At 41.1% G+C, this 268,667-nt stretch overlaps 2 protein-coding genes across 4 annotated transcripts; one reads left to right on the top strand and one right to left on the bottom strand.

The window, feature by feature from the left end:
• Positions 1 to 25,310: 25,310 nt before the first annotated feature.
• Positions 25,311 to 127,406, bottom strand: LOC126253212 (enkurin). 3 transcript variants are annotated; one of them, XM_049954392.1, is made up of 6 exons: positions 127,235 to 127,347; positions 123,599 to 123,612; positions 64,427 to 64,578; positions 59,363 to 59,586; positions 38,934 to 39,074; positions 25,311 to 25,534 (listed from the first exon to the last, which is right to left on the bottom strand). In XM_049954392.1, the coding sequence occupies exons 2-6, from the start codon at positions 123,601 to 123,603 to the stop codon at positions 25,349 to 25,351; spliced, it is 708 nt and encodes a 235-aa protein (XP_049810349.1). In that variant the 5' UTR covers positions 123,604 to 123,612; positions 127,235 to 127,347; the 3' UTR covers positions 25,311 to 25,348. The 3 variants fall into 3 exon arrangements, with proteins under 3 accessions (XP_049810349.1, XP_049810348.1, XP_049810350.1); XM_049954391.1 differs by lacking the exon at positions 123,599 to 123,612 and having other exon boundaries at positions 127,235 to 127,406; XM_049954393.1 differs by lacking the exons at positions 38,934 to 39,074; positions 123,599 to 123,612 and having other exon boundaries at positions 127,235 to 127,406.
• Positions 127,407 to 127,628: 222 nt separating this feature from the next.
• Positions 127,629 to 152,864, top strand: LOC126253213 (FAU ubiquitin-like and ribosomal protein S30). Its single transcript, XM_049954394.1, has 4 exons — positions 127,629 to 127,765; positions 128,069 to 128,149; positions 146,914 to 147,108; positions 152,604 to 152,864. The coding sequence occupies exons 2-4, from the start codon at positions 128,072 to 128,074 to the stop codon at positions 152,727 to 152,729; spliced, it is 399 nt and encodes a 132-aa protein (XP_049810351.1). The 5' UTR covers positions 127,629 to 127,765; positions 128,069 to 128,071; the 3' UTR covers positions 152,730 to 152,864.
• Positions 152,865 to 268,667: the final 115,803 nt, after the last annotated feature.

Here is a 268,667-nt window from a genome sequence, read left to right as displayed (position 1 = left end):
GGTTATTTGTAATTATAATTCCTATGTATTTAGTTGAATTTACTGCCTTCAGATCTGTGTGACTAATCGTGTAATCGAAATTTAGCTGATTTCTTTTAGTACTCATGTGAATAACTTCACACTTTTCCTTATTCAGGGTCAATTGCCACATTTCGCACCATACAGATATCTTATCTAAATCATTTTGCAAGTCGTTTTCATCATCTGGTGGCTTTACAAGACAGTAAATGACAGCATCATCTGCAAACAATCTAAGACGGCTACTCAGATTGTCTCCTATGTCGTTAATATAGATCAGGAACAATAGAGGGCCTATAAGACTTCCTTGGGGAACGCCGGATATTACGTCTGTTTTACTCGATCACTTTCCGCCTATTACTACTAACTGTGACCTTTCTGACAGGAAATCACGAATCCAGTCGCACAACTGAGGCGATACTCCGAACGCACGCAGGTTGGTTAGAAGACTCTTGAGAGGAACGATGTCGAAAGCCTTCTGGAAATCTAAAAATATGGAATCACTCTGACATCCCCTGTCGATAGCACTTGTTACTTCATGAGTATAAAGAGCTGGTTGTGTTTCACAAGAACGATATTTTCTGAAACTTCATAATGTTCATAATGTTCGAATACAGTATATGTTCCAAAACCCTACCGCAAATCGACGATAGTGATATAGGCCTGTAATTCAGCGGATTACTCCCACTTCCCTTTTTGGGTATTGGTGTGACATGAGCAATTTTCCAGTCTTTGGGTAAGGATCTTTCTGTGAGCGTGTGGTTGTATATAATTGTTAAATATGGAGTTATTGTATCAGCATACTCTGAGAGGAACCTGACTGGTATACAATCTGTACCGGAGGCCTTGCCTTTGATAGGTTATTTAAGCTGCTTCGTTACACCGAGGATATCTGCTTCTATGTTTATCATCTTGGCAGTTGTTCTTGAATGGAATTCAGGAATATTTACTTCGTCTTCTTTGGTGAAGAAGTTTCGGAAAACCGTGTTTAATAACTCTGCTTTAGTGGCACTGTCATCAGTGACTTAACCGTTGTTAAGCGTCTTTCCACTGGTGTGCTTTATGTATGACCAGAATCTCTTTGGGTTTTCTGCCAGATTTCGAGACAGAATTTCGTTGTGGAAATTATTAAAAGCATCTCGCATTGAAGTACGAGCCATATTTCGAACTTCTGTAAAACTTTGCCAATCTTGGAGATTTTGCGTTCTTTTAAATTTGGCATGTTTTTTTCGTTGCTTCTGCAACAACGATCAGACCCATTTTGTGTATCATGGGGGGATCAGTACCAACACTTATTAATTTATGTGGTGTATATCTCTCAATTGCTGTCGATACTATCTCCTTGAAAACATTCCACAACTTTTCTCTTGCGAGAGAACTTTTCTCTTGAGAGAGAACCATTCACAGGCTGTATAATCAATTTTTACGGGACGTCAGAAGCCTGTTTGTTCGGCGGAAATATTGAAGCAGTACGAGTAGCTCTACAGAGAAGACCCGGAAAATCGTGCAGAAAGGCAGCAGTTCATCGGATTCTTAAAAGTGACCTTCAGATGTACCCGTAAAAGATGACCTCTGATCAGAAGCTCATTGCAGCAAAGATTATAGAGGCTCCCGCTTGGCAGATGAAAGGGAACACACACTCAACAACGTTTGGTTTTCAGACGAAGCGCATTTTCATATGATCGGTGTGGTTAAGAAACAAAATGTGAGTTTTTGGGTTTCTGAAAATCGGTAAGTTTTTCATGAACATCAACATCATGCTCCGAGGATTGACGTATAAGTCGCAATTTCCAGTAACGGGCTTATCTGACCTTTTTTCTTTGAATAAACTATGAACAGTGGGCGTTATTTGAGCTTGCTCCATAACAACTTCGTTCCACAGTTTCCTGCTTCTACATTCCCCTTCAACACATAGTGGTTCATCCGAGACGAAGCAAGGCTACGTACTGCAAACACTGTGTTGGATTTCTCACACGAGCGTTTCGACATGTGGGTCATTTCACATAGATTTCTAGATCGTTTGAATGACGGACTGTTTTGCCCCCCAATAATGCAGACCTCAATCAACATGACATCTTCCTTTGGGCGTACCAAGAGGAAACAATATTCGCGAAACGTCAAGATGATTTAATGTAGCTCGAAGGCCATGTTCTTCAGGATTGCAGTGACATCACGAAAGACATGTGCAGTTTCGCGTTAGGAATCAAAATGGTGGACATATTGAGCATGTGCTGAGTTAGAATAATTCTCCGCAGAGTATTTTCCATGTTTCTTGGAGTTTGACTATAAAGTGTTTATTCAAAAACAGAATGGTACAGATATCGTGCACCATTCTGTACTTTTCCCAACAAGTAATCCCCTCTAGGGCAATGCGACATTTGATTGATATGCATTTTGGTTATGAACAAGGTGATTGGGAAACCTTTGGCGAGTGTATGAATGAAGTGTAAAATGCAGCAAGACCTTCGTGTCTTTCATTGATGGTACAGGAAATTATTTCATACATTACAAATGGAACTAAGCCTTTGATCAGGTGCGAATGTGTTTGTTCCACTACCGAAGAACTTCACTGACATGGACGCCTTACTGCTAGATTCCACTCAATGATAGTTGCAAACATGTAACATCTTTCGCTATTGACTGCGATGTTTTCGAATTAAACGAGTACCTTTTGGCCTCATGATGAGAGCCACCATTCTGCTCCAGTTACTGGATCAGATATTTTCGGATATCAAATTTAAGTACCACTACCTGGAAGGTTTGCTTATTTTTATCCCCAGTTTGGAGGAGTATGGACATCATCTGAAGGAAGTTTTTGCTCGATTAAGGAAGTGTTTGCTCGATTAAAACGAAACACGGCCTGGTTAACCTTGCAGTTATAGAGATGGCACGTTTTGGGGGCATGTGGTGTTCCCACCTGGAGTTAGGGTCCACTAAAGTTGAACTCAGGCCATAAGGAAACGCCTACCAACAAGAAATCCAAAGGAATGGGATGGTAATTTTTTTCAGAAAGTTCATTCTCATTTTTATTCAGCAAGCCCTGACCCTGAACAGGTTTCGAAAAAAGGATGCAAGTTTTAGTAATGAGAGTCAGAGGAAGTTGCTTTCGAATGACTGAGGAAAGCTTTGGTCTGTGCAAGCCGTATTATTGGAAATCCCGAATTATTTTATTGACTAATGCTTCGCTGGCTGGCCTGGCAGTTGTCCTACTGCAAAATATCAGTATGGTAGGCAACCTGCGTCCACTGTCTCTCGTGGGTTGTCACCGCTCTAGAAAACTCCATTTTCACTTGGAGCGTAGTCAAATCCAGCTCGAAACGGATTGTTAGATCTTGAGTGGAGTCTCAGCCTATCCCAGATGTACTGGTAGGATAACAACGTGGGGCCGAATGGTTTGAGGCGTCATGCACGGACTACGCGGCCCCTCCCGCTGGAGGTTCGAGTCCTCCATCGGGCATCGGTGTGTGTGTGTGTTGTTCTTAGCATAAGCTTGTTTAGGTAGTGTGTAAGTCTAGGGACCGATGACCTATGCAGTTTCATCTCTTAGGAATTCACACACATTTGAACATAGCAAGGTGAGATACTCGAATCTCAGCAATCAAACATGTAACTGGTACGGACAACTTAACTGCTGATGCTCTAAGTAGGTTATTTCAGAATGATTCTGAGGTGATGGCATCAAGAGAATGGGGAGCTGTTCCTTAGTTCTGATGCAGTTAACTTGATTTTAGGGGATTTTATAGTATAGTTTAAGTGTATCAAGATACATCACAAGAAGGATGAAACAGTGAGACAGATTCAACACAGGTTGGCCAGGGGTCGAGACGCTAAGCTGCATTTGTTGAGGGATGAAATTTTGTTTTGTAAAACCATTCATAATCAGCGTCATAAATCACAGTTACGTCTGAGCTTATTCTGATGCTTTTTGTCTACTATCATCAGATACTTGAGGATGTACAAAACTAGTGTCAAGACAGGAGTAGAATTAATTTGGAATTGTACGAATTCTGGCATGAAGAAGATGGTACATGCTTGTATGTCCTATTGGTAAACGCTCGCCGGATATCAAGATAGCTTCGTAGCCAGTGAAGAAACAATTAGCGACACATACATGGATTTTGTAAAGGCGTTTCCTCACTCACGTTTGGGAAACAAGTAAGAATCTGTTTATGCGTATGCCTTTTCAATGTTTTCTTGGCTGTTTCTCACCTGTGTAGGCAAGACACAGGTGGCTATTAGTTCTCTGAAAGACTTGTTTGATACTTTGGTCCAGGCCAGATTCTAATCTCAGATAGCGCTACCCCATTAACTTCCAGTTTTTAAGCAATTTTGTTTTGGATTAGGGGTGGGACACTTTATTACCTCTCCATATTATCTGAACACCTCAACTGCTGAGAGGGTCGGTCATAACCTTCATACTGCACTAATCGCATGCCGTTACCAAGACCACATCCATTAGGATGAGACACTGGAGTGGTTAATGTATACCTTGTATATTGCAAAGCATATTACCTCTCCAAATTATCTGAACACCTCAACTGCTGAGAGGGTCGGTCATAACCTTCATACTGCACTAATCGCATGCCGTTACCAAGACCACATCCATTAGGATGAGACACTGGAGTGGTTAATGTATACCTTGTATATTGCAAAGCATATTACCTCTCCAAATTATCTGAACACCTCAACTGCTGAGAGGGTCGGTCATAACCTTCATACTGCACTAATCGCATGCCGTTACCAAGACCACATCCATTAGGATGAGACACTGGAGTGGTTAATGTATACCTTGTATATTGCCAAGCATAAGGCACATAGGGATGCTCCAGCGGACCTTACGTTCCCTTTTCGGCCGAATTCACCACTATTTAATTTACTGTGTGTTAATGAATTATTACCTAATAACATACACTCCTGGAAATTGAAATAAGAACACCGTGAATTCATTGTCCCAGGAAGGGGAAACTTTATTGACACATTCCTGGGGTCAGATACATCACATGATCACACTGACAGAACCACAGGCACATAGACACAGGCAACAGAGCATGCACAATGTCGGCACTAGTACAGTGTATATCCACCTTTCGCAGCAATGCAGGCTGCTATTCTCCCATGGAGACGATCGTAGAGATGCTGGATGTAGTCCTGTGGAACGGCTTGCCATGCCATTTCCACCTGGCGCCTCAGTTGGACCAGCGTTCGTGCTGGACGTGCAGACCGCGTGAGACGACGCTTCATCCAGTCCCAAACATGCTCAATGGGGGACAGATCCGGAGATCTTGCTGGCCAGGGTAGTTGACTTACACCTTCTAGAGCACGTTGGGTAGCACGGGATACATGCGGACGTGCATTGTCCTGTTGGAACAGAAAGTTCCCTTGCCGGTCTAGGAATGGTAGAACGATGGGTTCGATGACGGTTTGGATGTACCGTGCACTATTCAGTGTCCCCTCGACGATCACCAGTGGTGTACGGCCAGTGTAGGAGATCGCTCCCCACACCATGATGCCGGGTGTTGGCCCTGTGTGCCTCGGTCGTATGCAGTCCTGATTGTGGCGCTCACCTGCACGGCGCCAAACACGCATACGACCATCATTGGCACCAAGGCAGAAGCGACTCTCATCGCTGAAGACGACACGTCTCCATTCGTCCCTCCATTCACGCCTGTCGCGACACCACTGGAGGCGGGCTGCACGATGTTGGGGCGTGAGCGGAAGACGGCCTAACGGAGTGCGGGACCGTAGCCCAGCTTCATGGAGACGGTTGCGAATGGTCCTCGCCGATACCCCAGGAGCAACAGTGTCCCTAATTTGCTGGGAAGTGGCGGTGCGGTCCCCTACGGCACTGCGTAGGATCCTACGGTCTTGGCGTGCATCCGTGCGTCGCTGCGGTCCGGTCCCAGGTCGACGGGCACGTGCACCTTCCGCCGACCACTGGCGACAACATCGATGTACTGTGGAGACCTCACGCCCCACGTGTTGAGCAATTCGGCGGTACGTCCACCCGGCCTCCCGCATGCCCACTATACGCCCTCGCTCAAAGTCCGTCAACTGCACATACGGTTCACGTCCACGCTGTCGCGGCATGCTACCAGTGTTAAAGACTGCGATGGAGCTCCGTATGCCACGGCAAACTGGCTGACACTGACGGCGGCGGTGCACAAATGCTGCGCAGCTAGCGCCATTCGACGGCCAACACCGCGGTTCCTGGTGTGTCCGCTGTGCCGTGCGTGTGATCATTGCTTGTACAGCCCTCTCGCAGTGTCCGGAGCAAGTATGGTGGGTCTGACACACCGGTGTCAATGTGTTCTTTTTTCCATTTCCAGGAGTGTATCTCGTGAAGAGATTTAGAGAAAGCGACATAGAACCAGCAGAATATTCAAGCAGCCCATATGCAAGAAACTGAACGCTTTAACAAGAAGATAAGCCCTAACAGACTCATGCTAGGGGATTAAGTTCATCTGAGGAATTTTTCGAGAGTTAGTAACGCTAGAGAGGAGTTAGTGTGGAACCTCTTACCTCTGCTTTGGCGCCCTTACATAAAATTTAAATTTGTAACCCCAGTGACTGTTCTTTTAAAGAAAATTGCTATACCAAGGGTGCTTTTGCTTGCATTTCCCAGCTGAAACCCACATATGGTTTGGTTGATGTATAAAATATGCTTTAAAATCAATTCTTCTTTTCTCAGAGGCCATTATGTAAACTTCTTAGGTTGTACAAACCCGAAGTCTGATTTGTGCTTGGTTACAGTGAGATCACTCTCTCTCTTAAAACAAAGTAAAGAGAGAGTGGGTGGCAACTACAATGACGGGGAAAGAATCGCGACACCAAAAAATAATTAATGTACAGTAAGGAACTTTCGAAAATACATTTGTCTAGGTAACATTGTAAGCGATTAACATTACAAGATCACAAGGTAATGAAGCGCAAAATAAGCCATTGCAAATGTGAAATGCTGGTACATTAACAACCGATGTAACCGGCATAAAGTTGAGTATTAGCATGTAAACGTACATGCATCGTATTGTACAGGTGCCGGATGTCATTTGTGGGATGGAGTTCCATGTTAATGCTGCTTGTCGATGACGGCGAAGTTGTCGCCCGATGATGTCTCAACAGGTGCTCTATTGGTGACAGATCTGGCGATCGAAAAGGCCAAGGCAACATGTCGACACTCTGTACAGCATACTGGGTTACAACAGCGGTATAAGGTCGAGCATTATCCTGTTGCAAAACCCCCCAGCAATGTCGTTCACGAATGACAGCACATAAGGTCGAATCACCAGATTGACGTACAAATTTGTATTCAGGTTGCGAGGAATAGTCGCAACAGTGCTCCTATTGTTATACGAAATTGCACCGCAGACCATAATGCCAGGTGGCGGTCCGGTGCGCCTAGGCCGCAGGCAGGTTGATTGCAGGCTCTCGACTGGCCTCCGCTAACCAACAAACAGCTATCACTGGCACCGAGACAAAACCAGCTTTCATCATAAAACACAACATACGTCGACCCTGCCCTCCAATGAGCTCTTACATGACAAACGACGGAGGTTTGGAATCAGTGGAATGTACGTTACAGGACGTCTGGCTCGGAGCTGTCCTTGAAGTAAATGATTTGTTATAGTTCGTTGTGTCACTGTGATCCAAATCATCCTCACATTTCTGCTGCAGGTGGAGTACAATGGGCTAGAGTCATATGCCGAAAACAATGGTCTTCCCTCTCGGTAATGCTACTGGTCGTCCGGAGCCCTCTCATCTTGCTATCGTACAGTCCCGTGACCACCGTTACAAGCAATAATGAACAGTGGTTAATTCCGTGCCAAGTCTTTCAGCAGTATCGCAGAAGGAACATTCAGCTTCTCGTAACCCTATTACACGACCTCGTTGAAACTCAGTGAGGTGTTGATAATAGCCTCTTTTCGCCTTAAAGGCATTCTTGACTAACATCAGCTCACTATGTCCAATCGCACAAGTAACTAACGCACACGATTTAAAGCGAATCTGATTTGCATCTTCATAGTGGCGTTACTAGTGCCATTCTGATGTGTCTGATGCGAAATTTGTAAACAGATCATCTTCCAGATGTAGAAACACGCCCTTTAATATTAGTTTGTGTCGCTCAACTCCTTCTTGGTGTTGCGATTTTTTTTTCGTCAGTGTAGTTTCGGCGAGGGAGATAGTTCCGTGATTCCACGGTCCAGTTAGTCACGCCCCACTCGGCAGGTGGCGGCGAGGCTGAACCAGTTTTGTCCCTTTACCAATGATCCGAGGTGATCAACGAAGGAGGCTGTGCCAGCGCCAACGTGTAGACACAAAGCTACAGCGGCGACCGTGGGCAGTCAGTCACGGAGAAGCGAGTCTGGCAGGACTTTGAGCATGCGCCTTGGAAGACGTCTGACGGCTTGCGCCTAACAAGACACAGACAGCATCCCGCAATGCAGAGAACACAGGCCGGCTGCTGTCCGAGAAGTTTGCTCGTTGAATACACGGACAGTGACGGCATCTTGTGCTGTGTGCCTGGTACACAGGATCTACATCTAACTCTACATAGATACTCCGCAAGCCACCATACGGTACGTGGTGGAGGGTACCCTGTACCACTACTAGTCATTTCCTTTCCTGTTCCGCTAGCAAATACAGTGAGGGAAAAATGTCTATCTACATGCCCCCGTATGAGCCCTAATTTCTCGTACCTTATCTTCGTGATCCTTATGCGCAATGTATGTTGTTGCCAATAGAATCGTTTGGGAGTCAACTTCAAATGCCAGTTCTCTAAATTTTCTCGACAGTTTTCTCAGCTGGATTTTCGTTTTCAAGTCTGCCCCTTAGACTGCCAACGACTGACTTACAGGAAATCAGGGAATAGAACTGGCGCGGGTGCTAACACGGAGTTATGTAGTTCAAACTACATACTGGACTGTCTTGTTTCAACTTGTGTGTTTGGAGAATTATGTGGTACATTAATGTTTATTATTGCTTTATTATTATTGTTATTATTATTATTATTATGTGCGAGTCTCCTGCCTGACAGTATTCAGTGCAGTTCTTCTAAGAGTTACTGTGACTAGCAAATGCTGCATGTGCCCTTTGGTTATGCACTTGCATCTGGGACTTAAATGGCCCTTTGTAATCTAATTTAAATCTTAATTGTAAAGGTTATGTTGTGAATTTTACGTTATGATTTCATTGCTTTTGCTACGGTCTTTCTTTTGAGAATTTTAAGCGATTCGAACTTAAATTCAATTATCCCATGGATTGTGTAATGTTTTGAAGTGCAATTTAATTCTGTTATTTGAATTGTTAGCACTGGCTTCTCAGTTTCAGAAGTTTTTACTCTATCCATTTAAATTTATTAATAAGTGTTTCATTTGAGATTTTTGTGATTGCTGTGCTCATTTTAATATAATATTTTTTGTTTCCACCGCTCATGAACTATGGATGTTGCCAAGGTGGAATGGTTTGTGTGCCTCAACAATACAGATAGACGTACCATTTAGTAGCCATAGGGAGAACAGTCTTGATGGCTAACTGATATGCCCTTGTAATGTTAGCCAGCATGCTCTTGTTGTGATAGAAGTGCGAATGTGCTGAAAGCAAGGGGAAGCTGCAGACGTGATTTTTTTTTTTTTTTTTTTTTTTTTTAGTTCATGCCGCTTTACTGTATGGTTTGAAGATGATGGCATCCTTCTCTTGAGCAAAGTACATCTCGTCTCTGGGTGGAGACTACTAAGAAGGATGTCATCATCACCAAAAATAAAACTGGCATTCTGTAGGTCGTAGCGTGGAATGTTAGGTCCCTTATTTGGTTAGGTAGCTTGATGCATTTAAAAAGGGAAATCGGTAAGTTGAAATCATATATAGTGGGAATTAGTGAAGTGTGATGGCAGACAGAATAGTACTTCTCCTCAGATCAATACACGATTGTCAACACAAAACCAAATAGAGTTAATGCTAGAGTAGACCTAAAAATGAATGAGAAAATAGGAATTCAGGTAAGCTATAATGAACAGCATGGTGAACGCTTTATCGTACCGAAGACAGACACAAAGCCAACATGTACCATAGTAGTACAACTTTATATGCCAACTAACTCCATATATAATAACGGAATTGAAAGAATGTATGCTTAGATAAAGGAAATTATTCAGATAGTTAAAGGAGAAGCAAACTTGTGATATTTACTGTAATTCGATAGTAGGAAAAGGAATATAAGGAAAAATTGCAGGAGAACTAGGACTGCGGGAAAGGAATAGAATTTTGCACACCGCATGTATCAATCATCGCTACCATTTGGTTTAAGAATCATGAAAAAAGGTTGTATATGTGGAAGAGACATAGCGACACGAGAAGGTTCAAGATTGATTGTATAATGGTAAGGTAGAGCTTTCGAAGCAAGATCTTAAGCTGTATGACATTTTCAGGTATGGGTGCAGTCTATGGCCATAAATTATTGATTATGAACTACAGACTAAAACTGAAGAAATCACAAAACGGAAGGAAGTTCAGGAGATGAGATCTGGATAAAGTGAAGGATCCAGAGGTTATCCGGAGTTTGAGAAGGAGCATTTGGCAACGGTGGACTGGAACGAGGGATACATAGTGAACGAGTAGCTTTCAGAAATGAAATTAGAAAGCAGCAGAGGATCACATAAATAGAAAGACAAGGTGTAATAGAAGTTCTTGGACAATTCACGAGATATTGAATTTAACTGACAAAAGGAGAAATATAAAAAAGGAAGAAGGCGAAGTGGAATACAGAGTCTAAAAAACGAGACTATCAAAAAGTGTAAAATGGCTGAATAGGAACGGCTAAGGGATACATGAAAGACTGTAGAAGCATGCATGTTTAGGAGAAAGATAGATACTGAATATAGGAAAATTAGAAGGAAGTTTGGAGAAAAGAGAAGCAGTTCTTCTAAGCGTTACTGTGACTAGCAAATTCTGTATGTGTCCTTTGGTTAAGCACTTACATCTGGGATTTAAGTAAGCCAGTACTAAGCAAAGAAGAGAAAGCTGAAAAGTGGAAAGGATATAAAGAGAGTTTACATTATGAAAACAAACTTGAGGACAATAATAGGGAAAGAGAAGAAGTCGGAGGTGAAGATGAAATAAGGGATAAGATACTGCGAAAAGAATTCGACAGAGCACTGTAAGACCCAAGTGGAAACAAGGTCGCTGGAGTAGAAGACATTTTCTACGAATTATAGAAATCCCTGAAAGACGCCAGCATGATAAAATTATTCCACTTGGTGTGCAAGATATATGAGACAGGCGAAATGCCCTCAAGCACGCTGTAGTAATCCCAATTCTAAAGAAGGCAGGTATTCACAAGTGTGAATACTATCAAACAGTTACTTTATAAGTCAAGATTGCCAAATATTAACACGAATTATTTGCAGAGGAATGGTAAAACTGGTAGAGTCCGACCTTCAGGAAAATCAGCTAGGGTTCCAGAGAAATTTAGGAACGTGCGAGGTAATACTGACCCTACGACATATCTTAGGAGACAGAGTGAAGAAAGGACAACCGACGTTTACAGTATTTTTAGAGTTAGAGAAAATGTTAACAGTCTAGAGTAGACTACACACTTCGAAATTTTTAAGGTGGCTGGGACAAAATATAGGGACCCAAACGTAATTTACAAGCTGTAAAAAAACCGGACTGCAGTCAGAAAAGTCGAAGAACACGAAAATGAAACCACGGTCGAGAAGGTAGTGAGATAGGGTTGTAACCCATCAGCAATGTTATTCAATCTGTACATTGAGCAATCTGTGAAAGAAATCAGGACAAATTTTGAAATGAAATAAAAGTTCAGGGAGGAGAAATAAAAACTTTGCGCTTTGCCGTTGACATTGTAATTCCAACAGAGACAGCTAATGACTTGGAAGTGCAGCTGAATGGAATAGATAGCGTGGGAAAAGAGATGAACACCAATAAAAGTAAAACAAGGGTCATGAAATGTAGTCGAAGTAAATCAGGCAGTGCTTAGCGAATTAGATTAGGTAAAAAGATGCTAAAAGTAGTAGATGAGTTCTGTTATTTGGGCAGCAAAATAACTGGTGATAGCCCAAGTAAGGAAGATATAAAATGCAGCTTGGCAATAGCAAGAAAAGCATTTCTGCAAAAGAGGAATTTTTTAACATCTAGTACAAATTTAAGGGTTGGAAAGTATTTTCTGAAAGTAATTCTCTGGACTGTAGCCTTGTATGGAACTGAAACGTAGAGGACGCTATTCCGGGAATTGAAATGTTGTGCTATAGGAGAATTCTGAAGAATAAGTGGGCTTATCGAATAACCAATGAGGAGGTGTTGAATCATATTGGTGGGAAATGAAATTTATGGCACAACATGACCAATGATACAACTCACCCTGAGGCCTCAAAAAATTGTTAATTTGACAATAGAAGGAAGTATATGTGTGGGGGGAGAGGAGAGGAGAATTGTAGAGGAAGACCAACGCTTTGATGCAGTAAACAGGTAAAATTGATGAAGGCTGCGGTTGCTATGCAGAGATGAAGAGGATTGCACGGGATAGATTACCGTGAGGAGATGCGTCTACTGTTCTTCGGACAAGATCACAACAACAACAACGTTTTTGATTTGCAACTGTTTTTGATATTTAGATTCATTATATGGGCTGTTAATAAATTGGGTATTCTACTAATATATCTATGCTCACCCACAACCCCTAGTCACTTCTAATTCCCATCTTATGAAGCTACTAAACAGATCGTATCATAAGACAAAATAATTGGGCCTTATTTTTATGTGCAATTAAATGATATGCGGTAGTCTGAATTTCTCCAGTAAGGTGGCTAAAATACCTTCCTTCAATAAAAGGATTGTTAATGTACTTGCAGCAAGAAGGGTTTCCAGCACATTTTTCACTGTGTCCAGGAGTGCATGAATAAAAATTTTTTCTAGTCTATATATTTGTGGAGGAGTACCTGAGACTTAGCCACGACAGTCGACAGATTTAACTCCCCTTCATTATTTCTTTCGTGTGCACGTCAAATACATTGTGCGTCAAGTGTCATATAACTCAAGATTATGTAAAAGATAGAGTTCGTGAAGCATGTTGATCGCTCCCAGATGAAGAGATGTTCGCATGACTGTGCTTAGAAGAAGATGAAAAGTGCTTTGAGTACAAATTACTGTAAACCAAAACAGAAGAATAATTTATTATAATTGTTAAAATCGATTTATTCTAACTGTCAAAATTGCGGATAAAGTTTATTCAAAGTTAAATACACAAAAACAGTTTTTTCCTAGCTGCTACTTTCAAAATCAAATGTTTTATTCCTCATCCCCTAGTGTATTGTTAAAATGAATTATAAACGATCCACTACAAGGGTACATGGTAACGGTAATCGAGGACACGAATGTTGATGTTTTATTTATGAGTAAATATCTATACGCCACACAAACACAAGAACTTAACGTGTTTACTAGCGCCAGTGAACAGATATCCTGACTGTCGACCTCGGTCGAAATGTGTACAGGAGAGGTAAAAACTGAAAAAATGGGAACATATGTAACTGTGTACCGTCCTGATCAACGGCACCACAGATCACTGTAACTATAACTAAGTTATTTAAGTCACTCTTTCGTCATAACGAAAAGACTTAGGCAGGTAAGACATGAAGAAAGTATAAAAAAACTAGATGATATACTGCTGGATATTCAAGTGATGTTCCGTCACAACAAACAGGGGATACTAATGGGAATGGAAAAGTGGAATAAACAAATAAACATACATGAAATACATTATTACTACGAACGTGAACGTTTCAGAAGAATCACCCTTTGGCATTTTTGTGACACAGTTCAGATGACAAACTCCAGAGTGACTGTAAAATTAAACAAACCAATAACGAGGCGTGATGGAATGTAGGCTGTGTTAGTGTGATTATTACTGCTAGTGTAATAAAATATCAGTTAATTTCATAAACAGCTCTTATTTTGAATTTATCTTTCATTTATACTAAGAAATTGAAATACATAAAAAACAAAAGGCATCTCTATATAAGCAACGTGGTCCGAAATTTCACAACATGTGCACTTTTTGTAAACAGCCCCACTCTCTCCGATAGCTATTAAAGTATTTTATTATAGTCAAATTACTTAGGGAGATATTACAAGTTGCAAACAAAGTGAGGCTTCGGGGTCAAGGTTGTTCACTACTACAGTCTGATAGAGAGCTCTGGGTTGATAATGATTTCAGTAACAACCTATCTCCAGTGAGGTATCTTTTCCAAGCTCCTGGAATAAAATTGTAAAACTGTGTACTCTAAGGTGTGCTACATAACAGGCCGATACCAGGTCACTTCATCTCTAATGATTACTACATGATTAATAAATCATCTCTGATGACTATTACATTTGAAACCAGTTGAGCAAAGTAGTGATCACGACCAATATTAATCATTATTTTAATAGATGAAATGGTGCGTAATACCAGTGGGGGAAAAGAAATAAAGTGTGTGATGTAATGTTGTGCTGTTAGCACCTTATCTATCAAGGAGCGGGGTGGGGTCAACTGAACACACAGATACACAAGGTCCGACGCACTTCAGGTGACTGTCAGTCTTAGTTTTAACCACCATGTCTTGAATTTTTTCAGGTGAGTGGACCATTGATGTTAAGATACGAAGACAGTGAGAATGTACATTGTCAGACATGTAGAAGATAACCTACCCGACCCACTTTGATTTCTATGTGAAACTTACAGCAAGAAATAAGCCCGTAATTACGCCGGTGTTTTGAATGGTTCGCAAGACATGGAAGATTAAGAACCTATAAAGAACAACCTGGGTCTCGAGAATCTAGTTCACCATTGACCTTGCGTACACTACATAATGCGAAATTCGCACAAGAGACTTACTATAAGATGGTTCACGCAGCTTATACAAGCCAAAAATATAGCAGATTGACAGTATGGCTGGTGTAGTTATGTATCCCGCTTCATATGCGCTGATGGTGTGAGTTGATTAGCTAGGAGGCAGGTTTGCAGCCAAAAGGATGTCCGCTGATAAATCATACAAGTATAAGTAACACTCTGTAACGATCGTAGCTGCTTCTAATATCCTTTAACCAGTTCCTATTGCTGTTACTGTTAGGTTGAGGCCGTTATATGAAAAGTTAATATTGCTGTAGCCTAGCTAAGCGCCCTATTCAGTAGTAGCCTACAAGCAGGCAAGCACTTTGTCAATTCGTTTGACTGAGGTAGGGAACACAAAGCACAAACACCACATACAAAATGAATACCCGTAAGTTATTCACACAAGTAGACAAATTGTATAAACTGTATTTGAGAGTAGGCCTAACTGTTGATGTGATAACACATGTTCTTGGGAATGTGGATAGGCAGTATTCAAAAGCATCAGTATGGCAAGGAAGAAGTGCACCTCTAATAATTTTGAAAAAACAGTTCTTTCCAATTCAGTTTTGTTATGTCTGCCGAGTACTAAAATAGCAAAACTAGTGCCCTCCAAGTAAATCACTATATCAGCGCACTTAGTTACGTGAAAAATTATGTAAGTTCACTCACTGAACTGGTCATTTATAGCACATATGTAATTTTAATCCGTTGAGTTACTGCGAGAGAATTATAAAAGAGATCAAACGAAAGATGACATGAACCCAGGTGACACACTTTAAATGTTTATATTTGTCAATTTTGTGTCGACAAACGCCAGTTAACATCTTATGGTGTGATTGCATAAATGTGTTTTCAGCTGCTCCCAACCTGGGAGGGTAAAGCTCGTTTCACACCACTTCCCGCAAACGTGACTTCGTTTTGACGTCACACGCAATATCGATAACAGCACGGTCGGTTATCGACTTTCCTTAGCGTTCGATAAAGGCCTCTCACTAGATTTCATGCACGCTTACTGGAGATACCAAAAACACACCATTGTTGGAATGATTTATTATAATTATTGGTAAAATAAAATGACAGATAACGATTTATCGACGTTAATGCCTTGATATAAGAGTGGTCTCTCACGAGTGAGTTATTATCGACAATAATTTACAAATTAAGCATGAAACACGCTTATTTTATAATTTGCAGTATGCCATTCAAAGGGAACGAAGCACTGCAAATTTATAATACAAAAGCGTCAACATTATCATTAAATGTCACTAAATAACACACCAACGCCGTAAACCTTCCAGAGGAAACATTATAAGCAAGCCATGAGATAAGCTTTAAATGGTTAAGTGGTAGCGTCGCGGATAACGTCGAGAGTCGAGAGTCGAAAGTTGTGGGTTCACATCCTGTCACATACAATTTTTTTCATGTTTGCGTCGTTAACACTTCTGGGACTGCCTTATGAATGATAAACAAGGATATTCTGTAACAAACGATGTTATTTACATTACGTCTGATTTGAGACTCAGGGATGAAAAATGTATTTGGCGATTTCCGAGTGTGTGGTTAGACAGGAACTTAAGAGGACAGTTTAAATTGCTACGACTGAAACAAGCAACGATGAAATTCATATTCTTCTTTATCACAAATATTTGGTTCTTTATTTCCGCACATGTTTCGCCTTTCGAGTGTGTGGCTAGGTAGGAACCTTGGAGGACAGCTTAAATTGCTGCGAGTGAATCGAGGGGCAATAACATTCATATTTTCCTTGGCACAACGTCGATCATGAGGTCGTCGATATTGCGGTTGACGTCAAAATGACGTCACCTTTCCAAGAATGACTGCTGCGATATGTTTGGTGCCGACGCTTCGTTATCTCGTTCATCACTGGTCGGGAGCAAATTCAGTGATGCTAAATTGCATTAATCAAATGGAGCGACTCAAGAACCTAATAACACTGTTACGCCTGTTCCGAAGAGTCACACTGTGAAAGCATACTAAAAAAGAATACGATTTTCATTGCTTTACCGTAAAACGTGGCAAGACGCAACCGACTGCCTATCGTAGAAAACATCACTCAGTGTTGACCTCCGACAGCTGACTGACATGCTGTTTATTATGCAGCTCGTCCATTTATTCGTACATCTCAAAGTCAAACGGTATTTGACGCTCTTTACGTCGATAGAATATCAATTATGACTGCACCTAACCATGCAATATAGTTTACTACAGCAATGACGATAGTTCACTGCACTTCTTTCGGCAGCATTACACAACTCAAAGTCTCCTTTAGAATGTAAATTACACTCATATATCTGGTTCTGTAAACTCCGAATGATTTGTGGCGCAGCTCAATTACTCCAGTATACCACCCTATGTCTCTGATGCTTCCGAGGCTCTACTACGTTCAAAGTATACTGTATCATCTTCTACAATGACTCTTCCCCACAGTCTTCTCTCTTCCAAGTCTTCTCTCTTCTGCTTATTCCTCCTCTTATGATCTTCCTCTCTTACGGATTCGCCTTCCTCTTTAAATTATTGGTTACTGAAAGCCACAGAATACATATATGGGGATTACAAACGTCGCCTAATCTCTCAGTACCACAGCCCCTCGTCTTATATCTTCCATAGACCACACTGATCAAAGGTCTTCCTTCTTCTCTTACCGACAAACAGTTCCATTTTAGATACCATTGGCGAGTTGTCTCCATAATGTAAACTCGTCTTAGTCCTTCAGTGAACTGCCCTCCCCGCCCTTCAACTCTCTCTCTCTCTCTCTCTGCTTTATTAACATTAGGCACTGATATTAATTCTCCTATCTCGCCGAGGTTTAGAATTACAATGAAATGACATATGCATGTAAAACATGCAGATATATATTACACACAATTATCACAACACAAAAAATACGTAATTCAAAGAAAAACAATACAGAAATGCTGACATTTAAAAGAATATAAGGTCACATACAAAGCCTAGTTCAAAATGGCCCGTCACAACTCGTTTATTATTCCATCCGGTAGAGCAGTTGTGTTGTTGCTGTCAGCGATCAGGGTCGGTCGCCGTACCTGAAGCATGGCCAGGGTGTCGACACGGGCAGCTCACAGTTAGCACTTCTTTGGCGAGGAAGCGCATCGTCAGAGCCCCCAGGCTCGCCGGCAACACTCCACCATGTCGGATTTCACAGTCAGTCTCGTTGGCTGGCACAGCTATGCGACGCAGTGCAGAAATCACTCGAGCGTTCACAATTTAACCAAGGATCCTCACATGGGCAGCAGCGACAGATGTGTGCAGGAGCAAGCCTGCAGTAGTAGAGGGTGTCCGCATAAGGAAAGTAGCAGCTCGGCAGCTAGTCGGGCCCGAACGTGAACCGTGGACCTCCAGGTAAGCACCCTAGTAGCTGGAAGTCGGCCAGAAGATGATCCAGGTCCACAGGCTGGAAGGCAACAGTTTGATTTCCAGTGGTATCAGCTCTAGGCGCAGCCAGCCGTTCTGCAACTAGCAAAGATAGCGTGTAGTGATAGCTGCTAGATGACTCATTCCAGGTTAACAATGGTGGTGGAGCACCTCTCGTAGTCGGCAGCAGATGATCGTATACACTGAATAGCCATAACGGGCAGTAGTTATAAGGGCTTAGTCCACCGTTGTTTTGTCAAGCCATAAGTCGTCAACACACAGAACAAGAAAGTAGGATGGTGCCGGGTCTGAGCCATGTTGAAATCCAGGTCATGGAGGCTGCAGCCTGTTTCCATTCTTCTGCAATGTCATCATTGTTAACACCCCAACAGCGATTCTTGCTGGGATACTTCTAGCATCTTGTGAACGTATGTCCTGCTAGTTTTCGCTTTCTTCGCTTCTCCGAGGCTTCTTGCATCAGCCCGTAGCGACATTTTCCTGCTGATCTGGCTACAGGTTTTCGTTACCAAGCGGCAGAAGCCACGGTCCAACACGCTTTCCCTCTTGGGCAGAATGGGTTCCCCGTAACGCAGCCTGCCAACACCTCTGAAAAATAACCTGCAAATACATCTTACCTTTTACATACACCATGTCCAGTTACATTAATGTGACCACCTGTCAAAAGCCTGAATAACCACGTTTCACAGCGCCCACCAGTGCGAGATGTGTTGGAAGAGGATAAGTGAGATTCTGGAAGGTGTCGAGAGGGACGTGCAGCCGTGTCGATTCCAGTGCCGTGGCCATTTGCGCTGCGTTTCTCTGTGGCACGCACAACCGATCAAGGTGGTCCCACAGCTTCTCAATTCGGTTTTAATCCGGGGAATCTGGGCAGCAGGAGAGTACAGTAAGCCCATACTGGTCCTCTTTGAACCACTCATGCACACTGTGAACTGTGCATCACTTTGCATTGTCCACTAGAAGACTCCATTGCGCCTTCCAGAATGCAAGGTCACCCAAATATTGCCACTGAACATTCCCAGACCACAACGCTCCCTCCTCCGGCCTGCACCCTTCCGACAATTTCTGCAGGGTTTTTGCTTTCCGACGTTTCAGTCTGTACACGCCAACGGCCATCTATCCGATGCAGCGTAAAACGTGATTCATCTAAGAGAAAAGGCCACCTCTCGCCACTAAGTGGACGTCCAGTTGTGGTACTGGTGTGTAAATTCCAGCCTTCGTCGCCGATGAACAGCCAACTTCTGGTAGCCCCTCACTTCATCTGGGCGGTCAGTTGGCCAACGGTTGCACAAGTACTCACCGGTATACACTTCCGCAGCCGTCACTCAACCCTGTCATCCGTGGCTCAAGTGCACCACAGTTGCTCCAAGCTGGTTTTGGATTGTTCCTTCTTGCCATGCACGGTATACTTTAACTACTGCAGTATACGAACAGTTTACAAACTTAGCCGTTACAGAAATTCTTCCACCCTTGGCCCAAAAGCCAATGATACTCCCCTTATTGGATGTCAGATAAATCACTCTGGTTCTGTATTACTACGATGACTGCACTGTTTTCCGCGTCCGACCGATACGCTTTATATACCCTCCACTGCTAGTGCTGCCACTTGGCATCTGTGAGTAGTTATTTCACGTTGCCCTCGAACATACATGGTGGTTACATTAACGTGACTGGACCATATATGTACATTCCATTGGTGTCTTCCTTATGCTAGTTCAGCTTGAACCGTAGTGTTCAATGGATTTATAGTTATTTAAGAATTATTTACTAATTGTGACTCAATTAATTAACAATTTTTTAGTAATGGTGATCCAACTGGTCGGAATTTCGTGTGAAGGAAACTCAGGTGCGCATGCAGTTCTATGCTAAGGCATAGATTGCACAGACAAGAGTCAAAACCAAGATGGTACCTAACACTGAATTATTGCTACGACTCCACGATGGTGATTATTTCAATATTACAGCATGTGTTGAAACATTTCCTCTCTACAGATACATCACTTCGGTCTTCATACCGGCTCGCTGAACATCCCTCTCCCAATTCCCACTTGAGCATGAATACAATGAATCATCATGTAACAAATATAAACTAATAAAATAAAATTACAAAAAACTTTCTTAACAAATTCCCTTAGCAAATCGCCTTTTAACGGCAAATGTACCTACTCAGTTTACCTCTCATGATTGGTCTTTGTTCTCATTTATCCGGTGACTTTTGTATTCATTGTTTTGGTATATCTCTCGATAGTTTATCTTTGCCACAAAGGTTTGCCTTATGTTTTCCCAAGAAATCAATTCGTAAATCAATTTCATATGATATTACCAGTACCCACTAAGGTAGCGGTTCACTCCCGTCTCCAGCCATCCTGATTTAGGTTTTCCGTGATTTCCCTAAATCGTTTCAGGCGAATGCCGGGATGGTTCCTTTGAAAGGGCACGGCCGATTTCCTTCCCCATCCTTCCCTAACCCGAGCTTGCGCTCCGTCTCTAATGACCTCGTTGTCGACGGGACGTTAAACAACACTAACCTAACCTAACCACTAAGGTAGTCTCACTTATTTCCACCACTTCAATAATAAATACAGCTTAAAGTCTTTCCGCAATGTTATGTTCCCCTGCACCTTACAGCACTTTAATATGTGAATTGAGCCTTGGTGATTTTGCACTCAAAGAGACAAATCTTTCAGCTGAACGTTACTGACAGCAGTTTCTCTCAGATGCAACAATCACTGTTGCTAATGTTTAAACTTGTTGGTCAGGCATTAGAATTACTTTAAAATGATGTATCTTCTGTTATTAAGTTGAATAAAAAGTTTACTTAAGCTCTTTATGCATTCGGATGTCTTAGTTGTATACATTTTATGTTGCGCAAATACCGTCCATATTTTATATAAACTAACTCTATCAATGCCAGCATATATTATAAGAGGTATAAGTCTTTTCTTTTTAATCGTAATAAACTGCTTGAACTACACTGAACAGTTTCCGTTTATTTCGCAATTGTCTGCAGGATCTGTTACTATTTAATTCCCATTTTAGTGATGAGATTACATAATTTAACAATAACATCTATTATACTGTTACACCTGCGATTGAGTATGGAAAAGCCGAAATAAGTCTGATGAACAAAAGACATTCTACACTGCGTAACATACCACGTATAATTCTTGACAAACAGGAGCATCTACTAACGCAACTTGAGAGTTGTTCTATAATCGACCTGTGACAGACTGAAAAGCTACCATACTGGAAGAAACTACAATTTATAAATGACTTTGTATTTCTTTCTAATTATCTAGACGATTCACTAGAGAACTTGGTATTCACCGTAGAATAGCCTTATGCCTGCTACCTCAGAAACATGTAATACTCCATCACTCACATATCAGTTCTATCAAGTACGGCAAATTAAGTTACGGCTGTAGCAGAACTCCAACTCCAATCCGGATTCCTGCCTTTTGCAGTCAGATCTCTATCAATAGTGACTTCCAAGCTGTAGTGATACCAGGTTGTGCATTAACATAGAGTACTTTATCACCTGCACGATGTGTGGTGCCATATATAGTTTTGATTTTATTACAACAATTTTTCTGTATAATGAAAACCACAAAGTGTTTTGTTTGCTTTTTCGTTACATGTCCTTCTTGGAGACCTGCCGAGCGTCGAATTCTATATTTTTCGTGGAGTGAGTTTATCACGTGGCTGGATTCAGTACTCACCTGGTTGAAGGCCGTCCACTGCAACAGAATGTCTGAGACTGTTCCACATCTCCTATGGAGATTACGATCTTATAATGAAATAATTGAATGAAAAATGGACGTAATTTGAAATTGTATTCAGTGTCCCTTGTCCACGCTAGAATAACGTTCAAATTTTAAGAAGTAAGTTAAAAAATTTTTATTACGTGGCATACCATTGGCATATCTCTATTGAACACAGTTGAAGTGTTCGCAAAATTAATTAATAATCATTGAACTATGCATACTATCTCATGTGTCCACGAGGAAGATTATTTCATTTGTAACTGTTCTGACAATTATAATCACCTGGTAACATATATTTGAAAAAAATCTTTAAACTGCGATAAGTGTGAAAAGTCAGACACAGTATTTAGGTGATTCAAAGATCGGAATGAGCTGGTACTGAGCGAATTCGTCCCTGGTTTCTTAGACTTCTCAGCACCCTATAAGGCACTGCGGCGTCCTAGCTGTTGCCTTCAGATCTACAGGTTGCCACTTTCTGTAACGTCTTGGTGTTGTGTAGCCGCTCTTGCGTGTGTCTTAATGATCTTACTCCACCCTGCGGTGCCGTCAGAATGACGATACAGTTTGGTCATTCTGCTGCAGCCGCCTTCTGCGCTCTCTGCTCGAATGTTGTTTGTTAATGCCCCAGTGTTGTGCCTTGCTATTTGTAGCACTGGCTTTCGTGCTTGCCAGGGAAAAACTTAAACAAATTTTATGGACACCCAGAGTTCCCTTCTGTAGTGCAACAATATATTCCGATAACCTGAAAATAACCACAGGATGTAGAAATGTTGAAATCTTTTAATTTCAAGTATAGCTACTAGTTCAATAACGAGCAGTTGATCGATTTTAGTTGATCACTTGCGATCTCTTGATATAACAGACAGAACTTTACGAAGTTTCAGTTAAAATTTTGCATTTTTCTTTAACAGTCAGATCAGTGAAGAATTAGTGACTATTACCACCTTATTAATCTCTGAATTAGTGAATGTAAAATATCATTCATTTGTAGACTTGTAACTAACACATGCATTTTCGTTTAAGAGGAGTTGGTTTGTATCAGTCCATCGTCGTCCAGTTTGTAAATCATTGTTGAACATTACTATGGATTTTATTTGTGTGTGTTCTGTATTTTGTAGGGTTTTATTGTCTTGTGTATGTGGGTTTACAGAATGTGGTCAAGATTTTATAGTCTTTTTTCAGGTTTTAGGAATATTCAAAGTTATCTTTAATAGATTACGTCAAAGTAAACGCGTGCATGAGTGAGAAATCTGACAAGGATGAGTGAAATCGGAAGAGAACCATCTGGTGATTTAGAAAGAGTAGATAACTGGTTGATGTTGGAGGCTCAGCAGGAAAGCATTCGGCAGGTTGATTGTAATGGACCACAGAGAGACCTCTCAGTCTGGAGTAAATGTAGAATAGGATCACATTAATAATCAGAATCGCAGGAATACTTTGGAAACAGAATCCATGGGCGAGGATAACGTGATAACTTCACAGGCGACAGAAGCATCTGACGCCACCGATCACGAAACAGTGAGATAGTGTGTTGGAAATTATGAACCAGCGACCCCAGCAGCAATGGATTTGCAAACTTTTTTAGTACATCAGTTCACGAAGAGTGACGAACAATTCAAAAAATTTTTAAAAAAAGGAAGTTATCCGTTGTGCACTACCTGTAATTCAAGTGATCCTATGGGGAGCTGTCTGTTTATTGGTAAGGTCACTCAGTACAGATCTTTCTGATATCAACGTGGATATGTTGATGTCTCAGCCGTAAACTCTCAGTATCATGATATGACGATAGTGTGTACGACCGGAATAAAGATGAGCGAATACTGTAAATCCTCTATAATGCGAGAACACAATGACAATGTGTTTCACTTGTGTCAGCTACCAAATGTAACTGCAAATAAAACCAGTTCATACAGACCGAGATGAAAATATCTTCACCATATACCATACTGAAAATTTAAGAGAGGTTTAAAACCTTGACCTTATAACCATCGAAAGAGGGACCTCCTTGATCTCCATTTAATCTCCGAATATAAGCAGTGTTAAATTTTGAAGTCCCGTCGATATTCAGACGTTTCGAGATTTATATTCCAATAGATTTTTGTTTTTTAAAATAGTATTCCTCATAAAACGTACAGTCATGAATATTAAAGGATATTCAGCTAAAAGAGAGAAAGGAAGTGCGACTTTTCGTGGATATGCAGGATTACAACTACACTGAACGGACGTTTTCGTTAGCTGTTACACTACACATAATATTTTTTAAGTTTTCCTAGGCTGATAAATAGTTCGAAATACAGAAATATTGGACAGCCATGATAATCATCAAAGATTTTATTTAATGTAGAAAATATATCCCAATAAATATAACATTTTAGTCAGGGTTATTTGGAAGAAATATTCTTCAGATGCTGTACCGAAAATACTATAGTGCGTACAGTATGTCTGACAAGAATTTATTGTGTTCCGAGGTTAGAGAATAAATCTGTCCTGGAATGTCACAGGTCACCATGAAGAAATTCGGTTCTCGATGCAAACCTCATACTGTTCCTGAAACAGACATAGTACTAGAATTGACTTAGTTCATTCTTTCGTGCAATGGTTTAGCGTTACCTAAGTAGACTGACGACTCTCTGACAATAGCTCTAATCGTTTCCTTTCCTAGCTAAGAATACAAATTTCTGAGTGCCATCAAAACCACCTTTACTCTCTGATCATTTATATAGTCTTTGAATTTTATGTTTTTGGAGACAACAAACTGTCTTTTTTTTCTCTCAGAAACTTCACTGTGATAATGAAAAGCCTTTGAATAAAAACGTTATAGGTCCAAGCTACGCTTTGTTATGAAGCATTTCGCGGTGTCGCTAATCATTTCCAGAGGCTGTAACCAGAAATCAGTTGCTGCATCTCACGTGTAGCATGTTCGTTCAGTTACTCATCGAGTGACGTGTTCAGCATAACATTCGCTAAAAGCAAAAGCTGTTTCAGAGAGCTCAGCTCTATTCCCAGAGTGTCATATTCATAAACCTCTTCCCGTCTGCGAAACTTATACTGATGCATGCAAAGCAGGAGCTCTGTAAAAGCGGAATTAGGTAGAGAAAATCTTGGCAGGCTTATATTATGTTCCAGAGTTTTAGACTTTAAATTCTCGAGTCTTACGGATGAGCGACGGAAACAGGACATATATTCTCCCTGTTCAACACAGAATTTCATTAGTCTGACGCAAACCATTGAATGCAAGTAAGGCTGATGTATGTACTTCAGTCACACTTTTTATTGGTCACGATGAATTTTCGTCATCATATATGTAAATATATTCGTGTTTTTCTAAGAAGGTAATATCGTTTTCCAACTGTGTTAATTTCTTTTCCAGCATAATTTTTCTTCTGAGCATGGATGGAGTCTCAATGATAAGAGGCAGCCTTTGATAAGCGGTTTCGGCCTCTTCCCAGTTTTTCTTGAGACCCTGAAACAATAATAATACGTGGTCAGGAAAAAAATACTTGTTTACACAAATACATCTCATGTTCTCTGCATAAAGGGCCAATTATTCTCTATCTTGGTTGTTAACAACGGAAATAACAAGGTACTTCAAAAGTTATTAATTAACTCTAATGAGCAATTGCTATGTGACTAAGCAGCTTGGAGAAAAGTTATCACTTTACCACAGAATCACAAGAAAAAGTTGGGAAAGAAATTCACACAGAAATCTGTAATGGACGAATGCATTAGGGCTCTCTTCCTTATAAGAGAGCTGTGACTACAATATATCAGCGATCCTCATGTCAATGTACAATACATTTTACTGAGTAAATATTAACATAACTGAAAAACTGCAGGGACGGATTCCTGACTGGAAAAGGTCCTATGAACATGTGTCCGAAAACGCGTCTTTGCCACGGTAGATGATGCTGACGAATGACAGTTCCTCTGACCATGTCCCGTGTGTTCCTTGTGTCTTGCAGGTTGTGTGAATGGTGCAGCGTGCTGTACACAGCACAGTGGTTCAGTATTCATGTCGGGAACAAGCCGAGGTGGTGTTTTTTTTACGGCCAAACAGATGGAAACGGTCGGAAGCAGCACGGCTGTACTAAAACAAGTACCCTCACAGAGACGAACCACGTCACACAACATTTCAAGATATTTTTGGGCGTTTGTGTGATCACACAAAGGCCCAAAATGGGTTTGAAATGTTGTGTGATGTGGTCGGTGTCTGTGAGGGTACTTGTTTTAGTACATCCGTGCTGCTTCCGACCGTTTCCATCTGTTTGGCCGAAAGCAAACACCATCTCGGCTTGTTCCCCACATGAATACACGGCCTGCAACACAAAAAGAGCACACGGCACGTTCTCAGAAGAACGTCATTCGTCAGCGCCATCTACCATGGCAAAGATGAGTTTTCGGAGACATGTTCATAGAACCCTCTTCCCTCCACTTACAGTCAGGAATCCATCCCTGCAGTTTATCGATTTTATTACTGTTCATCCTGTAGACAGTACTTAGCATTAATATTACTTGAATAAAATCTTCTCTGTGTCCAAGCCCCGTTTTTTCAAATAAATTCCTCGAATTTTCAACAGCTGTCTCCACCCTCACAGTTAAGGTGAAGTCCTGCATTTTATTGTAATCGTCCCAGCTTTAAAACCAAGAAGATTCTGTTAAGTCGTGGCACTACGAAATATTCCGAGAACACTTTAACTTTCTTTTCCCCCTTTCTGTTTTCTTTCGGAATAATGGGAGGCACAAGCGATTGTCTGTATGTGTCTGTATCTCATATGAAGTCGTTTTGTCTGAATTTACGTTTTTTTTACAACAAATACATGACGGATGCGATTTAAATGCTTTAAACTACTGTTCTTCTTAATTTAACCAGCTACTTTAGTCAAGATAAACATTATCTGTCCTGTTCACGCTGCTCTTTTAGTCCCCTTAGCATCTACATTGTACTCATCTATTGGCAAAACAAGCCTATTATAAATTCAGTGCCCCGCATCTAAATCCGTTCGATCCACCACGTTCATCGTATCCAAGAGGGGTCGCAAGCTCTCAAACTGTTTAGAAATTGCCGCGCGGGATTAGCCGAGCGGTCAGGGCGCTGCAGTCATGGACTGTGCGATTGGTCAGGGCGGAGGTTCGAGTCCTCCCTCGGGCATGGGTGCGTGTGTGTTTGTCCTTAGGATAATTTAGGTTAAGTAGTGTGTACGCTTAGGGACTGATGACCTTAGCAGTTAAGTCCCATAAGATTTCACACACGTTAGAACATTTTTTTTTTTTTGTTTAGAAATTGTACCGTTAAAAAGTTTAGTATTCAGTCTCCTTCGAAAATAACTGGTTGGTTTTATGTCCACTTTTAACTTTATGCGACTACGCGTCGAGCATTATTTGACCCAAGAAGCTTGTAAAATTGACATTTCTTGCAAGTTGACTTGTGGTACGTACTACTCGAGGCAAAGTGCTGCTTAACGTTTTGTTTGATGTTGAGGAAGATATAGTTAAACGATATAGAAATCAACTGTTAGTATTTCCTGACGTTGACCCGATGCGAAAACGAACATTTCTAACACTACTTTATACTGAAGTGTTAGTCAGACTCTTAGGAAACCAACGAACAGCAATAACTGAAGGACACAACAAAGGGTCTTACTTGTAAATTTTTGGTAAATCGTAGAGTCTGGTACGAAATATTTCTAGTCGTCGGAAAAGTCAAGAACAATTTGCGTTTCTCAGTTGTTCGACCTTTGCTGCCCACGTCCAGTTCCTATTACATTACGTATGGATACATTTCCGTACTTTTTTTTACATTCACAGTGCCATATTTGCACCTGGTGGCTGAAATTGAAACTAATTCTTGTCTCATCGTAAATTGGTTCCGCAGTGGCGCATTAGAATATCTCCCAAGTTTTGCTGCCATAATTACAGTCCACAATGGACCTTTGCGAGTAGATGCACTTTAATTATAACCATCTTGTACAAAATACAATTATAACAATTAGAAGAATTCAGCAAGCTAAATAAAGATGTAGTTGCATCATATCTTAGTTTAGAACTGTGGCTAAAATATAGAATAATACTTGATCATGCACTTGATACATAGGTATCTAGTAGAACAGTTAATGATGGAAGTGACCCTCGATTGTATACAATCACTGTAAAGAAACACAGACTACTGTATAATAGCTGTAAAAAGAAGCATAGGGCTAGAGATAGGGAGATGCTGAAAAAAATGCATTTGGTTTTCAAGAGGGCAACGCGTTAAGCCTTCAACGATTATCGTGGCAGAACAATATCGAGGAATATCTCACAAAAACCACAGAAATTCTGGTCATAAGTAAAGGCTTTTAGTGGTACTACAGATACTCATGGACGAGACAGGTATTGCAATTGAGGGTGTCGAAACTAAAGCAGAAACGCTGAACTCGGTTTTCAAATGTACCACCACAAATGAAAATCTTGGGGCAATGCCCCAGTTTAATTCTCGCACTGCTGCAGAGATGAGTAATATAGATATTATTATCAGTGGTGTTAAGAAACACCTGTAATCGCTAAAATTGAGAAAGCTCCAGGCCCTGGTGGAATATCTGTGTGATTCTATGCCGAATTTGTGGCTGAGTTAGTCCTTCTTTTAACTATAATTCGCCTAGATTCCTCGAAATGTAAATAGTGCCAGTAGCTTCAAGAAATCATATGTGACGCCTATCTACAAGAAGGGTAGCAGAAGTGACCCACAAAACTTCCGTCCAATGTCCCTGAGTTCAAACGATACGAGATACCTCGAACAGAATGACCCCCATGTCAACCAGCTTGGGTTCCGGAAACATCGATCACGCGAAACCCAGTTCGCAATTTTCTCACTTGACTTCCTGGAAGCAATTATAAAGCCAGTCAGATGTAGTATTTGTTTATTTCCGATAATTATTTGATTCAGTTCCACATATAACCTAAGATAAGAGTACGATTGTTGGTTCAAATGGCTCTGAGCACTACGGGACTTAACATCTGAGGTCATCAGTCACCTAGAACTTAGAAAAAAATGGTTCAAATGGCTCTGAGCACTATGGGACTTAGCATCTGTGGTCATCAGTCCCCCAGAACTTAGAACTACTTAAACCTAACTAACCTAAGGACATCACACACATCCATGCCCGAGGCAGGATTCGAACCTGCGACCGTAGCAGTCGCGCGGTTCCCGACTGAGCGCCTAGAACCGCTAGACCACCGCGGCCGGCTAGAACATAGAAGTACTTGAACCTAACTAACCTAAGGATAACACACACATCCACGCCCGAGGCAGGATTCGAACCTGCGACCGTAGCGGGTTCCAGACTGAAGCGCCTAGAACCGCTCGGCCACTCCGACCGGCTACGATTGTTGGAAAAGCAAGTCAAATTTGTAACTGGATTGAGGACTTGTTGGTAGGGAGGACGCAGCAAGTTATCTTGGATGGGAAGTCATGGAGAAATGTAAAAGTAATTTTGGTTATTCTCCAGGAAAGTGTGTTGAGATCCTAACTATTCACGTTGTATATTAATGACCTTGCCGACAATACTAATAGTAAGGTCAGACTTTCCGCAGGTGATGCAGTTATGTACAATAAAGTACTGTCTGGGAAAAAATAAATAAACATTAAAACTAAAATAAAGAACTGTACGAATATTCAGTAAGATCTTGACAAAAGTTCAGAGCACTGCAAAATTGCTTTAAATGTTCAGAAATGTAGAGCCGTGCAATTCACAAAGTGAAAACACGTAGTATGTCATGACTAAAGCATGATCGAGTCACAGTTGAAATAGGTCACCTCACAGAAATAGCTGGGTGTAATACTCTGTAGGAATATGAAATGGAACGACGACATCAGCTCAGTCATAGGGAAAGCAGGCAACACACTTCGGTTAATTGATAGTATACTAAGAAAATGCAGTCTACAAAAGAGATTGCTTACGAATCTCTTGTTCGACCCATCCTAGGATATTGTTCAAAGGTGTGGGATCCGTACCAAATAGGATTAACAGGCGATTTGAACGCGTACGGAGGATTATTACAGGTTTATTTGACTCATGGAAAAATGTCACAGAGATGTCGAAACAACTGAAGTGTCAAACGCCGGAAGATACACTACTCAGCCAGAATATTATGACCACTGCCCATCGCGACGTTGGATGCCGGCTGGTGGCATTGTGGACACGTTCCGCTGTAACAAAAGTATGTAAACGAAGCAGACACAGACGGGGGATCACCCTAGCAAAGATATGAGTTGCAAATTGGAAATACACTGAGAAAAGCAACTTTGACAAAGGCCAGATTATTACTAAGCAAGGCCTGTGAACGAGTATGTCGAAAATGTCAAAGATGGTAGAATGTTCACATGCTACTATCATGAGTATCTATGGAAAAATATATGACAGTGAAATTGCCACTAGGGGCTAAATGATTAGACGTCCACGAATCTTCACAGAACGTGGGGTCCAATGGCTTTGCTCTGAAAAATAGGACAGATGGTGATCTGTGGCATCTCTGCCGAAAGAGCAAAAGCTGGTGCACGCAAAAGTGTTTCAGAGCACACCGTTCATCGTACATTGTTGAACATGGGCTTCCACAGCAGACCACCCCTACGTGTTCACATGTTGACCCTAGGACATCGTCAATTACTATTTCACTGGGCACGGGACCGTCGTAATTCGACCGTAGATCAATGGAAACATGTCGGCTCTTCGGATAAATGACATTTTTGCTGCACTGGGTCGATAGTCGTCTCCACAAACGCTGTCATAGAGGTGATCGGTGGTTCGAAACGTACAGCGCGCCTAGGATGCAGTCTAATGGTAGCAGTATTATGCTATGGGAGACATTCCTCTGTGCTTGCTTGAGACATGTGGTAGTAACCGAAGACACGCTGACAGCCGCGAACCCCCTGCATCCTATCATGCTTGATATCTTCCCCGACGGCAAAGTCATCTTTCAGCAGTATAATTGTCCGTGTCTCGAAGACAGTGGTTTGAGGAGCATTATAGTAAACTCGCATTGATGTCTCGGTGACAAAATTCACCTGATGTAACTCCTATGGAACCCACCTGGGTCGCGATCGGACTATCAACAAACTGTCGGGTCCCTGATACGTGAAATCAGTGATGTATTTTGTTCCAGAGCCGGGTAATTAAGCTATTAAGCAAGTGGTCAAAATGTTTTGGCTCATCAGTGTAGATGCTAACTATCCATAGATAGCCTGTTTACGACGTTTCAAGAATCACCTTTAAATGATGAATCTATGAATATACTACAATCCTCTATATATCGCCGGCCGGAGTGGCCGTGCGGTTCTAGGCGCTACAGTCTGGTAACGCGAGACCGGTACGGTCGCAGGTTCGAATCCTGCCTCGGGCATGGATGTGTGTGATGTCCTTAGGTTGGTTAGGTTTAAGTAGCTCTAAGTTCTAAGGGACTGATGACCTCAGTAGTTAAGTCCCATAGTGCTCAGAGCCATTTGAACCATTTTGAACACTATACATCGCTCCCGTAAGGATCGTGAAGACAAGATGTGGTCAATTACAGACTGCACAGAAGCGTTTAAAGAACCATTCTTCCCGCGCTCCGTACGTGAGTGGCACGGAAAAAAGCCCCAACAATAGAACGAAGGGATGTTACCTCTGTCATTCACCTCACAGTGATATATAGAATATGGATGTAGATGTATAGCAACAATGAGGTCGTCCTAGGAGCAAAAGACATAAAACGTCTGGCTAACTGAGTTGCAGCCTAATTCCCGACTTGCCGACGTCTCTAGAAACCCATGTGAATGACATACCAGTACCAACTACAGCGAGCGAGGGAACACATTCCCGGATCCGTTGTACTAAAGGATGGTACGTTTACATCGCAGGGAGTCTATGGAAACCCGGAGGGAAAGAGAGCATACGATAGATTTAGAGATTTCGTGTTGGGGGGTGTACGAAGGTAGCCTGATAAAAAGTGAACATCTCTGCAGTAAAAATCGAACACTGGTCTAAGGATTTATATCTGAAGATCTCTTCGCCGACGACTAAGACACATCGCGTACTGGGTGGCCATTCTTAGAGCCATCCGATTAATTAAAGGTACTCTTCTCAAACTGCGTAAGAAGCTCCAGAAGTGTCAAGCACATCATGGAAGTTCTGCACCGAGCCAGGAAGAGAAGAATTCTTAGGCTTCAGTACCACTGCACGAATGCAAGACGAAGCTTTCGAAGTAGGATACGAAAGCGAACTCCGAGTGACAACAAGGAAGCAGTGCGTAACTCATATTGGTTTCCATGAAAATGATCAAAAAAGAAAGCATAAGATGGGTGACTGGACCAGAGTATTTGCAGAGGAGGACATCGCCTCATAATACTAGAGGTGATTCAACAAGTGAATGCTATCCGTAATGGATGTAACTATATTCCGTGACTGCTCCTTTATAGGGGTAGACTAACAAGAAGGAGATTTTATTTAATGCACGGCTGGTTTCGGGCTTGTGCCTATCTTAAGATGATTTTCGTTAACTTACACGTTTCAGAGCTCATTGTTGTAGATCAAGTACAGCTCGAGTATCCATGTCGTTTCCACATAACATTTCTTACAAAAATATCTCGAGTTTTTACACATTAACTGTACACTAAGGCGACAAAAGTCATGGAGTAGCGATAGGTGCATATACAGATGCGGTAGTATCGCGTACTCGAGGTATGAAAGGGCGGTGAATTGACGGAGCAGTCGTTTGCCTCAGGTCATTCATGTGGAAATCTTTCCGACGTGATATAGCCGTCGTATACTTTGAACGCGAAATGGTAGGCGGAGCTACAAGCATGAGTCATTCCATTTCGAATATCGTTAGGGAATTCAGTATTCCGAGACCCACGGAGTCAAGAGTGTGCCGAGAACACCAAATGTCAGGCATTCCCTCACCACTGAAACACGGCGGCCAACGGCCTTCATTAACGACAGAAAGTTTCGCCGTTTGAGTAGAGTTGTCAATGCTAACAGACGCGCAACACTGCGTGAAATAACCGCAGACATCAATTTGGGACGTACGATGAAGGTATCCGTCATGACAGTGCGACGAAATATGGCGTTAATGGGCTATGACAGCTGGCGACCGACGGAGTGCCTTTGCTAACAGCTCGACGTCGCCTGCAGCGAATCTCCTGGGTTCGTGACCAAATAGGCTCGACGCTAGACGACTGGAAAACAGTGGCCTATTGCGAAGAGTCGCCATTTCAGTTGGAAAGAGCTGATTGTAGTGTTCGAGTGTGAAGCAGACCCCACGAAGCCATGGATCCAGGTTGTCAACAAGGAACTCTGCAAGCTGGTGGTGGCCCCATAATGATGTAGGCTCTATTTTCACGGAATGGCCTGAATCCTCGATTATGTTCGGCAACTTGAACACCATTTGCAGCCATTTGTGGACTTCACGTTCCCAAACAACAATGGAATTTTTATGGATGGCATTGCGCTATGTCACAGGGCCACAGTTGTTCGAGATTGGTTTGAAGAGCATTCTGGACATTTCGAACGAATCATTTGGCCACCCAGATCGCCCGACATTCATCCCATCGAACATTTATGGAACATAATCTAGATGTCAGTTCGTGCAACACTTTCACAGTTATGGGTGACTATAGAGGCCATCGCTCGATATTTCTGCATGGGACTTCAAACGACTTGCGTTAGAGACGATTTCTTTGGCAGCCTCGGAGCGCCTGGTTTCGTAGGCGTCGTAAAGAAAGATTCCTCCATGGGTAGATCAATGACAACTACAAAATCGCCATCGCAAAGAGAGAATGCTCGCCGACTAATGGTTTAACTGCCTTTCTTTGATTTTGTTCGGCTTTTTGTTGGGCGTTTTTCTTTAGTTATTGCAGGTGACGGCTTATTGGGCCTCTGAAGTTAGGAGTATTTTTGAGATCGCTCCATCGGAATCTCACGAGCAGTTTGGGAAATGAATGTCGACTCAGGCAGATGTCGTACCAAGGAAGGGGGGGGGGGGGGGGAGGGAGGGAACAGGTGTCCCAGTGGTTGTTCGCTAGCGATTGTTATACCTTAACAGCCATCCACCCCATAGGCACGTTACCCACACAGAGACTGAGATTCTTTTAATGGATCCACGCTGTTAAGCCAAGGAACCTCCCCATCCTTCGAAACGCACAACATTCCATTTTCGCATGTAACACTAGTCGCTAAGTATGCTCACGTATAAAAGGACTGGCAGTGGTGACCATGCCTCAGCCTGGAAACCCCAGGTTCACAATGCAGTGCTGCACTGCTGGTGCAGTTCCTTCAGGAAAAAAATCAGTCCTCCCATCCCTAATAGATACCGAGACCTGTCCTGCTACGCTACCGCCGCCACAGCTCTCAGCTTCACTGATCGCCCAAAACCTTCTGCTTCCTCCGGCAGGGCTTTCAGCTATGATCCGTTGCGGTGTGGCCAGTAGATGCAGCACATAAAACATTGAAAGATGAGTAAATTATAATCTGTGTGTTGCGTTATCATTAGCCATTAACAAACATATGGCCGCAGTTTTCAATTCGTAATGCGTCTGGTATGGGAATAGGCTACACGATTAAATATTCTAACATAAACTCATCCCTATCACCACTGAGGTGTTCACAGTATCTCAGCAGTATTTAGTATTTATCAAATAGAAAAGAACGTTCTCCCTTTGCTACCATTCCTGAAACTCTTGTCTTGTTACTGGGAACAGTATATGAGGTATTACGGGTTATCTATGTTATGTATCGCGAACAGCAGCAGGTCCAGCCTTATGATACAAGTTTATGCTATATTAATTCGCTATAATGATTCTCCCTGTACGCATATCAAATACCATAATAAGTTGAGTGAAGATTCTGTTAAAACGAATTAAGTTGCAAAACTTGCACACCGAGCGAACGGTCAAAATGCTAAGATTCTGCACTCTGATTCGCAAGGACAACGCTTCAAATGCAAGTCCAGCCATCCTCATTTGTGACGGGTCGATTCCGGCGCCAGTGGCCGCCACTTTGAATTCGCGCCGAGTGGCGCCTGCGGCGGCCGCAGCGACTCAGAGGGCGCTCAGTGATCGGTCGCTCCCGTGCTGCTGGCAGGTAGCGGGCAGAACCTCCAGGAGTGGAACGACAGAAACTTCTCGCTGCAACAGATACGGCTGATGAAGAGTGGCTGCAGTCCTTGCCTTGGTGATCCGTTGGACTGATCGAGGCACATGGTCTGTCAACTGGAGGTTCCAAGCCGTTGTTGAATCGAGTGGGCATCAAGATTTTTATGAAGGGGCAAGCTGGAGCTGCTCCATAACGCCAATCACCGAATTTTTCACTCTGAGCGACGTTAAAAAGCCACATAACAGGAAGGTGACGTTGGTCGAGATGATCATTTCTAACTCTTAGCCTATGTGGACTCGTGTGGCCTTTGTAGCTTGTAAAAGCGCATTTACTGCTCACACGACTGATGACTTGGTTGAAGTGAAGTACGTTACTGGTGCGCATCTTGGTTATTGTATTGAGTCCACCTGGTTTTCCATGTGTGTGCTTGTCTTGACAAGAACCACGTTTATTACATTATACTGAGTGTATCCTGTTATTCATATTATTGTTGTTGAACAATTCAGTATGCATCCACAAAAAACTGAAGGGCCATACAGAATAACCTGCACATCTACTCCACTCTTGTAGTAATCGATATATTATCTACAGCTTTACACACTGTAAAGCGCGAACGCCTTCTCCTAAAATAACGCGGCATAGCTAGTCTACGCACTACACGTGAACTTCATTTTCACAGCGATAAGGTGGGCTAGACTCAATTAGAAAGGCACACTGTATTCTTTCTTTATTTTAGTGAAAACTGATCAGCAGCACTTTGTTGTTTTTCTACACTCGCAGACAACATAGTAGTCTCTCTGTCAAACTCTATGAGTGGCGAATCCCTTGGTTGGCCCATACTACCACGACGATAATTCCACTTAGTGCCAACAATCGGTCCGCGTGAATGCATCACTAAAAATCTAATTGTTGCCAAAACGGCACACGGCAATTTAAAATTCGTTTTCCCTGTATTGGGGGATTCTGATATCATATCAATCCCGCGTCCGACCATCCGGATTTAGGTTTTCCGTGATTTCCCTAAATCGCTCCAGGCAAATGCCGGGATGGTTCCTTTGAAAGGGCACGGCCGAGTTCCTTCCCCATCCTTACCTAATCAAATGGTTCAAATGGCTCGGAGCACTATGCGACTTAACTTCTGTGGTCATCAGTCGCCTAGAACTTAGAACTAATTAAACCTAACTAACCTAAGGACATCACACACATCCATGCCCGAGGCAGGATTCGAACCTGCGACCGTAGCGGTCACGCGGTTCCAGACTGTAGCGCCTAGTACCGCACGGCCACATCGGCCGGCCCTTACCTAATCCAATGAGACCGATGACCTCGCTGTTTGGTCTCTTCCCCCAAATAACCCAACCCAACTCTGATATCATAAATATGGCCCACCATTCTCGGAAGCTACACAATAATTTTATTCGACGAGGGAGTCAGGTATGGCCAGCAGTTGTGAATGATAAATACACTACTGGCCATTAAAATTGCTATACCACGAAAATGACGTGCTACAGACGCGAAACTTAACCGACAGGAAGAAGATGCTGTGATATGCAAATGATTAGCTTTTCATAGCTTTCACACAAGGCTGGCGCCGGTGGCGACTCCTACAACGTGCTGACATGAGGAAAGTTTCCAACCGATTTTTCATACACAAACAGCAGTTGACCGGCGTTGCCTGGTGAAATGTTGTGATGCCTAGTGTAAGGAGGAGAAATGCATACCACGACGTTTCCGGCTTTGATAAAGGTCGGATAGTAGCCTATCGCGACTGCGGTTTATGGTATCGCGATATTGCTGCTCGCGTTGGTCGAGATCCAATGACTGTTAGCAGAATATGGAATCGGTGGGTTCAGGAGGGTAATACGGAAAGCCGCGCAGGATCCCAACGGCCTCGTATCACTAGCAGTCAAGATGACAGGCATCTTATCCGCATGGCTGTAACGGATGGTGCAGCCACTTCTCGATCCCTGAGTCAACAGATGGGGACGTTTGGAAGACAACAACCATCTGCACGAACAGTTCGACGACGTTTGCAGCAGCATGGACTGTCAGCTCGGAGACCATGGCTGCGGTTACCCTTGACGCTGCATCACAGACAGTTTCGCCTGCGATGGTGTACTCAACGACGAACCTGGGTGCAAGAATGGGAAAACGTCATTTTTTCGGATGAATCCAGGTTCTGTTTACAGCATCATGATGGTCGCATCCGCGTTTGGCGACATCGCGGTGAACGCACATTGGAAGCGTGAATTCGTCATCGCCATACTGGCATATCACCCGGCGTATTGGTATGGGATGCCATTGGTTACACGTCCCGGTCACCTCTTGTTCGCATTGACGGCACTTTGAACAGTGGACGTTACATTTCAGATGTGTTACGACGCGTGGCTCTACCCTTCATTCGATCCTTGCGAAACCCTACATTTCAGCAGGATAATGCACGACCGCATGTTACAGGTCCTGCACGGGCCTTTCTGGATACAAAAATGTTCGACTGCTGCTCTGGCCAGCACATTCTCACCAATTGAAAACGTCTGGTCAATGGTGACCTAGCAACTGACTCGTCACAATACGCCAGTCACTACTCTTGATGAACTGTGGTATCGTATTGAAGCTACATGGGCAGCTGTACCTGTACACGCCATCCAAGCTCTGTTTGACTCAATGCCCAGGCGTATCAAGGCCGTTATTACGGCCAGAGTTGGTTGTTCTGGGTACTGATTTCTCAGGATCTGTGCACCCCAATTGCGTGAAAATGTAATCACATGTCAGTTCCAGCATAACATATTTGTCCAATGAATACCCGTTTATCATCTGCATTTCTTCTGGGTGTAGCAATTTTAATGGCCAGTAGTGTATTTGATTATTACCGGATGGAGGAGGATAACGTATGTACGTCCGAAATCGGTAAACAATAAGTATGTACGTTTTGCAACTGTTGTCTGTAGCTGACACGTTGCGCGTAAAAAGCTTGCCGTTCACCCCAGGGTCTAAGTTGGTTGCAGTGGCAGATAGCTTTGTTGTTGTGGAGCGCTGTCTCGTTTATCTTCCGCTGGCAACTGACGGGCTTGTGTACCTTGTACCAATGAGTTGCTGTGGTGTAAGATTTGACACTGAAATAACACGAATTCATGAATACGCATCTTCAGCTGCAGTACTTATTTGTAGTAAGGAACATTAAATTAAATTAAGGCTCTTGTAATACAAAGCTACGAGTAGAAGAAAAACCCCATTCAAAACATTAGTAAGCGTTTGTGTGTCTCGTGTTGCATAACGAATTTAAATGTAAGTACAGTTACTGTTGTTAATCAATGAATCATCCGCCCATACAGGCAACACAACACTTCGTCAGATAATTACAGTGTCATCACTTTGGATTCGTTGATGTGGCAGGAATCTGAAACAGAACAGTCAACACGATGTGTCCCGAATGGTGCCGAATTTTAACAGTCAGTGCGTGGGGTCCGTTGACAAACTTACCGCACACTTAGTATAGCTAGACTGCCAGGGACTCATAAAATACTAATTCATGTAGGTTGCCAAATTATAATAAGATCGGAACATATTCGGCCCGAAGTGTCGCCCCGTAATGTCAGTGTAGGCTCTTGAGCAAAAACGTTTGACGACCATTGTTATACAGGGCTCTATGAAAAACATGTCCAACAAGAGACAACTGATACGAATGTACAGGCATTTTCACCCATCGATTTAGGGCGTAGTCGCGTAACAGAGGAACTGCGTTTACGCCATTCCACTCACCTCTATCAGTTCCGTCCGCTCCGCTTCTGACAAGGCTCTAGTAGCCGTCTCCGCTGGATCCTTTCCTTCCTCTTCCGCCTTTTGTTGCTTCTGACAATCTTTCACTCGTTTCTGCAGGTATTTCGGAACTTTTCCATAGCCCTAAAACCAATCATTATTAGTAGAACAAAGTATTCTTAGTTGCTGAACGTACAAATTGCACATTCGACGCAAGAGTGACACAATTCAGTACACTCAGAGGAACTTTTACCAGTCAGGATACCTTTGCACCACATAGCACTTTTGTTTCAATGGCTGCTGCTCCACCTACTTGCGTTATTTTGTACTAAAAGTAAGTTTTATTCTCTGTGATTTCTAGTTAGTATTTCAGTTTTCTGTCCAACTTCTTACAAGCTCTTAGGCTTGTGATTATCCTATAATTGTGGTGTCTATCGAGATAGTTTCTGGCGACAGTGATTTAAACTAACAATGCCATGTCTATACAAATATCTTGATATTTCAAAGTAAATCTGCAATACTGAATTAACACCGCTTGTTTTTTATTCTTAACTTCTGATTTTCTTCTCACATGACCTAAATGACCTAGATCATTAAACATACGAAAAATTCTTTGTTTTTAAGAGCAGTCCAAAGTTGTCCTGAATAACAGTGTGACTTTGCACCAGCATTAAAACTTAAATTTTACTCTAATAGGTCATAGCTAGTATTCATTTTCACTTTTTCAAGTTCTCAGTAACTAAATTATAAAAAGTGGTACAAAGTTATCCCGACTGACTGAACCTACGAATTGTTAGGAGTCATTTTTACAGATCTTGGAGTGCTGAAACTTGTTTAATTGTGATTGAACGTACAACTTAGCTGACACTAAGCTAGGCATATTGCTGCAATGAAACTAAGACTGACGCTCAATCGATAAATAAAAACACAAGACTGCAAGAACGTGAGTCTGAATTAAATGCTCGTTGACTACTACGGCACACTAACAGAAAATCATAAAATGGAGGCTGTCTACCAAAACTGCTTAACCGGAAAAGATAACACACATCCTACGCTCGATTGTCACACGGAGCGAACATTTTAAATACCGAAATAAATGAGCGCCGAATCGAAAAACAGCGTTAGATTCCATATTGCATACGCGGAGGCACTGGCGCATCAGTTCAGTATAGTCGCTAAAATCACAGTGCGTATCAAGTGACTGGCAAAAGTATCAGGTTGTTCTAATCTACAATAATATTCGTAGGCCTCACGCGCAAAACTGTATGTCTCACTCAGTCACATCAATTTGTTGTCGATTAGAGAACATATATTGTGCTGAGTTTTCTAGAGAATAACACCTAGACAGGGATCAACATGGTCCGCAGGTACCGACCGTGTGAAACTTAGGTTCCAACATGAGACCCAGGAAACAGCAGACAGCAGAGCTCAGATTAATTCCGTGCTGTATGTCTTCCAGAAATCAGGCAATCACAGCCTGACGCAAAGGTTGGCATCCAATTACGAACATAAATAAATGTGATGTAAGGCGCGCAAAATAGTTGGAAACATCCGATGATACTTGACAACACAATCGGCCAACAATCAATAGAATCGGTCACAACTTTTATGTATCTAGGAGCTTGTGTCCGGGATAATTTAATCTGAAATGACCACATGAATCTAATAGTTAGGAAGACAAATGACAGGCTTATTTATTAGGAGAACTCAAAGAAATTCAATTCAGGTGCGAAAGACGCCGCTTACTATCTTGTTTGGACAACTTTTAGTATTACTCGTAAGATAATATTACTCGTAAGTCTCGTATCCTTTGACAGACTGAATTAACAGATGAGATAGAAAAGGTTACAGGAGCACTGAACAAATCGTCAAGGTTTCTGAGCAACTGTGTTTGACGGAAATGCTCGAAGGTTTGCAGGAAGCTACACTACAAGAAAGGTGCTTTGCTCCACAAAATTCCTAGAGTCCAAGTTCCAGAACGATTCAAAGGACATATTACTTGTTACAACATAAATGAGTTGCCAGAAATCCTGGGAAGGTGTCCAGCGTGCGTCACCCAAATGTTGAGGCTAGATTCTGCGAATGTCGGAGCTAGTCTAGGCTAGGTATCTGAGCGGTCTATTACAGACAGTCGTTTGTAGATACGGTTCCACACTCACTGTGAATTTCTTCAGGGGAAGTCATTTTCCTGCGTAAACCGACCAAGCTGGTCAGAAAAAATTATCTTAAACTCTTCTTAAGAAAATGCAGATGTCGTTCATTAAAGTCAGTCTTACACAGCAGTTTTTATTTCAGTTAAATTTTATTACGTAAATATCTCATCAGGTTTAAACTATAAGATAAATGAACAAGTAATTCCATTCTTAGTGAACCTTGGTTTTTGAGGGAAAGTACTTGTTCCTGCATCTCTTAGAGTTTTTGCATAATTTAATTTTCATAATTTTATATCTCCAGAATCTATTATTTCTCCACCATGGAATTCAAACAACTATTCACATAGAAATGAAAAACAGTTTTTTAGAACAGAGCAATAGGGGTGTTTTTGAGAATTTACAAAACATATTATTTCAGATTTTAATAAAATCAAACAAATATTACAGAATAACTGTGTTACATGTTAAATTGAAGCTTAAATCATTATCTAGACATTGACATCATTTTCAACTTGCTAGCATCAAGAGTTCCGAAGTTACACTTTTGTTTAAGGGCACTCTTAGAAAAATGAGACATTTTCATGTACTGAAATTTGAACGATAAATTATCTGTGAATCAAAAGAGAATGAAATTTTGTACTTTATTTACTCTATGGTAGAGAAAATAAAGTATCATAAATATCTCACACTAACAGTTTCGAATATTTGATTGATTTGGTATCGACTGATCCTTTTATGAACATCCTTTGCCTTTGGTCTCATTTGGGCTATTATTTACGGTTGCTGCTGCCAACGCAGTAGGCCAATGAACTGTTAATCATGACGTTTTAAAAACGCATTCCCAGTCACGTTAGAATCTTTACTGCAAGTGAATTAACTTCGATTAGATCCCAACCATCGCGCTCGATTACTTGGAAATACTCTACTAACAAGATGCTACCTTCGTTTTTCAACACTGGTACTATTCGTGATACACTTCCAGTAAGCTATGCTCCAGATCTATATTGAGACATAATCTCAAACGTCTTCACCGTAACATGCAAATGCTTATTAGTCTTCAGAAAAAAGATATGAAAATTTCATTGTTTGGTATCAACAGAAAACGAAATATATTACAGAAACTACTTTCATTTCCATTTATATTCATTTCCTTATCCTTGCTATTCGTAAGACAATGTTGCACACTTTTCCTTTGAGACAGCCCTGTACCAGTTGCTCCTTCAAGCGTGCATAAATCAGTGAGAAATTATTGCTTCCTGTTTCGCGATCCAGCCGTTCTTGACATTCCACAATTCTAATAACGTCTTGAAACATAAAGCGCCACCTACTATCGCATCTTCTCATCTCGTTATCTGAAGTTTAGCCGAACGATGTAGCCGAGTATAACAATCACTAGCTAATTTCCCATTTCAGAATTTCACTTCCATCTTTCATTCACAGCATCTTGTTTGTTTCTCAGTCAACTTTTTACGTTAAATCTCGTTTCCTGTTCTCTAAGATTGTGGCAGATGAAATAGTAGCATCGTCGATGTGAGTTTGGAAGACGAACTACATCCCATTTCGCCAAAATGCTGTGTTTCATCAAGCTGTTTCTCGTTACTACTTAAAAACGGCCTCTGAGATGGAAATTGGTCAATAGTGACGAAACAAATTTTAAGTTTCGAGAAAATGTCTACAGTCCAATTGGAACCACTGTTTTTATGATTAACCCTTTCAACAGTCTTCCGTAGACTCTTCGACTGTCTGACACACACTACGAAACGGAAATTAAATATCCCTGGAACGCTCAAACAGTGTAGAGAAAACGACATCTCCGAATAAATTACACGTTCTCTTATGAGAGAAATATATTTTAATGACAGTTGGTGGTTTTCAGAAGCAAATGAAATTGCCGAAAATCTACATGGCTAAGGTGGCATTGTCTGGATCCGTACGAAATTCCTAAGACCCTTTCCCATCATCCAGATTTAGATTTTTGTTTGTATTGTTTCCTAAAATCGTTTAAGATGAACGCTGGAAGAGGGTACAGGCAGTACTCACCAAAATAATGCTAATAGAATTAAATATAGAACTTTATACCTAAGTCACTCACAAATATTTGGCAACAGAGAAAGAAATGTGGTAACCCACAAGTGCGTATTTTGAGCTATTGCACATTATATGCTTGGTGAAATTCTAAAACAAGAACATAAATACAGTAAAAACTTTTATTTAGCAGACAGCGTTTCCTAGCGGTAGAGATGAAATTACGTTTCACCAGCTTAAGGTGAGCTTGAATATACACTCATAAAAAAAAAGCACTGTATCAACCCGGTTCCCAGAACTCCTTAAGATAGACGTTGACTGTGGATATTGTATCACAGACACTCCTTTTGACTGTTAAGAGGTGTCACTTAACCCGCCCAGAGATGTAAACAACCATGCATGAGCAGCACCTGTGAGATGGAGGGGGTCCGACAGCCAATCAGTTCCAGTCATTCCAGCAGGAAGAAGGTACACGGCTCGTGTTGTCTGTACTTCAACCGGGCCTAGACGGTCAATCCCGCGGTTCGATCGCGTCCGCATTGTTAATTTGTGCCAGGAAGGGCTCTCAACAAGGGAAGTGTCCAGGCGTCTCGGAGTGAACCAAAGCGATGTTGTTCGAACATGGAGGAGATACAGAGAGACAGGAACTGTCGATGACATGCCTCGCTCACTCCGCCCAAGGGCTACTACTGCAGTGGATGACCGCTACCTATGAATTATGGCTCGGAATAACCCTGACAGCAACGCCACCGTGTTGAATAATGCTTTTCGTGCAGCCACAAGACGTCATGTTACGACTCTAGCTGTGCGCAATAGGCTGCATGATGCGTAACTTCACCCCCGACGTCCATGGCGAGGTCCATCTTTGCAACCACGACACCATGCAGGGCGGTACAGATGGGCCCAACAACATACCGAATGGCCCGCTTAGGATTGCCATCACGTTCTCTTCACTGATGAGTGTCGCATATGCCTTCAACCAGACAATCGTCGTAGACGTGTTTGGAGGCAACCCGGTCAGGCTGAACGACTTAGACACACTGTCCAGCGAATGCAGCAAGGTGGAGGGTTTGGGGTGGCATTACGTACGGCCGACGTACTTCGCTGGTGTTCATGGAAGGCACCGTAACGGCTGTACGATACGTGAATGCCATCCTCCGACCGATAGTGCAACCACATCGGCAGCATATTGGCGAGGCACTCGTCTTTATGGACGACAATTCGCGCCCCCATCGTGCACATCTTGTGAATGACTTCCTTCAGGATAACGACATCGTTCGTCTAGAGTGGCCAGCATGTTTTCCAGACATGAACCCTATGGAACATGCCTAGGATAGACCGAAAAGAGCTGTTTATGGACGAAGTGACCCACCAACCACTCTCGGGGATCTACGCCGAATCGCCGTAGAAGAGTGGTACAATCTGGACCAACAACGCCTTGATGAACTTGTTAATAGTATGCAAAAGGCCGTGCTACTGGGTATTAGAGGTACCGGTGTGTACAGCAATCTGGACCACCGCCTCTGAAGGTCTGTCTTTATATTGGTATAACATGCGATTTGTGGTTTTCATGAGCAATAAAAAAAAAGGGCGGAAATGATGTTTAAGCTGATCTCTACTTCAATTTTCTGTACAGGCTCAGGAACTCTCTGAACCAATGCAAAACTTTTTTGATGCGTGTACAACAGATAACATGATCAGACTAATCCGTATTAAATTGATAGTTAGCACCTTCTTCGACAGAGCTCTTCAGTTTAAAAAGATGTCGTGAGGCCGAATATAATAGCCAACCCTGAACAAAATAACCTCATATTTAGTAAGCGAGATCGATTACAAAAACGTAGTAAGTAAAGCTGTCATCAACTCGAAGGTCGGTTTGAACACCACAGTACTTTATTAGGCTTGCCCTATTTGAGATGATATGCCATTGCCTTCCTGCAATCTTTGATCTAACTTATCCAGCCATTTACCTATATGGCAACCAGCTGTTTGACGTGGGCTTCGAACCAGAGTCCATCTTGGCATTTTTCCAGTAGTAGTAGTAGCTGTTGTTGTTGTTATCGTGTCTTCAGTACAAACACTGGTTTGATGCAATTCCCCAAACTGGTCTATTCTGTAAAAGATTTTTTCATCTTCTTACCAGGTGCGTTCAAGAAGTGAAGCAACAATTTTTTTCTGAAAGGAGGTTAATCTTATTCAGGATTCCAATGCACGATATTTTTCTCTACGCTTTTGGCTACAAAACATGCTTCTCAACGTAGACTCCGTTCAAAGCGACGGCCTTATGCCGCCTTCCTCAGACGGCCTGGCTACCCACGTGGTACCAATCTACTGCTCGACGTCGGATCCAACAACTTTCTGCATCAATAACCTCCCCATCATGCACGTATTGCTTCCCGCGAAGTGGATCTTTAATTGCACTTTACGGTCTTCTGTTAGTCGGCAAGGAACCCAGCAGGCACACATGAATATCTGCAAGGATCTGGTTTTCAGACAAAAGAAACTTAATGACAGCTCTCTGCTTGGACGCACCTCCGTTATAGACGCCATTTTGAAGGATACGTATAGTGCCACCATCTATCGGATATAAGGGCTGAAACGTATTCCTCGATGTCACGCAACAAATTCCGCCTTTTTTCAATGAAACTGACCGAGAAAAAAAAACACCCCTGTTATAACTACTGCGATTTACATCTATCTGAACCTGCTAAATGTAACCAAGCATTGATCTCGAACTAGAATTTTTTACCTCCTGCTCTTCCATTTATTACAAAATTGATTATTCCTTGATGCCTCAGGATGTGTCTTGTCAACCGATCCCTTCCTTTAGTCCCGTTGCATCATTAATTTATTTTCTCCCCGATTAGATTAAACAGTTCTTCATTAGTTATCCGATTTACCTCTATAATCTTTAGCATTTTTCAATAGCACCACACTTCAAAAGCTTTATCTTCCTGTCTGTACTGCTTGTCGCCCACGTTTCACTTCCGTACAAGGCTACATTCCACACCAATACCTTCGAAAATATTTTCTATCCCTTAAATTTATTCTAGACGTAAAAGTACTTCTCTTTTTCAGAAGTACTTTCTTGGTTACCGAAAGTCTGATTTTATATCTTTACTTCTTCTGCTATCGTCAGTTATGTAATTGCCCAAATAGCAAACCTTGTCTACAACTTACAGTGTATCGTTTCTTAGTCTAATTCTTAGCATATCTCCTGATTTAATTATATTAGTTTCCATTACTCTTGTTTTACTTTCGTTTATATTCATCTTATAACCTCTTTCAAGACACTATCCATTTCGTTCAACTGAACTCTCCGTCTCTGGTAGAATCGGCTAAGCTCGAAGTTTAAATTTCTCCTCCCTGAACTTAATCGCCATTCTGAAGTTCACTTTGGTTTCTTTCATAGCTCGCTCAGTATACCGATTGAAAAGTGTGGGTGCAAATACAATCCGTCTCACTCCTTTCTCCGTTTTTGCCTTCGTATCATATTCCTTGTCTCTTATAACTGCAGTCTTATTTTCTATGCAAGTTGCAAATAGCCTTTCATTCGTTGTATTTTTCCCTGTTTCCTTCAGAACTTCAAAGAGTTGTAACACTGTCAAAAGCTTCCTCTAAATCTACAAACGCTATACCGCAGGGTCTGTATTGGTCCGCCTTTTCCTATATTTCTACGGAACCCTAACTGATGTTCATCAAGATCAGTTTCTAGCAGTTTTTCCATTTTCCTGTAAATAATCCGTGTTAGAAGTTTTCGACCATGACTTATTAAACCACTGATTCAGTAAAATTCACACCTGCCCTCACCTGTCTTTCTGGTATTGGGATTATTACATTCATTTTGAAGTCTGAGAGTATTTCACCTGACTCATATATATTTCATACCAGATGGAATAGTTGTCATACCTGGCTCTGCCAAAGGTCTCAGTAGGATAAGGTCGGCTTAATTCAGTAAAAATTTGTTAAAGTCTAATTAGAAACCATATTTTAACATGAACAGATTTTTGTCGTATGTACTTGAGAAGCATGTTCGTTTACCTAAAAAAGTGTTTCTGTGTTTCATAGTTTGCCGTAATAAACAACTGAAATCTGTCCTTTCTTTTTTAATCACCCGGTATAAAGCTACATAAATATTGTTCATAGTTTCGCAAAGTTAACTGAAAAACGAGCTACTTGGACCCTATTTGCCTTACTTGAAGACAAGGTATTAGCCTTCAAGTAAGGCGACTCGAGCCGCTAAGTCCGGCGAATAGGGTCAATACAAAAAGTACTTATCACATTAAAATAACAATACATTTCCCACAATTAAACATTTTCTTCACCACTGCAGTAACACATCCCTCACGGTACCATTCCCTGCTGTCGCCACGACACTGAATGCAGTCAGAAAGTTTCCCCGATACTGGATCGCGGTATTTAAACTTCCAAAGCACACAAGACAGTTCATTGCAAGATGTTTCACTATCTTCATCGCTTTCTTCAGAGGATTCCCATGAACCCGATTCTGTTGATTCATCCTGTGGGTGTAGTCTCTTCTTAACCTGGCGTCTCTTAGAGCTCTATGGCTGAGAAGACTTTTTCCTCTTGTTTTCCAATATTGTTTAGTTTCATTTATATTTTCTGGTCATGTAATGCGTAATGTTTTGTGTTTCCTGGCAGAAGATGTTGGTGTAGACTTTTTTGTAGACGGCAACAAGATTTGGAATGAATGATAATAATTTGTTGTGTCATTGTTATCATGAACTGGACTAGTGGGAGGTGACGTAGACTGAAGGTCCTACCCCTTTCGTGTATTTTCTTGGTTCGACAGTGCAGTACTCGGCTAAAATTCATGTTCAGCTATTGCGTTTTCATCTAATGAAAAACGTCTGTTGAGCTAAATCCCTTTTATGCAGTTGTTGGATTGTCGCTTTCATCTATGTACCCTTGAAAATGTTTACAGATGTGAGTTTCTTGGTCTTCCTTGTCCCTTTATCTTTCTTGTTCCTTATTTACTTGACCACGTTTTAACTTTGCTGGATAATCTTTCCCAAACTGCAGTCATCTTCGACAGGAATGCAGCACCTCAAATATTTTCGCAGCATCGATCAGCCTCAGCCTCGCGGTAACGTTTAACATCATTTTTCCTTTTATATTTTCTCATCTGCAATACAAAACGAAAACAAAATAATGTAAAACTAATAAAAATCAAGAGACTTACATAAAAATATCGACGTTTCTCGCTAGCGTTGTATTCACATGATTCACCGGAAATGCAAACTTTTTTCCTCGTTAAGTGAATAGTCCTGCAGGCTTATTAACGCCCCGATAGCACGATAATCTCTTCTCCAATATATAAACTTACTGTATAACTAATGCTTAATAAATTACTAAGTGAATTATCAAAGATATGCTAATACGAATCCAAAACTATTTTACAAAGCTGAATATTTTCAGAACTTGACAAACGTCATAGACCTCTACAGACCAGGCATTTTCCTCCATTTTCCAATTATACACCGAATTCCAGCAGTCATTGCTATGTGGCAACATTTATTTCACCACTTCGTATGTGACGATCAGGAGGAAATTTTTACAATTGGCTAGTTCCCTATGGAAATGTCATTTACTACTGTCGTTTTCCTATGACGAAGACTTTATGTAAAACAATTACATGGCCAGTACTGTTGCGGTGCATGAGTTACGTATACATTGGGGCCGATAGGGAGCATCGAGCATATACAAATAACAGCAGCGCGCTGTGTCACAGGCATGTTTCATGGTGAGAAATTGTAACAGAAATGTCGAAAACACTGAACCTAGCAGACATTTGAAAATAAAAAAGTTACTACAATCCCTCTTCAAGAGACAACCTATGTATCTTCTCCAACAGCATTCATACTGCTGTACTTGGGGTCATGAATATAAACTTCCACTGACAGCATAACCCACAGAGACACATAAAGAATCATTTTTCCGCATAAATCCGCAACGGAACAGGAAAAATTCCAACATTTACGCAATAACAAGTATCCCTGCCACAGATTTTACAGTGGATTTCATCTTTTCATCTTCTTTTAAATCATCTGCAATCATTTTCTCTATGAATTCGCAAGTGTTCTCTACAAAACATCGCTTGGTTCAATGATAAGTCCAACTTACATGGGAATCAAATTATTTTGTTGATCCATTCCGTTGAGTGACGTTCTACCATCATCTTTTTCATAACAAAGCCAATCTACCGTATAAATTTTCTGTAAAGTTTCACTGGTACACACTATCGACATTCTCAAAGACTTACACTGGCCAGCTAGAGCCTGAAGACGAGACTGGCGTTCAAGGGAAAAGCCGATTTTCCCCGTTAATGAAGTCTGGCGGTGTTTTGAAAGTGCTAGCCTCTTTCGCATGGAAACTTCGCAAAACTTATCAGAGATGTCGATTTTAAGCCTCGCAAGACAAATCCACGAGTAATGCCTCGTAAAGCTTTGCTGGAAAGATAAAAGATTATATCTAAAAAAAGTATTATGACCATTATGTTATTTTTTTCCTGTGAAGCGCTCCGCCCTAAAACTCTTGTGCACATTATAGTGTTGGTAAAGAAAGGGGGGAGGGGGGGAAGATTTATTTTTTACATACTCTCTCAACGTTTATATATACTGAGATACTGTTGTTTTGTAAATAGATGGTATCATTTGCATAGAATTCGAGAATGCTTCAAAATTTAAGAAGTTATACAGTAATGTAAAACTCATTAATTTGTTACACGTGCAGAGGAAGGAGGAAGAGGAAACAAAAATCTTAACTTCACTTCACCCGTGTTAGTGATGAACGAGTTCCGTGGCTGTGGATTGAATTACTTGGAAAAATGCAGCAACGAGCCACTTTTTGCTGTGTCTCTTCAAGTATTAACAAAAATCCTAACTTATTGCTATTTGTGTAATAATGTATGTAAAATGTATGACATTCAGATTTTATATCTGAGAATGTAGGTAACCTAATTGCGAAATAACATCATTAATATGAAAGGTAATTAAATCCAATGAATTCTGTGGAAATCGCAGTTTTCTGAAAAGGGATTCGTTTTTAGTAAACGCATACTACTACTATACATGTGAGTCAGTCATTTCAGGTAATTCGACGAAGTTCCGTCACAAAAAAATTGAGTGGATGAAATGTGAGACTTGAATGCCACAGTTACAGAATGAAACCAATAAACTCCTGAAAATTTCAATACTTCGGTACTGCCTTTCTCTTAACATATCACTACTCTCACCTCACGGGTACATTATACTACGAGGAAGGTTCACAATGTTCATAGTACTGACATTGTAATAACTATGTTTGCCGTTATAACCTATACTTATTTTCACTGAACGGAGATACGCAGCGGTAGAATATTAGAATCACATTCGAGATAATCGTGGTTAAAATCTCCGTCCGACATTTTAGATTTAGGTTTATCGTTGTTTCCCACAATCCATGTATATTACAAAAATGGATGTACGTATGTAAGTTCCACGCCTTCTTCTAAACCACTGGACCGAATTCAACCAGACTTAGTACACATGTCTCTTGCTGTCATACAACAAACGCTGTGCGGTAAGGACCACCAACCTATCATCGCTCAGGAGATATCACGTCATAAACACCGTATCTAAATAAGCCACTGATTGAGACTACACAACTAACTGTAAGACACGTAGTCCAATGAGATGCATGGAAAATAACGCAGTATGCGTAAAGTTTAAAACATTTATTCTTTACTACTAAGACACTAAGTTGAATCAGCTTAAGGAAATCCCTGACAATTGACAGCGCTTTTGACAGCTTTAAACTGAGAAGCGCAAACGGCTTTAGACGAAAATAGCCGTCTACAGAGCTTTGAAGAGGCGTTGCCATAGAGACGTTTACAAAATCGCGTTCTAGACACATGAAGCAGCTCCGCCTAGCGTACGTAAACTGTACATTAAAAACACAGTTCATTTATTGTTTTCCTTTCCAATAGGAAATTAGCAAAATCCGCGCCCGGGCATTGCCGGATCTGTCAGCTAGTACTTAAAATAAAATTTCGTGATTGTTCCTTTGAAAAGCATATCGACGACATCTTTCGCCGTCCTTGCCCTACACAAGCGTATCCTCCGTGTTTAAGGACCTCTTCACCGACAGTATACTGGACTCTGAATATTTCTTTTTTTATTATTACATTAGGTAACTCATTTACTCGATCTCATTTCTGTGTAAAGTATAAAAGGAATCTCTGAGTGTGTAAGAGAAGGCCTTAGTATCCTGATCTTACCAGTTAAAATAATTTCATGAATAAACCATGACACACCCTTGAGGTGTGTTTCCTACTCACTACAGCAAAGTCAGTGCTTAAAATCACGCGCCCCTCCTAAATATCCAACGCCTCTTTTTGTAACTCGTTTGGTAGGTTGATTGGCTTGATTCACAGCAACTAGTTTTGGAGGAGGAGATAAGTGTTTAACGTCCCGTCGACAACGAGGTAATTAGGCACGGGGCACAAGCTCGCATAAGAAAAGTATGAGGAAGAAAATCGGCCGTGCCCTTTCAAAGGAAACATGTCGGCAGTTGTGCGAAGCGATTTAGAGAAATCACGCGAAACCTAACATCAGGATGGCCGGACGCGGGTTTAAACCGCCGTCCTTCCGAATGCGGGCCTAGAGTACTAAAACACTGCGCCACCTCGATCGGTTCCACTAGTATTCCCACTAGTTCAGCCCCCTCTACAGCTAAAATACACGTGCTGTTCGATGCTATCCTGAGAGACCCTCCCGTAACCAAACTTTGCAAACTATTGTCTATGTAACTGCGACGTCAAGGGAAACGTTTGAGTACTAGTCAGGCAAGATGCTAGCCCTAAAATTCCATCAAAATAATCACTATTCTGTGTAAATGTCCGTGAGTGGAACAGTATTTTGAATCAGAGGAGAAGCTGCTGCATTAGTTCAACGCTGCGGAGAAATGGCGCATCTCAGTTCCTGCATGAAGAGGAGTATTATCTAAATAAGCCAGCGGACGCTTGCAGTTGCCTCAATGAGCATGGCGGTCTCTCGCAATGCGCTTCATGCATATAAAATCACTCTCTAGAATGGTATTCGGATCGATAAATTACTCCTCTGACAAACTGTTGCTACCGATTTTCAAAAGGCTTTTGACAATTAAAGTGGTGCTCCATACTCTTTCATAGATATCTCGTTCTGTCATTCTTGATATAACCTTATTGATGTGGCCCGCCGTTCTTTAGCGTCATGAGTGGCGTGCAACTACATGTTGTAAATGTCTGTAATGAGTGTACTTGGAATGTGTGTCTGCTGATTCTGTGATTAAGAATATTAAGAAACGAATGCATTGGCAATATGTACTGATAAAAGTCGTCTTATCGACTGTAATAAGATGTCTGTTTTCTAGGGCATGCTCTGCTATACTCCGTTCATATTAAGAATAAATCTCATGTAAACATTACACTATGTATTGTTCCGTGTTTGCTGGAACCTCATTGGATTTCGTTTCGCGTGGAGCGGAAGCCAAGCTGTATCGAGTACAGTCAAGTACGATGACGATGATGATTGATTTGTGGGGCGCTAAACTACGCGGTCATCAGCGCCCGTACAAAACCCCAATTTTTACGCAGTTCGATTCTTTACACACTCCAATGGAGTTACTGTCACGAATTATTATGAAGATGAAATGATGAGGACAACACAAACACCCAGTCCCCGGGCAGAGAAAATCCCCAACTCGGCCGGGAATCGAACCCGGGACCCCGAGATCCAGAGGTAGCAACGCTAGCCACTAGACAACGGGCTGCAGACGATCCAAGAATTCTCCCAACATTTGACGTCCATGAGACCAGACAACGAATGTGTCGTCGGCTTAACGGTATAAGCAACTAGGCTTTGCAGGGTGATGTTCTAAAAGTACTCCATAAATAGGTTGCCTATAATTGGAGCTAATGGGCACCCCATCGCTACGCCATCCGTGTGGCTAGAACATTCTCCATGACACAAAAAATACCATGACGTCAGAGTGTGCTTAAATAAACCCACCACAGTGTCGTCCAGTCCTGGGAGAGAAGATCTATAGAATCTTTAACGGTAACGCGCGTGAATAATGACACCAAACTGACCATAGTATCTCCTTCTCCAAGACGCAGGAATTTAATTCGACGGATGAAGTCGATCGTATTCTTGATGTGTTGCACACAGTGCTCAACATGGGCAGTAAGGATGCTGGCCAGATGTTTCGCGAGTCTGTAAGTCGGTGATCCAATGAAGCTCACAATGAAAATTTGTGACGACACCCTCCAACAGAGACAGCGGCCAAACACGTTTTCGGACCAGGCCATCGGAAGGTTGAAGCGGGAGTGGAGGGTGCGCAACGAAAATGTTATATGGCATTGAAGCGGGCACTAGTGACGTCACAGAACGTAGCGCGGCTATACAAGGATGGTAGTAGCAATCAAGACAGTCGACATTTGACAGTGGCCAAGGATTACTCGGCCGAAACGCTCTGGATTTAAAACAACATGACGCGGCTGGAAGCTCGAGAGAATTTAATGCGGAAGATGATTAGACATTGACAAGAAATGGAAGGAAGGGAATAAATAAATTATACACATACCCCAACCCCCCCCCCCCCCCGACCCCCTTCATTCCCTGCTCCATTAACTTTTTTCCTACCCCATGCTGCTTGCTCTCCTCGTTACTCATTCTCAACTCCTCCCCTTCTTTCCTCCCCTCTCCTGTGTTTCCCCACAGTCAGTTGAGGCACTGAGGACCATAAGGGCTCAAAGTACAGAAACAAAGTTCAGTGAAAAATAAATGTTTGTGAAAATCAAATTTATAACAAACCACCGGTCACATAGGTCTGAATTGTTTTTTAATCAAGTCCCAACATCCTAAGCTTCCTATAAAAAATTATGTACCCACTTTATGTTATGAAATATTAATTAATGTTGAAGACTAAAATTATTTCCATACATAGGCTAGTGACAATAGTGTCATTTGACAGAATCACAACATAAAAAACATACACTAAATTTCTCACACACGTTGTTATGACAGATTCCGACATGTCATGGTCTTCATTCTCATTTCCATTAAGCACATCTGTGGACCTTAGATTCAGATAAAACTTCCGATACACCTCCGACTACAAAGTATTACTACTACATAAATTATGTAGACACTAAATTATGATGTCAACCTTAAATACCAACAGAGCAATGCAGAACAGCTAAATTTTCTGCTTTGGGCCCTTGTTGTTGTTGTGTTGTTCTGGTCTTCAATCCTGAGACTGGTTTGATGCAGCTCTCCATGCTACTCTATCCTGTACAAGCTTCTTCATCTCCCAGCCTACATCCTTCTGAATCTGCTTAGTGTATTCATCTCTTGGTCTCCCTCTACGATTTTTACTCTCCACGGTGCCCTCCAGTACTAAACTGGTGATACCTTGATGCCTCAGAACATGTCCTACCAACCGATCCCTTCTTCTAGTCAACTTGTGCCACAAACTCCTGTTCTCCCCAATTCTATTCAATACCTCCTCATTAGATATGTGGTCTACCTATCTAATCTTCAGCATTCTTCTGTAGCACCACATTTCGAAAGCTTCTATTCTCTTCTTGTCCAAACTATTTATCGTCCATATTTCACTTCCATACATGGCTACACTCCATACAAATACTTTCAGAAATGACTTCCTGACATTTAAATCTACACTCGATGTTAACAAATTTTTTCTTCTTCAGAAACGCTTTCCTTGCCATTGTCAGTCTACATTTTATATCCCCTCTACTTCGACCATCATCAGTTATTTTGCTCCCCAAATAACAAAACTCCTTTACTACTTTAAGTGTCTCATTTCCTAGCCTAATTCCATCAGCATCACCCGACTTAATTTGACTACATTCCATTATCCTCGTTTTGCTTTTGTTGATGTTCATCTTATACCCAACTTTCAAGACACTGTCCATTCCGTTCAACTGCTCTTCCAAGTCCTTTGCTGTCTCTGACAGAATTACAATGTCATCGGCGAATCTCAAAGTTTTGATTTCTTCTCCATGGATTTTAATACCTACTCCGAATTTTTCTTTTGTTTCCTTCACTGCTTGCTCAATATACAGAATGAACAACATCAGGGATAGGCTACAAACCTGTCTCACTCCCTACCCAACCACTGCTTCCCTTTCATGCCCCTCGACTCTTACAACTGCCATCTGGTTTCGGTACAAATTGTAAATAGCCTTTCTCTCCCTGTATTTTACCCCTGCCACCTTTAGAATTTGAAACAGAGCATTCCATTCAACATTCTCAAAAGCTTTCTCTAAGTCTACAAATGCTATAAACGTAGGTTTGCCTTTCCTTAATCTTTCTTCTAAGATAAGTCGTAGGGTCAATATTGCCTCACGTGTTCCAACATTTCTGCGGAATCGAAACTGATCTTCCCGAGGTCGGCTTCTACCAGTTTTTCCATTCGTCTGTAAAGAATTCGCGTTAGTATTTTGTAGCTGTGACTTATTAAACTGTTAGTTCGGTAATTTTCACATCTGTCAACACCTGCTTTCTTTGGGATTGGAATTATTATATTATTCTTGAAGTCTGAGGGAATTTCGCCTGTCTCATACATCTTGCTCACCAGATGGTAGAGCTTTGTCAGGACTGGCTCTCCCAAGGCTGTCAGTAGTTCTAATGGAATGTTGTCTAGTCCGGGGGCCTTGTTTCGACTCAGATCTTTCAGTCCTTTTGGGCCCTTATGAAACTGAATATCCGAGAAATTTATGTGACAGCTTTTTGTGAATGTTCAAATGGTTCAAATGGCTCTAAGCACTACGGGACTTAACATCTGAGGTCATCAGACCCCTAGAACTTAGAACTACTTAAACCTAATTAACCTAAGGACATCACCCACATCCATGCCCGAGGCAGGATTCGAACCTGCGACCGTAGCAGCAGCGCGGTTCCGAACTGGAGCGCCTAGATGTGAATGTTCATATACACAGTGTGGTTCTACAGATATAGATGAAACTGATTCACTACAAGATCAATAAAGGTCAGGAGCATGTATTCGTGGTATAATCTCAAAATCAAAGACAGTGTTCTTTAGACCCTTATGGTTCTCAAGGCCTCAACTGTTGTATAAGTAAACATTTTTTGAAGTATTGTCCGGCTAGAGCAATTTGTTTTTAAATTATGATAGAATGGATGGTCTCTCATAAAACCGGAAAAATATTATCGTATTTTCTTCGCTACTTTACGATCCGCCGGCCGGAGGGGCCGAGCGGTTCTAGGCGCTACAATTTGGAACCGCGCGACCGCTACGGTCACAGGTTCGAATCCTGCCTTGGGCATGGATGTGTGTGCTGTCCTTAGGTTAGTTAGGTTTAAGTAGTTCTAAGTTCTAGGGGACTGATGACCTCAGATGTTAAGTCCCATAGTGCTCAGAGCCATTTGAACCATTTGAACTTTACGATCCCTGTAAATGAGTAATATTTGCTTGTGTTCGATCTCTTACAAGCCCTCATAATTTTTTTTCATTACTACTTCATGGTCTTTGTAATTATACGATACTGTATTTGTTGTAACTTTGTTAGTTCGGTAGGATTAAAAGTTAATAAATAGGTATTCTGCTCGCTCCTCATTTTTGTTCCATTTGTCTGTGTCTCTTCCTGTCTTTACATACTCATGGATTGAACATAAGATAATGGATATATCACGTCCTCACACATACAGCGCAGGTGTAATTTAAGGTTGTATTTATGCGCTCTAAATAAATTGAGACGTGTTTTTAGTCATGCAGTTTTGCAATACCCAGTTGATTTCTAATTGATTTCTCCTCAGTATTTTAAGTACTGAGTCGTCCAGTGCCCCTGTCTTGTCACCCTGTCTTCCCTTCTACCCCTTCCCATAATCCCTTTCATCTAACCCGTGTATTACTGGTGTGTTTTTGTTTAAATGTATCCTGCCCACTTTTCAAATTTTTAATTGTAGTTCTCCTCAAGAGGAAACCCCTTCTTATATAATCTATTGTTATATCACGTCATTACAGGTTTTCAGCATTTGATCATGTTAATATTTTATTTTTCAACATTTAACGTTCGGTCCTAGCCCCGTTACAACCATTCCACCTCGTGGTATGTTATGGAAACTTGTCTTGTAACTGCTGGTCCGTGTCAACTGAGTACCAAAATCAGTAGAATTACCACGTGACACGATACTTCATGTCAAGCTTGTTTATTGAACCTGAGCTTAGTTGTCAACGAATCTGAATATGTTTCCACTTAATGTGCCTCTGCAAGTTATGCCTGTATGACAATCGTTGTGTACTTTGACAGATGTTCTGATGATTGGTGATGCCCGAATCGTGTCAAAATTTTTGTAAAACGTATATTCTTGCTATTCAGAAACCTGAAGCAATGTTAAGAGCGTGCTCAGTTAATCGTGGAATTAGTCTTAAATGATTTAGTGTAACCTAAAATAAGATAATTCGAAAAATTCAGACGGTTCTGAATGCAGCTTCTCCCCGTTCCAGTACAATGTAAGCGATAACACGTCTATCTGTCTTCGGGATTAGCAATTTGCAATGTTGTGCACGTTGAAGATTTTTAAAATAGTACACTACTGGCCATTAAAATTGCGACACCACGAAGATGACGAGCTACAGACGCGAAGTTTAACCGACAGGAAGAAAATGCTGTGATATGCAAATGATTAGTTTTTCAGAGCATTCACACAAGGTTGGCGTCGGTGGCGACACCTACAGCGTGCTGACATGAGGAAGGTTTCCAACCGATTTCTCATACACAAACAGCAGTTGACCGGCGTTGCCTGGTGAAACATTGTTGTGATGCCCCGTGTAAGGAGGAGAAATGCGTACCATCACGTTTCCGACTTTGATAAAGGTCGGATTGTAGCCTATCGCGACTTTGCTGCTCGCGTTGGTCGAGATCCAGTGACTGTTAGCAGGGCCGACCGAAAAGGCCGTGCGGTTCTAGGCGCTGCAGTCTGGAACCGCGAGACCGCTACGGTCGCAAGTTCGAATCCTGCCTCGGGCATGGATGTGTGTTATGTCCTTAGGTTAGTTAGGTTTTACTAGTTCTAACTTCTAGGGGACTAATGACCTCAGAAGTTGAGTCCCATAGTGCTCAGAGCCATTTGAACCATTTTGTTAGCAGAATATGGAATCGGTGGGTTCAGGAGGGTAATACGGAACGCCGTGCTGGATCCCAACGGCCTCGTATCACTAGCACTCGAAATGACATCCATCTTATCCGCATGGCTGTAACGGATGGTGCAGCCACGTCTCGGTCCCTGAGTCAACAGATGGGGACGTTTGCAAGACAACAACCATCTGCACGAACAGTTCGGCGACGTTTACAGCAGCATGGACTATCAGCTCGGAGACCATGGCTGCGGTTACCCTTGACGCTGCATCACAGACAGTTTCGCAAGAATGGCAAAACGTCATTTTTTCCGATGAATCCAGGTTCTGTTTACAGCATCATAATGGTCGCATCCGCGTTTGGCGACATCGCGGTGAACGCACATTGGAAGCGTGAATTCGTCATCGCCATACTGGCGCATCACCCGGCGTATTGGTATAGGGTGCCATTGGTTACACGTCTCGGTCACCTCTTGTTCGCATTGACGGCATTTTGAACAGTGGACGTTACATTTGAGATGTGTTTCGACCCGTGGCTCTACCCTTCATTCGATCCCTGCGAAACCCTACATTCAGCAGGATAATGCACGACCGTATGTTGTAGGTCCTGTACGGGCCTTTCTGGATACAGAAAATGTTCGACTGCTGCCCTGGCGAGCTCATTCTCCAGGTCTCTCACCAATTGAAAACGTCTGGTCAATGGTGGCCGAGCAACTGGCTCGTCACAATACGCCAGTCACTACTCTTGATGAACTGTGGTATCGTGTTGAAGCTTCATGGGCAGCTGTACCTGTACACGCCATCCAAGCTCTGTTTGACTCAATGCCCAGGCGTATCAAGGCCGTTATTACGGCCAGAGGTGGTTGTACTGGGTACTGATTTCTCAGGATCTATGCACCCAAACTACGTGAAAATGTAATCACATTTCAGTTATAGTATAATATATTTGTCCAATGAATACCCGTTTATCATCTGCATTTCTTCTTGGTGTAGCAATTTTAAGGGCCAGTAGTGTAAATAATGAAAATAATCATAACAGAGTGTGTGCAGTGTTGAGCCTTGTTGTTTTAGTTGACAAGCAGGTTGCCTTACCTTCTTAAGGGCGTAACGTGGAACAGTACCGGAGGGCTCTAGAGGGCGCGTGTCGCCGCGGCGGGTTAGCACGTACCGCGGCACGGGTTGCCGGGCTCGAGAGCGCATGGCGTTCACCACGTTGTCCGCTCGGAAGTTCTTCTCCTGCACCACCGGCGCTTTTGGGACGACATGCTTCGGCACTGGTGGCACGGGTTTCCCAATGCCTTTCCCGTGGCACTGGTCTGCAATGCATGACGTTCAAAGATCATCAAGTTTTTTAAAGGAAGTAGGCACCAAATACCACATCATAACCTCACACAGTGTAAAGCAAGTAGGCTACACAAAGGAAGAGAAATGGGGACACAGTTATATTTGTGTCCCCCTCCTCACATAACGATGTAGCTACGTTATGCTGTCACAAATAGCACGCGTGTAGAAGTTATAACTACCAACTACTTAAATACCATAGAGTTCGTTCACACAAGACGTAAATTTTGCCAGTACTGTTACACCAATTGCATTTACATACATTATAATATTCTGTACTTTTCAACAAATATCTTCCATTTCATACTTTACCATCCTCCAACGATACACAGCCTCAATACTGTATCTGTGAAAGTGAATTTAAAAATGCTGGTAAGTCGCTTAAATAATACAGATCCAGACGGTATTAAATCCTTTATTGTGGTCGTTAAGCGTTTCGGACTCAGCGCATCATCAGATGACCTGGTGACAACTAATAACTAAAAGTGCAAATAACGATATCATGCAATACAACCAAACCAAGGAAATATGATTATGTAAACCACAAAAGAAATTAATTGTACACAGTTTTGAAGAATATACGTACATACGATCTGTGATCATTACACGCATTGACAAAGACGTTGAATAAGGTCAAGCAAAACATGTGCTGTCGTAGACAAGAAATAGACCTAACCAGTAGCTGACTAGAGTTACAGTGTAAAGGCACCGTTAATGGAGCAACAACGTAAGGTGGTATCGCTAGAGGGCAGCACTATTAATACTGTGTAAAACAGAAATACTAATATAAAATAATAAAAGCTGAATCAGCACTAACGTGCAAGAAAGTCAATTGTAAAGTATAGTGTAATAGCACAAGACATACCATTTCCAGCAACTTCATATAGAACCACACTCGGAATGATCTCATAATTTCAGTAGAGAGCATCACTTCCAATGCAAAGTGAATTAAAATAAATTTCAATAAAACAAAGAAAATTAAAAAATTAATTCATTTTTACCAGCACATCTGTGCAGGAAAGTCAACAGTAAAACCGAATGCAATAGTACTGATTTAGTAAAACAAACATATTGTTATGTGTCGTCTCTATGTATGCAATATGACTTAAAATTATACGTGGTCATTAATAAGTCCATAAAACATAGATAAAGTTACACGAAAGAGTGACCGGATGGGGACTCATTGTGTTTTCCTAACCACAAGCAAATGTTGAAAAAAATCAAAGCACCACCTACGACTGTTTGAGATCTATTCACTTATCGGGTCTACCAGATTACTCACATATATTTCACTTTCTTCGAAAGTGTCCAGTACTATTTATACCTTTGTTACCAAATGCAAAACAGACATATTTCATTGTACAATGGAGCTGCAAGATGCCCGAAATGCATACTATATCAACAACCGCTTTCAGATTTCTATCGATTCATATGCTGCCATCGATCACCTCTCCGAGTGTTTTCTTGGAGGGGATATAACTTAAGTTCGTGCCGAAGACGAACTGAAGTATTGCATACTCGTTGTACAGCAAAATGCGAAGCGGACTGGCGATTTTCTAAAAGAAAAATTGACCTGCTGATGTCTTAAGATTCATAAAAAAACATAGAGTTCTCAGGATATCTGTGACTACTAATATGTTAATAAGTCGTTAGTAGTAGCAATAAAGAAGTTGTGGTAGTAGCACCAGTTTTATTCACACGTAGATCACTTTTACAGGGGCATTAGATTTGGAGGAGGGGTAGATAAACGTACGGAAACACCAAAAACACAGCACATTATCATGCACAATGCGGTGTCAGAAAACCGTTGACGCTCAAGACAGCTTCCAATCGTTTTGGAATGGATAATTACAGATACTGCACGGTTTTCACGGGAATATTGTACCATTCTCCAAGAAAAATAGTGGAAAGTTCAGGTAATGATGATGGAGGTGGATAGCTATCAGGCACCCTTCTCCCCAAAGTAGGCCAGAATTGTTCAATAATATTGAGAGATAGCGACTGTGGTGGTCACGGGAAATGCGACTACTCTTCCTGGAGCTCAAGAATTAGTACTAGACGATGCGAACTGTGTGAACAGAGCTCTGTCGTTTTGGAATAGAGCTTCACCACTGAGGAACACACGTGATACCATGGGATGGACCTGAACAGTGAAAATTTTCACATAATCTTTGGTAGTAATGCGACTTTGCAGAGTAGCCATGTTACGGGCATTTACATCACTGATGAGTGGTATTCGAATTCAAGCTCACTTTTTCAATTTCCTTCATACAAAGCACCCTTCGTGTTGTTCCGGTGCCGACAGAATTCGCGAGTGCGACGTTCAGTTCTGCATAACTTTTACAGCTGTCGTCGCTTTATTTTTCGTCACAGTCTTCTTCAACGACCGTCCGTCACGGTTACTCAGCACATACAGGGTGTACATAACGTCCGCGAACACTTTCAATTATTTGTTGCCAAAGAACAACACATTGTACAGATATCATACATATGTCACTTTGAAGAGAAACCCTGAAAGTTCTTTTCATGTATACCGCCACAGAGTAGTTTGATAATTTGCCGATAGGCAGAGCTAGTCGCAAACATGGCGAGTTCGGGTGCGGAGCGAGCTTTCTGTATGTTGGAGTTCGACAATAACAAGTGCGCTACAGCTGTTCAACGGATGTTTAGAACAAAGCACGGTAAAAAGGAAGGCCATTTACCACTGGCGCAACAAATTCGTTACGGCGGGTTGCTTGTGCCTGGCAAAGGGAAGCAGACGTTCCAGTGTGATGTTCCTGTGGTATAAGTGAATGTGGAGTGCGTATGAGAGGCATTCATAAGGAGTACAAAGAAATTGGTGTGTCGTGCATCCCGTGAACTCAAAATGGCTCCAATGACAATGTGGATAGTCCAGAGGCAGAAGCTGTCTATGAAACCATTCAAATTGGTGCTAGTGCAGAAGCTCAATGACGACCACAAAGACAAGCGTTTTGAGTTTTGTTTGCAGTTGCAACAATTGAATGACGATGGGGATGGCATTGTTGATCGCTTAATTTTTCCGACGAAGCCACTTTTCACACTAATGGGAAAGTGAACAGCAATAATTGTCGAATCTGGGGTACAAAGCATCCACACGAATGCATTGAATTTGAGCGTGATACCCCAAATGTAAACGTTTTTTGTGCCTTGTCACGTCGAAAACTGTATGAGCCATTCTTCTTCGCTGAGAGCACTGTCACTAGATATTCCTGCTTGGATATGTGGCAGTAATGGCTGATGCTGGAAGGAGTGGCCAGGCAGTTCTAGGCCCTACAGTCTGGAACTGCACGACCGCTACGGTCGCAGGTTCGAATCCTGCCTCGGGCACGGATGTGTGTGCTGTCCTTAGGTTAGTTAGGTTTAAGTAGTTCTAAGTTCTAGGGGACTGATAACCTCAGAAGTTAAGTCCCATAGTGCTCAGAGCCATTTGAGCCAATGCCTCAAATGCAATCGGACTCTCCATTCATCTTTCAGCAGGATGGGGCTTCACCCCATATTCATTGTAAAGTTCATGGGTACCTGAACACGGAGCTGCCACATAGATGGAGCGGCCATGCTACAGAAGGTGACAACTGTTTCATGGCCTCCCCAATTACCAGATCTCACACTCCGTGTGACTTTTTTCTGTGGGGACACATTGAAGATCTGGCGTATATACCGCCTCTACCACGTGATGTAGCAGAGCTCCGGGAGAGAATACGAGAGGCGACTGCCACAGTCGACGATGCCATGCTGGGACGGGTATGGCAAGAATTCGATTACCGTATTGACGTCTGCCGGGTCACTCATGGTTCTCATACCGAATGCTTGGAAAAAAAAAAACTTTCACAGTTTCTCTTTAAAATGTAATATGTATCACATCTGTACAATGTTTAGTTCTTGTGCAATAAATAATTGAAACTGTTCCCAGACTTTATGTACTCCTTGTACTTTCGTAGGCATTGTGACTTAGCGGCGGATGTCTTTCGCTTTCCCTCTTTGCGGTATAAATCATTGATACGGTGAGTCTGGAAACACTGTACACTCCGGCTACCTTGGTAGCAGAAGCATCTACCGTACGAGCACCAACAATTTGCCCACGTTCGAACTCCCTTAGCTCCGGCATAATGCAGTCAGAACTACACAGAATACTGTTCTTATCACTACTGACGCTTGCAACGTATTGAGTACATGGCACAGATGACGTACATGGTGAAATACAACAGCGCAACGTGCAGGGTTGGCTAGAATCTGCGTTTATGTTCAAGCACGCATTTCTCGAAGTGATTCCACATTTTTATCCATCCCGTGGAAGTGTAGCTTAAGTACCGATACTCAGGCCACCAAGATACTGTAAATACTCAACTGACTGACCCTTCATACAAGCCAACTATCCAGCGAAAGCCGACTTACGATGTTTCAAGAAACAGGTTAGCCGAAGATTCTAGGAATACACAACAATCAGCTACATATCATTACTTCAGGACTACAAAGACAAAATTAGACTAATTACAGCTCGCGCAAAAGCATTTAAGCAATCATTCTTCCAGCGCTTCATACACGAATGGAACAGGAACAAACCTTGATACATGGTACAGTGAGAAGTGCTCTTTGCCATCCACTTTGCAGTGGTTTGCAGAGTACAGATCTTCTAGTTATACCTCCAGTACATACTGTTTATATAGAAGATGAAGATAAAACAGTAAAGAGAAATGTGGCATATTTCAATTAAGAAACAACTGCAGGACTGAGTTTTATATCTAACACAAATCTACAAATCTGTTTAAACAGAGTGAGTATGGTACATTCGCTTACCTACTTCTGGTTTTGGTGGAGTAATGCGTGTATTTTTCCTAAGAAATTCTTTCGGTTTTCTCACACGAACTTCTGCTTCGCCAAATGTTTTATGGCCATACTTGTTCTTCTTGGCTTCAGCTTTAATCAGGGGTCTCAACTTTGATACGTACCTGAAAATTTCATAAATTCTTTAACACCTTACCCACTCAGAGTAATTGTTACTCATATAATTTCTTCCCCATTTTAAAACAGAGAAACAAAATAATATGTTGTATTTTCTTCCCAACTTCTTACATAGAAGTGAAATCAGACTGATATTCAAAGTTTCATAAGTGTTAAATTATATTCAACTTGAGTTCTATAACAGAAAATAGCTTTGGAAAGTATACAACGGTCGACAGATACGTTCAGAATAAAACATTATGTTTCAGTCTTCTAAAACCAGGCGTTATTTCATTATGAAGTAACGGAAAAGCAAGTAAAACTAAAAGGAGCGAGAACATTGTGGAATTAATCAGAGAAATTAAATCACTTATATTGCCAGAAAAGCCTTCAAATGGATGACAGAAAGAGAAATAAGGTTAATACGAGGGTTGGAACTTTAATAGTGGCAACTATTTATTTAAAGCTCGTACAAAATAGATACGTGTTTCAAAGTTTTACTGACCTTCAAAGTAGTCACCAGCATTGTATATAAGCAGTTGCCAGGATGTGGAAGTCGTAGCATACTCTTAGCAGGAAGGATACACTTCATGTCATTCGCTTCAGAACTGCTACAAATTCATCGGGCAATAGACCGCGCCGCTCGAATTGTCAACACAATTGGCACTGCTAAGAGTATCCTGCAACTTCCACATCGCTGGCAACGGATTACACACAATGCTGGTGACTACTCTAAAGGTCAGTAAAACTTTGAAACACGTATCTATTTTGTACGAGCTGTAAATAAATAGTTGCCGCTGTTGAAGTTCCAACTCTCGTATGTAACACCCAACATCAAAACTTTCCGGTCTTGGAACTAATATTATCCACTTTGCGGTCCAACAACCAACCCATTGGTACTTAGCGATTTCCCAGTTTCAGTTCTACGGCCCACCCATTTTCCTCTAGAAATTCACCAGGTATAATCTACCAGGCCATTCTTTTCTTTTAATTCCATTATGTTATGCAGAAGTTCTAACACAAATGTGTTGATAGTATAACTATTTAACAATGGCTATGGCGTTTCGACTGAGAGACACACATCTTAGAGACAGTGGAAATGAAAAACAACTCAATCCAAGTGAAAGTCTGCTACAGCAGATTTGGCTTCGCTGCTGATAGAAGTGTCTTCACAATCAAAAACGCAGTAAGAGCGAATTGTATTCGAGCACTATTCGGCAATTTATATTACTGATGATTTGCAAAATACTCAGATAACCACCACTGTAGCGACAAAGACACTTGAAGAGCTTAAAATTAATCTTGAACTAAAGATCCCATATCAGATTCACTAGAAGGTTTCTATATGTAACAACTGGAAATAGCTTACAAATTACTCAAATCATATTCTCTACAAAATTATAAATATGATACTTGTTAGTGCCATATACGACAAGGTTGATATGATGACTGCAAAATTCGGAGAAAGCGCCATAAGTATACAAATATTTGCCGTCGCCTCATGCCACTTGGTCGATCATTAGTAGCGGATCTCTGTAGCTCTGTATACAGGGTGGTCCATTGATAGTGACTGGGCCACATATCTCACTAAATAATCATCAAACGAAAAAACTACAAAGAACGAAACTCGTCTAGCTTGAAGGGGGAAACCAGATGGCGCTATGGTTGGCCCGCTAGATGGCGCTGCCATAGGTCAAACGGATAGCAACTGCTTTGTTTTATAATAGGAATTCCCATTTTTTATTACATATTCGTGTAGTACGTAAAGAAATATGATTGTTTTAGTTTTACCACTTTTTTCGCTTTGTGATAGATGGCGCTGTAATAGTCACAAACGAATAAGTACGTGGTATCATGTAACATTCCGCCAGTGCGGACGGTATTTGCTTCGTGATACATCACCCGTGTTAAAATGGACCGTTTACCAATTGCGGAAAAAGTCGATATCGTGTTGATGTATGGCTATTGTGATCAGAATGCCCAACAGGGGTGTGTTATGTATGCTTCTCGGTATCCTGGTCGACATCATCCAAGTGTCCGGACCGTTCGCCGGATAGTTACGTTATTTAAGGCAACAGGAAGTGTTCAGCCACATGTGAATCGTCAACCACGACCTGCAACAAATGATGATGCTCAAGTAGGAGTTGTAGCTGCTGTCGCGGCTAATCCGCACACCAGTAGCAGACAAATTGCGCGAGAATCGGGAATCTCAAAAATGACGGTGTTGAGAATGCTACATCAACATCGACTGCACCCGTACCGTATTTCTATGCACCAGGAACATGGCGACGACTCTGAACATTTTTGGTTCAAATGGCTCTGACCACTATGGGACTTAACTTCTGATGTCATCAGTCCCCTAGAACTCAGAACTACTTAAACCTACCTAACCTAAGGACATCACATACATCCATGCCCGAGGCAGGATTCGAACCTGCGACCGTAGCGGTCGCGCGGTTCCAGACTGTAGCGCCTAGAACCGCTCGGCCACCCCGACCGGCGAACCATTTTTATGGTGCGGCATTATGGGAGGAAGAATAATTGGCCCCCATTTTATCGATGGCAATCTAAGTGGTGCAATGTATGCTGATTTCCTACGTAATGTTCTACCGATGTTACTACAAGATGTTTCACTGCATGACAGAATGGCGATGTACTTCCAACATGATGGATGTCCGGCACATAGCTCACGTGTGGTTGAAGCGGTATTGAATAGCATATTTCATGGCAGGTGGATTGGTCGTCGAAGCACCATACCATGGCCCGCACGTTTACCGGATCTGACGTCCCTGGATTTCTTTCTGTGGGGAAAGTTGAGGGATATTTGCTATCGTGATCCACCGACAACGCCTGACATGCGTCAGCGCATTGTCAATGCATGTGCGAACATTACGGAAGGCGAACTACTCGCTGTTGAGAGGAATGTCGTTACACGTATTGCCAAATGCATTGAGGTTGACGGACATCATTTTGAGCATTTATTGCATTAATGTGGTATTTACAGGTAATCACACTGTAACAGCATGCGTTCTCAGAAATAATAAGTTCACAGAGGTACATGTGTCACATTGGAACAACCGAAATAAAATGTTCAAACGTTCTGTATTTTAATTTAAAAAACCTACCTGTTACCAACTGTTCGTCTAAAATTGTGAGCCATATGTTTATGACTATTACAGCGCCATCTATCACAAAGCGAAAAAAATGGTCAAACTGAAACATTCATATTTCTTTACGTACTACACGAATATGCAATAAAAATGGGTGTTCCTATTTTAAAAAGCGCAGTTGATATCCGTTTAACCTATGGCAGCGCCATCTAGCGGGCCAACCATAGTGACATCTGGTTTCCCCCTTCAAGCTAGACAAGTTTCGTTCTTTGTAGTTTTTTTGTTTGACGCCTATTTCGTGAGATATTTGGCCCGGTCACGATCAGTGGACCACCCTGTATATACTACTGGTCTTGAACGCTGTTTATTACTTCATTTACTAGAAACAATTAGTTTTATTGGTATTAGTGTGTTTGTGTTCAGTTATCATTTGTCACCTACGGATTTACTGTTATCTTCTGACATTAACAACGGTAACTTCAATTCACAGTAACATTTTCTACATTATGAAGTATAAAATCAGCAAGGGAGTCGTTTGTAAGCATATTTTGCTAGTTCTCTTCCACACCGTAAAGGGAAAAAAATAAATTGTCGTGAATTCAGTTCCTATTTGCGTAGAACTTCACTGATTACATGTTGTGAAATTCTTGTAATGAAGAATGAACATTGTAGTTAATATTGTAACACTTATTATTTCGAAAATGTTAGCTACTGAGGTAATATAAATTATTTCGAATGGATCGTACTGATATTCGTAAATATTTCTTTTAGATCTACAAGAATGAGTTCATGGAGATGTCATAGTTCCATGGCAGATGAAGTTCTGGCTGATCAGGTATTAAACTGCTGGGCAGAGGTTTTAGAACAGTACCCCTTCGATTCAGAATTTGGAGGAGATTCTGACGTAGATAAGGCAGCTACGGTTTCTACAGCTTTAAACGTTGCTGTAGTGCCTGATGGTAGTCTGGGTAACACAGTGTCAAGTGGACTAGAGCACCTTCTAGTACACCAGCAGCAGGAAGGACAGACTGTTTGCCTGTGCTTGAAGAAGCATTACATGGAAGTCGTGAAACTTATTCCACTACCGAAGTTGCTGCAAATATGCATTCATATTTATCGTCTTTGGTGTGAACAACAGTCTTTTGGGAAATGTCTTCCTTCTGAGGCTACATGCTTACTAACGGAAGCTCACATAGCTAACTTACTTACTGCAGAGTTTTCAAACATTTTCAGCACAGATTTTGTACTCCTGATTCATTGATGGGAATTTTTACCACCCCATAACTCACAGCAGACACACAAATACAAAATAAATTGAGTAGTTTTATTGGTTACTATTTCCAAAGAGTATATACTGGCTAATATTTCATTTTTATGCTGGATAAACCATTTTGTCACTTACAAGGTTAAGGTCCCCCTGCAAGAAGAACAACACGCTAACAGATCAGAGGATCTGGGAGGCCATGGAATGTAAGCTTTTCTTGAAATTATACAATTGCCAACAATTGGCGTACGCCAGTCATCGATATTCGTGCTGCTGTGTGATGCTGATTCCTCTTGCTGAAACCAGCGTTTGTAAACAAGTCGTGGAATAATCTGTAGTTTTTGAGCAGCAGAGGTTTCGAGCACGGAAACTTACCGATCGGATGTGACTTTAGTCGCAAGACCATCTTCGTTCTCAAAAAAAAATAAGGGCTATTAAGTCATATGGTGACACGGCACTCCACACGATGACTTTGTTGTTGTGCAGTGATCGTTTGTGTAGCTGAGTAGGATTTTCTTGTGCCCTATAATGAAAATTTTGTTTATAAACAAATCCATTAATATGTAAATTACTTTTGCCGGCCACTGTGGCCGAGCGGTTCTAGGCGTTTCAGTCCGGAACCGCACTGCTGCTACGGTCGCAAGTTCGAATCCTGCCTCGAGCATGGATGTGTGTGATGTCCTTAGGTTACTTAGGTTTAAATAGTTTTAAGTCTAGGGGACTGATGACCTCAGTTGTTAAGTCCCATAGTGCTTAGAGCCATTTGAACCATTTTCTAAATTACTTTCGTCCAACGTCCACGAGTTGTTGACAAATTAATTGTCGTCGTTTATCTTTTCAAGCATTGGTTCATACAATTATCGTTGCATTTGGTGACAGTTGGACGATGTGCAGCTTGTATGAATGGTAATATTAGTCCTATATTAATACTGTTCAGACATTTGAGAAGGTAGAGAGAGGGTGTTCTGATGCGGGATAGGTCAATGATTACATCATCGATAAGTCACCGGATTTCCCTGCCCCCTCCTCCCTCTCTGAATAAAATGGTGGGAAATTTTAATATTGGCGCGAAATTCATAAAATGGGATAAATTCAAAAATTGGTGGAAACTTTTAAAAAATAGCCCAGTTGTGCTCGTGGGTTCTCACCCTACTCCTTCGTCATCAGTGTGGAAGCAGGGCTGTTGTCTAAGAATAAAATGGCGGAAAATTCAAAAATCCAAGAAAGTGCTATTCATTCAGACGGGTTGGAAGCTTCAGTTGTGGCCGTCAAATCATTTGTTCTAAGTATAGAATTCAAGACGGGCACCAGATTCTCCTCTGACGTTACCCGACGCCTGCCGCGAGTTAAAGTTCAGCTGTCCAAAGTTTAAACAATTATCCCCCACCCATTTCACATCATAGTTTAAACAATTAAGTTATGAGCTGGCTTTGTTTATGGTTCATTCCACTCAGATTGCTGCTACTGCCTCACAATCCACTACACTATACCATCAGGCAGAAACCGCACCACCGTCAACCAATGACAGATGGCCACATTCACGGTGAGCCGTGCAGGGCTGGGAGATCTGAGTCTCACTCACCTGGAGTCACGCCGCTGTCCGCTGGTGACAACTCTGACGGGAGAGACACCACATTCGAAAATATAATACGAAATGCAGTATAGAAGTTCCGATTCCCAACGCTAGTATGCTTTTGTGACGCCCCAGCAGTCAGAACCTGTGTGACCCAATTTAAAATGAAGGGTAACATGAAAAAATGCAGTAGGTACACTCGTACCTTAACCCCCATGACAGGGATTCAAAATTCACATAAATTGAAAATTATGTATAACCCGCTCATACGTTCTGAATGCAAATTAAAAAATCGAGAGACACACATTCGTCCTTCTGGAGGTGGATACTTATGTGCTAGCTCTGAAGCCAAAAAAAAAAAAAAAAAAAAAAAAAAACATATTGCAGGTATTACGCTTGTAAAATTCATCACCAAAAAAAATTGATGTGTTAAATAGATGGTGGTTACCACTAATTAACATAGCCAATCACCCCTGTACTGCTATAAACAAATCGTTCTTATATACAGAAGCCATGTAGCAGCAACACTTGTGAATGAAAACTGTGATGTTTATTTACAAGTCAGATCTTAGCCATCAAGAACGTGTCAGATTTATAGGACGGGAAAGTATGATATTTTCTACGAGAGTAGTGGTCAATACTCTACTTGCATACACCTCAAGATGAAAAACTGAGCTCTCATCAAAAGCAAAATTCATCATCTACTGGGCGTGGAGCCCCCAGCAACAACCATTTAATGGGAATCACGCAAGAAAGTGCTAGCTGGCCAAATAGTCTGCGTAAGATTCACGTGCTGCCACCATTGCAGGGTCGCACTGCCGACTCACGCGGCGGAGAGCTGTCACCGCCCGGCTACATCCAACCACAAGCACCGACTCTGGCCACAAGCCACTGGTACGCTGTTGTTAGCTGGGTTCGATTTGTGGGATACATTCGTGATCGTAACCGATTGGTGGAGACTGATAATTCAAACTATCGAAGTTTCACATCACTATTGCGTTGGAACAGCGAATATTCTACAGAAATCAACTAAATTTGAACCGAAAGAAGTGTAAAGCTCTTCTCCTGGTGTTGTCATACGCATTTAAAACGAACGTCATACCGACAACACTGAATTTTGCGTTGAAAATATCCACCATATTATCAACCTAAGATGCACCCAGATTGTCATTCAGACAGAATGCATGATAGCCTAGACATGTTGGAGAATGGATTTCAGTGAAATGTATTTCTTGGAGAGCAACACTGCCAGCAGAACAGGTGGAAATTGGTAAATGTAGTTCTAACATGTGGCAGTACTATCCATTGAATTATCGCGTTAAGATGTTCACATTTCTCCTACAGTTCCGCACATACATTTCTGATGGATACTGGTGCTAGTGCTACAATGGCTTGTTATTGTTTCCAAGAAATCTTACTCTTCTGTTTGCTTCTCCTGTGTGACCCATCTCTAACTATGAAAGGTTTTCATGATCATAACAGTTTGATATGTTTCACACAATTTCACATGTTTTAGGGGTATTGCATCTCTCAAGTACATTGTACTCAATTACATCTCTCTCTCTCTCTCTCTCTCTCTCTCTCTCTCTCTATCTATCTATCTCACAAACACACACACACACACAAAGTAACTCTCAAGCAAATGGCCGGAGAAACATATGCATAGAGCCCCAATGGCCAGCAAAGACACGTCTGAAGATGTCCCAGACATGGTGGTGTACTAACCTGACTATCGCTCGCCATACGACCAGACATTATGGAGTGATGGTCTCGGGTGGCATTTCATTTCATAGCAGGACTCTTTGATTGTCACCTTCGCTAACCTTACAGCACGGAGGTCAGCCCTTCACGGCAAGTCATCCTAGGCTTACATTTCAGCAAGATAATGCCCACCTGCACACGGAAAGAGTTTCTACTGCTTGCCTTCGTGTTTGTCAAACCCTACCTTGGCCAGCAAGGTTTCCAGATCTCGGTCCCATTTGAGAACGTTTGGTGCATTATAAGTATGGTCTCCAACCAGCTCAGAATTTTGACAATCTAACGCACCTGCACAGAATCTGGAATGATGTCCCTCAGGACATCCAACTACTTCATCAATCAGTTCCAAGGCGAACAGCTGCTCACATAAGGGCCAGAGATGGAGAGATGAAGCTCTTTCTCTTGAATAAATCATGCAGTTCTTCTGAAATTGTATACAGTTGTTTGTCTGTATATGTGCATCACATCTTCCAGTCTCCATCCCATTCTGATAATTCCTTCACGGTGTGTCGTTTTTGTCTTAAGAGTGTATATCAAGCTAATACCTCTGGTGGCTTCAAATGCTTTGACGCAAAAATTGCAATCTTCTGGTCAGTATTTCTGATGACGGAAATTATCTTGCAGTAAAAGGAGATAGGTGATTCCTAGAGCATAATATTTTGTTGGGCCCAAGGCAGCCTGACAAAAATTATGATTTAAAGAGTGATACAGATGGCATAAAGAGAACATTTCGATTCGATTGGCTTTCGTTACATCCAAGGTTGATTTAGTCCAAAGAAGTTAAAGGTACATTTTGTAATTTCTGTGTGCTTTTCCAGTGTAACACACTGATCATATTCAGTTAGAAACCAGCTATGAAGTACGAAGTAGATTACAATAGAGCCATCCACAGGTGAGTGTGGATGTTATGACAAACAAAGCGCAACATAGACATCACACGTTGCAAGGCAAGCCGTCCAGGTGAGATGTGGAAATAGTTGACTCAGCATCACCTAACTGAAAGAAGGGAGAAGCCTTTCAACACCATCAACAGTGGAGGTATTTAGTAGAAGTGCCGTAGGACATAGCAAAGCCCAAACAAGCACCGCCCATGAGTGTATAAATACCTAGCAACTTTCGTACTGAAATGATCTTGTGTTAATATTGCAGCATTGCCATCATGGGGCAAAGACTCTTGGGACACCATCCGGAATGTTGTACAGAGTCCGCAGTTCGACCTCACATCTGGGCAGCCTGTCCAGAGACATGAGACACAGAGCTGTCACTGCCGCAGGGCCAGCCGAGCCCTGGGACGCAGCATGCCAGCCACAGTGGGTCATGGCTGCTGCAAGGCTGGAGACGTCAGTCACATCTCGGCCGTCACTCTTAACTGCCCAATCGGGAGGACTTCACTGACAAAAGTGCTGGCATTGCTCCACCACTCTACCACACTGCGCTCTATCAGCACTGCAGGGCGTCACACACACAAACACGGTAGCCATCTGGATGCCTCAACCACAGTGCCTCTGCTTCTATTGAATTGTGGTGGAGGGTGGTAATAAAGCAATTTGAGAAGCACAAAACTAATTGACTGACTCCAGTCCTATTTCACTGACGTTGCCACCTTGTTAGAGCAATGTCTGAACCTACAGCCTACAGTATGGCAAGTCAAGTAAATTTTATTGTTGGGTGTTTTAGCCATGGAAAAGGTATTTAACTGCCATTCCTTTTGTAATGTGACTTTGTTTTACAAGTAAAGAGTAAGAAAATTTGTCATACTTCAGAGGCAATGGGAGACATGATTGGTTAGCATCTGTTAGATGCACACAGTGTAACTTAGGTTGTGGCGGCAGCACCGTCCAACGCACGAAGGGCTGAACTACGGCACTGTCGACACAAGTAGGGGCAGCTGTACCGTTACGCGGAATTTCGGCAACGGTGCGTCGCACACCGGACCGCACGGGAACAAAGCTGCCACCAGTGCGAGCTAGTCGACGCGACGCGACACACGTCTCCCCAGTTCTTCCGCCGCGGACCACGTGCGTCGAGTCAACGTGACTCCGCCGTAAATGCGTACGCGCGGTCGTAAACGCAGTCGCCGTTAAATTGTCTTTCGTTTCTTCGCGGACGTTACGGCGCCTCCGGTCGCGCCAGGAGCAGAACATTCGGTGACGCGGCCTTTTGCCTCGCTTGGTCCACGCGGTCGCGCCACGGCTCGTCACTGGAGTGTACACCCTCCGGGATCGGTGAGCAAGCCGTGCCGCCAGTGCAACGCACCCGTATAGACGAACATTAGCGAAGATTGTTATGTGACATTTATTTTAGCGGTAGGAAAAATAAATGTGTCCTGTCCCGAAACCGCTCTAGTCGTTTATGGCCACAAAGCCTCTCCCTTGAGCATAGTGCGTGGGCGCGGCGATAAAGCCGGTTCACTGCACATGAGCGACTGTAAGCGGAGATACAACACATTCCCGCTTCAAGGTCATTCAGCACCGGGTACAAAATCAGTGCCAATGACATGTTTCACATGTAAGTGCTACGGGCATATTGCTGGGCAGTGCTGAGAATCGAAATGGTTCATGGTTTGACAAAAGAACTAGGTTAATATGTTTTATTTTGTGTGTCTTGTGATTACTAGTGTTTGAGATTAAGTATCTGGAAGCACAAGGCTTCTGCAGAGTCAGAGACACAAGGTGTGTCAGAACCAGTAGTAGTTGACATATTATCAGCGAGGTCACTACAGATGACAGCAGTTAGTAAGAAATTACGTGGTCTAGTGGAGTTGCAGTCGCTACAGTGAGGTATAGATTTGTCAGCCACAAGTTTAATTACTACTTTTTATGGTAAACAAACTGAGGATGTGCAAGCATTTCTAGAATATCTTAAAATTTTTGCAGAGATGTAAGGATGGTCTGATGTGGAGCTTTTAAAAGTAGCAAAGTTCAGGTTAACAGGACAAGAAAAAACTTATACAGTCTATACGGATGCTCTCAAGGGAGCTAGAACGTTTGAGCAATGTAAGAAAGGCTTAATGCAGATTTATATGAACCAGAATAGTGCCAGATATTTTAGGGAACAGTTGAACATGACAACATAGAAGTGTGTAGAAACAGTGGAAGAATTTGCAGGCAAAATAAGAAGCATCATTGGGTGTACTTAAGAAGTGAGACAGAATGCTACGACGAATAAGATGATTTTATGAGAGGCTGAGCAGAGGGCACTTAATGCATTTTTGAGAGGCTTACTTTTGAAGATGTTAAGAGTATGGACAGGGGATTCGACTGAAATGTGCGCAGCTGTTGGATTAGCCTTGCAACATAAAGAAATTTACATGTCAGTTGGAGTGTAGATTAGTCAGATAGTGTTTTCAACCCCTATAGGGTGTTATAGGTGTGGACAAATGGGGCTTGCGAGGAGGAAATGTCGCCAGCCTCAGAACAATGGTGGTAGACGCAGAGGCCACAATTTCAGAGGTAAGGGACCAGGAAAGAACCAGACATTAAATGTCAAAGGGAACCCAGTCATTCAGTTATATTTGATGCTAAAAAGTCGCTTGCAGAGGTGGACTGTGCAGTCAGAGGAATAGTAGGAAAGAGATAGTGCAGGATATTTTTGGACACAGGGACACATGTGTCAGTTGCCAGTGGGGATCTTGTCTAACATAAGCAATGGCACCCATCATCATACGGGTTAGGTGGAGTGGGAGATAAAAATGTCACACTGTTGTGAACAATGGGTGTAGATTTTTGCCTGGGTATGGTTCAGTTCAAACAATTGTAGAGATAGTGGCACATGTAAGTGAGGACTATGACATAGAAAGAAAGATCCTTTATCATTTAGTTAGAACATAGCAGGTCAGCAACTGGAAGCAGTTAATTCCATAAATTATCTGGGAGTAGGCATTAGGAGTGATTTAAAATGGAATGATCATATAAAGTTGATTGTCGGTAAAGCAGATGCCAGACTGAGATTCATTATAAGAATCCTAAGGAAATGCAATACGAAAACAAAGGAAGTAGGTTACAGTACACTTGTTCACCCACTGCTTGAATATTGCTCACCAGTGTGGGATCCGTACCAGATAGAGTTGATAGAAGAGACAGAGAAGATCCAACAGAGAGCAGCGCACTTCGTCATAGGATCATTTAGAAATTGCAAAAGCATTACGGAGATGATAGATAAACTCCAGTGGAAGACTCTGCAGGAGAAATGCTCAGCAGCTTGGTATGGGCTTTTGTTGAAGTTTCGAGAACATACCTTCACGAAGGAGTCAAGCAGTATGTTGCTCCCTCCTATGTATATCTCACGAAGAGACCATGAGGATAAAATCAGAGAGATTAGAACCCACACAGAAGCATACCAACAATCTTTCTTTCCACAAGCAGTACGAGATTGGAATAGAAGGGAGAACCAACAGAGGTACTCAAAGTACCCTCTCCCACACACTGTCAGGTGGCTTGCAGAGTATGGATGTAGATGTAGATGTAGACATGACTTTGGAGTTGGATTCTTTAGTAGAAGTAGAAGTTTGTCTCATAACATACAATTTCAAGCCATTGGCTTACAGTACGGGAGACTCGTCAAAACACAAAAACTGGTTTACAATTTTCCTTACTTACTTAATTCAGCAATTAATAATTTTTCTTCAAGAGTAACAAACTTTTTTAAGATTAACTGTCCTAAGTATTTGCTCTCTCCTGCTCAAATTTTCAGATTGTCATTTATGAATTCTTTCACTGAATAGTAACATTTTTGCACTAGTTTCTCATATCTAAATCTATGCTGAACAAATCTCTTCCTTTCACTTTGTTCTAAATATTCATACCAATATAATGTGGAGTCTGAGCATAAAGTTTTAAATAGTGGGTGGGCAGCATAAAATTATTTTGTTTTCTGGTGATGTAATCATGTTGAAAATGATTTGGAACAAATAACTCAGGGTTACTGTGTACAGAGATAATCAGCTCATATATGTATAGTGAGGGAACACTTAATATACGGTACTTAGAATTTTTAGGAGTGGGCAACATGATTTTCTTTGTCCTACATTGTGCATATTTCTAATGAGGTTTTCTGAAGTTTCAGTATTTGACACATATGGTTTGAGTTACCCCAAAATAAAAATCCATACCTTATTACTGACTCAAAGCGGCTGTGATATACTACTTTTCTTATGCCCATACTGGTAGCATTGTACAATATCCTCATTGCAAATGCTAGGCTATTTAATTTATTTTCAAGGTACTATATATGAGATCCCCATAATATATCTTTATCTAGTTGCATTCCTAGGAATTTCACAAATTTCCTGCAAATCCTGGTTTCTGTGACTCACCTGAAAATCATTTAATTTTGCTTTTTTGTTTTAAAATGCATTAACTGAGTCTTTTCCATGTTTAATTTTAACTTGTTTAAGTCAAACCAGGAATCTAATTTTTCTAAAGTATTTAATACAGTTTGTGAAATTTGATCAGTACTGTTACTTTCAATGATTACAGATGTCATCTACAAATAAAACTGAGTAACACTCAATATTAAGTGCCAGATCATTTATGTAAAACAGAAACATTGAGATACTCCATGTGAAATGGTTTTCCATTTTGAAGTATAAGTTCCTCTCTCTGAGGTTATAATGACTCTTTGTCTTCGGTTGGTTAGATAGGACTTCCATTCTACTACAGTGCCCCTAATTCCATACTTCTCCAGGTTACAGAGTAGCAAAGAGTGATTCACACTATCAAAGGTCTTTGATAGTTCACAAAAAATTCCTATGGCATGCAGTGAGTTGTCTAGAGACGAGCTAATTTTATCAACAAAATTATTTATAGCAGATACTGTGGTTCTGCTTTTTTGAAACCCATACTGATTTTTTGATATTATTTCAAATTTTTTTATGAAATTTTGAATTTTTATGGTCACTACCTTTCAAATATTTTTGATAGTGATGGAAGAAGAGATACTTTGTTGTAGTTTCCCATATATTCTTTTGTGCCTTTTTTAATAGTGGCTTAACTACTGCGTACTTCAGTGTGCCTTGAAGGTACTGGTTAACTATTGTAGGTAGTGAATGTGCAATTATTTTAGACACTGTTTTTAATCTTCTAATCTTCTAGTTGAAAGTCAACAAAAAAGGCAATTTTTGGACATATTAAAGAGTTTCAACATGTCACCACACATAAACAATTCAACTAGAATAACAAACACCTCCAATAGCCTCATAGATAACATTTTCTCAAATATGTCAGAAACTGACATAGAGGTAACAAACATAGATTTAGGATTGTCTGACCACAATGCTCTCACCATTGAAATCCCTTTAAGGTCAAAGGAAGATAAATGTGTAAATAATATTTACAAAAGAAACTTCTCTGTGGACAGCTGTCATCAGTTCATAAGTATCTTAGAAAATGAAAATTGGTTAGATGTTATGAAACAGTCAAGTACAGATGAGGCATATAGTGTATTTGCATCGATTTATATGATGAACTTTGAGATGTGTTTTCCAAAGAAACTGACCAGAGTCAAGTCTACTGGATACATAAAGTCAAGTTCTTGGATGACTCTTGGAATTAAGAAATCATGTGAAAACATGAAAAAACTGAATTCAGAGTTGAGGAAGTGTACAAATATTGATTTTATAGAATATGTAAAGAGGTATAAGAAAATATACCGCAGAGTAATTGCAAATGCAAAGTTATTAAGTAATAATATGGAAATAAAACAGTCCAGAAATAAAACTAAAATAGCATGGGAAATTGTGAGAAAAGAAACTGGGGTACCTACCAAAGACAAGGAAATTATTCTAAAAGATGAGGAGAATAAAATGGTAGATAAATATGCCATGCCTAATTATATAAATAATTACTTTTTAAATGTACCCCAGACATTAAGCAGGAATCTTGGGGAGCAGATTAAGATGGAAGCACCCAAGGCAGCCAGCAGTATGATGGCAGTTCCAACAAACGAAAAGGAAGTTTTAAAAGTGATTAAAAGTCTGAAGTCCAAGATGTCAGCTGGAGTAGATGAGGTGCCAATAATATTAGTAAAGAAAACAGCTAATCAGATAGCGAAACCATTGGCGCACATAGCAAACTTGTCAATGGCCGAGGGCGTGTTTCCACAAAAACTGAAAATTTCTAAAGTCATTCCCCTGTTGAAAAAGGGTGATAAACTTAAAATAGAAAACTACAGACCTGTCTCACTCCTCCCAACTTTCTCTAAAGTTTTAGAGATACTAATGAAATATAGAGTCACACATTATCTTAATATGCACAATCTGATAAACAGTAATCAGCATGGATTTCAAGCTGGGAGAAGTACCGAAACAGCTGTACTAGTATACACAAAAGAAATAATCACTAAATTGGAAGAGGGAAATAGTGTAGTTGGGATAAATCTAGATTTGTCAAAAGCCTTTGACACTGTTGACCACAGCATACTTTTGAAAAAGCTTGAAGCTATAGGTATCAGAGGACCAGCAAAAAAGTGGTTTGAGTCTTATCTGGAAAAGAGGATGCAGGTGGTTGAAATTACAGCACCAAATATTAATCAAAAAATTAAACTAAGATCAGATCAAAGGGAGGTCACAGTAGGAGTACCCCAAGGAAGTGTATTAGGCCCCTTGCTGTTCCTCATTTACATTAATGATATTCAGGTGTCAGAGAGAAAGGCTAGAATCATGTTATTTGCTGATGATACTAGTTTAATAGTTAGTGATATGAAGCAGTCATTGCACATTACTGTGGACCATGTCCTACAAGATGTACAAAAATGGTTTAGTGCTAACAAGCTAACACTGAATGCAAAAAAAACTAATTATGTGCAATATGGAAGAATAAGTGAACAGGACGACCTAAATCCCACCATGGAGGGCAAACAACTTGAAAGAGTACAGTGTGCAAAATTCCTGGGTATGCACATTGATGAGAAGATTAATTGGAAGGACCATGTGGTGAACTTAGCACTAAAACTAAATTCAGCATGTTTTGTGCTTAGAATAATTTCAAGAGTTTGTAGTAATGACTGTACCAGGTTAGTATATTTTGGCTATTTTCAGTCCATTGCATCCTATGGGATAGTATTCTGGGGAAAAACAAATTGTCGTCTAAATGAGATTTTCAAATTGCAAAAACGTGCTATTCGGATAATGACCCACAGCCCACCTCAAACACATTGTAGACCCCTTTTTAAAGCATTGAAAATTTTACCAATGCCATCATTATACATACTGAAATGTCTGTTGGTGATCAAAAGAAATCAGGACAAAATGAAAACCAATACAGACTTCCATAATTACGGCACACGGCAATGTAAAGATCTCCACATACAAGCTGTAACAAGGACCCGAAGCCAGAAACATGTATGAAATCAAGGCATCAAACTTTTTAATGCACTACCAAAACATATCAAAGAGCTGGAAAATGAGGATAAATTTAAAACTGTTCTAAAGAACCACATGCTTGACAAACGCTATTACAGCATAAGTGAATATCTCTGCATAACTGTATAAAATATATGTTTAAGTTAATGTGACAAATGAAATTACATCAGTGCATAATAAATTATGTTATAAAAACATTTATTAGTTGTATATTGTGTTAAACATAAGATAGATCAATATGAATTCAGCACAGATACAAATTTTGTAAAGATATTATATAGTTGTTAAAATGTACCCTGACAAATCCTATATCACAAATGTGATCATTGGGATGATAATAAATAAATAAATAAATAAACACCTTTGTTGGTATCCCATCCCATCCTGATCTCCCTTCAGTATCACTTTGCTGTAATGTTTCCTTGCACAAAGACACGCAGTGGTGTTCGGCCATTGTGTGTAATGCCTGCCAATACCATAATGCCTAGGCAGTACTGGTGACATTCATGAATATTCTGTGGTTGTAACATATTCCCCTCTCTCTCCATACTAAATGGTGACCAAAGTAACTTCCCACAGTAGAGCAGGATTCATTGAAGGACATCACTTTGAACCACTGTTGCTGTTTCCAACTAACATGCTCCCTACACCAATTAATTCTTTCTTGACAATGGTTTGGTTGAAGTGGAATGCATGTAACAGGCTTCTGAGCATATAAACCAGCCTGATTTAAGCACCGTGAAATGGTTCTGGCAGACACGAGTACCCATATTGGATGCAAGGTCTGCAGTGATATGTCTAGGAGTGAGACGTCTGTTCTTTTTTGCCACTAGGGCTACATATTAACCCTCCTGTGGTGTAATGGTGCATCTACAACCACTGGGATGCTTTTGCTTAACATTTCCACACTTCAGCAGCCTTTTTTAATCATGATATGAGATTTTTGGACACACCCATTGCTGTGGCCACAATAGTGACACTTTGACTCGCTTAAAGTCAACCAGCTGCTCATCCACAATCGTAAGCATTCAAATGACATCTTGCAACCATGTTGCCGCACCGCATGTAGAATCACATAATCAGTCCCCAACAAATATTGTACTGCATGAACTGTTAAATACATGCATAGTGTTTGTGCACAGGATTTGCTGGAGGTAACACATCCCATCCTCTCTATTTCCTTTTACTATCATTGATCAGGTATTCCAAACAAATTGTCAGTTGTCGTGTAGCAGTTGGCAGTTATTCCTTTGCAACTGTCAGTTATTACTTAGCAATTGCCAAGTGCTGTAAACTGTATCCCCTAATTTGATACAGTCTGTCCCATGTCTACTTTCTCAACCAATAGACTGTGGCATAACTGCTTAATCACTCAGTAGGTCAAGTAAACAGAGCCCCATTATTATTTGTGAGAGAAGTAACAGACCTTTCTCATGGTAATAAAAAGTTTTGACCAAACACAATCCTTGACCAACTTACTAGAGAATTTCCCCACAACTGACGCAAGCAACATATTATAGCACAAATTTATGGTACTGTGTGGATGGCATTTTTTTCTGCTCAGTGTTTACAGTTTGTTGAAACCTGTAAAATGCTTTGTACTTAATTGGTCAACATGTGTTGCAAAGATCCTGTTTTAATGTAAATTGATTCCCATGTGTCAATACTGCTCATTTGCAAATGAAAATATCGTTTATTTTAATTATGGGATTTCTATGCAGCAGTCCTTTAAATACCAGATATACTATTAGAAGTAAGAGTTTTCAGAACACAGAGGCATATCTCCCAAAATAATGAAATGTAGTACTTATTTAATAGTTTCCCTTCCTTAGCATCTTTAAAATCATCAAATGATTCAAAGAGTACTTATTGATGCACTGTAATATCCAATATTTTGGACCATCTACTGAGGAGGAGATACTCAAATAAGCTCACATGACTCCCTACAACAATCTACCCCCCTCCCCATAGCACTATGGCAGAGGCCATACAAGAAACCAGCACTTAATATTAAAATATTCCCTTACAGGAATAAAATCAAATTTAAAATGTGAAAAACCAAGAAGTCCATGTTTTTGCTCTTAAAATGCAAAAATAACCTTAAAAAGGCATAAAGTCATTTGCCAGACAATAATAACAGGAGCATACAAACATTTTTGTTCAGTTTGATCCTTGTCGTATTACAGAGATCATAGATCTGAAAAGACTCATTATTGGTTCACAACATACTGCAGATTTATGAATTTCACAAAAAAATTCATTATGTATGTGTCGTTCTAGAAATATGACTGAAAGGTCACAGAAACTGGCATTCAGTAGCTTCATAGTAATTATATTCTGTGTAAATAAACTTAATTCCTACTTGACTCAAATTGAAATGAAACTAGTTGACAAAAAATGATTTTTCCAGATAGATCACATTCATTTTCAGACATTTGGGTTTTTCATATAGTCCTCTACCAACAAACAACCAGACCATAACTCAGGATCCAACTTGAAGTTTAATCTTTTTATTGGGATGCAATGGGAGGTTTAACTTCAACCTAACCACAACAATATTACTAATATTGTAACTTAATGCTGTTTAGGAGAATGCATGAGGCTCTTGACATCTATATGGAAAACATGAAGAGGATCTTAAGGTTTAAATCATCACTCAATGATGCCAGGGGAAAAAACAAAATTCAGAATGAGCAAATGTTAAATATGCAATGTTAGGTACTTGGCCTAATCTTGTTCTTGGGCTACAGAAAAGATTCACCAAAGACACCAGAGAATTCTTCAAAAACTATGGTTCTGCTAATAATACAAGAAAGCTAGTGAATGGTTGATACACATCATAACAGATAAAGCCAGGATAATAGTAAAACAGGCTCAAAAATGGTTCACAGCAAACATCTGAACTCGTAACATTACAAAAACTCATATTATGAAGTTTCAAACAAATTAAAATGGCTTACACATACCATATGTATAGGTCAATGTACTTACATTGAATGAAACAGTGTGAAAGTCGTAGGCATTCAGATGGATAGCAAACTAAAGTGCTGTCAGCAAATCTCTCTAGCTGTGTTTACTGGCAGCTGGTATTGGATATTGATACTACAATTACTGTCCATTGCATAATTTTGGGGGGAAATACAGCTTAGGGGAAACAAGTATTTATTCTATGGAAGAGTGCAGTAATAATAGAATTTAAATCTGGTAAGTGATAACCAAACATCTTGCAGAAACCCTGCAGGGAACCTGGGATTCCTGCACATCTGAGCTAATACATTTACTTGTTAATAACAATTGTTGTTAATAAGGAGGTAGCTAAGGATGCTGTGAAATTTACAACCACAGAATTAGGAGGAAAAATAATCTCTATACAGACTATTATCCCCGTCTGTGGTTCAGAAAAGGGTACAAAATTCTTTAGCTGTTTTCCAGCAAACATTAAGCAGGCAACTGCAAATCCCAATCTATTTTAAACTGAAGTAAAGGAGTGTCTTATTAAACATTCCTACCATAATTTATGAAATATTTTATGTAAATTATATTCAACACTAAGGTTCATATTAAACAGCTTTTAACTTATCCAGTCAACACAAAGAAGATGGTGTTTTAAAGATACATGACTGCTTAGTTAAAGTATAACTTGACTCATACCACATCTCTGATGGAGCTTCTTCATTACCTGTAACCAATTTATGGAACATGGTGTATTATTGAATGAATGAGTGAAATTTTTCATGTTAGTGTAGCTGAAAACAATAAAATAATTGAAAATCCAGAATGGAATATAAACCAACCAAACTGAGCAGTGGCTGGGCATGTAAGGAACAGAGATAAAATCTTACATTTAGTTGATGATGACATCATCAAATACAGAAAACAAGGCTGGCTTGGGCAGGCATGTGGATAATACATTTGACTCACCAGGTTTGACAAAATATATGAAATCTGAGTTTATTAGACTCGTAATTGAATTCAGACATCCTAATTCTGATGAAATATTCTAAGTGCCAGATATTCAAGTACATTTCTGGGGGACACAATAATAATAAATATCTACTTATGATTAAGGAAAAACACACACTCACAGAACCTATTATTTCTTGATTGTCATGAACATTAATTTCACAGGGATAGGTGGTGGTGAGCTAAAATAGCTGTTGTTATTTATTTATTTTGATCCAACATAAATTGATTACACCCCCCACCCCCCGATGGAAGATCTGCAAAACTTATTAGCTACAACTATGTTTAGAGGTTTAAAAAGTTATAATTTGGCTTCATATAACCAGTACTCACTAATAGCAACCATGTCATCCATAGTTTCATTTATAAACGCATATAATTGTTTGTATTTAGTGCTCAGGTCCTGTACATTCTGGTGGATTATTTTACAGTTGTAAATACCTTGTTGTGGATTCCTCTGCTTTTCCAACTTAAATAAGGTTATATCTCTGTTTATCTTGTGGCCTTCCTCCTCTTTCTGGTTTCTTGTCACATATACAGGCAAACAAAGGGGGGGAGGGGGGGGAGGGAGAAATGTGACCATTTGGAAAAATGATTAAAAAAGATGCAGGTTGTTCATTTAAGGTCCAACTAAGAGAAAGAGATAAGCAACAGAAGATATGGGTGAGGTAGGATGGAGCAGAAAAGCAACAGACTGAGTGTGAGGCTTGTATGGTGGCTGGAGGATGGCAGCAGTTGAAAGGATAATGGCAGGTGGAGGACAGTGACTAGTAAAGACTGAGGCAAGGACAGAAAGTGAGAAGGGAACCTTGCATGGGAAATGAATATTCAGTCAGAAGATTTCCAATCAATCAGTAGAAAAACATCAATTTTAACAGTTGCAAACAATTCCAGACCCATAAGTTCCTCCTACGCACACATGGATGCTGCATCTGCAGTGCCAAGCAGTACTTTACCACTGTGCTGAAGATGATTATGCTGAAGGCCACAAATCAAATCTAACCCACCCACTCCACCTTGTATAGCTCTCCCATAGATTATTTCAACAAGCATCCATCACTCTTTGCAATTACATCCAGCTGCCACATTCTGTGAGATTTAGTTGAGAAACTGTGTAACGACAGGTAGAAACACCATCACAGCAAGTTAAGTCTACTGAACAAACAAAATATTGAGCAAGTATGCAACGCAATGAAACTGTACCACACCCTTAATTATTGTAAAGGAATAGTGATGTATAGTTCACCTTGACACTACAGAGCTTTAGCTGAAGTAGGTAGAGAAGAGTCATTAGTACACATAATATTAAATCATCAGATGTGCCAGAATATCTGATTTATGGTTTAGTCTTATAGATAAGTTCACACATCCTAATGTTCGTGAGATGTTGTAATGGCCAGAAATTCAAGCACATTACTATGTGACACAGTGACAACAGGGTATCTACTCATGATTAAGGACAGAAATGACCCCTGACTTCTTTGTGAACAGCTCATATAAATATACATCCAGAGGAAAATGCCATGTTTTCCAGGAACAGAGAAGAACCAAGGAGATTAAAGTGGCTAATCATATTTCATGCACTGAAACACAGAAGACCTACTAGTTTCTTCAGTCCCCAAAATTTACAACATATTACGTAGTCATTTTCAAGAAAATGACTCAGTATGGCATCAAAAAAGTTCAAAATGAGCAGTTTTGTATATTAGGAAATAGAGGGTAGAGTGTAACAGATATGATACACAACTTTGGATGGCAGTTATTAAAACAAAGGCATTTCTTGTAGTGGTAGGACCTTTCCACTAAATCTTTTAACAAAATTTCAATCTCCAGTTTCTCCTCCAAATTATAAAATATTTTGTTAACACCCACTTACAAAGGCAAAAATGACATGGTAATAAAATAAGAGAAATCAGTGTGGCATTGTAAGATTTCAGTGTATGCTTTTCCTGTGCACTGTTCAAGAACAGAACAGTAAAGAACCAGTGTGAAAGTGGTTCAATGTACCCTCTGCCAGGCACTTAAGTGTGAACTGCAGAGTCTGTCAACACAGACTTAGGCTATGGATGCTAATTCAAGCAACTGTTCAAACAAGTGCACCTACCACATTTAATGCACCAGTGAGCCTGTTGTGGATTCCAAACCAGTACACAGCAACACCAAGTGAGGGTGTGCCATAGTTAGCCCAATGGACTTGCATTCAACAAGATGGTGGTTTAAATTCACATCCATTCTTCCAGTTTTAGGTATTCTGTGATTTCTCTAAATCTCTTCTGGTAGGTGCCAGTATGGTTCTTTTGAAAGGGCATGGCTGATTTCCTTCCACGTCCTTGAAACAATCAGAGCTTATGCTCCATCTCCAATGACCTCACTGTCAATGGAACATTAAACCAATTTGCTTCCTTCCTTCCCACTTACCTTCCAGCAAACAACAAAAGAAAAATATGCCTCAGTCTAAATCGGTGTCCTCAAACTAAAAATGGAGAAAGCAAAGGGGGGGAGGGGGGGGAGGTAATCATTGATGTCATCTCAAATGAGCCCTTTGGTCCTCTCAGTTGCATTTTCATTTTCCAACTCATAAATAAAGAGGGAGACAATAACCCAGCTGATAAATGGATCCTGTACTGCAGTGAAAAGTGAATTTATTCAGAATACATGTTGTGAAACAAACAGTTAGCACAGGAGAAACTCTCATTTATTTATTTATTCATCTTTTGATTACTGCTTGGAAGAAGACTGGCTATGCCAGTTAATAAAATCATAGACAAAACAAAAACTTTAATTTTAATTTAATTTACTAGATATAGGCCACCATTTTAGTTTTCTGCTGCAGTGCTAGAGTACTGAGGAAACATAAGAAAATTTTCATGTTTACCTTTCACTGACGCAGTATATATAGCACAATTTTCAAAGCATTGCTTTAGTGCTGTAAATTCTTTCTAATTCTAGGTTCTTTGTCAGCGAGTTGTAGTTGTCAGGTGCTGTTGACATAATAGTCATCTTTCATTGTTGTGCTGTAATTGTGTAGTTCTCTGTTTGGCATTGGTATGCAGTTTAATTTCAGATACATGACAGTATCAAACATATACATAGAGGGTACATTAAAATTTTATATTATTTAAATTTCATTTTACAGGAATTCTTGGTGATAGCCTTCCAATACATCTGATTGCGTAGTTTTTTTTTTTTTTACCCCATATTATTGTACAGTATAACAAATGTGGATATGTGGTCCCCCTAAAAAATACACTGCTGCTTGTTTTTGAGCAGTTATTTTCTGTATGATTTTACCAAGTCATACATCTGTCAACTGTCAATTCCAGGAACGTGCTACTATCAATTTCTGTTAGCAATGTGCCTCTAAGTCTCTTCATTTGTTGTTCCCTTTGCAAGTATTTTCATGTGGACTGTTTTCATTTCATTTACAAATATTGTTTTCACTTAAATATTCATTTGCTCTTTCTACATCATTGATAGTGCTTGTTTCTAAATCATTTATTGAGTTGCTTCATTTTAGAGTTGAAGGTATTGTGTATAACACTTGCTATTCAACCTCTGTCACTTTTGGAGTACCTATTTAGGCAGTTAGTCTAAAAGTGCATTTTCCATGTTATGTTAAATTGTTTAACAATTACTTTCCACCCAAAAGGGGTCTATATAGAGAAGCTTACCCTCCTTTGGCTTCTTCCTCAACCATTTCTATTATAAGCAGCACACATAGTGTTAATGAGAAGAATGATACATTGTGTAACATAGTAAAAGCTACTTTAAAAGTGCTGTGCTAAGAAATTAGACTGATGTAGGTAGATTACATCCCATTAAAAATCTCAATTACACATGTATTATGAATATTATGAAAAAACTGACAGGAGACTTTACTTAGCAACAAGGGCCACACATGATAAGATTAAATCACATTAACAATTCTACTGATTACGCAGAAGGAATAGCAACGGTCTCTTTATCAACCCATAACAAGATAAGCAGACAATGTAATATATAGTCTTGATTTATGCAAAAAATTTGTAATATTGAAAACACACAGATTGCTATATGGATGCATGGATACTTACACTGGAAACATTAGACAAGAGAATGTTGTAAAGGTAACAAGGTGGAAAATAAATTTATGTATTTCTTCACTGTAAATACGAAACATTTACAGATCACCAAATAAATGCTGAGACAATTTCATTGAAAATATTGGAGAACACAAATATATCACATATTCACAAATCTATATGATTTCCAGTTCAAAAATGAAGTCAAAGTAAGTTCTGTCAGACCATGATGCAAGAAAAATATGATTAAATCATTTCAACACAAAATAAACTGTACAAAAAATGGGAAAAAACAAAACCTAAATGAATAAAATATGAAATCACTTATTATTAAACATAAGAAGAAAACGTGAAATGCTTCAAACAAGATTTTTCACCAGATCATAAAATATCATATTTTATAAATCTCTTTTCTTGTTATCTTCATGTAACATGTCCAGTAACGAAGACTGACACCAAATTCCCCAATAATCATACAAGACTGGTAACAAAAGTTACTTTAATCTCTAGAAGCAAGATGTAGCCACACACACTACAGGATGTGTGTGCCCGCCACCCATCTGCTTTGCCACATGATAGCAGCACATGACACACAGACTGCCCACAAGCCAAGATTGCCTAAGTAATGTAATCTCACTCCACCATGCCCTGCCTTACTGCAACTCTGGGGTTCCTTCAGGGAGAAGCATGCAATGGAAAGAGCTCTCTGATGACATTTCCTGTGCCAACACCATATGACTAACACGTTTGCCCAAGTGAGATAAGTATTTTATAGTGAGTGTCAATTGTTCTGTGTTAACTTGAAGAAGAAGGGACTTGCCACATGGTGCAGTAACAGTATTCTGGACGTGTACAGGTGCAAAGAAGATGATGCTCATGAGGCTGTACCATACTCTTTCAGCTGAACAATGGTTGTTGGCATTCCAAATCTTGCTAGCACTAGATGCAGAGCATTATATTTTTTGTTTGTACGGACAATTTAGATTTTTATGTTTTCACACTACTCCCAGAAGTTTCATGACATCAGTAGGTTACTTCCACATCACAGAATTCTTAGTGACAACTGTATGCTAGTGGATCATGTACCACATGTCTCCTGATTGCTGCAGATTACCACATGCATGCACCCCAGTCTTTCTTTGGCTCCTGCATCATCATCACGTTCATAGGTGTATGAACAGCATGTGCACATTAACTATGAGACCCTATGGTGTTGCCATCATGGCTTATACCTAGCATTTCATCTGTTGTGTTGTGATATGAGAATACGACACAATGCACACAGGCAAACCCTTTAATTTTTATTCTTTATATTTGCTCAGGTATAGAATTGCTGTATATAATTTTTGACATTTACAATTCATTACTCCCCACTCACTGCAACATCCAGTTCAGCGATGCTACTGTGTTCTGTAGGAATTATTTCCCCCATGTCCATTTTTATTGTTATGCAAGTTTACTGTGTTTTATGTAATTCTGTCTGCTCCTATAAAGAAACTGAAAAATAAAAAAAGCCCTTTCTGTGTCCTACTCACTTTGTTTTCTGCTAACACCCATACATACTAGAGTACCACAGGCAGATTATGTGCGCAATGTTAGTGAGGAATGTGTTTTCCACACTAGTAACCCTTAACTGATTTACTTTCTCCACCCATCACACGCCACAGTGGGTCACGTGCATCTCACAGCCATGTTGTGCAGCCATACCTGGTCCTCCGCCTGCCACCACTAGTGAAGACAGCAGTGTCCCATGGTACATACTAATCCCACTACTCTGCTCCCAGCAGGTCAGGTTTCCACCAACAGCGAAACCCCCGCGACCTCTCTCAACCCACAGGTGCAGATAGATGGATTCCAAGCATTCCTAAGCTGCTTCGTACAGCCCACAGATGTTTGTGCACAGGTTCACACATCCTTGTCCACCAATCCACCTGCCCACACCACTGTGCACTTGCCACTGTTCAACACGTATGACCCACACCTGTGGATTTCTCCTGCAGAGGTGACATATTGCTAAGATTTCAACATGGTGCAGAGATTGGCAACTCACTCTAAATGTTCAGAAATGTAAAATTTTGCAGTTCATAAAATGAAAAAATACAGTATCCTATGACTATAATATCAATGAGTTGCTGCTGGAATTAGCAAACTCATACAAATACCTGGGTGTAACACTTTGTAGAGATATGAAATGAAACAATCACATAGGTTCAGTTATGGGTAAAGCAGGTGGTAGACTTTGGTTTATCGGTAGAATACTGGGGAAGTGCAATCAGTCTACAAAGGAGATTGCTCACAAATCATTTGTGCGACCAGTTCTAGAATATAGCTCGAGTGTGTCACACCTGTACCAGATAGCGCTAATAGGGGATGTTGAACATATACAGAGAATGGCAGCATGAATGGTTTAGGTTTGTTTAATTCATGCGAGAGTACCACAGATATACGGAAGGAACTGAACTGAAAGACTCTTGAAGATAGACATAACCTATCCTGAGAAAGTCTATTAACAAAATTTCAAGAACCAGATCCAAACGATTATTCTAGGCATATACTAGAACACCTTACATATCGCTCAAATAGGGATCATGAGGATGAGATCCAAATAATTTCTGCATGCACAAAGGCATTAAGACAATCATTCTTCCTGCACTCCATATGTGAATCTAACAGGAAGAAACCCTAATAACTAGTACAGTGGAATGCACCCTGCCATTCACCTCGCAGTGGTTTGCAGTGTATAGATGTAGATGTAGATGTTTATGATATTCACAGGCTCCCCCATCATGAATAATGTAATGCAGTTTGCACTTGCTCTCGCCCAACTGGAAACGCCAGTTGCCACAGAGGCACACATCATTGCAAGCCCACAACAATTTGGCAAATTCAGTGTTCTACACAACTGGCTCACAGAGGGACAAGCCATGTCAGAATTTCAGCACATGTATATGCCATTTTCATGGGAGCATTGTGCTGAAATGCTGTCCTCGCGTCTCCTCCAGCACTTCCAGATGCAAACCGAGCTGTCAGTGCTTCCCAACAGGCTGCTAATAGCAAATTGGCATACACATTTGCTCACCTCAATACACAAGGTGTTTGCTGCAGAAGAGTTTCAAAGTGTTGATGCAGCGGCTACCACTGCATACAGGGTTTTAAAAGCCCTCAGCCCACACACCATTGCCACCACCATACAGCATCATAACATCTGTGTGCATGACCACATGTTCGCATAACCTGAACCATTCTATGCTCCCCAAAGCCCCAGACACTCCGCAGACATTGCACCACTAATAGCCAAGATGATCAGTGAGATGGAAGGGCTCACTGCTGCTTTGCAGTTCACACATCTGCCTCACACCACATATTGCCCACCTCCACCTAGCGATGCTTAGGACTGTCAGAATGCATGCCCATACAGGCACATTCCCCTCTGCCCACTCCCAACCATCTGATGATGTCTGTGGCATGCATGGGGATAGCAAATATTGCTGGTACCATGAGCATTGCAACAGAGACACTACAAATTGCATGCGGGCCCCAAACACTGACAGCAAATGGCAGTAAGCGCATCTGGCTGCTCCACGATTTCGCAGAGGTAATTTGTACGTGAACATGGTAACCTCTGCTCCTCGACACTCTGCCTCCTCGACACAGATTCGGATCTTTCTGCCTATCCCCACCAATCGCTACTCTCCGCTGGCTACTGTCCACCTTTCCCCTTACTCTTCACTACAGCTAACAGCTCAACCATCACAACTATTTCTCCCACACCTGCTCCATCGACCTAGGCCTTAGTGAAGATTTCCTATGGACCTTCATCATGGACTACATTATGGATCCCATCCTTAATGTCCATTTTATTTCTCATTAAGGCCTCCTCCTCGACCTGGTAAACCACCATATTCCCTGTGCCACCTTACATCGTTCTGCCCCTTGTCAATCCTGCCTGACCCCCTTTTGCTCCACCATACAACTTGCCTACTCTAGCTCTTTTGCCGACATCCTAGTTACCTGCCCCTCCTTACCCACTCATCCAGCACCCCCCATGAGGTGCACACGACACCTGGCACTACGTCGCCACAAAAGCTGGACCGCAGGTTTTCTGTCATCCCTGCTGCGTTTCCCCTGACAAACAAAGAGCCATGCACACTGAGATCAAGGCAGCAACCACCGAGGTGTGCTCCTCCCCTCCAAGAATCTATGGGCCTTCGTCTTACACTTTGAGCCAATGTGATATGGTATATGGCGTCCATGTGGTGACTTCTGGCCACTAAACATCAAAACGGTGCTCAATCTTTACCCAATTCCACTTTCGCACAGTGATGGTTCGTGAGGCATAACCATTTTCATTAAGGTGGATTGCGAAAAAGCATTTACACACGTACCAGTTGCCCCAAGGACAATGAGAAGATGGCTGCACCACTTCAAGAGTGTCTTCATGCCATTCAGCAAACGAAACACAGCCCAGACATGGCAATGTTTCTTTTGCAACGTCCTATGTGGCGTTGCAGGGTATTTCGCCTTCTTGGACATCCTGATTTATTCACGCGATCTTGAAGAAAACCGCCACCGTTTCTAGGAGATATCCTCGTCTCCAGGAGGCTGGGAAGTGCGTTTATGATGCTCCAATTATTGACTTCCTGGGGCACAGGATATCGTCTGCGGGCTCTCGCCCCCTTGATGAGGATGTCCGAGCTGCGTCCGAGTTCCCGAGTCCCATTACAAACAAAGAGCTCCGCAGGTTCCTTGGTCAGGCAAATTTTTTCAGACGTCACCTAAAGGACGCCGCAAGTATGTAGGTGTCATTTATGACCGCAAATCAGGCCGACCTCCCAACAAAAGACTACACGCCTGTTCCTTGAATGGCACAAATGTAAGCAGTTTTGAATGAACAAAGCATGACCTCTCGCAAGCAGCCCTCCTAGCATATCCAACCACCACTAAGCTCGCAATTGTCGCCAACGCCAGCCAGCCTGCCACAGGTGCAGTCCTGCAATAATACATTGAATGGAATTAGCACCCCTTAACGTTTTTCTCACCAAATCTCATGGAGCCACAGCAGCGCTGGGCTATGTATGATTGTGAACTCCTCACTGTGTATGAGGCAATTAGGTATTTCTGACCCTCGACGTAATGGTGCCATTCCCTGATTTACTTAGTTGTTTCTGACCCTCGACATAATGGCGACATTTCCCCAATTGACCGACCACCGCCTGTTGACAACAGGTTTCTGTCGCTAAGAGAGCATGCAGATCTAACGCCACCAACTAAGACACCAGAAGTATATCCTGCAATTCACCACTGAAGTTCAGCACATGGCTGGAATTGACATCATAGTTGCTGATTGCTTTAGCTAATTATGTACACTCGACTACACAGCCCTGGCCACAGCCCAGAATGCAGACCCCACGTTCCTATGGCTGCGAAAAGACGTAAACACAGGTCTCAAACCTCCTCAGGATGCGTCCAACCTTACTTTCCCACACACTTCCATAAGGCTGTCTTCGAGCACTTGCACATCTTCGGTCACCCTGTGGTCTGTGCATGTGCTGTGCTTATTCAGGGCATTTCATTTGGCCCATTATCCAGCGTGACTGCGTCAGTTGGGCCCATGCCTGTGTCCCTTGCCAACACTCTAAACTAGGCAGGCACGTGCATGTCCCCATCATCTCTTTCCCCCCACTGGATCGTTGCTTCTGACCACATACATATGAATACTATGGATATTGTAAGTCCCCTGCTGTCATCCAACCGCCACCAATATCTTCTTATTGTCATCGATAGGTTCACCTGGTGGCCTGAATCAGTAGCTGTGCCTGACATAACCACAGACACCATGATAAACGTCTTTATAGACATTTGAGTCATGCATTTCGGGTGCTCTTGTCACATCATCACCGACTGCAGATGGAAGTTCACATCTTGTTCAGCTAAGAGTCTTGCAGCAACTCGTAGCACACTCCTGCACTTCTCAACAAGCTACCACCCTGCATCTAACGGCATACAGGAGCGGTCACTAAAAGTTACCATTACATGCCACTCCACAATTTGGTCTACCACTCTGCCTCTAATCCTCTTAAGTTCCCAAGTAGCCCACAAGGCGTATTTGGGCACATCCACCTCCAAGCTCATGTATGGACAGCCACTCACCCTCCCACATGACCTCTTCAAGCCACAACCCCTGCCACCCACGACCTGCACACTGGCCTTCATGCAGTAGCTTCATGACTCAAAGGTACACCTATAACCAGTTCCTCTCCGGCCAACATGGCGAATGCCAACCCTTCATGCACCAGGATCTCAGCACAGGCATGCACATCATGCTTCAGATTGACACTTGCCATCTGCTGCTCCACCCACAGTACTCAGTATGCAGGCCCACACCTCGTCTTTTCATGCGGCACAGAGACAATCTCCTTGTGGCTCCAAGGCACCAACACCAAAATCTTGATAGATCATCTGAAGCGCACTTATGTGCTCGACTGCCATCACACTGCTGGCTATTGAGATCAAGGTGGCACAAAGCAACAATGACTGTACCTCACCAAAAGCACTGTTCTGGGTGGCGGCCTGTGGGACCCCATGTTAGAGCACACTGACCAACCTGGCAGAGACAGCTGACCAACCTGGCAAAGCCGCTGATGACATCAGCCATCCTGCCTCCACCGCTGGACATTTACCTGGCCGCCATGCCTGGGTCATCGGGCGAAAATGCTGCACCCCCAATACTTAGAACCAATCCACCACCACCACAGTGCCAGCACAGACCACCATGGTGATATGTGACAGGCCTATTTGCATGTGGCACCCACAGTGAACACTCGCAGCACCAACACAGGATGGCAGACAGTATACAGTGCCAGCACAGACCACCATGGTGATGTGTGACAGGCCTATTTGCATGAGGAACCCACAGTGAACACTCACAGCACCAACACAGGATGGCAGACAGTATACCACCCATGAAGGGTGCACCGTGTGCCACTTGCCATGTGTCATTTGCCTAAGCACTGCCACACAGCCCCCACAGCATCACATCACCCAAGCACCAAGCTCACCACAGGATAATGCCAATACAAGCTGTCATCATGCCTGTCACCATTCTGGCATGCTCTGCTGACACCACGCTGCAGCACAGCACTTGGGCACACAATGCGTGTCAATTACACCTCAGCTGCCATTGCGCCCTGTCCCTTGCCGGCAGCACATCACTGCTTGGTCTGGGGGCCACCACAATAACTGACACCTCCCCCATCATTTCCTTCTCACTGGGAGGGAACTATGTGGCGATACACACTACAATGCATACACACATGACACCCATCTGCTTCAGCAGACAACAACAGCAGACAAGATGTCGATTAGCTGTGAACAAAGTGTGCCTCAGTAGTAGAATCTCTCTTCGCTATACACAGCCTTACTGCAACTCGAGGGTTTTTTCAGAGAGAAGAATGCGACAGAAAGAGCTCCATGACTGTCACTTCTCATACTGACACTGAATAACTAACATAGTGTTTTATAGTGAGTATTGACTGTGCTGTGTGCGAACTTGAAGAAAGGTCTTGCCATGAGGTGCAATAACAGTATTCTGAAATTCTATAGGCGCAGAGATGAACAATGACTGCTGCCATCTGCAAACCTCGCTGAGTGCTAGTGGCAGAGCATTAAATTTTTTGCTCATACAGACCAAAGGGTATTGATGTTTTCACACCATTGACTTCCAGTTCCATGGGATTGGTGGGCTACTTCTGCATCATGGAATTCATGGTAACAATTGTATCTTAATGGGTAGTGTGCTTAATGTTGCCTCATTGCTGTAGACTACCATTTGCACGCCCAAAAGTTTTTTTGTTGCCTTCTACATTGTTGCAGTGATGGATTTACATATAGTCCCACCAGGCACGAGCCTAGGGGCGGCACCTTAAGGGGAAGGCGTTTTTTGCTGTGTACTCACTTTAACCTTTTACGTTTTAAGATAACTGCGCTTGCAAATGACAAAAATTTTTAATATTGTTTAAATAAGCCTGAAGACTGAAATTCGACAATACAAGCTTGGAAATATACATAGTTTACTTGGTGAGCTGAATGGGAATTTAACATTGGGTTTCTGTCTGGTATCATCTTCATGATTGTTCAAAATATTTTGAAGTAAGCTGTCAGGGTGGCTATCTACAACACAGTGTTTGAAACGTTATTATTACGAGAATGTTGTCGGCTTCTACTTAACCCTAGCATATTTTCCCCATGAAAATACCGGGACCCCTGAAAAGCTGTGATAAACTAATCAGTAATTTCTTAAATACTGTAACATGTGTGAGCCTCAGTATGTAAAACCTGACTCTACTTAAATTTCTTGTAGAAATTATGGGGAAGTGTCAAGTTAACCCTCCATTACTGCAATTAATGTAAAAGCTCTGTGGTCTTCAATATCTGAGCTTTGGTTTAACGACACCCATTTAAGAAAACATGTTGTTACTGGGAATGTTTTATATTTTTAAACATATGTTTATACGAAAATAACATAATCAGGATAGGTAATAATGTGTGAAATACACTTCACAACAGTTTAAAAATTTTATCTATTTATTTACTTTGTTACTTTTTTGGCGAAAAAAGAAGAAAAAAACAACTTTCGTTTGTCTCATTTATTGTGCTGCAGCCTGCACGATATCAAAGTTCCCATTCTGTGCAATTGAGTAGTATGTGGCATTGCAAATTTCATATTAAACTTCTGAACTAAGCTTTTTTTCTTTGAGGAAAGGTTATTTTTATTTTATGTTGGAACAAAAAGTGCATTTGCGTGTAGACATAACAGCAGTGTTCACACAAATGACAACACACTACATCAACTGCCAACAAGACTACTTAAACTTTGTACTCTGTCTCCTCTGCCAGCAGAAACCGCTAAAATGTTATAAGAATAAATGGGATAAGAGTCGATCCAGCACACTTCACTGCAAGAAGTTGCAAAAATTATTTGCTTTTTAAATTAGAAAGATAGTGTCAAATATATTTAGAGCATACAGAATGAGACATATTTAGAGCATATTTGCGTCCCAGCTAAAAATCCGGCGACGCGCGAAACAGAAGCCAAAAAAGGGACTGTCCCGTTTTCTTTACGAGAGGAATTCCAGTTGGCAGGTGTGCTTCTATTGTTCACTAACAACAGAAAAACAGGCGACAAAGAAATTAAATTATTCTGTATTGTCGTTCTTTCATAACACAGTTACGCCGAGTAATCCGAATTAGTTAGTTCATTGCTCAGTGTTTAAAGAAAAAATCTTTGTGCTCGTGTGCCGTGTTTACAGTAAAAAGCTTTGTGCTCATGTGCGGTGTACTATGATTGGAACTGCATACAGTCTTCCTTTCTTTCCTTTTACAATTTTTTTTCTTTTGTTTGACGGTTGGTTGACGATTCTGTGAGTGCCTTAACATGAATAACAGAGAAAAAACGAAACGTGCAAAATTAAGTGTAGCTGCATTTCGTAAATTATCGAAGAAAATGCAAGAACGAGAAGCTAATGTTCTAAAGACGCTTGGCAAAGTAGGTAAATTTTTCGTAAAAAATGTTGCTAGTTCGACTTCGAGTTCAAGTAGTATGGATCATATTTCTGGCACCGCAGCTGTCGTAAAAGAAGTAAACTGACGAAACAAAAGTTAAATGAAGAAAAGCAAATTATTCCTGATTTCGAGTTTCACGAAAAACTGAGTGTCGAGTCAGACATTACAAAAAGAAATAACCTCGTTGGTGATGGTCCTGAAGAGTGGTGTGTCAATGAATCAACAGTCGTCATTCTCTTACAACATGGTATTAATCAAAATTGTAAAGGTGATTTTTCTAATTCAAGAAGATCAGTAGGTGATAAAACCAGATATTTGAGCAAAAATGTATTTTACTGTAAACTTTAAAATGGTGAATCAATTTTGCGTGATTTTCTGCTATATTCCTGCAGCACCGGTGCTGTTTTTTGTGCACCATGTAAATTGTTCAGAGGTAAGGCCGCGATTGCTACTTATGGTATTGCAAATTGGACAAATATTTCTAATATTTTATCTCATTATGAGAATTCACTTGAATACAAAATTCTGATTTATCACTCTGAAAAAGAAATAAGTCACTTGGAACAATAGATAACCATTTTGAGTCATATGTTGAGACGGAAAAAATGTACTGGTGCAGTGTGTTGCAAAGGGTGTTTGCAGTAGTGAAGAAGCTAACAAGTCGTGGACTTCTCCTAAGAGGACACGTTGAAAGATTCCATTCATTACATAATGGTCAATTTATGATGTCTCTTGAATTTATAGATGAATTTGCTCCTTTTCTCACAGAGCACATTGAACGATATGGAAATCTGGGCCGGGACATACAAGTTATCTTTCTTCAACAATCTGTAACGAAATAATAGAGCTTCTTTTTGAGTGAATGACAAGAATTACCGAAGTGAAATAAAACAGGCTAAATATTTCTCTATAATAGTAGATTCTACTGCAGACATTAAGACATGTGAAGGAGAATGGTGAACCTCTTGAACATTTCCTTCTATTTTTACCAGACCAGGGACACAAGTCCAAAAACTTAGCTGAGCCGTACTAGAAGTCCTGTCTACAAATTCCATTGATATTACTGACTACAGGCCAATCATATGACAATGCAAGCAAAATGTCAGGCACCTACACTGGTTTGCAGGCACGCATTAAAGATCGAAATCCGAAAGCGCATTATGTGCCTTGTTGCAGCTCATTCTTTGAATTTAGTTGGCACTATTGCTGAAAGCTTTTGTCAGGAAGCATGTTCATTTTTCAATGTAGTGCAAAAGGTTTATAATTTTTTCTCTGTTTCTGCACAGTGCCGTGATAAACTTCTTTCTTTCATGAAACCAACAAGCAAAACGGTAAAATGTTTATCAAAACCATGTTGGTCAGCAAGAGAGAAAGCGTGTGTAAGTCTATATTAAAACTTGGAGGGTGTTATCAATGCCCTCACACATATTTCCAATAATACGTTTGAAAACCACTTGCGTGAAATCAGGCTTCAGCTTCATTGAATCATTTCAACAGACTAGAAACAGTATTCATGATGACAGTTTAGAAGGACACATTCCAGACAGTTAATAGTGTAAATCTCAAATTGCAAAGTGTAAATATTGATATTAAAATAGTACATTAATTATATCTATCACTTCTAGGATTTTTTGCATTTATTCATGGCATGTTCGACTATTATGAAAATAAATCCGTGGACGTTGTGACTGATATAGACTATGAATGCGCCTATAAAAGATTACGAAAACGTGAACTTCATATCACGAAGAAGCGGAATCTGAAGAAGTTTTTCTGACTGGAAGGGAAAAATTTATATTCGAAGTATTTCTCCCAGTACTCGACAACTTGTACGCCGAATTAGTGAGGAGGAAGGAAAGCTATAGAATACTGTTGGACTCTTACGCAGTTTTCAGTAACCTTAAGAACAGTTCACCTGACGATATTGTTGAACGTGCAGCAAAACTCCAAGCGTCATATGACACACCAAGGGACTCCAGCACACATTGCACACAGATCCCTAACAGCATCATGGCTCGTGGACAACTGGAAAAAAGGCGCTCCCGAGGCAGACGAGCAACAGTATGGCGAGGGGGTGAGATTGGAGCTGCAAGAAACTTACAAGCCTGGCGCACTAACAGGAGCTGCCGCCAGATGATAAGTGGCGGTTCCCAAGCCTCAGCACAGAGGCTGGGTATGGGACTAGTCTGATAAGCAGTTGGGTCCCCGCATCGTGGGCAGCGTCAAGGATCCACAAATAAGAGGGCCTCGCTGACCCACACACCAAGCACCTGTAGTCCAGCTGCGAACGCACAAAAGCTGGAGAAGACCGGCCCTGACCACTCGCCAAGACCTGTGGCTAAGGCACTTGAGGACGTTCAGCGCCTTCAGGGTTCTGGCTTTCAAGTCTTGCAGGTGTGGCAACCATGACAATCTGGAGTCAAAAAAGAGGCCCAGAAACCGCACTGTGCGTCTAAAATGTAGGATAGTGTCCCCCATATTCAAGGCAGACAAATTAAAAGGCTGACGAGAACGGTTAAAATGAACATACACACACTTTTCGGTAGAAAACCGAAAACCCATCCTTGCAGCCCACTCCTCTAACTGCTGCAATGTGAGTTGCAACTGACAGCTCACCGTTGCAACACTTGAGGAGGAACAGAAAACATCAAAGTCGTCCACAAATAAGGAGCACTCTACTGGACTCCTTACCGTAGATGTTATACTGTTGATGGCGGTGGCAAAGAAGGTAACACTTAAAACACTGCCCTGGGGGACACCATTCTCCTGCTCAAATCGATCAGACTGTGCGCGACCAACTCGGGTCCGAAAAAACAGCTGAGACAGAAAAGACCGAATGAAAATGGGGAGGTGACCACGAAAGCCCCATTCATGCAGTTGTGAGAGAATACTTTGTCTCCAAGTAGTATCGTACGCCTTACTGATATCAAAGAATATTCCTATACAGTGATTCTGACGGAGGAAAGCCTGCTGAATAGCCGCTTCCAGGAGGGTCAGGTTGTCGACCATGGACCGAAACTTTCGGATTCCACACAGAGAGCGGCTAAGGAGTTGCCTGGTCTCTAAAAGCCAGACCAGACGACGGTTAACCATCCATTCCAGGGTCTTTCCTGCACAGCTCGTCAAGGCGATACTCCGGTAACAACTGGGACATGTGCGGTCATTTCCTGGTTTGAGGAGAGGGATTAGAATTGCCTCCCTCCACGAGTTGGGGAAGACACTTGTCTGCCATATTAGATTAAAACATTCGAGGAGGATTTCCTTTGACGCTGCTGGCAGATGTCGAAGCATGCAGTACAGTACCGGATGTGGTTGTGACTGGGTGCAGAGTCAGAAGTCTCAGCCAGTGCCGATTCGAGCTCCCACATCGAGAAAGGGGAGTTGTAGGCCTCAGAACTGTTCAACCTTAAGTCCAACTATTCCCTCTAGACAGTTGCACGGAAGTGACAAATCGCTGGATCCTGGCTTGTATTGCCAGTAGTTTGTGCAAAATGCTCGGCCAGCGTCTGAGCAATGTTTCTAGGTGTTGTTTGGAGGCACCCCTGGTTCAACACTGCAGCTATCGGTAAACGGCTGTGTTTACCGTAAATCCTCCATATGGCTTCCCATACTTTTGAGGAACAAGTGGAACGATTGATGCCATGACCGCTTATTGCTCGGTTGAGAGACTGTCTGCTGTCGGGCGGCGTTTAAACCGTCGAAGAGCCACACAACTATCCTGGATGGCTAAATGGCACTCTTCTGTCCACCAAGGGACAGATCGCCTCTGAAGAGAGCCGAAAGGCGTTGGTATGGACAGATCAGCAGCGTGATGGATCACACGCGTGATGTGATCCACCCATTCCTGGACGCTGTCAAAGTGTTCAAACACAGCCAACTGGCCGAACAGCGTCCAGTTAGCCCTGCCAATCATCCACGTTGGTGGCTTCTGTTCCAGCAACACACCATCGAGTAGCTGAAGACTGGTTGGGAAGTGGTCGCTGGAATGAAGGTCGTCAATGACCTCCCAGTGAACAGAGTCAGCGAGGGCTGGAGAGCAGAGAAATAGGACGATGGCTGTGAACGACCCAGTACCACCACAGAAATGAGTTGGAGTACCAGTGCTTAGGAGGCACAGTTCTCGAGATGTCAGGAGGCTCTCCAAAACTCGACCCCAATGGCAAGTAGACGTTGAGCCCCACAAGTCATGGTTTGCACTGAAGTCTCCCAGGAGGAGAAATGGTTGAGGGAGTTGCGCAATAAGATCAGTGAGAGCCTCAGAGTCTATTGCATCTAGTGGAGGTAAATAAAGAGAAGAAACTGTAAGCCGCTGACGTGCAGAAATTTCAACTGCACCTGCTTGCAGGTCGGTATCCAGGGGATGAGCAGAAGATTGGTGCACATTATTGACAAACACAGCAACCCCTCCTTTGGCTTTTTCCCCAGTCAGATCATCCTTGTGATATAGAGTATAGCCCCATAGTGCAGGGGAATGAGATGCTTTGAAATGTGTTTCCTGCAAACATAAGCACAGAGGGCGTTGCTGCACTAGCAGTTTCGGTTCCTCCATGTGCGTACTGAATCCATTCATGACCCACTGTATAATGGGATCCTTCTATCAGGAGTTACTACTTTAATCCTGACTTTCTGATGAGGATAGGAGTCCACAATGGATGGAGGCTCAGGTTTGGAGCGAGACGGTTGCCCCAATCCGACATCAAGCTCCATAGCCTCTAAAAATAAAAAAATCGACTGAGATGTCATAGAGGTCGATGTCGACATCGTCAGGCTGTTTTATGCCCGATTACACCGGTGTTGGACGTTTTACCTTGGATTTTTTTCCCTAGGTAGACTTTGAAGCCACAACTGCGGTTGAGAGTGTGGCAGCATTTGACAGTGTACCAGATGGAACCTTTGGAGAGGCAGGGAACTCCACAATGTCAGCAACCTCAGCTTTTTCTGAAGTTCTCAGGGGAGGGACAAGCTTAGACACAACTGCAGCAGCACAAGTGCAGGGACACATGCAGGTGCTAGTGCTGACAGCAGTAACCTCCGTTTGTGTAGCGGCATAATTTTTCAGGGCTGGCTGTTTCAGAATGGAAGAAAAGGAGGCAGCTAAAGTGGGTGGTTGTATGGACTTATACAGCTTCTTCGCTTCACCATATGGGATGCACTTTGTTGTTTTAATCTCCTGGATCTTCTCTTCCTCAAAGAAAACTCTGCAGTCCCTGCTCCACACAGGGTGATCCCCATAGCAGTTGACACACATGGGAGGAGAGGAGCAACCAACTCCCTCATGGGCGGCTTTACCGCATTTCCCGCAATGGCTTCCCCTCGACAGCCAAGAGTAGTGTGCTCAAAGTGCTGGCATTTCAAACACCGCATAGGACTGGGGTAATAAGGCCGTAAATTGAGGTGTAGAGAACCTGCCTTCACATGCTCTGGTAGTTTGGTGCTGTTAAAAGTAAGGATAATCGAGTCTGACCTCACGAGAGCGCCATCCACCCGTTTCATAACGGGTTGCACGTCGACAATACATTCTTGGGGCCATTCAGCAATTAGTCCTTCTTGGGGAATGTCAAAGAGATCCTTACAAGTCACAACATGTTTGCTGTAGTTCAAGATGTTGTGAAATTCAGTTTCTATCGCAAACTCCCTAAAGCATTGTGCTTTCTGAAGGTTCTTGACTTGGAAGCTAGATGTTTGAACCAACGAAGTCCCATTTTGCAAGCGCTTATCAGAGTTCAAGGTGCCAGCAATGCCTTCTAAGCTTTTCTGTATACAAAAAGGTGAAACTTTGTCAAAACTTAAACACATTCTGCGAAGCAGCATGCATTCTGTTACTACTGACTGAATCAGGAGGACTGACTACGCAAGTCCTCTTGTTGGATTGGGTGTTGATACCTACTTGCGGCCCACCCTTTCCGCTTGGAGGAAACAAAGAAGATTTCGAAGGTTCCATCTCGGTCCCACGAGCAGCTAGGGAACTAGAAATCCACCTAGACAGAGCCCCACATGCCTAGGTAAGCATTATACAACTGAGGTGCGGCAGGTTCCCCAGAGGTTGCCCGCTAACGATTGTTCAACCTCCACAGCCATACATCTCATCAGTGCGTAGCACACCTTGAGATTGAGGTTTTTTTTATACAGATTATTCCATCCTCGTGGTCTGGGCAGTCAAGCCAAGATCCCCATTACCTGAGAAACACAATGTTCCACTGCTGCGCCACACGGTGGTCACTGAAGCATGCGCAGAGCTTATGGTGACAGGGGACTGGCGGCACTTACCAGTACCCAGGACAGGAGCCCCGGGGGTCGTCAAGCCTGCACTCAGCAAATGAATGCTGAGGCCCTGGAGGTGGAGACCTGGAGACACTGGAACGTTTCAGACTGATTATGTAATGGTAAGATAGAGATTTTGGAACCATGTTTTAAGTTGTAATACATTTCCTGGGGCAGATGTGGACTCTGACCACAATTTATGGGTTATGAACTGCAGATTAAAACTGAAAAAACTGCAAAAAGGTGGGAATTTAAGGAGATGGGACCTGGATAAACTGAAAGAACCAGAAGTCGTACAGAGTTTCAGAGGGAGCATTAGGGAATGAGTGACAAGAACAAGGGAAAGGAATAAGAGATATTGAATTTAATCAATGAAAGGAGAACATATAAAATACAATTAATGAAACAATGGAAAATCCAGGATGTAGCGTGGTTTCAGTTACCTGAGACTGCAGTAATGTGTGTGAATTGCATTTACATGAGAGTGTGTGTGCGTATTGTGTCTATCATTGACAAAGGCCATTGGCCGAAAGCTTTCAGTTGTGAAAATGTTTTTGTTGTGTCTATCTGCAACTCAGCATCTCCGCTGTGTGGCGAATGCATTAAATGAGGCAGACAGAAAGGAATACAAATGTCTAAAAAATAAGATCAACGTGAAATACAAAATGGCTAAGCAGGAATGGCTAGAGGACAAATGTAAGGATGTAGATGCATATATCACTGATGGTAAGAAACTTGCTGCATACAGGAAAATTAAAAAGACCTTTGGAGAAAAGAGAACCACCTATCTGAATATCACAAGCCAAGTTGGAAAACCAGTCCTAAGCAAAGAAGGGAAAGGAGAATGGTGGAAGGAGTGTATAGAGGGTCTATACCACAGAAATGTACTTGAGGGCACTGTTATGGTAATGGAAGAAGACATAGTTGAAAATGAGGAGGGACATATGATGCTGCACGAAAAATTTGATAAAGCACTGAAAGACTTAAATTGAAACAAGGCCCCAGGAGTAGACAACATTCCGTTAGAGCTACTGACAGCCTTAGGAGCTACTGACAGCCTATGACGAAACTCTTCCTTCTGATGAGCAAGATGTAAGGGACATGTCAAATAGATGCAGACTTCAAGAGGAATATAGTAATTCCAATTTCAAAGAAAGCAGGTGCTGAAAGATGTGAAAATTATTGAACTATCAGTTTATTAAGAACAGTTGCAAAATATTAACACAAATCCTTTACAGAAGAATGGAAAAACTGGTAGAAGCTGACCTCTGGGAAGATCAGAAATTTAGGAACATGTTGTAATACTGACACTACAACTTCTCACAGAAGATAGGTTAAGGGAAGATAAACCTATATTTGTAGCATTTGTAGACTTACAGAGAGCTTTTGACAATGTTAACTGGAATAATCTCTTTCAAATTCTAAAGATGGAATGGGTAAAACACAAGGAGCAAAAGGCTATTTACAATTTGTACAGAAACCAAATGCAGTTTTAAGAGTTAAGGGGCACAAAAGGGTAGAAGGGGTTGAGAAGGGACTGAGACAGAATTGTAGCCTATCCCCAATGTTATTCAATCTCTACATTGAACAAGTAGTGGAATTTAAGTCCTGGGAGAATAAGTAAAAACTTTGAGGTTTACTGATGGCATTGTAATTCTGTCAGAGACAGCAATGGACTTGGAAGAGCAGTTGAACAGAATGGACAGTGTCTTGACAGGAGGATATAAGATGAACATCAACAAAAGTAAAACGATGGTAATGGAATGTAGTCAAATTGAATCAGGTGATGTTGAGGGAATTTGATTAGGAAATGAGACACTTAAAGTGGTAGATGAGTTTTGATACTTGGGAAGCAAAATAACTGATGATGTTCGAAGTAAGGAGGACATAAAATGTAGACTAGCAATGGCATAAGAAGCGTTTCAGAAGAAGAGAAATTTGTTAACATTGATTATAGAATTGAGTGTCAGGAAGTCCTTTCTGAATGTATTTGTATGGTGTGTAGCTATGTATGGAAGTGAAACGTGTAAGATAAATAGTTCAGACAAGAAGAGAATAGAAGCTTTTGAGATGTCATGCTACAGAAGAATGCTGAAAATTAGATAGATAGAGGAGGTACTGAATAAAATTGGGGAGGAGAGAAATTTGTGATACAAACTAACTACGAGAAGGGATCCGTTGGTAGGACACATTCTCAAGCATCAAGGGATCACCAATTTAGTACTGGAGGGAAGCGTGGGTGTTAAAAATCGTAGAGGGAGACCAAGAGATGAATGCAGTAAGCAGATTCAGAAGGATGTATGGTGCAGTAGTGACTCAGAGATGAAGAGGCTTGCACAGGATAGAGTAGCATGGAGAGCTGCATCAAACCAGAATGAAGACCACAACAATGCATGTATAAAAATACATAAGCAGCCAAGCAACTAGAGAAAATAAGTGGTGTTGACAATAAAGGCAAGGTTTGATGGTTTATTTTAAATGTAAATGACAAAATACAATTTATGATCAAAAAATTCTGTCACAGAACAGAATAATGTATCATAAATCTCCTCATAACGATTTTTCCACAGTAGGCCAGAAACTGGTTTGCTGGTTTATTTTAAATGTAAATGACAAAATACAATTTATGATCAAAAAATTCTGTCACAGAACAGAATAATGTATCATAAATCTCCTCATAACGATTTTTCCACAGTAGGCCAGAAACTAACAGAAAATACAAATCTAGACACACTAATACAGGAAATCAATTATTAGCCCCTACAAAAAGCTATAATGCTATTTCTGGTGACAGAAAAAAATGGGGTACAGAAAAAGAACAAAAAACTTAAACAAAATCATATGCACTTATGGAATATCATCTACAGCAGTTGAATGTGATATGAAGAAGTCCAAGCAACATATTACACTACTGATCAACACATTGTTCGTGGAAGGAGGAAAGTTCCCAATTTCCTTGTGGACACTGCTGATAAAACCAATAAATAAAAAGGGAAATGAATACAAACCAGTAAATTATAGACCTGTACCTCTTTTACCAGTCATATCAAAAACTTTGAATGAGTTTACATCCAGAAATCTGTTGTATTTCCAATGAAACATGGTGTAATCTGTAAAGTCCCATTTTGTTTCTAGAAGGATGAATGTACCATAGATGTAAACATAGATCTCACTGAGAATCTCAAACAAGATCAAATCAAAAATAGTTGAATAAGAGTGTTTTTGGAATTAGTAAAGGATTTTGACTGTGTAGACCATAAAACATTAATAAAAATGCTAAGTCTGATGCTACCAGTAAACCTCTGATTCTTAATGACTTAAACTTCCATGTATAAAACAACATCAAACTTCAGATTTTTTATAAATGAGGTAAGCACATAACAAGAAAAATTTTAGAAAGGGTTCGAAATTATGTTTAAAGTTTGTTGGAAAGCCCTAAATGCTCTCATTATGAAACACTGGATGAGTATGATCTGGGTAATTTCCTCTCCATTTTAAGCAAAACCTAATTTTTCATGTACCTCAGGGTTTAAGATGTCACAACTCCTGAAATTTGTGTCATTTAATTTTGCAGGACACTCAGTGAAACTGTCTGCAAGACATGTTTCAAATTGTTAGTGGTAAAGAAGTAATAAATTAAAACATCATGTTTGATGCTGCGCTATTACTGCTTGAACAGCAAAAATGTAGTAACTGAAAAACTTTCTTCCTTTCATCGTTTTGTGGAGGTGGGGCAGTGAAGGAAAATTCCGTAAAGGTTTGAAATTATGCATACAGCTTCTTACACTGCACTAAGTGCTTTCTTTCTCAGATGCTGATATTTGACACAGTCAGTTATGTTTCATCAACATATATACACTTTCTAACTATATACTTGCCTTACTGCATTAAATCTTTAATATAAGATAATAGTCCTTAATTAGTAGATTATGGCAGCATTTTAAATTCCTTAATTATGCAAAGAATCATTACTGAATATCAAATCTATGTTATTGTGGAAGCTGTTAAATGGGCAGCCTGCAACTGAGACCATGAACTCTGAACTTGATTAGCAGTTTAGTAATGCTGATAAGGAAAGCAAGAGATCTGAAAAACGGGAGCCAGTATAAAGAAATTACAGAAACAGCAAGAGAGAATAAGATTTTATTTGAGAATTTTACACTTCTCTATCCCACAAGGAACCAGACTTGGCCCATTGCTTTTCATTTTATACACAAATCACAATCCAAACACTGTTAATCTCTACATATGAAACGCAATGTCCCAGGTGACTGACTAACTCACTGACTCATCATTGCCCAGTCCAAATCACTGAGGATAGAAACTTAAAACAAGCATAGGGTGTTGAATCTTACACTCGTAAGGGGGGCGAGGTGAAAGACCATTTGAAAATATGTCGCTATTAGGGAATTTTAAATCTAGAAAAATGGTACTTGGTTTCTCAGTCAAAATAAAAAATATGTTTCAGAATTTTTGGAAATTCAATCACTAAGGACTAAAATAGTGGTTGGAAGCTTTTTTGAAAATCAATAATTATTAAAGAACAACTAAAGCATCTATGAAAACTCGTATTTGACCTCTTACTTAAATATAAAAAAATGAGTTTTTTAGTGTTTTTGGAAATTCACCACCTTTGGGGGTGAAACAGGAGATGAAATCTTTTATGAAATTATTTCATTATGAAAGCATTTTCAGAGGTAACTCTACGAAAATATGTATTTAGTTTCACTGTTAGAAATAAAAACGTACATGCTTCACCGATTTTGTAAATTCAACACCTAATGGGGTGAAATAGGGGATGAAAATTTTTAAGAAAATATCGTGTTATATTAAAATTTTTATAAAAACTGGTATTTCACATCTTGGTTAGATGCAAAGAAATTTGTGTTAGTGGGTGAAAGTTTCTCTGGAAATATCACCATAAGAAAGCAAAAGGCATGATTAACAGAAACATTGGATTCCAGCTACCAGAATCGCTTCTTGGTCAAAAGTACATTCAGAAAAAGCCGTACTTCTATGGGCTTAACTAGCGTGAAGTGTTTAGAAGGTGTTGCGATTTCTGAACAACATAAAAATTCAATGAAAGGAAAACTAAAAGAAATGTTTGCAGACCATAGACAGTTCGGTTTTCAAGAAGGAGTGTCGACAGAGCGAGCCATATTATCACTCACAAATAATATCTTGGAGTCTATTACCAGTAATAAGTCACCAGTTGGCGTCCCCTGTGACCTTTCCAGGGCTTTTGATTGTGTAAACCACAAGATACTCTTAGAGAAGGTCTATCATTGTCGAAGCAAAGGGTCTATAGGTAATTGTTTAAAATTATATCTCGAAGACAGGAAACAATAGGTGGTTTTACATGGCTGCAATAATAGATCTCTGACTACAGTGGCTTCTGAATGAGGCAAAATACAGCATGGGGTTCCCCAGGGATCTGCCCTTGGGCCCTTGCTGTTTTTAATATATGTTTATGATCTACCCCTGTCATTAGTAAAAAATGTGGATTCACAACTGATCTAGTGTCTGATGTTAATGACATACTCAGAGAAGTTACAGCATGGTTTACAATTAATTCTCTTTCAGTTAATTTTAAAGAAACAGGTGAATGGAAGCATCCAATTCCACCTGTCTGCTTTAACACATGACATAAGGGTGTTATAGTGTGTGATGTCATTATGGTGTGGAGGATATGAGTAGATTGTGTTTGTAGATGCCAACTTGTTTTGTTTGATGGTGCCCTCTGGTGGTGTGTGTGTGTGTGTATGTGCTGAGTGGAATGTGTGGTATTGGAATCATTTGAGCTTTGCTGTTGGATGTGTGAAGTCATTGGCAGTGTTCCTAGTTAGGGATGTAAAGTTTGGAAGTTTTTTCAGTGAGCTGTCAATGTTTTTTTTTTTTTTTTGTTTATCTGTTAGACGTTTTCTTTAGGTGTTATTGGTTTGCTATTTGTGGTGTGGTAAGACGTTTAATTTATTGTGTGGCTTCTGTTCTTAGGTACAGATAAGATGATGAAATATAACAGTGCTATGTTGTAGTCGGAGATGGGGCAGGACTTATTGTTCGTTATTAAATTCCTCCAGTTACTTGGACTGATTGCAGAGATTATGAAGTGTAGTGTGTGTGGGAATCGGTGATGGAGAGGGGGGAGGGGGAGAAGGGGCGGCGGGCAGGCGGCCGACCAAGTCTGTGATGCCGGAGTTGGTTGGTGGTAAGTAATTGTTTTTTTTTTTTTTTTTTGTCTATTCTTCTCGAGTTGTGGTGATTTCTGTATTTGCGCTGTACTGATTGTGTTTTAATTCATGTAAGGATGTTTTATGTCCATAAGCTCGTGTTCTGCATGGAAGATGGCATTCCAGTCAATGGACAACCACGCCAACTAGAATGGAAGCAAGACAGCAGTATACCAATGTGGCCCAATGACTCAGTGTGAATCGTTCTGCTGTTTCTCGGATGTGGCGACAGTTTACAGAGACTGAAACTATATCTCGAAGACCAGGGCAGGGCCAAACTTATAAGAAATCAGAAAGAGAGGACCGTTATTTGGATGTAAGGGCATGACAGTAGCGCCTTATATTGCACACAACTGTAATCTGACCTCTGAATGTGTTGTATCAAGGTAAACAATGTACAGAAGTCTTTGGCAGAGTGCCCTTTATTTTTGACGACCTACTGTGTGTGTCTTCACAGATGGGAAAGTCTAGAGTTGAGTTGTCGACATGCCACCAGGATGAATGAAGAAAGAACAACTGTTCTTTTCACACATGAGACCCAATTTGGTCTCAATAATTCTTGATGGATTCGCATCTGGAGGGAACGTGGAACGATTTTGGGACCCAAATATTATGGAAAGAAACCAATATCAAGGAAGATCACTAAAGGTGTGGGCAAGGATAATGTTGACCACTCAAACACCTCTTTGTGAAATTGTATGGGTGAATCAGCAAGGTCTAACTTCTGTCAGGTATCGTGATGATATCTTAGGACCTCATGTAAAGTTAGTGCAAGGTCCTGTGGGTCCATATTCGTACTGACAGACGATAAAGCTCGATCTCATAGAGCATGGGTGGTTGATGTTTTCTTGGAAATGACAGGTATTGCATGCACAGCATGGCCTGCTCTCTCTCCCAACTTGAATCCCAAAGATCATGTCAGAGAGTCACTAGGAAGATGGGTTGCATGTCAGCAACCACCAACCACTCCAAAGACTTGCAAGCAGCTTGCAGGAAAAGTGGGCGTTATTGGCTCACGATGCGATTGGTGACATCTTTAACGGCACATCCCGTCGTTGACAGGCTTGTACTGCTGCCAGCAGTGGTCACACCCCACACTGCGCACATTAACTGGTTGTTGGAATGTGTGTGCAAATCCATTAAGTTGGAAAAAAGAAGAACATTTTTGTCCACTATTATGTGTGTTCCAGTTGTTAATATTCTGTATTCTTAACATTGTTTCTACTTTATTATCACCTGTTTCATTTGTTGCTCTAATTTTGATCACCAGTATATGTTCCTGATACTCGAGGTATCAAGATAAGACACAGCCACGACACATGAAAATGAAACTTCTTCCTTTGGTCCAGACACAATACAATGAAATTCTAATAAAAGTTGTCCTATGTTGGAATGCAATCCCTAGAAAAACTCCCTTCACACTTGAGAGATACGAAGGAAGTATTTTCGCTAAAAATCTCCTAACAATTTTGACACAAAACTGTTTCTATAGTACAAATGATTTTATGTACACTACAGTGTAACACAAAGTGCAATGAAATACCATGTACTAAATGAGATGCAGTTTACATAAACAGCAAAACATATTGTTAAAAGAGAAAGAAGGAAACCCTCTCTCTCTCTCTCTCTCTCTCTATATATATATATATATATATATATATATATATATATATATATATATATATATATATATATATATATAGGGTGAGTCACTTAACGTTACCGCAGGATATATTTCGTAAACCACATCAAATACTGACGAATCGATTCCACAGACCAAACGTGAGGAGAGGGGCTAGTGTAATTGGTTAATAAAAACCATAAAAAAATGCACGGAAGTATGTTTTTTAACACAAGCGTAGGTTTTCTTAAATGGAACCCCGTTAGTTTTGTTAGCACATCTGAACATATAAACAAATACGTAATCAGTGCCGTTTGTTGCATTGTAAAATGTTAATTACATCCGGAGATATTGTAACCTAAAGTTGACGCTTGAGTACCACTCCTCCGCTGTTCGATCGTGTGTATCGGAGAGCACCGAATTACATAGGGATCCAAAGGGAACGGTGATGGACCTTAGGTACGGAAGAGACTGGAACAGCACATTACGTCCACATGCTAACACCTTTTTATTGGTCTTTTTCACTGACGCACATGTACATTACCATGAGGGGTGAGGTACACGTACACACGTGGTTTCCGTTTTCAATTACGGAGTGGAATAGAGTGTGTCCCGACATGTCAGGCCAATAGATGTTCAATGTGGTGGCCATCATTTGCTGCACACAATTGCAATCTATGGAGTAATGAATGTCGTACACGCCACAGTACATCTGGTGTAATCTCGCCGCAGGCTGCCATAATACATTGTTTCATATCCCCTGGGGTTGTAGGCACATCACGGTACACATTCTCCTTTAACGTACCCCACAGAAAGAAGTCCAGAGGTGTAAGATCAGGAGAGCGGGCTGGCAACTTTATGCGTCCTCCACGTCCTATGAAACGCCCGTCGAACATCCTGTCAAGGGTCAGCCTAGTGTTAATTGCGGAATGTGCAAGTGCACCATCATGCTGATACCACAAACATCGACGCGTTTCCAGTGGGACATTTTCGAGCAACGTTGGCAGATCATTCTGTAGAAACGCGATGTATGTTGCAGCTGTTTGGGCCCCTGAAATGAAGTGAGGACCAATGATGTGGTCGCCAATGATTCCGCACCATACATTTACAGTCCACGGTCGCTGTCGCTCTACCTGTCTGAGCCAGCAAGGATTGTCCACGGATCAGTAATGCATGTTCCGTAGATTCACTGCCCCGTGATGCGTGAAACCCGCTTCATCGGTAACAGGTAGAACTGCAACGCATTCTCTGTTAATGCCCATTGACAGAATTGCACTCGATGATTAATCACCATGTAATTGCTGATGTAGCGACACATGAAACGGGTGAAAGCGGTGACGGTGCAGTATGCGCATGACACTACATTGACTCAGTCCACCGGCTCTCGCAATGTCCCGTGTACTCATGTGTGGGTTCTAGGCAACAGCAGATAACACACCAACTGCACCCGCTTCTCCTGTGACGTGCCTGTTACGGACCCGTTTGCGTGCTACGACCATACCTGTTGCATACAGTTGGCGGTAGATGTTTTGCAATGTGCGGCACGTTGGATGCTCTCTGTCCGGGTACCGTTCTGCATACACCCTGCAGGCTTCAGCTGCATTTCGTCGACACTCGCCATAGATGAGTATCATCTCCGCCTTTTCACAGTTCGACTACACCATGGTCACAGTTCCTACAACACTACACTATCACAGACGTCTGGTAACACGGTGTACTACAGTTGGTCTGCGTGCGGAAACGAATGCAGAATAACAAAAGCAGCAAGCGCTACATGCGGACACTGCGACAGCTAGACCAAACCACAACAGTGCACTACAGCCACACTCGTAAACACGGTCGTCATCGTAAACATGTCCCTGCAGATGCTGCTCGCCGACCGTGGCCCGTGTTTGTTACAACATGCAACTGAACGTCGGAGGTTTCAAGCGTCAACTTTAGGTTACAATATCTCCGGATGTAATTAACATTTTACAATGCAACAAACGGCACTGATTACGTATTTGTTTATATGTTCAGATGTGCTAACAAAACTAACGGGGTTCCATTTAAGAAAACCTACGCTTGTGTTAAAAAACATACTTCCGTGCATTTTTGTATGGTTTGTATTAAACAATTACACTAGCCCCTCTCCTCACGTTCGGTCTGTGGAATCGATTCGTCAGTATTTGATGTGGTTTACGAAATATATCCAGCGGTAACGTTAGGTGACTCACCCTGTATATATACAATTTTTCTTACATCATTTGTGCTCTCTCTCTCTCTCTCTCTCTCTCTCTCTCTCTCTCTCTCTAACTTGGATTTACCATTTATTATGAGCTGTCGCCTTATCATTAAGTTATCCAAACAAGACTCACAATGAGACCCAAATTTCCATATGGTGTCAACTATGTGAATACAATCTGTACTTGTACAACCGTTACGCATATATCCACACAAGGGAGACATTTTACATGAAAATCTCTTGCCCAGCGTCTGCAGATAAATACAACATTGCAGTGCATACGTTAGTCCAAATTACAATGCAATATTCCATCCGACATGCATGCATGTGCAGAAGGACATTGCATCATAATTAGAATAACAGGCATTATAATGTTGTGTTATGGACATAGTAAAAATATTAGACCGAAAAATGGAATTAGTAAAATGAAAAAACATTTCTTTGAAGTTTAATAATGATTTGATCAAAGATAGCCCCAAAACTACAGATGGTTTTAATAAATATTTTCTATCAGCAGCAGATATGATGGATGATGATGATGATGGAGAGGGTTGTATGGGCACAGGTAACAAGCTTGGAAAAATATGTGCCTACCCACACCAAAGCGTGGGACGAAGCATGATGCCAGCAGTAAAACATGGACAACATAGGAAGAAAGTGGTAGAGGGAGCTACAACAATGTAGCAGATGGAAGTGGCTGGCTGACTGCAAGGAAAAAATGGAGGAGCCAGCCACTCTGCAATACACTAAAACCTCCAGCCTAAAAGTTTAGGCCAGAGTCCAGACACACCACAAACCTTTATAACCCTAGACACACACATCTCATCATTAGCTAAAACACAGGGCAGATCCCCATCAACTTGTGATTCTGCCGTTGCATCATGGTATAAAATACAGTCTGTTAAAATGTGGTGGACAGAGATGTGCATACCATATCCATCACAAAACGGGGGATCCTCCCGCCGTAATAGAAAGCTATGTATGAGAGGACAGTGCCCGGTCTGAAGAAGCGTGAGGGTCACTTCTTCCCGCCTGAGCCACTGGCAGGAGAAACGCCATGACCGAGTTGTTGACTTCACCAACCGCAGTTTATTGGCCATCACCGCCAGTCATTCTTCCTCCCACAACTCCGTGCACTTCTTGTGGAGTGCAGAAATGACAGACTGCAAGGGAATGGGACACTGGACCACATGCTGCTCTCTGCAGGCATCCTTGGCAGCCAATCGACCTGTTCATTGCCCCATATTCCTACATCATCAGTCATCCAGCAGAAGCACACCTCCTTACCCCGCCGTTGGAGCAAGTACAGTTGGTCATATATCAGCTGGACCATCTCTTCAGTTGGGTACAGATTCTGCAAAATGATTGTAAGGCACTAAGAGAATCGGAGCAGAGGAGAAATCGATTGCCCCGAACACAATTCATCTGTTCCAGTCCCTTGAGGATCGCGTGGAGCTCTGCTACGAAAATGGTATATTCATCAGGAAGGCGAATCCGGGTAACATGATCAGGGAACACTACAGAACAGCCAAGGAAATTCTCCTGTTTCGAGCCATCAGTGCAAAACGACGGTAAAACCGTAATGCACATCTAAAATGTTGAAAAACGGAGATTGGAATGTAAAGTCTGGTGTATTATCTTTCTTAAAATTAGTCAAATCTAAAATAAGTCTGGGTCTCCGGGGGAGCCAAGGTGGTAATCTGCTCCAACCGTGACAGAAAACATGAAGACCAGCCATATCCATCGCAGAGAGGCAATCCTGTGCGTGAATCCCATAGGGCCACGTCGCTCTTTGCTGGTTATGAAATAGCCGTGCCAGAAGAGGCTGAGCAACGGTATGGTATGCAGGTGTGTATGGGGTGGACAAAGTTTTATACACCTGGCGCACCGTAAGTAGCTGCCGCCACATATGAAGTGGCGGTTCACCAGCTTCTGCACAGAGGCTTGGTATGGGGCTAGTTCTGAATGCCCTAGTGGCCAACCGAAGCCCTTCATGGTGCACAACATCCAACACCTTCAAGTAAGAAGGCCTCGCAGACCCATACATCGTGCACCTATAATCGAGCCGAGATCGCACAAACGCCCTGTAAAACTGGAGCAGACGAGTCCTGTCGGCTCCCTATGTACTGTGGCTAAGACATTTTAAAATACTTAAAGCCTTAAGGACCGTAATTTCAGGTCTTTAAGATGAGTTAACCACGTAAGCTTTGAGTCAAAAATGATCCCCAGAAATCTCACCGTGTCTTTAAAAGTAAGGACAGTGTCCCTCATCCTCCTGAGTTGAGCAGCAGATAGTTCATGTCTGAAAACTTCCTTAGTAGCTAGCAGTAGTTTCTATGAAAAGCATTCCACAAGAAGTTTGAGAAAATTAAGTGGCGTTCTACATCGCCATACGAAGCTTTAAAAATTATTAACTCTTATATGGTTACAATGAAAACAGTAATAAAGTAATGAAATGTTACTTAGTTAACATTTGTAATAATTTAAGTTACTCATGTTATATCTAGCACTTTTCATAGTTCTGTTGCCACGTTTTTCACAAAAATGGAAATTAAACTTTAAAAAATAACTGACCCGCCACATTACTGATAGATTTTTCAAAAATTTCAAGATGATTTGAAACAATTGACTTTGTAAACAATTTGTACAGAACCACATAATCAGTAACAAACTTCTTACTTCCAAATAGAAGTGGCAATTCAACTGATTACATTTGCCTTAATAGATTATATATTACAATCACTGAATCGTAAATTGTAATCATTATGAATATTTTATGGCTTGTTTATTATTTTTCATTGTTAAATTATGGTATCTTCTCACAAATATTATGAAATATTGGATCTGCAAATTCATGATTCTTCTTTTATGTGCAGGACAGACAGCAAATTCCATCAACTCCATGCCATCGAAATTTGAAGCCACTGGAGAGCCACCAGTCATGATGTACCATAGAGCTCTATTTTGGGTTCTGTACTGCCTTTGAGACACATAAACGATCTCTCACTTGCATATATTTTATAACTAACTACTTGCACAATAGCAATTAATCATTTTATATCCACAGTTGAAGATTAGCGTCAAATGTTCATTGTTTGTGGACAACTTCACTATAAGGCTTCAGAGTTCCTTACATTCATTGCAACAAGCTAATATTTACACCCAATTGATATGTTATGATGATGGTATTCATTATCATTGCAATGTTTATAAAATACTTCATTGTAAATAACCACACAATTAGCAATGAAATAATTAATAGCACATAATAAAGTTCCATCGTCTGTAGCCAACTTCCTGTTAGTGGCGTGGTTTATACAACTGATGTTTTATGGAAATATTCAATGGCAATCATTAACATAAAGTTCTCAATATGTGTGAAAAACCAAATTAAAGTTTAAATTGAAGATGATCATCACAGCCCTTCACATAAGATTTTATCACCTAATGATTTGGATGGTGGTAATATTTCTGAAAGCTTGCATACAACTTTAAGTTTGACATAGCTTATGTTATATAACTTTGTGTTATCAGACAAGGAGCTATTTTGCTACACCATGGCACAAATGGCAACTGAATGGCGACAGCATTCCAAGATTTCTTGAAAACAAAATTTTGGCTTTACAGGTTCAATCAACCTCTTATCCTCTCTCTCTCTCTCTCTCTCTCTCTCTCTCTCTCTCTCTCTCTCTCTCCTCTCTCTCTCTCTCTCTCTCTCTCTCTGTCTCTCTCTCTTTATCTCTCTCTCTCATTTAAAAATAACCTGTATGTTAATTTTTTTCAAACAATGAAGGTGACATACAGTTATACTAATGGAGCTCGATATTTGATGTTGTCATTTTTAAAACTTTTTCGTAATTTTTCATCATTGTATGATACACAGTTTATGCAAAAATTCTCACAATATTGTGATTTCATTATTCTATAGACAGTGAATATAATTTCATAGTACCTAAGATTAGTTGACTGTAGCTGACAAAACTGTCTTATTGTTTGATAATTTAAGCTGCCTATAGAAAAGCACATCAAATATGCTCTATTACAAATTTGAAAGATTTATTCATTTTTGTCATTTTCACTGTACATTCTCCATTACAAATTTTAGGTTACAGAGTTAGTGTTAATTTTCCCAGAAAGACAAGAGTATTCAATATGTGATTTCTGGTATGCATAATTTCAACATCTGAAGGTCTAAAGGAGTTTTCTTTTTAATTTCTCTGATGGAATGTATATTTTTGTTTAGCAGTACTGATATACAAATCTGTGAAGTGTTAGTGAACCCTAAAATTCTTCATGTTTGTGTAAATATTAAGCATGATATGTTATAGCATTGTGATAGTACACAACAGGAAGTAAATACACATACTATGTCCTGATTTCTTTTGGCTGTGCTACAGGAGGAGGAGAAAAACACAGAACAATGTATTGATTCCCATGAGAGATTGGAAACAGCCCTCTATTAAAATGCATTAATAACTATTTAAATCAATAAGCAGTATTTGAACAAAATAAGAAAGAAAATATATTCATAATAGGTATAACTGCTCATAAAATAACGGCATCATGATCTTATTTCACGATCAACGTAACAAATTTTATTGCTGGTGTTCAGTATTAGCATAATGACAAAACGAGACTTTTCCCTAATTCGAATTTGTGTGTAATTAATGTTCCAATGTGTTTCCATAGTAAAACTTGAATCTAAGTGTAGTACTAAACTCAAATACTCGAGAGCATATGTTAAATATGACATTTACTTGTAGTAAATGCAGTAGTACAGTGTGAAAAATTGAATATAACAACAACTGCTAATGTGTTGGTGGAAATAATGAAATTCATAGATTATCTCTTCTAATATGCTTGTTGATGATACTTGATTGGCAAATATTCTTTAAAAAAAATTAAACAAAAATGAGCTATAACATACAACTTATTACTTAAGGAGAATTAAATTGTCTAAGACCTAAATATGTACCTCAAACATTACACTGTTAATGAAATTTGTAACTTCAAATCGAATATGTGAAACTGAATGAAATTATAAGTATTTTCAACTAATATATGATATAAAAAGAAGATGAAAGAATTCTTTTAAGATAACATATCGTATCTTCCAGCCAGATTCAAAGACTGAATCCAAGATGGCCGCCTACTGATGTGTTACTCCTTATCTAGTGCGAAAATGAGTAAATCCCGGGTAGAAAACGAAATTCTGTTTAGAAACATAAAAAATGTTTTTCATTAACGTAAGAGCTATTTCAGTAGCTACAAATTTTTCGTCTTTTTTGTGTTTAGTTACTGAAACAGGGTGTGGGAAGTTCTGTGATTTGCAATATCTACAACATGAGTCGAATGTCCAATCGGAAGTGTGTGGAAAGTTCTGCAGGTCTCAAAGTTTATGTTGTGAATTTAATGTGTGAATGAAAGACATGTACTGTAATGGACATGAAAACAAATACACTGCAATAAAGGATGAGCTCAAGAACTCTACAAATTTAGCAGACAGTGTTATATGAAAATTCCTATTTTGCAAAAAGAAGTTAAAATAGGAAAATGTGCATCTCATATAATATAATATCAAAAGTGACGGGAATAAGTACAGTGAAAGAAGAAAAATGCGCCAGTTCAGTTAGTTTGGGTGTATAGCATCCACACTTTATCACAATTACTCAGTTTTTTTCGATAGAAAACCTTTTTTGTGTGGAAAATTTTCAGTGACAGGAAATGTGTATTTTATATCCAAAGCAGTATATCTTTATAATTGTGTTAACATTGAACAAAAACAGAAAATATGGTTCTGTGAAACATGTGATTCTAACATAGGCCAAAAACTCGTTAAGAAAGATAGCATAAATGAGATCATCACAGTGTTGATTGACAAACTCATTGACATGATAAATAATAGTGCTCATCATAAGAGTTACGATCTAGAACCACTACAAAGGCAGTAAAATGAAAATAAAGAAATACGCCAGTGACCTGGAACAATCGTTAAAGTGTACAGAGCAAGATTCTAAGAGCCAAAGACAAATTTCACATAAGTATGAGAACACAAGTGCTAATTTGGATTATACTGTGCCAGTGAGATACAAGTTCGAGGACCTGGCCATGTACAGGGATAAAGAAAGATCCAAACATCCACTGAGATGACAAAAAGATCTGAAAGTAAAGACCAAAACTGGAAAGCTACATGTGCTGTCATCAACTTTAGGCCTGAATCAAATAGGCGAAACATTTATGAAGAAGCAAATGCTGAACCTAAGTACAACAATAAATATACACAAAATGTGAAAGTAACAAATTTTGAGTGATAGTCATGGAATCATCAGAATAAACTTGGGTATAAAGATATTTAGGAGGCAAAAAATGGGATATGGAAGATGAAAAAATCTTCAAAAGTAAAGAGTTATAATTCGAACGATTCTATTGTGCTATAGTGGTAGTAAATGATGTATACAGAAACCAATTCCACATGACTATTACACTGTAAGAATCTGTATTGAATACATAACACATATGAATGTAATTGTCATAAACATTCCACAACATGTGGATTTACCATCATGGTCGTTTGTTGACACTGAAATCTACAGAATAAACCAGCAAAAAACAAAATGAATTAATGTTAAGAGTATACAAATTATAGATATATGAAGCCTCATACAAAACACAGACTACACCTTAATTACCAAGGTAATGTCCGCCCCTGGTATCTGAGTGGTCAGCATGATGGGATGTCAATCATAAGTGCCCAGGTTCGATTCCTGGCTGGATCGGAGATTTTCTCCACTCAGGTACTGGGTGTTGTGTTGTCTCTATCATGATCATCATCATCTCATCCCCTTCGATGTGCAAGTCGTCTAAGTGGCATCACAGCTGGGGCATACAGACTTAAAACTGGCCAAAATTGGGTCTCATTTCGATATCCAGAATCACACACTAACATAGTGAGTCAGGTAAATATGGGTATGGCTGCGGAAATGCCTGCTGACTATATAATAACTCCGAACTGCTTCGACAAGACTTACAACATAATAATTGGAAGTAGGGAGCAGTGGGAGAAAACAGTTCGACACCGTACGGGGGACATCGTTTGGTTCACCGATGGGTCGAAAACAGATCCAGGCGTTGGGGCAGGGTTGTATGGGGTTCAGCCAAGACTGGAGAGCAGCATCTCTCTAGGGAAACTGGTCTCTGTATTCCAAGCCGAAATTACCGCAATCAGGGCATGTGTGGAGGAGAATACGAGTAGGTGTTACAATAATCGTAGCATCTACATCTATTCAGACAGCCAGGCAGCCCCGATATCATTGGCAGCTCCTGCAACAAGATCTAAGATTGTTGCAGATTACGACAGGGCTCTGGTGGAGCTAGGGGAAAACAGTAGGGTGTAACTAGTGTGGGTCCCTAGCCACTCAGGGATCTGTGGCAATGAACAAGCCTATAGATTGGCTAGGATGGGGGCAACAACTCCATTTATTGGACCAGAACTTTTCTTGACAATCACCAAGGCTATGATCAAATTAGAACAACAGAACTGGCATAGGAAACAGCACGTAGGATATTGGACCAAGGTCCATAAACAAAAACATGGTAAGGTAATGATGCCCAAGCCATGTTTTAAAAGAAGCTCTGTAACCCTGGGATTGAACAGGAAAGAGATCAAACTCATGACTGGACTGATGACCGGCCATGGGAACTTCAAAAAACACCTACACACAATGGGAATAATGGAAGAGGACCCTAAATATAGGATCTGTGATGAGGGTGAAAAAACTGCATCACAACTAATCTTTGAATGCATGGCATTAGAGAGTAAAATATACAGAATCTTCGGGACAACTAGACCTGAAGAAATTGTGTCTAACAAAAAACTGGTAGAGGGACTCCTTGCACTATTCAAGGGCACTGGCTGTATTTACTAGATATACAGGGAGCGATACCGCACAATAAACCTAGTTTTGGTGCAGGCAGTGGCGTGTTAGACCTGTTCAAATCAAATCAAATCAAATCAAGTGGCATCAAATCGAAAAACTTGCACCCAGCAAATGGTCTACCCGACAGGAGGCCCTACTCACACAACAGTTATTTACCCAGGTAATAAGTTACTGAAAATTGAACTCATCACTGCTGTTGGGCAACTAAACATTACAGGCACATGCAAAACAGAGCGTACCTGTTCCAAAGTGTTGCAAGTACCTCTAGTGAGCCTGCCCACATAAATTATGCAGCATATGAAACACACAAGAACCTTGAGAAACGAACCAGCAAAATGTCACTTCCATCAGCAGATAAGAAAGCGACCACAGTAAGCACTGGATCGTTTCTTCAGCACATAGTGAAGTGTCATCAAGTGCATCAAAGCAGCCATCCTACTCTAAAGCATTATATGTTTAACAAATCACCCATTCATAAATTATTCAGGAAGTGAAATAAAAAAATCTGCCATCTGAGTCTCAAACAGGACCAAAAAATGTGACATGCGAAAAGAAACTTCCGGCCACTATATAAATGTAACCTCACTACTACACCAAATGTATGGACCTGTCGGTATATCAATCTGCAGATAGTAATGCCAAACAATTTGTAGTGTCTTTCATAAAGTTACTATCCACACAGGAAAGTGTGCCAAACACCAGACATTTATTTTAGGATATTTAAATTTTCATATCAAGAAAGACACCCAGAAACACTAATTTGCTTGACATACTAAGATCTTCTTCTCTGCAAATTACAGTCCCTCAAGACAACTCTCTTGTCTTGACAATTTTATTACAAATTAAAACAAAGACGATTTTGAAATGGGCTAGTTAATGTTGACTGTCTGACAGATCACAAAGATTTAAGGGTAAAACCATCAATTAACGAACCAAAGAGGGATCATAAACCAACTCATTGTGACAGACTCTTAAGTGATAAAAGTATATATTGCGTTAGGGAGAAGCTGAAGATATTAAACTGAAATAATCTAATATATGCTTCCAGCACTGTTTAGGTGGCTTGTAGCAGGTATATTAAGTACTCTATGTGAAATTTGCAGTACCTCATGTCCAATGGCTGCCAAACAAAACAACGGAAAGTAAACACAGTTAAACAACACTACATAACTGTTTCACATCACATGTAAATAACCTAAGATAAGGTAAAAATTGGTAAAGCAGTATACATTAGCCTAAAGCGACTCTACAGATGACAAATCAGATTAGCCTAATCAATAGCATATGATAACTTCATTGAAAACTCCGATAATAAACGTAAGTCTGCTTGGAGGGTCGTTAAAGCAGAGTTAGGTACACACACACATTGTGTAAAAGTTACAGGTAGTATTAATGACACTCAAGATGAATTTAACCAATTTTTTATCAATGCTACAAATTCTAATTCCTATCTTCCTCATAAGAAGAGTTCGAAACTTGCACCAAAACCTGATTCACAATGCGTAAACAAACCATTTTTTACAAAATTTTGCTGATGCTGTGCCAAATAATTGGAAAAAAGAGATAATTAACTCTGTACCAAAATTAAGTGGTCCCAGATAGGAATATATCTATTCTCCCAATTTTGTGATTAAAATGGACTTAATATCACTCCCTGTCCAAACACTTATATACTGGATGTTTGTTAACAGTGTTTTTCCAGAATATGTAAAAATGACAGAAGTGATTCCATTACAAGAAGTTATGATAAATGCTGCACTAATAACTATCGTCCTTTTTCTCTGGTACCTATTTTCTCAAAAATAATTTAATACGGCATAGAAAAGGAAATTCACCAAAAAAGAATATGTTGACTAAGCCTCAATATGTCCGTAGCTTGTGGTTTTGTAGTAGCATTCTCACTTCCGAAGCACAGGGTCCTGGGTTCGATTCTTGGTGGGGTCAGGGATTTTCACCTGCCCAAGATGACTGGGTGTTGTGTCATCATCATCATCATCATCATCATCCATCCCCATTCTGGTCAAAGGAAGGCAATGGCAAACCATCTCCATTAGTACCTTACCGAGTATGGTGGTGCGGGTCTCCCACATCATTCCCTACACTCTGTAAAGAAGCATGGTACTTCATTTCCATTTTTCCAAGCCTCAATACGGCTTTATATCTCAGTTATCAATAGTTAAAGGTGTTCAAAACTTTGTTTCAATTGTGCAATCCTCTTTTGGATCAAAATTATTTGCTCAAGCCAATGCATTTAATTCTGTAAACTGTAGAGTATTACTGGAGAAACTGTGGTATTATGGCATTAGGGACCTGGAACTCTTCCTCATTAAATCCTGTGTCAGTAACAGGAAGCAACTTGTAAGCCACATGGTCAACAGTCACAGTTACTGAATGTTACTAGATGTGCTCACCAAGGATCAGTCCTTGGGTCACTACTGTTTAAATTATTTATAAATTACCTGCCCAGCAATATACCATGCAAATTTGTGCTTTACGCAAATGATACAACTTTCATCAATTATGGGAATGACGTAAGCAGACGGAAGGAGCAAAGTAATGATTTCCTCAGATTATCTAGTATGTCGATTGAAGCCAATGGATTACCTATTAACTGTGAAACTGTCATATACCTCGATACAAACTTTAGTTGGGAGAGTCACATAGACGATATATCTTAAAAACGTTTATGAGTTATGTATCCATTGAAAAAATTATGCACATCTATTTCTTAGAAATTGCTGATTAAATCCTATTACACCTGCTTTCAATGACATCTAAGCAATGGTATTCTTCTACTGAATAATTTTCTTCAGGGGCCAGGAAAATTTTTATTTGGCAGAACAAAGCCATCAGGAACATCTCTGGGATTCCCAAAAATAACATACTTATAGGTCTTATTTCAAAGAATTACACATAATAATAGCCGTCTTTCTTTTTATATACAGTTGCCTTTCGTACAAAAAGAAAACTTTATCAGTTACAACTTTAGGCAGTTCATTCATGATCAAAATACTCATCAAGCATCATCAGGCATCCTTATAACTCGACTTTAAAAAAGAATAGAAAGCAGTTTCGTATATGTAGGAATAAAACTTTCAAACACAATACCTGTGCACACGCATGCTGCTTTTCTTAATATTTTTACAAATTATACCGAAAAACGTCTGAAAGAGAAACCTTTTAACATTCTTGAAGAATTTGAAAACTCTTCAAAAGTACACCTGATTTGACGAATAACTGATAATACTGTTTCCTTGTACCTTCCTTCTACGTTTTTTGTCCCCTCTGGTATCTTGTGTTAACGTTTCAGCTAGTAATTTACTATTAACAACATTGGCAAATCTTGGTGTATGCTCTCTGCCCCTTTACTGTGTGAAACTTGGTAATTTAACAATGTTTTGATGCATATTTAACTACCAGCTGTATGGAGAAATCTTTATGTATCACTTATGTTGTTCTACCATATATGAAGGGCTTATTTCAATAGTGATACAAGTCCACTTTTGTTCATATTGGCATACAGAGTCTTAAAGTTAAATGAGCGCTGAAAAATCTGCAGTTCAGATACCAGAAATAGTCAAGCATATATCTTCTTGCTAGAGATGAACCTTTCTTTCTGTTGGTTTGGCTCATTGATTTCAGAAGCATTTAGACAGAAAAGTGGAGGTGATGGACTTGTACCAGTATTGAAATAAGCCCTTCATTATGTGTACTTAAATTATGTGTTCCACCTAAGTGTACATAAGTATGTTTCTTAACATGTCAGTCACACTTTATAAAATCTCTTGTACAATAATCGTGACAATGATTGTATGCAGATGCATAAAGATGGATGAATAAATAAGTAAATAAATAAGCAGACAAGAGTTTCCCGATAACTGCATGGCACAGTAGCACATTCATCGTAAACATGTTTCCTTGTACCTTCTTTCTACGTTTTTTGTCCCCTCTGGTATCTTGTGTTAACGTTTCAGCTAGTAATTTACTATTAACAACATTGGCAAATCTTGGTGTATGCTCTCTGCCCCTTTACTGTGTGAAACTTGGTAATTTAATTGGTATTTTCTTATAAATGTAGGCCTACGTACTATTATTATCTAATAAATATCAGTATATTACTTGAAGCACTACGCTAGCAGTGGGAGCCAGATATCAGCCAGATAACGTAAGTTAAAGATTTCGCAATACCGTTAAATGTAACAGGTTAATTTTTAATAGCGTTGTATTTTACAAAAAGAGACAACTGCTTTTCATTCGATAATGTACACTTTGAGCATTCATGATGGCATCTACAGAACACAGAGCATGAGAAGAAACGAAATTAATATATTTTGCAAGCACGAGTAGTTTTTACCAGTGGAGTAAAAAATTTTTAATAGTGTTGTATTTTAGAAAAAGAAACAACTGCTTTTCATTCGATAATATATACTTTGAGCATTCATGATGGCGTCTACAGAACACAGTGCATGAGAAGGAACAAAATTAACATTGCGATAAAGCAATGAGAAAGGGTGATAGGATGCTTTGGTGGTTACAATAAAGTGAACTAATAACAGCAGAGAGATACTATAAATATGACTGCACCAGGGATATTTTATGAGAACAAGTTCGATCTCTCAATATGGCTGTAGAAGCCGAAATCATTTTTTAAAGCTATTTATTTTCATCTCAGTGCCCAATGTCCCGCTTTCACTAAAATGTTATTCAAATCATTCGGACTTACAATTGCAAATCTTGCTTACCGTTCACGCAGAGAGACGTCGAAGTCTACTAGGTTTTCTGCAACATCTGGACGTTTGTGCTTAGCAGATTCTACCAAATGTGGCATAGCTATTCAAAATTATGTACTGGTCTTTTCGTTTTAAAGTCTAATTAAGAGTTCAGCCTTAAACAGACCTCCTGAACCTTGCTACTCTAATCAATACTGTTGTGTTTGGAAGTTCCATAGCAACGGGAAAATATCGCGCGTCATTTACTGTTATCCTTGCAGCGTGCTGCAGATTTCCGCTTCTTGCCATCAAAACAGAATACTTTTTACAGTCATAAGAAGTAGCTGTGTATCTTGATTCTTTTTAAATAGCTTTATTGGCCTACGCACTTTACTGCTCAACCAAAGGGAAATATTAAATATTAACCGATGTTATTGAATATACTCTATGAATAGTCAAAGATAGTATATTTGCAGTTTCAAGTTCGTGAAATTCCTTTGCCTATCTGTGGTAGTTGATTGTAGTTGTTCAATATTTGTTGTGCAAGTGCAGTTATTTGTTTCGGTAAGATTGAATTGACTTGAATTATATTTTGTTTTAAACTTTCACAAAAATCGCGTTTTATTGATGAGTAGTGATGTAATCTGTTCGTATTCGTTTGGTCGTTCGTTATATTGTACACGTGGGTGAGCGATGTTTATCAGTGATGTTTCGTTGTTCGTACTATAGGTTAAAACGGAAATAAGATTTTACGTTTCAGCGTGTTTTCTAATGCAAACTGGATTACAAATACAGCTCATGCTCTATCATTATTTATAATAGTTCAAACGTTTAGTTTATTTCCTGTAACATATTTTTTGTTGACAGAAAATGATGCAGATTCACATCCGAGGGCAGTCGAATCATGTAATTGACTGCGAAGGAGACGAGTGTGTCGGTCAGATTAAGGTAATTTAGTTTAGTTAGCGTTCGTGTTGGTTGCTGTAGCTTGGTGACCCCTGTACATGTTCAGCTTCTCTCTCTCTCTCTCTCTCTCTCTCTCGTGTGTGTGTGTGTGTGTGTGTGTGTGTTTTCATAGTAAAATTATCTTTTTGCACCCAGTAGTTTCACCAAAAGTCAATATTTATTGATGTTTGTCACCTATGAGTGGGTGATACCATGTAGGAATTAACATTATTTTGTGAGAATGAGCCATATGTTCTTCAACGTATTAAAAGCGGTTCATCAGTGATTCCTTTTTTTTTTTCAGCTAAGACAGATTTTGATATAATGATTTTACCTTGAAACTCTTCCATTTGGTCTGTGTTTGCATAGAAAAACAGCAATGTCAGAAATTGGATCTGTCTTGCTGCAGAACACCTTGTTATTAAGAAACAAACGAATAATGAGGTGTTTTGTAACAAGGCTGACCGAATTTCTGATATTACAGATTTTGATATGCCATGTACATTTTGAGGTAGACATGTAAGCCAACAAAAATTATGTGGAAAAACTTATACAGACCACAGGAGAGCTATTTGTATGTTTTTGTCTCACAGGGTGTAAGAATCTAGTCATTGGTGTGTTTGCTGCACCACTTGTTAAGGTAGGCACAAGATTTGGCTCCTTCCTGTGATGAGGAGCATCTCTCTTGTTGCCACCATCCCGGTGTACTTGCGAGGAAACTATCCGTTGTGATGGATCCAAATAATTGTTTACTAAGACATGTTTTCTGCAAATGTGTTAAATGACATGCTCAACTTCCAGATTACAATAGTTATTTTGCTTTTATTGTTTGGAATGGAGGTTGTGGTGAAAGATTGATGTCATTGAGTCCAAGGTCTGTGTTATGATGGAAGGTGCTAATGCGGTTAGCACCATATATCATGCATTTTGCTGCATTTAACACAATTTTATCTTAAAAACAGGAAAAGATAATTCAGAAAGCCTGTATAAGATAAGTTTTTCGATGCACTATACACACTTATTCGTATATCATAGTATTTTATAGTGCCTTCTGTTGCTCACATAGATTGCAGAGTTTTATGAATTTTTATTTTGTTAATAAATTGCAACTTGCAACACCTTAATGTTTTCACGCTAATTAAGGCCATATAAGAATGGTACTTTACAAATGTACTTCCAATCAAACAGTAATTCTGGTAGCTAGAATCCACAGTTTTTGTTAATCATGTCTTCAGTGCTCTTGTGCAGATATTTCCATAGCGACTTTCATCCCCTAACAGATATTTCTTTATATCTGAGAGAAGTGAGAATTTTTATAAATTTAGCTTTAAAATTTTGTTAATCTAATGAATTATTTTCTTAAATTTCATCCCATATTGCACTCCCTTGGGGGTTGAATTTCCAGAAACACTGAAAGACATTTTTTATTTCTAACTGAGAAGTCAAATACCAGTTGTCATAGATGTAGCCTTAAAAAATCCTTTAGTAGTTACTTATTGTCAGTAATAGCTTTCACTTATTATTTTACACCCTTAGTGATTGAATTTCCAAAAATGCTGAAACATGCATTTTTTATGTTCTGATCGAGAAGCCAAATACTTGTTTTCATGGTTGTAGCTTGAGAATTCCCATAATGGCGATGTACTTTCAAAAAGGTTTCACCCCCTCATAGGCAGTTTCAGACAATCTCTTTCCAATGATGCCTACATTATAAAATCCACACCCTCTCCAGACTTGGTTTCTATTCTTAGTGGTTTGGGCTGGGTGATAACGAGTCATTGAAACAGTCTGACACCATTTCAACCCGTTATGGGCTGAATTTCCAGAAACAGTGAAACATGTATTTTTTTTTTATTTCTGAGAAGCAAGCCAAATTTAAATTTTCAGATGTGTAGCTTTAAAAATGCTTTCAAAATAAAAAATTTCATAAAAAATATCCCTATTTCACTCCATCTGGGGTTCCATTTCCATAAACACTGAAACATTTTTTTTTTTTTAACCAAGAAGTCAAAAACCATACTTCATAGATAGAGCTTTAAGAATACTCTAGTAGTTCTTTAATAAAGATATATTATCAAATAAGCTTTCAGCCACTATTTCCCCCCACAGGGTTAAATTTCCAAAAATGCCGGAACACATTGTTTCTGACCAAGATACAAAATACCAATTTTCGTAGGTATAGCTTCCAAATTGCCGTATTTGTGACCCTTTTCAAGAAAACTCTTCACCCTTCGGATTGGATTTTAGAAAATTCATTTCTTAAATGATGCGTACAGTATAACACCCACACTTTCTCCGTATTTCAAGTTTCTATCCTTAGCAGTTTGGGCTGGGCGATGAGTCAGTCAGTTACTTAAGACATTGCCTGAGGTGGACAGCCATAATAGACGAGTTCTGAATGTTTTTTGTACTATGGCTGGGCACAACTCTGGTGATGAGGTAAGTTAATTTTAATGCATGGTACTGGGATGCATGTGCACTGAGGAGCCAGTGAAGTCTAGACATATTTACGGTAGTCATGGAATTTCTGTTATCATCACACCTGTTTTGGATTTCAACTAGTGATCTTTGTCTGCCAGCTTGATTGCTTGAATCAAAATATTTTTATGTAATTGGCAAGTCAAATATTTCTCACTGTTCAAACCTTATGACCTATAACTATAACCTCATTCAAAACGCATCCAAGTGTGAAAGCACTTTCAAGGTACAGATGACTGTGTGTGTGTGTGTGTGTGTGTGTGTGTGTGTGTGTGTGTCACTTTAAATCATATGTACTATAATGTACTCCAGAAATGAGTTATTGAGAAAATATGTGAAATGGGGAATAGCAGTTGGCTGTGGGTTAAACAGTATGTTAATTGTCTATACTAATGGGAGAATTGCATCTGTTAATTCACATAACAGTATTACCAGAATAATTATATGAAACTGTATCATTCATAATTGCATAGGTCATAAAATGACATAGCAATAAACATTCTTCTTCTCTTGGCATTACATTATTTAGCTACACAAATTCTTGACCAGAATGCCACCTTCCAAGCATAAGCTAGACCTTGTACTATGCTAGAAATCAATTTGTGACTGTTTCATGTTACATTTATTCTCTAATTGCCTAACTCTCAGCCCCCCAGCTACCTCACCCAAAACCCACCTGCCTCTCTCTCTCCCTATTCAGCCCCCACACCACCGGTTGACACAACCCCTCACACCAGTCCACCCGCTGAATTGTAATCCTAGTATTGTTTGCTGATCTGGCTCAATGTGGCTGCAGCTGCACGGGTGTGTACAACTACACACTGTGTGTGTGTGTGTGTGTGTGTGTGTGTGTGTGTGTGTGTGTGTCATGATTTTTTGGTCGTTCTGGTGTTGTGCGTTTCTCCACAGTAGTCTGTCCTCTGCAAGCCTCATTATCTACATCTACTGCAACATACACGTATTTGAACATGCTTACTGTATTTATCCCTTAGGCTCTGTGCACAATTTTAACTGCCATGTTTTCTTGCGGTACCAAATTAATAATTCCTTAATGCCTTCAAATGTGTCCTATAAACCTCTGCCCTGTTTTACTCAGGTTGTGCCACAAATTTCTTTTCTCTCCTGTTGGGTACAGTGATTGCCTCGTTAGTTATGGCATCTACCCATTTAATCTTCAGCATTCTTCTGTAGCATCAGATTTCAATAGCTTGTCTCTTCTTGACTAAACAGCTTATTGTCTATGCCCACTTCCGTGCAAGGCTACACTCAGAAAAGATAGCTTCTAAAAAAACTTCCTCACTCTTACATTTACGGTAATGTGAACAAAGTACTTGAGACCTCCGCTACTGAGTATGAGGTCTCCTTATATTACTTTGTTTTGTATCTGGATAACTGAAAAGGCAGCATCTGTTTTTGACGAAATGATTAGACGTAAAGCTTTAAAAGGTTCTCAAGCTACATGCTTGAAGAAGCATCCTAAGTGCTTTGAAATTGACATATTAAAAGTAGTGATTTGGGAGTTTGACAGGGATATTAGCTTTTGCAAAAAGTTTTCCAAAGTGGTCTTTTTCTTTTGGTTGTATTGAAGTTATCAACAAATTATTGTTTCTGTAGAGAAGCAGCAGCATTTGCCCACCAATGAATTTAGTGCTGCTCTGATTTACAGCATTTCTCAACATTATTTTCCTTTCTCACTCAGTTCTGTAGTTAGATAATCTGGTGAATATTGATTTATGGAGTATATTTATTTAGATGTTTTATGGGCTTTCACAGCCATTTGTTCCATACTTGACAAAGTTACAGATAGGGCCGATAAGGAACTTAATGTAGAACAGGAAATAAACCTATTCAGATGTTAGAGCAAGATTTGTGGCATCATGGAAATGTGTTGCAGCTTATGTTTTCCAATCACTGTATTGCACTGTAAACTAAATTGGCAGGAGGTCACAAACATAAACAAACTAACTATAAGCTCCCTGCCTCACTTATTTGTTTCATAGTTTAATTCACAAATTTCCAGCGTATTATAGTATTTTAGAGTTGTAGCATCGCGTTTTAGTACCCATATAGTGTAAATTCGTGTAGTCATCAGTTATCTATTTGGTTTGAACGACTTGTGAGATAAGACAGGAAATAAATTGTTGGGATGGATAGGGACTGCGCCTGTTTTGTACGGATTCAGGGGGAATTGGCCACTAAAAAAAACAGCAGATCAGATAAAATTCGCTTGACACCTTCCTGAGAGAGAGTCTCCATTCCTTCCAAGCTAATTATGTAAGTGTAGACCAGATATGGCTCAAATTCAAAGCTACAGTATCGACAGCAATAGATACATTCATACCGCATAAGTTAATAAGAGACGAGACTGATCCACCATGGTACACAAAACATGTCAGAACACTGTTGCAGAAAATGAAAGAAAGCATGCCAAATTCAGGACGCAAAATCCCCAAGGCTGGCTAATTTTCACGGAAGCTCGAAATTTAGTGTGGACGTCAGTGTGAGATGCTTTTAATAGTTTCCACAATGAAATATTGTCTCAAAATATGGTAGAAAACCCAGAAAGATTCTGGTTGTATGTAAAGTAAACTAGTAACAAATAAGTCAATACCGTCACTGCATGATAGTGATGGAAATGTTACCGATGATGTTGCCATTAAAGCGGAGTTACTAAATACAGTTTTCCGTAATTCCTTCACGAAAGAAGATGACGTAAATATCCCAGAATTCGAAACCAGAACAGCTGTTAGCATGAGTGACATAAAAGTAGATATCTGCGAAACCACTCAAATCACTTATGAAAGGCAAGTCTTCCGGTCCAGAGGTGTACCAGTCAGGTTCCTTTCTGAGTATGCAGACACAATAGCGCCTTTCTTAGCAATCATATGCAACTGCTCACTTGGCGAAAGGTCTGTTCCTAAAGACTGGAAAGTAGCACAGGTCACACCAACATTCAAGGAAGAGGAGTAACCCATTGAATTACAGACCCATATCACTTGACTACTTCAATTTGCAGTAGGATTTTGGAACATACACTGTACTCGAACACTATGAATCACCTTGAAGAAAATGACTTATTGATGCAGAACCAACACGGATTCAGAAAATATCGTTCTTGTGCAACACAGCTAGCTCTTTATTCCCATGGAGTAATGAGTGCTGTCGACAATTCAAATTGCGTGCATATGGAGTATTGTCTCAGTTGTGTGACTGGATTCAGGATTTCCTCTCAGAGTTCACAGTTCGTAGTGATAGACCGTAAATCTTCGAGTCGAACAGAAGTGATATCTGGCATTCTGTGAGGTAGTGTCATAGGCCCTCTGTTGTTCCTGATTTAATGTAAATGATTTAGGTGATAATCTGAGCAGCCCCGTTAGATTGTTTGCAGATAGCGCTGTAATTTACCATTTAGTAAAATCGTCAGACAGTCAATTCCAATTACAAAATGATCTAGAGAGAATTTCTGTATGGTGCGAAAAGTGGCAATTGGCACTAAACGAAGAAAAGTGCTAGGTCATCCACATGGGTACTAAAAGAAATCTGATAAATTTTGGGTATACGATAAATCACACAAATCTAAAGGCTGTCAATTCAACTAAATACCTAGGAATTACAATTACGAGCAACGTAAATTGGAAAGACCACATAGATAATATTGTGGGGAAGGCGAAACAAAGACTGCGCTTTGTTGGCAGAACACTTAGAAGATGCGACAAACCCACTAAAGAGACAGCCTACATTACACTTGTCTGTCCTCTGCTGGAATATTGCTGTGCGGTGTTGGATCCTTACCGGGTAGAATTGACAGAGGACATCAAAAAAGTGCAAAGAAGGGCAGCTCATTTTTTGTTATCATGCAATAGAGGTGAGAGTGTCACTGATAAGATACACACGTTAGGGTGGCAGTTACTGAAACAAGGCGGTTTTCTTTGCATTCTTCCGAATGCGAAAATGATCATCATAATAAAATAAGAGAAATCAGAGTTTGAACGGAAAGATTTAGGTGTTCTTTTTTCCCACATGCCATTCAAGATTGGAATGGTAGAGAAGTAGTATGAAAATGGTTCGATGAACCCTCTGCCAGGCACTTAAGTGTGAATTGCAGAGTAACCATGTAGATGTAGATAATGACCACCAGAGGGGATAGGAGTGTGGTGAAATAAGCCCCATCTCTCACAAGCCAGAAGCCTCCACCTGTGCTCCTCATTTCTGTGAAAGCAGAGCTGACACTTCGTGACAGGGATTGCAATCCCTTCGAGTGTTGTAATCAAACTCCATGATGGACCAGTATTAGTCATTTTATTCATTTCAAAATAAGAAAACAGCAAGCAAAGCCCAGTGCAAAGGATTCGGTAATGGCTGCAACAATTTCTTACTGAGGTTGGTGGTATTGTAAATGAGGTAGTTCACGCCTGATCTCTACCAGTATTTGACACCACCGTAGTTCAAAACACATTGTCTAGTAAAACTGCTGTGTTAAGTGTTCACATTATACTAATTTTTGAACTTCCCTAACAGATAAACACATTATACACGTGTCAATCACCCTAATGTGACTACTGCCTATGTTCGATGTATACATGGAACCACTACCAGACAGCAGGCGTCAGTAGTAGTTGCAGTGGAAGATATAGAAAGTGTTTTGGTTAGGGAATGGAAAACAGTGCTGTCATTGTCATAATGTGGAAACTAAGTGATCTATCTGATGTCCAAAAGTGGCACGATCATTTGTTTTGAGGCCAAAGGTGGAAGCACTTCTGAAATGACTAAATTTTTGAACTGTTCACGTGCCACCGTTGTTTAGGTACTCAGTGCTTGGCAAAATGGCACTACTCAAAACTGGCGCCAAGGCATATGTGGTGCACCGTGGGCCATAGGTGATGGGGTTAATGAGAGCTGCAGAAATGTGTACTGGCAAACAGATGTTTGTTGAGCAACTGACTACCCAGGCAAACCAAGGGGCTACAGATGCTGCCTCCTCAATGACTATAAAACAGATATTGGTGCATTGGGCCACCTCAACAGATGCCTGGTTCTTGCACCTATGCTGACTGCTACTCATTGGTGACAAAGGCTGGAATTTCTACACTAGTACTACAACTAGACTTCCACCAAGTGGTGACAGATGATCTTGTCTGGTGACTAAAGTTTATGCTCCATTGATTGGAATGTCTGAAAGCAAACAGCCTGAAACAGTTGTCGGAAGGGTCCAGGATGGATGAGGGAGTGGTATGGTATGGGTAATGTTTCTGTGAAATTCCATGGGTGATCGCGTCATTATGGACCCCCAGGGGCTTAGTATTTGGTTGCTCAGTACGGGCTTGGCAACCCCTGGTTCCTGATCTGGAGACTGGTAAGCTCCATCAGTCCTCTGTTACCATAAGTTCCAGGCATGTTTCAGTGACCACTGAGCTGCGCAGTGGTGAAATGTTGTGTGTTTCAGAGAATGGAGGCTTTGGCTTCACCACCTGGGCTGCAAGGAAGGTACACACCTCTTAAAAAAATCTCAACCGCAAGGTGTGCTATGTGCTGATGAGGTGAATGGCTGCTGAGGTAAAACAGGCTCTAGCGGGCAACCTGTGGGGCACCTGCTGCCCCCTAGTTGTAGAAGGCTTGCTCAGGCGTAAGGAGTCTGTCTAGGTCATTGTTATTTTCCCTAGTGTCTCTTGGGATCCCTATGGGGGATTCTGCATCTGCTCCTGATGGGATGGGTGTACCATCGGGTAGAAAATCATCAAAGAGAGCTTGGTTGGTCAGTCTTCAGGAAAAGAAGTCACAGAATCATAGTAACATGGCATTAGTGGGTCATAACACTTTCATTGTAATCGAACAAAGGGGGGAACCTATGAGAAGGTCTCCCCTTTTTCTATTCACAAGGCATTGGAAGGTCTTGCCGGGTCACTAAAAAATGTCAAAACTACTTCATAAATGGAATACTTTTGGTTGAAACTGCTAATTCAAACCAAGTATCTTAAGCTTCGGGGTGTAAGGCTTTAGGTGACTATCCAGTCAAGTTGCATAACACCCTTAACTTTAGTAAGGGCATGGTTACCTTCTCAGTAATTTGGAGCTGGACTCCGCAGTGTTAGCGAAGATTGGAAACATTTGGGCGCCACGGAAGTGCAGAACTGTATGAGTTGAATCAATGGCAAATTGGAAAAATCTACCACATTTATTGTAACATTTGGTACTCCAGAATTACCTGAACATATCCTTGCAGGCTATATCCATCTTAAGGTTTGCCCATTTGTTCCTAACCCAATGCGATGCTTCAAATGTCAAAGATTTGGCCGTACCACTACAGGACATAGCGGGAGGGCTACGTGTGGCAATTGTGGAGGCTCAGCTCACAGATCAGGCAAATCTTGTACACTTCCTCCGAAGTGTATAAACTGCTCTGAGGATCACCCAGTGTGGAGCAGAAAGTGTGAGGTTTACAATGAGGAAAGGAAAATTCAGGAGTTGAAAGTCGACACACACACACACACACACACACACACACACACACACACACCCTATGGTGAAGCTAAAAAGCTTTCAAAGCTACACAACCTCTGGTTTTTGCTAATTCTTTTGCACATGCCCTTAAGACACCAATCACTAAGTGTGATGCCTCCACACAAACTCATACCACAGATGAAAGTACGAGCACATGCACTTGTTGGTGTACCTGTGTGGGAAATGTTACATTTGAAACAGAAGTAATTCGGAAGCCGACAGTAATGGGCTTACCTTCTGCTTACTGCCCACTGTCAGAAGCCTTCCAAGCCATCCCCACAAACCAAGTAATTTAAATGGATATCGCCAACATTTGGAAGAAGTACAGCTCATGGTCGAGGAGAAACCATTCCGTATCTGCTTACAAAAGACGCATCTTAAAGTAACCGACAAACCTGCATTACAAGGTTACCAACCCTACAGGAAGGACAATATTACTGGAGACAGGGCTAAAGGTGGAGTGCCAATCCTCTCTTCTCCTGTTCCTCTTACCACAACCATACAAGCAATTGCTGTGAACGTTCTAGCACCCTTTAATATAACAGTGTTTTCTTTGTATCTTTCACCTAATGATGCTTTAGCTGCAGGCACAGACACAACTCCTCCAAGCATTCCCATGCCCACTTCCACTTCTCTTTGGGCGGGGGGACTTCAGTGCACGCAGTGTGTTGTGGGATCAGCTACCAGTTGCTCCAGAGGTCGGCTGATCAAGTGACTTGTCCTTTCTGAGAATCGGACACTTTTCCACAGGTACAGAATGTTTTTCAACCATTCACCTTTTACTTTTTGTTCCCCATCTATTGCAGACCCAGTTCAGTGGTAAGTGGCTGCAGATTTACATTCTAGTGACTACTTCCCAGTGTGGATCGGTCTGCCAACTAGGACGGTGGCTGACCGGAGACCACAAAAATGGATGATACAAAGGGCAAATTGGTTGCAGTACAGTTGACAGGCTACTTTTTAACAAAAGCATTGTACACAGGAGATAGTGGCCCATATCACTTGAGATCTGATGGGGTGCTGCAGAGTCCATCTCCCAGTATAGTAGCCACCTCGGATGATGGCCTGTACCTTGTTGGAATTAGGACTGTCGATTGGCAATTGGTGCCAGATGAACAGCTTTGCAGAACTTGAAACACCTCCAATTACAGAAAACTTTCATGCCTTCGTATCTGTGAGAGCACATGCAAGGCTAGTGATGAAAGAACGGAAGAGGTAGTCCTGGAAGGAATTCACGACTTCCATTAATTAGTCAACTTCCACTATGCAAGTTTGGGACTCAATAAGGCAGATTTCAAGGAAGGGCAGTGCACATCCCCTGACAGCCTTGTCATGTAATGGGGTCTTGGTGGACACACCAGAAGACATGGCTAAGGTTTTAGTTGAACACTTTTTACTGTCACTGCATCATTCAGACAAGCTCCTGCTTTTCAGGTGTTCCTTAGGACTGCGGAGATGAGGTAGCTCAGTTTCTTCTCACACATTAGGAAGTCTGCAACTTTCCATTCTCCATGTGGAACTGGAATCAGATTTGTCTGCAGCCAGACACACAGCTCCGGGACCTGATGAGGTTCATTATGCTATGCTTAGTCGTCTGTGCCCTTAAGCGAAAGGACAGCTTTTTTCTTGTTTCAGTCAGATCTGGTGTGATGGACAGTACCCCACGACTTGAAGGAAGCCCTATTAATTTCATTCTGGAAACCAGGAAAGTACTGTAGTGCCCCTTACAGTTACCGGACTGTAGCTCTTACCAGTTGTACGGGTAAGACTCTTGAACGCTCGAATCCCAAGTTTACTTGAGCTGCTCCCAGTGTGGTTTCAGGCATTACCGTTCCTCCCTTGAAAACTTAATTCTACTGGAGACGGTGATAAAGAAGTCCTTACACCAAAACCATTTAGTTTGTTTTTTGACTTCGAAAAAGCATAAAACATTACTTGGAGGTACAACATTCTTCGCCAGTTTCATGTATAGGGACTACAAGGATGGCTACCATTTCTTAACCAATCCTTTCTCGAGTACCCGTTGTTGATATTGTGTTGGCAATGCCTTGTCTGACTGCTTTGTTAAAGAGAATGGGGGCACCCAAAGGCCTTGTCCTAAGTGTCGCATTGTTTGCCATCATTATGAATGGCATTTCCTCTGCAGTCAGGAGTCCTGTCAAATGCTCTTTGTTTGTGGATGACTGTGCAATCTTGTACTCTTCCACTGATCTTGCGACGATGACAAGGCAGCTACAACTGACTATTAGGAAGTTGGAAACCTGGACCAGGACAACTATTTTTCGGTTCTTACCAGAGAAGACTACATATATCAGTTTTAACCATGCTCGAGCTTTAACCATCCAATGCTCACAATGGGGGACAATATTTTACATTTTCGAGGAACTGTATGCTTTTTGGGTGTATTATTTGACTCAAAATTAACTTATCTCCACATTTGAAAGACCTACAAACGAAGGGCTTCCAGTCATTGAATATTTTGAAATGCTTTAGCGGAAATACGTGGAGTGCACGGGTCCCTCCTGCAGTTTTGTAGGGCATTTGTTCGAGCCTGTTCAGACTATGGCAGTGTGGTCTACAGATCAGCCTGTACTTCCTACCTCAAGATGTTAGATGTTGTCCACCATGGGGCATTCAGATATCGACTGGAGCATTTCGGACCAGCCCAGTTCAGAGTCTGTGTGCAGAGGCTGGTGAACTGCCACACTATATTCGGCAACGTATCCATTTGGCACTACGGTCATTGGCATATAGTGCAGTGTCGCACCTTTGAATGGCTGTTCAGGAATCGGCCCCATGCGACCAAGCCATTTGGGATACATGCTATAGACTGTCTCAAGGATCTGCATCTATCAGACATCAAAATACACTGCCAGGGATGGAGATCATTGTGCTTTGGTGTCTTCAGAGGCCCAACGTGATTTTAAGCTTTACAAAGTACAGGAAAACTTGTACTCCATATTATTTTTTTTCCTACTTTGTTTTTGTCCATTTTAAGTACATATCATAGTTTTATTGTTGTTTATACAGATGGATCCTAGCAAGAGACTGTCCTCAATTGTTCTGCAGTTTTCGCTGATAGGGTTTTTAAAGTGCTTCCTCCGTGACAATCTACAAATTATGATGAGGAAATATGGCATTTTGACGGCACTGGAGAGTTATCACAGACATCATTCTACCAGGTTTCTTGTCTGTTCCGACTTGCTTAGAGCACTACAATCACTTCACCAAATGTATCCAGTAGACCATCTGACTCATCTCGTCCATGACTCCTTACTGTGGTTGCAACAGTGTGGCAAGGAGGAGATCTTTTGCTGGGTACCTGGCCAGATTGAGTTACAGGGAAACGACATGGCTGACAAAGCCGCCAAGGAAGCTGTCCATCAATGTCCCATCTCGTTGCAGGCAATCATCTCATTTTCTGACAGACTGAATGGTTTCAGGTGATGGAAAACAAACTGCAGTCAAGCAAATCGACCACACAGGCATGGCGGACTTAATGTCAGTCTCGCCACTGGAAGGAGGTTCTGCTTACCAGACTGCACATGTGACATAGCCCTTTAACACAAGGCTCCCTCCTCTGGCGAAAGGATCCACCACTCTATGAAGTTTGTGATGTGCCACTTTCAGTTCAGCATATTTTGGCAATGTGTGTCATATATACTGATATTAGGGCAACCCACAGTCTAGATGGAGATCTGCCCACCATCCTCGCTGATATGCTTCCATTGTTGCAAGTGTGAAATTTTTTATTTATTTATTTAAATGTCAAGTACCGTAGGACCAAATTGAGGAGCAAATCTCCAAGGTCATGGAACGTGTCAGTACATGAACTTACAACATAAAAAGTAATAACAGATAAAAATAAATGTTCATGAACCTGAAAGAAAATCAGTCCATAAGTTTAAGCAAATGCTATCAGCAATACAATGAGAATCATCTTAATTTTTCAAGGAACTCCTCGACAGAATAGAAGGAGTGACCCATGAGAAAACTCTTCAGTTTCGATTTGAAAGAGCGTGGATTACTGCTAAGATTTTTGAATTCGAGTGGCAGCTTATTGAAAATGGATGCAGCAGTATACTGCACACCTTTTTGCACAAGAGTTAAGGAAGTCCGATCCAAATGGAGGTTTGATTCCTGCCGAGTATTAACCGAGTGAAAGCTGCTTATTGTTGGAAATAAACTAATATTGGTAACAAGAAACGACAATAAGGAATATACGTATTGAGAGGCCAATGTCAAAATACCCAGACTCGTGAACAGAGGTCGACAAGAGGTTCGTGAACTCACACCACTTATTGCCCGAACCGCCCGTTTCTGAGACAAAAATATCCTTCTAGAATGGGAAGAGTTACCCCAAAACATAACACCATACAACATAAGTGAATGAAAATAAGCAAAGTAGACTAATTTACGTGTCGAAATATCACTCACTTTCGATACTGTTCGTATAGTGAAAATGGCAGTATTAAGTCTTGAACAAGATCCTGAACGTGGGCTTTCCACGACAGCTTACTATCTATCTGAACACCTAGGAATTTGAACTGTTCAGTTTCACTAATCATATGCCCGTTCTGTGAGATTAAAATGTCAGGTTTTGTTGAATTGTGTGTTAGGAACTGTAAAAACTGAGTCTTACTGTGATTTAGCGTTAGTTTATTTTCTACAAGCCATGAACTGAGGTCATGTACTGCTCTACTTGAAACCGAGTCAATGTTGCACACAACATCCTTTACGACCAAGCTAGTGTCATCAGCAAACAGAAATATTTTAGAGTTACCCATAATACTAGAGGGCATATTATTTATATAAATAAGGAACAGGAGCGGCCCCAACACTGATCCCTGGGGCACCCCCCACTTGACAGTACCACACTCAGATCCCACATCACAGCCGTCATCAACATTGTGAATAATGACCTTTTGCTGCCTGTTGCTAAAGTAAGAGGTGAACCAGTTGTGAGCTACTCCCCTTATTCCGTAATGGTCCAACTTCTGGAGCAATATTGTGTGATCAACACATTCAAATGCCTTTGTTAAATCAAAAAATACGCAAAGTGTTCGAAACTTTTTGTTTAGCCCATCCAGTACCTCACAGAGAAAAGAGAATATAGCATTTTCAGTTGTCAAACGACTTCTAAAGCCGAACTGTACATTTGATAGCAAATCGTGTGATATAAAATGATTAATTAACTTTACATACACAGCCTTTTCGATAACTTTTGCAAACACTGATGGCATAGAAATAGGTCTAAAATTATCTACATTATCCCTTTCTCCCTTTTTATAAAGCGGCTTTATACTGAGTACTTTAATCACTCAGGAAACTGACCATTCCTAAAGGAAAAATTACAAATATGGCTAAATACAGGGCTAACATGTGCAGCACAGTACTTTAATATTCTACTAGACACTCCATCATAACCATGAGAGTCCGTAGTCTTCAGTGATTTGATTATTGTCTCAATCTCCCTCTTGTCTGTATCACAGAGGAGTATTTCAGACGTCAATCTCGGAAAGGCATTTGCTAAGAAATTTATATTTCCTGTAGATACTAAATTTTTATTTAATTCTCCAGCAATGCTCAGAAAATGATTGTTAAATACTGTACATATATCTGATTTATCAGTAACAGAAATATTTTTACTGGAACTGACTTTATATCATCGACCTTGTGCTGCTGACCAGACACTTCCTTCACAACTGACCATATGGCTTTAATTTTATCCTGTGAATTAGCTATTCTATTTGCATACCACATACTTTTTGCCTTGCAAATAACATTTTTAAGCACCTTACAATACTGTTTGTAATGGGCTACTGTAGCTTGATTGTGACTACTTCTAACATTTTGATATAATTCCCGCTTTGTTCTACATGATATCCTTATCCCACTAGTCAGCCAACCGGGCTGTCCATTACTGCTAATACCCCGTTTCGAATGTTCTAATGGAAAGCAACTCTCAAAGAGCATGAGAAATGTGTTATGGAAAGCATTGTATTTATCATTTATATTTTCGGCACTATAAACATCTTGCCACTCTTGTTCCTTGACAAGTTTTGAAAAACTCTCTATTGCTGTTGGATTAACTTTCCTACGTAGTTTGTAATTAAATATGACATTGGTTAGAGTACAAAAACCTTTTGTGTTAAAATTTGTGCATCATGGTCTGAAAGGTCATTCACCCTTTTACTAACAGAATGCCCATCTAGTAATGAAGAATGAATAAAAATATTGTCTATGGCTGTGCTACTGTTTCCTGCACCCTAGTTGGAAGAAACAGTTTGCATCAGATCATATGAATTTAGGAGATCTACCAACATCTCTTTTCTTGCACAATCATGTACAAAATTAATATTGAAGTCACCACATAGAACTACTTTCTGGTACTTCCTACAAAGTGAATCAAGAACCCTCTCTAGCTTAAGCAAAAATGCTCTGAAGTCAGAGTTAGGGGACCTATAAACAACAGCAATTAGAAGTTTAGGTTCACTAAATTCAACTAATGCTACACAACTTTCAAATATCTGTTCAGTGCAGTGTCGTGATACGTCTATGGACTCAAATGAAATACTGTTTTTTACGTACAGAGCCACTCCCCCACCCCGCAAGGAACTCCTTGACAAACAGCCAGCTAATCTGTAGCCTGGTAAAGGAAGCCTCTGAATTATCAAATTATTTAAGTGGTGCTCTGATATACCAATAATTTCAGAGTTAACATCTATTAGCAGTTCACTAACTTTATCTCTAATACCTCTTATATTTTGATGAAACATGCTAATTCCTTCTCTACTTGGAAACATTACATCCTCTGGAGGTGAGCCCTTAGTTAGAGGCACTTCTTTTAAGCAGGTATACCTATCAGCTGACTTCAGTCTAAAAAAGGTGCAGCTCTAACACCAACTACTATAGGAATTTTTCCATGAGTGATACCACCACCACCACCCACTACACTGTCACCTATAAGCTTAGCCAGCCTCCCCTTCCCATACCTATTGAGGTGCAGGCCACGCCTAGTGAAACCCCATCTACTGATAGACCCAACTGGCACCACTGAGATGTGATCCATGCCCTCCGCCATCAGTGCCCTCCCCAGCCCCACATTAACGCGCCTAACAGCCGCATTAAGGTGAGGCCGATCATGATGCTGAAACAGTTGCACAAAATGCACATTAGTACCACCAGTTTGGGTAGCTATCTTAACCAAGTCACCACTGACATCATATTCCCCGTCCCTATCAAGACTGTTCCCTGCTCCACCCACTATCACTACCTGATCCTCTTTCGTAAAATTCTTACGTAACTCCCGTATGCTTTGTCACCTGAGCCAACCCTGCACTAGGCTTCACAATGCTGGTGACCTTGTACTCACTCCCCAACACTTCCTGCAACTGCTGGCCCACACCTCTACTATGGAACTACCTAGCAGCAGAACCTTCTTTCTGCTAGACTTTGCAACTAGCCTATGCCTCCTAATTGCTGAGGACTGCTGCAAGTTACCTACATCTACGGCTACACGAGGCTCCTCTCCACTCAACTCTGACAGTTGGTCGTATCTATTGCATCTATGCAAAGTAAAACTGTCTGAGTACCTCCTCTTCCTAGCTACCTTCTTGCCAACTGCGAGTTCCCATTCCCCACCACCCTTCACCCTCCTCAACCTATCTAGTTCCTCCTTTGCGCATTGTAACTGCACCTGAAGGGCACAGATCTTACGCTCCTGCTCCTCTGTTAACTTGTTTCTACTACAGATTCTACATTCCCAGGAGAGGATCTCTCGAAAATGACCACTGGCTTCCCCACTGCATTCCCCCCAATGAAAATACTTCGAACAAATCCCACACCGTAATCCACTACTCACAAACCTACGACAGAGCCCACACTTTTCACTCATGGTAAATTTTACAGTTACTGAAAAAAAACTATACGTCTACATTACCAAAGTTCAGTTACACCAGTAGAACTATTTAAGAACTAACAATAATGGTTTCGAAATTCTCTGCCTACTAAGAAAGCAGCTACTTGTATTAATACTACTACAACACAGCCAATACCAATACCAGAAAAACTTCACAAAATTATTAGCTACAACCAAAAAGTTAAAACTACCACTGTAACACTAAGTGACCTGTCAAGCTTCATCCCTAAACTGGTTGGAAAGGGAGGCAGACTTTAATTCATTATAAACAGCTCCGCATATGGGGCCTTCTTCCCCACCCATGAGATTGACATGCTGACTTTTCGGCTGGCCGCTGAGGACCATGATATTTAGTGCTCCCACCTGAAATAATCATCATCATCATTCCGGAAGTCACAGTGTATCATCACAAGTGTTAATCTATGCTTGGGGATCATATCCTTCCCTGCAAGCAGCATGTTTTTCTTCAGCACAATGGCATCTACCGGCAAGACATAGCACTGTGCCGCACAACTCACAGTGTACATGCATGGTTTGAAGAGCAATAGATGAGTTTAGTGTACTCCTCTTTCTAAGAAACTCCCTGAATTTAAACCCAATCAAGAATCAATGGGACAATCTTGATTAGGCGGTCTGTGTCATAGATCCACAACTGAGAAACCTAGTGCAGCTTACCACAGCACGAGACTCGGCATTGCTCCACATCCCTGTCGGTATCTTCCAGAATCTTGTGGACTCTCTTCCTGCTTGTCTCACAGCAGTCCACAGTGAAGAAGGTGGTTGTACAGGCTTTTGACAGAATGGTCACATTAATGTGACTGGACAGTGCAAGATGTTACGTCCTTTGGCAGAGTCTTACATTGTGTCCCGTGGTGTATATCTTATACCCACTATTCTACTGCCCAGAATTGTTGTGGCACTGAGTGTACTGATGCATTGTTGCATTTGTGTGATTTTTTATTTTCCAAACACATTCATACAGACATTGTCTTTCCAAACTGAGCTTTGTCAGATGTGCAATATCACTGTCTTTCATAAAATAATTAATCTGGATACAATTCACTATGAAATAGTCTCTATTAGGTATTTACACTTCTTTGCATTTTGAGGCAGAATTAGCACATATATTTGCATGTATCACAATATATGAATTTTTGTTGTCCCATATACATAGCCAATAAATCGTGGGAATAAGAAGTCACTTCCCCGACTTGAAGCCGGCGTGAGAAATCTTCCTGATCTAATTTCTAACAACTACAGTTCTGTTAATTAGTGCCTTGACTTTTACCACTCTTGTGAAAGCTTCCTTCCATGATCAGAATGTAACAATATTATGAGAAGGAAAGTTGCCACTTAAGAGCATCTCCACTATATGGTGAGTGGTAACTTGCCTTCTCATAATATTGTTGCATCCCATCCTGGCTTCCATGATTAGACTTGCACAACACTTTGTGTAAATAAAGGACTGCATTAATGATGTTGGCCTTCAGTTAACGTGCAAATTGCCATTATAGGGAAACGAGCAGATTCTGGTTTGATATTTACCTGCACCCACAAATATGACAGTGGAAAATATTGGAATTGTAAAAGTAACAACTCTCAACATAATTGAGGTACTGAGTGTAGGCATATTAGTGAGACTGACACAAACTTTCAGACAACGTCTGTTTTTAGAAGTGACATAGCGCTCTCTCTCTCTCTCTCTCTCTCTCTCTCTCACTCACACACACACACACACACACACACACACACACACACACACACACACACACACACACAATGGTAACACAGATCAGTAAGTAAAGATAAGTGACACATCTTTTTCCTTGTTTATGTGACGCTGTCGTAATTTCATGATTCTTTTTTGCAGGAGCGTGTGTGTCACCTGGAAGGTGCTGACGATGTGGATTCGGCAAGTTTGTATTGTGCAGGAGCTCCAGTTGCAGATGATGTTCTAGTGTCTGCACTATCTTGTCTTGAATTAGACTTCACTGTGAGCCTCAAGGGAGGAAAGGTTCATGGATCACTAGCTCGAGCTGGAAAGGTCAAGGGTCAGACTCCAAAGGTTTGTGTTCTTTTTCAAGGGATAAGAAGTTAGTTGTCTAAGGAGACTTTGTTTTAGTCATGTTCTGTTTGTTTAATATGTAATGTATGTGCAAGTGAAAGTTCTATCCAGCAGCTATGTATCAAATTGTTTTCAGGAAGTACAACACAGAGTAATGCTGATAAAACACTTAAAATAGAACACAAGACCCCTAGCATCTTTAGAGTTTGTGGAAATTAGTATGAAGAGATAGCAGCTGAATGAATGTTATATAGCATAGTAAGCACTCAGGTCTCTTGAGTGCAATGTACAGGATGTACAGTAACTGTATTCTGGACTTTCCAATTAATCTGTTTTGCCAGTTTGGTGGTTGTGATGAAAAATTTCCCAAATTTCCATGGCTTTGGTGTAAAATTTACTACTGGTGGGACTGAGACCGGTGGTAGTGGATAGATGAATTTGATGGGTATTATACTGCAGAATAGTTTCACGGGACAGATTGTCAATGTGTGGTGATATAGAAATGTCAGAGTTGGTAGCTCTAGTCATGATGAGTGAAGGAGACAGCTGTAAAAAGTTACATTGTTTAATTTGAAGTGAGACAATTTGAAAACAGAAGATTTTAGTCAGTCAGCCGGACAAGTATCGTGTGGATGTTATATTAGTGTTGACATGGGAGGGTATGTGGGACAAATGTCCCCATTTTAAAGTATGTGTTACATAGTAATCCTGAGAGAATTTCCTGTTGAGGCCCTCAGTGTGGGTAGCACTGGGTGATAAGAAGGGTGATACAGACTTTATTCAATTGATGTTTCTTGCACCGCCAAAGGCCCTAGTGCAGTGTTGGCATGTAAACCATGTGAGTGATAGAAGTGTTTGGCAGTCACTTTCTTGTAATCCCACTTCAAAAAGACCCTTTGTAGATTTGATGCTGGAGTAGTAGTGTACATTTACTTAGATCAAGGATTCACAAAGGCAGTTATTTATTGTTACATGACAAGTAGAGAAACTTGGGCTCCTCTTTCAGCCATTACACTGCTCTCTAGTTTCGTTAGATAAATTCTACTCCAACACAGCATTGTGAGCTTCAGTGCTTATGCATATACTTAGTTTTTAATGCCAGTAAGGGACATAAATGTAAGATGAAGATGCTTCCATTTCATATCTGACTGAAATAACCAAATAAATTAGTCACTGATAACTATTTGACAGTTGTGGAATGATGCACCAGAAAGTTTACTTTCTATTGTTGTTATCCGTCTTAAACCTTATTTGGTGCTACACCACCCTGAAATTCAGTTGTGGTGGCAGGCTGAAGTGTAGTGTAGTGCAAGGGCTAGATTAGATTGGGTGATGATAATTTGGTTGAGAGTTGGTAAAACCAGTGAAAGTGAATACAGAATAGATTGTAGTAACACTTGATCAGTAACAGTAACATGGTGTCTAAATTTTCATAATAATCAACACATTTTCCTAGTAAAATCTAAAGTGCGTGGTGAATTCAGGAAACCTATATAATACAGTGGACAACACTGATGGGTATTTTGGTACATAAGATTTAGGATTCTTTTCCCCACTTCGTGTGAATAAGAAAGGAACATCAAGTATATAGAAGGCAATGTTAGGACAAAGATTTTCCTTACTGTGTTCTGGGGATGACTTTGTTAATTTTTGAAGTATTCTGGAAAAAATCCTACCCCCATGAACCATGGATCTTGACGTTGGTGGGGAGGCTTGCATGCCTCAGTGATATAGATGGCCGTACCGTAGGTGCAACCACAACGGAGGGGTATCTGTTGAGAGGCCAGACAAACATGTGGTTCCTGAAGAGGGGCAGCAGCCTTTTCAGTAGTTGCAGGGGCAACAGTCTGGATGATTGACTGATCTGGCCTTGTAACACTAACCAAAATGGCCTTGCTGTGCTGGTTCTGCGAACGGCTGAAAGCAAGGGGAAACTACAGCCGTAATTTTTCCCGAGGGCATGCAGCTTTACTGTATGGTTAAATGATGATGGCGTCTTCTTGGGTAAAATATTCCGGAGGTAAAATAGTCCCCCATTCGGATCTCCGGGCGGGGACTACTCAAGAGGACGTCATTATCAGGAGAAAGAAAACTGGCGTTCTACGGATCAGAGCGTGGAATGTCAGATCCCTTAATTGGGCAGGTAGGTTAGAAAATTTAAACAGGGAAATGGATAGGTTAAAGTTAGATATAGTGGGAATTAGTGAAGTTCAGTGGCAGGAGGAACAAGACTTTTGGTCAGGTGAATACAGGGTTATAAATACAAAATCAAATAGGGGTAATGCAGGAGTAGGTTTATTAATGAATAAAAAAAAATAGGAATGCAGATAAGCTACTACAAACAGCATAGTGAACGCATTATTGTGGCCAAGATAGACATGAAGCCCATGCCTACTACAGTAGTTCAAGTTTATATGCCAACTGGCTCTGCAGATGATGAAGAAATTGATGAAATGTAAGATGAGATAAAAGAAATTATTCAGGTAGTGAAGGGAGACGAAAATTTAATAGTCATGCATGACTGGAATTTGAGAGTAGGAAAAGGGAGAGAAGGAAACACAGTGGGTGAATATGGATTGGGGGAGAGAAATGAAAGAGGAAGCTGTCTGGTAGAATTTTGCACAGAGCATAACTTAATCATAGCTAACACTTGGTTCAAGAATCATAAAAGAAGGCTGTATACATGGAAGAATCCTGGAGATACTAGAAGGTACCAGATAGGTTATATAATGGTAAGACAGAGATTTAGGAACCAGGTTTTAAATTGTAAGACATTTCCAGGGGCAGATGTGGACTCTGACCACAATTTATTGGTTATGAACTGTAGATTAAAACTGAAGAAACTGCAGAAAGGTGGGAATTTAAGGAAATGGGACCTTGATATACTGACAGAACCAGAGGTTGTACAGAGTTTCGGGGGGGGGGGGGGGGGGGCATAAGGGAACGATTGACAGGAATGGGGGAAAGAAATACAGTAGAAGAAGAATGGGTAGCTTTGAGAGATGAAGTAGTGAAGGCAGCAGAGGATAAAGTAGGTAAAAATACAAGGGCTAGTAGAAATCCTTGGGTAACAGAAGAAATATTGAATTTAATTGATGAAAGGAGAAAATATAAAAATACAGTAAATGAAGCAGACAAAAAGGAATACAAACGTCTCAAAAATGAGATCGATAGGAAGTGCAAAATGGCTTAGCAGGGATGGCTAGAGGACAAATGTAAGGATGTAGAGGCTTATCTCACTAGGGGTAAGATAGATACTGCCTACAGGAAAATTAAATAGACCTTTGGAGAAAAGAGAACCACTTGTATGAATATCAAGAGCTCAGATGGAAACCCAGTTCTAAGCAAAGAAGGGAAAGCAGAAAGGGGGAAGGAGTATATAGAGGGTCTATACAAGGGCGATGTTCTGGAGGACAATATTATGGAAATGGAAGAGGATGTAGGTGAAGATGAAATGGGAGATACGATACTGCGTGAAGAGTTTGACAGAGCACTGAAAGACCTGAGTCGAAACAAGGCCCCGGGAGTAGACAACATTCCATTAGAACAACTGACGGCCTTGGGAGAGCCAGTCCTGACAAAACTCTACCATCTGGTGGGCAAGATGTAAGAGAGAGGCAAAATACCCTCAGACTTGAAGAAGAATATAATAATTCCAATCTCAAAGAAAGCAGGTGTTGACAGATGTGAAGATTACCGAACTATCAGTTTAATAAGTCACAGCTGCAAAATACTAACGCGAATTCTTTACAGGCGAATTGAAAAACTGGTAGAAGCCGACTTCGGGGAAGATCAGTTTGGATTCCGCAGAAATGTTGGAACACGTGAGGCAATACTGACCCTACGACTTATCTTAGAAAATAGATTAAGGAAAGGCAAACCTACGTTTCTAGCATTTGTAGACTCAGAAAGCTTTCAACAATGTTGACGGGAATACTCTCTTTCAAATTCTAAAGGTGGCAGGAGTAAAATACAGGGAGCGAAAGGCTATTTACAATTTGTACAGAAACCAGATGGCAGTTATAAGAGTTGAGGGGCATGAAAGGGAAGCGGCGGTTGGGAAGGGAGTGAGACAGGGTTGTAGCCTATCCCCGATGTTATTCAGTCTGTATATTGAGCAAGCAGTAAAGGAAGCAAAAGAAAAATTCAGAGTAGGTATTAAAATCCATGGAGAAGAAATAAAAACTTTGAGGTTCGCCGATGACATTGTAATTCTGTCAGAGACAGCAAAGGACTTGGAAGAGCAGTTGAATGGAATGGACAGTGTCTTGAAAGGAGGGTATAAGATGAACATAAACAAAAGCAAAACAAGGATAATGGAATGTAGTCGAATAAAGTCGGGTGATGCTGAGGGAATTAGATTAGGAAATGAGACACTTTAAGTGGTAAAGGAGTTTTGCTATTAGGGGAGCAAAATGACTGATGATGGTCGAAGTAGAGGATATAAAATGTAGAAAGTTCTGTAATCTAATTTGGCATCCACAAATGTTATTTGATATTACATATTTTACTAGTTAAATTTAAATGTAATGGAACTGCTTTAATGGTATTTCAGATGAAATTCTTGATAAAATGTTATCTTTTAAAAGTAAACCCAGATTATGTAATTTTCATATGAAGTGTAATTTTCATTAAATCCTATGTACTTTCATCTTAGTTATTGCATAATAACCTAACTTTCATTAAACCTTGCCAATTCCAGAATCTGTGTCAACAATGATAAAATTTTGAATAGCTTAAATATTGACAGAGCTCAACCCAAACATCCTACATTTCAAAATCAAAGACAACAGTCATGTGATTTGATTTGATATCTTTGAAATTTATTTACAGTGCAGTGTGCACAAACTCAGTAAAAGTGAGAAATAGTTTAATGCCCCTTGTGAGTTTATCAGCAACCTATGCATTTATTTATCATTTAAATGAAATGAGCAGTGACATATGTAAATTGTATTTAAATAATGGAATTGGTAAGATAAAAGAATCTACTCACCAAGCAGCAGAAGGAGAAAACCCACACAAAAGTTATGGTAATGTTCAAACTTTCGGGGCCACTGGCCCCTTCTCATGGTAGAAGGTTTGAAAGGTAGGGAAGAGGGATGAAGGAAAAGGATGGGTGAGGTTTATGAAATCGCAAGAGTTATGTAAAAGCCATCTGGAACCACAAGACAGGGTAGAATTACCAAACAGGAAGAGAAGGAAAGTATTTCCTTATCATCCTGCCCGATAAGTATCTGCCAATTTCCCCGATTTTGTAAACCTTGCCAGTCATTTGCCTTCATCACTCTTCCTTCCCTTCAACCCTTCTGCCAGGAGGAGACGACACTGGGTTCAAAATTGCACACATTTCCACTTTTTGTGTGTTGCACACATTTCCACTTTTTGTGTGTTTTCTCCTGCTGCCACTTGGTGAATATATTTTTATCTGTTGAATTATATTTTTAAAAATTATTTGTGTTAGTATGTTATAATGAGATATGTACATTTAACAATAGGTAGAGAAACAAGAAAAGAAGAAGAAGAAAACTGGAAGGGCGAAGAGACGAATCCAGTACAACCGTCGATTTGTGAACATTGTCCAGACATTTGGCCGTAGGAAGGGGCCCAATTCTAATTCATAAGCTGTAAATGCAGTTTACTGTGCTTTATTTTGAATGGTCCATGAGTGGAGATTGACCTAAAATTGCATGTCTCCTATTTTGAAACATATTCTTCTTCAATAATGTACAGAAAGTGAAATAAATGTGGGTCATTTACTTTTGTATTATTCATTCAGTTTCTCCAAAACATGATGAATTCAACTTATTTATGTTTGCTGCACTGTTATAAAATTAATAGCAAAGAACTACAAATTTTTTTAAAAGTCAGTGTTAATATTAAATATTCAAGAAAATCGATCGTACAAAATATCACATTAAGAATTGGCTGTAGTCACTAATATGTGGACTACAGGTAAATCAACTTGTTTAAGAAAATAATATGACGCCAGGCTTGACTTTATTTTTTACGCTTAAAAAATAAATAACTTACTACCAATTCAAAAGACTGTGATAAATGTGCAAGTTAATGTGATCATATTGTCTCTTAAAAACAGAGAAGTGGGAAGGAAGAAAATTTGGGAAATGCATTGAGCTCAAGAGATTCCCAGTTACAGGCTGTCCAACTTGGAATTTCAGTATTGTCTTCTTTCTATGACATACACACAAGGAATATAAATATTGCAAATGGGAGGACTACAGTTATTTCATAGTATTGGGTCTGTCTGTAAGTATGATTGCATCAGTACCTGCTAAAATATGAAACTAGGTGTCAAGTTCTTCGTTACTATTGTTATGTTCCTCATATCTAATGAGCTCATACAGAAAAATTCTAAGCTCAGTATACATTCCACAGTACTTCTCTTGGGGACTGTCACCTAACACACAACAAAAGGAAAACGTGTTCGTTGCAGATGTGCTGAAATGAATACTTATAAAAAGTTGTGCTCAGCTTTAGGGGTGAAATTCTTTACCAGATTTTAATTTAATAAGCCTTTTTGCCATGTTGATACAGAAACCCTTTCAAAATAGTTTGAAGAAATTGTAGTTAGTTGTGCCATATGCACATCAGAGTTAAATCTATGCAATGCTGTCACTAAAAATTGCCACAGCATCTTAGGTGGTGAATGTTGGACAAGAATTATGGCAGCCACAGCTTATATCTTTATGAGATTGGCAGAATGATTAGAAAACATAATTTGTGGAAATACAAATACAAAAAATTAACCAAGATTGTCATTGGACAAGCATCAGTGCTCTCTTTGTCTCATCAATTTATTTTTGCCGCAGTCTGTTTCTTAGTAAGTCATCCTAATAGTATTGAGTCTTCCAGAAAGTCTTTAAATAGAATTGTAGTCTCGAGTCAAATTGGGGATTTCAAGTGATTGAAACTAATTGAAAATATTTTTGCTAATTCCATAATAATTCCTGCTCTCCCAGCATTGAAAATATTTTAAATGAAAAAGTTGGAAACCAATGATAACTTTCAGGGTACAGTTTTTGAGATCAAACAATGCACTCGTGCCTTTTCTATAATAAACTTCTGTATGTTATACACAAAATATGCCTCCTGTATAGCAGATATGCTAAAATACAATTTGTACTCTGCTTTTATGAATAAACCACATTTCGTCTTCGTTAGCATAAAATTGAATATAGTCATGAGTAATGGAACTGGAACTTTCATACAATAACATTATGCAAAGTGTTATTAGTAAATTAGAATAAAAATGAATGACAGTCCAAATGATAGCATTAACTGTTTATTGTAGTCCGTTCCAAAACCCACAACCAGTTCCACACCTTACAGATGCATCCTCATGTGCATTTAAGTGTTCACTTTATGCCCGATGGGAATTACAATGTACCAAGTTGCAGCTATAAATGAGAGTAATTGATCTCTCAGTGGCTGTAATCAAACTAGAAGGTTGTTAAACACCAATGGTGGCCATCTTAAATCAAATCTATAAGCTGAGAAAATGTGAGTGTGAAAGTTCCGTAATAACCTTTGTGGGGTGTATCAGATCGAGCCATCAAGAATCTTAATGAGTCACGGAAATATCAGGGCCATCCAGTGAAGGTGCCCTGGAATCATGATAGAGGATCTGCTGTGGTGATTCATATAATGGCAGCAGGCAGGCTATACGTCCGCAGGTTGAGTGCATCCCTGACCAGTTTAAGATGGTTCTGGGCATGTGGATTAAGCAGGGAGTGCCATGCATGCGCTGCACAAACCAAACTGTGATCTTGCGATCGTTTCATTTAAGATGCAAAACCCATCATAGGTGTTCAAAAGGATAACAATAAGCATCAAATGTGGTCATATGGATTTTTCTTCATTTTAATTCTAATTTGTTAATAACATCTTGCATAATATTCAAAGTCTATCAACTGTGTACTACTTTAGGTGTGGATGCTCCACCTATAGAAGTTTCTGAAAACAGTTGAAAAGTAAATAAATTGTCCAGTCTCTTTAAAAAATTATTCATGAGTGCCAAGAAATAGTAAAAAGATACATTTATTCTGTAAAATATCCAAATATATGCATGAACCAGCTAGTTAACTTGGAAATGGATCATACAGATGCACTGATCCTACAGATATCCATAAAATAATTTGTATGTGTGCTTTTTCAGGCTTTTGTGACATAACCACTTGAAAGGTTCTCGGGCCTAATGTCACATCATACTGTGTACACTGCAGTTGCTAATCTTACGAGGTGCATTCAAGTTCTAAGGCCTCCGATTTTTTTTTTCTAACTAACTACTCACCCAAAATCGATGAAACTGGCATTACTTCTCGGCGTAATCGCCCTGCAGACGTACACATTTTTCACAACGCTGACACCATGATTCCATGGCAGCGGCGAAGGCTTCTTTAGGATTCTGTTTTGACCACTGGAAAATCGCTGAGGCAATAGCAGCACAGCTGGTGAATGTGCGGCCACGGAGAGTGTCTTTCATTGTTGCAAAAAGCCAAAAGTCACTAGGAGCCAGGTCAGGTGAGTAGGGAGCATGAGGAATCACTTCAAAGTTATCACGAAGAAACTGTTGTATAACGTTAGCTCGATGTGCGGGTGCGTTGTCTTGGTGAAACAGCACACGCGCAGCGCTTCCCGGATGGTTTTGTTGCAGTGCAGGAAGGAATTCGTTCTTCAAAACATTTTCGGAGGATGCACCTGTTACCGTAGTGCCCTTTGGAATGCAATGGGTAAGGATTACGCCCTTGCTGTCCCAGAACATGGACACCATCATTTTTTCAGCACTGGTGGTTACCCGAAATATTTTTGGTGGCGGTGAATCTGTGTGCTTCCATTGAGCTGACTGGCGCTTTGTTTCTGGATTGAAAAATGGCATCCACGTCTCATCCATTGTCACAACCGACGAAAAGAAAGTCCCATTCATGCTGTCGTTGCGCGTCTACATTGCTTGGCAACGTGCCACACGGGCAGCCGTGTGGTCGTCCGTCAGCATTCGTGGCACCCACCTGGATGACACTTTTCGCATTTTCAGGTCGTCATGCAGGATTGTGTGCACAGAACCCACAGAAATGCCAACTCTGGAGGTGATCTGTTCAACAGTCATTCGGCGATCCCCCAAAACAATTCTCTCCACTTTCTTGATCATGTCGTCAGACCGGCTTGTGCGAGCCCGAGGTTGTTCTGCCTTCATTAAACAGTCGCACCCACGAACGCACTTTTGACACATCCATAACTCCATCACCACATGTCTCCTTCAACTGTTGATGAATTGCAGTTGGTTTCACACCACGCAAATTCAGAAAATGAATGATTGCACGCTGTTCAAGTAAGGAAATCGTCGCCATTTTAAGTATTTAAAACAGTTCTCATTCTCGCCGCTGGCGGTAAAATTCCATCTGCCGTACAGTGCTGCCATCTCTGGGACGTATTGACAATGAACGCGGCCTCATTTTAAAACAATGCGCATGTTTCTGTCTCTTTCCAGTCCGGAGAAAAATAATCGGAGGCCTTAGAACTTGAATGCACCTCGTATTCACAGGTGATTGTGGCTAGTTAGTTGTTCTGCATGCAAGGTGTGTACAACTCGCTATTACAACAGATGGATCTGAATGCCTACCTCCCGTGCAGTGATGTTATAACGATGCGTCTTGGTGCCTGTAGTTTTACAGAAAGCTAGTGTATAAATTGGCAAGGCACAGTTGCATCCCAAGATAGTGAGCAGCTGTCTTGTGGAAATCGTATTCGGTTTACACTTTACAACCCACACAATGCATGAGAACCTTTCAAGCAATTTACATAATCTCAACATTACCTATTGCTGTTTTTTATAGTTTTATACATATGTATTTTTTCACTAAATGTAACAATTTAAATTATTGTGGTCTTGCTAAACGTTGAGGAAATTTAAAAAAATACAAATTATTTCCTAATCTGATGCCAACTTATTCAAACATGGCTTTCAACAGAACCTCTTACAAAAGTCAGCATTAAAGTGCTACTTCCTATATGTTTTATGTAGCTTCTGAAAATATTTTTCCAATAACTTTTAATTTTGTTATCTTTCTAGTTAAGCTACGTGAAATGTGACAATGTAGGTGAATTAAGTTATTTAAAGTGTCACTAGAAAGTATTGGCAGCATCACTTATTTGCACAGGATATGGGTATCTGCCTCTCAGTGGAAAATAATTCTTGTTGGTGGACATGATTTTTGTCAATCCATAAACAATCAAATGAAATCCTGTGAGAAATGCTTGCTTGAACATAAATACAGGTGTAGTCATACCTGCAGTTACACTGTTGTGTGTAACAATGAACTGAACATGCAGTGCTATCAATACATGCAAGTGTCAGTTGTGGTCAGAGCAATGTTCTGTGTTGTTATGAGTGCATTTTGTTGGAGCTCGTTGCATTCGAACATGGGCATCCTGGTGCTTGTATGGTGGGTGCTTCCGTAACCATGATGCCAAACTGTTCAGCATTTGAAGAGGCACTGTGTCAAAGATTGATACCACGTACAGGGAACGGGAAAATTATTCATTAAGTCATGATGTGGACAAAAGTGTGTGTTGGGTCAGTGTTTCTCAATCGCCGGGTTCCATCACATTGATGTGAATATGTCAGTTGTGTCGTGATGCTTTTAACGTCTTCTAATATTTCACAGATAAAATATCTAGGACATAAAAAAGTTTATTATCAAATCATTTCTTGGAGTAGGCCAATTTATAGGAAATTGACCATCATTATATATGCTTATATGCATAATAATGACAAAAATGTGTTGTATGTACTTCGATTCTTTGCATCTACAAAGAAGTCATAATTAGGGGTGTCACTGAAGTTTGAAATGTATTTTAGTGTGTCCCAAAGGAAATCAGCTTAAGAAGCACAGTGCTGAGTGCTTGTGATGGACGTTCACTGAAGAGGATTGTGATGGAAAAATGACAGCAGTTGCATAAGTCACTGCAGATCTGAATGTCAAACCCATGAGCTTATCACACCAGAATAATACAAAGGAAACACCAAAAGGAGGAAAATCCAGGCCGAGCTGGAATTCCAGAACCAGTCATCAATGATGCAAATGTCCATAACAGGAAAATGGGTGTCAAAGTTGTGAAATGTAGACTGATGGAGCAATTGCAGCAAGTCATTTGATAGGATGAGTATTGTTTCATATTATTTTCCACTTCTGGTTGAGTTTGTGAAATGTGGTGGTTTTGTGATGATTTTGGCAGCCATGTGGTAGTATTGCAAGGCCCCATGGTTACTCTGTAAGGTTGCATTGCTGCCAAGGATTATGTGAACATTTGGGCTGATCAGGGTCCGTCCTGTTAGACAAAGTTTGTTCCCCAATAGTGATGTGATGTTCAAAGGTGAGTGCCTGTGTGCACACAGCTCACATTGGCCGGGACTGATTTTGTGAACACGAGAGTGGAGTGTTGAATCTTCACTGGCCACCACAGTTACCAAACCTCCAAAATATCTCGCTTTTATTGTCTGCTTTGAAGAAAAGGGAGCGTAATCACTATCCATAGAGCTATGTAAAATTCACATATCCCGTAAATGTGAAATGCTTTGAAAGAAAAGAAGTGTTACTCAAACGCTACCTCGGTATAGTGTCATGCTTTCAGTCAATTTAAAAGCATGGTAAAAGCTAAATCAGTATGCTTCACCAAAAATATTAAAATAGTATATTTCAGTGTAGATTATATCTACTACTTAAGTGCTAAAACATCTCAATATAGAAGTGCTAGACATGTATTGTTTTTAATATATCTGCAATTATATGTGATTCATCACATAAAAATGATAAAAGGAGGAAAATTAAGATTGTAAACTAATACTTGCATACCTACATATGTGCTAGATACAACATTCTGCTAACCTGTCCAACACAGTAAAGTTAACAAGGAGTAGATAAAACAAGACTTTTTATTGAAAAGTGAACACTGAACCAAGGATGTTTTATTTTTTCTTGGATAGAATAATGAACAAATAAACGTGAGGCAAGAAACAAGCATCAAAGTTGAGATACATCATAGAAAATCACACTGTGCAGCTTCTAAAACTTCGAACAGTAAATTTTCTTGCTTCGTTGTGTATGATAGTATAGTAGCCTAGAATTCCTCCCTCCCCCCCCCCTCCCCACCTTACTTTTACGCTTCATCCTCTATCTAGCTATAAATACAACACCCATACATTAAACACCGTAATGTTCGTTGGGAAAGCAATAAACGTTCGTCAGTCCTTGAATTTTGGAGTCACTCATTTATTTATTTATATAATTTTCCTGCCTTATTTTTTACTCTTTATTTTCATAATTTTTGAACAAGATTTTGTAAAATATGAAGACAGCTACAGGTTTTTTTGTAAAATTTTCTTCACATATGGTATCACTGGAATTGCAATATCTTAATTAACCTTTACAGTGTAATGTTTTGTTAACTTGTAAAGTAATTGTAGTGTGTTAAAAAATGGGTAGGCAGAAGTTCGGTTTGCAGGAGTGGTGTCAATCACTGTCCAAAAGAAGAGGGCTTTTGTTTTCACAAAAATATTCTTTTATGTCACTTCTGTAATGAAAGAAAATCAAAGAAGCTGTGGAGAATGTTGCTATTGTGATTATGCTGACGACCTCACGATAAAAATGTAAGGTGCATTTTTGCAGCTTTATTTTATACAATGACTGAAACTACAGAACAGAAAGTGCCTCTGGCGTTCTGTAATGTTTTAGATGTTGCTAACAGAAATATATGTCCCAAGGCCATATTAGACACATGTAAAGACTAAGCCATCAAATATGAAAACGTTGTGGGTTTAGTATCAGACTCTGCTGCATACATGGGATCTTACTTTGATCCACTTAACATACTGATTGGTGACCATTTAATAATTTCAAACGTAGGGCACACAATGAAATTATGTGACATCTTCATGAAAGATCTAAAGGAGCTAATTTTTGTTGTCATTAAGGTGAAAATGGTGTTTCTGTAGCCTCACAAAATGAAAAGCGCATACCGTACCTTCATTCCTTCAAGAGAAATTTCCTCACCTGCCAAAAAGTTTTTCCCCCCTCCAGTTGTTACGAGATGGAACTCTCGGTTCCATGCAGCATAATAGTTGGATGGATGGACAGACACACACAACACTAGAAGGCATGACTTACCCATTTGTTATGGGAGGAACTTCAGAGTGTCAAATCACAATTGAAAAGAATTTCGAAGATTGTTTTACAACAGGCATTGTAAACTGTTTTGGCGCACTCCAAAATGAGGCACACAAAGCATCTTCATAAAATAATTTCAAATCTGCATCTTCTACATGCTCGTGCCATTGATCATTGCTGATTCTTCCACTTTTCATTGGCAGTTTCTCATCTCATGGGCAAGAGGATGCCCCAAACTTCCGTCCACTCCTCTGCCTCTCTTTGACAAGACTGTTGGCAGAATGAGATGTGACTCCTTACGCTGGAAATCATTGGCCACCATTGCTGAATGTTTTTATTCAACATTTAAAGAGCGGTTGAGATCAAACCAGGGACCCAGTACATTTCAGTTACCAGTGAAAGACACAACCTTTACACCAGATTGGAAAGATACTGCAATAAAAGGCACAGTTGAAACATTGAAGTATTCCATTCCGTCAGTGCATTATTACCTTCTTTATAGGAAGAGATAACGAAAGTGCTGTAGCCCCCCCCCCCCCCCCCAACTGTTTTCTGGTGATTTTGTGGCAGGCTAACATTACAACACTGCAGAAACCAGGGACATCTGGCAAGCACAGCGTACAGCAAGAAGGTTGTTCAGTCATTCCGAGACAGGCTGGGCTTTGGCACCAAATTCCTGGTGACACAGCAGAAAGGCTTTGTTTCAGTAGGCGAATCCATGTAATTAATTCACTTTCAGGCCAGGAAATTGTTGTCCTGGACATTGCATGAAGTGAAGTGGTACATCATAACTGAAGTACTGGCTTGCATATAGATTCACTGATTTCAGTCCAGCAGCATTTATTGGGACGAAGGGGCTGTGCTAGATGATGAGGGGACATGAACCAGACAGCAAACATTGTTGTGGTCCTCTTCCTGTCACACTGCAGCATCAGACTGGTCATTTGCTTTCAAAAATGTTTCCATGGTCTTGTGAGCTAGACATTTACTTTCATCTACATCTATATTATACTCCACAAGCCACCCAACGGTGTGTGGCAGAGGGCACTTTATGTGCCACTGTCATTACCTCCCTTTTCTGTTCCCGTCGCGTATGGTTCGCGGGAAGAACGACTGTCTGAAAGCCTCCGTGCGCGCTCGAATCTCTCTAATTTTACATTCATAATCTCCTCGGGAGGTATAAGTAGGGGGAAGCAATATATTTGATACCTCATCCAGAAACGCACCCTCTCGAAACCTGGCGAGCAAGCTACACCGCGATGCAGAGGGCCTCTGTTGCAGAGTCTGCCACTTGAGTTTGCTAAACATCTCCTTAAAGCTATCTCGGTTACCAAATAACCCTGTGACGAAACGCGCCGCTCTGCTTTGGATCTTCTCTATCTCCTTCGTCGACCCGATCTGGTACGGACCCCACACTGATGAGCAATACTCAAGTATAGGTCGAACGAGTGTTTTGCAAGCCACCTCCTTTGTTGATGGACTACATTTTCTAAGGACTCTCCCAATGAATCTCAATCTGGTACCTGTCTTACCAACAATTAATTTTATATGATCATTCCACTTCAAATTGTTCCGCACGCATACTCCCAGATATTTTACAGAAGTAACTGCTATCAGTGTTTGTTCCGCTATCATATAATCATACAATAAAGGATCCTTCTTTCTATGTTTTCACAATACATTACATTTATCTATGTTAAGGGTCAGTTGCCACTCCCTGCACCAAGTGCCTATCCGCTGCAGATCTTCCTGCATTTCGCTACAATTTTCTAATACTGCAACTTCTCTTTATACTACAGCATCATCCGCGAAAAGCCGCATGGAACTTCCGACACTATCTACTACGTCATTTATATATATTGTGAAAAGCAATGGTCCCATAACACACCCCTGTGGCACGCCAGAGGTTACCTTAACGTCAGTAGACGTCTCTCCATTGATAACAACATGCTGTGTTCTGTTTGCTAAAAACTCTTCCATCCAGCCACACAGCTGGTCTGATATTCCGTAGGCTCTTACTTTATCAGGTGACAGTGCGGAACTGTATTGAACGCCTTGTCAGGTACTTCGTCACTTCAAAGCTGCTGCTTGAACGCCTTGTCAGGTACTTCGTCACTTCAAAGCTGCTGCAAATGGAAAACTGCCAATGCATTGACAGAATGGAATGCTTCAATGTTTCAACTGTGCTTTTCGTGAAAGTATCTTTCCACTCTGGTCTGGAGGTTACGTCTTTGACTAATAATCAAAAGATGCTGATTCCCAGGTTTGATCTCAAATACGTGTTAAATACTGTATAGAAACATTCAGCAATGGCGGCGAAAGGTTTTCAGCACAAGGAGTTGCACTTTATTCTACCAACAGTTTGTCAAAGAGGGCAGAGGAATGGACAGAAGTTTGGGGCACCCTCCTGCCCATGAGATGAGAAACTGCCCCTGGAAGGTGGAAGTATCAGCGGTGATCAGTGGCATGAGGATGTAGAAGGCAATGGAAACCACAGCATTAAAGAAATGTGTATCCACAGGACATATGGCCTGTAATTGGAAATGTTCCCAGAATGAGATTTTCACTCTACAGCGGAGTGTGCGCTGATATGAAACTTCCTGGCAGATTAAAACTGTGTGCCCGACCGAGACTCGAACTTGGGACCTTTGCCTTTTGCGTGCAAATGCTCTACCATCTGAGCTACCGAAGCACGACTCACGCCCGGTACTCACAGCCTTACTTACAGGAAAGGCAAAGGTCCCGAGTTCGAGTCTCGGTCGGGCACACAGTTTTAATCTGCCAGGAAGTTTCATATCAGCGCACACTCCACTGCAGAGTGAAAATCTCATTCTGGAAACATCCCCCAGGCTGTGGCTAAGCCATGTCTCCGCTATATCCTTTCTTTCAGGAGTGCTAGTTCTGCAAGGTTCGCAGGAGAGCTTCTGTAAAGTTTGGAAGGTAGGAGACGAGACACTGGCAGAAGTAAGGCTGTGAGTACCGGGCGTGAGTCGTGCTTCGGTAGCTCAGATGGTAGAGCACTTGCCCGCGAAAGGCAAAGGTCCCGAGTTCGAGTCTCGGTCGGGCACACAGTTTTAATCTGCCAGGAAGTTTCAATTGGAAATGTGTTATGACGATTTCTCCATTGGCAAAAGAATCATAATAAAGAACTTGTCTTGTTACTACTGTATAACTGAACCCTTGCTACGACCATCTCGGCACAAGTAGCAGCCCGGAACCCAAGGGTCTACTTCTGCTGATGTCAGAAGTCCAGTAGACATCAGATGATCGGACCTGCCCACAACACAATATTGCAACTGCATCAGGCAGTATCATCATAGTGGAGTGAGTGAGAAAACAGGTGTTCTTCTTGTGGATGTGGAAGAGAGAAGATCTATATGAGTAGTGCGTCACAGTTTGAGATCTGCTCTGTTGTGGTTAATGGAACATTGTTTCTGGGCAAAAAAGACCATTTACAGCCTGTTAGATGTACAAAGTGTAACTTGATAGGGTATAGTGCACCATGTGCGGAATGTGTTGGTAGTATGTCATATGTGCCACTGTTACCGGCATACAGCTAGGCAGTATAAGATGATTAAATGTAAAGTGGATCATTCCACATCAACTCACCCCAGACCGCCTGTTCGCCTTTCGTAAATTAAGTTGAAATTTTGTGTAAGCGTTCCACATGTCCCCAATGAACAGTGATAAATTTCAACGTCCGTCCACGCAACACTTGCCGACATGTAGACCTTTGATTCCATGTGCGACTTTGCCAGAGTGAGCGTGAATTTCTGGCGACTTTGGGCTGTTATATCTTTGGCAATATTTCTTTGAAAGAAATGGGATCTGGCCAGCTTCTGCAACTTTATGCATTCTGTTAAGAATAATATTGAAAAGAATTTTACCAGCGATATTCAGCCATAATCGGCGCCCCATAAAATTTCAAAATTTGGCTTCGTATGTTTCGGGGGGTAAAGGTATGACGAACGTGAAACTTAGCATGTAGTAACTAACAGCACCACGTTCTCAAATATAAAGTTTAATTTATATACCGGTTTCCAATACCGAATAAATTACATGCAAATTTGAAGTTTTTTTAAAACTTTAAAAATGTGATATTGTCGACCTGTGTGATGTTTTCCAAAAAGCTATGTATTACAAAATTCTCAAAAATGGGCTCAATAGAAAGACCATTGTTTGAACCGCAAAACAAAGTGTACTTTATTATCCAATGCTGATTGACACTTGTAGACACTTTGATTAAAGTTGGGCAATAAAATAGTGGCGAGGAAACAATGTAACCTTCGGGTTCTTATACGTATCTCGTAAACGCACGCTAAACATGAAACTTAATACCCAACATCTCGGTAGCACAAGGATGAGGAACACAAAATTTCGTTCACCTCCAAGTTTCCAACAATCTACAGATTAGTCGAAAAAAAATGACGAGTTTTGTGAAAATACAGGGTGATTCAAAAAGAATACCACAACTTTAGGAATTTAAAACTCTGCAACGACAAAAGGCAGAGCTAAGCACTATCTGTCGGCGAATTAAGGGAGCTATAAAGTTTCATTTAGTTGTACATTTGTTCGCTTGAGGCGCTGTTGACTAGGCGTCAGCGTCAGTTGATGCTAAGATGGCGACCGCTCAACAGAAAGCTTTTTGTGTTATTGAGTACGGCAGAAGTGAATCGACGACAGTTGTTCAGCGTGCATTTCGAACTAAGTATGGTGTTAAACCTCCTGATAGGTGGTGTATTAAACGTTGGTATAAACAGTTTACAGAGAATGGGTGTTTGTGCAAAGGGAAAAGTTCGCAGCCCAGGAAAATCGACTCGCAGAGCTAGCAGAGAGCTGCAAATTCCACAATCAACTGTATGGAGAGTCCTACGAAAAAGGTTAGTTATAAAACCTTATCGTCTGAAATTGGTTCAAGCACTGTCTGCAGCTGATAAGATTAAAAGAATCGATTTCTGTGATTTTATCCTTGCTCAAATGGAAACAGATGAATCTTTCGTTTCAAAGATTGTGTTTATTAATTAAGCAACTTTCCACACTAACGGGAAAGTCAACCGTCACAATGTCTGTATATGGGGCACTGAGAATCTGCGGGAAACAACTCAGTATGAACGTGACTCGCCTAAGGTGAATGTTTTCTGTGCCATTTCAGCCAATAAAGTTTTTGGTCCCTTTTTCTTCGAAGGTGCTACTGTAACTGGACTACAGTATCTGGAGATGTTAGAGAATTGGCTGTTCCCTCAGCTCGAACAAGAAGCACAACAATTCATATTTCAGCAGGATGGAGCGCCACCACTGGCACTTATCTGTCCGTAACTACCTGAACGTCAACTACCCGAGGCGATGGATCGGCCGCCAGGCAGCCCGTGACAGAGCACTTCATCACTGGCCTCCAAGAAGCCCTGATCTTACCCCCTGCGATTTTTCTTATGGGGGTATGTTAAGGATATGGTGTTTCGGCCACCTCTCCCAGCCACCATTGATGATTTGAAACGAGAAATAACAGCAGCTATCCAAACTGTTACGCCTGATATGCTACAGAGAGTGTGGAACGAGAACCTTTTTAAATACTCTTTGTAATGATGTATAACAGAAGGTTATATTATGTTTCTTTCATTAAATACACATTTTTAAAGTTGTGGTATTCTTTTTGAATCACCCTGTATAGGACATTCGATACTCCTTTGACAAATACCTTTTTCTATTCAATGTTCAAAATCACCCTCATTCGAAACAAGTGCATTAAGCCCCCCCCTCCCCCAGAACAACGGTTTTATTTATCAGCATGGGCTAACAATGCCACATAAATAGAGCCAAATAAAGTTTTAACTTTGGCTTCTTATATCTCGTTGATTAAAGGCATGATAAACGCGAAACTTTTGACACAACAGCATACTAACAGAAGGTTTTCCAACATAAAATACTCATATGAAAATGGTATCAGATACCACTGGTGGTCTTGCAGCTCTCGAAGAATGAAATTATAATGAAATCCAGACCATTAGCTACTTACGGGCGTTGATAAGTATCAACAGGGACAGCTGAAAATGTATGCCCTGACCGGGACTCAAACCCAGGATCTTCTGCTAGATGTAAGCAGGAGATCCTGGGTTCGAGTACCAGTCGGGACACACATTTTCAACTGTCCCTGTTGATATTTATCAACGCCTGTAAGATGCTAGTGGTCTGGAATTCATTGTAATTTCATAAAATGCATATTGCTTTACAAATTTCTACAAAATCAGTTCAAACTTGATTTTCGTAAAAATTACGAAAATAGATCATTTAATTTGGCTTTCGAAGAGTTCTTTTCCGTGGTTGATTTCAAACCAAGCACAGTTGCAAACAACATATTTCCAGGCATCCAGAAAATCACATTCGATTTTCCCATGTGCGCTATACGTGAAAATGATAGTCAAATTTAAGGGATGTACCACAACTGGTTGCATTGCAGCAACCTGATGTCCATCTTTCGTTACACGTGGTTTTTGTTTTTAAATCGACAGGTAATATGAACTATATTTTGTTGGTCCATGGTGACACTGTGACTGAGTACCCATCCAAGAACATGAACTGGCGACTCCATCGTAATGTGAGTCACACAATACCAGCCATGGGTGGGTTTCTTCACCCAGGTTTCCAAGCCGTTAATTTGGTTTCTGAATTTAGGTTCCAAAGCCTTGTGGTGGTACCTGTCTGCTTACAGAGCCATTTGCTAAATAACTTAACACTATGTAATCAAAAGTATCCGGGCACCTGGCTGAAAATTACTTACAAGTTCGTGGCGCCCTCCATCGGTAATGCTGGCATTCAGTATGGTGTTGACCCACCCTTGGCCTTGATGACAGTTTTCACTCTCGCAGGAATACGTTCAATCAGGTGCTGGAAACCCATTCTTCACGGAGTGCTGCACTGAGAAGAGGTATTGATGTTAGCCCATGGTGAACAGTAGCCGGCCGGTGTGGTCGCGCGGTTCTAGGCGCTTCAGTCTGGAACCGCGTGACCGCTACGGTCGCAGGTTCGAATCCTGCCTCGGGCATGGATATGTGTGATGTCCTTAGGTTAGTTAGGTTTAAGTAGTTCTAAGTTCTAGGGGACTGATGACCACAGATGTTAAGTCCCATAGTGCTCAGAGCCATTTGAACCATTTGGTGAACAGTAAACCAATTGTTGGGGGGGGGGGGGGCGGGGCTTAATATACGTTTTTGCGAATGAGACTGGGTTTGAACCTTTAATGCAAAAAGGTATTTGTCAAAGAACTGTCCAATTTTCACAAAAATGATTATTTTTTTCGACGTATCTGTAGATTCTTGGAAAATAGGTGAATGATATTTTGCATCCCACATTCTTGTGCTACCGAGATAATGCGTATTAAGTTTCATGTTCAGAGTACGTTTATTCTACGAGATAGTATAAGAATCCGAAGTTTACAACGTTTTCGTGCCTCGATTTTCTTGCCCAATTTTAATTCAAAGTACCGTACTCAGTTGTGTTAGCCCGCTTTGGATAATCAAATACACTTTGTTTTCCGGTTCAAATCATGAGTTTTCTCATGAGCTCTTTGTTGAGAATTTTATAGACATAGTTTTTTTTTCAAAATCAGGTCAAAAATATAGCATTTTTTACATTTTTACCAAGATCTTCAAATTTGCACATAATTTATTCAGTATTGGAAATTCGTATATACATTAAACTTTATATTTGAGAGCCTTTTGCTGTTAGGTTTGCGCGAGCTGCCTCGTTGTGCCACCAATCACATCAAACTGGTGCCAAAAAAATTCCATTCCGTATCAATGTTGAAATCGTTTTTGTGCCTATATAGTTGTAATTTATATATTGTGCAGCTGACAAGACACTGAAATAATGTATTTTGGTAATTTTTATTTTAATCGACAAAAAGTCGATCAGTTTTCGAATAAACAGATGTACGGATACCGTATCATGTTGCAAGTGACCCGAAATAAAGCAGCAAGTAAGAATTTGCAATATGCCCTCGCTGACGTAATAAGCTACAAAAGGATGTAATGTAGCTTGCGAACGCATTAATCCATAATGACCCACGTCAGTGTACTCGAGAACTGGCAGATGTGGTAACCGGTGATCATTCTACCATCGTGCAACATTTTCATGCAATGTGGAAGGTTCAAAAATGGGTGTATGGCTATAAGCCAAAATTACAAAAAAAACAGTGAGTTGCCATGTGCACATCTCTGCTTGCTCTTCAATTTTCTCATGAACAACACCGACCATTCGCATCCCGTGTCATTACAGGTGACGGGAAATGGTGTCTTAATGCGAGCATAAGGAAAACAAGGTAACGGTTGAGCCCAAATAAAACAGCAGATCCCTGTACTAAGACAAACAGTACGTGCATCCAGCAAAGATGAACTTATGCATCTGGTGGAACAGCGACAGTGTGGCGTACTACGAATTGCTTCCCCGAGGTGTAACCGTCACTGCTGACTTTTATTGTCAACAACTGAGATGTCTTGCACATGCAGTCCAAGGACGAAGACCAGCAAAAATGTCTGGTACTGCACGGTAACACCCGCCCACATTCTGCAAGACTGACAAAAAAATGTTATGTAGGAGGTGGACTGGGAACGCATTCTGCAACAACCTTATTCACTTGATCTTGCGCTCTCTGATTTTCAGTTTTTCTGCTCTCTATCGAACAACATTGAAGGAAATTCCTTCCCGAATGAAAATGCTCTCCGAATATTGGCGACGAGTTCTTCGCCACAAAACCACGTGATTTGTACACTCGCAGAATTGAAAAGTTACACCTGCGTTGGCAAACTTGTGAATAGTGAAGGAGAATATATTACTAATAACTAAAGCCTCTGTTATGTATATCAATTCTTACGGAAAAACGCTACGAATTTATGCACCAACCAAATGTGATGACTACATGATGATGTGCGTAAGGGCGCTGGATAGTCACTTTGACTGAGTGTGGAGCTGGACATACCAACTGGTATATTGCCTGGAGCTGGACATACCAGATGGTATAGTGTGTGAGAAATTTGTGGTGGGTCTCATTAAAACAAATCAGAAGACTGATAAATCAAAAAAAAAGTGTTTGTGGTACAACCACTGAAAAATATATTGCTATACTTTGTATTGTTTCGTTATAAGGGCATTATACGCATACTTTGATGCATGGAATGTGAACCATCGTCAGCCACATGCTGCTGCTAGAGCTACATTACATAAGAAAATAGAGAATCTACAAGGGACAAAAAGAGAGAAAATAGAATTGTTACTTGAGTTTGAGGACTTGTGTTTTCCTCAAGGACTGTTACTGGTAACACCAGTGATGTAACATCGTACAATAGCGGGAAATGAAGTACCAGTGTACCGTAAAATATACCATTTGCCTCATTATTTGCAGCCAGTTATGGAGGTAATACTAACCAGCAGTTAACCAATAGATAGCAGAGGAAATTACTAGTCCACAGGGAGCTGCTAGTTTGGTTGTCCCAAAGAAATCGACAGATCGGTTCAAGAAATAAGGATTTTGTTGTAACCACAGACATCTTAGAAGTAAAATGGTGAGTGACACATATTACATTCCTAATAACACGAAGACCACTGAAAATTTAGAACAATTCCGATATTTTTCCACTGTCGATTTGAGAAGTGGATATCACCAAATAGAGATAGCTCCGGAGGACTGATAAAAGACAGCATTTTCGGTCCCCTGAGGTCATTATCAATGTAGACAATTGCCATTTGGATTTAGAACGCTTCAGCTACATTTCAGCGCTTATTGCATGTTGTTCTGAAGAGATTAAAACCTGCGCAGTGTTCGATGAATCTGGATGATATACTCGTATTTTTGAAAGATATGGATAAACATAGACAGCAATTAAGAGATGTTTTCGAGATTTTGGACAGCATGTTTGACACTGAGCCCAGAGAAGTGTCATTTTATCTAGTAGGAGGTGGATTACTTAAGTCGTGTAATCAACAGGGAAGGTGTCAAGAAGACCCAAGGATGTTATAAGACTTCTCGATTCCTATGTCTGGCAAGGAGTTGCAGTCATTTCTAGGATTTGCAAATCACGAGTGTGTTACGAAAAGCAATGCCTCAAAATTTATGTGAAAACTCTTTAAAACTTCATAAATAAAATAAAACTTTATTAACACCCAAATCTTTATTCCTCGTGTCTACATCTTTATTTCTCAACATAGTCGCCCTGGTGATGTACACATTTATCCCAGCGAGAGAGCACTTTGTTGACACTGTCACTGTACAATGTTTGGTGACGGAGCCACACCCTTACCTGTTCTTGCAGCTCTTCCTAACTATCAAAGTCCTCGACAGTGTTCTTTAACATTTGGAAACGTGAAAATGGATGGCACTCTGTCGGGACTATGAGGACGATCAGTGACAGTGAACCCAAGATGTCGAATTGTTGCAGAGGTCATATGTGGTCTGGCATTATAATCCTGTAGGCGGGAGTGCTTTCAGTTTTTTGAGGGTCTCTCACACAGCGTCAAAGTTACGTTATACATCGACACGTTACACACTGCAGTTCAGAGCCCTCTAGGGGCAGTAGGTTGCAACTTGCATCAATAAAGTGGACCACGTAGTATGAATGATGTGTAATACCTCAGCAGATACCGAGAACAGAATAAAAAATTCAGAGTAATTACATTCAGCAGATCACTGTATTACAGGGTATTAATGAGGGGCTTTGCAGGTGTAGTGTGAATGCTTACACAGTTGTTAAAGAAAGGACTAAAATTATATTGGATGGAGGAATGTCAAAGCGTGTTAGAATCTTTGAAGAAAGCATTCACATCAAATCTTTTTTTAGTATTCCCAGACCATCAGAAAGAATTTCTGTTGTTATGCAATGTATTTAATCAGATGCTAAGTGTTGGTTGAACCAAGAGGTCAATGGTGAACATTCAAAATCTTAAGCTTCACCTCAACCAAACGAAAAGAATTGTTCCATTACAGATAGAGAGATGCTTTGTCTGACATACAGAATTGCATATTTTTGGTGTTAATTAAATGAAGAAAAATTTAAAATAGGTAGACATCAAGCAATCTGTGATAAATAAATCTGTTGTGATAAGCTAAAAGTTCAGTTATTCCATATATGTCTGTCACTGTCTAAAACTGTTGATGTAATCTCGTTCTTCAACTTAAAAAGTAACTGAGGCATGTATAGCCTCCTTCCTGTCACCTTTCTTCTTCCCTCCACCTTCATGTAAGGACACATTTCTTCTTTACTTATAATTTTATGAATAATAGTGATAATATTTAAATTCATTTATATTTTTATTTCATAGTAATATGATAAAAATCCTTTTACTAATGATGTTTTCAGAATTTGTGTCTCTTTAAGTTTTTAATAACTTTGGAAAACGACTGATGTTTTGATGTGTCGATTGTACACTATCCCGAAGCCATTACATGCATATTTGCAATTTTCATAAGTTGAACCTTGTGATCTAAATTTCTTGTCACGAAGTCCAATTACTGTTTTTCTTTGTGTAATGTATGTTATTCCTTTGCATTATACATCATATTATCACAGTCCACTATTAACAAGCTTTTCTGCTCCCCTTCAATGACTATGCCTGAATACGAGGAAAATGGGTAATGCAGGAGCTTTATTTCAGCCAAACAGGAGGTCTGAGTTTAATCAAAAATTGAACTCCTAATGATATACGTTTTTTATTATGCTCCTGCTGTGATTGCTGTGCTATATTCTGGTTCCGAATAATTATCTTTCAGAAGAATAAAATACAAACATTATCAATTCGTTGCAATTCCTCACTATACATTTATAAGGGATACATTAGGAGTCCTACATTGGTTAGTAGACTGGAAGGATTCATTCTCTAGGTTAACAAGGTTTACATTGCATCTCAGTGGATTTGATTATGAAGCAGTGCAGACACCAGGGAATAGACTTGGGAGTGCATGTGTGTTGACCAAAACACTGGCTATATTGAATGGCATGACGTGCAAAATGCTGACACGAGCTGCAAGCTATATAGGACACACCTGCAGTTCAGCATCTGTGAGGGTCTGTCGTGTAAGGTAACAAAGTTGAGGCCGTTCACTGTGGTGTCGGCCACCCTCAAAGAGGAAGCACTGAAGGAAGCTTATGGTCACATACTATTTGGAAGTGGAGGTTGCAGAGCAGACATGACCTAGAATTCGGCTCGTGAGCCACACCTAGGCACGAGAGCCATAGCGCTCAGTCTTGCTTCACATTTCCCCCACTACCATACCACGCTGTCAGAGCACAAGGAGGGGGAAGATGGGAACTGCGAATGTGTCGCACTTAATGGTAGTGCAGCTGCACATTTTACGACTTGGTTTTTCACATTTTGCAACCATGTAGATTACAAAAAAACGAATTTTCAGTATTATTTAATTATTTTTGGCGCAGTGAGACATCATATAATTTTTATCTGGTACATAATATCAAGTACAAACCATCAGCATACGAACAGAAGCAGAGAATTTCACTCAGGTTGCCATAAAATCGTGACTTACTTACTTTCATAATCGAAAAGAGGTCTTTCACAGAAATATGTCGGTCGAAACATTGTAGTAGTTTTGCAACCTCATTACGAAGACGTGAAAACACTACCTGAGGAAAGCAATGCAGACATCCTGGACAGTTTTAACGTAAAAACATTTATCATTAAAATGGGAAATGCCTCACAGGTCAGTCAGTTGCCTCTACACATGCACAGGGGAGCTTTAAATTGAAACGGTAAACGTTGTCGAAAACGGATGTAAGACTGGCAGTACCCTCAAAACATTTGGGAAACTGTCCTTATAATTCCTTCAAAGTGGCAATGAATTCTGCAAACCTCACGTTTTCTCTAACGTCAGTATCAGTGAGATTAGAGAAATGGAGGGTGTTTTTATCAGAATTTGTACCTTCCACAGTGCTATGTTCTTTTTAAATGCACACACATCAAATCAGAAATTAATGGTTGTTCCTTACATTGCAGCGGATCACTGTGGGCAGTGTGCAATCAAGTCCACTTAAAATGCCAGTTCTGCAATCCATTCCAGATGTTTTAATTTTCGTTCCTGCACTCCTTCTTCCTTCACATTTTCAACAATAGCGCGTTTTAAACCGAAAAATAGTTCCATGCATGACCCTTGACTTAACCAATGTACTTTGCAGCAATATGTAAAGTCTCCACACTCTTTGTTCAGTTCCATCGTAAACTATTGCAAATGACAGTGAAATAATGGTTGTGACTTCAGAAATTTTACTATTCATACCACCAATTTCTTCACATACTACATTCCTGCACATTTATTTAGCTCAAAGTGCTTCTTGATCTATGGAACAATGAATCCTGTCTGTCGATTGTCGTCCCTTTTTCTTTTTGCTCTTTCATTGTCAACTAAATCTTTAAATTCTTTCTGAATGATACTGTAATATCATTTCATGGCAAATCTGTTGTGCCCTTCACTTATGCAACTGCATAAAATATACTGAATGTTCTCACTCCTCTCTTCTATCATTGCGATTCATTTTTAAAGGCTTCTAACGATAAATTGCTAAGCTACATTTTTGTGCAAACAGCGCTGGACCTGTGAACATTCATCATACAATTAAAAAAAAGCAAAGGGTAAAAAGCGCTAACACCACGATTATGCTGAGTTGAAGAGAGTGGTGCCAATCGAAAAATGCTATGCCGCAATACTAAATGAAATGTTGTGCTGTACCCAGCACTCACAGGAAGGAGCAAGCAAAGCTGAGACAGGCAGACCCTTGGCCCAAACACTTGGCCCACATGAAATTCGGCAATCCTTGGTCGGACATGTTGCAGGACGAAAAATCGGAGGGTAGCAGAGAGGTATTGAGGGAGAGGAAGAAAGAAAGATGTAGACCAATATGAGAGAAATTATGTACAGTATGTGTTGTAGAGAGAAAAATCAGGGGGTAGCAAAGAGGTATTGATGGAGAAGAAGAATGGAAGATGTAGGCCGATATTTGAGGAACTGTGTGCAGTTTGCGCAGGGAAAAGATGTGAGCTGTAAACAAGCATTACTGCAGAGATTACCAGAAGCTACAAAACCACTACAAATGATTGGGATGGACGTATTAGGTCCTTTAACCAGACTCCTGCAGAGAACTATTCTATGTTGACAATTATTGATAATTTTTTAGATATGTGGAAATGCTCACAATCCCTAATCGGCAACAATGTCACAAGTCATGGTCAAAATTTTGCTACTGATATTCAGTGTGCTGGAGACTATAACCATGGACAAGGGGACAAATTTAATGTCTGGCTTAACGAAACAGTTATGTACATTGCTACGGATTTGGAAAATAAAAACTAGTCAGCTACACCCACAGATGAATGGTAGAAAAGAGAGGGTACATCATACTATTAATATGTCACTAGGTGAACTTGCAACATGATGACTGCGGCACACATCTTTCATTTGTAGTGGCAGCTTATGACTCGAAGGTTCACACCACTACAGGTGACATGGGACAAAAATGCAGTCGCCATTTGACATTGCATGGGGGCTTAATTGAAAAGAATAATGAATAAATGCAATAACTTTAGTAGCTGTGTGTCCGGTTACAAAGTCCCGTAACCAGTTGGCCCTGACTAGTATTAGACGCAATCTGACTGCATAAAATGAAAATAAAGAATGACAAGAAATTTCCATTAACACAATTGATTAATTGTCCCCTGCAACTATAAAAGCTACGAAACAACAAAGCTCAAGTGTAACTGTTCTGTGTGTGGTAATGTGACTCAATGTACATGTATCTGGCTCGGTTCTTCCTCAATACGACAAGATATTTTAAACACCATTTACAATGAACTAATTGAAAAACCAGAAATACTGCAATTGCACATACAAACGAGAATTACAAGTCTAATACATGAACACGAGCCAGATACTTTGTTGACTGACCTGTGACCAAGGGACATTGTCATTAAAGAAATCTGTAATACTTTTTTTTTACCTCAATATATATTGACGAAAAATACACTATGATCATTGCAACATCTTCCATCCATACATTACACCAACCTAACAGCATATACTCTCTCGCCCAACGGAACAACAACTGCACTCGACATCCTCTCAACTACTACTGCCCACGACATCCTCTGAACTACTACTGCACCAGTGGAGGCGGCGGAATAATAATCTTTGGCGCAATCTCTGGCGCCGTGACTCAGTGTAGCCACCTTTCATATGCCCCTCCTCCACTGGCTAGAATTTGGTAGAATTTTGCCAGTATTGGTGGTGAAAATACCTCCAAATTTATCCAAAAAACACAGACAAAAATAAAAGATGATATTAATAAGTAAGTATTACATAACTAAACAAATTTTGGCTTTGCACTGACCCTTCAATAACCTAATATATAAAAATACAGTAAGGAATACAAATGCTTGCATACATGTGATTTTACATAATAGTTTACACAAGTATCATTTCTCAGAGTAGTTAAACAGTTCAATCAATGGCACCAGCAATGACGAATAGGTGCAGGTAAGAGTCTCATAACATTTCATAAACAGTATATACACAATAAATCAATTTACACAAATATTCACATAAAATCTTTTCAATAGTTCAGTCAACAAGTAGCACTCCTCAGTGTAGTTGACAGTTACAACAGTAGCACCCAGCAATGGTCAACAGGTGCAAATAGCAGTCCCATAACATTTCATAAACAGTAAATACACAATATATCAATTTACACAAATATTCACATAAAATCTCTCCAATAGTTCAATAAGCAAGTAGCACTCCTCAGAGTAGTTGACAGTTCCAACTGTGGCACCCAGCAATGGTCAACGCGTGCAAATAGCAGTCCCATAACATTTAATCAGCAGTATTTGAACAGCTCCAACAGTGGCACCCAGCAATGGTCAACAGGTGCAAATAGCAACAAGTGACGTCTCATCAGTGGTTGAACAGTTCCATCAGTGGCACCCAGTAATGTTGAACAGGTGCAGACAGCAACAAGTGACATCATTTCAGTAGCAGCAGTTCCAACAGTGGCACCCAGCAATGGCAAGCATGTGCAGGCAGGAATGAGTGTCATCACACCAGTAGTAGCAGTTCCAACAGTGGCACCCAGCAAAGTTGAACAAGTGCAGGTAACAGTCCTTAATATTCACCAGCAATAATTAAACAGTTCATCAGCAGAAATTAAACATTTCCAAGTGGCACGCAACAATGATAATATGTGTAAGCACGAACAACAGTTTGAATGCACACACAATTGCTTTTACAAAATTATTATCAATGCTCTTACACTAAACATACAAATTATAATAAACACGCAAATGATATCAGATAATTTTCATATTAACTATTACAAATACACAAATATCAGTAAACCTATAATATGTATGGGTGTCAGTGCAAGCCACAACAAACAAGTAAAATAATATTTAGGAGGTAGGTCAGTACCAATTATTTGGGATTAGGAAAGTAAAACACACAAAACACACTCACTCATCTTTCATCCATGTATTAAGTACTATTGTGCAATTGAATAGTGTTAACTGTGTAAATGCAATTCTGTCAAAATTCGATGTTCAACATGTGTATCACTTAGTAGTGGCAGCAGTGTATAATAGTCAATAATAGTTAGTCAACATCATAGTCATTATGTCAAGACCAATGTTTGCCAAGCCAAATCAAAATGTACGGTTGCTGAACAACTGTCAGTGTGCCAAGATATGCAAATACTTCCTCTCTCCAAAAAAAAATATATACTGCTTATTGATTTAACAAAGTGTGTGTGTAGACAATCTTCCTTCCACTGGAGTGTTCTAGTCTGCCATCTTCATCCTTTTTGTTCCATATAAACCAACAAAAAAAATATGCTCCTCACTTACTTTACATCTTATCCACAAAAACTCCAATAATCATCAGCATCACGTAATCTCAATGCTTCAATAATACCTTTTCAATACGTCGATACATATAACCCTTATCACCATTATCATTTACCTTCCATAACAACTCTTTCCTCTAGTCAGTCTCCTCAAACAAGTACAGATAAAATCCTAGTGCAAACTTCAATTCATCATCCCAACCAATCCGAAGACACAATGTCCACACACAGCCTCTGTGTAATCCACCTGAGCCAAATCTTCTACTCATTATGAATTATAAAATACGTTTTGGTTACCTTGTCCATCATAAAATAAAAGAAATGCATACATGACCTCTAACAGCCTTCAGTTTGAATAACTTTCAGTAAGTAGGTGCGAGTACGCAGTATGAATGATCACATAAGACTTTGAATGAATAAATATTTCACAGTGTGTACACCACTTCAAGAATCATGGCAAAACAGAAGCAAGCATGTGGCGTATTTCTTTGTGTCAAGTGTCACTTGCTATTTCAATTGCTCACGAAGAATGCAGTGTAATAACTGTCAATGGTCTAAAGCTAGTGTTGGTATTTCATATCGCCAGCTTCCTTTCTATTGTAATGAATTAATACAGCTTCCATAAAACCTCCAGTTCATATGACTTCAATGAAGTTCCTTGTACCCATGTAGTTCGTAGAATTATAGCAGTTCATTTTCTTATCTTAATATGTAAAGCACTGAGCGTAAGCAAAACATGCAATAGCGAGTAAATATACCAGTAGAGAACAGAATGTCAATAAGTGGATGCAGCACAATCCCTACAATGATGCTCTGCCAATCGAATAATCTATAATTAATACCATAGTGTGACCTAAACTCTATGTTTTTACACAGTATATTAGTATTTCTCCATACTAAATTAAAGAGTAGTTATGACAACAAAGCCGGCCGGAGTGGCCGTGCGGTTCTAGGCGCTACAGTCTGGAGCCGAGCGACCGCTACGGTCGCAGGTTCGAATCCTGCCTCGGGCATGGATGTGTGTGATGTCCTTAGGTTAGTTAGGTTTAATTAGTTCTAAGTACTAGGCGACTGATGACCTCAGAAGTTAAGTCACATAGTACTCAGAGCCATTTATGGCAACAAAACAGAAATGTGTAAATATGCAATCCATACGCAAAGCAGCAAGTATATATCTTACATAATAAATAGTTCATTAGCATGATATCAGCATAAGCAAATAAATGTTCATATGTAATCTTAATAAGTAAACATGAAGGCGCAAGCAGATAAATCACAAAGTATAACTTACATACATAACCATAGCAGCACAACTAATCAGATGACAATTACAATTTAAATAAATAGGCACAGCAGGCACATAATAAAAAATATGACATCAGTGAAAAAGCAGAGCAGCCTATCGGTGATTCTAAATTTCTTCTACTGTCTTTTCCTACGATTTCGCTTTCAGTTTGTTTAATTTGCTTTTGTAACGACTCAAATTCCCTTTTAGTGTGTTCATTAAACTTTCCCTGATCTTAAACATGTTTATTTATATCCTGGTACTCTTGTGTTTCTGCAAATGGCAATGGAGCTGCATCATCTGAATCTTTGTCCCCATTTACACTAATACTTGTCAATTTATCTGAAATCTCCTCAACTCTTTCTGATAAGTCACCTATTTGTTCTTTCTGTTTATTTACGTCTTCTGTAAGTGTTGCGACTCAGGTTTCAGTATTGACACATTTAGTAGTTAACTGTTCATATTGTTGTGTTAAGTTATTTATTCTGTCATTTGGTACGGATTCCTCGATTCTTTCAAATATTTCTTCCTTATCGTGTGCATGTTGAAGATTTAACTCTGAAAATTTTTGTACTATCACCCGATCTCTTTCTTCCTGATCTCTATTCTGTTCATTTTGTCTAATTTCTATTGAAATTAATCTATTATTGTGAGCATTCAAAATCGCTTGTACTTCTTCTCTAATTTCTTTCTTTAATTCATCTTTCATGTTTTTAACACATGTCCTTATTCGTGAGTCTAACCGTGTTTCCACTGTTCCCATATCAGTTTCTAACTGTGTTTCCAAAGTTCCCATATCAGTTTCTAACCGTGTTGCCAATGTTCCCATCTCTGTTTTTAATTCAGATCCTAACTGTGATCCCAAATTTAATATTGCACTCATCAACTGCTCCATATTAACTGGTTTGAAATTCTTTTCGCCCCTAACATTTCCCGTAAAACTAACTTCCTTCATCATAGCTGTAAAGCTATCTGTGTTCAATACTATTCCAGAATCTTCTGTCATTAATCTCGTATTCTGAAAATTTTTTGATTGTGAAAAATTTTGAACTGGTTCTGGACTATTTTCCCGGCTTATTAAATTGTTTTCTACCTCATTATTCATCATACTGTTCTCCTTTGTGGCGAGTTCGCCATGTTAACAATTTCGTCATTCTGACTATCCATCATTTTTGCCTTTTTCATCGATTGCGTAATCATTTACAAAACATACAAAACTCATCACTATACGAAAATTACACACAATATAACACTTTATCACCAACAATACCATCCACACGAAATGCTTCCTGGCAAACGCGATTAACGAACAATTAAAACCTTCACAATCGCACAATATTGTTAAACCCATATACGACTCATCAGAAATTAAATTCTCCAAAAATACCATCAGAAGAATGACAAGACAACTACAAATGTTCAATTACAAAATCTATACGTGCAATATAGACTACAATTACTAAATTACAAATTACTACAACAATACTACTGTCTGCTATTTTTACTATCAAAAGAATTTCAAGGGACGATCCTGGCAGGGTCGCCACATGCATGGGGGCTTATTTAAAAATAATAATGAATAAATGCAATAACTTTAGTAGCTGTGTGTCTGGTTATGAAGTCTCGTAACCGGTTGGCCCTGACTAGTATTAGCAAGCAACTTGACTGCATAAAATAAAAATAAAGAATGACAAGAAATTTCCATTAATACAATTGATTAATTAAGTCCCCTGCAACTATAAAAGCTACGAAACAACAAAGCTCAAGCGTAACTGTTCTGTGTGTGGTAGTGCGACTCAATGTACACGTATCTGGCTCGGTTCTTCCTCAATACGACAAGATATTTTAAACACCATTTACAATGAACTAATTGAAAAACCAGAAATACTGCAATTGCACATACAAACGAGAATTACAAGTCTAATACATGAACACGAGCCAGATACTTTGTTGACTGACCTGTGACCAAGGGACATTGTCATTAAAGAAATCTGTAATACTTTTTTTTACCTCAATATATATTGACGAAAAATACACTATGATCATTGCAACATCTTCCATCCATACATTACACCAACCTAACAGCATATACTCTCTCGCCCAACGGAACAACAACTGCACTCGACATCCTCTCAACTACTACTGCCCACGACATCCTCTGAACTACTACTGCACCAGTGGAGGCGGCGGAATAATAATCTTTGGCGCAATCTCTGGCGCTGTGACTCAGTGTAGCCACCTTTCAACATGGCTAAAACAATGTGTTGCAGAGACAGTGTCTGCATAGTTTCGCAAGAACATTAAGAGAGGTGTGGAGGCAAGTTCAGACGGCAAATACAAAGGTTTTGAGGTGATAAGAAGCTGTAGTGGAATGCAAGGGAAAGTTATAAAGTAACAGGACAGGGCAGTGGTTAAAGCTGTCTGATCTGTATGCCCCAAAGGGTAAGATGAAAAAGTTTGTCACAAGATATCAAGACCCTTATCAGGTGATAGAGACTACGTCTTCCACCTTACCAGCTGATAGAGCCCAATTCTCCAGTTAATGTGAAGCTACAGCTGCCTACAAGAACAACAGTAGTACATGTTGGCTGCCTACTACCATTCCTTGGTGCTTCGGATAGTATCACAGGTATCGATTACTGTCATGGGAAGCAGACAAATAAGAAGAAACAAAGAAGAGACACAAGGGACATTAAACGGCCAGTGAGGGAGATAGCACATGCATTGAGGTCAAGGATGGTGGTTAATATACAGTGTATTTTCAGTTACAATGATGTTATCAAGAGACTAGAGGATTTTGTGGTAGTGTAAGCAGTTACACAGAGTAATGTTTGGTATTGTGTAGCAAGTAAGTTTCATGTGTAGTAATATTGTAGTATTTAGGTTAGGATTCTTTTTTTAGCATGCATGTATAAACCAGTGGAGTACACCTTTTTTAATGGGGGGGGGGGGGAGTGGATGTTGTCCCTATCCTCAGATTCTTGTACACTGGATTTAGGGATGAAGGGGATTCTAGCCATGACAGTACTACATCTCTTCGCCAGGAGTGAGGTGTGGGCACTTCAGGATTATCGCCTGGAGATCAGAGTACTAAGTGGCAGTCACCAGCCATCAGTGAACACTGGAAATATAGTCTAGTTTTTAATGTATGGAAGTATGAAACGAAATAAGAAGGTTGAGATACATGTTTTGCAGACTAAGGCGAGAAGTAAAGAGCAAGGGAATACTCAGAGCACTGTTGGACAATATGATAAACTACATAGTTCTTATTGAAAATTGAGGGAGAAAATACAGCTAGCTATAGATATGGTGACATGAACTATATGATAATGCAAGAGAGGATGGTTAGATGTCGGAGGGAAAATGTTGAAGATAATTTTCGAAACTGTGAAAGAGTAAGACATCAAGGAACCGAACAGGACCATAGAAACGTCGAAGGAAGTAGCAGGAAGCAGTAAGACAAATGATGGAATGACATACCACACAGCTAATGAGTCTAGAGCACGAAAAACTGAGAGGTAATGGAATTTGCAAAAACATCAGTAGATATTGTGGGATTTGGAAACTATGCAAACTCGAATGGGTTTGTTGTATGCAAGGGTCACCATAGTGAAGATGTTCCAGTCACTATCGGATAGCATTTGGGATGCATGGATGGTGATGACAAGTTTGCAGGAAGCTATTTATCATGCAATAGGTGGCCAGCTGAGTTTGGCATTGCTAACGTCAGAACAACATTTGTTATGGTGCAGGAAGATCTGTGGCTTGAGTTAGAACTTGTCGTGGAGCCCAATAGAGATAACTTATTGTTATACTGTCACATAGGACTGATAGAGGTCAGAAGAGACAAGGCACAGGTACACATATTGGTACAATTCCTGGTAGTAGGGAATGATATGCAATTTAGATGTTTCACTGTACATCTTTACCCAATGAGGTAGGGGACCTTTGGGAAGTTTGTGCAAGTAAGAGCCATAGAGGTGTTGTTGACCTCACAAGAAAGGAATAGACATGCGAAAATGACCGACACAGAGCTTCAGTGTTGCAAGAAGGAAAGGATTACGGTTTGCCCAACCACTGTAATTCGTACCAGCAAAAGTACATGCAAGGTAGGTGTCCAAGGGATGTTATGGAGCCCAAACCTTATTATAAGAAACAGGGTTTCACTGGACTTGCTCGTTAAACGGTGCCATAGTAGTAATGCCGAACTTCTATGAACAGAGTAGCCTCATAGGAGTGAAACAGTTGGAGTTAAGCAGTAGCGGAACATTGATGTTTGGAATCACATGTGACATAATGGAACCAACCTTCCATTTACCAGCCACAGATACAGGAACTATCAAACTAAACATAACACTTCCTCAGTCGCACTGCCCAGACAAGCTGCTAGGGATGTTCCCAGTGCAGAAATTTACCTACCTTAACAAGAACTTGAAACGAAACCTAATCCATTCCTTGAACGATATCACAGTCATGCAAAAAGAGTGTATGTCGGCAAAACAGATGTTATGACATATTTAGCAAACAAGGAGGGATAACGTAAGATGACAGTTATTTTAGGTGTCATATTGCCTAGTGCGACAGTAGCTCTGCTTTGTTTTGTGCAGCCTATTTCTGCCTTAGGCGGAATGCTGCCCTCCTTCCCACTGACTGTACAGATCTTGATAGCCTGGATCACCAGTCGAGCTTACTTCTCAGAGAATATAAGAGAAGAAGTGTTGAATGAGTGACATTGTACACTGTAGCATGTGTGATAATAAGGGATGTATTTCGTGGTATATAGAGATTATTAGATTCGGACTATAGACTGACAAGGACGGTTCATGGTGGAAACTGCAATAGAAGAAGAGGAGTTAGCAGTATCATTCTAGTTTTTAAGTGGGAAAGCAGAAGTAATAAATAATTGTAAGTGCGTGGGTTTTACAATGAGAGTAGTATGAGAAGTTTGTTCCCTAGTATGTAAGTTGTAGAGTAATACGATGAAGAAGAGCATGGGCATTCTAAAGAAATGTGGGCAACGTTAACTGTCACACGGAGGGATTCAAGGCGACATGAGCAGTGGAATGTGGCGATAACAGTAGCGATTTTTGTATTTCTCAAGCTGTGTTGATATATCGACCACTGTGGAAGAGTTGCCAGGAGGGCACAAATAGCGAGTGTAGACAGTTGTACTATAGAGCGCTAGTTTGATGAAATTACAATGTTGTAGTTTTAAGATAGGACCTAGGAGAGCTAAGTACTCTAAAGAAATTACTGCATCTGAACCCTGGAGCTCGTGCCACCTAGCACCATGAAGTAGTTGTTGCGAGGGGCGTTCAGGAAGTAATGCAACATTTTTTTTTTTTTGTGGAAGCTGGTTTGTTTTTTCTGGAATCCAATACACCGTATTATTCCCCACTATTCTGGCTACAAATCTCTATTTTTCAACATTATCTCCGTACAATGCGACGGCCTTACGCCACCTTACTGGGAGGGCCTGAATGGCACCACTCTACTGGTCGACGGCGAAGCCGACGTCTCGCTGCATCAATAACAACCCCATCATCCACATACTGCTTCCTGCAGAGTGAATCCTTCATCGAGCCAAACAGATGGAAATCGAGGGCGGGATTCGGTGTTTGTGTTGCCCTCATCATTTCATCATCATTCGGGGAAGTGGCGAGACCTGATAGTTAATATATTGGGAATTTGTATGGGAGCTGATAACCGCGCAGTTGAACACTCCACAAACCAGACATCATCGTCATCATCTTATCCCCTGCGGTAGACGCAGCGTACGGAAGCTTTTCCCAGAACGCAGAATACGCCTTTTTTTCGTCCAAATGGGAATCGCCGTTCGTCCACCGTTTCGTCCAAATGCAAATTGAGTACTAATTGAAATTCAAAAAAATTTGAAACCTTTCCCGGAGGAATAAAAACAAAAGGTTTTAAAGTGATACTACAAACGTACGGTGTAAAGTGATGACACAACAAAATACAAGTAAATGCTACCTCTAATCTGAAGTGCATTCTGGACTCCCAATCAGAAGTTTACTTTACACGATTTTACATAAAAATTCTCGTTTTTAGGATACACCTACAGTATACCCAAAAAATGTGAAGTTTTATTTGTAAGAGCAAAGAATTTCGTACGAAAAAATAACTTTTTGTAAGGTACCTACGCCGCCAGGTGGCAGTATCAAATAATTTCCAAGTCACGATAGTTTGTGCGAGTGTAGCAGTGGAATGCTCACTATACGGAGACAGCGCGTCAAACACTGTTATTGAGAAAAAAATGCTGACTAGAACCATACTTACGTGACCTCTGAACCCCTTGCAATGACACCATACCCTTGCCCTGCGTTCACTACGTCAGCCAAAACTACATTTAAGTTTTAGACGGGATGTTACGTCCATTAGTACGGTAACTTAGAACCTCTGTACCTCGGAACGGAAATGATATTAACAAAAGTTTCAAGGTTCCGCGAAAATGTCATCTTAAGAATATTTGGTAAAAATTTCCCCGATTTGCCATGAACAGAAATTATAGAAGTGGTCATTCGCACACTTGGTAGTTTCGATACTCAAATGTCATGGTTTTTCGGGTGTACCTCGATAAAACGGGAAAATGGCGTTTCTACGTAAATGTCTAAAGAATATATACTACTGGCCATTACAATTGCTACACCAAGAAGAAATGCAAATGACAAACGGGTATTCATTGGACAAATATATTGTACTAGAACTGACATGTGATTACATTTTCACGCAATTTGGCTGCATAGATCCTGAGAAATCAGTACCCAGAATAACAACCTCTGGCCGTAATAACGGCCTTGATACGCCTGGGCATAGAGTCAAACAGAGCTTGGAAGGCGTGTACAGGTACAGCTGCCCATGCAGCTTCTACATGATACCACAGTTTATCAAGCGTAGTGACTGGCGTATTGTGACGAGCCAGTTGCTTGGCCACCATTGACCAGACGTTTTCAGTTGGTGAGAGATCTGGAGAATGTGCTGGCCATGGCAGCAGTCGAACATTTTATGTATCCAGAAAGGCCCGTACAGAACCTGCAACATGCAGTCGTACATTATCCTGCTGAAATGTAGGGTTTTGCAGGGACCGAATGAAGGGTAGAGACACGGGTCGTAACATATCTGAAATGTAACGTCCACTGTTCAAAGTGCCGTCAATGCGAACAAGAGGTGACCGAGACGTGTAACCAATGGCAGCCCATACCATCACGCCGGGTGATACGCCAGTATGGCGATGACGAATGGACGCTTCCAATGTGCGTTCACCGCGATGTCGCCAAACACCGATGCGACCATCATGATGCTGTTAACAGAGTCTGGATTCATCCAAAAAAATGATGTTTTGCCATTCGTGCACCCAGATTCGTCGTTGAGTACACCATAGCAGGCGCTCCTGTCTCGTGATGCAGCGTCAAGGGTAACCGCAGCCATGGTCTCCGAGCGGATAGTCGATGCTGCTGCAAACGCCGTCGAACTGTTCGTGCAGATGGTTGTTGTCTTGCAAACGTCCCCGTCTGTTGACTCAGGGATCAACACGTGGCTGCACGATCCGTTACAGCCATGCGGATAAGATGCCTGTCATCTCGACTGCTAGTGATACGAGGCCATTGGGATCCAGCACGACGTTCCGTATTACCCTCCTGAACCCACCGATTCCATATTCTGCTAACAGTCATTGAATCTCGACCAACGCGAGCAGAAATGCCGCGATACAATAAACCGCAATCGCGATAGGCTACAATCCGACCTGTATCAAAGTCGGAAACGTGATGGTACGCATTTCTCCTCCTTACACGAGGCATCACAACAACGTTTCACCAGGCAACGCCAGTCAACTGCTGTTTGTGTATGAGAAATCGGTTGGAAACTTTCCTCATGTCAGCACGTTGTAGGTGTCGCCACCGGCGCCAACCTTGTGTGAATGCTCTGAAAAGCTAATCATTTGCATATCACAGCATCTTCTTCCTGTCGGTTAAATTTAGCATCTGTAGCACGTCATCTTCGTGGTGTAGCAATTTTAATGGCCAGTAATGTACAATTAATTTTGAGATATTTGTTATGGTTAGTTATAAGTAATTGCGGCCCATGATGCCAAAAATAGCTAAATCCCGGTTTTTGGGGATTTCGCAGGAGCCACCCATGAACAAACAGTGCTTTTATAAGACGTCCACATTAGACCACAACTAACGCAAAAAAATCTACCAATTTGCTCAATTGACCTGGGTTGGAGGAAGTTTGCAGTGTTTAAATTTCGATCGTGGACTGAAGGAGGGCTACAGCACGCCCTTTCTTCCGATAAGTAGACATATGGTAGCCAGGCCAAGGGCTATCCAAAACACTAAACCCCTCATCTCTGCGATCAACAGAATCCGAGATAGTATTTTTGCATACGGCTTTTTGGTACACCGTGGTACCGATGAGTCTTTCAACCAGCACTGGTGATCCAGCATTAGTACAAAAAGTATTTCATCAAAGGAGAGAAGTTCTAGATACATAAAGTGTATACAAACAACCTATCTTGGCATGGTGGAAATTATTGTGCTGGACCGCAATAAACGATGGCTAGTCTCTCACATTAAAAAATACCGTCTTTAATGTCTACAGTTGCTTCATTTTCCCAAGTAAATGCCTAACGCAGCATCGTAGTAATTCAAGAAGCTGAGAAATTAGAGTGGAGGAGAACTGGCGTATCTCTGACACGAGTGAGCCCACGTGCTGCGCGGGATTACCCGGGCGGTCTTGAGCGCTGCAGTCATGGACTGTGCGGCTGAACCCGGCAGAGGTTCGAGTCCTCCTTCGGGCTTGGATGTGTGTGTTTGTCCTTAGGATAATTTAGGTTAAGTAGTGTGTAAGCTTAGGGACTGATGACCTTAGCAGTTAAGTCCCATAAGATTTCACACACATTTGAACATTTTTTGATCCCACGTCTTCCTCCGACTACACAATTATCAGTTGAAGGGCCAAAACCTATTGTAACACAACTCTGTGAATGATCTCATTCATATAGAAAAGCCTAATTAGCCGGAGAGGTAGGAGGGTTATACGTGGCTCCCGGTGACAGGACAACGTATTATAATTAAGACTGTCCCGAGCCTTGCAAAATTAGCAGTGGTCAATTTCAGTAAATAATACTGAGAAAATTTTAGTTCCAACAATTCAGGCGGAACTGGAGTTACAACGTAACAATACGAGCGTAGGTATGTTCCACAATGTTTCAGATATTGACAACAAACTAAACAATACTGGAGGAACGGAGTGTGTAAATAGTGCAAAGATGAAGCAATAAATATTTTATGACACTGATTGCTGTGTTGGCAGAAGAGCCAACACCGTGTTGCTAGAGGAGGCCGAAATGCACGCGTTTAATTACACGCAGACTGGCGTGAGGTGTGGAACAGGTCAGAGAAATGAGAACTTAGAAAAACGGACGCAGTTGCTGTAATACTTTAATCCATAATTGTAGAACATCGCTCTTGATGATACATGCTTCACAATATAAATATCAATTGAATACGGCGCCTTGCTAGGTCGTAGGAAATGACGTAGCTGAAGGCTATGCTAACTATCGTCTCGGCAAATGAGAGCGTATTTGTCAGTGTAGCATCGCTAGCAAAGTCGGCTGTACAACTGAGACGAGTACTAGGAAGTCTCTCTAGACCTGCCGTGTGGTGGCGCTCGGTCTGCAATCACTGACAGTGGCGACACGCGGGTCCGACGCGTACTAATGGACCGCGGCCGATTTAAAGGCTACCACCTAGCAAGTGTGGTGTCTGGCAGTGACACCACACTAATGATAATTTGGAAATGAATGACACAGGACATAAATGGGTTGTATATGTAACAGAGACGAAAACGAAAGAGAGAATGGAACAGAGATGTAATTTGCCGGTATTTAGTACGAATGTTTTGATGCAAATGATTCAAAAACTGAATGAACAAATTGCTGTGAGAGGTGAAATAGAAATTTCAAACAAAACCTTGCGAAAAGCACTAAATGATTTAGATACTAAATTTAGTAATGACAGAAAAGATATGATAAAACGTTTTACAGACAACGTGCAAAAACAATTGGGCGACTTAGCAGATGAAAAATGCGGACATTTCGGGAATCAACTGAAACATAATATCGGTGTGAGCACGGACGAGATCAATGAAAAAGTCAACAAAAAAGTAAATCGCGAAATAGCAACAGTCCGTTCTGACTTTAAAAATTCGGTGTATACTATGAATGGCCAAATTGTAAGTATTAAGGTCAAAGTTCAGGCGTTGTAAACTGATGTTAATGATAAGTTTTCTGAAATAAAAAACAAGGATTGGGGGAGATAAATGAGCGTATTAAAAATCTGGAGAACGCAAGAAATCTAACCGCCACGTACGTTGTTGGATGGACGTACCAGAGCCAAATAAGTAGTGAGATTGAAACTTCCTGGCCGATTAAAACTGTGTGCCGGACCGAGACTGCTATTCCCGAGTTCGAGTCTCCGTCCGGCACACAGTTTTAATCTGCCAAGAAGTTTCATATCAGCGCACACTCCGCTGCAGAGTGAAAATCTCATTCTGGAAGAAGTGAGATTGATAAATTTGGTCCCAAAGATGGTAGTAATCCTGTTGTATTCATGGACAAATGTAAGTCGTTAATTCCGAAAGAACTGCCAGAAGGAATTCGCGTCAGGATTGCCAGGTCACAACTGGGTGGTGACGCAGATAGTTGGGCAGTCCGCGCCCTCAGCGGTTGCGAAACGCTTGACAAATTCTTAAAACGATTTGAAGACGAATACTGGTCAACCAGTAAACAGGAGAAAGTAATTACGGAACTTATGTATGCTCCTCCGTACCGTGTCAGCAGAGACTCAAATATGAAAAGTTATTGCGAGGATATGTGTAAAAAGATCGAGCATGTAAAAGGACACACAACCGAAAAGAGAATGTTGGACATACTGCGCAGCAAACTGTCACATAGTGTCCGCGGCTACATAATTGGTGACTGTAGCAAAACAGCGTTGTTGAAAAAGATAGGAGATCTAGATTTGTTATAACGTGACGACGAAAATCTCCAGTACAGTCACCACATCAGCAGTTATAATCATAGCGGAAATAGTAACTACTACGACAGACGAGGTCAAAGTAATCAAAATCAAAGTCAAAACGGAAACTTAAATAGTGATTACAGTGTGAGATCGGCACATGTAGATAGAGGAAGACGCGGAGGAAAAGGTTTTGGCCGTTGTAGGGGAGATTATAATTGTGATCACCATGGCAGTGATAGAGTGGAAAACGGGGGTCCACAACAGTAGCGGATCGTACTGCTGCGGATCGCTTTGTGAGACCCCACCAGCTTCAGAGGCAGTATTACCACCGCACAGTGACGATTCAAAGGGAAACAAAACGTGTAACGAACGTAAACAAGGTCAAGTGTACGCTGGAAACAGCGAGAATGAAAAACGATGCAGAAATGTCGCGATTCGGACGCTGGTCGAAACAGATGTATTAGCAAGCGAAACACGAATGCTGTTGGGGTGGATAATCGTGCGAATACAGACAGTACCGCTACACCGAGTTATCTAGGTAAATGAAGTTGAAACAAAAGAGGATAAGGAATGGCTGACGCAAATAAGTAATACGTACGATGGTTTGGGGGAATGGAAGAAGGAAAGTAGTGTATATTTTACGGAAAGTAACGAGAAAGTAATGAGTAAAGAAGATGAATATTTCGTTTGTGAGATGAAAGGGGAAGTAATTTGAAAGAGGTGTTACGTAAAGTATATAATGTTGATGAGATATGTGAATATCATAATGAATGTGGGGCACGTAAGGTGCGTAATAATAACGTGTTTGTTGACGACATTCCCGAACTCGACGAAGTCAACGGATTAAAAAAGACATCCGGAAACTGTTACGGGGCAAGAACATGTTTGTTCTGATAACTGGGTGAGGTTATTGAGCAAAAGGGATCCCAATGTGTACCAAGTTACGGCAAAAGTATTGTGTTCAGATGAAGTAAGCCAGCTTGACGATGCAACAGATACTGCAGAAATAAAACATGTTTTGTTTCAAACAGAAGAAGGTACTAATAGGAGGCAGAAAAAACCACCGGATGAAATGGTTGAGCCGGGTGGTATTCTGTGGAATGATTTGCAAGTGCAGCAGGATTTGTTATAGGAAGATACAGGCGATGAGTCGAGACGATGTGAAAAGATAATGAGCCTGGTAAATGTACAAGGTGTGGAAACTCAGGTATTAGTCGATAGTGGTAGTCAGATTACTGTGTGTTCCCAGTCATTTTATGAGCATACAAGGAATGAATGTGAAATAGTCGAGAAGCCAGTTGAGGACGTGAAGATAATAGGTGCTACTGGTAGCTGTAGTAAACCAATAAAATGTCAGGTGTTGTTAAACTGGTTATTAAAAATGTGTGGTTTGAACAAGATTTCTTAGTGGTTCCTCAGATAAGTACTGAAATAATTGCAGGTATGGATTGGATGACTAAGCATAAAGTAATTATTGACTGTGATAGGAAGGAAATGATTTGTTCAGTGGGAGACGAGAAGATAAATGTGTATTTTGATGAAGTAGTAAAAACTGGTGAAAGGAGTGAAGTTAATTTACGAATACTTAAGTTACAAATGTGTGCAGGTCTGGGTGAAGATGCTGAGCGTTATCAAGTTAGAAACTTGCATAAATTGTACCCATCTGTAGACGAAATGAAAGAGAAAGCAGAAAGATTGTGGGAATATCAGTAGAACAGAAAAGGGAATTGTACAATATTTTAGCCAGTAATAAAGAAGTATTTACAGAGAAGCCAGGTTTAATACGTGACTTTGAATATGAATTCGAAACTGTAGATCCTGAACCATTTTTCGGACCAATGTATCAAATCCCGTTAGCTAGGAAGGAAGCAGTACAGAGAGAAATAAATCGTATGGAGGAATCGGGAATAACTGAAAGATCTAGGAATCAGTATAATAATCCACTTGTTATGGTCAATAAGAAAGACGGGGGAGTGATAATTGTGATAGACGCGCACGATTTAAATAAGATAGTGAAAGGTGAGACTGATAGGCCAGAATGTTTGGGTGATATGCTTCAGAAGTTTTATGGTGTGAAATACATGACAAGTCTTGATTTGACGACTGAGTATTGGCAAATTCCGTTACATCCAAAATTATGGAAACACAGTATTTCTTTTTGCGGGAAAGTGCTATCAGTATAAAGTTATTCCCTTTGGATTAAACACATCTGTATCCGTGTTTATCCGAGCATTGAATGAAGTGTTAGGAAAAGAGCGAGTAAAATAACAATTTATGTTGATGATTTGTTGGTAGCGACATCATCATGGGAAGAGCATTGTGAGTTGCTGAAAGAAATTTTTCAAGCATTGAGACGAGGTGGAATGACGTTAAAAATCAAGAAATGTGAATCTGTAAAAAAGGAATTAGAATTCTTAGGTCATATTGTAAAAATTATGGCAATAACGAAAGATCCGCGGAAATTAGAAATGATTAGAAATTGCCAACCACCAAAGACGAAATGGGCAAGCTTTTAATGATCCTGATTTATGTAATTTATTGAAGAAAAATAGTGCACTCATATGGACAGTAAAGTGTCAGTTAGCTTTTGACAAATTAAAACATGAACTTATAAAGAGCCAAATTTTACACCATCCTGATTTATCATTACCGTTCTATATGGGAACAGATGCATGCGATTATGGCATTGCAGTTTATATTTTTCAGGAAATAGAGATAGGAGGTAGTAAAGAATGTCGTTCTAAATCGTTAGCGAGTAGAACTTTGACGAGATATGAACATAATTATACTGTATCAGGAAAAGAGGCGTTGTCTTTTGTTTGGGGATTTAAGAGATTTAAAGGTTTTTTTATGGGGGCGCGAGGTGATAGTGCATACAGATCATAAGGCCCTAACATGTCTGAAGAACTGTCGCTACTGTGTCACAGACTGACAAGGTGGGCGATGTACATACAGATGTTTGATTACGAAATTTGTTATGTAAGAAGTGTAGACAACTGTGCAACAGAGCTCTATCAAGGTTACCATTGGATCCAAGCGGATCGGGTAATAGGGAAAGTGCAGAAAAGACGTCCATAGTAATGTATTTCAAAAATGTTGAAAGAAAGAGGAACGTGGAAGATATATGTAAGAACATGCGCCGTTATCAATCGGAAGACGAGTGCTTAAAGTTAGTGAAAACTAAATTCGATGAAAGAAACGGAGAAGGAGAAAAGTTAAGGAAATATTACAAGCTGTGTGATGGTGTATTGTATTTGCGAGAAGATGAAAGTAATGAAGACCGGCGAGTATGTTGGCCATCTAAATACGTACTCGAAGTGACTATTTTCATTTGGCATTTGGTCATTGCGGACGAAAGAAATGTGTAGGTAAGATAGCAGAGTCAATACCGTTTATTAATATGACAAGAAAATTAGCCGAAAGAGTACGAAGTTGTGATAAATGTCAGAAGGTAAAAGTAACAAATGTGATTAGCCATGGTCGAATGCAAAGCATACAACTTAGTCAACCTAGAAATTTTGGCAACAGGCTACTGGAAGTTTTGCATATGTTTTGGTGTTGTTAGATACATTTTCCAAATTTGCAAAGTTATACTCCTTACGAAAGGCTACTGCAAAGTCAGTATTCAGTAAATTGGTTGGTTATTTTGAGCAAATCGGGAAACCGAAAGCAATATTAATCTGACAATGTTCCACAATTTATATTTAAGGTATGGAATGAAGGAATGAAAGAAAAGGGTGTAGAAGTTATTCATATATCGCCTACCATCCCCAAAGTAACCCGTCAGAACGCTGCATGCATGAACTGGGTAGGTATTTTAGAAGATACTGCCATAGTAGTAGGTCGTGGAGCAAGTATGTTTCAGTAACTGAAGAAATCATTAACTCCGTTTCACATGAGAGTGCAGGGTTCACTCCAATTGAAATTATGTCAGGTAACAAACCAAAAAGTATAGTAGAAGATTTGATTAATTTTCCACCACGACAAGACTTAGACATGTCACAGAAGAAAAAGTTGGTGAGAGAGAAAATGATAAAACTTGCTGAGGCACGAATTAAAATACATCATCAGAGAGAAAAGTCAGTAAAATTTAAGTTTGGAGACCTTGTTCTCCTGAAAACTGATGAGAAATCCAGTGAGATAGATAATGAAATATCGAAATTTAAATTAATTTATAATGGACTTTTCAAAATTGAAAGCATTCCTCACCCTAATACTTTCTGTCTTGTTTACCCACTGTCAAATAAAAAATTAGGTGTGCATAATATAGTAGACTAGAAGCATTACCAAAGCAGAAATAACTGAACTTTCTAATAAAATAAAAGAAAAACATAAACGTTATTTGAACTGTCATTGTATAATAAATAATGGGCATTTCAATGAAATGATAATATGCTACATAAGCCTATCCATATTCTGAATTAGATACAATTTTTATAATGAAATTAAAAATAACTGTTTTTGTGAAGGATTCATGAACTTAAAGAGTATGTAATAAGATTTAATGTTATCAGTATTGAGAAAAATTTGTGTATGTAATACTGATGTAAAAGCAAATGAACTAAGACTTGTCATTTAAGTTGCAGATAAAAATATGTGAAACAGTTTACTTTCATGATGAAGGGCCCATATTGTAAGTGGGGTGAAAGAGATACAGAGTGCATATGGACGTGCTTGGCACGTAAGCATCACAAAGAAGAAAGGGTGAAGTGTAAAGGTGCACTGTTGAGTGCACAGAATGTCAAAATACATTACAAGAAGTGCGCTGTTGTGCGCAAAGGAAATTACATATTCTTGCAGATGATGATGATGAGTCCCATACTCCTTTACAGAGCGTAGGGGAGCGACGCGGGAGAACCGTGCCGCCTTACTAGGCAGGGTCCTAGTGGAGGTGGTTTGCCATTGCCTTCCTCCGACCGAAATGGTGATGAATGATGATGATGAAGACGACACAACAACACCCAGTCATCTCGAGGCAGGAAAAATCCCTGTCCCCGCCGGGAATCTAACACGGGACACCGTGCTCGGGAAGCGAGAACACTACCGCGAGACCACGAGCTGCACTGATTCTTGCAGAGGAAGTGTAATATTGTGCATAGAAAATTTCATGTTCTTTTGCAGGAAATAAAATTTAAAATAATTGAAAATGGACACAGATTAATGTCATGCTATGTGAACGGGAATATTGATTTTGTAATATTTAAGTAATGGTTATTTTCCATGTGCTAGTGTTTGAAGAATGGAGTGACTGTTGTTATGGCATGTATATACATTATTTGCTGTAAATATTACATGTTTCTGGTTTTAGTTTTCAATTGTGGAATGCAATGAGATATTCTTACAATGTGATATTGTGTGACGCTAATTTTATTATTTATGTAACATATGGGTCATGGAATCCACAGTGTTGTTAGTTTGGAAGTTTCCTTGTTTCTTCATCAGGTGATGAAGATCAATGAAACGTGGGGCACATATAACACTACAACTCTGTGGATGATCAAACATTTTCTACGCGTTTTGTGTAGTTTGCTTTATTAGTTGTGCTGAGTATTATTTTGTAAATATGTTGTCAAGTTACAAATGCTATTTGTTATTTAAGAAAGAGAATACGCAGGGAATGTTAACATTTTGTAAGTAGACACGCTGGCCTAGTCAAGGAAAAGCTATTGTCAAAGAGTCATAAATTGTAAATGCGTTATCGCTGGGCATGCGATGGCGCCAAAAAACTATCAGTTGGGAGTCGCGAGGAGACGGTTGGTGTCGTTGGATGTGTGTATTCGCTGGTGTCGTTATGCAAAAGTGCAGACATAAAAAGTCTGTTTCCGAAGTACGGAGCAATGAAAACTGAAATGGTTCTTTCGGCGGATGTTCAATGTGGGCAAGCTATGGCATTTATTGGGCACAGTACAAATGCAGCAAGAGTAATTCACAGTACTGTGGGCCCTTGCTGTGGTATGGCAAGAAGATCAACCTGTGCCCTATTAACCACTAAATGAAGCCATTCGACAAACCAACGGCATCAGGAACTGGAGTAAGACCTAGACTTTTTATAACTAGAATTGTAATAGATTGACCAGCGTAATTTGGATTTCATTGTTTGAATAACATTGTTTTGTTGCATATTGTCACGTAAATAATTTTCCCACGTCATTATCCAAGTAGTATCCACCCTATCCCTTTTTATGAACCGAGATAATCAGAAAATGTACTGAACATGAAGTGAACATTAATTTATTAGATTATCATAACATAATTTTTCCCACATTTGGGAAATTACGTAATAATGAAATCTTTGGTTGTAGTACGAGTAATGTCAGAAACAGAATGATGCAAAAGCCAGTATTAATTCATTTGCTAAAAAATAGAGTAACTTTCATAATTAAAATTTTGTAGTAAAACGTTACATAACTTGCACACTGCATTTCATTGTCAAAGCATAGGTCTAATTTATAGCTTGTGGCATAATTTGTAATTTTATTACAAAGAAATATCCAAGTAACTGCTAAATTCAAACAATTTTTCTGCTTGCTTCAATTAAGACAGTCAGTGTTACGGTGAGTAATGTTAACAAAAAAGTTTCTGTGCACAGCCAGTAAGCAATCTTACTTTAACTGATCTTTGAAAATTAACTTGATATGTTGTATCTGTTTGTTATCTGATTATTATCAGACTACTGTGAGATGTGTGGTGTGGAGTACTTGAAAGTGTGCGTTAGTTACTGTTACTACGTCATGACGCCAATAACCATTGTTACGTAAGGTACCTTACGAGTATAAAGTTCAGTTTCAGTTTAATTATTCTTGTTCCGATGAGGAAATGGTGACCGTTGGTTATTTCATTAATGACATATTTTGAAAACCTTTCGTCCAAATTTTCGACAAACTACTGTTAGTTAAAAAACTAGTTTACATAATTAAAAATATATATAGCTAACCGAACTCGTTTCTAATCGTCATTGCTAAAATACTGAGCAGTGGCGATTAGGTTATAACTTCATCTACTTCTCTCGGTTTTGCATTATTCTTCGGAGTAGATTCCTTTTCCCCACAGATTACGGACTTTGGGTATACGGTCATACAGAAAAGCCTAATTAGCCGGAGAGGTAGGAGGGGTGTACTATGTCTGCTGTGGCAATCCATACATATTATAAAAATGTATGTATGCCTCTTCCACATCTCTTGCTAAATCACTCGACCGATATCAACCGAAATTCGTACATATATGTATCACTGTTTGGAAAGAATCGCTCTGGGGGTAAGAAACACCTCCAACCAAAGGGATGTGGGTGAAAAATCGGTGTAACCCCCGACACGCGAATACCCGTACTTTATTCCTCCAGTATTTGAGAATGAGAGCACTTAGTCTCTTGCAACAAACTTTACACGTAATTTAAAAATTTTGAAGAAACTTTTCCCACTGACAATCCCCAGAAAATGATGAAAGGAAAAGGGTTTATCTTTTACTAGATTTCCGCTGTTCATGCAGTAAAACTGCCGCATGAAACATGACGTTTTAATTTATTACTTTTTTACTACTAACTCAATTCGCAAAACATTTCACAGACAGTAGCCACATATGTCTCTGGATGTACCTGCAAGATTATATCATTTCACGATAAATAGTTCACGAGGTATAATATCATAAACGTTGAGCTGCATGAAAAATTGCATGGTAAAATTCGCTTGAGATACAGGTGAAATATGTTAAATATATTGCCGGAAAAAATTAGTACACCTGGGAAGACGATGTCGATGTTGATCCGATGAGGGCATATGCCACCTGGGGGACAGTAGATGCACTGCTAATGGTTTCAATGTCGTCCGCCAGCAGACAGCATAGTGGCATAACTGACAGAGCGCAGTCTGCGGCCACCTTTTAATAGGGAATACTCACAGCCAAAAAGCTCAGTGTGGTGCAAACGTGTGAAGCAGATAGGCAACCATGCGACGGGGAAGCACTCGTGCTTCCTACAGCCAACTGAGCGAGTTTGGAAGTGGTCAAATAGTGGCCTTCCGAGTGGAGGTGGTATACAGTGTGTTTCAGCTTAGCTGTTCACTTCAAGTATTTCCGAAATCATGTAAGGCATCGCAATTCTGTTTTCTCCGAGATGAACTGCGAGGAAGAAATGAAGTACACAGACTGTAGACTCTTTTCACTGCCTTAACTACAGAGATATGGGTATCAACTTCGCTTATACACTACTGGCCATTAAAATTGCTACACCAAGACGAAATGCAGATGATAAACGGGTATTCATTGGACAAATATATTATACTACAACTGACATGTGATTACATTTTCACGCAGTTTGGGTTCATAGATCCTGAGAAATCAGTACCCAGAACAACCACCTCTGGCCGTAATAACGGCCTTGATACGCCTGGGCATTGAGTCAAACAGAGCTTGGATGGCATGTACAGGTACAGCTGCCCATGCAGCTTCAACACGATACCACAGTTTATCAAGCGTAGTGACTGGATTATTGTGACGAGCCAGTTGCTCGGCCATCATTGACCAGAAGTTTTCAGTTGGTAAGAGATCTGGAGAGTGTGCTGGCCAAGGCAGGATTCGAACATTTTCTGTATCCAGAAATGACCGTACAGGACCTGCAACATGCGATCGTGCATTATCCTGCTGAAATGTAGGGTTTCGCGGGGATCGAATGAAGGGCAGAGACACGGGTCGTAACACATCGGAAATGTAACGTCCATTGTTCAAAGTGCCGTCAATGCGAACAAGAGGTGACCGAGACGTGTAACCAATGGCACCCCATACCATCACGCCGGGTGACACGGCAGTATGGCGATGACGTTTACACGCTTCCAATGTGCGTTCACCGCGATGTCGCCACACACGGATGCGACCATCATGATGCTGTAAACAGAACCTGGATTCATCCGAAAAAATGACGTTTTGCCATTGGTGCTCGCAGGTACGTCGTTTGAGTACACCATTGCAAGCACTCCTGTCTGTGATGCAGCGTCAAGGGTAACCGCAGCCATGGTCTCCTAGCTGATAGTCGATGCTGCTGCAAACGTCGTCGAACTGTTCGTGCAGATGGTTGTTGTCTTGCAAACGTCCCCGTCTGTTGACTCAGGGATCGAGACGTGGCTGCACGATCCGTTACAGCCTTGTGGATAAGATGCCTGTCTTCTCGACTGCTAGTGATACGAGGTCGTTGGGATCAAGCACGGCAGTTCCGTATTACCCTCCTGAACCCACCGATTCCATATTCTGCTAACAGTCATTGGATCTCGACCGACGCGGGCAGCAATGTTGCGATACAATAAACCGCAATTGCGATAGGATACAATCCGACCTTTATCAAAGTCGGAAACGTGATGGTACGCGTTTCTCCTCCTTACACGAGGCATCACAACAACGTTTCACCAGGCAACTCCGGTCAACTGCTGTTTGTGTATGAGAAATCGGTTGGAAACTTTCCTCATGTCAGCACGCTGTAGGTGTCGCCACCGGCGCCAACCTTGTGTGAATGCTCTGAAAAGCTAATCATTTGCATATCACAGCATCTTCTTCCTGTCGGTTAAATTTGGCGTCTGTAGCACGTCATCTTCGTGGTGTAGAAATTTTAATGGCCAGTAGTGTACAAATGGGACTGTAGTAATTTCTGCAGTCAGTATCGTAATCGTAAAAGAAACGAATTCAGCTGTGTTTCACTCTTCTAAATCCGCTCACTACTTTCGGAGGAATTCCCATATGATGTGTGTGTTCTGATCATGAGAACGACTTCATTCTGTCTGTGTCGTTCATGTGTTCACGTATTGGTTAACTTGATATAAATATCCTGCACAAACCAAGAGAAATTAGACATGCAATTTCTTTACGGAGAATAAAGAAGAAATTAAAAGAGAACATTTGAGTTTTAAACACACAGGTATCCCGACAGACGGTGTCTAACAACAATGGTAATCCAGCGCATGTGCAAAAAATTCTTATTGGAAGGGCACTGGTATACTACACAGAGGGTAAAGAGCAAACCTGAACGAGTGGCGGAAATGAAACGGATGTTCTGGCTTCTGTTGCTACAGTCCACATATTAGCTCTCTGCAATAAATCAGCCCAGCATCGTTCGCATTTTGCGTTCAAACAACGTCCATCCCTATCATGCGTCACTTCACCAGCAGATGAACCAGCTGGACTGCAGAAGACATAGGGATGGCATTCTGTCGCTCGGTTCTGATGTGACATCAAGATAACAGGTTCTTTCTTCATAGAATTATCTTTACCGATGAAATTACCTTTACAAATCATGGAAAACAGAGTGTAAGAAATATTCATTACTGGGCCGTTTGCACTACCACACCTATCGTCTATCTTCCACAGTTCCCAAAATCGAAGGCAGCGTAAATGAAAAGAAATTACCACAGTTTGCTGACGAGATAAGTCTTAACAGGTCTCTAGGATTTTAAATTGATTTCCTATCCAGTATCCGACAACAGGCGCAGTCTCAGCTGTCGGAACGGCAGTTTTCACTGTATCTCTACGTTTTCCATGAGCAAGAAGACGCTCATTTAAATTTAGAGCAGTTTTTAATGTTTGACATTTTCCTGAGATTATTAACACAATGACGGAACCGAAATCTGTCTCCAGATTTCGGCTCCTTAATATGTTAGAAATCATTATAATGAAGTTCCTTTTCTCTTGAAAATTTAATTAAAGGTTTAAATCGCTTTTTATTTTCAAGTATCTGGAAATAAATTGCTCAGTAAATAATGGCAGGTTGTTCATTACCAAAGCCTCCTGACTTTGTCCCCCTCATTATTAATTCCAATACGACTCTTTGTTTTCGGCTCTGTGCGACCGTCCACGCAGCGTCTCGGCACGTAGTGGTTTGGTGGTATTCGGAAGTTTCGTAACACGTGGTGCGAAACACTGAGTGTCCGCACTGCTTGAGGCTGATGAAACATCAGACGCATGGGTTTCTGAATGCTTGGTGCGGGATTCTTGGAGAGTTCGTGTTTGACCCTTTCTTTATTTGAGAAATCTTAACGGATACTTTTTAGTGAAGTTCTACCTGCTCTCCTAGCAGACATACCATTTGAAAAGCATATACACTCCTGGAAATGGAAAAAAGAACACATTGACACCGGTGTGTCAGACCCACCATACTTGCTCCGGACACTGCGAGAGGGCTGTACAAGCAATGATCACACGCACGGCACAGCGGACACACCAGGAACCGCGGTGTTGGCCGTCGAATGGCGCTAGCTGCGCAGCATTTGTGCACCGCCGCCGTCAGTGTCAGTCAGTTTGCCGTGGCATACGGAGCTCCATCGCAGTCTTTAACACTGGTAGCATGCCGCGACAGCGTGGACGTGAACCGTATGTGCAGCTGACGGACTTTGAGCGAGGGCGTATAGTGGGCATGCGGGAGGCCGGGTGGACGTACCGCCGAATTGCTCAACACGTGGGGCGTGAGGTCTCCACAGTACATCGATGTTGTCCCCAGTGGTCGGCGGAAGGTGCACGTGCCCGTCGACCTGGGACCGGACCGCAGCGACGCACGGATGCACGCCAAGACCGTAGGATCCTACGCAGTGCCGTAGGGGACCGCACCGCCACTTCCCAGCAAATTAGGGACACTGTTGCTCCTGGGGTATCGGCGAGGACCATTCGCAACCGTCTCCATGAAGCTGGGCTACGGTCCCGCACACCGTTAGGCCGTCTTCCGCTCACGCCCCAACATCGTGCAGCCTGCCTCCAGTGGTGTCGCGACAGGCGTGAATGGAGGGACGATTGGAGACGTGTCGTCTTCAGCGATGGGAGTCGCTTCTGCCTTGGTGCCAATGATGGTCGTATGCGTGTTTGGCGCCGTGCAGGTGAGCGCCACAGTCAGGACTGCATACGACCGAGGCACTCAGGGCCAACACCCGGCATCATGGTGTGGGGAGCGATCTCCTACACTGGCCGTACACCACTGGTGATCGTCGAGGGGACACTGAATAGTGCACGGTACATCCAAACCGTCATCGAACCCATCGTTCTACCATTCCTAGACCGGCAAGGGAACTTGCTGTTCCAACAGGACAATGCACGTCCGCATGTATCCCGTGCCACCCAACGTGCTCTAGAAGGTGTAAGTCAACTACCCTGGCCAGCAAGATCTCCGGATCTGTCCCCCATTGAGCATGTTTGGGACTGGATGAAGCGTCGTCTCACGCGGTCTGCACGTCCAGCACGAACGCTGGTCCAACTGAGGCGCCAGGTGGAAATGGCATGGCAAGCCGTTCCACAGGACTACATCCAGCATCTCTACGATCGTCTCCATGGGAGAATAGCAGCCTGCATTGCTGCGAAAGGTGGATATACACTGTACTAGTGCCGACATTGTGCATGCTCTGTTGCCTGTGTCTATGTGCCTGTGGTTCTGTCAGTGTGATCATGTGATGTATCTGACCCCAGGAATGTGTCAATAAAGTTTCCCCTTCCTGAGACAATGAATTCACGGTGTTCTTATTTCAATTTCCACCGGCTCTTTTCTGGTCGCTGGCTAAAATGAGCAGGCATTATCTGTTGAGCTGAACATTTGCCTGATTTGACGCCCCTGAACTCTGTTCACTGTAGTGAACTAAAAGACGAGCTCTATGCACAAGTTCCGACGACCCAAGAGGATTTCAAACATCCCACTGTTGCAACATATTCAATGATATCTACGGAATCTCTTCATTTTGTCCAGAAATCCTCGCACAAGCGACTGTAAACGTCTATTTTAGTAGACAACGGACATTACGGGCACTTGATGAAATTAACGGAATTTTTAGGAAGCATTTATGAACATGTTCTTTTGCGATATTCTTTTTGTTGCTGATTTAATTCTGAAATGCAAGCGTGTACTTGATATTAGACTTACGTCATTATTTAACAATCTTATTTCCTGTTCTATAAATCCAGGTTAGATAATGAAGCGTAATATGATACCTGAAATGTATCTGCAGCTGTGTAAGGGAATGACGACAATGAAAATCTCTGCAGGACCGGGAATCGAACCCGGACTTCCTGCTCTACGCGAGCGGTCGCCTTAATCGCCCTGGATATCCGTCTATGACCCACGGCCAGACCCGAACTTCCATACGTCATCGTTCCTGCGTCACAACCTGTAGTCGTAGACACGTGTAACTCCCGTAAAGGGGAAGAATTTTTTTCTTTCATTTGGCGGCAGATAAATGCGACATTTCAGTGCCCGTGGTTAAGAACGATGCCATTCGGCATGCATGCACAGGAGCTGCAATATCGAAACGTAATCATTTCACTAAAAAAAAGCGTCGAGTTTCAAGATTTATTGTTATGCTCCAAAACTGTAGTGAGCACAAACCCCCACTGATAGACTCCTCTGACAATGAGTCGCGCGATAATTGGTAGGCGGGCAGTAATTAGGGGGGGGGGGGCGGTCGAAAGAGATGGCAATCAGGCTTCTGCTGACTCATTCACTACAGCAAACAGGGCTCTTTGGTAGGTCGTGCACTACAGCGAACTTCCCCGCTCGCAAAGCTGTCGGTGACAGCAGAGGTTGAAGTGCCAGCCATTGTGCGATGGAAGCTAAATGAAAATGGTTTTCCGTCTCTAGCGCTACGGCGGTCTGTATAATTCGAGGTAGGCTTGCCAGTGCTCCCAACTTTTATTCGTTGTTGCAGAACGTAAAAAATTTGTACACCTGAAAAGATGACGTCGATTTTGATTCGATGAGGGCATACGCCACCTGGGGGATAGTAGATGTACTGATAATGGTTTCAGCATCGTCCGACAACAGATATCGTAGTGGCATAGCTACCAGAGCGCCATCTGCGTCTAACCTTTAATAGAGAATGCTCACAGCTAGAAGGCTCGGTGTGATGCAAACGCGTGCAGGAAGTAGGCAAGCAAGCCACAGAGACGCACTCGTGCTTCCTACAGCCAACTGAGCGAGTTGAAAGCGAACAAATTGTGGCCTTCCGAATAGCGGGATAGTTCTTTCGGAAAATTGCCACACAAGTTGTTCAGGCTACTTCAGCTGTGCAGCGGTGCTGGTACGTGAACGTTCTCATACCGGTAGACGAGGTTCTGGACGTATACGCAGCATAGGTGCCCGCCAGTATCGTCGTACTGTAAGGGCAGCTGCAGTAGATCGTACAGCTAAAACAGCACAGGTAGGAGGGCTTGTGAGTCTAGACGTCTCAACACTAACTGTTACGAACCGGTTATTAGCAATGGGACTAAGAGCACACACACACACACCTGTAGGGCGTCTTCCACTCACGACACAGCGTCGACGTGCACAGCAGTCAAAGGATAATTGGGAAGATTTCCATCTTAGTCTTCAGTGACGAAAACAGATTCTGCCTGCACACAAGTGGTGATCGTTTGCGCATATGACATGGACCTGGTGAGCGCTGTCTCGAAGAGTGCAGCTGTCCAAGACACACTGACCCCACTACGGTCATTATGGTCTGGGGTGCGACAAACTACAAGGGTTGGAACTTTAATAGTGGCAATTATTTATTTACAGCTCGTACAAAATACATACGTGTGTCAAAGTTTTACTAACCTTCAAAGCAGCCACCAGCATTATGTATAACCCGTTGCCGGCGATGTGGAAGTCGTAGGATACTCTTAGCAGTGCCAGTTGTGTTGACAGTTCGAGCGGCGCGGTCTATTGCGCGACGAATTTGTAGCAGTTCTGAAGCGAATGCCGTGAAGTGTTTCTTTCGTTTTAGAAATCGAGTAGAACTTACGAGGGCTTAAGTGAGGGGAGTGCAGTAGGTGGTATAGTACTTAGCAGCCCCATCAGTCAAACAAATCAGTAACAGCTTGCACTGTACGTTCTTGAGCATTGTCCTGCAAAATGATGGTCAGGTCTTGCAGAAAGTGTCATCACTTCTGTCTCTATGCTGTTCATTTTTGGAACACAACCTACGACCAGCTTAGAGACCATCATTTTGTAGGACAATGCTCAAGCACGTACAGTGCAAGCTGTTACTAATTTGTTTGACTGATGGGGCTGCTAAGTGCTATACCACCTACTGCATTCCCCTGACTTAAGCCCTTGTGAGTTCAACTCGATTTCTAAACTGAGGGAAACACTTCACGGCATTCGCTTCAGAACTGCTACAAATTCGTCGGCCAATAGGCCGCGCCGCTCGAACTGTCAACACAACTGGCACTGCTAAGAGTATGCTACGACTTCCACATCGCCGGCAACGGGTTACACACAATGCTGGTGACTACTTTGAAGGTTAGTAAAACTTTGACACACGCATCTATTTTGCACGAGCTGTAAATAAATATTTGCCACTATCGAAGTTCCAACCCTCGTACAACACTCGTTCAGCTTTGATGTTTCTGGAGGGGACGCTAACCAACGCTCTGTAAGTGTAGAAGGTTGTCAGATCCGTTCTTTTGCTTTTCTTGCACCAAGAACGTGATGTACTGTTCCAATAGGATAATGCTCGCCTACACATTGCCTATGAAACTGAATATGCTTCTCAGGGCGTGCAGCAACTTCCCTAGCCAGCACGATCACCGGACTTGCTTCCAATCGAGCATGTGTGGGATATGACGGGACGAGAATTGACTCCTTCGACTTGTCAGTCAACAACGCTTACAGAGCTATGTGAACAGGTCGAGCAGGCTTGGCATAACGTCTCCCAGAACGGTATCCCCCATCTGTACGATAGACTGCTTTCCCGCCTGTGGAGGCTACGCCACGTTTCCACATGAGTCGATACCTAGTACCTCAGCACCGCTTGTGCTGTTGATCTGTAAATGTAATCATTTAGCCGGCCGCGGTGGTCTAGCGGTTCTAGGCGCTCAGTCAGGAACCGCGAGACTGCTACGGTCGCAGGTTCGAATCCTGCCTCGGTCATGGATGTGTGTGATGTCCTTAGGGTAGTTAGGTTTAAGTAGTTCTAAGTTCTAGGGGACTTATGACCACAGATATTGAGTCCCATAGTGCTCAGAGCCATTTGAACCGTTTTGTAATCATTTCATATACTCTGTACACATTGTTGCAATAATAAATCTGGAAATCTCAAATGCGGTTACAATTTTTTTCCGGCAGTGTTGTCATATACATCAAACCATGAGAAGTGGCAGCTTTTCAATCATAGAAGAAATACATCAACAATATACGTAACCTGTACCATTACAAATTGATGTTCGAACATCAGTAATCCAAATAACAGTTTTGGAAACTGATGTCTTAAAAATCGCATTTCGTTCAATCCGTGATTACCCACTTTCATAGCCAAGGTATTTTGCACGCACTAGTTATCCGCGGTTGGAGGTAAATGGTTCTTATCTAGTTGTGGCAGAAATTTTCATTCGATCTTTGACCCACAACAGTAGGGGAGGCGGCCTTGTACAATATCTGATAACGAGTCTATGCACTACTGTCCTGAGTTTTATCATATCCCCTCTCTCATGGTTATCCAAAAATGGTTCAAATGGCTCTGAGCACTATGGGACTTAACTTCAGAGGTCATCAGTCCCCTAGAACTTAGAACTACTTAAACCTAACTAACCTAAGGACATCACACACATCCATGCCCGAGGCAGGATTCGAATCTGCAACCGTAGCGGTCGCGCGGTTCCAGACTGTAGCGCCTAGAACCGCTCGGACACCCAGGCCGGCTCATGGTTATCAATAAGATAAACATGATGCTTTTCTCTACTCGGATTGATCGATCCAGCTACACTTAAGACGCCTAACACGAAAGTTGCCGTTGGAAAGGAAAGCAGATTTTAACGGTTCTTTTACGACAATATCATTACAGATGCAGCAAAAGCTGAGTTTGGACGAATATAGGAAAGGAAATCGGTCGTGTCCTTTTCAAATGAACCATTCTGCCACATTCCTTCAGCGATTTAGAGAAAACATAAATCTGAAATGGTGGATGGCGATTTGAAACAGCTCCTTCCCCTGAGAGAAGCAGTCCAAATCGCCATCCACCATCGTTTTACAGTGGTTTCCTGAAATTACCACCATCATAAAGTCTTGCAGCAGGCTGTAAGCAATAGGTACATACTCCACTGAACCAACATACTGCCGCATACCAAGCAAGACGTCAATAACAGTTACTGCGAGAGGCCGCCACCAGACAGGCAAACACGCGAGTGGCGCCTGTCAAGCTCCATACAGCATCTTCATATAGCATTCAGAAGCCGGGACCTCTTCCTGCTTCTGCAGCACTTCCTCAAGCGTGTCGTAACTGTATATCCGCAGATAGAAAGGACAACACCCAACAGGGACAATTGTCAACCGCAGACTACTTGGCTTCTGTCTTATACTGGCGGACATGGACTCTTTCAGCCGATGGCTCAAATCACGACATGTCACAGACATTCACAACAGTTACACACCAACAATTACACAGTCGAGAACCAGCAATTAGACAGTTGAGGTCAGTGCCAGCAGTCAGCTCAATAAAGTACACTGAAAACTACCTTTTGGCTTAGCAGTTGCTATTTACGGCGAACTGCACCAGTAACACAGTGTCTGTGAACATTACGGTCAGTGATACTGACAATATACAGTTTAGACTAACAAGAGACAACTAAGTTATTTATATATCATTGTATTAGGCTTAAGACATAAAGAGTCATGCGATAAATTGTACCCAACTTAACTATCTTTTTGTAACATATGTTTAATACACTGAGGTGACAAAAGTCATGGGATACAGTACCTCACTATATCATTTTGTCCGGCGTAGTGCAGCAACTCGACGTGGAATGGACTCAACAAGTCTTTGGGAGTCCACTGCAGAAATATTGAGCCATGCTGCCTCTATAGCCGTCCATAATTGCGAAAGTGTTGCCAGTACAGGATATTGTGCACAAACTAACATCTCGATTATGTACCATAAATGTTCGATGGGATTCATGACGGCTTGAATTGTCCAGAATGTTCTTCAAAACAATCGCGAACAGTAGTGGCCCTCTATCGTTGTTTGGGAACATGAAGTCCATGGATAGCTACAAATGGTTTCCATGTGGCCGAACATAAACATTTCCAGTCAATGATCGGATCAGTTGGACCAGAAGATCCAATCTGTTCCATGTAAACACAGTCCACACAATTATGGAGCCACTACCAGCTTCGACAGTACTTTGTTGACAACTTGGGTGCATGGCTTCGTGGCCTCTGCACCACACTCGAACCCTACCATCAGCTCTTGTCAACTGAAATCAGGACTCATCTGATCACTCCATGGTTTTCCAGTCGTTCAGTGTCCAACAGATATGGTCACGAGCCCAGGAGAGGCGCTGCAGGCGATGTCGTGATGTTAGCAAAGACACTCACATCGGTTGTCTGCTGCCATAGTCCATTAACACCAAATTTCGCCGCACTTTCCTAACGGATGCGTTCGTCGTACGCCCCACATAGATTCCTGCAGTTATTTCACGCAGTGTTGCTTGCCTGGTAGCAATGACAGTTCTACGCAAACGTCACTGCTCTCGGTCGTTAAGTGAAGATTGTCGACCACTGCGTTGTCAGTGGGGAAAGATACTGCCCGAAATTTGGTATTCTCGGCACATTCTTGACACTGCTGATCGCGGAATATTGAATTCCCTAACGATTTCCAAATTGGAATGTCTCATGCGTCTATCGCCGACTACCACTGTGCGTTCAAAATCTTTCACTTCCCGTCGTGTGACCATAATGACGTTGGAAACCTTTTCATATTTACCACTTGAGTATAAATGATAGCTCCGCCAATGCATTGCCCTTTTTTACATTGCGTACGCGATATTACCGCCATCTGTATATGTGCATATCGCCTTTCCACGTGTTTCGTCACCTCAATGTAAATGTTATTTGTTATTTCTTATTGAGTTGTCACACCTTTGTTATAGCGCTGCCTTATGAGTGCTCTTAATAAATATTGTTATTTCTTATTGCGTTGCCACATCTTTGGTAATCGTGCCACGTCATCAAACAGGAGGTTAACTGCAAGTGTACTGGTCACCTACCATTAAGGAACCATAGCAGGGAATGAGTGTTTTGCTACTGTGGCTGTCTGGGCTGCATTAATAGTAGTATTCAAGTACTACGTGCACAATACATATTATTATGGTAACTCTGTATTCTTGTTGCATGTTTATGAAAAATGTTTTCCTGTATTTTGTAGATTCCAGTACGTTGCTGCCTGTATCCGACCATTCTTCCGGTGCTCCATAGTCCCGGTTTTATAGCATCGGCACTACGTTTTCCTGTTGAGTGGTTTAAGAATTCCAACCCGCCCTGCGGTTCCCTATTTATAGAGCTCCATTAGCGTTGTTTTGGCGCTGACAGAGTTCGCGAGTGCGACTTTTAATTCTGCAGTGACTTTTGTACCTGTTTCCCTCATACTTTCGCCACAATCCTCTTCAATGGCACTCGTCACGATCGCTCCACTCACACTTTCGTCCGCGTTGTGAGTTAGTGAATGATGTTTCCCCGCCTTCCCTGCATGCGGTATAAATCTTCGCTCTGGCGCCGGCCGTCGTGGCCGAGCGGTTCTAGGCGCTTCAGTCTGGAACCACGCGACCGCTACGGTCGCAGGTTCGAATCCTGCCTCGGGCATGGATGTGTGTGATGTCCTTAGGTTAGTTATGTTTAAGTAGTTCTAAGTTCTAGGGGACTGATGACCTCAGATGTTAAGTCCCATAGTGCTCAGAGCCATTTGAACCATTTTTTTTCCGATCTGGTATGGCCACTCACAGTTACACAGAACAGTGTTTTGACCATCACTGACACTTGCAACGTACTGAAGACAATGCACAGGTGCCGTTCGTGGTGAAGTACAACAGCGCAACTTGCAGACTTGGCTAGCATCTGCATTTTTGTTCAGACATGCATATCTCGCGGTTTTTCCATATTTATCTCCATTCCATGCATTTCCCTTTAGAACTAGACGTCATCACACCACTGTACAAGCAGTACTTGCATTCGCTATGTAGCCCGCACTTGATGGTAGGTGTCTAATAGACCCTACCTTGTTTCCGCACTCTGGCATCTGGCATTGTTGGACGGCATAGAGGATAAATGCCAACCAAGTGCGACGCTCAGAGACGCTTCTGAATACAACGTCTGATCTCTACTCCGACGTACTGAGGATAATGTGATCAGAGGATTTGAGACAGCGATTCTGCCATTACTTAGCAGTTCCATATTTCATACTTCAATTGGACAAAGTCCAGCCACATTTGGTAAGGACTGTCTATGGTTTCTTCCAAGAGCAGTGGTACCACTGCTTTTCTGGTCTACACGTTCGCCTGATGTGTCTATGATATGGTTGGTCGACAATTTAAAGCATGGTCTTCCAGCAACCACTGGCAATGCTTTGTGGAATCTCATAAAAATTTCACGTGCGGAAATTTCTTGAGGGACATATCTAGGCCCTATCTGATTCGACACCAGACCGTTTAGAAGTTCTGATTTGTAGAATTCACAGATCGTGTACAGTTCCAAAATAACGATTTGTGTTTTTTAATGTTCCTGAACCAAAACAGAGGTGATTATTTTCACGAAAAATGTGAGGGATCTTCAGACAATCTTTTTGTCTCCAAATACAGGTTCGAGAAGAATTATTGACTTAACCGACAATTTAAGCACTCAGTTTAATGCAAAATCACATACTTTAGTGCCTGTTATTATATTACGAAGTTCTAGCTGCAGCTGAGTTGGCTGGTTCCTCGTTTGCGCGGCAAGGATTTCAGCGATTTTTGGAATTATTGGACCTATTATCAACGTATAACAGTAATACAGGACAAGATATAGTTAACTGGTTTTGAAGTTATGCCAAGACAGAGTCTATTTCTGTAAAAATTAACTTCCGTGACCGAAAAAATGATCTGTCACTGCCGCTAAAGGAACGAAGCGAAATTTATTACAGATCCAAAATGCATCATCACATTGCCATATACACAGAGAAATACTATGAGCCTAAGTGTTACACATGGAAGTATGTTGATATCTGTTTAAAGAATAACAACCATGTTAAAGGTTGAAAAATACCAATATGAAAGCAGAAAAAACAGCAGAAAGATATACAGGGTGGTCCATTGTTAGTGACCGGGCCAAATATCTCACGAAATAAGCGTCAAACGAAAAAACTACAAAGAACGAAACTCATTCTAGTACAACAGGAGTTTGTGCTCCGTTTATAATGAACTTTATTATGGACAAGACGATAAAATCTAACCTTCGTTCTTATTTATGTTACACGTATGTCGTCTAGAGCTGAGTGTGCCTTCAAAATAAGTTTATGATTTTTAAAATAATTACGACACAAAAATTAATTGCCTCCATTTTTATCAAAAGTGTTTCGTTTTGGAGTTTGCTGTCTGGATTAGTTACAATATTAGTCATTCTGTAAGCTTGATAACACTGATTTTATGGGTATTTGGTGTAGTCTAAGTCCAGTTTTTGTACTGACGTTTCGTTTCCTTCTGTGTGAGACATAATCGTAGGGTATAAAGACGTAGTTAGTTAATTTTCAAACATAAACTTGTTTACCTAGTCAAAACTAGAGAACCGTTTCTTCGTAACCACGCAAGGGCAAGTTGCGACGTCATCCGCCAGCTCCAAAAGATCGAGGAGCTGCGGGGACGTGTGTTATGAAGCGAAGAGTATTGGCGCTGGTTGCCTTATTTAGCACTAAAGCTCACAAATTATCTACACTTTTCATAACTTTCTGTCCGTCTTCGTTTCTGTTTTCTAATTTCTATGACCCCTGTTTATATCCTAGCACAGTAATGATTGAACGTTTAAGAAACTTCAGTATTGGAGAATCGAATTTGGTGATTCTCTGACCACACTGCGTGATCTGCTGACCTGCTGCTGTCGATTTATCCAAGTTGCCCAGACGACAATTGTTGCTGCTTGCCTTAAGTTGAGTATTGCAGATCATACATAGGGACAAACTAATTTAATTCCGCGATGCTAAAGTATTGTGATGATCCAATTGTAAGGTTTTAGTATGTTTTCTGCCATTTAAATATTTCGCCTTTACTGTACCAGGACAAAGATGCATGAGCCCGCTGCACGAGTAGTGGGTAAAATCCTTGACTTTGTGCTTAACGTTATGTGCAGTGCTTTTGGTAGTTTGTCAACCGTGCGGGGCAGTCTTTTAGAGGTTTAGTAGTGAGCGGTTGCGTATCAGAGAAGCTCTGATGTTTGTGAATCTGGAAGAAATTATCTGGAATACTTTCTTATAGGGATGAAAGATTGTTTGAAAAGATATCTTCTTGACTATATGGATGGAGATGTATTTCGGAGGAATATTTCAAGTTAACAATGGACGCACAAGAATGAAGTGTTTATTTGTCGTAATCATTAACTGACGAAAATCTTTGTTCCTTAGATAACTAATAACATTCATGATTTGTATTAATTTGATCTCGTTTAAATGTCTGTAATTTTTGCAATGAGATAATCTCGAAATTGTCAGAATCATCTCATACAGTACAGTCATTTTTAATAATAATCAGAGTTTAATTTTTTAAGAAAGCTTTCCTTTAGAGTGAAACCCTCCTCAATCATTCTTGGTAAAGTTTTAAATATTTTGTCGTCTGTGGGTTGCACCTTACGCCATAAGCAGCCGCAGATTGTTTATGAGACACAAATAAACGTTAAGTAGCAATTTCATTATTTTTCTTTAGCTGCTGCTTTTGCTGATTTCAATTTGCTTTCGAGAATGTCAGTACACCAGACACAAAATGACTGAGCATAAGGTAAGTTACTTTTCTTTCAGGCAGATATCACTTTGCGTTCTTGTGAGCAAACAGTATGTAGTCAGAATTTTCAGGTGTCGTGCTAAGTAAGCAGATTAATTTACAGCGAGCAGTGTAGGTAATCTTAAAAAAGTTATTTCCTTCCTACTTGAGCAGTATTTTACTTCGTGAACATTTGAAGTCAGGCATTGCATTTCATGTACGTAACTTCCATAACGTACTTCAGTATTGAGTTTCAGTGAAGTAGTTTTCACTGAGTACACATTTATTTTCTTTTGGGATTTAATCAGAATCATTTGATTTGTTTCAAATTCAACATTTCACTAAGATTAAAGTTTTGTTTCGCAGCACTGCTCACAAGCACAATACAGTGCCAACTAACAGTCACTATTGCTCAGCACTTGAATGCGATATCTAAATCACACGTTACACGAGCAGAAGTTTTTGAAAAAGAATGTTCAGTATTTTATATATAGATAAATTTCATAGAAAGCTTATAACTTATTGCTATGCTAGAATGTAAAGAGAAATTAAAAAAACACATTAACAAAAAAGAAGAAGAACTGAAATGAGACAAGCCGTGTGCTTTAGTGTCGGATAAAGAAAATAGCACTAACTCTTCTGCAGTACAAGCTCCATAACACAGGTCGGCGGTACTCAGCGATCTTTGGCCGTGGTCGGCTGACGTCGCAACTCGAACATTTCCACCAATAATTGTTCACCAGTTTCGACTAGATAAACATGTTTACGTCTGAAAATTGACTTGAGTCTTCATAACGTCCGACGATGACACTCACAGGAGGAAGCGAAGTGTTGAGCGCCGAAAAATATCATAGACTGTTTTCCATAAAAGCAATTTAGAGAAGAAATTTCTATGGAGTGAGCATTCAGATTCGCAGAATGAAATTTTTGTCTCCAAAATATATCGATTTCTACAGTCACGTAACTATGGCAAAGCGTAAGGTTTGCCTGTAACGTTTTGCAGATTTCGAATGTTAATACATCGCTAGTACAGGTATGTGTCAGTTCAGATACAGATAAGTGCTGCAGTTCAGATATCTTTTATCTAATTTTTTCGCTTCATTATAGGACAAGAAGGGGCAGCTACCACTATTCATTAGGCTTTTTCGACCTAACGAATCTCTATTCTAATAAATTATGCTGCGGTATCATTGTGAAATAGGTTTCTAGTGCGCCAATTTGAAAGTGTCCCGAAAATACTCTAATTTGGACCTATAAGATGCAGCAATTAGCAAATATTTTTGAGGCGGAAATCCAGCAATTCTTAATTTCTGTTACAATATTCTTAATACCTGTTCATTAAAATAGTAAGTACACAGAACAAATAACCACGTTGAAATAACTTTATGACTGCTGTGAAATAAACACATTGGTTTTGAAAACTGAATAATACGAATGAAATGTGTCAGACTGTATAAATAAGCATTATCTGCGTGTGAAAACTGCTCGAAATGTGTGTACACTCAACAGACTGACTGACAGCACATTACCACACAAAGAAATTTTTCTAATAGGGTCAGTGTTCTGTGAGGATACATGTCGTTGATGTGTCTGCAGTATCTGGAGCCATCTTGGAGTTGCGCTAAGATCATTGCCTAACCTAACAGATTTGATACAACTGGAGGCACCCAGTGCTGCCGGTCTTTGGAGAGATGAGTAACCAGAACTCATCCTGTAGGGGGTATCAGTGGTGGCTCGATTTCTGGGAAGTTGGGCGAAGGACGGTCGGGTAGATAAGAGTTGTGATCGACTAGGTTGTCTTGCAGAGAGGTGCGGTAGGAGGCTGAGAATAATGTGAGTACCTCACCTAGCAGATGACAACCAGAAGATTTCGCATTCGCACATCTGCTGGACCAGCAGGCGACAACGTGATCGCCACAAGAGGTCACTGGCCCTGTGGACCCACTTGCATCCATGGGTCATGTGGCTGCAAATAGACGTGGCTGTATCCTGGCGCCTTCATGATATTTAGGTCGGCACTCAGCCTGTGCCAGACAGTTTATTCCTAACAAGCTGCCTAGGTCAGGTGACGACTGCAGTAGCGGTTTGTCAGTCAGAATCTCGCTAAGGAACCATCAGGATATTCGATGCGTTATTCCAGCCAACAACCTGTGCTGCACTGCATGGCTCAGCCAGTGTCACCGGACTTTAGCAAGACAGGGCCGTACACCCGGGTCTTTTTCGTTTCAAAATGATTCCAGAAATTGACTTTGGTATTTCTTGGGCCATCAGTCCCACAAACAATTATTGTGACATTCAGCCGGCCGGTGTGGCCGAGCGGTTCTAGGCGCTTCAGTCTGGAACCGCGCGACCGCTACGGTCGCAGGTTCGAATCCTGCCTCGGGCGTGGATGTGTGTGATGTCCTTAGGTTAGTGAGGTTTAAGTAGTTCTAAGTCTAGGGGACTGATGACCTCAGATGTTAAGTCCCGTAGTGCTTGGAGCCATTTGATTTGTGTCATTCAAATGCAGCTCTGACTTAACAACATACTGTCAATGTGAATTCATATTTTGTGACGGTGTTACATTTGTTCTGTGTGAAAATAAACCCTTTTTCTCTAGTTTCAAACCTTAAATGCTTTTTATTAACGGATATAAAACAACATATTATGAGCCCAGTTCGCCAGTATTACTCAAAACAGTGGTGTATTTGAAACGAAGAAACCTATATGTGTCTTCGTTACGTCAAGATACAAATATAGAACGCTGGCACTATGTGTTCCTTCAGTGCTAATTCGTTGCCATGAATCGAGAAACTAAAAGGAAGAGAAAATTAAAACGCATCACAGTTTGCAATAAAAACGTATTTGCAGCACGAACAACTGTGGCAGTGCAAAACGGGCAAGATCACAGAGGATGAGATTTAAAAATGTGCTGCAAGGGCTACAATAATGTTGCCAGTTGCCCTTCTATTGGTGTGCAGCAACGGTGCACTTCAACTGCAAAAGAAGTACGTAAGAATGGAGCTAAACATATCCTAATTGTGATTGATGATTTTTCTAGAAAGATTATTTTTTTACATTGTCAACACTGAATATCAAGTACCTAACATTACGCTCGATTTTAAAAGGTTTGTAGAGAATCGGATAGATTAAAGGCCTTTTATCTTACAAACTGATAATGGAAAGTAATATGTACACGAAAGACTGGCGAAATTCTTAAAGGACGAAGGAGTTGAAACATCAAACCACAGTTCTACACACTACAGAACAAAATGATCTAGCAGAGAGATACCATAGAACTATCGTGCAAAATGCGAAATATGTGTCGTTTCATGGGAATCACCGGCGAAATTTTAGGGAGAAGCAGTCTTCACCGCGCTTCATCTATTAACAGATCACCAACAAAAGATCTGAGCATCTAGACGCCAGAATAAGCATTCTCAGGTAATATACCCGTCATCATACACATGAGATTATTAAGTAGTACTGCATATTACGACTACAAACCGTGAATCAATAGGCGCAAATGGTACACAAAAATGTGTTGAGTGAATACTTGTAGGGCATTAAGAAGAAAGCAAAGAGTACTAGTTGTTACAACCCGTTCAACAAAAAATTATAAACTCCAGTGACGTAATCTTTAAGAATAATCAATTCAGAAGAGTAATGACAATCCAGGAACATCTAACCATTCGCTGGAACCAAACCAAGTATTTCTTCCAGCGAAAGATAAAGAGAAAAATGGAACGTGATCAGAAGAAATCGAGTCACAATTAGACAACACTGAGTCACAAGACGACCCAAGGGGCGTCAGGTAGGACAGTACTATTTAAGAAAAATCGGGCTCAGTCGAAATAAAACAAGATTCCAAACCATCTCCATAAGTACTCCGATCTTCCCGAATACTAAGATCAGATAATAAGGACTATTATATGCATTATAACACAAAAGATGCACAAGAGCCGTCAACTTTGGAAGAAGCAATGCTGTTTAACAATTCACAGAAATGGCTTCATGCAATTAAAAAAAAATTAAAATCACACGTAGAAAATCCAACACAGGAGTCGGCAGTCCTGCCTCCAGGGAAAGAAAAGCTATTGACGCCAGGTGGGTCTTTAAGACGAAAAGAGACTAAGAAGGGCAAATAATTCGCCATAAAATTGGTAGTTGAGAGATATGCTCGAGGCAAAAGTTTACGCTACAAAAAAACATATGCCTCGATAATACGATACAACTCACTCTGGTATTTATTTAAACTAGCTGCTAAACATGACTCGGACATTGATCATTGCGGTGTCAAAATTCTAATAGTTAACTAACGGACAAGAACAGCAAAAGGCAAAAGCATTAAAAGACTTAAGAAAGTGGTCTACGGACTTAAACAGATAAGTTGCTGTTGGAACATCAAGCTGCATACAGCTCTACTAAGTTTGAATTTCTGTAGGTCCATAGTTAAATCCTACGTTACCACTAAAATCAAGAAAGAGAATATATGTACCTAGTAGCAGTTTACGTAAACGATTTGCCGATATTTTGTAAAAATCTGCAACAACAAATTACCGTTAAAGAGAGTCTAAAGGAACAATTTAAACTAGAGGGCCTTGGAGAAATACCGATTGCCTACAATTCCAGCAACGAGAGATCTCAGCCGTGGACTTATATCGATGGACCAGATAATCATAAAAATGAAACTTTAGAAAAATATAATACGCAAGACTACAATCCGGTTTCCACACTGTTATATAATATCCAAGTATGAATTCATGAAAACAGTCGAAAGACAGAGAAAGGAAAGACTTCGATGAAGAATGTCCCATTCAGAGACACTATAGATAGCCTAATATATGAGCAATTAGATATAAGAGCAGATCTTCCAAACACAATTGAATTTGTATGTTGGTTTAATAATAACCGAGCCGAGCGGAGTAGCCAACCGGTTTAGGGCGACATGTCACGGATTGCGCAGCCCCTTCCGTGGAGGTTCGAGTCCTCTCTCGGGCATGGGTGTGTGTGTTGTTCTTAGCATAAGTTAGTTTAAGTAGTGTGTAAGTCTAGGGACCGATGACCTTAGCCGTTTGGTCCCTCAGGAATTCACACACACACACACACACACACACACACACACACAAACCCGAACAATACAACAATGGCAAGCTGTGAAAAAATCGGAGAGGAATTAAAGATTTCAAATGACAATTTTCTAAAGATGAGCACCATAACATACAGAATACACTGATACTAACTGGAGTTGGGACACTGGAGACAGATCATCGACCACTGTTCCCAGTTTAGGTCACAAGGTGCAGGAATTTTATGGAAAAGTGAAAAACAACCAACAGTAGCTCTCTCGACGACAGAAGCAGAGTACATGGCATCAACTTCCATCTGTATGGAAGCACTTTAGCCGCAACGGCTACAAGCAGAAGTGAAGTATCCTCTTCCGCAGAAGGCCAGATTAAATTGTTATGTGAGAACAAATGTGCAATTAAGCTGTCAAAGACAAGTGGGGTACGAAGATCTCACTAAACACTTTAATACGAGGCATTATTTCATCACGGAAAAACGTGATTCAGAAGAAATAACGGAGGAGCAAATTTCAACGAACGGAATGCTCGCAGAAATTATTGACAGAACTACTGTCGAGCACCAGGTATCATCATCTAACCCAAGAATTGAGACTGCAAGGTTAAAGTAGTAAGAGGCATGGCTTCCAATGGGGGTATTCGAAATTATGAATTAGAATCCCTGCCTCTACTAGAAAAAACGTCTTTGGCACTGTTGCTACTTCTTTTGTTAGGACGCTTTCTCGTAGATATTCTGTGCTTTTACATTTTGCAATAGTTCGTACATTCGCATTGTTTGTGGAAATAAACACTTTTTTTCATTTTCAAACCTTAACCGGTTTTTAAAGGATAAAAAATAATATCAACTTAAGAATAACAGAAGGCATTCTATTAACTTTCGAAGCCTTTCGTTAGAATATAATTTGCAATTATGTAAGAACTGAACCTTTTCATGGATTCAGATTTGAACCCATGTAGTATTCCACTGTTACCGTTAGCGGCGGGAGTCCTTTTGCATAGTAAGAAAAGTAAAAAATGTTTCAGTTTGTCCAGGTAATTATTTTTGCATTAGCAGCGACTGACAAGGCAGAGCTATTGCTTACCCTGGCTTCCCTCTTTTGTCGTACATATCGTTGGAAGAAGGGGAAAAACAAAAAGCAAATAATGTAATATTAACAGTTTGCTTGGAAATATTATAGAAAGCAGATGTGTTGTTTGGAAGGTCCAACAGCACATGTAATGTTCAAAATGGTTCAAATGGCTCTGAGCACTATGGGACTTAACATCTGAGGTCATCAGTCCCCTACTTAAACCTAACTAACCTAAGGACATCACACACATCCATGCCCGAGGCAGGATTCGAACCTGCGACCGTAGCGGTCTCGCGGTTCCAGACTGAAGCGCCTAGAACCGCTTGGCCACCACGGCCGGCACATGTAATGTTATTGTAAAATTAACACTGACTTAATACAAAGATAAATAATGAGTTTTGCTTTTATGTACTGGCCATTAAAACTGCTATACCAAGAAGATGACGTGCTACAGACGCGAAATTTAACCGACAGGAAGAAGATGCTGTGATATGCAAATGATTAGCTTTACAGAGCATTCACGCAAGGTTGGCGCCGGTGGCGACACCTACAACGTGCTGACACGAGGAAAGTTTCCAACCGATTTCTCGTACACAAACAGCAGTTGACCGGCGTTGCCTGGTGAAACGTTGCTGTGATGCCTCGTGTAAGGAGGAGAAATGCGTACCATCACGTTTCCGACTTTGATAAAGGTCGGATTGTAGCCTATCGCGATTGCATCTTATCCGCATGGCTGTAACGGATCGTGCAGCCACATCTTGATCCCTGAGTCAACAGATGCGTTTGCAAGACAACAACCATCTGCACGAACAGTTCGACGACGTTTGTAGCAGCATGGACTATCAGCTCGGAGACCAAGGCTGAGGTTACTCTTGAAGCTGCATCACAGACAGGAGCGCCTGCGATGGCGTACTCAACGACGAACCTGGGTCCACGAATGGCAAAACATCATTTTTTCGGATGAATCCAGGTTCTGTTTACAGCATCATGATGGTCGCATCCGTGTTTGGCGACATCGTGGTGAACGCACATTGGAAGCGTGTATTCGTCATCGCCATACTGGCGTATCACGCGGCGTGATGGTATGGGGTGCCATTTGTTACACGTCTCGGTCAACTCTTGTTCGCATTAACGGCACTTTGGGCAGTGGACGTTACATTTCAGATGTGTTACGACCTGTGGCTCTACCCTTCATTCGATCCCCGCGAAACCCCACATTTCAGCATGATAATGCACGACCGCATGTTGCAGGCCCTGCGCGGGCCTTTCTGGATACAGAAAATGTTCGACTACTGCCCTGGCCAACACATTCTCCAGATCTCTCACCAATTGAAAACGTCTGGTCAATGGTGGCCAAGCAACTGGCTCGTCACAATACGCCAGTCACTACTTTTGATGAACTGTGGTTTCGTGTTGAAGCTGCTTGGGCAGCTTTACCTGAACACGCCATCCAAGCTCTGTTTGACTCAATGCCCAGGCGTATCAAGGCCGTTATTACGGCCAGAGGTGGTTGTTCTGGGTACTGATTTCTCAGGATCTATGCACCCAAATTGCGTGAAAATGTAATCACATGTCAGTTCTAGTATAATATATTTGTCCAATGAAGACCCGTTTATCATTTGCATTTCTTCTTGGTGTAGCAATTTTAATGGCCAGTAGTGTAATAAAGTGCAGATACGCACGTCACCCTGCGTCGGACACTACAATTACTACTGCAGAATATTTGAACCATTTACCAGTAAATGTTTGATCGGTCATTTGTTATTACCACAAGGCTTTAAAATTGTTACATGTGGGCCTCAATAAAATTCCTTTTGCACAAGAGCCCTTGGTTAAGGCTGCTTTCCGCTGCGAACGTAGACCTTCATGACTGATTCATTTTAGGTGACTTTGCTGTCGCTTAGATGCTCTGCAAGTAACAAGTCAAAGAGTGGGAGAGAGGGAGGGAGACGTAACCGAAGTTTCACTAACTCAACTGCGAGACAGCCACGTCGTATTTGCATCAGAAATTTGAACGTTTATTCCACCTCTTCAGAGGCGCAAAGCCGAAGTTGTGCGGCGGGCGACGAATCGGCTTCCGGAAATTAGGCGACAACTTGGAGAATAAATAGCGGGCGCTGCGTTGTGGACGACTCTCACGTCCGGCGGCGCCGGCAGCGCCGCGGCGCCGTCTCATGTTTACGACGACGGCCGCCAGAGGCCATATCCGTAGATGGGAGACAATCCCGTGAACGACGACCCCGTTTCTCTGGCAGACCGACGTCGCCTCCCAAAGCGGATAGACGTCACTGGCAAGTGCTGAGCGGATGGTGAATGTGCGTGACGCACCGGAAGACTCTACTCGGGATGTTTATTCACGCACCTACACGCTCTGCTCTTTCAACTTAGACCGCAGCAAAAACATAATCCTTAACAGCAACGACTCTTTCACAACAAGGCCACACGCCTTACAAAAGTAATTCTACTATCGCATGATTTCTTGTGCCAGAACGGAATTCAAAAGCAGAAACCTGATAGAGTTTCGTAGTACGAGTACACTCCTCTTTGGTTTTGGGTGTTACAGTTTTTGACCGTTATGTCTTTCATTTTTTCTCGTTTTGTACAAAATTCATTATAGTCTACTTCCCCGGTAACGAATCAGCTGTTTTGAATTTTACTGTGGAATCAAGTAATAGTCCGCCACTGACATGAATCAGAACCATTACTAAAAGCTCACTGACGTCTTCGTCACTGGCCGTTGTAGCCGAGGGGTTCTAGGCGCTTCAGTCTGGAACGGCGCGACCGCTACGGTCACAGGTTCGAATCCTGCCTCGGGCGTGGATGTGTGTATTGTCCTTAGGTTAGTTAGGTTTAAGTAGGGGACTGATGACCTCAGATGTTAAGTCCCATAGTGCTCAGAGCCAGTCATCGTCACTAAACGTTCCCGATAACTAATCATATTGTCTCATCACATCTCTCCTGTCCTATCTTTCCTAAAATTTTACTTCCCTTCTTTTATTTATCCTTAGACTATGCTACTTGCAACCAGTTATTCTGTGGTGTCACCGCTAGACACCACACTTGCTAGGTGGTAACTTAAATCGGCCGCGGTCCTGTAGTACATGTCGGACCCGCGTGTCGCCACTGTGTATTCGCAAACGTAGCGCCACCACAGGGCAGGTGACAAGACACGGACTTGACCTCGCCCCAGTTGTACGGACGACATAGCTTGCGACTAGACCTACCAAGTATTCCTCTCATTTGCCGAGAGACAGATTAAATAGCCTTCAGCTAGTCCATCGCTACTACCTAGCAAGGCGCCATGTGTATCATTGCTAATTGCTTGCTACTATGCAAGAGATGTATTTCAACAAGAACAAGACTACATTAAAGTTAAGTATATTAAAATCTCTCTTCTTTTCTTTATAGTTTTTCATCCAGTCTCCTGTTTCAGAATTTACGCCCGTCTGCGTTAGTTTCGCGTGCACCTAGCCACTCATTGTGTCGAGACCTTAGGGAATCGACACAACATATTCCTTACAGTTTCTCTGCCTATTTCACATCCCCTCTCCCTCTCCCCTTCCAAAATGAAACCCCACTTATTCTAAAAGGAGAAGATTCTTTATTGCATATTTAGATAGTAAAAACAGCGTATGGTAATCCTCTTTAATCAATTAGTTCTGCGAAAGTAACGTAGGGCTACGACTTCCAATCAATGATAATCATCCCTAGAGTCATGTTTGATTATTCAGAACATTTTGTGTTTGTTATGTTGATAATTATCATGTTACGTCCGTTTAATTACAGCTGAATAAAACGATTTTTTTGTGCCGTACTCGTTTCGCCATTGGTTTTTGAAAAGCCTCGTCAGCGGCCTGGAATATATACGTATTTGTGTTTATACTATTTTGTTTTCCATATTAGACATTGTGCATTGAAGTTAGAAACAATTCTGACATTTTCTAAACTTCTGTGACGTAGTAATAGCTTAACTTTCCACTTACAGAGTTGTAGATGCTGCCCTACATCTATTCGTGTTTTAGTTTTAAAGCTAGTCTTCTGCTGACTTTCACTCCAATTTCCATTGGTACAGTACTTAGAAATGAACATTCATCTACTTCACGTTATGTTTTGCATCTTGTTTCAATGTGTGTTTATGATATCTGTGGTCAGTGTGTGTCTGTGAAATGGTGTTTGTTTTAATATTATTATATGCGTATATGCATATTGTTTTATAACGTTGGGTGCATGTGCATGTGTGTGTGTGTGTGTGTGTGCGTGTGTGTGTGTGAATTTGTATTTGTTTTAGTATGGTACTGTTCCTTGTTTTTTAATTCACTTATTATTTTTTACTAGCATTAGCAGAAAATCTGTGTTGAAATGTGTCTGGCCTTTTACCACCTGTTTGTTCTCTGCAATGGTTTTGTGTATATGGTAGCTTTCTGCATTGCGTGAGGCATTTGGTTATTTATCCTGACGGTTTTCACGTTTGTTCTATTTTGGTAGGATGATGGTTATGGTGCCTGAAGTGCTCTGCGAATGTGGAATGGTTTTCTTCATACTTGCAACACCTTGCATGTTCTTTGTGTTATGTTTCAGAATTCCTACGCGTCATTTCTATGTATACTGCATTACAACTTTGATATTTAAGTATGCATATTCCCGTTCCCTGGAATTTGTCCCTCATGATTGCTAGTTGACTTAAATTTGTTTAGAGACTGCAAATATGTCATATTTATTATTTTGTTATGGATGTAAGATGTTTTTTTTTAATGGTAGATCCTTTTATCGGGCTAGTTTCACGGGTTTGCCCGTCGTCGGCAGTATCTTCACATGACCTATTTGCAATTCCTCCGAGTTACAGTATGCCAGTTATACAAGACTTTTTTTGCAGAGTTTTATGTGTTGTATGGACATCCTGTTTCTTTATTATGTTTGCCTTCTGTCTTACTTTATGTGTTTAGGTCATAGTGTACCATTTACTTCGTTTTTATACTGTATTGTCATGGTGTACATGAGTTTTCCTGTATTCTGGATATGTGGAATGAGTAGTGTTTGTTTTGTTCTTGCTTTTTAATTTTTTGATTGAGTGTGTATATCACATGTATGTCACATTCATTATTTCAAGCTGTTTGTGTGATTATATGCAAATCTTTTTCGTAATTTCTCTTGTTGAGTAGAATCCTTTTTTTCTGTGTAACATGTGCCTAAGTGCTTCTAGGTGTGGAGTAGTTGGGTGTGAAACATATTATTGCGTCTGTGACGATTTGCATTTTCCTGTATTAGTGTTACGTCAAGAAAATTTATTTGTTCTTCTTTTTCTTTTTGAGTGTGTGAAATTCATATTATTATGTGCTTTGCTGATTTCTGAATGGAGTTCATCTATCTATTTTTTTCTTTTGGTTCATTTATCAGACAAATAATGTGATTCACATATCTGTACCAAAAACGGATTTCATCAGTTGCTATCTTTCCAGATATCTGGTTTTCTAAATGGCTGATAAAATATTGGCTAATATTCCTGATACTGGGGGTCCTATGTATAGCACATCGCTTTGCGGGTAATATTCATCGTCATAGTTTTGTTCAGTGATCACTCTAAGTATACTTATTATTTTTATTATTGCTTCTGTTGTAAGGTTGCTGTAGGATGGAGATTTTATTCTATGATTTCTATTATTTCCTTGATGCCTTGCTGTCAAATGAATCAGTTATTCTGTGTGTGGTACATCTGTGTCCTGTATGTGTTCTATTAGGTATACTGTGTTTTTCAAGTATCTTGGGGCTTCCCCGAATCTTATAACTAGTGTCATGGGTATGCTGTGTGTATGTATACTAGGTCAACCATGGAGTGTCAATATGGGCTCTTCTGTATATTGTAGCATTTCTGTCTATCAGTGAGAGTATGTTTCAATTTTTAAACTTTTTTTTTCATTCGCCTGAAATCATGTGGTTGGGTCTGATTTCAATGTTTGTGTGGTGGTCGACCATGGAGTGTCAATATGGGCTCTTTTGTGTTATGTAGTATTTCTAACAGTGAGAGTTTGTTTCAGTTTTTAAACTGTTTTTGTTTTTCATTCGTCTGAAATCATGTGGTTGGGTCTGATTTCAATGTTTGTATGGTGTAGGCACTTGTGTAGTCAATGGTTTTTATTATGTGTTGTTCTTTGTTCATGAGTACTGTTACATTTCCTTTATCTACCTCAATTATTGAAAAGTTATTCGTTATTAACTTTTGTTTCAGTTTTCTCAACTGGCTGTCCCTATGTGGCTATTCTTATTATGTTTCTGCTATGTTTGTTTTATTATGCTTCTTATTTCTCTTTTGACTAAGTCTCCTCTCAGCCCAAAATTCACTTTACTACTGTTTTGTTTTTGTCATGTGTAAGGATGTGTTTTCTGTGTGTTGGTTATTTAAACTGCTGCTGGTCAATGTTTCAGCTCTGTTGATAGTATCAGTTTTTCTTTCTCATGCAGTTCTATCTTTGTCATGATTGCTAAAGACGGGTGATATGTGTGATAGTGTCCCTGTGACTTCCCATTTTGAGTTAATTTTGTGCTTGTGTCTCTGTTTATGCTTATTTGCATGTGTTTTACTGCTGTGTACGTGTGGCGTTCAGTTTTTTCTGTCAATGTCACAAGGAGCGTGGGGTTTCCTATGTGCCGTGCTAACTCTAAATAAGTCTCATACAGTACCATATTCACCTGACTATTTTTTTCGAATATAGCGTCTTGATTTCATTTACGAACCATCACATTTCTGCATATAGTTTTGAGTTTGGTGTCAATGTAAAACTGCTTTTAACCTATACATTTATATAATATGAAATTAAGCTGTTCCTCTTGCAAATTGGGTTGAATTTTGTGTGCTGCACTTCTTATCTCGTTACAACCTTAGATATCACTCTATTGGCGTACCTTCACCACAAACCCTTCTTCTTGTACTTTATCTATCATGGGACTATATACAAAATTCTTATAAGGCGATCCAATATTATCATAAAACACAAGTGTGTTATAAGAATTTTGTATGTATATTTAAGTCCAAATTTAGGTTTCTGTTCCTATTTCTGTACAATTTTAATTTCATTATCAAGTTTTTCGTTTATTTCTGTGGGAGTAAACAGCGCCACAGTACCAGTACAGCTCCGGGCTGGTGGCAGTTCCCGGTAGTAACGCCATCTCTCCATCAATTGAGTACTGATGATGAGGACTGTCACATGTGTATGTCTACTTTTTGAATGGTCTTTGTAATATATTTTGTATATTTAACCTTAATGATTTCGTCAATTACGTTTGTGCTTACGGCTCTATATTTTTGGTTGACAGACGTTCTTATGATGCGCTGCTCTCGATATACGTCAATACAATAAATGAATTTTGAACAACAAGTGACCAGTTCAATCTAGTTACCTATTCAGCAGTGGCATAAGTCTTCCCAAATTTACGTCGTGGTCACAGGGCTCCTGTTCGACTTGATGTGCCGCCCTACATTGGATATATTGATGGCCATACACTCACAATAGGACACTCGTGAAGAAATGGTGGACAGAAATATGGAAACACAGCTTGGACATACAGGTTGACAATTATTGAACTATATGAAAAAAACGTAAATTAGTTACAAACTACGGCGTGCACACACTTTATTCAACATATATAAACATTACTACAGATATTTGGATTTAGGTTATGGTATGTTCGATATGCCTGCCATCATTGGCGATGATGTGGTGCACATGAATAGCGAAATTCTGCATGATCCTCTGAAGTGTGGGACCGTCGATGCTGTCCATGACCTCGTGCATGGTTCTTTTCAACTCAGCAATGGTTTTGGGGTTATTTCCGTACACCCTCTCTAATATAACCCCACGAAAAGAAGTCGCATGTGTTCAAATTCGGAGAATATGGGGGCCAATCGAGGTCCTTGCCAGTGGCCTCTGGGTACCCCAGAGCCAGGATGCTGTCCCCAAAGTGCTCCTCCATGACATCAAAAACTCTACTGCTTTGATGTGGTCGAGCTCCGTCTTGCATGAACCACGTGTTGTCGAAATCAGGTCACTTTGGATAAAGGGAATGAAATCGCTTTCCACACCTTCACGTACCATTCGGTGGTCACAGTGCCTTAAGGTATATCGCATCGAGTATTCCGTGACTGGGCATTGCACACCGCACAGTCACCCGTTGAGGGTGAAGAGACTTCTCGATCGTGAAATGCGGATTTTCTGTCCCCCAAATGCACCAATTTTGCTTATTGACGAACCCATTCAGATGAAAGTGGGCTTCGTCGGTAAACCAAACCATGCATGCGCATACTGATTCCCATCATTTCCCACAGCCAATCGTGCAAAGTCCTAAGAGAAACCTTTCAGAAGTTATGATGAAGTTATTTCATATAGACCTAGTTCAATAACTGTCACCCTATAAATACAGATGCCACCCAAGCCTGTTGGTTTCACCGTTCTATTTGACTACGAACAGTACCTGTGCAATGTCCTCAGTAAGTTACAAGTGTCAGTCGTGGCCAGAGCAGTGTTCTGTGTAATTGTGAGGGCGTTGTGTTGGAGCTAAGTACTTTCGAACGTGGGAAAATTGTTGGTGCTAATATACTGCGTGCTTCTGTAACAAAGGGAGCCGAAGTGTTTGGTGTTTCAAAAAAGTTCAAATGTGTGTGAATTCCTAAGGACCAAACTGCTGAGGTCATCGGTCCCTAGTCTTACACATTACTTAAAATAACTTAAAGTAACTTATGCTAAGAACAACACATACACCCATGCCCGAGGGAGGACTCGATCCTTCGGCGGAAGGAGCTGCGCAGTCCGTGACATTGCGCCTCAAACCGCACGGCTGTGTTTGAAAAGGCACCGTATCGAAGAGTTATGCCGTATACATGAAAGCGGAAAACATCATCCGCTAAGTCAAAAAGCGGACGCAAGAGTGTGTTGAGTAATCGTGGCGGACTGTCGTTGAAGAGGATTGTGACAAAAAGTACGAGGACGACAGCTGCAAAAGTCATTGCAGAACGGAATGTCGCACTGGCGAACCCTGTCAGCACCAAAATAACACGAACGGGAGATCCATAACCAGGCAACCGCAGAGCTAGCTGGAACTCCAGAACCACTCATCAGGAGTGAAAACAGGTAAACGTGATGCTGGAGCCATAAAATCTGGACTAGTGATTTGGTCAGACGAATCCTGTTTCATACTATTTCCAATTTCCGGCTGAGTTTACGTCCCAAGAGTGAAACATGGCAAGGTTCGGTGATAATTTAGGCAGCCATATAGTGGTATTCCATGGACCGCATGACTGTTCTACAAGGTCGGATTACTGCCAAGGGTTATGTGACCACTTTGGCTGATCAGGTTCACTGCAAGGTACAATGTTAATTCCCCAGTGGTTGATGCTGTTTTCAAAGAGGACAGGGCTCCTTCTCACCGAGCCAGCATCGTCCTGAACTGGTTTTATGGGTGCTAGGATGAACTGTCGCATCTCCTCTGGCCACCACAATCAACAGACCTCAGTATTATTGAGCCTTTGTGGTCTACTTTCGAGAGAAGGGCGCGTGATCGCTATACACTTCCGTCATCGTTACTTGAACTTGCCACTATTTTGCAGAAATAACCGTATAAGTTCCCTTGTAAACCATACACGACCTGTATTTATCCATTCCGAGGTTACTAGAAGTTCTTTTGAGTACCAACTATTTTCCTACACCGTATTACGCATGGTAATGTGTTGTGCTTTTGGTGTTTCCATTTTTCGTCCATCCGCTGCAAATCACCTCAGTGTTGAAGTTTCGCCATGGACCGTATCCACTAGTTGCTAGTTGCCACTTAACATTTTATTAATTATAAGAAGTGACGAATGCATCTACAGAAGAGTGTCGCCGCTGTCCCGCGGGTTTCTGATCTGTTGGACAAGTGGACTGCTGGCTGTTCCACTGCTGCTGCTCTTAATCGTGTACTCTTTCTTTCCTTCCACACAAAATCCCTACTCCTTGTTTTGGTACTGAAGCACGTTTTTGACAAGTACTTAAATGGTTACTGTATTTAACTATGCTACCGTTTTGCTATGCAGTTCATCATTGCATAGAAATTCACTCTTGCATTTTCATATTCGTAATTGCTTTCCAGTAATCAGAATCATGGCGTTAAAACGATGGTAATTTATTAAGAGCGTACGAAAGCAAAATTTCTGCGTTTAACACCTGAGCTAAATTCGAGTGTGGGGTTTTTAAATACGCTTCTAAATTATTTCCCCAAAGTCTCGTAAACGAGCAAGCTCGTTTCGATTAAGAAGGTTGGTTGATTGGTTGATTTGGATGAAGGGACCAAATAGCGAGGTCATCGGTCCCATCGGATTAGGGAAGGACGGGGAAGGAGGTCGGCTGTGCCCTTTCAAATGAACCTTCCCGGCATTTGCCTGGAGCGATTTAGGGAAATCACGGAAAACGAAAATCAGGTTGGCCGGACGCGGGTTTGAATCGTCGTCCTCCCGAATGCGAGTCCAGTGTGCCAAGCATTGCACCACCTCGCTCGGTGATTAAGAAGGAGTGAAAAGTAAGATTAATTGAAAAAGTGTACATCTACATACATACTCCGCAAGCTGCCATAAAGTGTATGATAGATGGTACCTTATATCACTAGTAGTCATTCTCTCTCTTGTTCCACTAGCAAATTGAGCGAGACAAAAACGATTGTCCACACGCCTTTGCAGCAGCCCACATTTCTCTTAACTCGTCTTCGCGCAACTTAAGGCAAATGTACGAATGTGAGTTGAAAAATAGTGCCTCCAATTTTTTATGTGATAACTTTTAATTAAAAAAAGCAAATGTTATCAAAATTCTACGTTTTTAGTCTTCTTGTGTACGTAGTTATTTCACCACAGCGACGAACACATTCATCCCAACAAGAGACCTATTTGTTGATACCACCACTGTGGAAGATTTAACTTTGTTGATGGAGCCACAATGAAAGAGAAGTCCTCGGAGATGTTCTTTAAGTTCTGGAAACAGATGAAAATCGGAGAGGGCCAAGTCGGGACTGTGAGGAGAATGATCGATGAGAGTGAACCCAGGGCGTGGGACTGTAGTAGCGCTCATGTGTGGTTTGGCGTCGTCAAGCTGAAAGGGAGGGTCCTCCATATGCAGACAAACTCTTCAGATTCGTGGTTTCGGTTTTAGAAGTCTGTTTTTCATTCACCGACGTTGTTACATCACACACCGCCGTTTCACAAACTACAATTCAGAGCCCTTTAGAGGCAAAGGGACGCAACATCCGTCAGCGAAGTAATACGCATGACGTGTAATACCTTAACTGATATTGAGTACAGAATATAAAAAAGGGAGGCATTACTTTTCAGCCTGTCCTCGTATGTCGGAAACAGTAAAATTGTTCTGAGTCAGCTGCAAATACTAGTTCTCTAAGCCGGCCGGAGTGGCCGTGCGGTTCTAGGCGTGACAGTCTGGAACCGAACGACCGCTACGGTCGCAGGTTCTAATCCTGCCTCGAGCATGGATGTGTGTGATGTCCTTAGGTTAGTTAGGTTTAATTAGTTCTAAGTTCTAGGCGACTGGTGACCTTATAAGTTAAGTCGCATAATGCTCAGAGCCATTTGAACCATTTGAACCAGTTCTCTAAATTGTCGCAATAATGTTTCACGGAAATAACGTCGTTTTCCCTCAATGGACTCACATTAGTACCTTCCGTAACAAGTCTAGCAGCAAGCCTCTGAATTCCATAGAATTTCGAAGTCTTTCTTTAATCCAATCTGTTGCGGACCCCAAACACTCAGCATTACTAAAAAATGGGTCGTATCGGTGTTAGATACACGGTCTCATTCATAGCTGAGGCCGTTTCCTAAAGTTCTCCCAACCATCTGAAGTCGACAATTTGCCATCCTTACTACCGACCTTTCGTTCTTGTGCCGTTGAGAGGTTCCATGCCTGTTTTTTTGTTTTTTTTTTTTTTTTTTTGCATGTCGCCTTTCATTTTCATCAATTTTATCAATGTTTTATATCATTTGACTTTGGGAACGGGCCGAATATGGGTATTCTGATGAGAGTATTTGTACTGAGAGCTCAGATTACTTTTCACTTTACTGCTATGTATGTTGGGAACTGTATGCGGTCTTGCTTTTAGTTTTCTCTGTTACTCCCCTGTGTGGCTTGTTGCAGGCGAGCACCGGAGGATGCGACACACAGCATTTTCATGGGGGGTCTGTACTTCCGCGAACACGGAGAGGGTCATACACAAGGCTTGAGCGCCTGACGGGCGACTGACCTCGGTCGAGTTTCGCTTATCGTATGCAGGGCGAAACGACCTGCGAGCCGTCTGAGTGTCGCCACAGTTTATGTGTTTACGTTACTGGTGTGTCTGGAACGAAGACTGCTGGCGCCGACTGCCTGTATTGCCTGCATGATTCTGAGAATTCTTGTGGACGGTGCGCTGCTTGGTGCTACTGCCTGGCGACGGATGGCCGGTGGTCTTGGCATGCTGTTTTCGTAGCTAGTCAAACGGCAAGTTCAGTGCCCCCAGCTAAATAGCAGAGGCGTGATTGGTCAACTTAAACTGAGGCCAGTTAACGTCATAAACCCCTGCACGAAATTCGAGGGAACGGTCGCTGTTGGCGCGAATGATGTTCTGAGATAGTGTGGCGGAATTTTGGAATAAGCACTGAATGCTGATTTGCGGCTTTTCGAGGGTAGTGGGAAGTTGAACGGCGTTGGCTTCGCTGTTGCATTGCGCGGGAGCATGGATTCGGGATCTGATCTTCGTCGGAATCGGACGGTCTTGTGACTTAGTCGCACTTTTTCGGAATCGTGGTGGAGCATGACTTCGGTCACACTCCAGTTTCATTCTGCGACTTAAGACCCAGATTCTTACTCTGTGTTTTCACACCTGTACCAATAGAGCGAGTTTAGACGGTTTTGCTGTGTCTCTTCCTGGAGATACATCCTCATGCATCCAGGAGTTTTCTGCTTCGGCCACGCAAGGAGAACTTAGAATTCTCGGACGGCATTCGAGGCCACGGGTTGAAACAGAGTTGTTGCGCAGTAGGAGTTGGCGCCTACATCATCAGAACGCAGCCTACCAACGACGTGCTGCAGGTTTCGGGACTGGTAAAGTATTTTGCGGCACCGCCATTGTAGGACCTATCAAATCAAATGACTCAAATGGCTCTAAGCACATCTGAGGTCATCAGTCCCCTACACTTACAACTAATTAAACCTAAATAACCTATGGACACCACACACATCCATGCCCGAGACAGGATTCGAACCTGCGACCGTAGCAGCAGCGCGGTTCCGTACTGAAGCGCCTAGAACCGCTCGTAGGACCTATCATTTTTATACTCAAGTCCTTAGCAACACGCGCGCTCGCTTTGGTACAAGTCTACCTTGTTTCTCTCTCCATGTGTTCCCAGTTGAGCTCTCACTATTAATAGTGATACTGCATTATAGTCGGGGGAATATTATTTGATTGTCCGCAGCTCGTGGTCGTGCGGTAGCGTTTTCGCTTCCCACGCCCGGGTTCACGGGTTCGATTCCCGGCGGGGTCAGGGATTTTCTCTGCCTCGTGATGTCTGGGTGTTGTGTGATGTCCTTAGGTTAGTTAGGTTTAAGTAGTTCTAAGTTCTAGGGGACTGATGACCATAGATGTTAAGTCCCATAGTGCTCAGAGCCATTTTTTTATTATTTGATTCATTAGAACCTCCAGTCATTATCGTCAATCTATTGCATCACAGAGCGTAGGAGCCCCTTATTCTCGAGCCAACTCTTATTCTCATAGTAGTTCCGTATTCTCTATCCATTAGCCTCCTGTTTGTATCGACAATCAAGTAACATTATGTTCTGATTTATAATAAATCTCATTGTAATGTTTAATCTGCATATCATTTTATAGATAGATGCAGAATCCCTTTTCTTGTCGTTTATTATGATAAAATCCCCTTTTTTTTACTGAGTAGATTACGATTTTTATTAAATTATTGTGAGTGTGCACACCTTATTTTACCAACGAGCAGGGTCCACCATCAATTCCTTTCGTTGCCGTTGTGCACATAATTATTAGGTGATAGGTAAGGAGGGAGTCGAGTGCGTGTCTAGTTCTTATGCAAAATTTGCCAGGATTAAAGAGGTACAAACTCTTTTTTTCATCCCGGTACCTCGCACCGTTTCATCTCATTTTCCTGGTCATCAGTCAGAGGTTCTTGCAAGGAGAAGCTGCCAGTAACGGTGACGTGATGCAGTTAGTCGGCAAGCACAGTACAAGCAGTGTTGGCTGCTGCTCATTGCGCTGAAGACATTCTTGAAATAATCTCCAACAGTGTTCCAGAGTAGTAGGAATATAGATTTTTACATTTTTGTGTCATCAGAACATGGAATTATATTTACTTTGCAACCAAACATTGCGATAGGTTGGAAGGACGGAAGGAAGATTAGGGTTTAACGTCCCGTCGACATCGATATCATTAAAGACGGAGCACAAGACACTAATGTATGAAGGATGCGGAAGGAAACTGACTGTGGCCTTTCAAATAAATCATCCTGTCATTTGCGTGGTGTGATTTCGGGAAATCATGGGAAACCTAAATCTGCGTGGATCTGAACCGTCGTCCTCCCGAGTGCGCGTCCACGTGGAAATCACGACGCCACCTCGCTCGATGCCTATAGTTTGGCTGTTAACAGTAATTAATTATATTTTGTAAATGTGACTTAATTTTCTTTCCTTAAGCCATTACATAATGCCGAAAACGGAACCTAGTAAATACGGTAAAAACATTGCATAATAAAGCAATGCTAATGTGTAGATACTAAGAAGGAAACCAGGCATTTCTTTGTATAATGCTTGTAGTACCTCAGATTCCGCTTTTAGGCTTGAGATTTCAGCTTGTGAAAAAGTGTGCCATATTTAAAGATCACAAACTAGTCAATGCTTTGTCTCAGTTTCTCAAACATTCCATGTCAACAACATGAATATCACTGGGGATGATTCGACAAATGAAAAGCGGAGGACAGAATGCTTAACTCTCCTTCTAAAAAAGAAGCACTCTAAGCGTTGGAGGCCGCTTCACGGAAACACTTCAGCTGAGGGTGCGTGTATGAAGCGCAGTACCGTTAACAGCAATCCGCACCCTTTATTGCCTCTCTGGTAAGGGAAATCGATTAGAAAAGCTGATGTGTCGAACTTCGGTTAATCCCTTAGCACCTGAATAAATTTTAACTTGAAAGAGCAGTCATAAATCACACTTTGAAACCAGTAAGGAAGTTTTATAGGGTACAAAAGATCAAATCTAAGAAATGTTATACCTGTCGGGTATAATGTATGTCTCGTATTTGCAACACCGGGCATTTGAAGTATGTAGACAAAAAAATGGCACTGAGCACTATGGGACTTAACATCTATGGTCATCAGTCCCCTAGAACTTAGAACTACTTAAACCTAACTAACCTAAGGACATGACACACATCCATGCCCGAGGCAGGATTCGAACCTGCAACCGTAGCGGCTACGCGGTTCCACAATGAAGCGCCTAGTTCCACACTGAAGCGCCTATAACCGCACGGCCACACTGGCCGGCGAAGTATGTAGACATTTGAGAACTTGTAACACTTCATTTAGTAAACGATTTGTATGTGGGGCGATCAAAAATTTTCCGTCTCAGGGCGTCCCTGCAGCATATATTGAACATAGCGCGACGGGTATATACACTAAGGACAAAAATCATGGGATAGCGATATGCACATATTCAGGTGGCGGCAATGCCGCGTACACAAGGTAAAAAAAAGAGCAGTGCATTGGCGCAGCTGTCATTTGTACTCAGGTGACTCATGTGAAAAGATTTCCGGCGTAATTATCGGCCGCGCGGGGTAGCCATGCGGTCTGTGGCGTCTTGCCACGGTTCGCGCGGCTCCCCCTCCGTCGGAGGTTCGAGTCCTCCCTTGAGCATGGGTGTGTGTGTGTTGGCCTTAGCGTAAGTCTTAGTGTAAGTTAGTTTAAGGTAGATTAAGTAGTGTGTAAGCCTAGGAACCAATGACCTCAGCAGTTTGGTCCCGTAGAACTTACCACCACAAATTTCCAATTTTCCGTAGTTATGGCCGGACGACGGGATTTAACAGACCTTGAACGCAGGCTAGTAATTGGAGCTAGACGCATGGGATATTCCATTTTGGAAATAATTAGGGAATTCAATATTCCGAAATCAAATGGTTCAAAGGGCTCTGAGCACTATGGGACTGAACATCTGAGGTCATGAGTCCCCTAGAACTTAGAACTACTTAAACCTAACTAACCTAAGCACATCACACGCATCCATGCCCGAGGCAGGATTCGAACCTGCGACCGTAGCGGTCTCGCGGTTCCAGACTGTAGCGCCTAGAACCGCACGGCCACTCCGGCCGGGCGGTGGCCGTGCGGTTCTAGCGCTGCAGTCCGGAACCGCGGGGCTGCTACGGTCGCAGGTTCGAATCCTGCCTCGGGCATGGATGTGTGTGATGTCCTTAGGTTAGTTAGGTTTAAGTAGTTCTAAGTTCTAGGGGACTGATGACCTAAGATGTTAAGTCCCATAGTGCTCAGAGCCATTTGAACCATTTGAACCACTCCGGCCGGCATTCCGAAATCCACAGCTTCAAGAGTGTGCCGAGAATTCCAGATTTCAGGCATTACCTCTCACCAAGGACAACGCAGTGACTGACGGCCTACACTTAACTGCCGAGAGCAGTGGCGTTTGCGTAGAGTTGTCAGTGCTGACAGACAAACAACACCACGGGAAATAATCAATGCTGGACGCATGAAGAACGTATCCGTTACGAGAGTGTGGCCAAATTTGGCGTTAATGGCTGTGGCAGCAGACAACCGACGTGAGTGCCTTTACTAACAGCACGACATCGCCTGCAGCGCTCCTCCTGGGTTCGTGACCGTATCGGTTGGACTGGAAAGCCGTGACCTGGCCGTACGAGTCCTGAGTACAGTTTGTATGAGCTGATGGTAGGATTCGTATGTGGCATTGTGGCGCAGACCCCATGAATCCATGGATCCAAGTTTCAACAAGGCACCGTGCTAGTTGGTATTGGCTCCATAACGATGTGAGCTGTGGTTACGTGGAATGGACGGTGGTCCAAATGAACTGATCATGTTCCCAAACAACGATGGTGGGCAACACTTGTTTGCGATTGGTTTACATAATTGAGAGGTCAGTTCGTACACAATATCCTGTACTGGCAACACTTTCGCAGTTATGGACCGGTATAGAGACAGCATGGCTGTATATTTTTCCAGGGGCCTCCAACGACTTTTCGAGTCCACCCCACGTCGAGTTGCTGCACTACGCTGGGCAACAGGAGGTCCGTCACGGTACTAGGATGTTGTTGTTGTTGTGGTCTTCAGTCCTCAGACTGGTTTGATGCAGCTCTCCATGCTACTCTATCCTGTCCAATCTTCTTCATCTCCAAGTACCTACTGCAACCTACATCCTTCTGAATCTGTTAAGTGTACTCATCCCTTGGTCTCCCTCTACGATTTTTACCCTCCACGCTGCCCTCCAATACTAAATTGGTGATCCCTTGATGCCTCAGAGTATGCCCTACCAACCGACCCCTTCTTCTAGTCAAGTTGTGCCACAAATTTCTCTTCTCTCCAATTCTATTCAATACCTCCTCATTAGTTATGTGATCTATCCATCTATTGTTCAGCATTCTTCTGTAGCACCAGATTTCGAAAGCTTCTATTCTCTTGTTGTCTAAACTATTTGTCGTCCACGTTTCACTTCCATACGTGGCTTCACTCCATACCAATACTTTCAGAAACGACTTCATGACATTTAAATCTAAACTCGATGTTTACAAATTTCTCTTCTTCAGAAACGCTTTCCTTGCCATTGCCATTCTACATTTGATATCCTCACTACATCGACCATCATCAGTTATTTTACTCCCCAAATAGCAAAACACCTTTACTACTTTAAGTGTCTCATTTCCTAACCTAATTTCGGCAGCATCACCCGATTTAATTCGACTACATTCCATTATCCTCGTTTTGCTTTAGTTTATGTTCATCTAATATCCTCCTTTCAAGACATTGTCCATTCCGTTCGTCCGCAGCTCGTGGTCGTGCGGTAGCGTTCTCGCTTCCCACGCCCGGGTTTCCGGGTTCGATTCCCGGCGGGGTCAGGGATTTTCTCTGCCTCGTGATGACTGGGTGTTGTATGATGTCCTTAGGTTAGTTAGGTTTAAGTAGTTCTAAGTTCTAGGGGACTGATGACCATAGATGTTAAGTCCCATAGTGCTCAGAGCCATTTGAACCATTCCATTCCGTTCAACTGCTCTTCCAGGTCGTTTGCTGTCTCTGACAGAATTACAATTCATCGGCGAACGAACCTCAAAACTTTTATTTCTTCTCCATGGATTTTAATACCTAGTCCGTATTTTTCTTTTGTTTCTTTTACTGCTTGCTCAATATACAGATTGAATAACATCGGGGAGAGGCTACAACCCTGTCTCACTCCCTTCCCAACCACTGCTTCCCTTTCATGCCCCTCGACTCTTATAACTGCCATCTGGTTTCTGTACAAATTGTAAATAGCCTTTCGCTCCCTGTATTTTACCCCTGCCACCTTTAGAATTTGAAAGAGAGTATTCCAGTCAACATTGTCAAAAGCTTTCTCTAAGTTTACAAATGCTAGAAACGTAGGTTTGCCTTTCCTTAATCTATTTTCTACGATAAGGCGTAGGGTCATTATTGCCTCACGTGTTCCAACATTTCTGCGGAATCCAAGCTGATCTTCCCCGAGGTCGGCTTCTACCAGTTTTTCCATTCGTCTGTAAAGAATCCGTGTTAGTATTTTGCAGCCGTGGCTTATTAAGCTGATAGTTCGGTAATTTTCACATCTGTCAACACCTGCTTTCTTTGGGATTGGAATTATTATATTCTTCTTGAAGCTGAGGGAATTTCGCCTGTCTCATACATCTTGCTCACTAAAAGGTAGAGTTTTGTTAGGCCTGGCTCTCCCAAGGCTGTCATTAGTTCTAATGGGATGTTGTCTACTCCCGGGACCAAGGAGGTATCTTATGGCTTTTGTCACCTCAGTGTACGTATCGACATCTAGGAAACGGATTAGTGTAGAATTCGTGTCTTTTAGGCTTGAGGTAACTCAAACGTGTCGAAAAAAGGATCAACGTGCTGTTATTCTTTTCTCGGCCACTGAAGAACGAACACAGGTAGGCATCCATTGGAGAATGAAGAGAGGGTATGGGGTACCATATCTGTCCAAAACCACCGTTGTGGAATCCTGCATCAAGTTCCGTGCTGGTCGCGATTCGACACAAGACGCCAGTCGATTTGAGAGGCCAGCCTCATCCATTACAGCTGAAACACTTGTGCACCTGCCCTATAGTCCTGATCTCTCCCCATGGGATTATCGCAACTTCAGCTCCTTAAATAAGCCTTAAAGGGTCAACGATTCCTCTCGGACGAGGATGTACATGCCTTCTTCATGCAGTAGGACACGGTGTTTTACCAAACGGGTATCTTCAACTGCTGCGTTGGTGGGATGGTTGTCTCAATGCTCAAGGCGATTTTGCCTCATTGGCATACCGATTCTGGGCTGCACGCCCTTCGAACTGAAACCTGTTTATCATCTCTTATACTCAACGTTTTGATGAAACATATAATTCATGTGAATAAAAATTAAATTTTAAGTAATTATAAACCGTATAATACAGTTTACAGAAACAGTTTACTATCTCGTTTAGATACGGATGAACGTTACGCTCTGTACATGTGAACACCGTCTGCTTTGATTTTATACATCTTTGCCTTGGGTCTGTAATCTGAGGCAAATGCCGTACTGGGTGAGCTGTCGTATACGTAAATATTGTACATAACTGGTGAATTATATATTTTGGTGCTACAGATCGCGGAACTATTCACTTTCACTTCATTTGATTTTATCTGTTGCTTGCCCCCCTCCCCCCACCACCACCACTGCAAAAAAAAAAGATACACAAATATCTGATGATGCGTATTTTACACATTTAGTATTTTCGAATTCAGTTGCACATGTAACTAATTTATTTCATAAAAATGTGATTTTGTCACATCAGAGATACTATAGAACAAACAAATAATTTTCAAAACTGAACCTATCTCTGTATATAACTCTAACTGTCCAGATAATGACGATAACTTGTCTCTGTGCCATGAAGAAAGGCACGAACAGCAGGTCGCTCTATAAGTACCTGAAACACGCAGGAAATGGTTGCACATGTTGGAGGCATTGTACCTTTGTGCAGAAGCTTCACCTACAGTCATTGGCATTAAAAAACAATTAAACTACCATTTATTAGTGTCGCTTAGTGATCATGCAAATCCTCATCAAGTAATCAAGGGGTTCATTAAAGGATCTAATGATGAGTCTGAAACGGAATTGCCCAAGATAATATGAATCAACACAAAGCACAATAGAGTGTGCTCATTAAGGTATTGAGTCCCAGGTAAGAGATAAATATTCCACATGAAAAAAAATCACCGAGCTGGTTACCAGACTAGGCAAAGCTCTTACAAGGGAACCTCCCCATCGCACCCCCCTCAGATTTAGTTATAAGTTGGCACAGTGGATAGGCCTTGAAAAACTGAACACAGATCAATTGAGAAAACAGGAAGAAGTTGTGCGGAACTGTGAAAAAATAAGCAAAATATACAAACTGAGTAGTTCATGGGAAGATAGGCGACATCAAGGACACTAAGAAAACAGGAGCGCCGTCGTCTCGTGGTAACGTGGGCAGCTGCGGAACGAGAGGTCCTTGGTTCAAATCCTCCATCGAGTGAAAAATTTAATTTTTTTATTTTCAGTTTATGTGACAAACTATTGTGTTTCCATCACTTTTTTGGGAGTGATTATCACATCCACAAGAAAACCTAAATCGGGCAAGGTAGAAGAATCTTTTTACCCATTCGCCAAGTGTACAAGTTAGGTGGGTCGACAACATATTCCTGTCATGTGACGCACATGTCGTTACCAGTGTCGTATAGAATATATGAGATGTGTTTTCCTGTGGAGGAATCGGTTGACCTACGACCTTGCGATCAAATGTTTTCGGTTCCCATTGGAGAGGCACGTCCTTTCGTCTACTAATCGCACGGTTTTGCGATGCGGTCGCAAGACACAGACACTAAACTTATTACAGTGAACAGAGACGTCAATGAACGAACGGACAGATAATAACGATGTAAAAATAAAGAAAGTAAAATTCTCATTGGAGGGAAGACTTGAACCAAGGACCTTTCATTCTGCAGCTGCTCACGCTACCACAAGACCACGGCGCTCCTGAGCTCACATTGTCCATGATGTTGCTTCTGTGGCCCATGGACTACTCAGTTTGTATATTTTGCTTATTTTTTCACAGTTCCACGCAACTTCTTCCTGTTTTCTCAATTGATCTGTGTTGAGTTTATCAAGGCCTATCCACTGTGCCAACTTATAACTAAATCTGAGGGGGGTGCGATGGGGAGGTTCCCTTGTTAGCAACGCTTGCAGGCAATATCGCGCACTACCCAAGTGGAACGCACGTGACATGAAGTGGCGTCAATTTGGAAAGCAAACGAAGCAAATACAGGTCAGATCACGGTGAAATGAGGTGACTTTAGCTCGAGTAGTTGTGTAATGCTTGTTTTCAACCTAACGCGGAGTCCTTCATGTCTTTTGTTAATAGTAATATTTATTTCGCTACATGGTTCTGTCTCCTTTGTCGCAAATGTTCGCTAGTTCGCGCCACATCATATTTCAGCTTTAGAGGTACGGGGGGGGGGGGGGGGGGGGACAGAAATGGGAACACCAAATACGGTCTAGAAAACACGTTGGCATGAGAAACAGCTTCCCGTTGCCTCGGAATGGGTAAAACGGGCCGTGTATGGTTTTCACGGGAATCTTATACCACTCTTCCCGCAACGTAGTGGCAAGTTTAGGTAACTATGATGGAGGAGGTAGCGATCACGTAATCTTCTTCCCAAAGTAGACCACAAAGGTTCAATTATACTGATATCTGGTGAGTGTAGTGGCCTAGGAAACGCAACGATTCCTCCTCGTAGTCAAAACCCAGTTCTGGACCATGCGAGGTGTGTGAACAGGGCTATGTCGACTTGGTACACAGCATCACTATCGGGAACAAATATTATATCATAGAGTGGACGTGATCAGCCGAACCGGTCTCACAATCGTTGGCAGTAATGCGGCCTTGCAGGATAACGATGGACCCATGGAATGCCAATGGCTGCCCAAATCATCACCGAACTCCTGCTGTGTTTCACACTTGGGACGCAAACTCGGCCAAAAGTTGAGAACAGTGTGCATCAAGACTCATCCGACCAAATGACATTCTTCCGTTGCTACTTTGTCCATGTTTTATGGCATCGGCACCACGTTTTCCAGTTACGGGCATTTCTATCACTGATGACTGGTTTTGGAATTTCAGCTAGCCGTGCACTTCCCTATTTATGGAGCTCCTCCGTGTTATTTTGGCGTGCTGACAGTGTTCGTGAGTGCTACAATCAGTTCTGCACTGACTTTTGAAGCTGTAGTCCTCTTGTTTTTCGTCACAATCCACTTCAATGACCGTCTGTCACGATCTCTCGCGTACACCTTCGTCCGCGTTGTGACTTAGCGAATGAGGTTCCTCCGGTTTTCCTTTATGCGGTATAAATCTCCGATAAGGTGCTTCACGAAACACCGTTACACGTTGGCTACCTTAGTTACGAGTGCACCAACCATACGAGTACCAGCAATTTTCCAACGTTCGAATTCTGTTAACTCCGACATAATGAACACACAACTATGCAGATCACTGTTCTGACCACGACTGACACATACATTGTATTGAGGATATTGTGCAAGTGCCACTGCCTTTATGTTCAAACATACATTTCTCGCGGTATTTACATGTTTTTGTCCATCCTCTGCACATCATAATAAAATGTAAGACTCACTACTAAATTTCCAAAACGATTACGTAACCAAAATGTTAAGGAAATTTCCTGATTATCACTACGGTCTCCCAGCAGGCAGCTTCCACAAGTAATGAGCAACACTTCAACCACGTCGGTTGTAGTTTCAGCAGACTGTTTCCTTTAATCCGAATTCAGATGGGTCGTCCAGTGGTTCAGAAACTCCGGCCACTTCAGAGAAACTGCCGGCAGGGTTGCGCCCCGTCTCTCCTGCGAGCCACGGCCCTTTGCGACAACGCGGCGGTTGACCTTTGCGGACCTCCACAGGCCCCTGGCTCGTCAAACGCTCTCGGCGTTGTTTGCGCAACGGGAAGAAGCAGCGAATGTATCGGAGCGAAGCACGTCGGCCGGATGAGAGCTCGTCCGCGCTGTCTGTACGCTGGATGCTGCGTCAAAAGCAGCAGTAACAGTGCAAAGTGAGTACACACGAATTCCAAAACTCATGCCATATACGGGAAAAAACGCTGACGTTTGTCGGCACTCTGTGACCTTACCAAGTTGCGAATCAGTAGTCTCTCTCGTGCGCTACGTGCCAACCGCGAAAGATACTCCTAAGCGATGTCGCTCGTCTCCAGCACCGTTGCAATTCACACCTGTAATGTATGCTGCTCCCGTACGATGCGCTTCTGTAGTGTTTTCGAGAAATAGCTGTTAAATATTTTATGAGCCTTTTGTTTATCGTCCGAGAGCACCAGCAGTCTGACTGCGGCGTTAGCACAGCTACCTGAGGTGTCAGCTTAGAAGTCTTAAAACGGTCCCAACTCTCTTCTTATGAGCAATTATCACGGCTATTGTCGTTACTGGATTAGTTAAGACAGTTTCACAAATTTTGATTCAGTTTGAAATATCGTTGACGTAAGCCAGAAAACGTTTACTGTAAGTGAAAAATATACCCGAAACCGATACTCTCACCTCAATGTCTTCACTGCTCTACTGAGTAGAGAGTGAAACGTACTGTCGCAGATATTTATCATCTTCGTGCACAATGTGGCCGCAATAACAACGTCTGACCAAAATTAATTCACAGAAAAACTCCTTTTCACAGATTTGGCATAGGATACTGCAGATCTAAATGAATATACCCACGAAATCGTTTTGTGGCTTTCTTTCCTCTTACGCCGGCTAGGCATGAGCAAAGCAACACACTCACATGCACTGTTAAGAAAATATTTAGCATCTTCGTGCTCAATGTGACCACAGTAACAAATTCTGACCAAAATTAATTCGAAGAAGCCAAGCTCCATTTCACAGATTCATTTTAACGTAGGATACTACAGATCTGAATTATACGTACGGAACAGTACGTTTCACTCTTAACTAAGTAGAGCATTGAAGACAGTGAGGTGAGGGTATCGTGTTGGGGTATATTTGTCACTTACAATAATCGTTTTCTGGCTTACGTCAACGATATTTCAAACTGTGAAACTGTCTTAACTAATCCAGTAACGATAATTGCCGTGATAATTACTCATAAGAAGAGAGTTAGGACCGTTTTAAGACTCCTAAGCTGCCACGTTGGACAGCTGTGCTAACGTCGCAGTCAGATGGCTGGTGCTCTCGGACGGTAAGCAACAGGCTCATAAAATATTTAACAGCGATTTCTCGAAAACACTTCAGAAGTGCATCGTACGGCAGCAGCATTTTCTGGGTAAATCGTAAAGAAAATCTCTGAGAAGTTAACTGTTTGCTACTGAAGTTGCCGTGGGGTCAAGTAAGCAGTTATGTTTAGTGTGCTGTTGTGCGAAGTGCAAGTGAACAGATACGCACTACTGACGTGTATTGGCTTCTCGGTACTGCATAAGATATTCAGATCGAAAATAATCACAGAATACTGGCTAATGAAATTTACGATGCTTAGTTAAGTGCAGAGCTTAACCAGAGTTACTTTATCACAATACAAAATGGCACTTCATTCAGTAAATGAGCAATACACTACTGAATAACACATGAACACAACGTGGCTATAAGATAAACTTTATTTTTGTTATGTCATTGTTTGTTAAGTAAAATGTCCGTTGGTCCTTTTACAGCTACCTCGAATGTATTTAGCAGAAATTAATTCAGTATTGGTTCTTGCGTTGTTTCATCCACAAACTCTTGTGCTTGCAGAGATAGGGAGAGTTTTATGCTGATATGCTACGAAGTTCTGTTGATTATTTTTATTAAAGAATGGTTGTTCACATTCTTTGTAGATGGTTACAGATACTATTTGACATTCTCTGAAGCCCTGATAGGTCTCACCTTGGGTAGTATCCTGATCAACTCTTGGCTGCCATCGCAATGCCGCTGTTTTTTTAAGATTGCTGGACACAACAAGAAGACGGTTGCCATCGCGTCAATGATAAAATTTCCAGTACGTCGTTACGTAGATGAATACAGTGTAAAGTTTCGAAAAAATTATTTCGAAGTGGCAGCGAGACTGGATTTGTCGGGTAGATATTGTAGACATAGTTTAGCATTTTCGACATTGACTATCCGTTTGACTGTCGAACCGTTAGTTTCATTAGAAATTCGTATTTCAATGATCGGAAGCTTTGACTCTCACGCTGTTTGTTTAGTCTAACTCTTGAAATTGTTCTCGACAATAATTATTTCTCCATTCATAATTCCTCGCCCCTTTCCTGTCTAGTGAAACACAGAAAAAAGTCGGTGTGCTGCCTGAAGAATCATGGTGTATTTGCGTTCTTTGATGTGATTTCCTCTGGTTCTATGTTGATTTAGGTGTTCCGTGCTTCTTATTCTCGACGCCTTCTGTGATGATCATGAAATAAATCTTCTCCCTGATAATTCTTTTTTTCTTCAAAGTCCTGTAATTCTTGCGAAATCCTCTTCCGCGTCGAACTTTGGAATATAGCTTCTTCTCGAAATGTTGGTAAGTTGTTGCAACAGTAGCAAAGCAATCGTTTTCGAGAACGTTCTGAATTCTTCTCGCCTCTCGCCATAAATTACTGCACTCTCTGTTTCGGTACACTCTCCCAGATATCTTCCGCGCTTTTCCAATTGCCACAGCTCCTGAAACTGTTCTGCCTTCCGTCAAATAATTATATTTCCATTAAATATTAGACTGCCACACACGCCCATCTTAATACATCCGAGTTCCCGCTGTTGACTACTGCTCATCAACTGTTAGTTCCATGGTGATAATTTCTTATTTCACGTTGATAAAATGCTTCCTGCCAGACAAAAGCTTCCACAGATACATAGAAGCTACATATAGTAATTACATTGGAAGAATAACATTAGTTCTTATATAAACATTTCTCTTTACATGTTTATATACATAAAGCCATGAAATACATAAATAAGTAGATACAACTTTACCATACACTACTGCGAGATATTTAATGGAGAAGGTATTGCGTAATTACAGATGAGACTGTAAAATAACTGAAACAGTCTGCTGTACAGTGTTCGAGTCTCCTCATTTTTTAAGGAGAGTTAGAACGGAAAATTTTTTCACATTTTCGGATTTTTATCTCATTATGAAATTTGCAATTTTCAGAATAAAATGATTTATATATCACTTATAAACTCACATGTGAAGTATTTTATTTTTTTAAAATATAATCGACACCAGACGAAAATGTTAAAGTTGTTACATGCATTACTTCAAGAGCTAATAAAATCGGTAATTTTTTATAGAAGGCTGTGGATTTCTGTGTTGTACAAGTTAAATTACGTGCTTGTATTGGAAGCACTGTCAAAAACCGTATCGTATCATTTCATAGTATAAACACGCGTTGTATGTCGAAGTGTTAACCTTTTTTCCGAGGAAAAGTGACGAATAGATTGGTAAATCTCTCAAAATGTGAAGTATGATGCCAAAACGAAGTGTTTTTTAGGAACGTGGGTTTCATGGTAATAGGTTTTCGAATAAAGGGAAACACTGTGTTCAACATGTGGCATGTGAAGATACAGACAATGAAATTCAGGCAAACTCGTCAGTATCTAGAGAAACATCTATTAGTGCTTCGAAGATTAAAATAAAACTTTATGATACACAGTTTTCCCAAAACGAAAGTGATGTAAAATGTAGGTTAGTTTATATTCTGATGGATTTACACATTCTAAGAAGGGTGTTAGGTGAATGTGTGCGTTGTAAAATATATGCAGGGCCAGTTAGTTTACATGAAGAAAGTGGGGTATCAAATGGATTAGCCAAGAAACGTATCATTAATTGTGCCTGTTGTAAATATACTCATTCATAATGAGATTTTCACTCTGCAACGGAGTGTGCGCTGCTATGAAACTTCCTGGCAGATTAAAACTGTGTGCCCGACCAAGACTCGAACTCAGGACCTTTGCCTTTCGCAGGCAAGTGCTCTACCATCTGAGCTACCAAAGTACGACTCACGCCCGGTACTCACAGCTTTACTTCTGCCAACTCGGGACCTTTGCCTTTCGCGGGCAAGTGCTCTACCATCTGAGCTACCGTAGCACGACTCACGCCCGGTACTATACTGGCAGAAGTAAAGCTGTGACTACCGGGCGTGAGTCGTGCTACGGTAGCTCAGATGGTAGAGCACTTGCCCGCGAAAGGCAAAGGTCCCGAGTTCGAGTCTTGGTCCGGCACACAGTTTTAATCTGCCAGCAAGTTTCATACTCATTCATTTTGGAATTCTGATAGTTATTTTTAAGAAAATGTTAGGTGGTTTTATGGATTGAGAGCTATTGGCAAAGAACACACTACAGCAGAAACAATGTGTGCCATGATGAATATGCCACGCCCACCTTGTAAAATCGACAAGTATGCGGGATTTATTGAAGCTGGCGTGGAATCTGTTGCATTTGAGTCAATGAAGGGTGCTGCAAACAAACCTGTTGAAATAAACGATGGTATAACTGACATACCAGTAGCTTTTGATGGCACTTGGAAAAAGTGCAGCTATAGTTCCAAGAATTCTGTTGCTAGGGTGACCAGTGTGGATACTGGAAAGGTAATAGATTTCCAGATTTTAACCAAACATTGTCATAAGTGTAAATCAGCGAATGAAGAAGGGCATATCTGTGACAGAAATTTTCAAGGAACAAGTGGTGGTATGGAGAACCCTGCAGCTATTGAAATTTTTAGTCGATCTGAGGACGAAAGGGGAATGTGTTATACTAAGTTCTTAGGTGATGGAGACTCAAAAGCATATAACAGTGTAATAGCCGCTCAGCCTTATGGTGAGAAGATTATTACGAAACTGGAATGTGTTCGTCATGTCCAGATGAGGATGGGCACCAGGTTGAGGAATTTGAAACAAAGTCTGAGGGACAAGAAACTTTCTGATGGTAAACCCATAAAAGTCAGTCTGACAGACAGAATGATTGATGAATTACGGTAGAATTATGGGATGGCCATTAGAAAGAATAATGAGGATTTGTTGAAAATGAAGCAGGCAGTTTGGGCTACCTTCTTCCTCAGACAGTCAACTGATAAAAAACGAGTACACCACCTTTGCCCTCCTGGACCTGATTCATGGTGCAATTACCGCAACGCCCAGTACTCAAACACTTCATACAGCAATAAACATTCCATCCCAGCAGCAGTCATGGATATCATAAAACCTATTTACAGAGGCCTGGCAAATCCTGAACTACTGAAGAAGTGTCTGCATGGTCAGACTCAAAATCCCAACGAGTCGTTCAGTAATCTTATATGGACTCGCTTACCAAGAAATGTTTTTGTTGGTATGAAAACATTAAAGTGGGGGCTCAGTGATGCTATTATTGCTTTTAATGATGGCAACATTGGTAGGGTGAAAGTGCTACAGCATATGGGAATTAATCCTGGAGCAAACTGCATCATAGAACTTGAATGGATGGACAAGGTTTGCATTGATAGAGCATAATATGTAGCACAGTTGGCCACTAAGGAGTCCAGAAAGAAGAAAAAACTTGGAAAAATATCAAGAGGATGATATATAGTATGGTTTCAGGGTGTTTCTGAGTGACCAAAAATAAAAAAATTAAGCACATATTGAGTTACAGTCTTTTGAAACTTTAGAAGCTGTTCCTGAAACTTTACATTTTCTGTTGCATTTTTTTCTAAATCTCAGAAACCATTTCGAGTAGAGTATTCAAATTTTCAGGGAGTAATACCACACGTATCCTGAGTCTACTGAACTAAAAGAAGAACATAATGTTATGTATAATTAAAATTATTTAGGATAACGTACAAAGAAGTACACATAATTTTAACTGTGTAATTAAAAATTGTATTTCCGAAAGCATGGGCTGAAATGCAATTGTTGTAGTTCAATAGACTCAGAAGATACAGTTTAATGTCCTGTAAAAATTTCATGTCAATGGCTACAGTGGTTCCTCAAATACAGGAAAGCCAAGTCACTTAATTTAGCATTGTCGGGATAAAGCGTTCCAACTCCCCTTAAGCTTCCAGTCTTGCACAAAATGTTTCTATTGCTACAATGAATTATGTCTCTTCGGAAAAGGACAATAATAGTAACACTGATAATCATTGTGGCACATTCGTATTGAGTTAAAATCGAGGTGTTGTAAGGGCTCTAATGAAATGCACATTTACTGGTACATTCATATGCGTGTCGCAGTGAAGTCATTCCGAACTACCTGCTTTGGATTATATATACTGTGCTTTCCATACAATTATAAATATATGTATAGTTAAATAAATGTTCATCTCATCACGATTCCTTTTTGTTCTAATGTACACCGTACATGCATGTGTGGCAGTGAAGTTATACCATACTGTGAATAACGTACACTGTATTTGCGATACATGCATGAATGTATCGAGTAATAAAAGTTAATTTCATCACAATTCCTTTGTGAGCGTGTGGGTGCTATTCTGTTATTCTGTGCAGTGGATTAATCCGAGATGTACCCTTTACCATGTGGCTCCTGCAAGATGCAATTTCCACCCCCACACTACTACAGAAGTCAGACAGACGCTCCTAACGTTCTAAAGAGAAATGCCTGAAAAACTTCCAGCAATAAATAGCTTCTGCAGTCGTCCACTGTAAGGAAATGACTCAAAAATTCACAAAATTTCTTACGTAACTATTGGGATACTTGGGTACTGGAGTAGTGCTAGTTAGTGTAAGAAAAACATGAAACTAACGAAAATTATTATTTATTTTTCAAAAATTCTGAGAAATCACAATGGCACTTTTAGTTATGAACTGAACAAGGTATTTCCGGGTTCTTTTCGGAATGTGAAGTTACCTCTTAAGGATAGGATTCGCTAATGAAATTTCTGTACTAAGTTTAAGATTGTTATTGACTTGGCAGATTGGCTGAGAGCTGCGCCTACTCAACTTGAATAATTATCCGTTAGAATGTTGCTAGGTACGGTCGAGGCTGTCAGGTGTGAAATACAGTGAAGTGTATTGTTGTGGAGGAAATATGGGGCTCGCAAGCGCTGTAGCGTACAATACCGTAAGCTGCGATGACTGCTGTCTGCGCCGCTCGCTGCTGACAAATAACTCTCGTTCTATCTGGATTGACCTTTGCCAATCAAACTCTCCCTACGCCTTGATGAAGTCAAGAACTCCTATTCGCCCCTAGTCTAATTATTGGCTAGGTACACTGGTCAGATAACCAGTCCACCGCGAGGCCACTCAAAAATTCGCTAGCAGTCATTTAAATGTAACTCTGTCCGTTCACACCGCACAATAAGTGTGGCAGCCAACACACTGAACAACACTTAATCGCAAGGACTCAGTACAGAGTTGCACTCTGATTTGCTCTCGACAGAGGTGCTCTCCCAGTGAAGTACTGAGGAGAGTCTTGTTCCTCACTCTTTGAGTACACATATGAGCGCACACGCCCTCGTTACAGGTTCTTGCTCCAAGAGCGACAACGGAACAGCCCCTCTCCACACCAGACATGAAGGGGTGTATCTTTTGGTCTCTTCCATTACTCCTTCAGCTCAAGGCGTCAGAATATCATCTGCCAATCAGCATTGCTCTTCTAAAACGGGAGAATGACGTTTCGTTTAAGGTGACCAATCCGGAAATCTGTAGCATCGGCGTTTGTCGTTTGCTGTCTCCCTGTGAAAACCTCTGAAACTGCGTTCTATGTTTGTAAAGAATGCGTTGGCTGGGCGCACCCACACAATGCAGTGGAATTTGCTTTTAAGCCGAACAAAGGGTCATTCTCCCCTTTCACTCAGGCAAACGCTGTCCACTCCACGGGCGGTCACCATCCGACGTAGACAGGCTGAATCGTCCTCTGAAGGGACCGGCCTGTCAGCGTGTGGTCTACCTCTCCCAAACTAAAAGCTCTTGTGACCGTCGTGTCTCGAATGTGTGTGTATACGCCAGCCTCGAGTATCTCAACCCCGGTGCGCACTTGTTATTTGCGTATAGTTTACATGAATTCATACAACATTAACTTTATCTTATCGAGTTTGGGTTCGAATGAAGCATCTTGATGTGCGGAATATGATTGAGGGGGCGGAATATGTAAGCAATGAAGGTAAGGAGACAACAATGTCTTACATCTTGTTCTACCTCATTTATATCTCATCGCGAATTATTATCGTTATTATTTTCATTATTCCTTTCCAAAGAAACATGAATCGTTGTAACGATTCAGTGGATTTGTCGAAGATTAGAAAAAAATGAAAAGATTCAAAGGCAGTAAGGACACATTTCTATTCTGCCGCCTTAACTTATTCCGTTAACGCTGCTCCTCGACTGCTGGCGCACCTGCATATTACTGAACAGGCTCGTAAAATATGGACCTCGATTTCTGGCAAGCACTTGAGAAGAGCATCGTACTAGAGTAGCGTTTGTTTGTCTGCAGATGAACAACTCGGTGACCCATTGGGTGCATGCTTAACTTGTAACCATATTTCTTCAATTGATCTTAAAGATCCAAAATATTTGGTATACTTCATTTTTAAACAGCTACTTGTCTTTGTGTCTAGTAGAAAACTACAACAGAGCGCTATAGAAAATGCGCAACTTGACTTTACAAGGTTATTCTTACAATTTCCGATAGTTGCACATATTTACTGTTTCTGATAATGTCGAGCTTCTCATATAACAATTTCCTCAATAGCAATATGTAAGAAAGAAAACAGACACGACGCACCACGAAGGAATTGTCAGAGTGGGACGGAAATTAGTGGATGTGATTTACACTTACAGACAAATAAATACGACATTGCAGTGCCTGTGTTATTCTGATTACGATGAAAAGTTTCTTGGGACATGCATACATGTCCAAAGTAACTTTACATCATAGTCAAAATAACAGAGGCACTGCAATATCGTATTTATCTGCCGATACCGGGCAAGCGACTTTCAAGTACAACATCTGACCCGTACGGGAATATTCATAATGGATTACGAGTATGGATCGTAGACGCGTGGTTGACGACATAAGGAAGTTTGGGCCGTGAGTTGTGCACGGACAGCCAAATGGCAAGGCGACCGCTCTCGATAAGCGGGAAGTCCGGATTCGAGTCCCGGTCCGACACAAATTTTCATTCTCGTAATTCCGTTCTACAGCTTGTGGTATCGATAGCTACGATGCCACGGCGTAGGTAAAAAGTTCTTAGGTTGGCACTACGACACCGACACCGACGACAGCGCCCTCTAGCCGGCGCTGTGCAGCTCTACAAGCGCCGCTCCAAAGTCTACCCATTTTGATTCCGAGTAGGCGACCAAGCAACATTTTTTCTATTTCACAGTGGGACAGCCACTACAGATTTTGCCAGTGTAACTTGATTGATGTACAGCTTCGCACCTACGTGCTCATTTCAGCCAAAGGTAGGTATTATCAGTTGTATACGAGGTGTGGCTAGAAAAAAACCGGACTAGTACTGGTGAAACAATAAAACGAATGCAATAAGGCTGAAAGTCGCGTGGCCTGTCACGTGACTCTCGCTCCGCCTACTGCTCGAGTTTCATCTGCCTCCTGCACTCAGTCTGCCCGTGGCGTCTGTTTTAAGTAGTTGACGTTTTGTCTGTGCGTCGGAAAATGTTGAGTGTGCAGAAAGAACAGCGTGTTAACATCAAATTTTGTTTCAAACTAGGAAAATCTGCAAGTGAAACGTTTGTAATGTTACAACAAGTGTACGGCGATGATTGTTTATCGCGAACACAAGTGTTTGAGTGGTTTAAACGATTTAAAGATGGCCGCGAAGACACCAGTGATGACACTCGCACTGGCAGACCATTGTCAGCAAAAACTGATGCAAACAGTGAAAAATCGGTAAACTTGTTCGACAAGATCGCCGTTTAACAATCAGAGCAGATTCTTTCTGTACACTCAACATTTTCCGACGCACAGACAAAACGTCAACTACTTAAAACAGACGCCACGGGCAGACTGAGTGCAGGAGGCAGATGAAACTCGAGCAGTAGGCCGAGCGAGAGTCACGTGACAGGCCACGCGACTTTCAGCCTTATTGCATTCGTTTTATTGTTTCACCAGTACTAGTCCGGTTTTTTTCTAGCCACACCTCGTATGTTCATACACCAGTAAAAGAGCTATAACCTATACGCAGTACCTTTCCCAGCTCCTACTCATTTCCTACATTCGGCCTACTCTTCAGTTTACAGGAGCAGACCCAAGCACCGCCTTCCAGGCAGGATACAAAACAGCTGATGGTTGTTCTAATCCGTAATTGCGAATTCATTTAATGCAGACAAATAAATGATTACAATTTGAGAAAACTGGATGATTTATTCAAGAGAAAGAGCTTCACAAATTGAGCAAGTCCCCTCTAACCCTTATACAAGCACTTATTCAGCTCAACATTGATTGATAGTTGTTGGATGTCCTTCTGAGGGTTTTTGTGCCAGATTATATCCAACTGGTGCCTTAGATCGTCAGAATCCTGAGCTGTTTGGAGGGCCCTACCCATAATGCTCCAAACGTTCTCAGCTGGGCAGAGATCCGTCAACTGGCAAGCGCGAAGACAAACGGTAGAAACTCTCGCAGTATGCCAGCCGGCATGCTGAAATGCGCGGCCAAGATAGCTTGCATGAAGGGCAACAAAACAGGAAATAGAAAATCTTCGGCGCAGCGCTATGCTGTAAGGACGCCGCGGATGACATCAAGTGGGTCCTTCTATGAAGCGAAATAGCACCTCAGGCCGTCACTCGTGGTTTTCGAGCTGTATGAAGTGCGACAGCCAAGTTATATCCCACTGCTGTCGCTGGCCTCGGGGCTCAGTTCGAAGCAGGAGTCATCACTGAGGATAATTCCACTCCAGTCAATGAGCTTCCACGCAGACGTGTCTGCAGAAGCCCCGGACGGCCGTGGGATACCAACCTGACTGTCTCCCGCCATACGGCACGACAACTAGGTGTGATAATCAGGGATGCCATTTCTTTTCATAGCACGGCCCTTTGGTTGTTATCCGCGGCACCCTTAAAAATGGTTCAAATGGCTCTGAGCACTATAGGACTTAACTTCTGAGGTCATCAGTCCCCTAGAACTTAGAACTAGTTAAACCTAACTAACCTAAGGACATCACACACACCCATGCCCGAGGCAGGATTCGAACCTGCGACCGTAGCGGTCGCGCGGTTCCAGACTGTAGCGCCTAGAACCGCTGGCCACTCTGACCGGCGCGGCACCCTTGCAGCACAGCGATACGTCGACCACATTTGACCGAGCGAGGTGGCGCAGTGGTTAGCACACTGGACTCGCATTCGGGAGGACGACGATTCAATCCCGTCTCCGGCCATCCTGATTTAGGTTTTCCGTGATTTCCCTAAATCGTTTCAGGCAAATGCCGGGATGGTTCCTTTGAAAGGGCACGGCCGATTTCCTTCCCAATCCTTCCCTAACCCGAGCTTGCGCTCCGTCTCTAATGACCTCGTTGTCGACGGGACGTTAAACACTAACCACCACCATCGACCACATTCTAGGCCCTGTTTTGTTGCCATTCATGGCAGGCCTTCCTGGGCTTACATGTCAGCAAGGTAATGCGGGCCCGCATATGGCGAGAGTTTCTATTGCTTCTATTCGTGCTTTCCCATCACTGAGGTTCAAATGGCTCTGAGCACTATGGGACTCAACTGCTGTGGTCATAAGTCTTTCCCATCACTATCTTGGCCAGAAGTGTCACCGAATCTCTCCCCACTTGAGAACTTTTGTATCAGTGGTTGCCGGGACCGATGGCCTTTGCAGTCTGGTCCCGTCAACACCACAAACCAACCAACCAACCAGTGGTTGCCAAACTGCGGCCCGCGGGTCGCATATGGCCCGAATCACGTATTCCTGCGGTCCGAACCAAGTATTCCTGCGGCCAGCGGTTCTAAGGCGTATTTTACCACTACATGCATCTGGCAGTTAACAGCCGAATTCATGAACTCCAACTAATGTTAAAAGCTTTCCAAGGGTGTAGTTTTTCTGTGGGGTAATAAACAAACACACAGACAGTACTAGTTTAAGATGAACTTCATTTCTATTGACGTTGGTGAACTCGGCCAAGAGCTAAATAGAGTTGGTCGCTTACCTCAGGGGCAGAGAGCTAAGTAGCGCTGCCACTAAGGGAAAAAAGCATCTGAGACGTTAAGTGTTTTATTGCTTGTCTTCCCGCACTGAGAACTCATGGGCGTGCGCGACTCGTACCGATCAGCTGCTATCGTATAAATTTTGACACGGAAGTAACACGGATTTGTGAATGCACGTTACTATGTCATCTTCAAATGCGGTACTTATCTGTAGCAATTAACATATTATATTGAGGCTATTGTATTACAACACAATGATCAGAAGAAAAACGACATTCGAAACATTTAGTAAACGCTTGTGATCGTGTATCTTATTGGATAACGCATTTAAATGGAAGTGCAAATACTGTTATTAATCAGTGAATAATCCGCTCACACAGAAAACATAACAACACTTAGTCAGGAAATTACAGTGTCACACCTTTGGGGTTGCCGATCGTGGTAACAATCTGAAAGAGAAATTAGTTGACACGAAGTGTTCCGAATGGTGGTGACTTCCTATGAATCTTGTACCTAAAGGTCTGAAATTTAAGTCTTGTTCTGGTACTCTAGAATGTGACATTCTTCATGGATGTTGTAGCCAGCTTTGTCGATTGCACTCGATCTTCTTATTTACAGCGTTTATGTCAAATTCTGCTCTTCGTTTCTTTTTGTATCTGACCTTGTGCAGCCCTTCACTCCTCTTTGAAATTTCATTTCTGCTGCTTGGATTCTACTTTCTTGTCAGGCAATGTGGACACCAGCAGTTGTGGGCGTCTTTCCCAGAGACCACCACTGCCGCACACTGCCAGTTACCTAGGCTTGGGTCCTTAATGGACAGTTCCTCGCCACCTTACTGCTGAACTCAGCACCCATGACGTACACCTGGGCTGACGTCTGACCCTGCCTCTGCATGCGACAGCTAAATGCTGTAAATTGTTGAATAAACATATGAAACTGATACACCTTGATTTATAAGAAGTTCCTACCCGCCACCTCGCCGCCACAATATCCAGGGTGGAGAGCTGAACATCATCCTGCCAAAAAATAGGTTCTTCCACCACTCATTACACCACGACACCGCATTAATATAATTAATTAAAAGTTATTTATTTATTTATTAATCATAGACAGCAATTTTATGGCAGAGGAAAGTGGCAAATGCAAAATATGAGGACGCCACGACTGCACAAACGAAAAATCATATTTTTATTGTGTGTCACACTTATAGTAGTAATAAAATATTACTTAATTTTGTTAATTTGTTTAAGTCACACGAAGGCAAAAATCTTTCAGTTAAATATTTTGAAAATTATTTGAGTATTTTGGATGTCCTGTGCTCTGCTGCTTCCATATTCCTGATAAACGACTTTACAAAAAACCTTTAAGCTGTGTACAGATTATTTATTTACCTGGCGTTCGGGACTAGACTACCATCATGAATCTTGCACTGGCACTAATGCACCCAAGATGGCGTCATGTATATTGCCTGTCCACTGTCACCGCTTCTTTTGTCGGTCATACTTCCGTTAATAAACTGTGTCGTAGTACTGGGTCACAAGCTTATCGAAATCCAGAAATACTGCATCTACCTGATTATCGTGATACAAGACTGTTAGGATGCCGTGGGTCTCGCATAACCAAATTGCTTTCAAATGCTCGTAGTTTGTGTAACACGCAGAGACAGTCGAACATTAGTCTTGTAAAATGAGCAACAGCAAAGTTGTAAAATATAAGCGACAACAAAACGAGGCGGATGGGAAACGTGACATCAGTAAGCAGTTTATTATTTCAAAAGTAATCGCCATAACTATTAATAAATTTATCCCAGTGTGAGACAAGACGGTCAATGCCTTCATGGTGAAAAGTTTCCAGTTGCCTGACGATCCTACCCAGGTGAGCACGTCTTCGTCCGAAGCAAATCGACTGCCACGAATGACTTTCTTGAGGGCACCAGATGGGTGGACATCGAATGGGTAGAGATCGTGACTGTTTGGGGGGTGTATAAGAGCTTGTCAGTGAAACTTCTCGTCTCTGAATATTCCTGGGCGTTTGCAATTGATGGCACGCCTCAGTTTTTATGGTGTCCACGTATCGCAGTGCGTTAATTGTAGTGTCGTGTTGCGAAAATTCAATGAGCAGCGGGTCCTTGCAACCAAAGAAGAAGGTCATCACGACTATCCTGCTTGTTGCTTAGACCACACTGCAGAAGTTTCGCTGGGAAATCCTTACACGTCTTCGATATACTTCCGATGTCCCCCCATGCGATTTCCATGTTTCTGAAGCCCTGAATAAAGACATTTGTGACCTCGATTTGCTTCGAACGGAAAGATGAGGCCTGGTATAATCATGGTCCCGTGGGCAACCGCAAACTTTTTCCATGAAGGTATTGACCGTTTTCTCTCAAGTGGGATAAATGTGTTGCGAGTTATGGTGATTACCTTTGAAATAATGATCAGTTTGTTCACTTTTTTTCCATCTGTCTCGTCTTCATTTGACTACCCGTTATACTCGTACATATGTCAATAATTTTCGAATGAGAAGACAACTGACGTATGCTCCTAGAAACCGGTACAGTCGTTTACATTCTACCTGCCCTCTATCGTCTGTCACAGGATGCAGTAAGTGACAGTAGGGATGTGGTGCCTTTGAAAGCAGCTGTCCACTGTGAAACTTTTGAAACAACGCACGGTCTGGCCGAATTTCGCTCTACACAGCGGACTCGCAATTTACGAGGGAGTTTTTAATTTCGCTTGTCGCTGCCTAGTTAATTTATACGACGATGTTCCGGCATAATATTCCAGCGAAAAATGGCAGCGCCGTCCACAGGAAATGCCCCTTCCGTGCTTTGCTCGTGGCGTGACAATTATTAACGGGGCAGCGCGCTGCAGGCGCCTTGTTTGCGTCGCTTCTTCCGCACGGAGACAAAGAGGCAGCCGTGGGCGACTGCATTCCCGGTAATAAAAGCCTTCGAGCTGATAGCGCCTGTCTGCACGGAACTTTTTGCAGCTCTGTGTCAGTGACAGAAGAATTGTCCGGAACACATCTGGGTAATCGGACGCTTCGCTGGCGCAAACGCCCTATATGAATGATTCTCAATCTTAATAGAAGATGCTGGTGCATCACAGCGTTCCCACGAAATGAATTCATATTATTACTGATAGGCGCGTTGAAAACGTGGAAGAACCCTCAGAAAGTTAATAAAATGCGAGCTTAGGGACCATATTTGTGACCGGTTACAGCACTTCCTTGCGGAAAGAACTCAAGACATCGTTCTTAATGGGAAAAATTCGTCAAAAGTACAGATAATTACATGAGTAGTGGGTACTTCCAAGGTAGTGTTATGGGGCATTTATTATTTCCAATGTATAATAATGACTAGCATTTTATTAGCAGCTTCACCCACATATATATTCGACATATATGACACCTCCTCCACCCCCTCTCTGTGTTCACTCTTTCTCTGTCTGTCCACATTATCCTCCTACCTCTGCCAGTCTACCTCCTCCTCCCCACTCTCTCTCTGTCTCTTCATCTCCTCCTCCTCCTCCTCCTCTCTTTCTCCATTTCCTCCACACCCTTTCTCTAACAATATCTTCGTACCCCTTCCCTCTGCCCATACCCTCCTCCCCTTCTCTCTTTCCATGTCTGCCCCTTCTCTTTGTTTTACAGCTGCACACCACCCCTATACACCTCCAACTGATCAACTCCCTTTTTTCTCTCTCTGTCCATTTTCTCCTCCCTGTCCCTTGCTCTATCCATTTCAACCTGTCCCCAGCCATATTCAGTGGCACATGTAACCCTTGCAATGTATTTCAATGAAGCAGGCCAGTACTACTACCACATTCAAAGCAGGCTGCACATCAGTGGCTTGAAAATAATTTATTTGCGCCTGACATACAGGCCGCCATGCAAAGGAGGTCAAAAAAGTAGGCCAATACTACACCAGCAAAACAAGCCTATCATGCAGCGCAGCCTACATGTCAGAAAACCGTTTCTTACCCCTGACATGTAGACTGCCCTGCAAAGCAGGTTGATTTCGAAGACTAGTAGTGTTCCCGCACAACATACCTGTCATGCCTATTCACTGGGGCTGGAAAAACACTTTCCTGCCCATATCTCCACTCCTATTAGAGCTAGGAGATTTTAAACCACACAGTGCTGATACTTGTGATGTCTGCTGTTTCTGTGCCAAATTTGGTTAAAATCGATCCAGTGGTTTGGAGCGAGATCCCAGACACACACACATTCACTCTGCTTCATATCTATAACAGATGTAATAGATGATGTTGGAGGCTCTGTGAGGCTGATCATGGAGGTGCTGTTGTCTATAGGAAGGTTGCAACGTCAGAAGACTGTAGTATAATACAGAAACACCTCCATAAGTTCGACAGTTTCTAAAGGGACTGGCAGTTGACTCAGAATGTAAATAAATGAACATACTGTGCTTAAATAGACGAAGAGACCAACTACTGTTTGATTACACTTTACCAATGTATCACTGGATACAATTATTACAAGATACCCAGAAGTAATCATGGTCCTCTATGGAATGGCCACATAAAACAAATTATAGGGAAAGCAGATGCCAGACAGATTCACTGGAACAATCTTAAGGAAAAGAAAAAACTGGCATATAGAACACTCGTTACGCCAGTTCTTGAGCACTGTACATCCATCTGGCACCAGTACCAAGTAGAATAAAAGAGATGGAGAAGATCCAGTGAACAGCAGCGCATTTCATTACTGGATGGTTTACTCACAAGAGGAGGCCGCCAATTGTGAAATTCAGATTCGATTCATACTGCGCATAATAAAAGCTCATGGCCAGAGGTGTAATGTGGCAAAGCACCAAGATGCACTTCTCAGCCGTTGTCGAGAAAATCGACAGTTAAAAGAAACCGCTGCCGTGAAATACTCTCTACGATTAATTATTTTCTACAGCGTCGTGGCGCAGCGGTAAGCGCTCAGGTTCGTAATCCGAAGGTCGCCGGATCGAATCTCGCGCCATGCAATTTTTTTAATATTAGTTTTTTGTAATTCACACTCCTGGAAATGGAAAAAAGAACACATTGACACCGGTGTGTCAGACCCACCATACTTGCTCCGGACACTGCGAGAGGGCTGTACAAGCAATGATCACACGCACGGCACAGCGGACACACCAGGAACCGCGGTGTTGGCCGTCGAATGGCGCTAGCTGCGCAGCATTTGTGCACCGCCGCCGTCAGTGTCAGCCAGTTTGCCGTGGCATACGGAGCTCCATCGCAGTCTTTGACACTGGTAGCATGCCGCGACAGCGTGGACGTGAACCGTATGTGCAGTTGACGGACTTTGAGCGAGGGCGTATAGTGGGCAAGCGGGAGGCCGGGTGGACGTACCGCCGAATTGCTCAACACGTGGGGCGTGAGGTCTCCACAGTACATCGATGTTGTCGCCAGTGGTCGGCGGAAGGTGCACGTGCCCGTCGACCTGGGACCGGACCGCAGCGACGCACGGATGCACGCCAAGACCGTAGGATCCTACGCAGTGCCGTAGGGGACCGCACCGCCACTTCCCAGCAAATTAGGGACACTGTTGCTCCTAGGGTATCGGCGAGGACCATTCGCAACCGTCTCCATGAAGCTGGGCTACGGTCCCGCACACCGTTAGGCCGTCTTCCGCTCACGCCCCAACATCGTGCAGCCCGCCTCCAGTGGTGTCGCGACAGGCGTGAATGGAGGGACGAATGGAGACGTGTCGTCTTCAGCGATGAGAGTCGCTTCTGCCTTGGTGCCAATGATGGTCGTATGCGTGTTTGTCGCCGTGCATGTGAGCGCCACAATCAGGACTGCATACGACCGAGACACACAGGGCCAACACCCGGCATCATGGTGTGGAGAGCGATCTCCTACACTGGCCGTACACCACTGGTGATCGTCGAGGGGACACTGAATAGTGCACGGTACATCCAAACCGTCATCGAACCCATCGTTCTACCATTCCTAGACCGGCAAGGGAACTTGCTGTTCCAACAGGACAATGCACGTCCGCATGTATCCCGTGCCACCCAACGTGCTCTAGAAGGTGTACGTCAACTACCCTGGCCAGCAAGATCTCAGGATCTGTCCCCCATTGAGCATGTTTGGGACTGGATGAAGCGTCGTCTCACGCGGTCTGCACGTCCAGCACGAACGCTGGTCCAACTGAGGCGCCAGGTGGAAATGGCATGGCAAGCCGTTCCACAGGACTACATCCAGCATCTCTACGATCGTCTCCATGGGAGAATAGCAGCCTGCATTGCTGCGAAAGGTGGATATACACTGTACTAGTGCCGACATTGTGCATGCTCTGTTGCCTGTGTCTATGTGCCTGTGGTTCTGTCAGTGTGATCATGTGATGTATCTGACCCCAGGAATGTGTCAATAAAGTTTCCCCTTCCTGGGACAATGAATTCACGGTGTTCTTATTTCAATTTCCAACTATTAATGAATTGCTTATGCATGTTGGTGAAGGCGGATCGCTCTCCAATTGTACCGCCTCCATTTCTCCGTTTGTTTAACAGGGTGTACTTAAGCTCTCACGTCCGCACCGATTTTCGACGATGTTATAAGTTGCGCTATGGACCGCATCTACCTTCTTTCGAAGTTAGCAGGCAACTACGCTGTTATGCGGCGGCTCGTTTCGGCCCATTCAATATCTGTCCTTCAAGTGTAACGAGCGAGTAACAGAGTTTATATTTCATACCTGCCACAGCAAATTTGTGTTCGTGGGGTCTCTGTTCCAATTTGAACGTTTGACTTACGCTATACGTATTCGTTTTTACGTCTTCCGTTAACTATACGTGGTTAACATTATGAGGACAATTAATAACATTTATGAAATACAACTTTGTTTGCGGAAAACATAATGATGTTCGAAGTCGCCAGTTTTTCCATGACAAACGACTTTCAACGACTTATTATATGCATAATTGTTGCAACAGATTGCCGGGAAGTGTGTGTGTGTGTGTGTGTGTGTGTGTGTGTGTGTGTGTATGTGTATACACACATTTGAATTACAAAAAACTAATACTAAAAAAAAAAAGGTTGCATGGCGCGAGATTCGATCCGGCGACCTTCGGATTACGAACCCAAGCGCTTAGCGCTGCGCTACGACGCTGTAGAAGACTATTAATCGTAGAGAGTATTTCACCACAGCGGTTTCTTTTAACTGTCGATTTTCTCGACAGCGGCTGAGAAGTGCATCTTGGTGCTTTGCCACATTACACCTCTGGCCATGAGCTTTTATTATGCGCAGTATGAATCGAATCTGAATTTCACAATTGGCGGCCTGCCCTTGTCAGTGGGAGAGCATTATGGAGATGCTCAGCAAACAACACGGGGATGTTCCAAGAGAGGGCTTGTGCATCACCACAGAGGTTTATTGTTGAAATTTCGATAGCTTATGTACCAAGAAGAGTGGGGCAACATATTCTTAACTCCTATGTATGTCTTGTGCAATGATCACAGCGAGAAAATCAAACAAATTAACTGTCATATGGAGCTTTACCAACAAACATTCTTTTATCACTCACCACACATAAATGGAACAGAAAAGGGGATAAAAAGTGACACTGGGAGTATCACTCACCATATACCTGAAGTTGGCTTGCAGAGTATAGAAGTAGATGTTGATGTAGGTTTAGTCCACCCACAAAGGAAGTAGCTCACAAAATTCTCGTTCAACTGATGCTCGAATATTGCTCCTCAGTTTGGTACTGTGACCAGTTAAAATGGAGGAAACAGATAGCAACTGGTGACAGGTACCTGTTGGTGCTCACAGCAGCTCCATGTAATCACTCCTCACGTCTTCTGAAACCCTGGCTTGAAGAGGGTTATATAATTCGAAACTGGTTACCAAAATTAAAAATAAATAAATACTATAAATAACTTATGTGATGTGGACATTTTTGTTAAAATTTTAAAAAAAAGAAGTATGAATCTTAAGAAGAGCAGCACGTTTTGTCAGAGGTACATTTAGTTGTCGTGAAAGTGTTATGCGGATGTACAGTCCAGTGTTATTTGGCACAAGAGAAGCATTGTACATCACAAAAAAGATAATATTCTGATAGCATACATTCGCAGAATAGTCAGTGTCTTGCTTTCTCCTGCATATGTTAATCTTGCGAAAAAACTAGGATGGAAGGTAAAATTATTCTCTCTTGGAGGCCTACCTGTAGTCATTCCTACCTCACACCATTCACAGTTCGAACAGGAAAGGGAGCAAATGACAATGGCAAACAATGTTCCCTCATACACGAACTGCAAGATGGTAAATGGGGTATGGACATAGATGCAGAAATTACAACGTTCAGTGGAAGATCTGTCTTTAAATTCCCGTCAACGATTTGGTCATTATAGAGATGAAGCAACATTCGGACTGGAAAAGAATGCGGACATAAATCGGCTGTACATTTACAAAGGAATCACCGAGTGTAACCCTAAGGCGATTTAGGGAAATGTGGCATGATGGGGCTTAAGTCTGGTGCCTTACCACTACAAAACTTTGTGGTCAATACAGACGAGATGTATACTCAGTTAGAACAAAAATACTATGCCCGTTCTTTTAGAAGGAACCATCCTGGCATACACCTTAATCGATTTGGGGAATGAACGGTAAACGTATCCCGGAACTGTTGAATGGGTTGTTGAACCCTATTGCTGCTGAGCATCATGCCTCTTCAGAATGCTTTTCGACACAAAGACTGACTGCCAAATTCGCAGCAATGAAGTTGATTTATGTTTTATATTTTTCAGTAAAAGTTTATAATGTTCATCTTGCATGGAACTAGTTTATTAGTAACTTTCAAAGCCTCACTAGCCACCAGTTTTTTTTAATTGGCATATGTCTACTGGAAGTATACAACCCTTATAAATGTTTATGTAATGGAAGTTACTAATAGAGTAGTTAAGTGCACAAAGTACATCATGAAGTATTTTGTGAAAATTAAATGTAACATGCTTTACCTAAAACAAGGTCTTATTACAAAATATGCAAGTGTAAAAAATCAGATTAATTCACATATGGCACAATATATTTGAAAGAAAAGTGAATTATTGCGGATAAAAATAGAAATTAGCAACACTTACAAGCAGAAAGCATAATCAACAAGAAGATTAAACAGCTTTTTTCATACTTACACAACATTTTATCAAAGTCACAACTTGATGGTGTTAATAAAGGAATCAAATGAAGAGTGGACAACAAGTATCAGCCTTTTCATCATAGACAAATTAATAAGATTTTTCATGTAGGAGGCTGCAATAAATCCAGCAGAAAATGAAAATGCAATCTGGTACATGTAACCACGGCACCTCAACTGAACCGCAAATAGTCAGTGAACCTTAAATGTTGTTGGTGAACACTATAATTTCAAGAACAAAAACATGGTAGAAGCAGGCTGTAATCTATTAATTGTTTCCACTATTAGCTAATTTCGACCATTGGTCGTTTTCAAGCACTTATCAAAAGCTTCAAGCTTCATATCATATGTGACTAAATATCTATCACATATGTAAAAGTGCTGCACATGTACATAAAATGATGTGTACCTTTACATATGTACTGGCTATTTAGCCAAATGTGATGTGAAGCTTGAGGCTTATGATAACTGTATGAAATTGACTGACAGTCGAAAGTAGCAAATAACACGGACAATAAATAGATCACAGCCTGTTGGGACCATGTTTTAGTTCGTATAACATATTGAGACCACAAAAATGAAATTATAGAAACTATAAATTCAATGACAGAATGGTGAACCAGACCCAAACTGAATTTTCAAGTGATGGCCAAGGACTTCTTTCCAAGAGTCTAATTAACACTAAACCAGTTTTAAATAAAAATGAAATTCATATATTTTAGCAGAAACTAAAATGGTGGTAAACAAGGTCAAATGTATAAATACCAATAAATGGACACCACTGTTAAAGCCATAAAAGCGTTAATTAAAGAAATGAAAAATAAAAATTAAAAAAATTTAATCAATTATAAAGTTGAATGCAAAGCTTTGGGAGAATAACGCAATAATGAAAGCAAGTAAGGGATGTATGAGTCATCACTCATAATTACATTAATAAAACACTACCATTCTTTGATGACAACAGAACCACCAAACTCAAAAAGATCAACATTCTTAATACATTTCAGCACAATGTTAGGAAGAAAAAAAGATGATAGTGTTTTTATGTTTTATAGATGAAACAAAATTCAGATACAAGGTTATCATCCCCCAAAAGCTAGGAAATTACATATAACAGATCAACACTATAGCCAATTGTTAACAATTTGGAATGCTCAAGCTATAAGCTAAATAATATACTAAATGATAAACTGTAGAGAGCACATACTTTTCAATAATTTTACAATATTAAAAACAGTTTTGATTTAGTTAACATGATTAGAAATGTTGAAACAGCATAAAGAGTCACTTAAACTTCATTGGATATCACAAATATGTATTCCATTGAGGAAACAATTGGGATGATTAAGAACAATCTAATATGGGACATTAAGTACCAGTGAAATAACTAAACTAACATATTTTTTTCAGATTGTTCAGGATTTTTCTTTTTTCGTATTTCATGACAAAATATATCAACAACCTAATGAATGAACTATGGGAAATAGCCTATCTGTAACAGTAGCAGATGTATTTCTAAACGACTTTTAATGCAGGTTCTTCAACAAATCCCCACAAATAATGGAAAAAAATTATATGTTACAAACCTTCTGTTGACGTCTATATCGTATTATTCAATGGTAATGAAGCTGAACTTAATGGTATGGATGATAAATTAAATGTGATGCCCCTGAATGTAACCATCAGGGTTGAAATGGAAGCAAATGGTAGTCTCAATTTCTTAGTTTTATTGCTTAGCTTGGTTAGTTCCTGTCGTTCCCTCTGTAGCATAGGGCTATGACGAAATTCCTCCATCTGGTACGATTTCTAGCAAGTCTCTCCATTCCAGGTTTTCCCATCCTCTGTAGCTTCTCTCTCGCTCGTTCCTTTCCATGTCTGTGACGACCGCATTTTCTAACTCCTTGAGGGTTCCAATCCAAAGCCATCCGTTCAATAGCTCCTTGTGGTTTCTTCAATGTATGCCCAATCCAGTTCCATTTTCTTTCTTTGATTTGTAAATTGATTGGTTCCTGATTTGTATTCCTCCAAAGATCTTCATTTATCATTATATCTGACCATCTCACATTTAAAATACGCCGGAGACATATAAACTTGGAGCTGGTTTTTGATGTGGTTAGTCACCCTCCAAGTTTCTCAACCATACAACAGAACATCCTTCACATTGGTACTGAAGAGCTGCAGTTTGGTCTTCTTTGAGATGTTCCTTTTCCTCCACACAGGGTACAGTTGTACAAATGCACCATTTGCTTTGCAGATGCGATTACGGACGTCCTCCTCAGTGCCTCCTGTAGTCGTCACTATACTTCCGATATAGAGAAAAGTTTAGACCTGTTCTATGTCCTCATGGAAGAATCCTGGAGATACTAGAACGTATCAGATAGATTATATAATGGTAAGACACAGATTTAGGAACCAGGTTTAAAATTGTAAGACATTTCCAGGGGCAGATGTGGACTCTGGCCACAATCTATTGGTTATGAGCTGTAGATTAAAACTGATAAAACTGCAAAAAGGTGGGAATTTAAGGAGATGGGACCTGGATAAACTGAAAGAACCAGAGGTTGTACAGAGTTACAGGGAGAGCATAAGGGAACAATTGACAGGAATGGGGGAAAGAAGTACAGTAAAAGAAGAATGGGTAGCTCTGAGGGATGAAGTAGTGAAGGCAGCAGAGGATCAAGTAGGTAAAAATACTAGGACTAGTAGAAATCCTTGGGTAACAGAAGAAATATTGAATTTAATTGATGAAAGGAGAAAATATAAATATGTAGTAAATGAAGCAGGCAAAAAGGAATACAAACGTCTCAAATATGAGATCGACAGGAAGTGCAAAATGGCTAAGCAGGGATGGCTAGAGGACAAATGTAAGGATGTAGAGGCTTATCTCACTAGGGGTAAGATAGATACTGCCTACAGGAAAATTAAAGAGACCTTTGGAGATAAGAGAACCACTTGTATGAATATCAAGAGCCCAGGTGGCAACCCAGTTCTAAGCAAAGAAGGGTAAGCAGAAAGGTGGAAGGAGTATATAGAGGGTCTATACAAGGGCGATGTTCTGGAGAACAATATTATGGAAAAAGAAGAGGATGTAGATGAAGATGAAATGGGAGATACGATACTGTGTGAAGAGTTTGACAGAGCACTGAAAGACCTGAGTCGAAGCAAGGCCCCGGGAGTAGACAACATTCCATTAGAACTACTGACGGCCTTGGGAGAGGCAGTCCTGACAAAACTCTATCATCTGGTGGACAAGATGTATGAGACAGGCAAAATACCATCAGACTTCAAGAAGAATATAATAATTCCAATCCCAAAGAAAGCAGGTGTTGGCAGCTGTGAAAATTACCGAACTATCAGTTTAATAAGTCACAGCTGCAAAATACTAACGCAAATTCTTTACAGACGAATGGAAAAACTGGTAGAAGCCGACCTCGGGGAAGATCAGTTTGGATTCCGTAGAAACACTGGAACACGTGAGGCAATACTGACCTTACGACTTATCTTAGAAGAAAGATTAAGGAAAGGCAAACCTACGTTCTAACATTTGTAGACTTAGAGAAAGCTTTTGACAATGTTGACTGGAATACTCTCTTTCAAATTCTAAAGGTGGCAGGGGTAAAATACAGGGAGCGAAAGGCTATTTACAATTTGTACAGAAACCAGATGGTAGTTATAAGAGTCGAGGGGCATGAAAGGGAAGCAGTGGTTGGGAAGGGAGTGAGACAGGGTTGTAGCCTCTCCCCGATGTTATTCAATCTGTATATTGAGCAAGCAGTAAAGGAAAGAAAAGAAAAATTCGGAGTAGGTATTAAAATTCATGGAGAAGAAGTAAAAACTTTGAGGTTCGCCGATGACATTGTAATTCTGTCAGAGACAGCAAAGGACTTGGAAGAGCAGTTGAACGGAATGGACAGTGTCTTGAAAGGAGGATATAAGATGAACATCAACAAAAGCAAAACGAGGATAATGGAATGTAGTCAAATTAAATCGGGTGATGCTGAGGGAATTAGATTAGGAAATGAGACACTTAAAGTAGTAAAGGAGTTTTGCTATTTAGGGAGTAAAATATCTGTAGTGGTCGAAGTAGAGAGGATATAAAATGTAGACTGGCAATGGAAATCGTTTCTGAAGAAGAGAAATTTGTTAACGTCGAGTATAGACTTAAGTGTCAGGAAGTCGTTTCTGAAAGTATTTGTATGGAGTGTAGCCATGTTTGGAAGTGAAACATGGACGATAACTAGTTTGGACAAGAAGAGAATAGAAGCTTTCGAAATGTGGTGCTACAGAAGAATGCTGAAGATTAGATGGGTAGATCACATAACTAATGAGGAGGTGTTGAATAGGATTGGGGAGAAGAGAAGTTTGTGGCACAACTTGACTAGAAGAAGGGATCGGTTGGTAGGACATGTTTTGAGGCATCAAGGGATCACAAATTTAGCATTGGAGGGCAGTGCGGAGGGTAAAAATCGTTGAGGGGGACCAAGAGATGAATACAGTAAGCAGATTCAGAAGGATGTAGGTTGCATTAAGTACTGGGAGATGAAGAAGCTTGCACACGATAGGGTAGCATGGAGAGCTGCATCAAACCAGTCTCAGGACTGAAGACCACAACAACAACAACAACTATGTCTTCTCCATTAATGGCCAGCCTATTTGTGATGGTAGAATTTCTTCACATTTCTTTGGTTTTGCGAACATTTATCTTGACGCTTTAGTTTTGTTAGTAACCGAAATTTGATATAAACACGAAATATCTATATTTAGAAAATCCATTATTAACATGTGATCTTGTCATCTGGAATAACATAAAAAGGCATAATTCCATGCTATGAATACTAGAATACACAAACTGCCACTAACTAAAACTGAATTAACTAAGGAACTTAATATTTGAAAACAAACAGCAATAAACAATGGATACACACTTAATTATGTGTCATCAATGTACAAGAAGAGAAAACAGAAACTACAGCATTTGGCAAACAATATCAGTGGGTTACAGTGGAAACTTTGTGATAAGGATGAAAGAGCTAACCATGTGCCTTTGTCTTATTATGGTGGGGCATCTGATAAGATTTTAAAATATTTTCATAAAAGCAAAATTAACAATTGTTTCAAGACCGCAAAAACTTGAAAATCAAATTACATCACAGATTAATAACAAGAAATCATTTACAAGTTCGAAAATAATGAAACTGACATAATTAGGGTTTTACATCTTCAACCATAAAGTTTTACGTGCTTCACATCAAATATTTAACATAGTAACTGATTTGTAAAGTGGGTAGACGTTTGAAACTGTTTTATATGTGGGAGTTGGATTGTTTAAACAATTGGAGTATGGGAGGCGATATGTGAGTTACTGGTACTCACTATGGAGTCATTTACAGTGCAGTGTAATCTTGTAAAATTTCCAGCAAAATTCTGTTCCCTAAATGTTCTGAATTCGATTGTTTCGGTTTATCAATTTGAGAAAGTCTATCTTATAACTATAGGCAGCATTAATGTTGTGAAACTTGGAAAAAATGCTACCTGATAACAATTTAATAAATCCTACACAATTTTTAATCGTATAAAACAATATTTACGCTACTGTGAAAGGCTAGTCTGTATTCTTATTGAGATTGTTAAAAGTAATTTTCTGGCATCAACTACTGAAATAACTACAGAGGTCATATCATAAGCTCAAATTGTTTTCACAGTATGTATTAGACATTTATAAAAAGAATACGAATGTTACTCCCATTTTAAAAAAATTAAGCTTAAATTTACAAATGTATCAAG

Source organism: Schistocerca nitens, chromosome 4 (genome assembly GCF_023898315.1).
Source record: "Schistocerca nitens isolate TAMUIC-IGC-003100 chromosome 4, iqSchNite1.1, whole genome shotgun sequence".
Lineage (NCBI taxonomy): Eukaryota > Metazoa > Arthropoda > Insecta > Orthoptera > Acrididae > Schistocerca > Schistocerca nitens.
The sequence above is the reverse complement of the archived record's forward strand: the minus strand, read 5'-3'. Positions and strand labels throughout refer to the sequence as shown.

What these genes read in the sequence shown, in the direction of transcription:
- LOC126253213 (XM_049954394.1), top strand. Translation starts at nt 128,072, where the DNA reads ATGATGCAGATTCACATCCGAGGGCAGTCGAATCATGTAATTGACTGC. An exon ending in AGTGTGTCGGTCAGATTAAG is followed by an intron (nt 128,150 to 146,913) that starts GTAATTTAGTTT and finishes TCTTTTTTGCAG; the next exon opens with GAGCGTGTGTGTCACCTGGA. An exon ending in TCAAGGGTCAGACTCCAAAG is followed by an intron (nt 147,109 to 152,603) that starts GTTTGTGTTCTT and finishes ATTTAACAATAG; the next exon opens with GTAGAGAAACAAGAAAAGAA.
- LOC126253212 (XM_049954391.1), bottom strand. Translation starts at nt 127,320, where the DNA reads ATGCCACATTTGGTAGAATCTGCTAAGCACAAACGTCCAGATGTTGCA. An exon ending in GACGTCTCTCTGCGTGAACG is followed by an intron (nt 64,579 to 127,234) that starts GTAAGCAAGATT and finishes TGAAATTTTCAG; the next exon opens with GTACGTATCAAAGTTGAGAC. An exon ending in CACGTTACGCCCTTAAGAAG is followed by an intron (nt 39,075 to 59,362) that starts GTAAGGCAACCT and finishes GATTGGTTTTAG; the next exon opens with GGCTATGGAAAAGTTCCGAA.